Raw genomic sequence first — 239,765 nt, 5'->3', positions numbered from 1 at the left:
GTGGCTGTTGTTTAATAGTTGGTGTACACACAGGCGAACCACTATAATTTCTTGTGTCTTGTGGTTTGAATGTTCGTTTAAATTTTCTTGTCTTTTATCATTCAGAATTATGGAATGTTTGTGTGGATGTGAATGTTGTAATATTTACATTTCAAGTACAGTGGGGAATGTTGTAATAATTTAGATTTAAATTCTTGTAATTTATTTCAATTCATTGCTATTTATTCATTCCTTTTCTGTTTGAGTTCTTGATACAAAGAACGTTCTAGAAATAAGGTTGTCCTGCCATAAACCCTTAGTTTTTATGATGTAAGGTTGTCCTTAGAACACCATTTGTATCAACCTCTCAATTCTTGATTATTGAGGTTGTTTTTCATTTTCAACATTGTGAATTGATTTATTTTAATTGGCTATCATATTCTTTTATTTTGCTGTTAAAGCTTAAATTTGACATAGTCCTATTCACCCCCCCTTCCTCTAGGACATATAGCTTGGCCTTTTCACTACTCTTGGCCTAGTATGAGTACAGGAGCTCATCCACAGTCAGCTCATCGTGACCGAGCTAGTGCCATAAAATATAACACCCAGAGTCAGCTCGCGCACATGTTAGGGTTAAGCTATCCTAGGGCAAGCCTTAAGCAGTGCACTACCTCCCTCATGATTGGGTGGAATGCAGTCGTAAGCTGCATGAAAAGAAATTAAGGTAAAGGGTTAGGATGGCCCAAAAGTTCCCCGACCTCAGGCAGCCGTAGCTCCGTTGAATCAGGGATATGGAACTCTAACTGAAGGGCGAACAAATCCTCCGGCTGGAGCTTCGAACTAAAGAGACCTGATGATGAAGCTGGTCCCTGAGAAGATGAAGAAGTCGCCTTCGTCCGGGGCGACAAAACTTCCTCATCCTGAGCTGCTATCGTTGAAGATGATTCGCTCGATGATGCGTTTAATCGGGAATCCACGCTATCATGAATGAACTCCCCATTGAAGGCCCCTTACACAAAAATTCCCCTAGAATCCTCTAAAGACATTACAATAAATGATAAGAAGAAAGAAAACGAATGAGGGAATGAAGGAAGCACGACAGGAAACATACCGGGAAAAACTAAGTGACCGGATGACTCACTCAACAAATGGAGAAGAAGAAAAAGAGAAAAGATGTTGGCATAACTCGGATTCCGCAGAGCTAGTGAGTGACAGAATGATGTGAAACCCTTATTTATGAGAATCTCGGAAGAAAGAAATTTAATGTCTGCATTAATTGCTAAGACATGAAAAGACACATTGTAACGTCTTGGAAAAATCCGTACAAAGACCCGAGTACCACCTCAGGCAGAAATCACCCAGGACCAAATCCTTTAGAAATTTGGTTAATATTAGCAAGTGCTAAACTAAAGTGCTTATGATATTAGCACTAATTACTTTAAATATAATATGCAAGACCCAAATCGTGCAGTATTATTGACGCTACATTATCCTGAAATCTAAAATCCATCCCTAAACCCAGTCGCTCTCGGGAGTACACCGAAACTCCGTATCGGACCTAGACCGCACGTCGAAAGTCCAATGATCGCGAAACTATACAGTTATGACCGCAATACTGGACTTGACAACCCCTTCGAAAATCAAGTCTTAATTGTATCTAAAAATGCACAACTTGAGCCTGGAGTAAAGTGTGTGAGAAACGTGAAATATTTAGAAATAAAATCTGAATTTAAGTAATCTGAGTCATGACGCTTGAAAGCCAAATATAAGGATTCAGACTGTCAGAATCTGACCCAAATACACCCGCGGATCAGGAGAAATGTCCCACACATGTCGGTGTACTTATGACCCTGATTGAGTGACCGTGACCGTTGAACTAAAACTAGTCCGCCACGGCTGATCTACAAACCCGACCGGAACGAAAACTCAGCCTGACCTAGATCCATGGTCAGGGAGCTTAAGTCCGACCTCACGTAGAAAAGGGACCACCAGAAGTACTCCGTTGGACCGGAACAGTCCGTATTTGGATATAACCTAAGTATACCTTGGCCCTAAGGCCATTTCCATCGGTATTGTACCTATATAACGACCTTAAACTCTCTCTCTTACCCCATACGAATTTGAGAAACCCTAGGAGAGAGAGAAGAGAAAAGAGAGAAAGTGAGAGTAAGAGTTGGAGATTCTTCCTGGGATTCGATCCCGCTACTCCACGCACTCAACCGCCGTTCCTGTATCGCTATACAAGCGATTCCGACTCCATACTTAGGTAAGAAAACCTAACCCTAACTTGTCTTAGGGTTTTCAATTATTGTAATAGATGAAATAGCTGACCTATTCCCTAGTATAGGTTATTGTGGTTCTGTAGACAAGACTTAGCTTTTAAAACTGAGTTCGCTACGAGTCTATCGGCGAAAGGTGCGGACTATAAATGTTTAGGTTATAGTTTTCAAGGCTTTCAATGTCAGTTAATGATTTATGACTGGCTTAAATTGTCATCACATGCTTAGGCACGTTGTTCCCGCACTTTACACATATATATGAACTATGTTGAATAATGTGTATTCTTGTGTTTGTTGAAATGTTTGTATGTGTATGGATTCTGGATATGGATTTGCCATGATTAACTGTAGTAGACATATGGTTGAAGTATATGTGACAATTCCTTAGTGAAAGGATTTGCCCTAATACGTGCTATCACCAACATACGTCATGTATGTCGGAATATGCAGTCTAAGTGTTTATAGAAATGTCTGAATGAACAAGTGTGTAATAAATCGTACTTTATATGGGCATTGAGAAGAGATTCTCAACTACCTTAACGATGTGTATGATTTCCTCCATGTAACTTACTTTCTTTGTCTGTTTTACTTAGGGATTGTATATGTGTGAATTCATGTTTAAGTTGAAATCCATCAAATGCTCACATGCTTGTATGATTGGAATTGTTGATCCATTACTGTTCTGATTAGCTTGTATGATTATCTGTTATAATTGAATGTGTTTGGAACTACAGAATAATCCAGGCAATCGGTAACAGGCATTGAATAGGTGGCTGAGGTTGATTTCGCCACATAGGACGTGATCGATAAATCTGAGCCATACTTGGGATGTTGGCAGTGGTTAGGCCATATGGAGTGCTCACATACTTCATGTTGATTAACTCAATGTGCACTCGTACTAGTTGAGCTCGTCAAGTAACCCGATTGACCCGATGTATGTTCACCATGTATGGACGCTACTGCTTGAATCTAAGGTACCAAACTCACCAGTGAAAACCCCTTTAACCTTGGTACCTCGACCCGCTAAGACTCATGAGCCGGGCATGGTGGTATGGGACACCGTGGTCGAGCTGTCGGCCTATGCTGGGGTGACGAGTCTCCCCGTAGTGACCAGTGAGCAACCCAGACTCGTGAGCCGAATACGGTGATATGGGACACTGTATTTAAGCTGTCGACCTAAACTGATAAGGTGACGAGCCCTTTGTAGTGACCTCGAGCGTACGCTAAGACTGCGTAGAGGCGACGAGCCTTTACATAGCAACAGAATTACACTAGGCCTGCACTGATAAGGTGACGAGCCATCTGCAGCAATCTAGGACCGTAACATAGTATGAGATTTACTAGGATTGACGACCCTAGATTGGATCATTATTTGAGAATTGATATAAGGAAGGTACCTTAGCTTCCCAATCCTGCTGTATGAAAAGGACTAATAAAAACTTGGTAATCACGTTCATGCACCGCACTGCATGTGCCGTTTGGCGTTGGGCAGAGCACTGAGGAAGTGACTGACATGGGCGACCGTTAGATGAAGATCGCAGAGGGAGTGCAGGCGAGGGCATGCATCATTTATTCATACAATTCCTGCATTAATCAGAGTACTTAGGGATGCTCGACTGTATTGCTTTATCATTACTGCTTGACTAAATTGATAACATGTTAACCTTTGCTTTATTGTCCCACTGAGTTGATCACTCACTCCTACATTACGGGACTGTGTCTTGAACACCAACCAGACCCTGTTGTAGGTTTAGATGATGGCGTAGCTTGCGAGGCGGAGTCGGACTTTGAGGATGATGAGGAGGCATTCTCATACATGCAGTATTCAGGCGGGTTCTCGTAGACCGTTCTGAATCGTCGGGGCTTCAGGGTTATATTTGCAGTGGACTATTACACTTTTGACATTTTGTATTTTAAAACAATACATGTAATTATTGACCTGGTAGAGCACACATACTTTGGGGACATATACTGATTGTAAAATTATACATATTTGTTTCAGTCTTCCGCTTGTGCCTTACAACTGTCCCTGGATTATGTTCTACTGATCTGGCTTAATCTTATTCATATTTTTTGCACTAACATAGACACCATTTAATCATCATAAAATATATTGCATAAGTGATGCGTTGGAATTTGGGAGTTGGACTTTTACTCGACTCCCGATTTTCAGGGTGTTACAAGTTAGTATCAGAGCTTGATTTGGATTAAACCGGACCTGCGTTATGGTCACACAACGTATGCTGATACATTTAGACCTAGGTGGGTGCGAGAAAAATGTAGAGACAAGCTTAGGATTTCCAGTTTCGTCGATTGGTGAAAGTTACCGAAAACGATCGCCGAGATCAGGTTCGTACACATCCGTGATCTCTTGAGACGACTCCGTATCATTTCTAGATCGTCAATCAATGGGTTTAGACCATTATTTACCCAATCTCAGCCTTCAACAATCGAGAAAATACGTAGTTACATCAGAAATTTCTCGAAATAACCCGAAACGACTCAAAACGGAGTCGAGGGTCAAACGAAACAATTCCAAGGGGACCCAGGGTAGGCCCCACATATTTTTAAAGTCCAGGGGCCAAGAGGACCTCGCCCCATTGGCGACCCATCCCCGGACAGTCCGGAGGTCGGCGAGGGCCTCGCCGGCTAGCGGGCCTGGCCAGGGGGGCCGGTTCGGGCCGACGCCCCTAGGGTGCTGTGTGGCCCACTGATGCATGTTGGGTTGATTTTAAACCCTTCTAACACACCTTCCCTTCATAATTTACCCCTCCAAGCTTTTCTTTTTCTTTAAAAACTTTTGTATCTCTCTCAAATCTCTCCTCCATTCACCCATTTCATCATTCTCCTTTAACACATACACCCTCCTATCGTTTCCCATCAAAACCCTCTCCTATCTCTCTCTTTTCCTTTGATTTGAGAGCATAAATCCCTCATTTGTGTCCCACATACCTTCAAGTTCAACAATCCCTCCTTTTTCCACCTATCTTCCCTTTTCCATGGCCTTATTCGAGCTTGTTACGGCCATCTTCTCGATTTTCACGCTTATTTCTCTCATGGGAAAGAAGAGGACTCCTACGGATGAGGCCGGGCCTAGTCGCCCTACTCGTTTAAGGAGGTGTAGAGTTACCACTACTAGTGCTAATGTCGATCGGGAGATACAGACCAAGCGGGAGCTTGATCCCCAGGCTCCCCTCGAAAGGATCCTCCTTATGGATATGTCTCATAGGAGATTTCAGGGTCGCAGGGTCCTCTTTGAAGCTTATGTGGATGAGAGGCTCTTTGGACAGTACCTGGTGATGGATCGCCTGGTTGAGGCCGGGTGGGGTCCTGTGTTCGAGGGTGAGTACAGCGCAAATGTGGGCATAGTCCGAGCCTTCTACGCCCACATTTAAGAGCCTACGTTGGAGCCCTTGCACTTTAAGATCCCTATTGGTAGAGATCGGGAGGCCACAATTGATGCTAGGTTGTTAGCTCGGCTTATGAAGATGACGCTTGGCAAAGTGCATGCAAGTGAGAATAATTTGAAGAGTGTACGTGAAAAGGATCGCCGCACGCGATTCCTTTGTGGACAACTGGCTCGCTGGAATCCGAACAACAGTCTCTTAGCAACTAATATGACGGACGACTTTCGCCTGCTCCACCACATCTTCACGTACAACGTATACCCTAGGTGGAGCAACCGCAGCGAGCGCACCCGTCTGATTGTAAATTTCCTGTATCAAGTAAGGCAGGGTGAGAAGTTGTATGTGCCTATACACGTTTTGCGGCAGATAGTTCTTACCGCGTGCTCCACTAGAGCGTCTGATTCGCTCCCGTTCAGCTAACTCATATGCAAGATTGTATGTGAGTTTGGCTATAGACTTGGGGCGGAAGTGCCGGTGCCGACCCATTACATCAACGAGACTACTCTCAATCAGATGAAAATTGGGCCACGACAGCGGCAAGCCTGACTCGATGAGAGTGAGGACGTGACGGCTAGTGAAGAGTATGAAAGTGATGAGGAAAGCAAAGAAGAGATAGAAGAAGAACATAAAGAAGAAGTGGAGGCTCAGGACACAGATGAGAGCTCTCCTCCTATAGCAACGGAGCATGACCCTGATCGGGCTGCTAGGGAAGCCCGCTTAGCTCGACTTGAGGAGGGCCAGCCTGCATTACAACAGAAGATTATTGATGTCCGGGCCCTCTTGAAGCACAAATTTAAGAAGGTGACTCGCACCTTGAAAGCTATCATGTGTTGCCTGTAGGATAAGGGCGCCCCTCCTCCGTCGCCAGACTCGGATGTCTAGTCATCCATGCCGTTGTCCTGTAGTTTTGTTTTGTTGCTGTCTTAGAATGTCCGTGTTTCAATGTTTAAGAGCTTAGTAGTTTCATAGGTAGATAGTGTGTTTGTGTTTGGCAGTTGCTCTACGTTTGTAGTCTTGCTTTGTGATAGTTTATATGCATTTCCTGTCATGATTCATATAGTATGTATTTCATGCATTGTGACAATTTTGGTAAAGGAAATGCATGAAGTTTCTTTAAACTGTGTATAAATGCTGTGTGGTTAACGCTGTGGGCATGCTGAATTTGACCTGGGTTGCACCCTATGTTGTATATAGGGAATGCCACCTAAGGTCACACAGAGTACGGCACATATTTAAGGTACTCTAGTCTTTTTATTAGTGGACACCGAGTCCACTGTCTCTATCATATCGTGCGCAGCAGTCAAGCGGCTAGGGTTGGAAACTAGTCCTATGGTTGGGGTGAGAATCCTTACCGCCACAGGGACTTTCTCGGATGCTACCAAGATCTGTAAGGGATGTTCGATAGATGTAGGGAGCGAGACAGCGCTCCTCGACTTGATTGTCACCCCATTACATCATTACGATGTCATTCTTGGTATGGATCGGCTCACAGAGATGAAGGCAGAGATCGAGTGCGATTGTAGAGTGGTGACAGTTTATGGACCAGAGGGCACGACCTTTACTTTCCCGGTGCAGGTCAGTTAGCCCTATCGCATTGATTGTTATGCTTTCATGCTGGTGGACACTCATGGTCTAGCGCTTAAGGGCACTCCTGTGGTCCAAGAGTTCCCAGACGTGTTCAGGAAGATACCTGGATTACCCCCTCAGCTCGAAATCGATTTTACGATCGATCTAGTGCCTGGTACGATACCTGTATCTCTTCCGACCTATCGCATGGCTCCGTGTGAGATGGAGGAGCTGAGGAAATAGATCGATAATCCATTGGATGCGGGCTTTATACGACCTAAAGTGTCTCTATGGGGAGCGCCCGTGTTGTTTGTAAAGAAGAAGGATGGATCTCTGCGATTATGTATTGATTATCGCAAATTGAACCAAGTGACGGTAAAGAACAAGTATCCTTTGCCCAGGATAGATGATCTGTTCGATCGGTTGAAGAGGGCAAGGTATTTCTTAAAGATTGACTTGCAGTCGGGGTATCACCAGTTGCACGTCAGGGATGAGGACGTGTAGAAGACGGCCTTCAGGACCAATTTTAGACATTATGAGTTTTTAATAATGTAATTTGGCCTTACGAACGCACCAGCCATGTTCATGGACCTGATAAACAGGGTATTTTGGCCATTTCTATTCCGATTCGTCATCGTGTTTATTGATGATATCCTAATATACTCTAAGAGTCGGGAAGAGCACGAGGAACACCTGCGAGCAGTCTTGGATACTCTGAGGAGGAACCAGTTGTTCGCCCAGTACAAGAAGTGTGACTTCTGGAAAGAAGAAGTCAAGTTCCTGGGACATGTGGTGTCCAAGGATGGGATAGCTGTGGACCTTGCTAAGGTAGCCGCAGTACAGGACTGAAAGCGGCCCGGTTCGGTTACCAAGGTGAGGAGTTTCCTTGGTCTGGCAGGTTACTATCGACAATTCATTCGGGATTTCTCGAAGATAGCTAGACATTTGTCTCAGTTGACACGGAAGGATTTGAAGTTCGCCTGGAATGAAAGGGCAGAAGCAGCCTTTCAGGAGTTAAAAGACAAGTTGATGTCCTCCCCTGTGCTAGTATTGCCAGAATAAGGGTTCAAGTATACAATATACACGGACGTGTCTCACGTCGGATTGGGTTGTGTTTTGATGCAGAAGGACAGGGTTATTGCTTACCTGTCGCGAAAGCTGAGGAAACAAGAGAAAAACTACCCTACTCACGACCTGGAGTTAGCTGTTGTCATCTTTGCCTTGAAGATATGGAGGCATTACCTCTATGGTGAGGAGTTCGAGCTCTTTTGCGACCACAAGAGCCTCAGATACATATTCATTCAGCGGGATCTGAATATGAGGCAGCGGCGATGGATGGAAACCTTGAAGGACTTCAAATTCGAGGTCTCTTACCATCCCGGTAAGGCCAACCTTATGGCAGACGCACTGAGCCGCAAGAAGGCATTGGCGTTTGCGGCTCCGTTGATGATAGCAGAGTGGGACATGGTAGAGTTTGTGCGAGACTTTGAGCAGAAACTCATGATGGAGGAGCTGTATGAGGGCATCGCATATATTCGAGTACAACCCCTCATTGATGACAAGATTATCGCAACTCAGGCAGACGATGAGCTGTTGGCGAAGGTGAGAGGGCAGGTTAGTGCAAATGAGGACTCCAAGTGGAGAGTTCGTACGGATGGGGGCTTACGTTACCGTCGCCCCCTATGCGTCCCAAACCTCCCTGACTTGAGGAAAGTTCTTGAGGCCGCTCACGATTCTAGGATGGCTATGCATCCAGGTAGTACAAAGATGTATCGTGACATGAAGAGGTCGTACTGGTGGGACAATATGAAGACTAGCAGATTACGTGTCCCGTTGTATCACGTGCCAGCAGGTCAAGGCAGAGCATCGCCGGCCTCCTTGACTACTTCAGCCCATGCCCATAACAAAATGGAAGTGGGATTTCATCTCTATGGACTTTATCTCTAGATTATCGAAGACAAGGAAGGGTTATGATTCCATATGGGTGATCGTGGACCGGTTGACGAAATCGGCTCATTTGCTCCCTATCAGAGTTTCGAACTCTGCAGATGAGTTGGCCAGGTTTTCAGGCGAGTATTGGCATGGCTCCCTATGAGGCACTGTATGGGTGCCCGTGTAGAGCACCGCATTGCTGGGCATATGTTGGCGAGAAGAGCTTAATTGATCCGGAGTTAGTTCAGGCGACTTTAGAGAAAGTCGACATCATCAGACGCCGACTTCTGACAGCGCAGAGCAGATAGAAGAGCTATGCCGATACAAGGTGACGACCACTAGAATTCAAGGTCGGAGACCATATATTCCTCAGAGTTTTTCCTATGAAGGGAGTCCTTCGGTTTGGCAAGAAGGGGAAGCTCACGCCTCGATTCATTAGCCCATTCCAGATACTTGATTGAGTGGGTGCGGTAGCGTACCGCCTTGCTTTGCCCACTCCACTTGTGGGTGTGCATAACGTGTTTCATGTTTCTATGCTGAAGAAATATGTTCCCGATCCTTCCCACATTATCAAATGGGAGCAGGTCCAGTTGAGCAAGGACACTACTTATGTACTGCGACCGATGCGTATCCTAGACAGGAAGGAGTAGGTGTTGCGCAGCAAAGTTATTCCACTTGTGAAAGTGTTGTGGATGCATCACACGGAAGAAGAGGCTACTTGGGAAACAGAAGCCGAGGTTCGAAAGAACTACCCTTAGATTCTTGAGGAGTACGAAAAGGTACTAATTTCGAGGACAAAATTTTTCTTTAAGGAGGGTAGATTGTAATGTCTCAGAAAAATCCGTACAAAGACCCGAGTACCACCTCAAGCAGAAATCACCCAGGACCAAATCCTTTAGAAATTAGGTTAATATTAGCAAATGCTAAACTAGAGTGCTTATAAAATTAGCACTAATCACTTTAAATATGATCTGCAAGACCCAAATTGTGTAGTATCATTGACGCTGCATTACCCTGAAATCTAGAATCCATCCTTAAACCCAGTTGCTCTCGGGAGCACACCGAAACTTCATATCGGACCTAAACCGCACGTTGAAAGTCGGATGACCTCGAAACTATACAGTTATGACCGCATTACTGGACTTGACAACTCCTTCAGAAATCAAGTCTTAATTGTGTCTAAAAATGCACAACTTGAGCCTGGAGCAAAGTGTGTGAGAAACGTGAAATATTTAGAAATAAAATCTGAATTTAAGTAATCTAAGTTATGTCACTTGTGGGCCAAATATAAGGATTCTGACCGTCAGAATCTGACCCAAATACACCCTCGGATCAGGAGAAATTCCCACACATGTCGGTGTACTCATGACCCTGATCGAGTGACCGTGACCGTTGAACTAAAACTAGTCCGCCACGGCTGATCTACAAACCCGATCGGAACGAAAAATCAGCCTGACCTAGATCCATGGTCAGGGAGCTTAAGTCCGATCGCACGTAGAAAAGGGACCACCAGAAGTACTCCGTTGGACCGGAACAGTCCGTATTTGGATATAACCTAAGTATACCTTGGCCCTAAGGCCATTTCCATCAGTCTTGTACCTATATAACGACCTTAAACCCTCTCTCTCTCACCCCATACGAATTTGAGAAACCCTAAGAGAGAGAAGAGAAAAGAGAAAGGAAAAGAGAGAAAGTGAGAGTGAGAGTTGGAGATTCTTCCTGGGATTCGATCCCGCTACTCCACGCACTCAACCGCCGTTCCTAAATCTCTATACAAGCGATTCTGACTCCATACTTAGGTAAGAAAACCTAACCCTAACTTGTCTTAGGGTTTCCAATTATTGTAATAGATGAAATAGCTGACCTATTCCCTGGTATAGGTTATTGTGGTTCTGTAGACAAGACTTAGCTTTTAAAACTGAGTTCGCTACGAGTCTACCGGCAAAAGGTGCAGACTATAAATGTTTAGGTTATAGTTTTCAAGGCTTTCAATGTCAGTTAATGATTTATGACTGGCTTAAATTGCCATCACATGCTTAGGCACGTTGTTCCCGCACTTTACACATATATATGAACTATGTTGAATAATGTGTATTCTTGTGTTTGTTGAAATGTTTGTATGTGTATGGATTCTGGATATGGATTTGCCATGATTAACTGTAGTAGACATATGGTTGAAGTATATGTGACAATTCCTTAGTGAAAGGATTTGCCCTAATACGTGCTATCACCAACATACGTCATGTATGTCGGAATATGCAGTCTAAGTGTTTGTAGAAATGTCTGAATGAACAAGTGTGTAATAAATCGTACTTTATATGGGCATTGAGAAGAGATTCTCAACTACCTTAACGATGTGTATGATTTCTGTTGGGGACAAAAGATACGGAGTTCAGAGACTCGGACTTTATGCCTCGGGTTGCCAAAGGATGTGTCAGATCCGAGGCATGGTTTACTGAACCGAGACAGAAGTTGAGTCGGCTCGGACTACACATCAGCAATCCGGGCATGCATCGGGCCGATCTTCTTATCGGATCGGCCAGCGCAAGATAAAGCCTCATCCCGAATATCTTGGGACAAGATCCCCGACCCCGAAGCTCACGGGATCGGACGAAGACTGGAGATAGGCACGATCCTTTCTCCGTGATACCAGGAGAGGATCCCGCACACGATATCAGGAGAAAGATCCTCGTACAATTAAATGCTCCAGCAGCTATAAAAGAAGGACCTCCTTCGTCTTGTAGGAAAAAGGCAAAAAATTCTATCTCAAAACCCCTCAATACGCTTAGACCCAGAATCCAGGCCTGACTTTGGCATCGGAGGGTCCCCTGCTTAAGCCAGGGTCTCCTTTGTCCTCTTTTTGTGCAGGTACACGAAGGTCTAAGAGGGCGAACCAGATATTCGCATCAACAGTTTGGCGCCGTCTATGGGAACCGTACAAAAAAGTCATCTCATACTTCTATATTGAGTTCCATGGTGATGACTAGAAGGACGGTCCCAGAAGAAGATTTGAATGAGATTGCGATTACAGGGCCAGCGGGTCCAGTCGCGGTCCCCGCAGCCCAGAACCCACCTAACAACCGCCAACGAGGAGCGACCAGAACAAGCAACAATCAGCGGGGTCGCGACGATGGGCGGTTGGACAAGGAGGTTCAAGAAATCCTGTCTGACATGAATATGATGAAGCAGATGCTGGAACGAATGTATCAGCAGCAAATGCAGCCACTCCCGCATCCTCAAGGGGAGACAGCGCACGTACCGACTGTGGCGGTTGATCCTCAACCTTCCGCGCCGTAATCTTTCCGGCCGAGCCAACCCCAAGGCGAATCAGAACCATCTCCAGCGCAGTCGGCCAACGCTTCCCTGCCCTTGACCGATCTTCGACACGAGATAGAGCGAAGAAGGCGCAACCGCCCTTCCATGGAAGGCACAGCAGAGAGCAGTGAACCTTGGAAGGCCGATATTCAAAATTTTAAAAGAGAAGTGCGGGAAGAAATGACGAAAGAGATGGCAGACATAAAGCATGGCCGGAATATGTACTCGGCCAGATCCGAAGCAAAGACGTCCCCCTTTGTGGACTCGGTAATGAAGGTTCGGTTGCCCGAGAGGTTTCGCTTACCTCAAATCACTCCTTTCACCGGCAAGACCGACTCGACGGAGCACATCGAATGCTTCATAACCTATATGGAGCTCCACGATGCCTCGGATGCAGTGATGTGTCGAGCCTTTTCTCTTATATTGACCGATGTAGCTCGACTGTGGTTCAAACAGTTGAAACCAAAGTCCATCAGCTCATTCGTTGAGCTGAGCGACGCCTTCCTCACAAACTTCATCGGCGGAAAAAAGAAATTGAAGCCCCCTGCACATCTGAACAATATAGTTCAAAAGCAGGGAGAGCTATTGAAAGATTATATCAAGCGTTTCAATTTCGAATCCCTTCAGGTTCGAAAACATTCAGAAGAAACGGCTCTCAATGCGCTCATGCAAGGAGTTAGAGATAAGCCATTCCTGGCATCTCTAGACAAAACTCCGCCTGATACTCTGGCAGACACGGTCAGATAAGTATGCAAACGCCGAAGAAACGCGAATTCTGCGTGAAACCAAAACTTTGGTCAAAGAGTCGGCCAAAAAGGAAGCCGACTCGGCCGGAGGAAGGAAACGCAAGGATGATCAAGCGCATGATGAGCGAAGGTCAGGCAAACGGCCAGATCGAAGATTTTCCATATATACCCCCCTGAACAAGACTCAGGAACAGGTATTGATGGAAATCAAAAGCGAAGGCTTTGTCAACTGGCCCAGTATGCTCAGGAGTAATCCTAATCGGCGGGACAAGGATAAATACTGCCATTATCACCGTGATCACGGGCATAACACAAGTGATTGCCGACACCTAAAGGAAGAGATCGAACGACTCATAAGGGACGGCCTACTCAAAGAGCATGTGGTTAAAGCTGGGGTAGCTGAGGGACGTCCGACCGAGAGTCAGCCTATGGAAGAAATCCTGACAATTATCGGCGGCCCGCGAGGTTGAGGCGACTCAAACAATGCTCGAAGGAATCACGCGAGGAAACTCAGTCAGCCTAAGTCTGAGCTTATGATTATAGATCGGCCACCAAAGGAGAAGAAAAGGGAAAGATATTGCATCTCGTTTACAGAGGAAGATGCTCGAGGTATCTATCACCCCCACGATGACGCATTGATTGTCACCCTGACTATCGCTAACCGAAAAGTGTTCCGGATACTCGTCGATACGGGGTCATCTGCAGACGTGTTATTTACACAGGCGTTCGACAAAATGGGGATCGAACGATCCATGTTACGCCCAGTTCGGACCCCGTTGATCGGTTTTTTCGGAGGACAGGTACTGCCCGAAGGGATTGTCTCGTTACCACTCACTGCTGGTAGTGCCCCACATCAGACGACGATGATGGTTGAATTCTTGGTCGTCGATCAACCCTCAGTATACAACGCAATACTCGGCCGACCTTCCTTGAGTCTCCTCCAGGCCGTGTTATCCACATACCATCTCTCACTAAAATTTCCGACTGAGTCGGGAGTAGGAATTGTCAAAGGAGACCAGCAAGATGCGAGGCGTTGTTACATGATAGCCGTAAAGGGAACCGCCGACAAAAGTCTGATCAACATATCAACGATCGAATCATTGGACCCCGGGGGCGAGAATCATGAACGAGGGCAACCGGCCGAAGATCTTATCTCAGTCCCCTTGGTCGAAACAGATGGATCTAAGACGGTACGAATTGACTCGTCCTTACAGTCACTCTTGAAAGAAAAGCTGATAGCCCTGCTCCGTAGATACCCCGACGTATTTGCCTGGTGTCATGAAGATATGCCCGGGATCGACCCCTCTGTGATGACTCACCGACTCAACATCGATCCGTCGTATCGACCGATCCGACAGAAGCGACGACCGCTCGGCCCTGAACAATACGCCATCATTGAAGAAGAAGTCAATAAACTCCTCCAGGCTAATTTCATAGAAGAAATACATTATCCAGAATGGGTCGCGAATGTCGTGCTTGTAAAGAAATCCAACGGGAAGTGGCGAGTCTGTATTGACTATATTGACTTAAATAAAGCCTGCCCGAAGGATAGCTTTCCGCTTCCGAGGATAGACCAGCTGGTAGATAGTACCGCCGGACATGAGCTCCTTAGCTTCATGGATGCTTATTCAGGGTATAATCAAATTGCAATGCATAAAACAGATAAATCAAAAACTACCTTTGTCACCGACAAAGGCCTTTATTGTTACCGAGTGATGCCTTTGGTCTGAAGAATGCCGACGCAACTTATCAAAGATTAGTTAACAAAATCTTTGCTCGGCTTATTGGCCGAACCATGGAAGTATACATTGACGACATGCTCGTCAAAAGTATACACGCGGCAGATCATGTGAATGATTTGGAAGAAATGTTTCTCATCCTACGAAAGTTTCGGATGAAGCTGAATCCGAGTAAATGTGCTTTTGGGGTGGGCTCTGGAAAGTTCCTCGGTTTCTTGGTCAGTCAGCGAGGAATAGAGGCAAACCCTGAGAAGATAAAGGCTTTGATTGATATGGAATCCCCTAAAACCATTAAGGACATCCAAAGGTTGACTGGACGAGTCACAACACTTAATCGGTTCCTTTCCAGAGCCACGGACAAATGTCTCCCTTTCTTCAAACAGTTGAAAGGAAGACAAACAATGGGTTGGACGGAAGAATGTGAAGCGGCATTCCAACAATTAAAATCATGTCTCGGTTCTCCACCTCTCTTATCAAAACCCGAATCAGGGGAGTCCCTGCTCCTTTACCTAGCAGTATCCGAGGCAGCGGTTAGTTCGACTTTGATAAGAGAATCCGAAGGAAAGCAACTGCCAGTCTATTACGTCAGCAAAGCGTTATTGCCAGCAGAAACGAGATACCCAAGCTTGGAAAAAGTGGCCTTGGCTTTAATAACTTCCTCTCGCCGACTCAGGCCGTATTTCCATGCCCATACCATCATCGTAATGACCGATCTTCCGCTTCGCCAGGTATTGCAAAAACCAGAAGCTTCCGGCCGACTCACGAAGTGGGCTATCGAACTGAGTGAGTTTGACATTCAATACAGACCGAAGGTAGCAGTCAAAGGGCAAGCCGTAGCTGATTTCATTGCCGAAGGAACACCACCAACCGAACTCCCGGTCGACGATATGCCAAAGGATGTTGCAGTTCCAATAGCTACCGCTCCCCCGACCCTTACCTGCCCTATTCCCTGGAAACTGTTTGTCGACGGTTCTTCCAACTCGAAGGCAAGTGGGGCCGGGGTTGTGCTGGAGACCCCCGATCATACCTATATACAGTATGCCTTACGACTTGGATTCCAAGCGTCGAACAATACAGCAGAATATGAAGCATTGTTACTCGGCCTCCGACTCGCCGCTAGCATGGAAGTCACGCACCTAAGTGTTTTCAGCGATTCTCAGTTGGTTGTTAATCAAGTTACCGGTGTATACCAGACACGGAAAGAACAGTTAAGAGCATACATGAAGAAAGCGAAAGAACTTATCAATGGATTTCAACTCTGTCGTGTCACTCGGATCCCTCGAACAGAAAACGGCAAAGCCGATTTATTAGCAAAGCTCGCCTCCGCCGATGAAGATGATATACCCAGGTCCGTCCCTGTCGAATACGTCGATAAGCCGAGTATAAATGAACCAATTAGCGAGGCCATCAATACAATCGACTCGGAACCATCCTGGACCGATCCAATCCGCCAATACCTTGACAAGGGAAGAAACTGAAGATCGTGCCGAGGCTCGACGAGTTAAGATCCGGGCCTCCTGCTACACCATACTCAACGGAACCCTTTATAAGAAAGGGTACTACGCCCCGTTGCTGCGGGCCTCAAACCCCGTGAGGCGAACTATGTATTACGTGAAATCCATGAAGGAATCTGGGGAAAACTCCGGAGGGCGATCTCTCGCCCACAAGGTCCTACGACAGGGATATTACTGGCCCACTATCCAACACGACGCTCGCAAGCTCGTCCAAAAATGCGACAAATGTCAACGGTTCGTGGCAATTCCGAGGCAAGCCCCCGAGGCACTGACGCCGATAACTGGTCCCTGACCCTTCGCACAGTGGGGTGTCGACATCATAGGTCCACTCCCTATGGGAAAAGGTCAGACCAAGTTTGCTGTGGTAGCAGTGGATTATTTTACGAAATGGGCCGAGGAGGAGCCATTAGCTAAAATAACCGAGCAGAAGATCACCGAGTTTGTGTGAAAAAGCATTATCTGCCGATTCGGAGTACCCCGTACTATTATTACAGACAATGGAAGGCAATTTGATAATAGAAGCTTTCGCGAGATGTGCGACAACCTCGGAATCAGAAACGTCTATTATTCACCTCATCATCCTCAAACTAACGGACAAGTTGAGGCGGTTAACAAGATTATCAAGCAACATCTTCGGACCAAGCTTGACCGGGCCAAAGGAGCATGGGCCGAAGAGCTCCCGAAAATTCTTTGGGCTTACCGAACTACAGCTCGAACCGCCACAGGAGAAACTCCCTTTTCACTCTCGTATGGTTCGGAAGCCGTCGCTCCCGTTGAAATCGGATTACCTTCGGCTCGAATCACTTCGTTCAATGCGGAAGAAAATGAAGAACTCCTTACACTCGGGCTCGACCTTCTGGACGAACAAAGGGAAGTGGCGCGGCTGCGCACGGAGGCACGGCAACGACAAGTGGCTCGGTTCTACAATACCCGAGTTAAGATCAGGAGGTTTCGAATGGGAGATATGGTTCTCCGAAAAGTATTTTCCAATACCAAGGAATTTGGATCGGGCACGTTGGGACCCAATTGGGAGGGGCCCTATATCGTCTCGGGCACCATCCGACCAGGAACGTATCGGCTAGAAGATCTAAACGGACAATCGTTGCCTCATCCTTGGAACGCTGAGCACCTCAAGATTTATTATCCCTAGCTCGGTACTCAATGTTTAAAGACTCTGAACTAAAAAAGATTAAAGCCGAGTCAAATGAATAAACATTTTCTTTCATTCATCAACCACATGCGAGTACAACATGTGAATACATCAAAAAAAAAAACAACACAAGGGGCCCTGGCTACTGTCCTCCGGTAGGAAAGGTACCTGAAGCATTCTCGCATGTACCGGCCTCATCCCCAGCAGTGACTTCAGCGGCGGCGTCCGGATTCTCGGATTCTGAGGCTCCTCCTCCCTCGATTTCTGAGAGATCAAGGTCAGGAAAAGATTTCTTTATGTCTTTGACACATTCCAGATATCCGCTCTGGAACAAGCGATCCCTCTCATCCTCGAACTCCGCTGACTCAAGGAAAGCTTGGACGGCTTGGTCCCTAGCCTTCTCAGCCTCCCGAGTCTTCTCGTTGGCCTGCTGAATATGCTCCGCCGCCTCAAGCTTAGCCCGAGCCAAGTCATCTGCACAAGAAGCATGGGCTGCGAAAACTCGTCGGTTCTCTTCTTCAGCTCTGGAAAGGAGAGCCGACACCTGAGCGACCTCGGCCTGCGCTTCATCGAGGGCTCTCCTGGAGGAAGCCGCCTCTGCCTTTGCGTCTTCGGCAGCTTTCCGGGCAAGGGCCGCCTCTCCTGTCAGAATGCCGACCCGAGTTTCGGCATCCTCGCGTCGCCCTTCGGCTTCCGACAGAAGAGTCTGCAGCCGATGAGTCGAAGATAACTCTTTGCTGGCCTTAATCAAGCAGGGAGCGAGTTCAAAAAGCACCCTTGCTGCATGGCCGACGGTTTGCGATGAAGGAGCGTTGTAGAGGCTGATAAACTCTTTTTCGCCCCCATGGGCTAAGGCCCAGGGAACCATCCCCGACACTACCTTCTGCAGGACGGACGGCCCTTCTTGGTTCGTTTCCTCCCCTCTGGAGGATGCAGTCCTCGTCTCTTCTTCCCCTCTGGAGGACGCAGCCCTAGCCTCTTCCTCCTGTCTCGGAACATCCGTCGCAACGTGTCCCGAGTCGGGTGCCGCCTGAGGTTCCGAGGCTGCGGCCACCGCCGCTTCCACCCTTTCTTCCGGGTCAGAAATTACGACGATAGAAGGGGCGGAAGAACTCGCAGGCTCCTTCTCCTTCCGCCCCACTCTTTGCCTCTTCGGCGGCCAAGGCTCCGACAGAAGAAGTGATCGCGGAGGAGCCTTTAACTTCGTAACCGCCCTAAGAGGAGGACGAGCTCCAGTCATTTCCGAGGGAGCCGGTTCGGGAGCAATCCTGAGATTGGGTCGAGCTTCGGGCAAATCTAAAAATAAAATTAAAAAAAAAAAAACGAAGTAAGTCAGGGAAAATTCAGAAGATGCATCAAGATACATTTTCAATTACCTGTGACGGCCGAGTCTAGACCTGCGAGATGAAGACGCTCCGGCTGTAAAAGCACCTTCCAGGACCTATCTACTGGATCCAACGCCCTCAACTCTTTGATCCGAGCTGAAGCACTGGAGCCGAGCTTTGGCCGCTTCTTCGGAATATCTGCCAGACACAAGCCCGTCAGACTCAGAATATTACAAAAATAAAGAAGGGCAAGGGAGAAGACCCAAGTCACCTGCTCTCTGGAACGCCCGAGGAACACGAGCCTCGAAGGACCCGGACTCAGCCGTCTCCCAGCGACCACAGGCCCAAAACCAACGTTCTCTCCAATGTTTGTTGGAAGTGGGAGGGTCAGTTATTAGGAAGCCGCCTCCGCCCCGCCAAGCAGCGAAGACATAAAAGCCGGGGTAGTTCGGGTTCAAGCGCACTTGGTACAAGTGGAAAAACTTGTCGACTGTTAGCAGTGGCTATTCCATCTCAGCCCACAACACCGCACACCCGAATAAGTTCCTCCACCCATTCGGAACTATTTGCCCCGGGGCAATCTGAATACGAGATAAAACTCCCCGGACAATGGCCTGAAGGGGCAGGCGTAATCCGCATTGCATTGAGACTTGGTAGATCGCGACCGCCCCAGCAGGAGGATGATCCGGCAAGTCATTCGGACGGGGGAGATAAGTGATAACCGATTCGGGGATGTGATACCCGATTCGAATTCTGTCTAAATCCGCCTCAGTCAAAACTGAAGGAACCGGGCCGCATAGATCATCCCCCGATCCTTCTCCTTCAAACTCGGCGTGTGCCGACTCATCAACAGGAACTGACCCAGAGGTTCCCTCGGCAATCAACATTTCCTCTTCTTCCTCCTCTTCTTCCTCTATGCCTCTTGGAAAGTTAGGCCTTCCCGGGCGGGTTAATAAAGACGACCCACCACGAGAAGGATCAACGGAAGCAGGGCGCTCCGCCGGAGCTTCAGTAACCCTCTCAGAAAGAAAAGCAGCGTTCGCATCAACTGCTATCTCTGTCAGTAAGGAAGGCGATTCCGCAACATTCCAAAAACGTTGCGCTTCGCCTTCATCTCCGGAAGCTCCCTCCTGGGGACTTCGAGGACCTCTAGCCGCCATTATCACTAAATAAAGAGGAAGGAGAGACTCACCGGAGGAAGAAAGGAAAACGGAAATGGCGAAAGGAGGCGCTGGCAGTTAAGAGAGGAAATGAAGAAGACACAAGACCGAAAAGGCTCCAAAGGAAATGCAAAGCGGGAATGGCAATAGAAGTTCGAAATGCGGGACCCCCACCATTTTATAAAACTGCCATATGGCGGAAGCAATTAATGGGAAAATGATTCGACGCCTGCATCGACTCCCCCACTTGACACGTGGCGCACGTCTACTGATGACAATAACGCCCTTGCTACGTGTCCAACCTTCATTGGCGGGGTGAGCGATTTGACGGCTGACGGCACATGCGATGTCAGAAACTGAACCGTTTCCCGTCAAAGGCGACACAGAATGCATTAAATGACTACTTATTGGTCCTTGACCTTGACCTCGCATTCCAAACCTTTCTTAAGTTGTTTAATCTCATTTTGAATTTCACTTGTTGGGGACAAAAGATACGGAGTTCGGAGACTCGGACTTTATGCCTCGGGTTGCCAAAGGATGTGTCAGATCCGAGGCATGGTTTACTGAACCGAGACAGAAGTTGAGTCGGCTCGGACTACACATCAGCAATCCAGGCATGCATCGGGCCGATCTTCTTATCGGATCGGCCAGCGCAAGATAAAGCCTCATCCCGAATATCTTGGGACAAGATCCCCGACCCCGAAACTCACGGGATCGGACGAAGACTGGAGATAGGCACGATCCTTTTTTCGTGATACCAGGAGAGGATCCCGCATATGATATCAGGAGAAGAATCCTCGTACAATTAAATGCTCCAGCAGCTATAAAAGAAGGACCTCCTTCGTCTTGTAGGGTAAGGCAAAAAATTCTATCTAAAAATCCCTCAATACGCTTAGACCCAGAATCCAGGCCTGACTTTGGCATCGGAGGGTCCCCTGCTTAAGCCAGGGTCTCCTTTGTCCTCTTTTTGTGCAGGTACACGAAAGTCTAAGAGGGCGAACCAGATATTCGCATCAACAATTTCCTCCATGTAACTTACTTTCTTTGTCTGTTTTACTTAGGGATTGCATATGTGTGAATTCATGTTTAAGTTGAAATCCATCAAATGCTCACATGCTTGTATGATTGGAATTGTTGATCCATTACTGTTCTGATTAGCTTGTATGATTATCTGTTATAATTGAATGTGTTTAAGACTATAGAATAGTCCAGGCAATCGGTAACAGGCATTGAATAGGTGGCTGAGGTTGATTTCGCCACATAGGACGTGATCGATGAATCGGAGCCGTACTTGGGATGTTGGCAGTGGTTAGGCCACACGGAGTGCTTACGTACTTCATGTTGATTAACTCAACATGCGCTTGTACTAGTTGAGCTCGTCAAGTAACCCGATCGACCCAATGTATGTTCACCATGTATGGATGTTACTGCTTGAATCTAAGGTACCAAACTCACCAGTGAAAATCCCTTTAACCTTGGTACCTCGATCCGCTAAGACTCATGAGCCGGGCATGGTGGTATGGGACACCGTGGTCGAGCTGTCGGCCTACGCTGGGGTGACGAGCCTCCACGTAGTGACCAGTGAGCAACCCAGACTCGTGAGCCGAATACGGTGGTATGGGACACTGTATTCGAGCTGTCGGCCTAAACTGATAAGGTGACGAGCCCTTTGTAGTGACCTCGAGCGTACGCTAAGACTGCATAGAGGCGACGAGCCTTTACGTAGCAACAGAATTACACTAGGCCTGCACTGATAAGGTGACGAGCCCTCTGCAACGATCTAGAACTGTAACATAGTATGAGATTTACTAGGATTGATGACCCTAGATTGGATCATTGTTTGAGAATTGATATAAGGAAGGTACCTTAGCTTCCCAATCCTGCTGTATGAAAAGGACTAATAAGAACTTAGTAATCACGTTCATGCACCGCACTGCATGTGCCGTTTGGCATTGGGCAGAGCACTGAGGAAGTGACTGACATGCACGACCATTAGATGAAGATCGCAGAGGGAGTGCAGGTGAGGGCATGCATCATTTATTCATACAATTCCTGCATTAATCAGAGTACTTAGGGATGTTCGACTGTATTGCTTTATCATTACTGCTTAATTGAATTGATAACATGTTAACCTTTGCTTTATTGTTCCACTGAGTTGATCACTCACTCCCACGTTACGGGACGGTGTCTTGAACACCAACCAGACCCTGTTGTAGGTTTAGATGATGGCGTAGCCTGCGAGGCGGAGCCGGACTTTGAGGATAATGAGGAGGCATTCTCATACATGCAGTATTCAGGCGGGTTCTCGTAGACCGTTCTGAATCGTTGGGGCTTCAGGGTTATATTTGTAGTGGACTATTACACTTTTGACATTTTGTATTTTGAAACAATACATGTAATTATTGACCTGGTAGAGCACACATACTTTGGGGACATATACTGATTGTAAAATTATACATATTTGTTTCAGTCTTCCGCTTGCACACTACAACTGTTCCTGGATTATGTTCTACTGATTTGGCTTAATCTTATTCATGTTTTATGCACTAACACGGACAACATTTAATCATCGTAAAATATGTTGTATAAGTGATGCGTTGGAACTCGGGAGTTGGACTTTTACTCGACTCCCAATTTTCAGGGTGTTACACACATCGAACCACGATCTCCTCTACGTGGCAGCACGGGGTTTGCTCTCAGCTCGCATTAATGAGGTAGAGACAAGTCTCCGCCTATAAGTTTTCCAGAGGGGAAGCGACGCTCGCCACTCTGTGCGTGTCTTCTCACATGGAACTACTGTCATAATATCCTCCATAATGATAGCAGCATGCACCGTCTCTTTTCAATTTTCACATTAACTATCAGGCGACAAAATTGAGGAATACTCATGTAACAAGTTGACCTCCTCGAGTTATAAGACCAAAACTTCCCGCTCATACATTAGTTCAAATTTTGCTTACTTTCCGAGCTCATGAACATGAAATTCGAAAGTAGGGGAAAATGTTAAGGGTAACATTGAGCTGACCTAATATATGAGACATGTGGCAACAAGACCATCAGAACGGACTCTCTGAACTACCAAAAGGCTATAGAAGATGAGCTGAGGAAAAAGACTCAGTGACTAAGATGAAACAATTAAACTAGTTTGGAAACAAGACTCATTAACAGACCTACAAACTGCGACTACGAGTATCGACCTTAACCTTGATTTCGGACGTCGACCTCGACCTTGAATGCCAACCTCAATGTCGGATGCTGACCTTGACCTCGGATATCGACCTCAAGCTCGGAACTAGATAAAATCCCACACCATATATGGGCGGGACTGCCCAACGAGATCTTAGCCAAAGATCACACCAATCACGGCATAATCAAATAAATATTTGAGAACATATTCATATTCTGATTCTAATACGAGCCCCCCCTAGCGTATCTTATAGATATTCTCAGATACGGGAATTGCCTAAGAACACCTATAAATATATCGTCCTCTTTAAGGATAAGGTACATACAATTATCCTGATTCTACTATGCCTATGGTGAGTCTATACACCTTACTTAGGCATTGGAGGGTCCTCGGCCACAACCAGCACCCCAGTGCCTCCTTGTTCTCTATTAAAATTGCAAGTACTTGACGGCTCGTAGGAGGTTGAGCAGGATCGACCAGATTTTAGCAATAACAATTTGGGCAAGATCAACCATATTTGAGCAGCAATAATTACTTTCGTGGATTACACTAAGGAATGTAAATAATATGTAAAGTATTACACCAGGGAATGTAAATGACTAACGAGGTTAAAAGGATTATACTGAGGATTATAAATGATTGATAACTAATAACTGAAAAGATATATTTGGTTGGTTTGAGACGATTTCTTCTATTGACTTCCTTTGATATTTATAGCCTTAATCCAACTACCTGTATGCTTCTTACATTCTGACAGTTGTTATAACCATTTCGGCACAACTTATTTTCATTGTTTCTAATCCCGTCATTTGTTCCAATTTTGCTTCGGCATGACCGCTTTCGACTCAACCACTATTTCTTAATGGATGACCCAACACTGCGCCATAAACATCAGTTGTATTGCCATAAAATCCTATTTGCATACCTTTAAAGATCTTTAAATACACAACTTAACTCCCTGATAGCTGCACACAGCCTTCCTTGACTGGATCTTGTATGAACCGTCAGGTTTGTAAGACGTGTCCAGAGATATATGAAGTTAAAACTTGATAATCTATGTATCCGACAACCGGGTCATAGATATTTAATCTACTCCCAAGTGCATATTGCAATGATGACAATATGAAACCAAGTTAAGACCAACAATAACTCTAAAGTTTGTCGTAGCATGGTTGGATAGGAATGGAGTGAACTAAGCGAAGAAACTAGAACTAATAAACGTTCATGTATGATAGAAGAGATAAGCATTGTAAAGCTAGAAAGTATTGACTGAAATATGTTGGCGATGACCTAGAGCTATTATTTGACTTGCTCGTGAATCTTTGAATTATGTAACATATGTATCATACCGGGATTTAGAATAATTGTTGTGCTATGCTCTTGTATTTGATTTATTTCAATTTTATAAATGACTTTCTATTGTTCACTCCCAATTTCTCATGGCATCTGGTAAAATCTTATACTTCCCCTAGGAAGTTTTCTTTTGAGTTGATTCAGAATGGCCATGCCATGCAACATGGGTTACAAAGATTATGACAACTACAAGTCTTTTTTAAAACCTTTTTTTATGAGCTAAGGGTCCCGTGCATTACATCGGTGGGATCACATGGGATCTGAGAGATGATTGCCTTTCTCGGTCATTGCTGTGTGTACAGTTCCAGTGTTACGATTCCTTTGGCAAGCCCCATGTCCTTGATAGACAAATGCTACTGGTCTCTTTTAAAGCAAGTACATTTCTCTCCTGTTATTTGTAAAAGTTAGCCGCGATGGCTTCCTGTTAGCTGATGTGGACTGTGTCATGCTAGATGTAAGCGTAGCCATTAAATGATAACAAAAAATTAAGCCCGTCGCTCAACCAAGAGAAATTATTTGAAGAGTGATCTTTGATATATACACTTATTCCAGTCATGTTGTGCACCTAAACCACAATGGAGCTGAGTTTTGAGCCTAAGCCTAACGCGAGGTGACTCACCCCAATGGTCAAGGTGGATCTCACACAACCATCATGATGGGTTAACATAAGCCGCCACCCCTTTTCTCGCACGGGCTGACCCAGGCCATTGTTAAGAACTGTTCCGATGATAATTACATTAAACAAGATAGTTTATTGAAAATCATTTTTCAAAAGGTGGCAACCGAATGTAAATTCCCGATTGCGGTTGGTATTGTGTTAAATTCACTACAGTATTTCATCTCTTCGGCCTTCTCACCTACTTCTATGAAGCCCACTTTGTTGTGCGCGTCACATCTACTCGGTTTACCGTACATCCTAACAACTGGTCCCACGCAAACTCATAGTAGCTGCACCATGTGGAATAATGCAAAATCATGCCGTAGCGTGGCCCACATGAATTAAAGATCACATGGTTAAGAACATTTGATCAACAGTTACCTTAGCGGGACCCACCAAGAGAGAGCCCAAAAATGACGAACGGTTTAGATTGAACCCCATTAGTACGGCGAACGTTCATTTATCATGAAATAAAAAAACTGAAAGGTGAAAAACAAAAACTTTCGTCTGGTGGGCGCAAGAATGCGTGAACACGAAAAAAAACCGTTCATCTACAGGACCCAGCTATTCTGTCAATTCATTTCCTAGGCTTATATCCACACCGTCCATCCATATTGAGAGATCATTTTAAGCATGAATCAAAAAAATGAGGCAGATCCAAACCTCAAGTGGGCCACACCGTAGAAAGACATCCACCGTTGAAACCTTCCTAGGGCCCACCATGATGTTTATTTGCCACCGGACCTGTTCATAAGGTCACACAGACCTTGTTGATGGTAAAACACAAATATCAGTTCCATCTAAAACTCCGGTGCCCCCAATATGTTTTAATAGGTAGGCGTTCAATCCCCATTGCTTTTAGTAGTGTGGTCCACTTGAGATCTGGATCTATCTCTTTTTTAGGTTCGTTTCCTAAACTGATCTTGTAAAATAAATGTGCGGTGTAGATATAACACGTACACCATGGTGAGGCCACCTAACTTGGTTACGTCAACTCACCACCGCGGCACACCGCGCAATCCGTTTCCAAAAACGATAGATAAAAGCCCGGTTGAGAGGGCGGATTGGCAACTGACAAGTTGAATAACGAGTGCGCTACTGAAGTGACGTCACCAAGTTCCGTGGGCTCTACCATGATATACGTATGTTTTGTATCCACGCCGTTCATTCATTTGAGAGACCATTTTAGGATAAGATCGAAAGGACAAGTCACATCCAAACCTCCCATGGATCCTACCAGAGAAAACAGTGGGGAGAGTAACACCACCTTAAAAACTTCTAAAGTCCACTAAAGCTTTAGATCAAGTTGATATTTGTGTTTTACTTTATTTAATGTCTTTGTTAACTTTTGAACATGCTGGATTTCAAAAAAACACCATGGCGGCCTTTGGGAAGGTTTCAACTGTAGGCATCAATCTTTCTACTGTTTTCTTCGATGGAGTCTACTAAAGCTTTGATCTTGCTCTTTCTCTCTCTCGGTCATGCCTAAAAATAATATATCCAAGTGAATTGACATCGTGGATACAACACATGCATCATAGTGGTCCACATAACCTTGTGACGTCGCTTCAGTAGCGAGTCTCGCTACTGAACCTGTAAGTATCTAATCCGCGTCCCACAGTTGAAGCCTTCTGGTTAAACGTGACGTTTATACTCCATCTAAACCGTTTATATGATCCTTCCGACCAGGTCGAAGAGAAAACGCAAATAACACCGAATCCAAAACTTCCCTGGACCCAGTAACTTTTAAATGTTTGGCGTTTAGTCCCCATTGTTTCACGTGGTGTGGCCTACTCAGAGCTTGTATCTGTTTATTATTATTTATTATTATTTTTTTTTAAATAATAATAATTATTTTAAAATAATCTGAAAACTGATGAACGGAGTGGATTCAACACGTACATCTATGCGGGCCCCACGGGGATATGCGTTGTACGAAACCTGCAACAACCCGCGTACGTATCTGCAATGCAATTTCGCCGGCCGAATCGATCCTAAATTCAGAAACTGTTCGAGTCGAGTTAGCTAGTATTCAAAAGCGTCTCCCTCTCAACCCCTCATTTCTTTCTCCCGTCTGTCTTGCAGAGAGAGAGAGAGAGAGAGAGAGAGGCGAGGATGAGTGGCGCCAGGCTCTGCAGCCTTCTTGGGGAATTAGGCTACGAAGGCCACGAGGCATTGGATCCGGACAGCTTCGAATGGCCATTTCAGTACGAAGAGGCTCGCCCTCTGCTCGATTGGATCTGCTCCAGCCTCCGCCCCGCCAATGTCCTGTCCCCAACCGAGCTCTTGCGGTCAGTACTATCTATCCATCCGTCATTGTCGTGTCTTGGAAATGATAAGCATTTTCTTTTTCGTTGAATTTGAATTCATCATTGAAGTTAACAGTCCAGAAAGAGTGATTGATTAGGTTAAGGGATTGTTTGGTTGCATCGAATTAGACTTATTAATCCTGAAATATCATGATATTTGGTACAACCAAACGCGCTTGTGTATGTAGAAATTCTGTTGTTTTTCTCGCTTGAAATGTCAGTGGTTTGCTTTTCTTACACAAGGCAAATGTGTATGAGATCCGAGTCAACCATCAAGTAGGCCTTCCCTAGCATTAATCGATCATGTCCAAAATATAACCATAAAGAAAGAATGGACGGTCGAAGTAACTTTGGTTGGTTTCTTTGAGAAGTATTGATTTACTTCTCCAAAAGACCTTTCAATGGAATGGTTAGGACTGCTCTATCAGTGTGATTTTGGGGCATGGCCCATCTAATTTTGACCCTACTTGATGAGTAGCTTGGAGCTTTTTACACATTTGCCACGTGTACACGTGTACAAGAAATGGGTAACTGGTAAGTTAAAGCGAAAAAAGAAGTGAAACATGCTTTAGTTCAACCCTTGCTGCAATTACTTGTTTTCGATAAGGTAATCTAATCACACTTAGCCAATTTTGACATAATCGTGTTATCGTATAACAAATTGTATCGGGCTCGAAACTAACTCTTCATTCAACTTGATGTTGCTAATCCCCGGCGTGGCCTCCCGTGATGAGTAATTTGAATTTGGCGAGTGTCTTTAGCACGGGCAGTTGGAATCCTCCAAGATCGGGCATCCACGAGCATCTTGAGAATTTATTGAACCCCATCTCAACAAGAGCAAGATGAGGGAAATCTCATTCCTCCTCTTTGTTCTCTCTCTCTCTCTACTTAGAAGAGAGAACAAAATTTTCATTTCAAAACCCCCAAAGCTGATTATGATCTCTCAAACATAGTATCCATAGAACAATCCTAACCTATAACCAGTGTTTTAAATAGCGTGTAGCGTGGTGTTTGGCCGTCTATAGCGTGTAGTGTAAGCTACACAACCCTTCATATTTTTATTTAAAATAATAGAACATATGATAAAATTTACAAAATGCATAATTTCTATGAGTTCTTGACTACGAATCTAGATCATCAACCACTTATTTCCATGCAAAATCATTCTCTCTAGACATATCTAAGTATGACTTCTTTTTTATTTATTGAAACATCACAAATTCATGATATAGACCTTTATAACGTCTTAAGTAAAAACTAACAATGAAAAGGAAAACCAGATTCTCCTTGTTGAAGAGAATTCGCCTTCGAGTTGCTTCATTGTTTGTAGTGTATGGGATAAGACGTTTGATGTTAAATGCATTTGTAGGGTGGATGTGAATTGAGAAGTATCGGCGTTAGTCATATATTTGAGGTCTTCTATGTGTTCGGTTGTTTAGAAAGATTCCCTATGGCTCAGTTGAAGGGTCTCCCTCGGCCAGTTTTGGATCACTGCCCTATCGTGTTAGAGATTGCTTTGGAGAGTAGCAATCCAAAGCCATTTAATGCAGGACAATTAACCACTTGCTCTAAAAGCTCGAACTGTTAGAGTATGATGAATTAATTCCTTTATCCCATAGCCTAGGCCCCACATTGCATGGGTTAGGACCTCGGCTGAACCCCCCTTGTGGGCCTCAGATCACATGGGTACTGCCTCACACGAGCCGCCCATCTCGAGTGTGTCCTTGCATCGCATAGGCTACCCCATTCGAGCCCTGTGTGAAATGCGCATTAATCACCCCCGGTGAGGAGTTTCAAACACGATACCTCCCCCGTGAGCCTCAAATCACATGGGTCACCCACCCCGAGTGTGTCCCCGCATCCCACGGGCTACCCCACTTGAGCCCGGTGTGAAAATGCCCCTGCATTACCATTCCGTTTCTAGTGTTCGCAGTTGGAGTTGGAGGGCTTCGTGAGGTTAGTGACAGATTGGTGGCTATCGATTCAAGTAAGGGCTCGACTGGCTTTCATCTGCATCCTGAATTGAAGTTATTAAAAGAAAAGGTGAAATCTTGGAAGAAGGTCTATGGGGCTAGAGGGGAAGAGGTGTCTTTGATTCTCGACAAAATTCATGGCTTAAATATTAAAGAGGGGAATGCATTGTCTGAGGAAGAAAAAGGAAGGCGCACAAAGCTTTCATTGCTTTATTCACAATGGCTCAAGGAGGAGGAAATTAAGTGGAGGCAATGGTCGAGGGTGACTTGGTTAAAAGAAGGAAATAAGAACACACGGTTCTTTCACACCATAGCCTTGTTAGAGCCATATACAACAAAATCAGCTCCCTGGTAGTGGATGGTTCAAGACTAGAGGATAAATCATGAGTTTGTGAGGCGTAGTGCTCGTTTATAAAAAATTCTTGCCAAGGAGGAATGGAAGTGTCCTCGGCTAGATAATCTTCATTTTGATCGGTTATTGGCTGAAAATTCAAGCTTATTGGAAAGCCTGTTTCAAAAAATGAAATTAAAGAGGTGGTAGACAGTTTGGGAAGAAATATATGGCCCAGGAGCCTAATGGCTATCCTTTGCCTTTTTTTATTTTTTCTTCTTTTTCTTTTCTTTTCAAGTGTTTTGGAGTGTGAAAAAGTTTGACGTTATAGACTTTGTTGACTAATTCTTCAAAAAAGGCAATTTATCCCTTGCATTAGGGGCGTCCTTCATAGACATTATTCTTAAAGGTGAAGGGGTAGAATGCTTAATGAATTTTAGACCCATAAGTCTTATTGGAAGCCTGTATAAGATCTTAGCCAAGATTCTTGCTTCAAGATTTTGATCAGTGATAGAAAGCTTTATATCTAAAAACCCAATGTCCTTCATGGCAGGAAGATAGATTTTGGATAGCGTTCTCATTGCTCACTAGTGTATCGACTCCAGATTCATGAAAGGGAAGGCATGGATTGTTGCTAGACATCGAAAAAGCCCATGGCTATGTTGATTGGGACTTCGTTGATTATTTATTGGATATGATGGGTTGCGGGATCAAATGGAGGAAATGGATTCAAGTGTGAATTGGTTTGTCAGCTTTTTCTGTCCTTGTGAATGGTCCTCTTAAAGGCTATTTCAACTTTCAAGGCAACAAGGGGTCGTAAGGTAGGGGGATCCACTTTCCCCTTATCTCTTTCTGATCATTACATAAGCTTTCGGCTGTTTAGTAGCCAAGTGCCAAGAGACTAATCTTATAAGTGAGTTCTAGGTGGCAAAACGGCTGATCGACTATCTCACCTTCAGTTTGTAGATGACCGTAAAGGTGGACAATTTATAGAAAATTGTTGTGTTTTGAGGTGGTTTCAGGCTTGAAGGTTAATGTAAGAAAAAGCGAGATGTTGGGCATCCATCTTGAAAAAGAGGAAACTTTTGGCCGTGGTGTTCGGTTTCAAGGTTGGGTCTTTCTCTGCCACTTATTTAGGTGGACCATTGTGCATTGGGAAGCCAATTATACACTTGTGGGACAAAGTGATTGAAAGAATCAAGAGGAAGCTATCCAAGTGGAAAAACACTATCTTTTCTTGGGTGGGCGTCTAACTCTAATCAAAGCTGCTTTCTCCAACATGCTGATTTACTTCATGTCATTTTTCAAGTGCCCACAATTAGTTGGGAAGACTAGAAAAGCTTCGAAGGGACTTCTTTTGGGGAGGGTTAGCTGAAACTCACAAGTTTCGCCTCATGAAATGGGAGGAAGTGTGTAAACCATTTCATGAGGGTGGGACATGTTCATGGGACGTGAGGAGCATGAATCTTGCCCTTTCAGGTAAAAGGCTAATGTGTTTTGGTATTGAAGAAGGAAGTTGTTGGTGAGAGATCATAACAAGTATGCTCTTGAGGAAGGGGGTTGAGAAGTTAAAGACTCCTCGATCTATAGGGCCTCTATTACTTGGAAGTCAATAGCCTCACTAAAGCAAAAGTTTAGAGAAGGCATCTCCTTTTTGATAAGAGATGGGTCAAGAGTTAGATTTTGGGAGGACATGTGGTACGGTGATAAATCATTGCAAAAAGAGTTCCCATGTTTGGCTCATTTGGCCCCAGGAAGAAACATTAAAGTGGCTGAATGCTATTCTATGTGCAGTGCAATAGTGATTTGGTTACCTCCTTGTAGGAGGGATCTCTTGGATAGGGAGCTAGTCAACTTTATTAGCTTACTGAGGCATTTGTAAGTCATTCAAATCCCAGCTGGAGGCAAAGATACAAAGGTTTGGTGAGCTCATAGTTCGAGGTGGTTCTCGGTACAATCCTTTCATAAGTTGATTTGAGTGAAAGGGTTGGTAGTGTCCCGGGTTCATGCCTTCCATTTTTCTATGATGCTCTTCCCAAGGTCATCGCGTTCACTTGGCTTGTGGGTAGGAAAAAGTCTTGATGATGGATAATCTAGAAGAGGGCTATGGTTGTTCTCAATATTTGTTCTTTGATCATCCGAACGACGGAATCTATTGATCACCTGGTCATCCATTGTCTCTTTACCTATAAGGTTTGGGTGTACGTTCTAGCTTTATTTGATATGTGTAGGACAATGCCGCGATCGGTGGGGGAGCTTTTATGGGCATGTCATGGACGTAAGTTGGGTACGATAGGTAGGAAAATTAGGCGTATCATACTTCCGACAATATAGTGGGTCATTTGGGGAGAAAGAAACAACCGACACTTTCAGAATAGAGTAGGCTTGGAGGAGTTGATTGTGGGGAAGATCATTGTGGATGTGATAAATTGGGGCTCCGTTTTGGAAGATCTGTCTGATTGTGATTTTCCCGCCCCTTCTGGGTTGTAATCTTTGAGGGTTTTTTTTTTTTTTTTTTCTTTTCTTGTTAGCTTTTATTAGCAACTCCTCAATAAAATTATCTTTACCACTAAAAGGAAAAAAGAAAAAAAATGAAGTGTTCCGAGTGGTGAAGTTCTTATATGGATTAAAGTGTGAACATGAACCTGTTCGTGCATAGATTTTTGGTGGCAAAGACGTGTCATCTTTAAACGAGGTGTATGCACGCTTGCAATGTTTATCTTTGGGATCTATAATTCGATTCAATGAGAGTCGGGCTCTAGCATCGTTATTTGGATGGGGTCGCGGTGGTGGCAATAGTGGAAGAGGTGGTCTTGGTGACATGGGAGGTGGTTGTGGCAAAGGTCGTGAACATAGGAAGTGCATGCATTATGGGCTTTCCAATCATTCTGTTGAAAATGTTGGGGCCTCCATGAGAAGTCTGCAATGGGCTAATGAAGCTTCTCACACTAGAGGGAGCAGTGGGCTTCCTTTGCCTAATTTTACATGTACTGCTCCATAGATACGTACGATCGGTGAAATGGTTTCTTTGGCTCGAGAAGAATATTCTAAGTTGTTGAACAATCTATAAAATTGGTATGTTCCCAATACTTCTATAGCTACTTCCACCCCTATGGCTATATTCATGACTTAAGGTATGGTTTATTTAGGATCCAAGTCTCATATTCCATGAGTAATCGACTCTGGAGTGTTTGACCGTATGCAAGGTCAGTCTCTAGTGTGTTCTTGTCTATTGATGGCTCATGAACAAGCTCTTCTGTCACTTTGGCAGATGGTACCTGATCCAAAATATCTGGAATGTGTACCATTCATACAAGTCCCTTTCCTCCATTATCCTCTATTTTATTTGTTCCAAAATTTCCTTTAAGCCTTCTGCCTGTTAGGGAATTTACCAAATCCCTTAGTTGTTGTGTTACTTTTCTATCATTGGCTAATGAAGCTTCCCACACTAGAGGGAGCAATGGGCCTCCTTTGCCTAATTTTACATCTACTGCTCCACAGATACGTATGATCGGTGAAATGGTTTCTTTGGCTTGAGAAGAATATTCTAAGTTGTTGAACAATTTATATAATCGGTATGTTCCCAATACTTCTATAGCTACTTCCACCCCTACGGCTAGATTCATGACTTTAGGTATGGCTTATTTAGGATCTAAGTCTCATACTCCACGAGTATTTGACTTTGGAGCATTTGACTGTATGACAGGTCAGTCTAGTGTGTTTTCGTCTATTGATGGCTTGTGAACATGTTCTTCTATCACTTTGACAGATGGTACCCAATCCAAAGTATATGGAATGTGTACCATTCATACTAGTCCCTCTCTTTCATTATCCTTTATTTTATTTGTTTCAAAATTTCCTTTAAGCCTTCTGTTTGTTAGCGAACTTATCAAATCCCTTAACTGTTGTGTTACTTTTCTATAATTTATAGTGTTTTCCAAGACATAAAAACAAAGAGGAAGATTGGTGGAGGATGTGAGCATGATGGACTATACTATCTTGCTTGTGATGTTATGGGCGCGCAATACAAAAAAGACACCTTAGCTTATCAGTGGCACTACTGTCTTGATCATCTATCATTGAAGATTCTTACGAGTGTTATTCCTTGTCATTGATGTCATATCTAGAGAGTGATGTGTGAGTTGGGTAAGCATTATCATGCTACTTTTTCACCACGTGTTGAGAAGCATCATTTAATTCTTATCTTTAGTTCATTCAAATGTTTAGGGTTCGGTTAAAATATCTAGTAGGTCTGGGTTTAAATATTTTTATTGTATTTGTTAATGATTGTTCGAGAATGACATGGCTTTATTTAATTAAAGATAGATCTGGATTATTTTCTATTTAAAAAACCTTTCACATGTAAGTGTAAAATCAATTTAATTCGAAAGTGTTCGTGTTTTGGTTTAATAATGCCAATGAGTACATGTTCCATGCTTTTATTCATTTTTTTTTTCTTGAAATAGGAATCTACATTAGACATTATACGCCAGCCCAAGGTATTCCGTATCGGTATCGGTTGGCGTAACGGTGACCACCGATACCGATATGGATACGGGGGTGTAACGGTGATACGGGGGCGTAACGGTGCCCTTTGATACGGATATGGATACGGGGGTGTAACGGCGATACAGGGGTATTTATTTATAAATTGGAACATGTTTATGGTGGTGTAACGGTCCACTCTTTGGTGAGAAGTTGTATCGGATTGTCTGATGAATTTATGAACCAAACACCTTGGACTTGACTGCAAAACTCATATATTTAATTTTCTAACTATCTACTATCAATGATAGATATATTAGAATGAATGTAATATGAAAATATCTTACATGTGTAGGTGTTTGCAATTATTTTTCATAATTTATTCTATATTAAGTTATTAACAATTTAACATACCTGTGGCTGTGACTGTGATTCCTGTCCTGTGACTTGTCATCCTCAAGTCAAGAATATTATGTAATTCATATACCTAATAATTTGATATCATTTTCCCCCATAAATCTTTAAAAAAATTAAAATTAAATTGAGGTAAATTGTGTTGTCAATTCGGGGTTGGTTTGGGGACCATTTGATGCCCCAAACTAGCCTCAAATTAATGTAATCTATTGGCACTTATTCCACTAATGGATTGGTGGACATTTATTGGACAGTGAAAAATGAAAAATATCAAATGGTCCTATTTCAAAAAACAAGTGTATGCAAACTAATGGTAAAATTGTAGGAGTTATTTAATTTTGGGATTGTGACTTAGCAACAATGGTCCCAAAATTTAATTGGTTAATTTTGAGTTGATATATACGTCATGTATAAATTTTTAAGGCCATGTACTGGGGTCCACTCGATTATGTATTATATATCCATGTCATCCATCCGTTTTGTCAACTCATTTAAGGGCATTGGAAAAAAAAAGGTAAATCCAGATCTTAGGTGGACCACTAGTGGGCCAGGCTATGTGACCTTATGAACAGGTTTAATGGAAAATAAACATTATAGTGGACCGCATGGATATTCTACATAGAAATCAAGGTGGGGCCACTTAACAAAACAATGGCAAGTGCGGAGGCGGATTGCGTACTGAGTAACTCAGTACGCTAAGCGTAATGAGTAAACTCTGTGGGGTCCACTATAATTTATGTATTTTATCCGATCCGTCCATACATTTTACTAGATGATTTTAGGGCCCTATCTCAAAAACAAATCGTATAAAAAGCTAAAATGTACCACACCACAGGAAACAGTGTGAATTGAATGTCTACCGTTGAAAATTTCTTGAGGGCCATAAAAGTTTTGGTTCAAGCTTATATTTGTATTTTCCATTCATCCATGTTTGTATGATCTTATGAGAAGGTTGGATGACAAATAAACATCATTGTGGGGCCTAGCAAGGTTTCAATGATGGAAATCATTATTTCCACTGTTTCATGTGGTATGGTCCACTTGAGCTTTGGATAAGCTTCAATTTTGGGCTCAATCCCTAAAATGAGCTGAAAAAGTCGATGGACGGTGTGGATAAACTACATACATTCACCTTGGGCGCAATCCGATTTCTGCAAGTGCATTATGTAGCGTGCACCACAGGTTCGCCGAACATTTTAAAAAGAAATTTGAAGTGCGTGGCTGTGAGCAGTGTTCGAAATATCGATACTATCGGCCGATATTATCGTTATCGGCCCCCAGTGAGACGAAACTTGTCCGATAATGCTAGGAAGATACAAAAAATCTCAAAATCCAGATATCGCACGATATATCGTCGATATCGCCGATACATCGTGCGATATCGCACGATTCCTCCTCTATTATTGTCGAAAATTGACAAACAGACTCATTATTCGAAAAAAAAAAACCTTTCAACAAGTAGATTTTGGTACCTGTAGAGGAGATCGCCCTAATCGGAAGTTGTATTGAAAGGGCCATTCGAATCGTAGCAACAAAATCTCTGATTTGGGCGAGATTTGGGCGAAATTCGTCAAAATCCAGAGAAATCGCAAAATCCAGAGAAATTCTCGGCGAAATCCAGAGATATTCTCGGCGAAATGATGGATTTGGTAGAGATTTTAGGGTTCCGGAACGCTGAAACCCTCTCTCCTTTGAAAAAAAAGGGCTTCGAGCCCTTTTTACGGGATGCGGATGGGCTGGCGTACCGCACACCACCGACGTGGATGATGTGTTGGCGTCTTCAAGTTCTGTGGGTCCCATCATGACGTATATGTTATATCCAAACTGTTTGTTCATTTGGCGAGCTCGTCGTAAGGGTTGAGCCAAAAAATAAGACAGATCCAAAGATCAAGTGGACCACACTGGAAAAAGTAGCGGGATATTGAACGTCTACCATTGAAACCCTTTTGGGGGTCACAAAAGTTTTGGATCGTATGATATTTGTTTTTCCTCTTCATCAAGGTCTTTGTGACCTCATGAACAGATTGGATGGGAAAAAACGTTATGGTGGACCGTACGAATGTTATAACGGTGAGACTCATTGTCCTCACTGCAATTTGTGGTGTAATCCAATTGAGGTTTGGATGTGACTCATTTTGGGGCTCATGATCTAAAATGATCTCTCCAAATGGATGAACGGTGTGGATATAATAAATACATTATTGTGGGGCCCATGTAACTCTGATCTCCCTTGAACTATTTGTACAACTGGAGGTGGATGATCGTCTGCGCTACTTGGCATGAAGTTCATGCATTGGAAACTTATGTGGGGTCCACCACGATGTTTGTGAGAAATCCACTCTGTCCATTTGTTTTTTGAGCACATTTTAAGACATAGGGCCGAAAAATGAGCCAGATCCAAGACTCAAGTGGGCCGAAAACGTGAGGACTGAAGGTCCACAGTTGAAATATTCGTGGGGCCACAAGTTTTGAATCAGTCTAATATTTGGGTTTTCAATTCATCCCAGTAGTAATGACGTTATGAACGGTATGGATGGAATGTAAACATCACTGTCGAATCAGGAAGGTTTCAACCGTAGGAGTTTACCTGCCCACTTTTTTCTTTAGTGCGGCCCACTTGAGTCTTGGATCCTGCTCAATTTTTGCCTCAAGTCTTAAAATAAGCTCACAAAACTGATGGATGGAGTAGATTTCTCACAAACATCACGGTGCGCCCCACTCCTGTGAAAGGATTTAGTAGGAAATCCGCGTCCCGTCTTCACACGACACATACCCATACCTCGCTAATGTGTGGTACACCAGCCAATCCACACCCTCCATCCATTTTCATAAGTAATTTTAAGGTATGAGCCCAAAAGGAGACAGATGTAAGATCAAGTGTACCACACCACAAGAAAATGTGGTGGCAATGATGTCCACCATTGAAGCTTTTTAGTGCCCACCGTAATGTTTATTTGTTATCCAATCTATTCATGAGGTTTGACAAACCTAGATGGGAAAACATAAATATTAGCTTTATCCAAAAAATTTATAGCCCCAAAAAAGTTTAATGGTGATCATTCAATGACCACTATTTTGTGTGGTGTGGTCCACCTCAAATTTGGATCTGCCTTATTTTTCAAGCCATGCCCTAAAATGATATGTTAAAGTGAATTTCAATTAAGGTTTGGATATGACTCATTTTCATACATATCTTTATACATTTATAAATGGTATGCATCATATTTAAATATATTTACCTTAACTTAAACAGATAACGCATAACTTAGTACCTTATACAAAGGAAATTTATTATGTGCACTTCTTTTTCAATATTTTATGATTTAAAAGTGTGTATTAAGGTCTTTTTAAATAATCTCTGAAGTTTCATAAACAAATTCAACCATTTTGCTAATGTTTCCCCATGTTTCCCAAAAACTGCGATAAATTATGCGATACAAATGATATATCCCGTGCAATAACCGATAGGTATCTGTATCCCAAGGTTGCGATACATTGCGCGATACCGATATTTCGAACACTGGTTGTGAGTCCATTCGTTTTTCAAGAACGAAATGAAAAGAAGAGACAGAGAGGGAAATTGAAAAGAAAAGAGGGAAAGGGGAGAGAGAGAGAGAGAGAGGAAGAAGAAGAAGAAGAAGAGGAAGGCCCGCAGGCCCGCGGCAATTGCTGCTGCCGCAGTAGGGCCGCAGCCGTAGTAGCCCGAGAAGAAGAAGAAGGAGAAGGAGAAGGAGAAGAAGGAGAAGAAGAAAAGAAAGAAAGAAAAAGGTAAGTTTTTTGGTACTATAACGGCCGTTATGGATTGTAACGGCCGTTACGGGCACAAAAAAGGGGGGTGGCTGTTACAACCCCGTAACCCGTAACGGTCACGGCCGTTACTGTTACGTATCGGCCGTTACGGCCGAAACGTAACCGTTTTGGAATACCGTGTTATACGCACACACCCCACATGAAAACAAGGTTGCAGAATGGAAAAATCTTCACCTCTTTGAGATAATTCATGCTCACTTAATTCACATGAATGTTTTTAAGAGGTTTTGGAGTGATGCAATACTCACAACTTGTTTTCTGATAAATCGGATGCTATCATTTGTTTTAAATGGTTAATCACCTTATTAAGTTTTGTTCACAAATATTCCGTTGTTTCATCTACCTCCTAAAGTTTTTGAATGTGTTTGTTTTATCCATCAGTTGGAGTCTAACCATGACAAGTTTGATCTTCGAGCAGTTAGGTGTATTTTTCTTGGATATCTCGCACATAGAGGGGTTATCAATTTTATAGTCCATCAATTCGAATGCAATATGCATGTGCAGAAGTTATCTTTTTTGGGTCTACTCCATTCTTTTCAAAAGATAGCAAATATCTTAATTTGGAACCTGTTCCCATATCTATTGCGGTTGATGAAGACATCCAACCTCCATCTGCTGCCTCTTCTATTGCTACTGTGCCTTAACTAAAGGTCTACTCATGACGAAAATGGACAATGGCACAACTGATCATGACGTGTTGTCCAACATATCTTCTTTAGGGGGTGTTTGGCGCATGGGATTGGGAAGGATTAGGTGGGATGGGATTAAAAAAACATAATTATTACATATGGCAGGGATTGTCCCCTGTTACCATGGGATAAGCTTAATTCCATGCTATGTTTGTAATACGGTGGTACATTGAATGGATATACCCACCATCATTTGAAACTATTGAGAATAACACGTATGTGTTATATCCAAACCGTTCATCTGTTTTGTAACCTCATTTTATGGCATGGGCCTAAAAATGAGGCAAACCCAAAACTTATGTGGCCCTAAAGAAGTTTTCAACGGTAGGTATTCAATCCCCACTGCTTTCTATGGTGGGGTCCACTTGAGCTTTAGATCTACTTGATTTTTTGGCCCATGCTCTAAAATGATCTCAAAAAATGGGTGGACGGTGTGGATATAGCCCACACATCATGGCGGGACCTACACAACTTGCTAACATTGAGTGGAATGGCACGGGATCCAATGCAATTCCATCTAATCTAATTCCAAGCTTTTCCATTCTTCCCAAACATTGAGTGGAATTAGCACGGGACGAAATGCAATTCCATCCCACATAATCCCATCTAATACCATGCGCCAAACGCCCCCTTAGAGACTTGTGGTTCAATGAGTTTTCCAGATTGATTTGATATTCTTATTGCCTTGAGAAAAGGTAAGTGTATGTGTACCGATTGTCTTATCTCTAAATATGTTTTCTTTTGTTGCTTGTCTCCAAAGTTTCGGAACTTTGCCTTGTTTTCTGACTCTATTCCCAAGTCATACGAGGAAGCCCTGTTGCATAAGGGGTTGAAGTAGGCTGTGGGAGGAAGAGATGGATGCACTTCATCGAAATGACACTTGGGAGTTTACCACTCTTTTGACTGGTAAACATGTTGTACGTTTTTTTGAAGAATGAAATATGTTGTACGGTTGAACAATTGAATGCTCGCTTAATTGCTAAGGGGTATACTTAAACACTTGGTGTTGATTACTGTGAAATCGTCTGTCCTTTAGCCAAGTTGAATTCCATCCGAATTACACTATTTGTTATTGTTAATGATGGTTGGCCCTCCTTTCAACTTCATGTAAAAAATGCCTTCCTTCATGGTGATCTTGTAGAGAAAGTTTATATGTAGCAACCTCTCAAATTTGTTGCATAGGGGGAGTTTGACAAAGTGTTTAAACCGTGAAAGGCAATTTATGGGTAAAGCAATCTTCACGTGCATGGTTTGACAAGTTCAACAAGTTTGTATTAAACTATAGCTTTGTTCAAAGTCCTGTTGATCAGTCTGTTTTTGTATGGAAAGGTATCTTAGGTCTCATTGTGCTTGTAGTCATTGTTTGGAGTATTCTGGGCGTATCGATAATATCGCTTATATTGTTTGTATCTCTAGCTCGGTGATACTAATAACACTAGTAGCGATACTAATAACACTAGTAGTATAAAAAATTCCAGGTATCGACGATATATCGCTAAGAATTGTCAATATTTTTTATTGTGTAAATTCTAGGTGTCGCTTGTATCACCAATATTTTCGATTGTGTAAATTTCAGGTGTTGCTTGTATCCCTAGTTTATCAGAGATATTTCGATAAATATCACCAATATATCGATATCACCAAAAATCTGTTTACTAAAAAAAATTCCATTTCAAAATTTTTTATGGGCTCTTGCTTGTATAATGAAATGCATAGTTGTATGTGTGTGTATGCATGCATGCATGCATGGATGGATGTATAGATCATGGATGGATGGTACTTGCATTTGTGTTATATCGATCATGGACGGATGCATGTTTGGTTCATTTACTTTTACATGTTTTAGTTATTGTATGGTACCTACATTGTATTATATAAACTCATTTTGGTTACTATTTGATTGATTTCTTATGATAGTACATGCTTTTAGTCCCCATTAAATGGAAACTTGTTATGCATGCATTCGTTTTACAATCTTTTGATTCCTAAATATACAAATATATGCATTCTAGCATCTCTTGAAGTTTCACTGAAAAATTCCATCGTTTTCCCCATGTTTCCCTGAATTTTCGGTTATTAGTGATAATAATATTGTTTCTATATCCCTGATCAGCGAAACTTGCAGTGATACCAATAACTTGAACACTGCTTGTAGTATATGTAGATTATATTGTTGTTACTGAAAACAATAAGAAGGGGATTTAAGAACTAAAGAAATATTTTTAATATCATTTTCGCACAAAAGATCTAGGTCATCTTCAATATTTCCTTGGCATAGAAGTAGCCAGATCCAAAGGAGTTAATCTATGTTATTGGAAATATGTTTTGGATTTACTCATGGAGATGGGTCTTCTTGGGACTAAGGTGCCATTTGATAAACTGGAAAATAAGCTTTGAAAGCTTAGAGTGTTAAATTGTAAATTTGAAATAATTTTAGGGATATTTTTGTCGAAAGTGAAAAGAAATTTTCGTGCACCACCACTTTCAGCGTTTAGTCTTCAACATTAAGTGGAGGGAGGGGAGCTGAAAAAGGACCCATATTTTCAGTGAAAATTAATTTAAGCACTTAATAATTTGGGTTATTCAAATGATATGAATTGCATTAGTGCTGAAAACAAGTGATAAGTGTTGAAAATATGTTTTATCAAATGAGACCTAAACCAGTCAACACTACAATGGATCCTAATCACAAGCTTGTAAGTGATCAAGACATATCCTATGCAGTGAGCATGGTAAGCCAATTCATAAGATTTCTAAGAGTACCTCATATTTTGAATACCTCAAAGAAGTATCTTCAACAATATTTTCTTGCAAAATATTTGGGTTATCTTTGATACTTGGTATTGAAGTAGTCAGATCCAATGGAGTTAATCTATCTCAATGAAAATATGTTCTAGATATACTCGCGGAGATGGGTCTTTTTGGGATTAAGCCAGTTGACAGTACAATAGATCCTAATCACAAGCTTGTAAATGACCAAGGCATATCTAATGTAGTAAGCGTGGTAAGCCGGTTCATGATTTTTCCAAGAGTACCTCACATGGAAGCAGTTATTCGGATTTTGCATTACCTAAAAGAGCACCAAGTCAAGAAATTTTGTATAAATGGATTGGTCATCTTCGGGTCATAGGATATTTAAATGCTGACCGGGTAGGTTCCTTAGAATAGAGACAATCCACTATTGAATATTGTACATTTGTGGGACGAAATCTAGTCACATGGAAGGTCAAGAAACGGAGTTTGGTGGCCCGATTGAGTGCTGAAGTAGAGTATAGGGCAGTGGCTCATACCTCTTGTGAGTTGATGTGGATCAAGAAATTGTTGAAGAAATGGGGTTTACAGTGTAACTACCTATGTAGTTATCCTTTGACAATAAGGTTGCTTCACACATAGCAAATAATCTAGTCTATCACGAAAGAACTAAATCCATTGAAGTCGATTAAAGTTTTCAGTAGCAGAATCTCCACTCCATATGTTTGATCTAAGGACCAACTTGCTGATGTGTTTACCAAGGCCCTTTGTTCCACCTAGGCTACACATATATATTCCAAGTTCCAACCTTAGCATAGATAATATCTATTCTATGCTCTAGCTCCAGAAGGAGTGTTAATGGATGTGATTTGGCCTATATAGGCCTACTTAGATTGATTATTTTGGCCTAGGACGTAGTGGTTTTTTCTTTTTTTTGTTAATGGCATTTCTATAATTATGAAAATTTCATAGCATAAAAGAAGAGGGGGTTGGTGGGAGTGAAACTTTAGCCCATTCTCTCTCTTTCTTCTTCTCTATTCCATCTATCTTTCCACCATTTTACAGGTTTAATGTTTTGAACTTTATTACCACATAAATACATGATTGTACTTTCAAATGTACTGTGTACAGTTTCTCAATTGATAATATTGTCAAACAACCATTCACTCCAAAAGCTTAAGCTGTTAGAGTGTGGTGTATCAATGTATATCAAGGGACTTTATTACTTCAACACCCCCTAGCACGTGTGGGGTGGGAACTCCGCACGGGAACATATTAACAAGGGTGGAGGGACACTCAGGCATATTTGCTGCTCTCGAGATTCGAACATAGGACCTTCCTCTCTGATACCAAGTAGAGAATGATTTGATGATAATAATGTGGAGAAGAGAGGAGAAGATTAAGAGAGAAGAAGAAGAAGAAGAAGGAGAGTTTGAGAAAGATGTTGTGTTAGGCTTGCTTGCCCTAACACACAATATTTTATTATAATAGAGCATATAGTACACTGCAGGAGAAGAGGGACGTGTGCACATGCACTTATACTAAAAGGACCACTAACCACATATAGGGGCCACTAACCACATACACATTCTCTATACTCCCCCTCAAGTTGGAGCATAGATGTTGATCATGCCCAACTTGTCACGAACACGATGAAGAGCATTTCGATTCAAGGACTTTGTAAGAACATCAGTAAGTTGATTCCCAGATAGAACAAAAGGAGTGACGATTTCCTTAGAAGCTACTTTCTCTTGAATAAAGTGACAGTCGACCTCAATATGCTTGGTTCGCTCGTGGAAAACCGGGTTACGAGCAATATGGGTGGCCGCTCGGTTGTCACAATGAAGAGGAACAGGATCCGAAGGAGGATAGCCAAGTTCTTCAAGAAGGTTGCGAAGCCACACGAGTTCACTCGTCGCATGAGCCATAGCACGATATTCTGCTTCAGACGAGGACCGGGTAACATCTGGTTGCTTTTTGCTCTTTCATGTTATAAGATTGCTACCTAGGAAGGTATAAAAGCCGGATTTAGAGTGGCGGTCAAAAGCACCACCTACACAATCAACATCGGAATAGCCAGAAAGATGAAGATGACCATGCAATTGAAAGCGGAGGCCAAGACCTGGGGCTGATTTTAGATACTGAAGTATGAGGTAGATAGCCGTGAGATGGGAAGTACGGGGAGCTTGCATGAATTGGCTAACAACATCCCTCGCAAATGAGAGATCTGTGCGAGTAATAGTCAAGTAAATAAGCCGGCCTATAAGTTGTCGATACATCCCGGGATCAGTAAGGAGAGCACCATTATCTGGTCAAAGCTTCTGTGAAGTATCCATGAGAGTAGTAGCAGGCTTGCTCCCTAACATTCCGGTCTCTATGAGAAGATCGAGCGTATATTTTCGTTGTGACAAGACCAATCTGGATGATGAACGATCAACTTCAATTCCGAGGAAGTAGCGAAGATGACCAAGATCCTTGATCTCAAACTTGGTCTTCAAAAATTCTTTGACCTCCCTCATTCCAGCAGAATCACTACCGGACAGAACAATATCATCATCCACATAGACAATGAGAAACATGATGCCTGTCAATCGACGACATATAAAGAGAGAATAATCGGCATGACTATGAATAAAGCCGAACTCCAAGAGAGCCTGACTAAATTTTTTGAACTATGCACTTGGGGATTGTTCGAGTCCATAAAGAGGCTTCTTCAACCGATATACAAGTGCAGGGTTGTGAGAAGCAACAAAGCCAGGAGGTTGATGCATGTAAACTTCCTTTGCAAGGTCCCCATGGAGAAATGCATTCTTAACATCAAGTTAAAATAAAGGCCACGATAAATTAACGGCCAAGGAGATCACAACGCGAATCGAATTAAGCTTAGCTACCGGAGAGAATGTCTCGAAGTAATCCACATCATGAGTCTGTGTGTGACCCTTAGCAACAAGACGAGCTTTATAGCGATCAATGGAGCCGTTTGAAAGAAACGTGATCGTATAAACCCATTGACATCCAACAGGTTTATGGCCTAAAAGAAGTGTTACAAGGTCCCAAGTATGATTCTTCTCAAGGGCAAACATTTCTTCTATCATCGGCTTTGTCCAGCTAGGACTTTGAAGAGTATGTGAGAGAGATCGAGGAATAGTCTGTGATAAAAGGGAAGCTGCAAACGACTGAAAGGATAGTGAAAGATATCATATGAAACGAAATTACTGATGGGGTGTTGAGTACAAGATCGTGACCCTTCGCGCAAGGCAATGGGAAGATCTAAACTCGAGGTAGGAGAGTCACCTGAGCCAACATCCAAAGCGGAAGGGTGGATGGTTGAGCGTGTGAAGATTTATCTCGACGATGATACACTCGTAGAGGCTTTGGCTCACCAAAATCACCAACAAAATGCTAAATGGAGGGGAGAAGAGTTTCCCGATGATCACTAGTGGAAAGATGAAGAGGATAAGAGTCATACTCCCCCCGACTTGCAAGAGGATCACAGAGGGATTGGCCTGGAGTTGAGAAAAAAGAAATATCCTCAAAGAAGGTTACATCGGCAGAGACATATTTCTTGCGAGTCAATGGGTGAAAACATTTATACCCTTTCGGACTCTGAGTATACCCTAGAAAGACACATTTAATTGCCTAGGGGCTAAGTTTATCTTTACTTCCATCCAAAATTTGAACAAAGCATGTGCAACAAAAAACTTTAGGTGGTAGAGGAAATAGATTATTATGAGGATACAATATAGGAAATGAAGATTTGTAAGACAGGATACATGAGGGTATACGATTAATAAGAAAAATAGTAGTTAGAAGAGGATCACCCCAAAAATGTTTAGGTAGATGCATACCAAGCAGAAGGGTGCGAGCAACTTTAAGAAGATGACGATTCTTTTGTTTCACAATACCGTTTTGTTGAGGCGTGCGATCCTAGACAAAATACCATGTTCCTGTAAGAAGGATAGAAAGGTAGTAGGCATGTATTCCCCCTCATTATCAAAATGGAGGGTTTTGATGGAACATTGAAATTGAGTGCACGTTTCATGATAAAACACTTTAAACGCATCAAACACTTCACTTTTAGATTTCAAAAGATAAATCAGTCATGCGTAAATAATCATCAATAAAGGTAACAAAATATCTAAATCCAAAAGTGGAGGTAATCGGAGCTGGTCCCTAGACATCCGAGTGAACCAGAAGAAAAGGTTGAGATTTCCTTCCAGAAGAGCTAGGAGGAAACGTAGCATGATGATGTTTAGACAATTCACAAATATCACAGCATAACGGTTTAGTGACAGATAAGGAGGGAAATAAAATTCTCATCTAGCTATTGATGGGTGGCCTAAGCGGTAGTGCTACCGAGTCATGGACTCTTGATCTAGAGAAATGGTACTAGAAGCGGCAACAGGTGTATCATCGAGAAGATAAACTCCTCCTCGCTCATGCCCCCCATCAATCACTCTCTTCGTCTGTAGGTCCTGAAACAAAAAATAAGAAGGGAAGAAGGTAATGGAACAATTTAATGATTTAGTAAGAGAGCTAACAGACAATAAGTTTAATGGAAAATGAGGCACACGCAAGACTGGGGACAGAGATAAGGAAGAAGAAAGAGGGATGGAACTAATCTCAGAGATGGGAGTTCGGGTTCCATATGCGACTGCGACATACTAAGTGTGAGGAGAAGGAGAATAAGAAGAAAAGAATCGAGACTTACCAGTGATTTGGGAGGAAGCTCCAGAGTCTATGATCTAGGAGGTAGGAGAGGATGATGCAAGAAGAGCAGTACTTGACTGGGCCGAAGCTGCGTGAGATGGCTTAGGAATATTACGAATGTGAAGCCGCATAAGGGCATCATATACAGCCCGAGAAATGATAAGAGACACCCCTGAAGTAGATTGCTCAGCTATTGGGGTGGAAGACTATCTCAGGAGCAACTGTGGATGCAACAGAAGCAGTGACATGTGTAGGACAACCATGTATCTGCCAACAATAATCAACGGTGTGATTAGTTCCACCGCAATGTGAATAAATGCAGGAACTATCACTTCCTTGTCCACGTCTACCACGACCACGAAGACTATGGCTGCCACAATTGCGATCTCCCTCGCGGCCTCTATTATGACCACCAAAACCAGAAATGCGCCCTGAACTCAAGGATGGTACCCGAAGGCCAAGAGAGGACTGATTGCCAGTAAGATGTACCGAACGCTCGGGTGGCACAAATGAATAAGAAGGAAGAGTAAAGACAGTAGCATGCTGACACATGGCATAGATTGTTGTCAATGGGGGAAGAGGATCCTGCATAACAACCTAATCTTGAACATGAAGATAATCGGAATTCAACCCAGCTAGGAACTGCATGATACGAGTATCATCCCGCTGCTTATGGGCATGTTCATGATCCTCATTACATTTGGAAGGAAGAGGCTCATATATATCCAACTCATCCCACATACCCCGAAGCGTCGAATAGTAATCTTTTAATGATCTGGAGTTTTATTGGAACCGACCAATTTCTTGAATAAGCTGGATACCTGTGAAAAATTTTAAGATTTTGAGAACATATCATGAAGCGTATCCCAAATGCCTTTAGCCGAGGATAAAAACATTATTGAGTGGCTAATCGAGGAATCCATACTATTCAACAACCATGCAATAACTGGATAATTCTCCTTTGTTCAAGACTTGTAGGTAACTTTTGTAGAGCTTGGGGGATCATCCAAAATATACAACTTCTCACGGGCTCCTAAGAATACTTTAACAGATTGTGCCCATTGAAGATAGTTGTCACCATTCAACTTAGTGGAGGTAATTTGCAAGGGGTTGGATTCAAGAGACCCTATGCCAAGAGATGAAGGCCCTTTGTCAGCCATAGGAGAGTCCAAGAGAGATAAACCTATGCCAAGAGAGGCCCTACGCCAAGAAGGATTGATTCAAACAACTTTATCTCACTCAATCCTTCAAGATAATAAGAGATAAACCTCAAACAAATAGCAACCATCCAAAATACCATGAAACTCAGCGAAAAAAGGCCCAACCGAGTGAAAAATGGCCCAGTCGCACGTCCGTTTGAGGTTAAAAACCTCTCAAACATTGATCTTAAGTAAAAAAATCCTCCATGGGTAGCTTGAGAGGAAGATTTCGGTCTATCTTGAGCAAAGAAACCAGAGAAAAGTTAACCGATTTGAGGTAGATCGAAGTAAAATGGAAGATGGGCCCGATTTTCGAATTTCTCTATTTCGCCCAACATACCATGAAAGGAGGTCCAAAAAATTCTAAAAAAATATGACAAATCTTCTAAAATCAAGATCTATCAAACCCCTAAACTTTTAGTTCAAACGGATTCCATGTGTCCTTATAACGATGACGTCAGCAAGGTGACGTGTCACTTCTCAATCTGTTGAATGTGGAATGCCTGGGTCTATGCTCTGATACCAAGTCAAACAACCATTCACTCCGAAAACTTAAGCTGTCAGGGTGTGGTGTATCAATGTATATCAAGGGACTTTATCACATCAACAAATATCATGATATGTATTGCTTTTCTCGGTGCATATTGATGACAAAGGAATAATGCGTCATCATCATCTAAGCCTTATTTCCCAACTAATTGAGGTCAGTTACATGAATCGTGTAATGCTGATGTTCGATGTTTTTTTTTCTTATGATTTATTTATATTTTTTCCAATTTTTTGAGTAAATCAGAGAATGTTATGATTTATGATATAATTTGTGTTTCGATAAAATTTGACCAATGGCATTCAAAAAATGATCATCAGCAGTACACGATACTGGGGCGAATCAGCCCATTATGAAACGTAAGAGGCCATATTTTCCAGTAGGGTGCAACTGTTACAGGTTGATATAACTACAAAGGGCCCATTTTGAATTTTTTTAATGTTGATTTATTTTTTGTATTTTCCAACTTCTTTCTTCATTTCAACCATGAAGGAAGCTTAGAAACTATTTTAAAACTACATCTAGGCCCATTTTGAGGTTTGAAACACAATATTCGAGTCAGACTCGTTTGAATTGAAGCAGAGTGGACCATTTTGGGAAATTGGAAGGGTAAATATTGCTTTTCTTTTCAATTTTGAATCTTTTTGTTATGTTGATATGTAAGGGGGCTTAATCCACTAAATCATGCTTGATTTGTGTCTGATTAGGGCTTCTTTGGTCGACTTTCAGTAGGTCAAGCTGACACTGCCCAATAGACATCATTATTACCAAAGAATGGCTGGTTACACGATCAAATACATGCCAAAACTGAAAAAAGAATACATATTTGGGATCCTCACTTTTTTTCTCTGTAATTTTATCAATAATTTTTGAGATCCCATCCCCCATAAGAGTACGCTTTAACGTTTCCACTTCCCCATCAAACGTGAGATCCTCAGGAGGTCACTTCAGCTCTTTCCACGGATACGCAAAAATTGCGTCGGAGTGCCTTTTCTTCACCGCTTTCGTTTCAACACCCCCACAAAAAAAAAAGAAAAAGAAAAAAGAAAAAAGAAAAAAGGAAAAAAAAGAGAAGGATTATTTATTATCTGTATTGACCTGTTTGGTCTGCATCATATTCATCTCGGCTACCTATGTGTAATACCTTGAATTCGATACAGTAATGATAACAATTATGACAATATTGTTTTGAGAGGCGTATGTATCCCTATCGGTCAATTTCTGCCATAGGAATGAATTAGTTAAACTATATAATTCATCTTTTATAGACGTTTTCAGTTAATGTTTGCTTCCTTATCTTGTACAAGTAATCTGTGGTTCATGTTTTTATCGAATTTTGAATCAATACTTTCTTCAGTTGCTTATAGTTAATTGTAAAATTTACTTGTCAGGTATGAGCAGTTTCTACAGGAGGGGAAGCTATTGGAGGTATTGTTAGTTTATGCCGTGAGAGTTTTAGCGGCCCTCATGATTCTAGCCTAACATGGAAGAGCAGAAAACAATTATCCTAAAATGTATTTAGTTTTATCATTCTTGAAAATAGGATTCTTAAAAATGTAGTTCTAACTACCTTGGCTGGAGCAGCATGTAACACAACCTAAAAATAATTCACAGAAGCAAATTTAGACACATCTCAATAATTGTTACTTTGACAGTCCAAAACAAATTCAGCTGGGCATGAAGAGAAGAAAAGGGCAATTACTATTTTCAATTGTTCTTGTTGATCATTTGCTCATCCTTCCCATGATAGGAAACGCAGTTATTTGGTGCAGCATCAAGTGAGAGTAAGACAAGTTTGGTTGATGATTGCATTTTCTGCATAAGCAGAAGTGTTACATTTCAGCTCCAAATAAGTTGAGGGCTAGATCATGAAGAATATTGTTAATCTATTTTATCCCATTGCTTCGCATGGGAGCTTCTGTCCCATAAAGCCTAATTTTTACTAATTTTAACTGGGAGTTAATGTAATATCAGTTTTTGCTGCATCATTCTGAACCATTTCACATGGAAATGATATGATATGATTATATGAATTAAATTGGTAGGGGGAGGACTTGGACTTTGCTTATGATAGCATTTCAGCCTTTTCAAGTAGGAGAGATAATCAGGAGTCCGGTTTTGGAGCCGAAGAAGGACTAAATGATATCTGGTACAATATTACTAATCCTTTTTTTAATATTTGTATCTCAACTCGTAACTTTCCCATTGGTTAAAAAAAAAAAAACAAAAATTTCTGGAGGTGTGCTAGGCTGTAACTTCTTTTCCCTTATATCATAGAGAAGTGAAGGTCATGGGGGAAGACACTCAGTCCTCTATCCTTATCAGGTGTAGTTTTTATATGGTGAACATGTTAAATAACATGATAGTTAGAATAGATAATTTCACCAGAAATACCATTTTATGTAGAACAAGATTGACAATGCAATTGTATGTACATGTCATCTTCTAAGGTGATTATGTAATTGAAATGTATTTTATATAGGGAAAATCTTCTTATTGGGTTGTCCCTACCACAGCTTAGGATTGGGTTGAGTTTCATGCGGCTTAGCATTATGTTCTTGTGGAATTCACCACGTCCATCAGATGCATCCTCCCATGTTGGGCCATGAGCCCAAAAATCAGCCAACCATGACTTCGGTGGGCCAGACAAGAGGAAACAGTGAGAGTGGATGCCCACCATTGATTGCGTGTAGGACCCACCATGATGTAGTTCAAACATCTGACCCATCCAATGTATGTGTGTCCTACATGGATAACGGGTGCCACCAAATTCAGGCCATTGCAAAACTCAGGTGGTTCTTACCAAGCGATTTTAGAAGTTTTAGGCTTGTCCAGATGGTGTGGTCCACTTGAGTTCCGGATATGGCTGGTATTTGGGGACCCCAAAGTTCTAGAGGGGGTTCACCAGATGCATGGTTCATGCCATTTAAACATTTCAGTGGGGCCCACCTTGCTCAACCTTACCACAAGTTGTGGCAGGTTCAAACCTATATATCTAGACTAATTAAGTTTTACCATAAGTATGTCTTTCCTAAGGCAATTATATAATTAAAGGGTCTTTATTACAGATGTATCATCATGTTGTATGCAGAAATTTATTTATTATTATTATTTTGAAATATGCAGGAATTTATTGTAAACATTTTAGCACAAAATGATTACATTGCTTAGCACTCTAGCAGTTAGAGATTTAGCTTTTTAGACTGCTTGTTACTAAATACATTTCTTTTAACTGTGTTGACGGACCATGATGGACGGCGATGATCTTACTTGTGGGCCACTTGATGTGGAGATTATGGTTTCTATTGTTTCATGTTATTATTTTCCTCTTTAGTCCTTATAGGTGATGTGTTAGAATACATTTTTAAGTTAATGGGCATTGGTTTCTGTATTAACTTAAGCATGGGGTATTTTGATACTTTCACATATATTATGAAAGCCCTAATGATAAGTATGGGAGAGGCTTGGGGTGTCACCACCTCTTTGAGCCTTCTCTCCCTTTTCTTGCTTCTTCTCATTTTCATTCTCTCTTTCTCATTCAGAATCTCATTCTTAAGTCAAACCTAGACATACGAGAAAAAAGAAAAGAAAGAACTAAGTGGGAGACCTAACTATGTCTAGATTAAGTTTGAGTGATAGCTTAGGTATAAAAGGCATCTTATTGAAACCTTAGTTGCAGGATTCTTCCATTAAAATCAGATTGCATACTGAGTAACTTAGTATGCTTTTATCGTACTGAGTAAACTCTGTTGGGCCCACCGTGAATGTATGTGGTTTATCCACGCTGTCCATCCATTTTTCCAGCTCATTTTAGGGGTTGAGCCCAAAATTGAAGCATATCAAAAGCTCGAGTGGACCATACCACAGGAAACAGTGGGAGTAATGATTTCCACTGTTGAAACCTTTCTAGGGCCAACAGTGATATTTATTTGTCATCCAACCTATTCATAAGATTACACAAACATGGATAAGGGAAAACACAAATGTCAGCCTGATAAAAAACTTCTGTGGCCCCCAAGAAATTTTCAACAATAGACCTTCAATTCACACAGTGTCTTGTGGTGTGGTCCACTTGAGCTTTGGATATGCTTCATTTTTTGTCTCAAGCCATAAAATTATCTTTTAAAATGGATGGACTGAGTGGATAAAATAAATAAATCATGGTGGGCTCCACAGAGTTTACTCAGTACGCAATCTGCTTCCTCTTCCATTTACCTAATTCTCCTTCTTGAAAATTGCGGATTTGCACCTTCAATTCAGTTTCTTGTAGGAACTACGATTCTCCCTTTTAAGATTCGTGCTTCCTACTCTTTAAATCTTAGGAACTGCATTGCCTTTTTTAGTTTTTCATTTTTTTAATGCTTTCCTGAATGGCATATATTAATTGTCTCCTATATGCATGTGGGGGTCATCATTTTGTCACCAAAAAAGGTAATCATTCGCGTAACTTTTATTTCAATAACTTACGGTTAGTTGTTTATAATTTTTTTAAGGAAAATCTAACTTTTTATAGAAGTGTATCTTTTGGTAAGTAGAGATTAGTGTTTTAAATAGCGCGTAGTATATAGCATAGCGCTTGGCCCTTTATAGTGTGTAGCGCAAGCTACATAGTGTATGGTGTAAGCTACTGATACTTAATATTTTTTAATTAAAATAAATACAAAATATGATAAAACGTACAAAATACATAATTCTTATGAGTTTTTTTACTGCAATTCTGGATCGTCAACCACATATTTCCATGCAAAATCTCTCTGTCTCTTTGCCTTTAGACATCTCTGTGTGACCTTTTATATATATATATATATATATTGAAACATCGCAAATTCACAATATGGACCACAATTCAGATGGTCCGGATTGATCTAAGTGCTCTGATATGGACCACAATTTAGATGGTCCAGACTGATCCAATGTAGTGCCATGTGTGATGGGGATGAGTCACCACCATTTTAAAATAGGTGTTGAACTAGCATAAAAGAAAAACAAAAAAAAAAGGAGATTTCAGGTAGCATACGCTACCTGCACTACACTACATGTAGCGTATGCTACATGCTCCGTAGCTTACGCTACATGCCCTGTGGCTTACACTACCAGGGAGCTACGCTACCTGCTTGCGCTATGTAGCGTATGCTATGCGCTACGCTATGAGCGCTACCTAAAACACTGGTAGAGATACAATGTATTCAGTTTACAATATGTGTTTTATTATATCCTTGCACAAACATGTGTATGTAGTAAAATGAGCGTGCATGCGTATGTACATAAAGCAGGTGATTCCCTGCTCCTGCTGCTGCTTCATGGAACTAAACATCTATTATTGAAACATAATCAACTTCAAAATTTCCTAATGTCTTCCAATATATTGCATTCTCATTATGTATGAGAGATTTAACAAATGTTAAAAAAGCTCGTATTTGCTCATCTCTTGAAACTTGAGTAAATTTCCACAAAGAGGAAACTCTCTTCAGTCATCCTATTGTATTGATGATAATCATCATCAAGCTGATTTTCCTGACTCTTCTGCCAAGGTGCCGCTCACACTAGCCCTTAGTTTTCGTAGACGTCACTTGAGGAAGATCCAATAGGTGTTCTTTTTCATGCTGCAACAATGGAGCTTTGGGTTGGTCTCATACTCTCATTCTCCCTCAGTCTAGCATATTCAAGCATCACCTCCTGTTATCACTTAAAATAAACAATGTATCTAGCTCAAATTTTCATGCCACTATTTCTAACTCTCTCTTTGATATTTTTCTTTGATCAATTACTATGTCTTTACTATTGTAGTGAAACTAAGGTTATCCATCCACTTTGTTGCGGGGCTTGCTTTACGATATACTTTGCGGTGAATATTTTCATAAACAAATCCTATTGTGACTCATGAGCCCTATGCCCCACAAGATTCAACTCTAGCATTCCTGAAAATTGTGTGGAAGCAGATCTCATATTGCATGAATCGATGCTCCATTGAAGTTGACTACAATTTTTTGGACTTTTACCATTTTCTGAAGGAGAATGGTTTTTCTTTCAGAACTTATGATTGTCATAAGAATGTTATGAAGTTCCATTGATCTAGAAGCTCCCGTACTCTCGTTTCCCCAACATGGATAATAGAACAAGGAAACAACTTAGGTTGTGTCTGTGACCCTCTAGCTCATAATTAGAGAGTTATGTTCCAACAATCCTCTCCAATTAACTCAGGGAAGTTTTCTCTCCTTGCGTTTCCTTCTTTATGAGAAAACCACTCTTAGTTAAATATCTTAGTAACAAGAAGTTCTCACTTAATTAATTCCATTATGCAACTATTTAGGGGGCAATTGTACTTCTCATCTCAAAGGAAATTGCCATATTCTATTCTATCTTCTTGTCCATTTTCAGTCCCAAAAACTGTTCGAATCCATTATAGTATGTAAAGAAAATAAATTAGTTTTATGATCCTTAAATACATTATTTTCCCAATAAATGTTTGATAAATTATAAAATTTCTAATGTCTTGTTTTCTCGTGGGTGAAGGCTTAGGAGGCCTTATCCCAGATTGGGGGCTGTATTGCCTAGTTGGTTGAATTTTTGTAATAGTGTTCTAGTGATGTAATTGGCCTTTGGGCTTTTCTGTACCGATTAAAAAATATAACAAATATTGCATAAGATACCTATTACAGATTGTGCCAAGTTTTCACGTTAAAGCCAAATTAATGAATTACAAACCAATTCAAATTTTCTTTTCTTTTTTGGAAGGTAAGAGTATTATTACTAAGGCGTAGAAGGCCGAAAATTAAACAAGCTACAGAAAGGAACAAAACAAAATCCGCAAAACCAGAGGTGAGTTGCTTCTAACCTCTGGTTACAGGAATCCACTGTAAGCTTGACATAGCCCAATGAAAAAAGCACCATGTTTGTGTGTTAGAGGTGTGGTCCGCAATGAAAAGCAAAGATTCCTCTGGGTGAAGTGATGTTTTTGTCATTTTCACTGCGGGCCCCACCTCTGACTTGTGCACATGGTGCATTTTTATTGGGCCATGTCAGGGGTTACACGATCTGTAACCTGGTTACAGCTTACAGGCAATTCGCATCCCCCACAACTTGGGCTAGGGAGCCTAAACTTAACATGTTAATCGAAGAGATGCAATTGATTATTGTCAAGATTAAATGGAAGAAGAATCACATCAGAAGTTACAAGACTTTGCTTGGTGGACTTTGATACTCTATAAATTGGTGCATATGTGGAGACAATACTAGGCAAGCAAATGGTTCCTCCAAGAAGCTTTGCAAGGATTGATAACAACATCTATGGTAGATTATGAGTTTGTAAAATGAAAATGGGGAGCTGGACAACCACCTCATTTGCTACAAAAACTGCTAGAGCATGCCCCCACAAAATTGGGTCCAAATGAGGGATGTTTCAACCTGAGCAACTTCTCCCAGAATCATTCTACTGCTTCGGTGCTGCCATTCCAGAGAAGGATCGAGGCAGTATTACCAGCTGAACCTTGACAAGTGACAACGTGAACCAGCTGGTGGGAGACTCCTTCCCCAGGGTTGATACCGTAAATACAACAAGGTCTGGGTAGTGACAGAGGTCCAGCAACAGCAGTGGAATCTGTTGAGTGAAGAAGGTGGATGAGTCAACCCTGAGGGTTCACTTATGAACTGGAGCCTGCATCTGAACTTAGAATATCATGAGTAATTGCAGCAGTGTTGAGGTTACACTCTATCCATATGTGCCAGATCATGGTTGAGAAGTAGATGGAGGCCATTTCCAGCCACATGGAATACTCGGGCAAAGAATGTATAAGTTAGTCTTCAATGGAGTTCATCCAAGGAGAAGACAACCCAAGCGTATAAGTATATTCATCCTGATTGCATGAGAGAACTTGGAAGTTGCAAATGAGAATCGATGTTGTTTGACAAATTTCTACTTGCAAAATTGCAAAGAAAACACATTGGATCAACATGCATTACCACATGGATGTCTGTCTTTCCACTTAGCCTATCTTTGATTGGCAAGCAAACAAAGCAAAAGCAAACATCTGTGCGATGTGGAATTTACTCCACATGAAGTTATTCCAAATAACAGAAGGCCCATGATAGGGGGGAGAGAGAGCACCATTTCAAGGAGCAAGTATCATTTGGAGTTAAAATTTCAAATCACATCATAGTCAAGAAGGAAGGGATCTGGGTGTGCCTTATTTCCTCTCAAATGGAAATCAGATCAGCTGAAGTAACTGGGGATAGTTGTCATTGGAATTCATCAATGAAGTCTGCCACCTTAATAGTGTAGCCTCTACCATGGTCATATGTAGTTCTTATACCAAATCTTTCGATAATGATACCTCTTGGTAACCATTGATCGAACCAAAATGACACTTCCACCATTGTTGATAACACATTTAATGTAAGGATTTAATTTATCCCTTTGTTTCAATATATTCCTCCAAGAATAAGAGGGCTTAGAAGAAGCCAGGACATACTAGACACACACACACACGTGCGCGCGCGTGCACATGCACCCACACACACGCACACATTTATTTATTGAAAGGTAACAGTACCAGATTCCATAGGAGTGCGTATCATCCCAACAAATGTGTGAATGGATCTCCTCGCCCAATCAGCGCATAGAAAATCCCTGCATAAAATTTCCACTATCAATAACACCTTAGGAAGAAGGAAAGCTGAGGCCCAGAAAACATTGAGTGCTGAATTTTGTCTAAGAGCTCCACACAATTGGATAATCTAAGCATATGAGATGGCAAAGGTAGACAAGGGTACCTAACCAGAAGGTTGCCCTTAGGCATTCTAAAAGAACCCAGGATCCTATACTTCTTGGTCCCAACACCGTTGGAGAAGAAACCTTGATATACAGTGCCCCACCTAGGCGATGTTAGAAAAGAGTGGAGGAATGCGATTTGATATCAATGAGAAAGAAATCGAGGAGATCTTGAGATAGGTCCATAAGCCTGGGAACCATGTTAGATATCGAGAAGTTCCTTGAAGAACGGATAAAATTTCGCTAGCTTTTTGGAGCTAGGGGAAGTCCTCAGAATAGCCACACATGATATGGCCCAGGCTTTGTGTTTGTTAGTATGTAGAATAGGGAGATGCTATCCACTCGATTAATGAATTGCACAACTTTATTTAGTTATTTTTGGGTAGAAAATGAATGTAAATATTGCAAAATATGGTTTGGAATACACCTTGCTGAAAGCATAGGTGTACTTTTGGTGGTAGCACCAGAAATGGCTCGGTTAGTAGGTATAGGGAGGAAATTCCCAAGTTTTGCCCAATGGTGGTGGATGGGACAAGACCGAGGTGGGCCTTCTCCTGCCATCTTGGAATTGCTCTCTTTGTGATGTTGTGGGGGGATCTTGGTAGATATAAAGTGGGTTGCACCATACTCTTAGGTGGATGGGCAGCCATTATCTTCTAAAGTTGTGAGAGTACGTTTATCTGGCGGACATTCAAAGGTTGTGGACCTTGTGTGGTTGATATACAAGTGGTGGAATCTGAAATGAAAGTCCAAGAATGAACTTCTGTTCTTGCTGCTAGGTCTCCATCAAGCAATTAGACTGAAAATGTAGAGTGGGCGAGGCTTCGATGGAGTCTACTTTGGCATGTGTGCAACCATACATTAAGGGAGATAGACTTCTGGAAGGTTAGATCGTGTGCTCAAATGGGTCTTATTTGTTCGATACACCAATAGTCAGAATGCTCTATGTTGGGAGAAGATAATGTGTCTTTGGTTATAGGATATATTGCTGGAAGTGTGGAGAGGTCCTTCGGAGCATGGGTTGTGGTCGTTGTTTTAAATATCGACAATATCAGCCAGTATATCCCATGATATTTCTTGTATCCCACCCGTGTGAAATAAAATGCACAAGTAGTGAGATATATCCCGCATGTTCATTCCGTTGAGCATATTTTTTAAAAAAATAATAAAAAAATTTTGATCCTTTTTTTTTCCCCTGTAAATCATGTTAAATCAGTGAAAATCCATGTTTTTTCATGTTTTGCATTAAAAATCATGGATTGAGAGCTTCGATTTTGAGATTTGGAGGAGAAAGACCAAGTTGCGGAAATTAGAAAAAAATTAAAAATTTCTCAATTTCTCGCAAATCAATTGCAATCTTTGTGTCCAAACATAAAATCAAACATGTTTTTTTAACCTGATTTAGTAATTTTTCTTTTGCTTTTGAATGTATTGCTTGTGTTTCCACACGTCTTCTTACATTTATAAATTATATGAATAAACTTTGAATATACTTGCATAGAGTTGTTCACAAGTCGAGCTTGGCACAACTCGACTCGGCTCGGCTCGGCTCGGTCCTCGAGCTTGACTGGCTGGCTCGGCTTGGTTCGGTAAGCAGCTCGGGCTAGTTTGAGCCGAGTTCGAGCTTGTGCGACATTTTCTCAAACACATGGAGTGCACCTTCAATTTCTCACAGTATGCAAAATAGCAGCATCAGTTTACAGGTATTTCATCATACACTTGGTAGGCAGCACCATACGAGGGTAGTTTTATCATGTGAAGTTTTTTTTTTTTTTTTTCTCGTATTGATTTATTTCATATCCATACCTTCCTCGCTACTAGCCGATCCCGCGGAGAATGTGTGCACCCAAAGCAACACTTCGTTGAGTCATTTCATCAAACACTTGGTGAGCAACATCAATATCAAAATAACCGAGTCACTAAACTGATTTGATCCAAGTTCAATCCGAGTCGATTCGAGCTCGGACAAGCTCAAACTCGGCTTGAAATTTTTTCGAGCTCCAAAAATCAGCTCAACTCGGCTCGAACTCAATTTCGAACCGAGTCGAATCGAGCTTTTTCGAATTGAGTTGAGTGAGTTAACCAAGCTAACTCAGTTTGTGTACAGCTCTATACTTGAATCAATTGTGTTAGACAATGCATAGAATAGGACACCATGCAAAGAAAACCTATTATGTGCACTTGTTTTTTGTAATGTTTTGATTTGTAAGTGTGTATTGATGTCTTTTTTAACAATCACTGAAATTTCATTGAAAAATTTGACCAATTTCCAATGTTTCCCCATGTTTCCAACAACAACGATATATTACGCGATACAACCGATCTATGTTATGCGATAACCGATACATGTTCATATCTCAAGGGTGCGATACGTAACGCTATACCTGTCTTTCGAACACTAGTTGTGGTGTGTTTCGGTGGTAGAAATCAATGAGAAAGCAGAACGAGAAAGTAGCTTAGGTTTGCTCGTATCAAGATTTGTGAAAGGAAGAACATTGAAATTCCAAATTGCATCAATATTCAATTGGCTAACACTGATGTTCGCCCATGATGATGACAAGAACAGACCTAAACAAATCTCCCACTATCAACACTGTGAATGAAGATGGAGTACCATCGTCCGCTGCCATTCTCTTTCAGAACATGCTCTAGTATAAGCCTAGAAAGACACGTCTCACAAGACCATGCTAGTTGCTGCTTTTGTTCCATCAAGCCATGCGTGGCATGTGGTTGTATTTCAAATTAATGAAAGGGGGGACACTTTTTTCGTCTTGGATAAAAGATAGGTGTAGCCACAATTAGTTGGGATAAGGCTTAGATAATGACGTTGGTGACACAAGACAAGTGTAATGATCTAATGAGATACTTGGCTATCGAAGATGACCAATTGGGCTCTAGTGGACTTTCAAACACACTGGGTCTCTTTTAAGCACAGTGCACCTACCTAATCTTGACCTCATCTCTAGCGCTCATGCATTCCAGCACTGCGCATGCTTATAACTCTGAGGTTAAGCCCACTTTCGACTTATCCAAATACACTGCAAGCCTGCTCTAACTCTTTCACCAGTCAGACCCCTCTGGTCTCCCAATAGTGCAAGTATCAGTCATCCAGATTGTCTGGGCCATCTCGTCCTTGTTCGATGCTTGACCTCGATCTGATCTAATATATGATGCATGACCAGAGGATTCTTATGTCAAAAAAGCGTTGCAATTCCTTCATCCAAGTGCCAAGTTTTCAACAACATTTGATTGGTGAGTGGTTCATTTGTAATCGTAATTTCTCTTTGTTGCTTGTTAGAGCCAAGAACAGATTGTCATTCAATTGGGGATGATGGTTAAGTACTACAGAGAGTCAATGGGCTTGCTGATTGCATTTCCCTGTCAAATGATCAGCCATTGGTGGACAACCAGACCTCCGACCTGTCTATGTGTCCCCTTGTTATTACCCCACGGTGGACCATGAGAGCACTAATCACAGGGAGGTAGAGGCAGAACAATGAACCAATTTGCAGAGCGACTACAATAAAATTGGAAGGCCCTCAAAGAATTGATCAAAGTGGGAAAAAGGATAGGGTGTCATTCAGAATGGATGTGGAGGACTACCTTGCGATCTGCAAATTCTTGGAACACAGATGCCCAGAAGCAACCTAATGAGGTCCTCAAAAGTATATAACATAAAAGGCAAAGGCATGCGCTAGGGCTTGAACCCTTACTCTTCTATTAATTACAAAAAGAAAAAAGAAAAAAAAGAGAGTGTCAGCCTCGTGGTTGGGGGGAAGACAAGAAAGGCTTGTGGTGCTGTTCGGAATGGATGTAGAAGATTGCCATACAACCCACAAATTCGTGGAAGGAAAGATTCCCAGAAGCGAGCTAACTAGGGCCTCAAAATATTATTTGGGATCCCCCCCTGAAAAAAAAACCCGGCCATTACAGGATCATATCATATGGCTGCCGATGCTGATACATAATACCTTGGTCATGACTCAATCCAATTTACCTGTTAAAGAGCCTTTACTAGATACAGTGATTAAATTCCTGCATGACATGGATATTAGGGGACGCCCCACCATATCTTTTTGAGAAAAATCTTATGCTGTTGAAGTACGCCATCACAAGCCATGGACCATTTGATTGCCTTGCTATGGAGGAGATATCCCTCAAAAAATATCTGCTACGCAACATACAATTCGCTGCATATATATTGGAGAGATTGAAAGCAAAATCAGAATTTTCATCATCACCGAAAATGGTGAACATAGTGGTAAGAATTGGAGCAAATGTGCACATTTATAGAATTGCTCCAAAGGAGCCATATCCTGGCACAGGGAGCACAATTAGCATTTGACGGATTAATCCAATGGGAACCAAATTTTTTACAACAAATTCATTTTGTTACTTTTCTTGTTTGTCCTATACATGTTTTCTCCTTTATGATCATCTATTATGATATGAGATTTAGTGCCTTGTCCAGTTTCAAATACTTTCTAGAAGAGTTGAAAGAAAATCATCATCATCATCTTATCATCATCCATGCGTTATCCCAACTAATTGGGGTCTGCTACACGAATCTTGTTATGTCATTCCACTCTATCAAGGGCAAATTCAATTAGACAATAGGTTAACAAGTCTTTTGCCATAACTTCAATTAGACCATAGGTCATCAAGTCTTTTCTTACTACCTCCATCCATGTCCTTTAGGGCCTTTCCCTTGCCCTTTCAGAACTTTCAACATGCACCAACTCACTCCTACCCAGTGCAATTCTTGGTCCCTGTTGCACATCACTAAGTCATCTCTGTCTACAATGTGCTAGTCCCAAGTTCCTTTGAATACATTCATTTCTAATTCTATCATTCCTTGTCTTGCCACTCATCCATCTCGACATCCTCAATCCAGCTATATTCATCCTATGAACATGTTGTTCCTTAACTGGCCAACATTTTGTCCAATAAAGCATGGCTGGTATTATAGCTATCCTATAAAGTTTTCCCTTAGGTTGGATTGGTACATGACGATTACAAAAAACTCCCGAAGCACATCTCCATTTCTTCTGCCCATCTTGAATTCTATGTGAAGCATCTTTCTCAATCTCTCAACTTCATGAATTGTCATCACAAAATATAAAAAGTGGTCATTTTGGGATACTTATTGGTCATCCATCTTAACTAATTCCTCATTTCCACTCTGATTATTAGTAAAAGTACTCTCCACATACTCTGTTTTAGTCCGACTAGTTTTAAATCCTTCAGTTTCTAAAGCATCCCTCCATAAATCTAGTTTTGTGTTTTCGCCCTCCCTCGTCTTACCAATCACAACTATTTCATATGCAAACAACATACATGATACATCATGGGTTTCTCTTCCTGCAAATGCCTTGTTAACTCGTTCGTTAACAATGCAAAAAGGTGCGGGCTCAACGTTGACCTCTGGTGCAAGCTTACAGTAATTGAGAACCTGCTCGTGTGTCAGCTAGTTCTCCTCACCTTTATTACCATCCCCTCATACATATCCTTAATCATGTCAATGTATCCTCTTAACTCCTTTCTTACCCAAGACCCTATTGTATGCTTCCTCTAAGTCAATAAATGCCATGTGGAGATCCTCCTTTCTGTATATTTCTCAATCAATTGTCCAAGTAGGAAAAATAGCTACAGCCATAGATCCCCTTGGCATGAAACCAAACCGGTTTTCTGATACATTTGTCTGATGCTTCCTTAGACTTTGCTCAGTCACTATCTCCCAAAACTTCATATTATGGCTCATCAGTTTAATCCCATGTAGTTAGTGCAACTCTGTTTGTCTCTTTATTCTTATAAAGAAAATACCAAATCTTTAAAAGATTTATGGTCTTTGAACTTTTTTTGTTTTAGTTTTTTGAAATGAATATTATGCTTGGGGTTTCTTCTAATATCCACCATGTGGGTGATCCATGTTAACTTGATTACCAATTTATCTGTCCAGACTGTCCAAAATATTGTCTCTTGAAAGAGACATTCCAAAAGCAAAACTGACTAGATGACTCCAAATGTTCGGTAAATGAAGTTATCGTCTTAACACGTTGAATGTTGAAAATTTTGGCAGTTGATCTAACAGTTATGATAATCCAACCGGTTTGACTATTGGGTATGATTAATTCAAGCAGTGTCCGAGCAATTGGACATTTTAGAAATGAATCAGATGGGAAACTCGGACTAAATGAAGCTTTGCTTTTATCTAAAAAATTATCATAATATTATATCTTATAATTATAAAATAATGTTAATAATTTAGTATAAAACATATTAAATAAATTTCATGTTGTGCTTTTAACCTACAACACACTGTTACATGACTTGGCCAAGTGAACAAGTCACAAAAGCTTGCTATGTGCTGAGTCAACACTGTTCTTAAACTAAAAAATAAAAATAAAAATGAAAATCAAGAAAAGAAATATGGTCAACTCGGCTTAGTGAGTCATCTCACCATCTAGGTCGACCTCGAATTATAGTAGACTGTTATAACAACTAAATAGTAAGCAATTGATTGGGTTGTTGACATAATCTGAATGGCAAGATCTTGGCTATAGCCAATTCAAGTGGCATCTCATCCACTCAATGGTATGGGCAAGAACATGCAGCATTTGTGTTTGTGAATCTTAGCATAATTCACACACATGGTGGACGCTAGAAAATTCTATAACCTATATTCAAACAATTTGAAGACTACAAATCTATTCATTTATCGAAAAGCTAGTTGGGCAGATCTGGGTGATTGGGTTCAGATTGCAATTATTGTCTGTCCTTTGGTAAGTGTTGGTGCTCCAACCCATTATCCTTTCTTTTGGATAGGGATTTTATCCACCATGTGTCTTGTAACGTGCTTGTTAACTTAGCCTGGATATGGATTTTACTCTTGCACTTTTTGACCACTAAACTAGTTGTCATTGACGCATGTATTCTCATCTTTAGGAAGGCAACTGCAGTATACAAAAAGGAAGCTTCAGAATTGCAAAAACAGCTTAGGCGCCTACAGTCGCAGTTTGATTTGCTTACAGGCCAAGCTTCAACTTTGATCCAAGGAAGAAAAGCACGGGCTGCAGCAACATCTACGATCAATGATCAGCTCTGTTCGGTAGAGGAGAAGCTTTCTGAAAGAAACATGGAGGTAAACTGATAGATTGTCCTTAGCAATCAAAGAATTAATTAATTTGATAACTACCAAAGTGATATTGTTGTGATTAAATTTGATTAAAATTAGGGATGGAATGGGTCTATATGGTCTGCTTAGTGGTTGGAAATGTGAGAAGCAACAAAATGAGATATTCAAATAATCAAGCCAGTCCCCAACTCACTCTAATTCTGTTGTTTTTTGTCTTTCCAGTCATGTGATGTAGTTTTTGTTTTGTTTGCTGCCGGCGTGTGCTGGTAGATAAAGCCATTCATAGTCCACTTCAAGCTACAATATGTTGAAGGTCATCTTCAATCATGCAAGTTCTTACTTCATATAATTGGCCTCCGTGTTTCATTTCATTTCTTTTTCTGTTCTTTTTTTTTAGAGGTAACGTAAAATATTATTAAGAGAAGCCAAAATACAGAGAAAAGTAGCAGGGAAGGGAGCAGCTCAAAAACAAAAATTACCAAAAAACAACCTGAGCATACAAAAGCTCATCTTTATTTTATTATTTTTATTATTTTTTTTAAATTTATAAATTTAAATTCCCTTAAAACTGAGGAGTGCGCAACATGCAATAAAGAATTTTGCCCGGGATCTTCTTAAAATCTCTAGTGTGGAGGACAAATTCTTTAAGGTCCTTTTGTTCCTTTCTTCCTATATGGACCATAAGACCACGATCAAGTATAGGATCCAAATCACTCTCCCTTTCATTCCAAGACCTGCCCCAACGAAGCTTTCATGGACTAAGTGATAGAAGCTAGCATGGCTTGATGATCCCGAACACATAGAGCACCCATTAGGTATCACCATCTCCCTGTTTCTGAGGTGGTTAGTGTGAGCAGTGTTGAGACTAGCAGTATCACTACCTGTATCGATGACCCCGGATATGGAAATATGTATAGATACCATTGATAATATCGCAAATATCATCATATCCATGTATTTTTGTCTGTGAGAAACATTTGGAAGGTGGAATTTCAATGAAACTTCAGGGAGATGTTAAAAGACACATTTTATACACTAAGGACTCAAAATATTACGAAAAAATAACCACGACTACCACAAAAATCTGTGCTGTGACCACTGACCACCCCATGTATTGCTGCCTCCAAAATGACCTCCCCCAGAATCTCTACCATCAAACCATCTGCCACGACCACGACCACCATGACTTCCCTCATCTCCAAGTAATGTTCCCCCAGAGACAAATGCATACTGATCGGATGAGGATGAACTTTGTGCATTTATACTAGCTGCACACTGAACTTGTGCAAATGCCTTTGTGGTGTTACTCCAAGGATCTAAGCTCTCATAGGCTCAAACTTAGGATGAAAGAGCAACTTAGCAATACAGATTTCTTCTCTATGCTGTTGCATGGTCTTATAATCTGTTGATAATGTTGGTACATATTTGGTTCTTCCCACATGCTTCTAAGGTCCGAGTAATATTTTCCCACACTCTTATCTCCCTGTTGGAGAGCAAAAATATTCTCAAGTAACTCATAGATATGGGTCAATTTATTCTCACCTGAATACATTTCCCTCAAGTTCTCCCACACTTTGGCTGTCTTGAAGAAGATGACATTGGTTTGAGGTTCCATACTAATCCCAAATCCCATAACAACGCTCTAACCTGGGCATTTTCTACACCCAATTTTCACATTCTGTCGAGTCTTCTGTAGGCTTGGGAAAGTCAAAAATTTTAACTTTTTTGTATCCGTAAGAAAAACTTCTAGAGATGTGGCTCACTGTAGGTAATTTGTTCTGTTTAGTCGATGTGAGTGCATATTCATTGACTTGGATGGAGATAAGATTACTTCTGGTTTCATTCTCAACTTCCATTTTCAGAGAAATAAAGAAATTGAACACACAAGGGAAGAACTTTTCAACTTAATCTTACCAAGCACACACTTCAAGATGACATATATCCACGAACACAATCAATCGGGAACATAACTTGCTTCATGTCTTTCACTTCTACACTTGATCTCTATTGTTGGCCATACAACTTCCACACACAACTACTGTCTTCAAATCTGATCCTTTGCTTCAAATGATGCATGATGGACCACTTTGACCCATCATTGTGGTAGAATATGAAAGTGGGCCTCAGACACCTTCACGGAACGTGATTACACCACTCACCAAGTGGTGATACAACGATTGAATGGATTTAGGTTAGATCAGCCACAAACATGTTAGGGTTCCACCACAAGAAGAAAAAAGAAGAAACGGGAGAGAAAGGGAGATGAGACAAGGTATTGGATTAGTGGGGCTCTAATACCATTTTCTTAAACATGCAATAGAGAGAGGAAGAGAGAGGAGAAATGAGAGAAGAAAAGAAGAAAGGGAGGGGACTGCAATAGCCTCTACATACCCCCACCTCTATTCTTTATTAGATTAGATCTTCACTAATTATTGTAAAATTACAAGTATGCTCTTCACCCATTTAATTCATTGTAGTACATCAGCACATGGGCCTAAGACTTAATCCAACAAATGTGTAGGCTCAAAAACCAAACCAAATCACATAAGAACCGAAGTTGGAAACCTAGGCCACATGTGTGACACCTGTGACCACACGGGTGATCAATATTGGCCATGAACAGTTTGCAGTAATAGATTTTATGTCAGTGAAGAATGTATGTTCCCCTGCGTAGTTGTTCATGTCTCTGCAGGGAGTTGATGCATATACTGCTTCCAAGTTTTCCTTTGTACAATACCTTTCTTTTCTCTGGGGAAGATAAAAGTAAAACTATTTGTTACTTTCTTCAGCTGAGGTCTATGCTCATCTTTGCATGTAGACAGCAGTAGCTGTTTGTCTGACCCTAGAAGATTTTTGACAATTGTTAACTTTGCTTCATTGCTTTTCAGATGAATGCATTTCTTGGAAAAATCGCTTCTACCTCACAGGAGTTGGCTCACTATCATTCTGGGGATGGTACATTTTTTCCATTATATGTTTCTTGAAACCTGGATGCATGATACAACTTCTATTCTTATAATGCTTGACGGTTTTTGCCATGAAAAGTTACATAGCTTGTATTGAATGACCAATTTTCAAATGTCAAAGACCATTTGTTTGCTACCAGTGAACTATTCCTCATATATTTTACAACATTTTAATGATTCTTTTATGAGTTAGTCTTTATTCACCTGTGTAACAATTTTAAGTCTAACCTGGCTTTTCAGAGGAAGGCATCTACTTAGCTTACTCCGATTTTCATTCATACTTGCTTGGAGATTCAGCTTGCACCAAGGAGATTAACCAGTGGTTTGTGAAGCAGTTTGACACGGTACTTAAGTAATGAAATGCATCTATGTGCTACTTTCTTTAAAAGTAATTTCATATTGCTACTAAAATTGTGCCAGTCATCCATGAGAGAGTGGGGCCCTATGGTATGACTTATGCTATGAGATTGTAATGTTTACACTGAATGGTGACATTTTTCTCAGTTCTCATTGCTAATACTGAAATGACTTGGGTTACCTGATTAACTTTTTCTTTTTTAAAAGTCTTTTGATAATTAGTAAAAGTACTAAACAGAAGAAACTGAATATGTGGGGATGAATTCCCAATATGAAGGGGTTATCGTCATCAAGGTTCTAGATATCAAGTTTAACTGCCCATATCAGCCAGTCCAGAAACTGACAAAAATCTGGGTGTATCAACTGTCATGGCACATGCATTAGCCATGACAGTGATTTTTTCTATGTAAATAAAAAACCATATAAATAACGTAAAAAACTGAAGATTTATATTTTTACATTATTGAGTTTTAAGTACACTTGTATGCACTTGTAAGTCCACATGGCAGTGTGGCCGCTGTTATTTGTCTTTCCAATGTTGGATTCTGAGTTTTAACTTTTTCAATGCTGGAGTTTAAGATTTCTCATCACTGGTAAGCTAAAAAGCATTGCGTATTTTTGTATGAAGTGAAACTCGTGTAATATATAATATACTACAAGTTTACATTTCTACAAGAGAATAAACATCCCCTTTTACCCATCTGACTAAGAGAAAAAAAAAAGTAAAACGAAAACAGAAAGAAATAGTCTGATAAGATATTGACCATTGCATCTCTACCCATCTTGGTCTGCATTGGGCATTGGCTGATTCGATGTGAATTTTGGGTTTGTTGAATCAAAATATTGTATCTGTTGATGCATTATGACCACACTTGTGGGCCACTCTGGCCACATGTGTGGTCCACCAGTCACTCATGTGGTCCACATGTAGGTTTGGGTTTATGTTGGACTTTGGTCACATGTTTGGATTAGAGTCTTTAGGCCCATATTTCATTGTTTTATGTCATTTCTAAGGGGCCGTTTGGATGGGAGTAAGTGGGAGAGTTGGGAGGAATTGGGAGTAAATGGGGTAAGAAGTGCGTTTGGATGGGAGTACATGGGAGTGTTGGGATGAATTGAGGTAAGAGGTGCGTTTGGATGGGAGTAAATGGAGGTAAATGGAATTGGGAGTAAATGGGGCTGATTTGAAATCCTGTTGAAGAGGAGAGATTTTGGAGTAAATGGGGTGAAATGCCTTTTTGGGCTCCCTTGGAGAGTCGCATGAGTAAACAAAGGAGTTGCTACGCATGTGTTCGCCACATGTTCTCTGTACATGTGACACATTGATGATACTCGGCTACATCACTAAAATCACACTAATAAAACAATCCAAACCATCCAAACGTTGGCCATCTAAATGGACAGTTAAAAAATGTTGGCAGGTTGCTTGTTTGTGATCCTTATGTTTGTGGCCCACTCGTGGCTCAAATTTTCCTCATTTTTGGCTAAAGTATATATTTCAATGGGCTTATTACAATCATTCTATCAAATATCACATATGTATACTAATTTGGGACATTAAATCTGATTTTGGATTTACATATGTTCATGTGAATATATTGAAAATTTCCAATGCATCCCAATTCCTCCCATTTACTCCCATCCAAACAGAATATTTGGATTTCATTGCATTTCATTTACTTTGATCCAAACACAACTGACTAAGTCATTTACACCTGAAACTTGGAGTAAATGTGAAATGAATTCCATTTACCTCCATTTACAAGCTCCCGAATGACTTTTAAGCAAGGGGGTTATAATTTTAATTTTTATATGATTAGTGATTTCCCTATTAATAAAAGAGAGAGCTGGGGGCATGTGAAGGGTTGAAGCTAATGCAGGGGCATTTTCACAATGGGCTCGAGTGGGGTCGCCTGTTAGATGCAAGGGCACACTCAGGGTGGGTGACCCATGCGATTTGGGGCCCACAGGGGAGGTCTTGTGTTCGAGACTCCTTACCAGGGGTGATTAATGCGCATTTCACACCGGACTCGAGTGGGGTAGCCCGTGAGATGAGGGGACAAACTCGAGGTGGGTGGTCATGTGATTTGGGGCCCACGAAGGGGTTCAATCAAGGTCCTAACCCATGAGATGTTGGGCCTGGGCTATGAGATAAAAGGATTAATTCGCCATACTCTAACAGTTCGAGCTTTTAGAGCAAGTGGTTAATTGTCTTGCATCAAATTGGTATCATAACGGGAGGTCTCGTGTTCGAGACTCCTCACCGGGGGTGATTAATGCAGGGGCATTTTCACACTAGGCTTGAGTGAGGTCGCCTGTTGGATGCAGGAGCACACTCGGGGTGGGTGACCCATGCGATTTGGGGCCCACGGGGGAGGTCTCGTGTTCGAGACTCCTTACCAGGGGTGATTAATGTGCATTTCACACCGGGCTCGAGTGGGGTAGCCCGTGGGATGCGGGGACACTCAGGGTGGGCGGCCCATGTGATTTGGGGCCCACGAAGGGGGTTTGACCGATGTCCTAACCCATGAGATGTGGGGCATGGGCTATGAGACAAAGGGGTTAATTCGCCATACTCTAATAGTTCAAGCTTTTAGAGCAAGTGGTTGATTGTCCTGCATCAGAAGCCCTCTCTCATTCTTTTCTTCTTCTTCTTTTTTTTTTCCTCATCGTTCTTCTTCTCTTTACTTCATGTTAACTACATGGTATTAGAGTGTAATTGATCCAATATCATGTCCTTCTCCCTCCATCGTTTTCTCTTCCTTCCTTTTGTTTTTCTTTCTTCATTTTGGATAAACCCTAATGTGCTTGGGGCGGACCTAACTTAATCCGTTTCCCTCATTGTACCACCACTTGGTAGGTGGTGTAATCATGTTCAAGAAAGGCATGTAAGGTCCACTTTTATGCTCTACCCATGTGCTACGTCAAACTGGGTCATTTCATCTATAGTTGAATCTACGGTCATATATGAAGGCTATGGTCAGATTTGAAGACAAGAGTTATGTGTGCGGATTGTTGATGGTATAGATCAAAGTAAAAATGTACGGATGGAAGCCAAAAAGTAGGTAATAATATAGTTGATTGTATATACATCCTACTACTTGTGTGTCGTCCAATTTAGTCGAAAATTTCCCTTATTGTGCATTCGAAGTTCTTCTTTTTGTCAAGATGGATACCAAGAACGAATCAAAGAATAATATTATGCCTTCATTTGAATCAATGTCTCTGCAAATCACATCGACTAAACTGAATGGAACAAACTATCTACAATAGGCTACATTTTTGGAGGTTTTTCTAACAAGGAAGAGAAAGGTGAAATAATCTAGCTTCCCCCAAAACTAATGAAACCGTGGCAGACTATGATGATTGGGTGGCAGATGTCTAAATTAGGGCATTATTATGGAATATTACGGAGCCACATACTAGTGCGAATGTCATCTTCTTTAAGATTGCTAAAGAAGTCTAGGATAACTTGAAGGAGATGCATGTCTCAACATAAAGACACTTAATAAATTAAAAGTTGTTCTTGACTCCCTATTCTCAACACAGATATAAGGTATACTAAAAATAATGACGCATGTAAATAATCTAAACAACTAAATTATTTCGTGGCCCATGGGGGTCCACAATCAAGATGTTCGATGATGATGAACCAACGGTCCGATCATTGTGTCCACCCAATCCAACGGTCCGATGTATCCATCAAGCTCCTATATGCATCCCACGTGCATCTTCCCAGTGTGGGGTCTTTAAAGATGCACGAACATACACGTGGGATCTTCAACATGTCTAGGAATGTGAATTGGGCCAAGTGGGGCCCATGTAATGGTCTTCTAGCAATAAGGAGATTGGGTTAGCCCTCCTCTGGTATGGTGCTTGGATGTCCTCATCAGTAAGCCTGCTTTCATGCTATGGATACTACTCACAAAATTAATCCTGATGATGGTGGGTGAGCTCCTCTCTTATTCTAGGATGTATCAACGGTTAGGTGGTTATCTTATCTCTCTAACTATTACTTGGCCGAATCTTTCGTATGTTATGGGGGTTGTGAGTCAATTCATCCATGATCCTCGTGATGCACATTTGACAGCAGTGTATCATGTCATTCGGTATCTCAAATCTTCTCTAAGCAAAGGTTTACTTTTTCGACAGCATGGCCACATTCATCTGTCTACTTCGATGTTGATTGTGCGGGAAGTTCACATGATTGATGGTGTACAGCTAGGTACTGTACATTTGTAGGTGGCAACCTTGTCACCTCGAAGAGTAAGAAACAGTCCATCGTGGCATGATCTTCTACTGAAGTTGCATATCGGGCGATGACTCATGCGACATGTGACCTTATTTGTCTCCGCACCCTTTTACAGGAACTCCGTTATAATCTTTTGAGTCCCATTCCGTTGCATTGCGATAATCAGCCTGCCATTCACATCGCAAGCAATCTGATGTTCCATGAGTGCACGAAGTACATTGAAGTTGATTGTCATTTCATTTGGGAAAAAGTGGCTAACAAGGAAATTACTCCTTTTGTTCGCTCTGGGGAATAGTTGACCAATATTTTTACCAAGTTTCTCAGTCGAGATGCTCTTCTTCGTATCACTAGCAAGTTGGGCATGATCAATATTTATGCTCCAACTTGAGGGGAAGTATAGAGAGTGCAAGTGATGTATTTGTAGTGGTATGTTTTTAGTGATTTTGGGTGTGTGCATGTATATGGTGTTGTGTATTCCTGTGGAGTGTTTTTATATTTCTAGCATTATAATAAAAGGTGTGTGAGGGATTGTTGCCCTAAGCCCCTAAGCACCTAGCACAAAATTATTTTTCTTCAAAACACACACACTCTCTCTCTCTCTCTCTCTCTCTCTCTCTCTCTCTCTCTCTCTTCCTCTTCTTTTCTCTTCTCCTCTCCTTTGTTGTTCACTCCTAAGATAATCCAAACTCAACTATTTCTACCTAAGGAAAAGTCAGTCATTTGGTGCCTGGGTATTGTTGGCAGTTTTGTGGAATATATGGGGGGAACATAATAGCCGTTGCTTCCTTAAGAAACAAAGAACGTAGGAGGAATCAATATGGGAATCCGAGAGAGATGTGTTAGAATGGGTATTTGGGGTTAAGAATGAAAATGGGTGTGAAGTTTTGTCCATGCTTGGTCTGTAATTTTGGGTTGTATTCTCTTGTTGCTTCGATTTTTTTCTTTGCTGATTTTCAATAAAAACAGATCCATTATCCTTCAAAAAATAAAAATAAATTGTTTCTCCTTTGTTCAGTGATATGGAAGACTGAATCTCTTAGGGAGTTTATCATTTGCCTCATAAGCTGTAGAAAACCAATGTCATTATGTCTTTTATCTTTTAATTTATAAAAAAAAGACCTATCTTTTTTGGGGTCACATCACTAAAAACGCAAATGAATGAAACACGGCAGAGAAACACTCCTGTTTGCAGATGTTGATAATTTCAAACAATAAGCCATTGGGTGCATGATATCCTAGCTCAATAATATATTCTTCAAGGATAAGCACATGAACTGATGCGAACTTCTTGTGGACATTGCCTTGGCTTCATTACAAAGGTTCATTTATTGCATGATTTATCATTGCATACCTCCTTCGTGCACACCTTTTGCCATTGGCCGTAAGCCCTATACATTTAGTTATTATCTTGGCTAATCACATTGCATATTATTCTTAACACTGGTTCACTGTGCATTTAGAAGGCCTATAATGAGATAAAGAGTTGTGGTTGTGAATGTTTAAATTACTGGGATACTTTCAATTTGTCTTCATACCGTGGATTTCGTTATATTAGTGTGTTTTGATGATGTCATTTTTTATTTGAAATTAGGGTCCATTTCGGCTAGTTGCTGAGGAGGGTAAATCTAAATGTTCGTGGGTCAGTCTCGATGACATCACGAATTGTTTCATACGAGGTATTCTTTGGCATTTGTTTTACTATTTTTCATTATGCTTCCAGTGCTTGGGTTTTTTGGGGTTATATTGGAAGGCTGTCCGCACAATCCAATTTTTTGTTGTTTAAGATCCATTGTACACATATTATATTACCTTGATGTCTTTTCTTTACTAGATTTTGTTTGCTTACTGCGAAAGAAGTGATGTCACATAGAGGGTAGGTCATGAAGAATAGTGTTTGATGATATTGGGGTCTTAATATCCTATCTGAGCCAAAGTTTTCTTGTTTGTTTGTTGGAGGCATGCATATATTCTATCTGTGTGTAGAAGTTTGGATTGTCTATCCCAAAGTGATAACGGGATTGAATGCAAGTTTACCATACCTAGTTGATCTCTTGCCTAGTAATGAGTGATATCAATGCTACTATGTAAATACCAATAGACAGTTCATTTCTGTCAAGTGAGTGGCATGAGTCAGCATGTTCTGTATTTTAGGTTCACATAGTCATCTATCTTATTTGATTGGTGCTTTCAGACATGCTTAGTCATCTATCTTACCTGATTGGTGCTTTGAGACATGCTGGTTTTGCTCACTACTAGTAGTCTCAGAGTCTTGGTATTGTCTTTTGATGATGAATCCTTTTTTTTTATTTTTTATTTTTTATTTTTAAAAGCAAATATAATGTTAGGGATTGGGGCAGAGAAGCTGAGGTTGATTTTTGGGAATTTTTCTACTAATTAAGGTGCCTTCATACTCTGGAACTGGAAGCTAAACTATCCAAGGGGCCTTGGGCCTAAGCTCAAAGGGCTATTCAATCTAAGATGAAAATTGGGTGGGTTCTAGGTCATTGTGATCTAAAAAAGATAAGATTGGGCAGGACCAAATGGAGAAAAGCCTGACAAGGAATGAGAATGGAGTCTCTACTCTTGGGCTTTCTATTGAACCATTGGGAGCACCACCTCAAGGATTCCAAGAATGCGTGTTACTATGGTTACTATGATATATGGTATGAGATTGGGTATGTCATGTACTACTTCCTCTGGTGTGTGGTACAGTTCGATTTTGTCCCTTTGGCACAAACACTAGTATATGAAAAATAGTTACAAAAACTTGTCATTTATGTGCGGAAATGATGAATTGATTATCAAGCATGACATTCTATGGGCCTTTAATAGTTTGTAAATTTCCTTAGCAGATAACACAAAGCAATTATATTAAAGCAGTGTTGGGCATGATCATGTTTTTTTTTTTTTTTTTGGAGAGGTAACGATTACTTTATATATAAAAGAGAAAACAACATAGAAGAAGCACTACCTGCTGGGATTGCCGAGCGATTACCCTCCCATACATAATAGATTACAACCCTGAAGGTTAACAAAAATAGAAGCCCACTCTACAATATATTGATGTGCTCTAAAGATGACAGACTCCACCGAATTGGAGACATCGTTGAAACACCTTCCATTCCTCTCTTCCCATATAGACAACTAAACAGCCAGGAGTGCCATTCTCCAAACAATATTCTTTTCTTTGCCTAGACTAGAACCATGCCATGCTTTGAGCAACCTATCCGTCGAATTGGGAAAAGACCATGAAATATCAAATGACTTTAAGATTGCTGTCCAAAATCGGTAACTGAAGGGACAGTGTATGAAAAGGTGATCTACCGATTATTCATTTGCCATGCAACAAAGACAAACATTTGTGACTATCATTCCCCTTTTCCTCAAATTATCTATTGCCAGAACCTTCTTCTTACCCACCAACCATCCAAGGGCCGCTATCTTTGGGGAACTTTGTAGTTCCACACCTGATCTGTCATTATATCTGTTGAGGAAGTGAGATTGGAACCAAGGGAACTATATAATAACCTGATCGAGAATTTCCCCAATCTATCGAATCTCCATACTAGCCTGTCTACACCCATATGATTTGGCTTACAACTGTTGATGCACCTAAGAAGAGCCATGTATTCTTCCATCTCCCAATCTTGCAGATTTCTTCGACAGAGAGGGTTCCATATAATTTCATCCCTACAAATGGAATAGCTTTCAGCAACCAAAATGTGCCGATCTGGGGCAAGCCGAAATATACTAGGGAAACCCTCTTTTAGGGTCACTTCTCCGACCCAAATGTCTTCCCAAAACCGAATGTTATCTCCTTTTCCTATGGCACATCCTATTCCTTTAAGAACCTCTTTTTTGACAGATAAGATGTCTTTCCAAAGAGTAGAGGCTCTATAAATTGGGAGTCCTTGGTCCACCATCCTCCCACTGAATGTCCATATTTACATTTTATTAACGTGTTCCAAAGAGTCCCATTTTTTGTTCCTACTCCATATCCATTTACCTAAGAGAGCCCGGTTCATGTGTTTAAGATCTCTAACCCCTTCACCACCTTTTTTAACATGCTTACACACCCCCTTCTATTCTACTAGATGAAATTTCTTCTTCTCCTAATTTCCATGCCGCAAAATCTTGCCTTTAATCTTTCAAGAGTTGCCAGGATCGAAGCCGGACATTTGAATAGGGACATGAAATACAAGGGCAAATTCGATAGCGCCGATTTAATCAACGTGAGGCGGCCACCCAGCGACCAATATCTGCATTTCCATCTAGCTAGGTATCTTCCAAATCTGTCTATAACTTTGTCCCATAAGAACTTAGGGGGCTTGCCAATATAGAGTGGAAGACCAACAAAGGTGGTCGGAGGATTCCCTGTCGAGCATTCAAAGAAATCAACAAAGTGTCGAAGCTCTTCTTCCTTCACATTTACACCAAACATCTTAGATTTTTCCAGATTGACTTTGAGACCCGATGTTGCCTCGAAGCACCGAATTATAGTACGCATGTTGCTGATTTTTTTATTTTTTTTTTTGGAATCTGCTTCGCAAAATAGAAGCGTATCGTTTGCAAACTGTATGTGAGTTATCTGATTGATCATACCTAGTGTTTTAAATAGCGGTGGCATGATGCATAGCGCTCAACCCTTTATAGCGTGTAGCATAAGCTACATGATACTTATATTTTTTAATTTAAAAATAGGACAAATATAATAGATAGTGAAAAAAAAGAGAAAAAAAAATATAAAAATGCCTAAAAGATGATTCATTTAATCAATTATAAGCATGTTCAAAAAAGTTATTAGTTATCATTTATCAAAAGTCAATCCACATATATAAGCCAAATCAAATAATTATCACATCAACAACTTTCTAAGCAAACCACTTTAATTAATAATGTCTAATTGAAACCACAAGTCACAATTATGAAAGAAATAAAAATCCCATAGGTTAAAAGTATCAAGTAAAATACAAATGTCACATTCCTCAACATTAGAAACAAAGAAAACGTGAAAAAAAGTAAAAAATAAAATAAAATAGTAAAAAAATACATTGTAGCTTACGCTACGTGCTATGTAGCTGTAGCGTCCGCTATGACCCCTGTAGCGTTACGCTATTTGGGACACTACGTAGCGCTACGGCCACACTACGCTACCGGCGCTATTTGAAACACTGATCATACCTTTAATCCTGAAGCTGCTAATGATACCTTCTTGTTGGTCCTTTCTCAACATTCTAGATAGGGCCTTCCCAACAATGAGAAAGAGAAATGGGGACAACGGATCCCCTCGTCAAAGACCCCTCGAACTGTTGAAAAAACCTTTCGGAGATCCGTTGATCAAGATTGAGAAGAAAGCGGACCTTAAACATTCCCCCATCCAGCTGTTCCATTTTACCTCGAAGCCCATCCGATGCATAGTATATTGGAGGAAGTTCCAATCTACATGATCATACGCTTTCTCTATATCAAGCTTGCAAAGAAGACCCTTGGAACCAGATTTAGGGCTCGAATCCAGACATTCATTAGCGATAAGGGCGCTGTCGATGATTTGCCTTCCTGGAATGAAAGCACTTTGTTTATCTGATATTATATTGCTGAGGACTCCTCTTAGCCTTGACGCCAACACTTTTGCCAAAATCTTGTACGGCCCCCCTAGGAGACTAATTGGTTTGAAGTCCTTCACGAAGTCAGCTCCTGGAATCTTTGGAATAAGAGCTATGAAGGATGCCCCTAGATCTTTGGATAGACGACCTCTCTCATGGAATTCTGTAAAAAACACCATAACATCTCCCTTTAACACTTCCCAAAATGTTTGGAAGAAGATTATCGGGTAACCGTGTGGGCCGGGGGCCTTATCTCCACCCAGAGCATCTACTGCCCCTTTAACTTCTTCAGGCAAGAACTGAGCTTCCATGCCCCTAGCTTCATCCTCAGAAATACGATCGAAGTGCAGGTGATCCAGCTTAGGCCTTTGCCAACCTTCATTGTGAAACAATTTGGTAAAGAAACGAACTACCTCTTCTAAAATACAATGCTTTTCCCCTGTTCGAACCCCATCCACCATTAGACTGCTGATCCTATTGTTTCTAGCACGAGCGCTTGCGATATCCAGCTTAGGCCTTTGCCAACCTTCATTGTGAAACAATTTGGTAAAGAAACGAACTACCTCTTCTGAAATACAATGCTTTTCCTCTGTTCGAACCCCATCCACCATTAGACTGCTGATCCTATTGTTTCTAGCATGAGCGCTTGCGATATTGTGGAAATATTTTGTATTTTTGTCTCCTTTGATCCATTTACTCCGGGATTTTTGTCTCCAAGAGACTTCATCTTCTAACACCCTGATCGTGTAGCTTTGAATAAGCGGAGTTCTTCTGCACCAAGTTTCTGCTGTCATCTGAATTTCTTCAGCTTTACAATCAATTGACTGCAATTCTACAAGAATTTCGGTCGTTTCCTGCTCCTTTTTTCTAAGATCAGTCTTTTCCACTCCTTGATCTTATCTTTAAGGAGTCTCAACTTTCTGCATAACTTGAACCCTGCATAACCTTCTACTTTGAACCCTGTCTACCATTCTGTGATCAGTTGTAGAAAACCCTCTATCTTCAACCAAGAGGTCTCATATCTGAACGGCTTTGGCCCCCAATTTCGGTACTCAGCATCCAGCAGCAGCCTACTGTGGTCTGAAGTAGCTCTTGGCAGGAGTGATTGAGAAACCAAGGGGAAAGCTTCGACCCAATCTACCGAAACAAGGAAGCGGTCCAGCCTTGTGTGAATCGGAATAGCCCTACCATCTGACCAAGTGAATCTGGACCCTATCAGCGGGAGGTCCACCAATTCCTGATCATTGATCTATTGCAAGAAAGTGCGCATGGTGCTTGTAACTTTGCCCCCGTTTGATTTGTCTTCTGCGAAACGAGTCATGTTGAAATCTCCCCCTATACACCAAGGCCCACTGAACTAGTATGATATGCAAGATTGCAGGCTTAGATCACACCAATTCAGAAACAATCACACAAATTCCACGTCCCACATGAAAATCCAAACATTCAATTAAAAAGGAGAATCTATGCAGGTCCAAGCCGACACAGGCTAGGACTGGACCAATAAAAATTATAAACCAAACGATGTTAAAGGGAAATAAAATCAACTACTCATGCATAAAAATCAGTCCCTAATCCAAGGGATTCCCTAATTTCAATTCAAGGAACCCTAAGGTGATAAAAATGGACAAATCAATTAGGGATCATGTAATATAGGGTTAGGATTCATGAAAAACGGCTATGAGAGGATAAAAGAGGATAAAAACTTGAGCCAAAAGATAATTCCGCGTGTGGACAGTAACAATGGTCCAGACGGACGTGCGCGTGATCCCGGCCGCACGTGTGTGAGACCCACTATTCAGAAAAGGCCACCTTGGCCCTGGTCGGCCAGGGATGGACTCCAAAACTCCTAAATCTCAGCTTGATCCGATGTGCGATTTGTGCGTAGTGCTCCGCCGAAGTTTCAGCTCGCCTGCAGGCCAAAAATTGAGCTTGTACCTTTTCGCACTGGTCTGATGCACTGAAAAAAAAGATGATGGAAGATGGGGGTGAATTGGGATTGATGTGGCTTCGCGCCACCGTAGTTAGCCCTTCGAAAAGGAGGGCTTCGCACCCACTTTTGAATTCTTCCACAACTCACGAAGAGAGCAGAAAAATAAAGCAGGATTTTTTTATTAACTTTAATGAATGAAAAGAACTACAAGGGGTGCCTATTTATAGGGAGAACCCTATACCCAAAAACTCGCACCATGTGCGACACCTATTACTTGGCGATGAAGTAAACTAAAATAAAAACCAAACAAGGAAATCTAAAGCGTTCACGATGTTCTAAATAATAACAATAAACAAAACTTAAAATATAAAACCAATCCGACAGTGGGCCACGATCATGATATCCCATGGTGGGCTTTTCTTGACTATCGGGCCACTTTTCTGAACCAAAATTGTCTTCTAGCTAGAGGCCCTCCCTGGACGTCATCGAGGCCGATCGATGGTGGGGTCCTCCTTCCACGTATCGTGCGTAGGGATGGTGGTGTGCGTGCGTGCGTGTGCACGATGTCCTCATCAACTCTCCCTGGCTGAGATTTCGCCATTGGCGAAATAACTCCTGAACCGCTCCAAGATGTCCGGATCAAGTCTCAAGCTCCTCCTGAGCCACGTGTCAGTCCGTTGGGGACTTCCATTTAACTAGGTATTTCTGAAACCCGCCATCCGACGTGGAAATTATCTCATGGTCCAGGATATCCTCTATTTCCTCTCTGGGTGTGTGAAGGCTAGGTATGGGAGGCAGAGGCTGGGATGAAAGGTCGGGAAGAGGCCATGGATCAAAGGGTAAGGTTGGGACATCAGGATGGGTGGGCGAAGGGCCGGACAAAGTATCAGTGGGTCCCTGAAAAGCAACTAGATCCTCCACATTGAATGTGGAACTAATTCCCATGGAAGGTGGAAGATCTACCTCATACGCATTGAGACCGTTTCGCTTTATAATTTTGAAGGGCCCAGCACTACGCGCGTGTAACTTACGAACGGCCCCTGGAGGGTACCGCTCGGGCCTGATACGGACCATCACAGAGTCCCCAATATTGAACTCTTTGAAACGTCTATGTAGGTCTGCAGAAAATTTGTAATGCTCATTACTAGTAGTGATCTTTCGCCTGATTTCTTGATGCAATGAATGTATGTGATGCGCAAAAGACTCTGCCGACTATGATGGCCTATGAGACAATGACATGGGGATAAGATCAATAGGTTTCCTAGACTTATAACCAGTAACAACTTCAAAAGGACTTAGACCTGTGGACTTATTGATAGAACTATTGTATACAAACTCGGCTATGGGTAGTATGGCGTCCCATGTCCTGGTATGCTCCCCTACTAAACATAAACTTCCTAGGCTCCTATTAACCACCTCAATCTAGCCATCGGTCTGAGGGTGGTAGGCAGAAGAAAATTAGAACCTAGTATTCATCATTTGTCATAGTATCTTCCAAAAGTAACTCATGAATCTCGTGTCATGGTCAGACACTATGGTTTTTGGTAACCCATGTAGTTTGACGACCTTATTAAAGAACAGCTTGGCAATATGAGAGGCGTCGGCGGTCTTAGAACAAGGAATGAAGTGGGTCATTTTAGAGAAATGGTCCACAACAACAAATATGGAGTCATGCTTTCGAATAGTCTTGGAAAGTCCAAGCACGAAGTCCATACTAATGTCCTGCCAAGGGATGAATGGGACTGGCAAATGTGTATATAATTCTGTATTCTGTTTCCTCTGCTTTGCCAGTTGACAAGTACAACATTGCCCTATAATTTTGGCCACGTCCCGCTTGAGGCTTGGCCAATGAAATCTATCCTCCATTAGGGCAATGGTCTTGTCACAACCGAAATGACCTACAACCCCCCCTGAATGTAACTCCCAAACAAGAAAATCGTGAAGGGAGGTGCGTGTTATGCACAAGTGGTCACTTCTAAACAAATATCCGTCCAAAATCAAATACTCACTGTTAGCTCCTGATGGACTCTCTAATAAAGACGTATACACAACTCCAAAATCTGGACACTTAGAATACTCTTCTTTGATGCGCTCAAGGCCCGTAACTTCAACGTTCATGGAGTTGAGTAATGCGACTGACGACTCAATGCGTCGACAGGTTTATTCTCTACACCGGCCTTGTGCTTAAGCACAAAAGTGTACTCTTGAAGGAATTGAACCCACTTAGCGTGCCTGGGGCTTAATTTCTTTTGAGAGTTTAAGTATTTTAAGGCCTCGTGATCTGAGAACAAGACGAATTCTTGCGGTAATAGATAATGCTGCCAATGGCGTAGTGATTGCACTACCGCGTAGAATTCCTTGTCATCGGTGGAATATCTTTGCTTCACCTCATTCAGTTTCTCACTAAAAAAGGCGACAGGGTGCCCTTCCTGGCTAAGTACTCTCCCTATGCCGACTCCTGACGCGTCACATGCGACTTCAAAAGCTTTTAAAAAATCTGGAAGTCACGTAACTGGAGCTTCGGTCATCTCCGAAGGCCTTCGAGGCAGCCTTTGTCCATTGAAACTCTCTCTTTTTTATGCAGTCCGTGATGGGAGCCACAATGGAACTGAAGCCTCGAATGAACCACCTATAAAAAGTGGCTAAGCCATGAAAGGTGCGCACCTCATGAATATTGCTGAGTTTAGGCCAATTAACGATGGCTTTGACCTTCTCGGGATCCGCCGATACGCCCTCAGCTGACACAATAAAACCTAAGAAGATCACACTACTAGACAAGAACGCGCACTTCTTTAGGTTGGCGTACAACTTCTCAGCCCTAAGGATCCCACAAACCGGCCTCAAATGGTTGAGGTGTTACTCCTTAGTCATGTTATAAATCAAGATATGATCAAAGTATACGAACAGGAACTTCCCCATGAAGGGTCTGAACACTTGGGTCATCACACGCATGAAAGTGCTTGGGGCATTAGTTAACCCAAAAGGCATAACTAGCCACTAATATAGCCCATCATTTGTCTTGAAGGCCGTCTTTCACTCATCACCAGGGTGTATACGGATTTGGTGATACCCACTTTTGATGTCGATTTTTGAGAAGCTAGTAGCATTAATCATCATATCTAGCATGTCATCAAGACGCGGTATGGGAAATCGATACTTGATTGTGATTTTGTTGATGGCCCTACTATCAACACACATCCTCCATGTGCTATCCTTGAATAAGCTGAGTTCTTCTGCACCAAGTTTCTGCTGTCATCTGAATTTCTTCAGCTTTACAGTCGATTGACTGCAATTCTGCAAGAATTTCAGTCGTTTCCTGCTCCCTTTTTCTAAGATCAGTCTTTTCCACTCCTTGATCTTATCTTTAAGGAGTCTCAACTTTCTGCATAACCTGAACCCCGCGTACCCTTCTACTTTGAACCTTGTCCACCATTCTGTGATCAGTTGTAGAAAACCCTATATCTTCAACCAAGAGATCTCATTTCTGAACAGCTTTGGCCCCCAATTTCGGTACTCAGCATCCAGCAGCAGCGGACTGTGGTTTGAAGTAGCTCTTGGCAGGAGTGATTGAGAAACCAAGGGGAAAGCTTCGACCCAATCTACCGAAACAAGGAAGCGGTCCAGCCTTGCGTGAATCGGAATAGCCCTGCCATCTGACCAAGTGAATCTGGACCCTATCAGCGGGAGGTCCACCAATTCCTGATCATTGATCCATTGTGAGAAAGAGCGCATGGTGCTTGTAACTTTGCCCCCGTTTGATTTGTATTCTGCGAAACGAGTCATGTTGAAATCTCCCCCTATACACCAAGGCCCACTGAACTAGTGTCTAGCTATATTCAATTCCTCCCAAAACACTTTTCTTCTGTCTTCTTGGTTAGGCCCATAGACTGAAGTAATAAGACAGCTAAAATTGGAACATGCCTCTTTGAGGATAATCAAGACAAAAATGTTCGACTCCAGGAATGTTGAAGGGCCCAGGATGACGATTTCCATGCCACCAAAATACCCCCTGCACTTCATATGCCATCTAAGGCAACCCAATTTGCATGTTTTTCCTTCCAATGCGTGCCCAAAAGTTTATCATTAAAATTCTGAATCTTTGTTTCCTGAAAACAGATGACATCCGGCTTAATTCTCCCACAAATGTCTTTGATAATCTTTGTCTTCTGTCTAGATCCCACCACTCTAATGTTCCAAGACCTAGTCTTCATTTAGGAAACCGATCTACCCCTTGCTCCTCCTCTGGCGTATCCCAGATATGCCCCATTATATGAATTAGTATTCGATTGAAGATTGTGTAGCTCCCTATTGCTTGTTGGTTTCGAGGGTGATCTTTTTGGAGCTCTGGATGTTATCAAGGGTCGCCTGCGAGCTTCAATGCAAAGGAATAGGGCTACAAAATCTTTTGGATAATCTCTAAACGATAATCCTATGGCCCTACCAATGTGGCCCATAGCATCTCTTACCCACTTCTTCTTTTGTATATTGTTTACCAGCTTTGCCCTTTGATCTTGGAGGTCTATCCTACCCAGATGAATTGCCTCTATTATCTTCTGAGGATCTTCCCACTTTGATCTATGAAGGTTCTGCTTCTGTAATTCCTACACCATTATCTTCCTTGAAGACGGTTAGGAGGCCTTTGTCTGATTACTCCTCTGTACGTGGTATGGACTGTGGCGATAAACATTTAGGGGAGATGGCGCATTCTGAAGACCATGAGTGGAAGTCTCTGTTGCACGCTAGTAGATCGTCACCTTCCATGGGATATGTAGTGGAAAAAGCTTCACTCGGGTGGATGGAGCGAATCGGTTTTGTAGGAACACTTGTCTGAGAGAAAAGAAGGGGCGAAGAGGAAAAGCGTTTTTTTTTTTGCTTTGATAAATCCGAAAAGAGGAATCATTGACACGTGGCTCCATCTCCCAGCATTGGAGATCGGAACCATCAACTCTATGGTTATCGGAAAACGGGTATGCTTCCGAAGCACCCATATGATGGCGAAGCAAGAATTGGGGCGCCTTTTCGCCTCCCAAGTTGTCACTGGGGTAACGAGCCGACTTTTCGACTTCCAATCCTTTCGAGGCTCTTGACTCTTCAGCTCCCGATCCTCCCACGTCTCTAGTCTATTCGAATCCCGCACCTACCGATCCTCCCGATTGTTGACATGTGTCCCTGCAAGACTGCTACGTGCGGCGTTTAGCCCTGTGTTCTAACGTAAATCGCTTTCCCCCAGGATGGCGAGTGTACGTGGCAACATCTCCTCCGTCCGTGAGCGTAAAGCGAGGGTAGATCGGCTCTCCTGCTCCTGACACGCGTAGTCCGCTGAGGACGATCTGATATGTGTCAGCCTGATCTTTTCTGCACAACGCTCGAAGACCTTTCTTCCATCAGGTTTGTGACACATGGCTGTCGAAAGGTATGATGCTCCCGAAGTGCACGAACTCTTTGATACGCGCAGGGAAGGTGCTCCTCCTGAGCATGGGAGTGGAACACCTTCATCTGCAACACTGTCTTCCCCTACAGCCACCCACAAAATCTCTGTTCTTCTGGACCTCCAAATGGACAAATCATGCACCTAGTCATCCCGAATATGTGTGGGTTGTGTTGCTGCGACGTCGAGTCCATCGGTCATCTCTTCATCATTTGCTCCTTCACAAGCAATGTTTGGGATCATGTTCTCTCTTCTTAGACGTGCAGTGGGTCATGCCATCTTCTGTTAGGGAGCTTCTATGGGCATGGCATGGAGGCTATAGCGAGAAGCTTGGGAGGAAAGGATGGCTCATGATGCTGCCAGCAGTGTGGTGGATCTTGTGGGGCAAAAGGAACCGGGATTCTTCCAGGATACCTCTAAGTCTCTTGAGACGATTGTGGATTCCATTTTGTTGTCTGTTTAAGAATGGGCCGTCTTTTGTGCTAAGTGCTAGGTCGGGTGTCTTTTGGTGAATTCTTTTGGGCGTCCCTTGTATTTTTTCCTGCTTTGCTTCAGCTGCAGGCCTTTAATAATATTCTCCGTTAACCTTAAAAAAAAGGATCGAACTATCTCTATACAAAAGAACACAAAACATGATGGAAGCATGTATTTTATTCTTTGAGAACTCCACTTGGCCATTCTTAGCAATGGTGGCAAGTCTTTCCTCTTATGCATTGGCCTATGAATAGCATTTATCTAAGTTGCCAAAGTTCCTGATTATTCTGTACTCAAGATGAACAGATGCCCCTCCTATAGTTGACATCACCTATGCCATTTCTAACAACTGCCTTTTGGATTGAGGGAAACAAAGAACACCTGATTTCTTCTTAAACTTTAAAACCCACATCTTGGTGTGTGGAAAGGGACAAAGGAACAAAGAAAAGATCCATCAAGGCAATGGATACAAGACCCTTAACATAGATAAATCTTATGGACCCTGTGGCAAGGAATTGGCAATATCATTTTATTCCTGATTAATATGACAAGTGAAGCAACCTAAAGCAACAAAGTAATTAATCTCGTGGAGAATAAAAGCAACCTTCCATGCGATTAATTACTGATTTGCAATTTTAGTGATGATTATAATAGCCTTATGCATTCATTTCAATGACAGAAATTTCATACAAAAAAAGAATACTTGACCCTTGTAATACATCATCACCTAAGCCTTATCCCAACTAATTGGGGGTTGGCTACACGAATCCTACTATGCCATTCAATTCTATCAAGTGTTAACTTGTAATATGTAGTTGGACAACTGTATCCTAATTGTAATTAGCAGAATAATTAGAGTATGCCACTAGCTACTAGCAGATGCATTTGCTTCCATTTCTTTTCTTTCAATAGAGGGTTCTGAAAGTTAAAACTGGTAAAGCATTGTTTGAGCACAGGGTGCGGTGGGAGTCTGCCAGACATATCTCCCGCCATCCAATAATAGTGTGTGGGATTCTTAACTTGCATCTCAAAAGAGGGAGTTTGCTAGCTTCCTTTGGAACTGTTTCTTAATGTTTGGAGATTATGCGTGCCCCAGCTCTCAGTGAGCACTACGTGCACTGTTGCTGTGCCTGTTAAAGTAAATAATCAGACGTTACATTTTAGATATTTACAAAAAATTCTATTGACCTTTTTTTTTTTTTTTTTTTTCCTCTTTTAATTTATAATTTATAAATACAGGGGATTCAGAAAAGTCTCACCATCACCGTGTAGCTGAGCTGCAGCGTCTTCGCTCAATGTAGATATTTCACTCACGTTTCTTTAACTTAAATCTGCTGCTTTTATTGGCTTCATTATTCATAGGTTCTGTATGATTTTCTGTCACTGAAGATTTTCTTGATGTGTTTCCTTAGTTTTGTAGGAAATTAAACTGCCAATTAGTTGCAGAAAATGTAACGTGAGATATTATTCTTTTCTCAAATAAAAGAAAAGGAAAAAGGAAACAAAAGAAAGAAAAGAAAGCGTGAAAAATAATTGTTACTGTGATTTACTTACTATAGGAAGAATTCAAGAAAAATATAAGATAGAGTTTACATGTGACTGTTTACCCTCGGCTATTTCTGGTCAGATTTACTGCAGAAAGAAAAATAACTTTTTTAAGACTACTGCGAATAATATGCAGGTTTTCATCCCTGAATTGAGATAAGTCGCATTGCTGTTTGTAGAACTACTCTTTCTGATATGATATCTATGCATGAGTTTCATGCATCAACATGGATTTCAAGCAAAGGAATTTCGATTTTTAAGGTTGAAAATGGAAGAAATATGCAAACTGAATTTCTTTACTTTTCACCCTTCAAAATTGTAATTTCAATGTGAAAAAAAATATGTTGATGATTGTAGGCTGACCTGTAGATTATCCAATCTTTTTATGGAAAAATTACTTTTTGGTTTCAGATCCACATGCAAGGGATCACCATTGCATAACTCTGAATAATGTATTTCTCTAAAAAAATGTCTTTTTGTTTAAATTTTTTTTTTCTTCTAAATAGTGAAAGATTCTGGTAAATCTGTAGATCAGCCTATGCTCATCAAGATATACTCTCCCTAATTCCGGAGACATCAGAAATAGGACCCTTATCCTTAAGGACAACCCCATCCACAAGCAGGGTATCCATCATGATCAGAGTGTGGGTGTCCTAATGTAGTTTGTAGATTTGGTGGCCCTTTTGTACAGTTTTTTTTTTTTTTTTTTTGGGTCCTGGCTCAGTGTATTCTTTTCCCACTGTTTTTGCCTAATAAAATTTTCATCTTTCAGGAAAAAAAAAATGGTTAAAATAAGCAAGACTACATTTTTATAAAGCCTAAGAAGAACATAAAATGTACCTTGGTTTTAGATCCACATACAAGTAATCACCATTGCATAGCTCTGTAATAATGTATTTCTCTAAAAAAAATGTCTTTTTATTTAATTTTTTAAAAAAATATATATTTTTTTCCAGAGTGAGATTCTGGCAAATCTGTAGATCAGCCTATGCTCATCAAGATATACTCTCCCTAATTCCCCTCTCAGATCGCGATTTCTCGATGAAAATCATGTTTTCATGCGAAGCAGCTCGAGGTGTATTTTATTTTGTGATTGTCACTATTATTGTACATACTGAGCATATCCTCTGTCATGTGGAGTGTTGATATTGTGTCATGACATAGAGGAGAAATTTAGGTATAGAGCACTTTTCTATTGACTTTGGGTTCACATGACACGTGCACTATTTACTTTATCATCATCTTGTCCTAGCTATTTGAAGCCATATAAACAATTTACTTCTTATGAGGAACGTATGAGAATTCCCCAACTCAAGCTACATGACTTCATCATCTTCATCATCATCTAAGCCTTATCTCAACTAATTGGGTTTGGGTACACAAATCCTGCTCACCATTCCGCTTTATGATGTATTCAAAGAATGTCTAAAACACCCATGTACAATGAATGATAGAATAGTAAATAAACATTTGATTGTCAAATGATATTGTTTCTGTTTAAGCATGATATCATTGTGTTTTGCCACCTTTCCTTTTGATTTCTTTCTAAGGTAATTATACATTTTCACATAGTTTCATTATATAATATCTGACTCTAAATTTTTGTCTATCCACTGTTTAATACTGCACAGATTTGGGACAAGTGAGAGACAGTGGGTTGAAGCCCAAGTTGAAAATGCTAAGCAGCAGGCTATTCTTGCGGCACTTAAATCTCAAGTATCATCTGATGAAGCTCACATTCATCATGATCTTCATTCTCTTCGGTAACTTTCTTCCTTTTGCTAGTTGTTCTATTCGACCATCCACCTTGGTACTGAATTCTTTTAGCTATAGTACTGCCATTTTTTATTTTTTATTTTTTATTTTTTTGGTTTTAGGTGCTTCTTTTCACTAGATGATATTCTTGGCAAGCACTCTGTGGACATAATATGTCCGAGTATTCTAGCTGATGATCATCACAGATTTATCATTCTCCAAATACCTGTACAAACCAGTGTTTTAAATAGCGTGCCCATAGTGTATACATAGTATACTGTAGCTATACCGCTATTTTGGCATGCCAAAATAGCATAACTATGTTGTAGCGTATGCCATCTGTGTATGCGCACTATACTCCATGTATGGTATGGTTTAGGTAGTGTATACAGTGGATCAAGGTGTTCCGTATCTGTTATGATACGCCTATAAAGGCCGATACATATAGGTAATGGCTATGACCGTTACGCGATACGGAAGTGAAATGGGGTAGTTGGTTTTTTGGGATCGTATCAGTTGTTACGGTTGTCGTAAAGGCCGTTACGGGGTGTAACGACCGTTACCCTTGTAACGGTTGAAAAACGGCCACTTTTTTTCCAATTTAAACACATTCCCCCCCCCTTTTCTTTTACTTTTCTCATTACAAAAACTCTCCTGGATCATTTTACAATAGATTTCGACTACTCTTTCTATAGTTTTTAATATTTAAATCTTAGATTGAAGTGATTTGAGCAAATAGAAGCTCCGATGGCCTCTTTTCTTTTCTTTTTTTTCAAAAAATTGAAAAGGTAGTATTTATGCCTTCTTCTTCTTTTTTTTTTTTTTTTTTATTATTTCTAGTTTTAACGCTTGATTGTGATGTGTAAATATTAGATACATATAATCATATTCACAAATTCACTAGACAGCCTGATACAACACTCTCACTAAAGAGTGGACCGTTATACTACCATAAACATATTCAAAACAAAAAATAAATACATATTTGGAATATTTACTTTATTCTTGATTTTCTAAATATTTTTTCAAAATTTTCGGGGAAAAGAAAATTTAAAACCGTTACAGTGGTCGTAACAATCGTTACGCCCCCGTTACAGCCGATACCCATATCGGTAACGGTGGTGACCGTTATAGCCATCGCTGCCAATACGGAATACCTTGCAGTGGATTTGCATTTGAAAACTTAGAAACTTTTAAGTTTTGTGTTCCAAGGATTTTTTGTTAGTTAATCACCAATTGGAAAATGGTGGTGACTCATCCTCTTGACATCTGGCACTGATGCATAGCTATCCATCATCCAAAGTGTTGGTCCTATTGTGGATGGAGCATATCTCTAGAACCACACCTATTAAGAAATCCTAACCACCAGTACAGTGTACAACCATGCCAAATGTATGGTTGAAGAGCTACAACCATTATTAAATGGTGCGAAACTAACATAGAAGTCTAGCCTTTATTAAAACAAAAAGGCTTTCGAAAGAGGGCTTTCAAAAGCCCTAACACTTAATCTGCGGATACTGCCAACCCAAAAATTTGGCCGTATGATTCTCTGAATTCATGCAATTGTTTGAGACAAAAATCTAGGGTATCAGTTGGTGGCCCAAGGAGAAGAACATTTGGCTAAATTTTCATCAACATTGGAGCCAGGACAAATGAGAAACTTTCCCACTTTTCATGTTAGTAAGGTTGAACTTGAAAATTTGGTTTTTTGTTCGATTGAATCTCTTGTAGAGGTCAAGAGATGAAGATTTCGGTTTTTTATGGATTTTTTTTTTATTTTTTTTAAAGAAACTTTTCTTAGGCCATTCCCTATGCAATGTTGTAGAATAAGCTTGTTCACACCACTTATTTGTGTGTGGGGCCTGATATGGTGTGCGTATGTCTTGTGTGATGTAAGTGTAACGGATGTTACGTAATGGTAATGGTGCCAACTGTGACACGTTATGGGGTCACAACAGCTGCAATGGCCGTTACAGAAAAAATGACCTGTATCAGCCCCCATAACAGCCGTAATGGTCTGTTACAGGGCTGAATCGGTTGATACATTTTATTTTTTTTTATTTTCATTTTTCAGAGAGCGTCCTGTCCAATAGGGTTGATCCAACCATCATGTTGGCCACCTTGCTACAGTGGAGTTCTTTTTGTGACTGTCATTATTTTTCATGGTGTACCCCACTTGATGATTGGACAGTCCTGATTTCTGGGGCATCCTCTTGTCATGGTTGGGCTTACTTGATACAATGGTGGATGGCACACAAAACGTTGGGCTCCAAATAAGCAATAGTATACTCGTTGATGTGATTGTTTTTTTGGCTTGAATAAAGTGGGTTAGCTTTTTATAACTTGTTTTTGAACGTGCTTTTACCTAAAAAATCAATAATATTTTTTCTAGATCTTTTTTAAAAAATAAATATTTCTTTTCCTATTTTTGTCTTTATTTTTCTTAATTACCTTAAATTTACCATTATCTTAATAAAAAACATAGAAGTAGCTTATGTTGCAAGCTACATGCTTTAGGTAGGTGAACACTATGCTACAAACTATTCGCTATTCAAAACTCTGTTCAAAAGTGTGCTTGATTGGCTGTCGGGTGCAAGAACATTCCGTTGAAAATGATGTTTGAGGATTTGCAGAGGGCTGTGGTCTCATGATTGTCCATCGTTTACTTTAGTTCCTTGGGAACAAACAAACTCAGTGGCTGATATGTTGGCCAAAGTAGGTGGCGAAGGGCTATAGTTGTATGTTGGTGAGACTTTCTTTTTCTTTTTCATTTTTCCTTTGTTTCTGTTTCTTTAAGGGTTTTTCTGTTTTTTTTTTTTTTGGAATGGATATTGCAAAAAAAAAGAGAAGCAGAGAAAAGAAAGACGACGAGTAACCATCCTTTGGACCTCCGCAAAAATACAATCATTGGCCCTATTTTAGCCCAGGACTAGAAAGATAAAGAGAATGACTAGGAATCATCCTTCAAAAGGGATTCCCGAGCAGAAGTGGATTCAGGAATGGAGTTGTGTCAACAAATAATTATCCTGTGGGAAGAGAAAGTATCATCCACCCAACTCGCAAGCAGATCATGGATGGATTGATTAAAGGACCAAGAAACTCTGAAGCAGTGTTCAAAGTATAGGTATCGCTACAAGTTTTGTTGGATGGGGATATGGAAACAATATCGATATTGCTGATAATATCGCTAATAACCAGAAATGCGAGAAAACATGGGAAAAATGGTAGAATTTTCAGTGAAACTTCAGGAGATGCTAAAATAAACATATTTGCATATTTAGGAATAAAAATTTGCAAAAAGAATGTATACACAATAAGTTTCCATTTAATGGAGGCTTAAAAGCATATGTTGTTGTAAGAAACATTCTAACCATCCCATCCATCCCATCTAACCATCCAATCATCCATCGGTATTGTAGAATATCGATAACTCATGATATTTTGCCAAGAAATCATCAACAACTAAAAAGGAAACGAAAGATTGTGGTCTTGATATTGCGCATGTTGTGGTAATGATAATATTGAAATATTATTAATATTAGCAACGACAAATTGAAGACTGCATGCAACAATGTGCTCATGAAATAATTGAAATAGATTTTTTTTTTTTTTTTAATAAACAAACTTTTCGTGATATCTCTACGTTGACGATATTATTGAAATATCTCCGATACACTTGTGATACAAGCGTCACGGCGTCACCTTGAATTTACATAGTCGAAAATATTGGTGATACATTGGCGATCGATACATTAGCAACATAAGCGATGCCTGGAATTTTCACAATTGAAAATATTGGCGATATCGATACGTTGGTGTTACTTAGTACATTGCTTATGCCTGGAATTTCTAATACTACCGGTGTTATCAGTATCGTTACCAGTGTCATCGGTATTGCCAAGCTAGGGATAACGATAATATTAGAAATATTTCGACAATATCGGAGATAATTTAAACAATGGTCTCAATATCGCGCATGTTGCGATATCAATAATATCGAGATATTATCAATGACAAATTGAACACTACATACAACCATGTGCCCATGAAAAAAAAATTGATTTTTTTTTTCTAATAAACAAAATTTTGATGATATCAGTACATTGGCAATATTATTGAAATATCGTCGATACACTTATGATACAAGCATTACCAAGAATTTACATAGTCGAAAATATCGGCAATACATTGGCGATATTGATGCATTGGTAATACAAGCGACACCTAGAATTTACATAGTTGAAAAATATTGGCGATTACATTAGTGATATTGATACGTTGGCGATATTTAGCGATACATTACTAATACCTTGAATTTCTGATACTACCGACGTTATTAGTATCGCTACCGGTGTTATCGGTATCGCTGAGCTGAAGATAAAGATAATATCGGAGATATTTCGATAATATCGGAGATAATTCGAACACTGCTCTGAAGTGTCTAAAGAAGAAAATCCAAATAGCGCTTGCAACTCTGCATGTGATTTACTGATTCTTCTACCTCCCTGCACATGAGTCACATGTTCAAATTGCAAATTTTTGTTTCTTAATATTGTTGACACCCATGCAAATTTTTGTTTCTTAATGTTGCTGACACCCATCCATTACCTTAATGGATGTCAGTCCGTGTTTTCTCTTTTAATAAAGTATGAGGAATTTCTATTTTTCCGTTGCACATTCAAACATCTCTATCTTCAAACTAAAATCATAAAATGTCTATTTTGAGGCATTAAAAAACCGAACCATCTTTTGGGTGGATCTAAATGGTACGTTGGTGTTATGCCACTACTCTATAGAATTATATATTAAACTCTTCTATCTCATTCCTTTGTTCCATTTAAAGTGTATGTTTGTCTCACCTTTTGCAATCACGTTCCATACTTTGAATGGTTCACATTGTGATGCCTTAGTTATCACCAAGCAGGAGAAAACACTCAGAATTGGCTGTGGAGCTTTCAAATCTAAACAGAAAAGAGCAGAAGTTGTTATCTGAGGTTTGCATTTACCTTATAAATAATACTTTATATAATTGCCTGTGAATCTTGCTTTTCCTACAATAATTGTTTGGCATAATTCAGCTGCAATTTTGGATGGGCATTTTGTGCCTCAACCTGGAATTTGCATGTTCTTACCAAAGAAAAGAAATTGTCGACCTGCAAATGATCTTGCTTTCTCTTGGACAGGATCTAGTGTGTCAAGTCTATTATCTATCAATTAGTGATAATTTGGGTTAGTATTTACTGTGGCTGCAATGTTATCATTGTAAAGTTTTAGCGCCTGGCCCTTTTCTGTTTAGAATGTTTGTAACATGGGCATTAATTAAAGTCTTGTATCCATTTCCATATATTTTCTTTAAGCTTACTATACATTTCATGGTAGATTTTATTTAGCCATTGCAGCCTGTCCTTCAATCATGTACAAATTGAACTACCAATGCCACTCCCATTAGTGCCATAGCTTTTAGTTCATTGCCCTGTGATCCTTAGGAAACTTTATTAACATGTTTAACCTATAGCTGCATGAAGCGTGAAAGTGAAGCAGCAACAGATTTGGGTGCAGAATTGGGTAAGCATCTATCTCAAAATTTTAGCAAGGAATAAACTGCTAGGAAGTCAGCGAGTGAGGGTGAGTCCAAAGCTAGAGAAATGAGGGGAAGAGACATGGGCCCCACTTGAGTTTCTGCGTCAACACACTAAAATGTCTACACAGTCCCACAAATACTACCCTAGCCAAACTATTACATGCAATCCCTAAGAAAAACCAAGGAAAGTTGCATGGAGGGACAGTGTCCATGTATTATCTCTGAGCATGAGTCACAAACACATTTCTGAGTACATGCTTTGGTGGTTGGCTTCATAGAGTTCGAAGGATCCCACCAATCCAAGTTACAAAACACCACTTCATGCCAACATGGTCATGCCCCATGCTGCATGTCATTCGAACTATTAAGCCCCTTCAAAAGGGGAAATTTGCAGTCATTGGGATGTAGGACATGTAGTGTCACATGCCTGATGAGTGCCTTGTTCTGCAACTGATTACTCTTTCCAAATGAACATGGAACTAAAGGTGAAATGGATATCATTTTGTATGTCAGAACAATAAAGTTTCACCAGAAGCTCCGTATCTTTCCTTATGTCATTCGTACATTCATTTGCAAGGAAACAAGTTTTACAACATATGGGAGACAGGATCTCCCACCTTTGACCCTTCATTGGTGGAAGACAGGATCTCCCACCTTACAACATATGGAAGACATGGAGAGGAAGCAAAGAGAGGAGGATAATATTTTCTTCATCTCTCCCTCTACTATCTCTAATTATAGACCACTTGTTACAAAAGATAAGCTGAAAATAATTGCAAATGAAATCTAAAAGATACAGCATTATCTCCAAAGATATGGTGCACCACATGACAACTAAATGTGTACTCTCACACTCAAATACACTGCACATATGTCCAAAAACTATGTACTCTAACAAGATCCAAACTTAACCCACTTATATATGGATCAGTTTTAAGTTTGATTGGTGCAGTTTTCTAATTCCTTGTTTACTATATGACTTCTGGTTAAGCAGCCTCTAACAAGTTTTAGTATAGTTTTGCAGTCTGTGGGAAACTTTGAGGAAACCTTAGGAAAATGTTGAAATTTTTCATTGAAACTTCAGGAGATGTTAAAAGACACATGATTACATGCTTAGAACTCAACTTTTAAAAATAAAAAATTATGCATAAGGAGTTTCATGTCATTCAAATGCCGTACACTACAACCAATAAGGCGTGTACACACAAAAAAGAAAGACAGTTAAAAAGAACCAATAACGTACATTGGTCTCAGATCCACATTGTGTTACCCAATCATGGAGATTGTTTCTAATGTTTGACAAAATGCAGGATTTAGCTCAAGGACAACCATTTTGTTGCCCATGTCACGAGGAGGGTTAATATAATTGCCAACACCCTTGTTAAAGAGGGGATTTGAAGATCGCCTTTTTATATTTGGAACTCTTTCCCTCTAGTTTGATGTAGCTCTTTTGATTTTGTCATGCACCTCAGGATCTCTCTATATTTCTTTTTACTTTTATGGGGAAAAATACACTGCCTCTTATAAGATAGCGGAGTTGTATATCAATGCTCATAGCCTTATACATGCGAAGAGAATGCTGTGTTGAAAGGAAATATCAAAGTCACATGTTTCTCTTTTCGCTATCAAAATTCTGAAGAAGTTATATGATGACTGCTTAACTCACAACTGTTTTTCTTAATCAACTGCATTGCAGTCCAATAATGTTCCACAGAATTATTTCCAGCAATCTTCTAATTTATTCAACTAGAAACAAAATGAGGAATGCACTCCCCATAGAATGGAGGAGTGTACTATGGGTCCTAGGTGGCATGATCATGGGAAATACCATGGATATCACCAGAAATATTGGGAATATCGTGGATACCATGATGCATTGGCTCATATCAATGAAATTATTGTCAATATCTTGTAAAAAGTGTATTCCAAGAAGGTATTCTATTACACGTGGGAAAACTGAGATGTTGTCTAGACAAAATCAATGATATTTTGAACACTGATGTCAACCATATAAAAATAGCTTACAAGAAATGTATTAGCAGTTTTTATTTCTGACGGAATTTTGTTCTCCACTTACCAGCAATCTGGTTAAGTTGATGACATCTAAATGTTTTGCAGCTCCATGTTTATATTGCTAACAGAATTTCTCCTTTACCTTCACTATGATTTTATTCAGGATGATGGTTTTCATATCTTTTCTTTTCTTTTCTTTTTCAGACTATTCCACGTCTTTGTTCGGAGCTTGCTCAGCTCCAAGATACATACATATTGCAAGGTACCATATGGTAAACATTCCTTTTTGTTGCGTTGGAGAAACGAAAAGTTAATCTTGGAATTGTTCTAAAATACTTGCCATCTTTTGATGTCATAGGTGATTATGATTTGAAGGTTATGCGTCAGGAATATTATATTGGTCAACAGAAAACGGTATGTTTGGCTTAATTGAGGTGTTCTACAGGATAGAAAAATTCTAAATAACTCAGGAAGCAGCGACTTTTAGTTATTGAAGACATAATAACCCCTTGTCCAACATTAGCAACCTTTATTTCTGGTATTTTTATAGAATTTATTTGTGGGATTAAATACAGCTAGTTGCATTGTAGGCTTAAAACGCAACCAGTCACTTTGCACACGTGGGACAGTCCAATCATCAATCTAGACTGTCCATTCGTACCACGGACTTTTGTTAAGCAACATTGCATGAATCCCCATCTATCAGATGGTCAAGACCATCTGATAGATAACATGCAAAAATGGATGGTCAGGATCAATCAGAGAAACATATGTCAAATCATTAACTTGAAACATCTAGATGGACCCCGGTTTGGATTACTTTTGATTCTAAAGAAACGCTTCTGTCAATTGATGCTAACCATCTGATCTTTGATTTGTAAAGTGAAGAGTTATAACAAAAACGACCAACATTTAAAGGTTAGGAGTGACTGATCAGTGCAATTTTCACATGGTGGCCTGCCAATAGTGGCGTGGAATGAAATTTGAACTGTCCCATAAAACATCTAATCGTAAGAGGAATGTTGGCTAACTGTGCTGACTATCCTCAATGTGAATCAGTATTTAATTTTGGCTATTGTGATGACTATGCTCAAGAATTAATTAATATATTATTGTTTCCGTATCTTAAGTGCTTATTGTTTTCCAAAAATTAAAATGTGAGATTTTGGTCTTCCTCTTGGACTTCTGCATCTGTAATCAATGTTATCAAAATCGTAGGATTCATGATATGAATTGTATGATTCATACCGTATCGTATAGGTGTACGATTTGAATTGTACACCCAAATAGCAAATCCTAAATAATTGTACGATAATCGTATCAAATCGTAAGATAATTGTAGAGTGCATAAATGGGCCCAAAAAATACTTAAAAAATCAAATTATTATTATTTTTATTCAATTTCTCCTTTTCTTTGTACCCTTTTGCTCATAAAATATGAAAAAGGCTCTCTCCTATTAAAAATGTCTTATTTTTTCTTTTGGGGATTTTGATATTCAAAAACCTAAAAATAAAAAATAAAAAAAATAAAGATATCTTTTGATTCACAATGGAATCAAATGTCATTTTTTCTAACTTGATTCTACACTAAAAAAAGGTACAAAACAAAATTTTAAGGACTCTTATATGTTTTTTAAGATAAATTTTTTGAAAGACAACAAAAGAAAACATAGGAAAAAGACAAGAATCCTTTACTATCATGATATGTATACCATATACATTTTCTCAATTGATAATATCATGATATGTATTACTTTTTTGGTACGTGTTGATGATAAATGGATAATTGATGAGTTTTTATTCTTTTATGATATATATATATATATATGGAAAAGGTACTATGCGCTTGAGCTAACAAGACCGTCCCATGAGGTCGAGCGGTGTGGGCCCCACCGTGATGTGTTTTGAACATCTACCCCATCAGTCCGATGCACCATTCCATTGTGGGCCTAGGTCTCAAAAATCAAGTCAATCCGTGACTTGTGTGGGCCACACCACATACGGAAGTGGGGCACACCACATACAGAAGTGGAGAGGGGCCGTGCACCATTAAAACATTCATAATCAATATTTGGGCCCACCGAGATGTGGTTTGCAAATCCAGCCCATCCATTATGTGTGTCCCACTTGGATGAGGGTTCAGACCAAGTTTCAGATGCATGCATATTTCAGGTGGGCCCCACCAAGTGCTTTTATATGTTTTAACGGTGTCTTCACATGATTTTAGATGGTATGACCCACTTGAGTTACGTATACGGCTTATTTATATTCCATAATTTAGAGGGGACCCATCAAATGCACAGTGTTGATGGTCGACATGCATCACGGTGGGCCCCACACAGCTCGACCTCACGGGAGCTTATCGTGAGGTCGAGCGCATGGTACCTTTTCCCATATATATACATATATATCTCAAATTCCAGAAAAAATCTTACGATTTGCAATTCGATACAATTAACCCCTATTACAATTTGCGATACGATAACGATTTCGACAATATTCTGTAATTATTTAGGAGATAATCAGCGACGCTCAAAAGAAAAAAGTGTGGGGAATATATATATATATATATATATATATATATATATATATATATATATATATATATATATATATATATATGGAAATGCTCACCTGCGCACCAGTTCGCACGGAACTGATGCAAACTTTTTTGAGAACCCATCATACGTGATGTGGATCCAAAATCTGAACCGTCCATATGAAGCAGCACCTCATGAAATCTCCTGGGCCCAAGTTTCACTTTGATCCAAAACTTTGGTGGGCCATGAAAAATGAAAACAGTTTCCTCCCTTGATTTGCATTTCTCTTTGCTATGGCCCACCAGAATTTTAGATCAGGGTGAAAATTTGTCCCTTGGGGTTTCATGGGATTCCGCATCACATGGACCGTTCAGATTAGACACCCATGACATGTGTGCAAAGGTGCGCACGTGCGCAGGTGAGCATGACTACACACACACACACACACACATATACATATACATATATATACCTAGTTATTCATCTTGCATGGTATCAGCCCTGCTATTTATTTTCTATATTATCTATAAAAGATGAAATTAGAAGAGGAATTGACTCAATTGAGTACAAAACTTGAGGCTAGAAAAGTAATCGCCTATTATAGGACAATGATTTGGTCCCTCTTATTGTTAGCGACTTGCTATGTGCTTGATGGTTGTAACTTGTAAGAAGTAAATGTTAGAAAGATTTTCCAGTCTAAACTTAGTAGTTTCTGCATAAACTGAAAGGAAACAGTGCCCTAGTCCTCTTCAAACTCCCTTCCAGCAGTGTGCACCACCATCAAGTTGACTAATACGTTATAATATGAAATGGTTGTGACCTTGGTAACAAATCATCTGATTGTGGTTCAAAGGAAAGGATACAGGTAGTGAGGAGATATGTATTTAAACTATTTCAGCACATTTTATCATGTGTCTTATTAACTAAAAGAAGATGAGCATAATAAAATAATTGAATGTAAAACAAGTTAAACAACTTAAAACTTGACATCTAGCTTCTCAATATCATTATTTGATTACTTCAAGAGATAGTTTGGCGCAAAATGTGTGAAACAAACCATGAATGTCACTTCAATAAATAATTATTCTTAATTCATAATTAACGAGAGTGAGAAATGTAATTCATTGAGGGTTGTTTAGACAAGGTCTGAATTATTACTTTTTCAGATATTTTATATTCAAATGGATTTGAATCTTTTTCCTCGAGTTAGATTGACAAGGTGAAAGAGAGAGAATATGAGAAGCAAGAGAAGAGAGAGAGCTTAGAGGGTAGTGACTAGTGATGCCTCTGGCCTCTCCTCTTACTGTCATGAGGGCTTTCATAATATATATGAAAGTACAAAAATACCGCCACTCGTAAATTAGTCCATAACCAAAGCTCATATGCTAAGACCTCACCTTAAGGACTAAAAAAATGAATAATGAAATGAAATAGTAGAAATCACAATCGCCATGTGAAGAGGGCCACAAGTGCGATCATCGCCATTCATTACGGTCCTTCAACACTCCCCCTCAAGCTAGAGCATTTATATCATGACTACCCAGCTTGAGGAAGAGACAATCCAAATGGGTACAAACAAGAGTCTCAATAAACACATCTTCCAATTGATCCTGAGACTTAACGAATTGTATGCAAATTTCCTAACTTGCATCTTTTTTTTTTTCTTTTTTTTTTTTTCCGAAATAAACAACAAAGGAAATAAAGTGAAAAATAGTATGTTGAATGCAAGAGTGATGAGTAAGTCGTCTTCATTAGATGTTAAAGAAAGAGATTAGGGAGAACAACGATCTTCAGATGGAATCGAAGGATTGGTAAAATCCACAATTGGAAGAACTTATTACTACTCTTGGGACATCTGGAATAGACTTGCAATGACATAACTAAACGTTGTACAAACATTTCTTCCAATGTAAGTTATGTGTTAGGCCTAAAGGAAAGAGTAGCAAACATTTATCCAAAATGCAACGACATACCATCTTTAAGAAAAAAAAGGTGGTATTTTTAAAGAATGTGACATGAGCTAAGACATAGCATTTATGAGAGACAAGTTTGTAGCATTTATATCCTCGTTAAGTACTTGAGTATTAGAGCTGGGCAGAATCCGACCCGATCCGAACCAAACCGAATCGAAGGCATGGATCGGTGCGGTTCGAGTAGGACCACTCAGATCCGATCGTACATCGGATCAAGTTCGGATCGTGGTCAATCCGGACCGATCCGATCCGATCTGATTCGATCGGGTATGATATAGGTAATACTTTTTATTTTCATTTTTTTACTCCCCACCTCACCCGAACGAAGCCCTAATCCCTTCCTTCTCTTTCTCTACCCGAACGACGCCGCACCCACCCATCTCTCCTCCTTTCTCTCCCATCCTACTTTCTCTCCTTCTCTCTCCTTTTTTCCCACCTCTCCTTCTTTCTCTCTTCCTTTCTCTCCCTCTCTCTCGATCTTGATTCAGCCCAGTCCAAATCGATTGGATAGACTCAACCTGATCCGACTCAGTTCGGTTTCCCTGACCGAATCGGACTCGGTTCAGGTCAGGCCAGCAAGGATTCCGATCAAATCAAGTCAGCCCTGCTGGACTCGGTCCCGGATCGAATCGAGTTCGGGTCAGGTTCTTGGAAAAATTGGCTCGAGTCGAGTTGGACCCAATCCGGTCCGACTCAACTCGATGCCCACCTCTAGTGAGTATCAAAGAAAGATACACTCGATAACCTTGGGGTCAAAGTTGTCAAGAACATGATTTAACTGATGTATGAAACACACATCCAAACACCTTATAAGGAACAAAACATAGGAATATCAGGACACTAAACAGAAAAGGTGTACATACTAATTTCAAGGCCCAATTTAGTAAATAGCATGTAGTCAAAACTATATCACTCCAAATCATATTCGAGACCTTCATGTGAGCCCGAATAACCTCACTTAAGTGTTGATTCTAATGTTCAACGACACCATTTTTTTTTTTTTTTTTTAATTTTTTATTTTTTGTGGTGAGTGTTCACATGAGGTTTGATGAATAATGCCATGGATAAGAGATGTGAATTAAATTCATGAAATACATGTTCTCTAGCATTATCTTAACATAGAATACACACCATAGAATTGAATAAGGTTTGTACTTCCATATAAAATTCCTTAAAGCAGGAAAATGCTTTAGAGGGATCTTTTTTTAATTATAACAAGGTCATGCAAGAATAATCATCCACAAAGTAATAAAGTAGAGTTAAATAAACTAGCAGTACAAACTGGACCTTACACATCAAAATGTACTTAAGAGGTTGTCCCTCCTTTTGTTCACATGATGTGGAAACAAGACTTTATGATGCTTGTTTAACCTGCAAGCTTTGCATTTTAAGACTCTTTAAACTATTCAATGAAGGGTGACCAAGCCTGCAATGCCATTGATGAGGTGATACATTTTTCCTAGTATAGCTTCGATTATTCCATTGTCAAGATGATAAAGACCATTCGCTTCACGTCCTCCACCAATCATCTTTCCTGCCTTTAAATCATGAAATTCACAATAGGAGGTATGGAATGTAAAAGAACAATTTAAGGATCTAGTTAGCTTACTTATTGACAATAGACTTGGAGGAAATTTAGGAATGCATAAAATTGATGTAATGCAGGGGCATTTTCACACCGGGCTTGAGTGGGGTGGCTTATGGGATGCAGGGGCACACTCGGGGTGGGCGGCCTGTGTGAGGGGGGGCCCACCCGTGTGATGTGGGTGGCTCGTGTGAAGCGGAACCCATGTGAAGTGGGGCCCACCCGTGTGATGTGGGTGGCTCGTGTGAAGCGGAACCCATGTGAAGTGGGGCCCATGAGGGGGGTTCAGCCGCGGTCCTAACCCATGGGATGTGGTGCCTGGGTTATGAGATAAAGGGATTGATTCGCCACGCTCTATCAGTTCGACCTTTTAGAGCAAGTGGTTAATTGTCTTGCATCATGATGTCAATGGAAGAGATGTTGTAGGATGAGCAATACCCAACTCAGATATATGAGTTGAGATACCATATCTAAATGAGATAAGACACTATGCTTGTTGCATATGGTTTGAAGCTCAAGAATTAATAACACAAGGAACATTTTCAGAGGATACAAGACATCATACCTGATTGACCAAGAGTAGCAATGGAAGAGGATACATGTTTGGAACGAGCTTTTAGCAATTTGTATACTCATTCTTGGACAATGTAACTATATCACTTGCTACACTTGATTAAGAATGAGTTGAGATCAAGGTATTCCAAAACAATTATATAACAATTACATCATGGCCGTAATGGTTGTTATGTATAACGGTAGTAATCATTGCGCATTATGGAGTAATAATAGCCGTAATGCCCGTTACAGAAAAATTGACATGTAATAGCCATAATGGCCTCGTAATAGTCTTTTTTTGGGTCGAGATAGTTTTTTTTTTTTTCAAAAACTCATAAAGGCTGTTACAACCCATATTGTAAAGGTAATGATAGTGGCTGTTACGGCCACCATTATTGTTGTTGAATACCTTGGTTGAGATGGGCTTGACTACATAGCCTTCAGAATTATCATCAGAAAATCGAACTTGGTTTGCCGAAATTAGCTTTCCAATGAGGTCCCAACACATATCAATTGTGTGGTTAGAAAGCCCATAACAAGAGTACTATCGATTTCCACAACCACGACTACAACTACCACCAAACTTTGCACCACGACCTTCCCAAGTATTTCTATCTCCAAAGTGACATCCTCCTAAATCTCTACCTCCAAATCATTCACCACGACTATCGCCACCACAACTTCCTCCCTCTATCCTACCAGAGAAAGAAATAAATGCCGATCAAAGGTTTAATTCAGAGTGTTTACACTAATTGCATGTTACAAGTCAATTTTTCCATAACGGCCATTAACAAATGCGTAACGGTCTAATAACGGCCGTAATGGCCCCATAACAGTCCATTATGGGGCTAAGATAGGTTTTTTCACACGGTGGCAATTATGACCACCATTATCTTTATGGAATATCTTGATTGAGATGGGTTTGACTATATAGTCTTCAAAACTGTCATAGAAAAATCGAACTTGATTCAACCAAATTAGTTTTCTAGTGAGGTCCCAATGCATGAACTTTGTAGTTAGAAAGCTCATAATAAGAATACATCTCTCTCTGTCTCTTTTAACAATGCTAAGTTGGGTTCTTCTCCTACCAGTATCGAATAGAACATGCTGAACTGACTATGGCTGCCACCAAACTTTGCAGTACGATCTTCCTAAGTATTTCTACCACCAAAGTGACCTCTCCCTAATCTCTACCCCCAAATAGTTTACCATGACTACGACCACCGCAACTTCCTCCATCTCCCCTACCAGAGGAAGAAATAAATGCCCATTGAAGATGAATTCGGAGTGTTTACACTAATTGCATGCTCAAAATGGGCAAATGCATCTATAGTAGATTAAACATTACTACCACCAACAATAAGTGCTCTCACAGGTTCAAACTCAAGATGAAACTGGTGACACAAAATTCCTTTCATTACCATCTCATTGTCTTATAATCAGTCAACAGGGGTTGGTATACGTTCAGTTCTTCCCTCATACCCTACAACGTCGAATAATGCTCGCTTACCCTCTTATCCCCTTATTTTTTTAAGCAACTGGTATATACCAGTCAAATTCTTCTCACTTGAGCAGCGCATGCCAAAAAAGAAGAAGAATAAGAAGAAGAAAAAGAAAATAAATCTCACCCGAATACATCTCTTTCAAAATTTTCCAAAATTCTTTTGCTGTTTAAAAAAAAAGATTACATTTACAATAATATGCAATTCTATGTTATTCCATGGAAGAGCTCTAATTTGAGCATCTTCTATCACCCAATCTTCATAATCTTTTGAGCTTTCATAATCCTTTAAGTTCTTTTTTCTTGTAAGAAATACTTCTACGGGTGTGGTCCATTGTAAATAATTCGCACCATTAAGTTTGGTCTTTGTAATTTGAAGATTTATAGACTAGTATGAAAGCAGAAAACTACCCTTAGCATCATTTTTGACGTTCATATTTAAGGGAAAGAAGAGATCAAACATGCTTTGGAGAACTTGAACTCACCAAAAAATCATAGATTAATTATCACCCTCACTCATGTATGGACCGATTGCTAACAAATACAAGAAGCCATTCCCTTTCTGATGCAGGACAATTAACCACTTGCTCTAAAAGCTCGAACTGATAGAGCATGGCAAATCAATCCCTTTATCTCATAGCCCAGGCCCCACATGCCATGGGTTAGGACCTCAATTGAGCCCCCCCCTCTTTGGCCCACTTCACATGGGTTCCACTTCACACAAGCCACCCGCCTCACATGGATGGGGCCTGCCTCACATGAGCCACCCGCCTCATACGGGCTGCCCACCCTGAGTGTGCCCCTGCATCCCACAGGCCACCCCACTTGAGCCCGATGTGAAAATGCCCCTCCATTACTTTCATTCACAATCTCTACACCTGCACTTGATCTTGATATCTGACCATAGGTGCACAAAAACACCCCTATGCTTAAGTTAGTCCATAACCTAGCCCATATGCTTAAACTCTATGCTAACAAATCACTTTAAGTACTAAACAAAAGGAATAATGAGACAATAGAAACCATAATCTCCATTTGAAGTGGGCCACACTTGTGATCATTACCATCTATCATGGTCCGTCAACAAATCTAAACAAAGTCCAATGTTGGTAGATTCAAGACATTTCCACCAAAGCAGTAGCATGTCGAAAGTGACTTGTTCTTCAACTTGTTTCATTTTGTCTCCCTCTCGAAAATGAAAGAGTTTTGCTAAGCCTATCTGATTTGATAGGATCCACCTGCCTACAAAAAGGCCCTAAATTTTACCAATGAATTACAAGTAGTCTAGTGGTCTACTGCAGTACCTTAGCGTGCAGCTTGACACAGATGGGAGTGGGCAAGGCCATTTCTCCTTGCAGCTTGAAATGGCATCTCTAGCATGAATGAATGATGAAGGAAAGAATGAAAGCACTAATGTTCTGGGCCATGAAGATTGAGTTTTGCAGGTCCAATCTTTGGAAGAGAACTATCGGGCTTGCAGAGTTTGATCTTCATAGACCAATGATTTGAAGGTCCTACGGTGGGTGGATTCTGCCCCAAAATCAACGCTCCTATGTCCTGTAAACTACGTAACTTGGACATAGGCATGTGTGTTAGCATCTGATATCAGTGTCAGATTTTAGTCTTGGTGGCTTCCAAAGCTTGTATTATGTACACCTGAGGTGTATGTGTACACTAACAAATGTATTTATCCCATGATATTTCCTTTTCTGTCATGTAGACTGATTACTGCAGCTTCCTCTTATTTCATTATCCATGATAAGATAAACTGCTACTTGTCATCTAAATAGAATAAATTTGTAATGGAACTTATTGAAGACTGATGTTTATATTTTGCAGTTCATAAAGCATCTGATCAATCAGCTTTCCAGACACCAGTTTTTGAAAATAGCTTGCCAGCTGGAGAGAAAGACCATGCTTGGAGCATATTCGCTGCTTAAAGTTATTGAATCAGAATTGCAAGGATACTTGTCAGCTACGAGCGGTCGCGTGGTATGCAGCTACCTGGTTGTCATCATCCATAACTTGATGTGTATTTTATTTGGATGGTTGTCCCATATCATTGTGTGATCAGCTGACCTGTCTGATACTTAATGTACTAGGCACAAAGTTCGCAAGTTCCCCCTTGTGGGCACCATGTAATAATTGGGCTAACATTGAGTGTGGGGCATGATCGTGTTAACAAATGGTATTCATAAAAATTGATCAGTGGCTTGTCTTTGTGCCATACAGCCAAAACCTCAAGTATAACCCGCCATATCTTTGTGACTTGTACTCGGAAAAAAGAGGAAGGTTGATGTCTTGTGGGCAACGATTGTAAAATTTTTGCCAACCTCCATTTAAAATATCAATCCGGAATTTCCACGAGAAGGCTAAGATGATGATTATGATGACGATGGTTGTTCTCACATCATTTCAAATATCACTTATATGATGCCGATATATCATTCATCACATATATAATATGCACTGTTTGAATTATCTCCGATATTATCGTTATCTCTAGCTTGGTGATACCAAAAACACTGATAGCGATATCGATAACACCGGCGGTATTAGAAATTCCAGGCATCAACAATGTATTGCTAAGTATCGCCAACGTATCAATATTGCCAAGATTTTCAATTGTGTAAATTCTAGGTGTCGCTTTATTGCCATTGTATCGATATCGCCAATATATTGCCAATATTTTCAACTGTGTAAATTCTAGGTGATTCTTGTATCACAAGTGTATCGGCGATATTTCAATGATATTGCCAACATAGAGATATCACAAAAATTTGATTATTAAAAAAAAAAAATAAAAAAAATTCCATTTAAAATTTTTTATGAGCACATTGTTGTATGCAGTTTTCAATTTATCGTTGCTAATATTGATAATATCTCAATATTATCGCTATCGCAACATGCGCGATATCAACACCACAATCTTTTGTTTCCTTTCTAGTTGTTGATGATTTCTTAGCAAAATATCGTGAGTTGTTGATATTCTGCAATATCAATGGATGTTTGGATGGAAGGTTGGATGGACGATTGGATGGTTAGATGGGATGGTTAGACCGTTTCTTACTGCGACACATGCTTTTAAGCCCCCATTAAATGGAAACTGATTGTGTCTACATTCTTTTTACAATTTTTATTTTATTTTATTTATTTTTTAATTCCTAAATATGCAAATATGTGTATTTTAGCATCTCCTGAAGTTTCACTGAAAATTATATTGTTTTCTCATGTTTTCCCAAATTTCCAATTATCAACGATATTGTTTCTGTATCCCCAGCCAGTGAAACTTGTAGCGATACCGATACTTTGAACACTGATAATATGAAGGAAACCACACTGGTGCATCAAAACTGCCATTTTGCCTTCTCTATGATTATGGTCATTTTCCTGTTGTGAAACCTCCAACTTTTTTAGGTTCTTATTTATGATTTCATAACATGTACAACTTTTTCCCTTTGTGAATAGCTATCATTATCCTAATGGAAAATCCTATCCATGCACTAGCCAAATAATGCCCATTTCTGCAATATGTTTTATTGGTGTTTCCACAAGATGTATTTGACTTTATGTTGAATTTTTATCTTCATAGGGTCGTTGTTTATCACTGATTCAAGCTGCATCAGAAGTACATGAGCAAGGAGCAGTCGATGATAGGGATACTTTTCTGCATGGTGTTAGAGATCTCTTAAGCATTCATTCAAGTAAGCTGCATCATCCTCTTGTTGAATCACAGAAAGATATCCAGCTTCTGTTTGCAGCTTACTAATGTCTGTCTTTATTTTCTAGATGGTCAAGGTGGTGTAGCAACGTATGTCTCAGCACCTGGCATTGTTCAGCAAGTATCTGGCTTGCATTCTGACTTGCTGTCTCTCCAGTCGGACCTGGAAAACTCCCTTCCAGAGGCCAGAAACAGATGCATTAATGAGCTGTGAGTGATCCTTCATTGTATATGGAAAACAAATGCTCAGTTTTAATGTTCACTCTCCGTGTGAATGATTTTTCTTTATGAGTGGATTGACCACAAAATAAACATTTAAAAAATATGCTAGTATTTCAGATTTGTTCTAAACTATTTTATGGGAAGTAGTGAAGTACATGATCCTGCTTTATTGTCCAGCAGCTTGATTTATCAATTTCTCATACTTGTAACATGCATTATCTAATGTGAGCTTTGCTAAGTGCACACGCGTGCTCTATAAAGTGCATGTGCATGCCACACAGGTGCCAACATGGCACCATATGTTCGCAGTCAAATCCATCCATATGAACAACACCACTATATCGATGCCCTTGTCCAAGAATCAGGTTGATCCACTTGGCAGGTGAGCCTCAGTTAGCAAAACAAATGCATGGCTCCTAAACACTTGGCTGAAGTTTTCTAACTGTTTTCTTGAGAGCCACTTTCTGATATCAGGGCCCACATACAGAGTAGGCTAGATTTATTTTTGGAAAATGATGAAGAAGGCCGGACCAACCTAATGGATGGATTGGATCGCACACTTGTGTCACGTTGGCACATGTGTGAACATGAGCTTTATTGCACACTCATGTTGGACCACCAAAGCTTATGTAATATTATATACAAAATAACTGTCACAGGCCAAGAAACCATCATCCTTATTTATATTTTTGTTCTGTCATGTTCTCTTGTTGTTCAGTAAGAGTACTTCTCATCTGACCACTATTTTTGTGGGATCTTATTTCGAGATTTTAGTGTAGAACTGCACTGTCCAATTCTTCTATTCTCTAGATACATATCATGGTTTCCACTGTGTATAGTTTGTTTCCTTCTTCACTTTTATGGTTCTTGGTTATGCATTGTATAATCATGTTCCTTTCTTGGTTTATGTATTCTCTGGAGTATGTTTCTCGTTCAATTATTTCGTATAGATGTGTTTTCATTTTGTGTAGGATTGTATGTCTGATGAAACATGTCGAGAAAAATGCACTGCCTCACCTCATAGTTCAGTAAGAAGGGGGAAACAAAGATTTTCCTAGTGACTACGTGATTGGAAATCCAAGTACATCAAGATCAGATTTCAACAACCACATGAATAAAGCACCAAGACATTAATTGCATGTGATTGGTTTAACTATGTGTGTAATCACTAACCACATTATTATGTGCAATTAGTTGGCTAAGTGATGCCATCATTATTGTTAGGGTCGGTTGCATTGTGAGGAGGGAGATGGGAAGCAATACAAGTGACAATGTGTGCTTCCAGAAAAGCAAAACGACCTTTTCCCCTTGTGAAAATGAAAAACAAAATTCCTTAGGTAAGGGCTGTCAGCTTCTCAAGCTATAACAATGATATCAACCATGACCAACTTGCCAATACACTAATTAAGTTCTTCTTCAGAGCTTAATACAACGTCTTTCAACTGTTCCCATGTTAAATATCATGTATGAGGAATTTATAGGCTACGTGACCCAAGACTTTGCATGTTATACGTCTGTTTTTAATTCTAACAAGTGGGAGCCATGCTTCAGCAATCCAGACCACCCTGGTCTTTTAACGCAGGGGCATTTTCACACCGGGCCCAAGTGGGGTGGGCGGCCCGTGTGAGGCGAGTGGCTCGTGTGAAGCGTAACTCATGCGAAGTGGGGCCTGGGCTATGAGATAAAGGGATTGATTCACCATGCTCTAGCAGTTCGAGCTTTTAGAGCAAGTGATTACTTGTCCTGCATCAAATTGGTATTAGAGTGGGATATCTCGTATTTAAGACTCCTCACCAGGGGTGATTAATGTAGGGGCATTTTTACACCGAGCTCGAGTGAGGTGGCCTGTGGGATGCAGGAGCACTCTCGGGGTGGACGGCTTGTATGAGGCGGGTGGCTCGTGTGAAGCAGCCCCCACCTGTGTGAGGCGAGTGGCTCATGTGAAGTGGGGCCCATGAGAGGGGGTTCGGCCGAGAACCTAACCCATGAGATGTGGGGCCTGGGCTATGAGATAAAGGGATTGATTCACCATGCTCTATCAGTTCGAGCTTTTTGTGCAAGTGGTTAATTGCCCTACATCATCTTTTGCATCCCATCATGGATGAAGCATGCCCAAAAGATCTCCACAATAAGACAAGCATAACTTTATGCTTTTCTAGCCTGCAAATAGATGACTACGAAGAGAAATACATTGCCTGTCCATGCTCAACTAGGAAAAGAGGCATGAGCATTTGGTGACTATTAAGAGTTGACAATAATTGTATATAGACTTTTTCTCATTTGAGAGGACGGAGCAGTCAACATGCAAGGACTGAAAAGTTATACTAAGAGAACCTCTAACAGCAACATAGGATAATGATCTTAAATGTGTTCAATAAGAGCTAGAAGAGAGGAGGCGAGGAGTAAAATTTGTGCAAGAATTCAATTGCGGAACTTAGAAGGGGCAAGGCCATGATTATTTAGAGAGGAAGTGATCGAAGAAGGCAAGAGGAATCTTGAAAAAAAGGCTGGGGATATGTGGTTAGAGATGGCTTCACATATGAAAAGAGTGCAAGAAAGTGCTTGGTAAATCTAAAGGCAGGAAAGGCACACATAAAAAGCAGGTTGGTGGGTGAGGTCCAGTTGTAATAAGTAGCAAGGAAGTACAAACTTGGAAAACATCAAAACATATAAAATCATTACAATGAAGTAAAGAAATCAAAGAGGCTGAATCTTTGAATGAATTATAAGATATGTTAAAGCACTATAGAGGGAGAGAAGATATCTACAAATACAATAACTTGATCTGTCTCTGACCGTGTGGTGTGTTATCCTAGGATTTGGGTAAGGGATGATAAGGTACCCTTAATAAGGTGAGGCTGGGTATTATAGCAGAAGTGTGGAAGAGATTAGTCTTATCGATAAAATTTTGCTAACAAAAAATGCCGGATGAGTGGAGGAAAAGCATTGTGGTACCTTTTACAAGAAGATAGGAAATGCACCATATATCAACTATCATGGGATCAAACTCATTGAGTCCCAAGAAAAACTCTTTTGGGGGGGGGGGGGGGTTGAAGAAAAGACTATTTTAAGAAACAACTTCATATCAGGGAGATCAACAGTCTAAGCTATTTTTTTTTTACTCAAACCATTGATGATGTTTACTGAGTCGAGGAAGAATCTGTACCAAGGTGTCCCGTATCGGTATCGGTTGGCGTAACGGTGTCCTCCAAAACCGATACGGAGACGGGGGCGTAACGGTGATACGGGGGCGTAACGGCCTTTTTACCAAAAAAATATTAAAAAATATGAATTAAATCCAGAATATTCTAAGCATTCCAAATATGCATTCATTTATAAATTGGAACATGTTTATGGTGGTGTAACGGTCCACTCTTTGGTGAGAAGTTGTATTGGACTGTCTGATAAATTTATGAACCAGATAACCTAAATTTGACTACAAAATTCATATATTTAATTTTCTAACTATCCACTATCAATGATAGATATATTAGAATGAATGTAAAATGAAAATATCTTACATTAGGTGTTTGTAATTATTTTTGAGGAATTTCTCGAACATACCTGTGGTCCTGTGCAGTGTGGTGCACGTGACTGTGATAGTGTAATTCCTGTCTATGACCTGTCATCCTCAAGTCAAGAATATTAAAAAAATAATTAGTAGTGTCTGATATACTCCCCTGCAACTTGATTAAGGATTACTTGATTGGTTGTCAGGGGAGCTATTTTAAATACAAGTTCGGCAGTGTCAAGTGTGTGCATGGCTTCTTGCAATAATACTGTTGTGAGCTGTCTGCTGCAAATACTTACCTTAACACAAATATATACTCACAATCACAAGTCACCACCAAAATGAAAATCTGCTTTTTTGTGGTTGCTCGACCTCCACATCATCGTCATCGTCACCATCAGGCTGAGGCTGTCCAATAGGTGTAGGTGCTACATATCCATAATATCCAGTGCCAGAAGGAAATACTAGATCAACGAAACTAGAGGATGACTGATCCTGACTAGGCAACGACTCTGACCTGGAGTAAGGATATCCACCAGTGCCCGTTGAATAGCCATACTGGTGCCCATACTTAGGCTGTTGAGAATCTTGAGATTGAGAGTGCGTCTGCTGTGATGAGTAACTTGGATTTGGATCTGGATATCTATAATCATATGGATATTGATCGGGAGGGCTACTCCAACATGAATGTGATGGAACAGGCTCAGTATAACCATCATAATTCAATTCACCATAAGAATATCCATCATAATAACCAAGACCATGGGCCTGCTGATGTTCCGAACCTCTCGGACCCGGTGCACCACTAGATGTACCCACCTCCTGCTGGCTGTATCGTGACTCGGTACACTCATAAGTCCGACTTCGTGTACCATCTCGTCGATGTTCATCGACATCGTGATCTGTAGACGACTGTATAGGGCGCTGAGCAATACCAGAAGTGCCAGCACCAGGGGCAGGGGGGTCATCGTCTTCATCCGACACAGTCACGCTACCACTGCTCGTACTCTTTTGTTGATCTTAAGCCGTATCCATACGTGGCATAAACGCTGCCCCTCTTACTGGGTCCAACACATCTGCACGATTCTCTTGTTGCGCTCTGCGTATTTCTGGGTCATCAATTTCCAATTCTTCACTATCCTCTTCAATTTGCTTTTCCCTTGTTTCCAACCAAGGTAGAAGTGGGTCATCCTCATCATAAATATTATCCAAGTTTATTGGACAGTAGTCTCCTTCATCAGCAGCTGTAATGCTCCTATGATGTCGTCGCATTCTTAGTTTTATATTGTAGTGCATGAAGACAAGTCTATCTAATATTCTAGTCTGCAATCTATTCCTATTCTTTGAATGAATGAGCGCAAAACAACTCCAATTCCTTTCGCAGCTAGAGGAAGATGTTGTCTGGCTCAAAACTTTTACTGCAATTTTTTGGAGAGCCTTCGTACTCTCTCCGAAATTAATCCACCATTCGGCCGGTTGCAATCTAGATACTGCATGCTGTGCAAGAGCATCTCCAAAGCTACCAAGGCGATTTCCAAATGTATCTAATTCATTTAATGCCTTTATTTGCAGATCTAAGTCAGGCTCTAATCTCTTTATCACATTTTTTAGCCTGACACGAATTTCATCATCCGCAACAAATGATTGGGCATATTTATACCTAGGATTTAGGTAGTAACCTGCTGCATGAAGATCGTGATGTAGTTGTTTTGTCCATTTCTTGTCGATCATCTTTCAATAAGTCTCCCAACTTCTACAATCACGTTGAATTGCAAACTTTGCCTTATCCACGCATCATATAGGAAGCCCATGGTAGGTGCTTCATCGGATTCAACAAGACGGAGTACCCTCATTAGTGGCTCCATCACCTTTAGGATCGCCTTGACCTTCTTCCAATATTTGTTGTCCCGTATGGTGTTCGCAACTTCGACCGGTGTTCCTGATGTCTTCTTCTCATGTTTTGTGTTGAGCTATTCTCGGGAAGCGAACATCTCACTCAACTCTTCCCTATGCTGGAATAAACTCTCTAATGCTATAAAGTTTGTTGCGAATCTAGTCGCCGCAGGCCTCAACAACTCTCGTCCTTTCGTGAACTTTCTCATTATTGCAACTACTTGATTATGGTTGTAAATAAATGTCGTCACTTCCTTTACCCTTTCGACCATTTCCTTAACATTCTTCTTCTTCCCAATATCTTCCAATATAAGATTAATACAATGGGCAGTACATGGTGACCAAAAAAGATGTTTTCTCTTATCCATCAACATATGTCCTGCAAGCTTATATGTTGCTTCATTATCTGTCACAATCTGCACTATATTCTCCTCTCCAATCTCGTCCACAACTTTATCCATTAGTCCATTAATATAAGTAGAATTTTTTGTTGCCTCTGAGGCATCAATTGACTTGTGGTATATAGTTCCTAAGTGGCAGTATACCATGAAGTTGATCATGCTGCGTCTGGTTGGGCCAGTCCAACCATCACACATGATTGTGCATCCTCTGGCTTGCCATACAGGTTTAAAGGTAGCCACGTATACTTTCACATCTGCATACTTTGCATCTGTCCATTTCCCCCTAATCTCCTTAGCTGTGGGAGCTTTTATTCCTTCACCTGCTTCTTACCACCTGCCAATATGGAGAATTGGCTGCGTTAGGAGGTATGTTGGCATGTATAAATAACTTTGCTGCTGCTCTACCTAATTTCTCAACGGAAGTTCTACTCCACATTTGTTTTATCTTCTTTTGTTTAGTTGATTCTTTCCTAAATAGGATTGGATCAATAGAGGGTCTCCTAGGCTCATTTACTTCTTCATCCAAACGTATAGGGGTATCACGTGAAGATGTCTGTCGTCGGCTCCCAAACATACGTCGTAACCCACCAAACCTACCCCCCCCCCCACCTGCAGAAGCAGTTGCACTTCCAGTTGCACTCCCACTCCCACTCCCACTGCCCCTCCTGTATCACGCACTGACCCATGCGTGCCAAACATGCGGCGACGTTCTTCCTCTTCACGAGCCAGACACAAACTCTCTCTCCTAGCTATAGTAAATTCTCGATCTGAATCTTCGTCAGAATCAATAATATCTTCATCACGAATACCCATATATTCAGGACCAAACACTTCCTGTCAAGCTGCATCCAAAATATCATCTTTCTTCTTTTGTACAGCAGCACGTTTACCCTTCGACTCATCCAGACTAGCTTGCATTAAAAGCATTATCTCTTTCGGTACTCTACTACATGGCGCAACTTGACCCTTTCGATGTGCCAAATGTTGTTTGAGACGGGTAATTCCACCAGTCACTAGTCTATCACAATACTTGCACTTCATTTGGTGCTTAGTACCACCAACCCTCTCACAATGTTGCCATCCAATATCATCACTTACTTGTTGTTGGCCAGACCCAGACATTTCTTTAGGTTTAGGTAGACACTAGATAATTAGATATGAGTATGAGTGTATGACCTATGTTAATAAAGATGATTTTATATTCTAACTAAACCCTAAGAAGCTCCAAGGCAAAACCTGTCCAATATAAGCAAATAAAAACATAAAGTCACTAATTCGAAAATAGAAAAAAATTATAAAATGACACCCTAAATCTGTAAAATACACATTAACATGTTCTACTATGATTAACACATCACATGGCATGATTAAAACAGTAAAACAATCATTAAAAAATTATTTTTTAAAATTTAAAAAAAAGGGCCATAATTAATGCGTAAATAGAAAAAAATATTAAAAAATTATAAAATGGCACCCCAAATCTGTAAACTGCACATTAACATATTCTACTATTATTAACACATCATATGGCATGATTAAAACAACAATACAACCATTAAAAATTGATTTTTCGAATTTTAAAGAAAAGGGGCAAAATTCATGCGTAAATAGAAAAAAATATTTAAAAAATATAAAATGGCACCCCAAATCTGTAAAATGCACATTAACATGTTCTACTATGATTAACACATCATATGGAATGATTAAAACAGCAAAACAATCATTAAAAATTGATTTTTTGAATTTTAAAAAAAAGAGGCAAAATTAATGCGTAAATAGAAAAAAATATTTAAAACATATAAAATGGTACCCCAAATCTGTAAAATACACATTAACATGTTCTACTATGATTAACACATCATATGACATGATTAAAACAGCAAAACAATCATTAAAAATTGATTTTTTGAATTTTAAAAAAAAGGGGCAAAATTCATGCGTAAATAGAAAAAAATATTTAAAAAATATAAAATGGCACCCCAAATCTGTAAAATGCACATTAACATGTTCTACTATGATTAACACATCATGTGGCATGGTTAAAACAACAAAACAATCATTAAAAATTGATTTTTTGAATTTAAAAAAAAAGGGGCAAAATTCATGCGTAAATAGAAAAAAATATTTAAAAAATATAAAATGGCACCCCAAATCTGTAAAATGCACATTAACATGTTCTATTATGATTAACACATCATATGACAGGATTAAAACAACAAAACAACCATTAAAAATTGATTTTTCGAATTTAAAAAAAAAAGGGTCAAAATTCATGCGTAAATAGAAAAAAATATTAAATGGCACCCCAAATCTGTAAAATGCATATTAACATGTTCTACTATGATTAACACATCATATGAGATGATTAAAACAGCAAAACATATTAAAAAAAGTATAAATACCTATTTTTGACAAATTTATGAAAAATGGCCCACCAAGCTTTGATTCAACAAAATCCGCAATATAATGTGTTTTTTCCTCAAATATCCAGCCAAGGTTGGTCGAAATTAGTATTAGAAGGAGTGAGAAACAGTTTGGAAGCAAGAAGCTTTAAAAAAAATAAAAAACGAAGCTTAAAATGCAAAAAAAAAAAAAAAAGACCGTTTTTTGACCGTTACGGCTGACCGTTACGGGCCAGTAACGGCCGTTACTCCCGTAACGGGCCTGTATCGGCCGATACGGGTACAAAAAACTGTAACGGTCGATATGGCCCCGAAACGGGTAACGGTTCCCACTGTTACCGTTACGTATTGGCCGATACGGCCGATACGTAACCGATTTGGCATACCTTGATCTGTACATGGTTTTTATAAATCTGGGGAGTACCTAGGGAGGTCAAGTGACAGGTAACGAGCAAAGGGGTCTTGGGAGCATTGTTCAAAGTATCCCTAATATTATCCATATCTCCAGCTCGGCAATACCAATAGCACTAGTAGTATAAAAAGTTCCAGGTGTCAACGAACTATCACCAAGTATTGCCAATGTATTGCTGATATTTTTTACTCTGTAAATTCTAGGTGTCGCTTGTATCGCCAATATATTAGTGATATTTTGATAATATTGCCAATGTGTCGATATTGCCAAAAATTTGTTTATTAAAATAATTTCCATTTCAAAATTTTTTATTGGTGGATGGTTGTAATGATGAAATGCATGTTTGTATGTGTGTATATGTATGCTTGCATGGATGGATGGATGGATGGATGGATGTGTGCATAAATTGAAGAATGGATGGACGGATGTGCACACGCGCGCGAGTGTGTGCATGCATGGATGGATGAATGAATGAATCATGCATGTGCGTTTGTATGTATGTGTGTGCATGCATGGATGGATGAATGAATGAATCATGCATGTGCGTTTGTATGTATGTGTGTGCATGCATGAATGGATGGTTGGATGGATCCACCATTTCCCCTATGTTTCCCCAAGTTTCCCTGAGTCAACAATACATGCTTTTAGGCCTTGTTAAAGGGAAATTATTATTTGATTCCTAAATATGCAAATTTCGCTATTATTGGATTCTTAAATATGCAAATATGTGTATTTTAGCATCTTCTAAATTATTGAGAAATTTCATCATTTTCTCCATGTATCTCTAATGTTTCCCTGAGTTTACATGCTTTTAGACTGTCATTAAAAAGAGCTTATTATGTATGTGTCTTTTTTGCAATTATTTGATTCCTAAATATGCAAATATGTGTATTTTAGCATCTCTTGAAGTTTCATTGAGTAATTCCACCATTTCCTTGTGCCCCCTGATGTTTCCCTCAGTCAACGATATATTTCTGGGTATCAGCGACAATATTGGCAATATTGATATTAGTCTATGATACTATACTATGAACACTGCTTGGGAGTATTTATCAACATCATTAAATACATGTATGAGGGTATTACAAAACTAGGAATGACTTGTGGTGAGACTGATGAGTTCCTAGTAGCAACAGTTCTTGGTCTGTGGTTGACATTGAGCCAACACCTTTTTACACTTGCTATAGATGAATTAACTACTACCATCCAAGATGGGGTCTCTTGGTGTTTCTTGTTTGTGAATGGCATGATGTTGTTCAATGAGAGTAGAGAGAGGACATGCTAAATTGGAGATTTGGCAGAAAGCTCTAGAGACTAGAAATTAGCAAAACCAAGACAAATTAGTTAGAATGCAACTTTAGTATGAATAGAGGTGAGCTAAAATTGATAACCAAGAGATTACTCAAAGCAATTTGTTTCATTAAGTTGGCTCCATTATTTTGGAGAATAGGAGATTGATGTAGATGTTATCAATAGAATTTGAACTGGGTGAATGAAGTAGAGATGTGCCTTTTCACTGTTGTGTGATCACTCCATCCTATGAAACTTGGTGAAATTTATATAAGAAAGCTACTCGACCGGCTGTTGTATATCAGGCTAGTGTCAAACAACCACTTTCTCTAAAAGCTCAATTCGTTAGAAGATGGTGTATCAATGTATATCAACGGACATTAACACTCTCCCACACGTGTGGGGTGGAACTCCGCACGGGAACGTATTGTGCAAGGGTGGAGGGACACTCACAACTCACACCCAGGTGGAGAGACAATCACAAATCACACCATAAACAGCCCCCCGTGGGAGAATATATTAGGGAGCCATATTAGATACTCCTGGGATTCAAACTCATGACCTTCCACTCTGATAACATGTGACAACATGAGGAGAAATTGACTGTTGCAAAGATGAGGATGTTGAGATGGATATGTGGCATGAGGGATAAAATTAAGAATCGGGTCATCCAAAGCAACCTATGGGTAGCCCAAATAAAAAAATAATGCATTGTAGATCGAGATGATTTAATCATGCACAGCAAGGACCAAAGGTGGCTCAAGTAAGGTGGGGAACATTGATTATGGTTAAAGGGCCTGAAAAGAGGATGAGGAGGACTAAGATCAAAGTGGTGAGAAGGGATACAAAAGGCTTGCTCACTTATTGAGGATAGGGTCTTAAATATAAATTATTTGCAAGATAGAGTTAGTAAATATAGCCCCAAATAGCTCAGATTAGGCTACGATGATTATGATCTTCGATCTTTTCGGATTACATAGCCTTTCTATGAAATGGGCCTTTCTACGATGATTTTTTTTTTTTTTTCTCTCTAATTGTGCTTATTCATGTCATAGAAGTGTGCTCCTCTTTATTTGTGTGGCTCTCCTTCCCAAGTTTCTGGGAGGAAATTGGAAATTTGATTTCATGACTTCAAATTCATTGCTCGGTATTTATATGCATAAGATTATGAGCTTTTGTGCTGGTTTCATAATTATTGTTGTTAGTTGATTTATAGCTGCACGAAGCATGAAGCAAGAAGGCAACAGATTCAGGTGCGGGAGCGGGGAAGCGTCTATTTCATAATGTAAACATGTATAAATAGGTAGAAAGTGAGAGTCGAAAGTGCAATTTGAAGAGGGAGTGGCTTAGTTAGAAGGATCCTGCAGCTAACAGTTAATTTCTTTTACTGACAAATTAATTTTTTGAATATTAGGTAGGTTTCCTTTATTCAAACAAGTTAGGGTTGTGCTTCTTATTGGTATGGTTAGGCGTGCAAAGCTCTGTCGCAAATGTATTAAGTTGAACTTGAGCTATCCCATAATTTTCATGCTCTCAACTTGGTGCTGGAGAGCACTTTGGAATTTAGATGGTTGGATAGTGTCTAAGCATGTTGGTCCCGTGACGTTTACAATACCTGCTCTGAAAGACAATCAATTAACTATTAAATGTCACTGAATCCAATCTCGTAACATTACCAGCTTACAAATCTGAAAGGCCTTGTGATTCACAAAATATTTGTTAGTCTTCACAGTCAATATATGGTTCATGCATGATTTTATGAAAATTCCTTTTGTTAAAGCCAAATATTACTATCAAACCATAAATAGGTACAATTATATTCAAACTTATGTTCTGTTTTAATTTGATCTGTATGTTTTACCAACTTAAATTAGGATGATCTACAGAGCCAGTAACCATCTCACAATATAACTTTGTTGTCTGGGCTTCTATAATCTTTTGATTTTGTTGCTAATGGTTATCATCTTGAGATGAAATCCTCAATTCGACACAATGTGTTGGTTTATTTTCCTTAGGTGCACACTCATTCAAAAGTTGCAGCAGCTGCTATTTGCATCATCAACAACTGCACAGCCAATTTTGACTCCTTGGGTACAAACTTTTCCTATACAATCGTACTACTTTGTATTTATGCTTGTGTTGCTTATACTAATTTCTATGTTACTCATATGTCTCATGACATCCTCTGGCTGTTCTGTTTTAAGTTGAGAATGATGAAAATTATCATCGTATTGCTGATTCAATTTATTTAAAATTATACGATGGTACATCGTCGTCATCATCATCTAAACGTTGTCCCAACCAATTGGGGTCAGCAACATGAATCCTTTTGAGCTGCATATTCATATTCATGTTGGATGTTTTGCCATAAGTTTGACTCCAACTGCCAACCTGACACAACCCTCCTTTATCTGGGCTGGGAACTGGCAATGAGAGCATAAAACTCTCACAGGTGCAATGTAATAGACTATTACGTAGGTTGATTACAATCAAGTGCTATTTAAGAGGCTATTACATAGGTTGTTTACAATCAATGAGTTAATTATAGCATGGTATTTCTGAAAAAGAAAATGATTTCGTCATCAGAATCAGCATGCATGTGAAGATGAGGATATAAAAACAGTACTTACAGCAATGGCATTTTATTAGAAACCGGAAGTAACCACTAAACAGAAGAACAAACCTTTGGATATGAAAAATTGCAGAAGGGAACATTCAGGTCGAATCCAAGATATAGATCTGAGAGGACATATTACTAAGCCTGCCAAATCTCTTGAACATGGAAAGAAGTTAATTTAGGTTGTGGTATGACTAGTGTTTTAAATATTGACAATATCAACCGATATATCCCATGATATATCTTGCATCCCACCAATGCGAAACGAAACACATAAGTAGTGCGATATATCCCACATGTTTGATCTGGTGAGCATTTTTGAATTTCGATCCTTTTATTTTCTATAAATCATGTTAAATTAGTGTCGAATTGTTACAAATCCATGACTGTGCTTGTTTTGCATGAAAAATCATGGATTGGGAGCTTCGATTTCAAGATTTGGAGGAGATGGACCAAGTTGCGGAAAATTGAAAAAAAATCAAAATTTCCCAATTTCTCGCAAATCATTTGCAATCTGTATCTAAACATCAAATCAAACATGTAACCTAATCTAGTGATTCTTCTTTTGCTTTTGAATGTATTGCTTGTATTTCCACACGTCTTCTTACATTTATAAATTATATGAATAGACATTAAATATACTTGCATCAATTCAATTAGACAACACATAGATTAGGACCACATACAAAGAAAACCTATTATGTGTACTTGTTTTTTGTAATGTTTTGATTTATAAGTGTGTATTAATGTCTTTTTTAACAATCATCAAAGTTTCTTTGAAAAATTCAACCAATTTCCCAATGTTTCCCCATGTTTCCAACAATAGCGACACATTACACGATACAACCAATATATCCCATGCGATAACCGATACGTATCCATATCCCAAGAATGCGATACGTAACGCAATATCGATATTTCGAATACTGGGTATGACTGGGGATGACATTCACTTCCAACCTCCCTACCTGCTCCCTAGGGTTATGCACTGTCATTCACTTTAATTTCCTTTATCCAAGGTATCCCGTATCGGTATCGGTTGGCGTAACGGTGTCCTCCAAAACCGATACGGATACGAGGGCGTAACGGTGATACGGGGGCGTAACGGCCCGTAACGGCGCAAAATTTTTTTTTTGCCAAAAAAATATGAAAAAATATGGATTAAATCTAAAATATTCTAAGCATTCCAAATATGCATTCATTTATAAATTGGAACATGTTTATGGTGGTGTAACGGTCCACTCTTTGGTGAGAAGTTGTATCGGATTGTCTGATGAATTTATGAACCAGATAACCTGAATTTGACTACAAAATTCATATATTTAATTTTATAACTATCTACTATCAATGATAGATATATTAGAATGAATGTAAAATGAAAATATCTTACATTAGGTGTTTGCAATTATTTTTGAGGAATTTCTCGAACATACTTGTGGTCCTGTGCAGTGTGGTGCACGTGACTGTGATAGTGTAATTCCTGTCTATGACCTGTCATCCTCAAGTCAAGAATATTAAAAAAATAATTAGTAGTGTCTGATATACTCCCCTGCAACTTGATTAAGGATTACTTGATTGGTTGTCAGGGGAGCTATTTTAAATACAAGTTTGGCAGTGTCAAGTGTGTGCATGGCTTCTTGCAATAATACTGTTGTGAGCTGTCTGCTGCAACAAATACTTACCTTAACACACAATCACAAGTCACCACCAAAATGAAAATCTGCTTTTTTGTGGTTGCTCGACCTCCACATCATCGTCATCGTCACCATCAGGCTGAGGCTGTCCAATAGGCGTAGGTGCTACATATTCATAATATCCAATGCCAGAAGGAAATACTAGATCAACGAAACTAGAGGATGACTGATCCTGACTAGGCAACGACTCTGACCCGGAATAAGGATATCCACCAGTGACCTGCTGATGGGTTGAGAATCTTGAGATTGAGAGTGCGTCTGTTGATGAGTAACTTGGATTTGGATCTGGATATCTATAATCATATGGATATTGATCGGAGGGCTACTCCAACATGAATGTGATGGAACAAGCTTAGTATAACCATCATAATTCAATTCACCATAAGAATATCCATCATAATAACCAAGACCATGAGCTTGTTGATGTTCTGAACCTCTCGGACCCGGTGCACCACTGGATGTACCCACCTCCTGCTGGCTGTATCGTGACTCGGTACACTCATAAGTCCGAACTCGTGTACCACCTCGTCGCTGTTCATCGACATCGTGATCTGTAGACGGCTGTGAGCAACACCAAAAGTGCCAGCACCAGGGGCAGGGGGTCATCGTCTTCATTCTACACGGTCACGCTACCACCGCTCGTACTCTTTTGTTGATCTTGAGCCGTATTCGTACGTGGCATAAACGCTGTTACTGGGTCCAACACATCCGCACGACTCTCTTGTTGCGCTCTGCGTATTTCCTCCCAATTCTTTACTATCCTCTTCAATTTGCTTTTCCCTTGTTTCCAACCAAGGTAGAAGTGGGTCATCCTCATCATAAATATTATTCAAGTTTATTGGACAGTAGTCTCCGTCATCAGCAGCTGTAATGCTCCTATGATGTCGTCGCATTCTTAGTTTTATATTGTAGTGCATGAAGACAAGTCTATCTAATGTTCTAGTCTGCAATCTATTCCTATTCTTTGAATGAATGAGCGCAAAACAACTCCAATTCCTTTTGCAGCTAAAAGAAGATGTTGTCTCAAAACTTTTACTGTAATTTTTTGGAGAGCCTTCGTACTCTCTCCGAAATTAATCCACCATTCGGCCGGTTGCAATCTAGATACTGCATGCTGTGCAAGAGCATCTCCAAAGCTACCAAGGCGATTTCCAAATGTATCTAATTCATTTAATGCCTTTATTTGCAGATCTAAGTCAGGCTCTAATCTCTTTATCACATTTTTTAGCCCGACACGAACTTCATCATCCGCAACAAATGATTGGGCATATCTATACCTAGGATTTAGGTAGTAACCTGCTGCATGAAGATCGTGATGGAGTTGTTTTGTCCATCTCTTGTCGATCATCTTCCAATAAGTCTGCCAACTTCTACAATCACGTTGAATTGCAAATTTTCCCTTATCCATGACATCATATAGGAAGCCCATGGTAGGTGCTTCATCGGATTCAACAAGACGGAGTACCCTCATTAGTGGCTCCATCACCTTTAGGATCGCCTTGACCTTCTTCCAATATTTGTTGTCCTGTATGGTGTTCGCAACTTCGACCAGTATTCCCGATGTCTTCTTCCCATGTTTTGTGTTGAGCCATTCTCGGGAAGCGAACATCTCACTCAACTCTTCCCTATGCTGGAATAAACTCTCTAATGTTATAAAGGTTGTTGCGAATCTAGTCGCCGCAGGCCTCAACAACTCTCGTCCTTTCATTAACTTTCTCATTATTGCAACTACTTGATTATGGTTGTAAATAAACGTTGTCACTTCCCTTGCCCTTTCGACCATTTCCTTAACATTCTTCTTCTTCCCAATATCTTCCAATATAAGATCAATACAATGGGCAGCACATGGTGACCAAAAAAGATGTTTTCTCTTATCCATCAACATATGTCCTGCAAGCTTATATGTTGCTTCATTATCTGTCACAATCTGCACTATATTCTCCTCTCTAATCTCGTCCACAACTTTATCCATTAGTCCATTAATATAAGTAGCATTTTTTGTTGCCTCTGAGGCATCAATTGACTTGTGGTATATAGTTCCTAAGTGGCAGTATACCATGAAGTTGATCATGCTGCGTCTGGTTGGGCCAGTCCAACCATCACACATGATTGTGCATCCTCTGGCTTGCCATACAGGTTTAAAGGTAGCCACGTATGCTTTCACATCCGCATACTCGCATCTGTCCATTTCCCCTAATCTCCTTAGCCGTGGAGCTTTTATTCCTTCACCTGCGTCTGCTGCTGCATCAATTACCACCCGCCAATATGGAGAATTGGCCCGTTAGGAGGTATGTTGGCATGTATAAATAACTTTGTCCGCTCTACCTAATTTCTCAACGGAAGTTTTACTCCACATTTGTTTTATCTTCTTTTGTTTAGTTGATTCTTTCCTAAATAGGATTGGATCAATAGAGGGTCTCCTAGACTCATTTACTTCTTCATCCAAACGTATAGGGGCATCACGTGAAGATGTCTGTCGTCGGCTCCCAAACATACGTCGTAACCCCCCACACCGACCCCCGCACCCCCACTCCAGCTGCACTCCCACTCCCACTGCCCCCCCTGTATCACGCACTGACCCATGCGTGCCAAACATGCGGCGACGTTCTTCCTCTTCACGAGCTAGACGCAAACTCTCTCTCCTAGCTATAGTAAATTCTCGATCTGAATCTTCGTCAGAATCAATAATATCTTCATCACGAATGCCCATATATTCAGGACCAAACACTTCCTGTCGAGCTGCATCCAAAATATCATCTTTCTTCTTTTGTACAGCAGCACGTTTACCCTTCGCTCATCCAGACTAGCTTGCATTAAAAGCATTATCTCTTTCGGTACTCTACTACATGGCGCAACTTGACCCTTTCGATGTGCCAAATGTTGTTTGAGACGGTTAATTCCACCAGTCACTAGTCTATCACAATACTTGCACTTCATTTGGTGCCTAGTACCACCAACCCTCTCACAATGTTGCCATCCAATATCATCACTTACTTGTTGGCCAGACCCAGACATTTCTTTAGGTTTAGGTAGACACTAGATAATTAGATATGAGTATGAGTGTATGACCTATGTTAATAAAGATGATTTTATATTCTAACTAAACCCTAAGAAGCTCCAAGGCAAAACCTGTCCAATATAAGCAAATAAAAACATAAAGTCACTAATTCGAAAATAGAAAAAAATTATAAAATGACACCCCAAATCTATAAAATACATATTAACATGTTCTACTATGATTAACACATCACATGACATGATTAAAACAGTAAAACAATCATTAAAAAATTATTTTTTAAAATTTAAAAAAAAGGGCCATAATTAATGCGTAAATAGAAAAAAATATTAAAAAATAATAAAATGGCACCCCAAATCTGTAAAATGCACATTAACATATTCTACTATGATTAACACATCATATGGCATGATTAAAACAGCAATACAACCATTAAAAATTGATTTTTCGAATTTAAAAAAAAAGGGGCAAAATTCATGCGTAAATAGAAAAAAATATTTAAAAAATATAAAATGGCACCCCAAATATGTAAAATGCACATTAACATGTTCTACTATGATTAACACATCATATGGAATGATTAAAACAGCAAAACAATCATTAAAAATTGATTTTTTGAATTTTTAAAAAAAAGGGGCAAAATTCATGCGTAAATAGAAAAAAATATTAGAAAAATATAAAATGGTGCCCCAAATCTGTAAAATACACATTAACATGTTCTACTATGATTAACACATCATATGATATGTTTAAAACAACAAAACAATCATTAAAAATTGATTTTTTGAATTTAAAAAAAAAGGGGCAAAATTCATGCGTAAATAGAAAAAAATATTTAAAAAATATAAAATGGCCCCCCAAATCTGTAAAATGCACATTAACATGTTCTACTATGATTAACACATCATATGGCATGATTAAAACAGCAAAACAATCATTAAACATTGATTTTTTGAATTTTAAAAAAAAGGGGCAAAATTCATGCGTAAATAGAAAAAAATATTTTAAAAATATAAAATGGCACCCCAAATCTGTAAAATGCACATTAACATGTTCTAATATGATTAACACATCATATGGCATGATTAAAACAACAAAACAACCATTAAAAATTGATTTTCCGAATTAAAAAAAAAAAGGGTCAAAATTCATGCGTAAATACAAAAAATATTAAAAACATATTAAATGGCTCCCCAAATCTGTAAAATGCATATTAACATGTTCTACCATGATTAACACATCATATGAGATGATTAAAACAGCAAAACATATTAAAAAAAGTATAAATATCTATTTTTGACAAATTTATAAAAAATGGCCCACCAAGCTTTGATTCAACAAAATCCGCAATATAATATGTTTTTTCCTCAAATATCCAGCCAAGGTTGGTCGAAATTAGTAGTAGAAGGAGTGAGAAACAGTTTAGAAGCAAGAAGTTTCAAAAAAACATCAAAAACGGAGCTTAAAATGCCAAAAAAATGGCCGTTTTATGACCGTTACGGCTGATCGTTACGGGCAGTAACGGCCGTTACGCCCGTATCGGGCCCTTATCGGCCGATACGGGTACAAAAAATCGTATCGGCCGATATAGCCCCGAAACGGGTAACGGTTCGCACTGTTACCGTTACGTATCGGCCGATACGGCCGATACGTAACCGATTTGGCATACCATGCCTTTATCCCAAAAATATCATCATACCTAGCAAAATGTACTGGTAAAGAAGCAAATTTTAACATGTAAACCATAATATGGCATCTGTTTTCTAGGTATGTGCCCAGTGAATATACGTTTGGGAGGTTACAATCTATATTGAGAAGAACACCACAATCTTCACTCTATGGATTTGAGTTGAAGTAGAATGAAACTTCAAATAAAACACAAGGCACGCATATCATTTGAGCAACTCATTAATTGAGCCAGCAAGGGTCAAAACTGTTTCTACATTTCTGGCTGTGAATCCAAACACTCCCTTCAAGTGCCTGTTTGGTGCATGGTATTAGGTGGAATTAGGCGGTATGGAATTGCATTTGGTCCTGTGCAAATTCCATATGGCATTTGAAAATCACAGGAAGGATTGGATTAATTGTATGATCCAGAGCCAATAGTAGATGATACATGGCTTTTGGTGGATTTTGAAATCCACTCCGTATGTGGGCCCCACATTGATGCATGTGTTTTATCCGCGCCGTCCATCTATATGTGCCCTTTACAAGTGACATTCAAGTCACATATGAGTACAGGTGACTGACATCAATTATGAAATGTGGTCCGTTGATTACAATTCCATGGTCTACCAAATGCACGCTTCACTTAATACAGTGTATTTCCCAAGGAAGAATTTGGTCCCAAATGTGGGATTGGACGGTGAAAATACCATGATATTTCTAGACATGTAATCACTAATCATTGTGCAATAACGGTGTTAATTCCACCAAATGCAATCCCATACCATTTAATCCTGCGGTCCAACAGTGCTTTTCTATTCATATAATATTTCAGTAAATTAATTTATTTTTTTTCAAAAACTTCTTGTTGCTAGATCTCCACAGTTCCTTATGAGATTTGTTAAGACAGTAGTATACATATGTAGGTAGGAATTGTACATAGAGGTAAGATAGGCAGTAGTAGATTTTTCTTTACATGATATGCTCAATATGGATGCCCGACTCATAGTCTTCTTATAGATTTTCAGGTTTTTCTAATTGGAATAATCAAGCTTTCCACTATGTAACCCCTATTTTCACATGGTATCAAAGTGACTTTGGCTATTGATATTGTCTCCACTCTTCTCAGCATTATGTTCATCATCTTTGACATTTTTCTGATAATATATCTGTCAACACCATCGAATCTGCAAGTGTTATTAGCAATCTCTGAATCCTTTTAAGAACAGTACTGATACACAGACATATCATCCGCTGGCATTAATCTTATTTGGTTCATTGACGCATCCTTACCAGCATTGATCTTGTCATTGCTATTACACAATCTCAAAGCCCCGATCTGTTCTGGCTGATTGTAAGAATTGGATTTGTTATGTTCGTCCCAGTTGCAACCTGACATGACTGTCCCAAATCCACCATATGCAGAATCTGAACCTGTCATCTACATCAAAACTCATCTATTAGCAAGTACATCTCATAACTTATTCATACTCCATCACCAACACCATTTCCATCAGCTGGACAATGTTTGCCATCATCTCCGAGGATCCTGCAAACCCACCTTAACCCCAAATTCCATCTCTGCTTCTTTTGGAACCAATCCTAACCGTCTTCTTCAACATCTAATGCCCCAAAGCTGCATCTCCAACCAGCAAACCCATTATTCTCCAGAGAAATCTCCATGCATGTGTGGATCTCCTACTGCTAGTGACTGTGTCCCATCTTCAATAATAGTAGAACTGGATCACAAGTGACTGATTCTGTAAATTTGCCGGGCAGCCCTAAATTTTTGTCAGCCCCTTTTCCTTTGATCTTCGCCCTTTCATCCTAGGAAATTACATCTCAGACAACCTGACAATATCTATCTGATTCTGGTGAACTTATTCAGCTCTTACATCAACCAGATTCTGGGCAACATCTCCTTCGATAAGCTCTTGCATTGGCTATATAGATCATATGTTATGCTATTCAGGCATCATCTTTGATGGTGACCAAATTTATGTTGGCTGTTATTCTAGGCATCATCTGTGTAGATTGCTTAATATCGTCAGATTTGCACAGTGAGAAAACCGGCTTCCAATGTGTTAACCCACAATTTGAAAAGCATCTCTCTATGTCCAGCAGAGGAAGCCTGCAGAGAAAGGCTTATGCCAAAAGCTCTAAAACCAAGAAACTGAAGATGGAATAGGTCTTATGGTCGAGATCGATGCTGATAGTAATTCTCTCAAGACTCCCCAGGGTCTGTTAGCTAAGGCTCCTGTCACAGACATAGACAGCAAAGAAGAGGATGATAGTGATCACCAGGTGATTGGTTACACCCCCTTGTTGAGGGCTTTAGCTGATAGCAGTTGGGCTATTAGTAGTGATGAGGAAGGCTCATTGTCCAAATAGCCAGCATCTCTACAGAATTTTATTTTATTTTATTTTATTTTTTTCTTTTGGGAAAGCAAGTGAGCAATACTCTCTTATTACTTACATAGGGCAAAGCCTGAAAGGATACAAGAAGTAGAGCGAACCCCAAAAGGAGAAAAAGAAACAGAAGCAACCCACACCCCCAGGCGCAAGGGACAAGAGACAAACTAGAATGAAAAAGAGAGAAAAGAAGGGGGGAAGAGGGGGAAAGAGAGGGGAAGAGATGAAGAAAATCACAAGGGGAAGGCGACGGCCCACAGCCTGGGCCTGGCATCAAATCGGGTCAGCTAGCTCAGTCTCACTGATGAATCTGATGGGGGAATGCATATGAATGACAGTCAATATAGAAAGAGTTGTCCGCGAGCGATCAGAAATAACCCCGACGTGGCTTATGTAAGAAGTGGCGAAGTAGTGCAGTCTCCTAGCAAACATGTGCATCTCCCCCAAGAAGAGGATGTCGGGTCTTTAATGGCATGGAGGCCTTGTTGATTGTCCACCAAGATGCTACTCTGTGCAGATTGATCAGTGCAAAAGATAGGTAAGGCAGAGGATAAGGCTTGCAGGCACTTCTCAACCGTCCCTTGAATGCCATATTTGGAGATAATTCCCCAAAAAGGAGTAGCATTGGGAGTACAACAGAGAAGCCCAACCCTAGAAGCTGAAATCTCCGCACAAGCTAGGATCCAACTAGGAGAAGGTCTAGGGCACCTAGTAGGTTGGCGGATGGGAGGCCGCACAATAGAAAAGGCAGTAGGAAAGTCCTAGGCAACAGAAATAGTGCTCGAGGCCTTAGCTGCAATGGAGGGCCCAAAAAGAAGAGAGCCCTAGCCCTCAACTTGCAGATGATACTCCTAAAAATGATTTCTTTTGGGGAATATTTGTTATTAAATAAGTGGTTGTTCCTTTCTCTCCAAATATGCTACAAGGGTAGGGAAAGAGGACTTGCAAAGAGAAGAAGAAATAGGATCAATTGCATTTTCCACAAGATAGGCAACAAATGGATGGATAGTGGGATGATGGATAAAGGAGATAAAGAGTTTAGAGTGCAAATTCCTCCAAATCTAGTCAGTGTACCTACAAGAGAAAAATAATTCAGTAATGGATTCAACACTATGCCGACAAAAAGCACAAGCAATATCATCGATAATACTAAGACAATAAAGTAGGTCCTTCATTTTAAGCTTCGTAAGAAAAGCCATCCAAGCTGCAATGTAGCCATAGAAGATCACTCCAAGGCGGAGTTGGGTTAATACGTCTACGGGCTTTTAAAGTTGAAGTAAAGCCAAGGGCACCATTTAGGGAAAGGGTCTAAACAATTTCATCTTGCATTGGGACAATTTTTGGTGCAATTTTGGTGCAATTTCATATTGTCCTCTTTACAAATGATTTTCCAGAGTTGCTTAATAAGGCATGCTTTGGCAGAAACTTCCGAAGAAGTTATGTGATGTGGACACCAGACTATTCAAATTATATCAATGCAGGAGGCGTGTGTTACCCGTGTCAATATGGTTAGATGACGGATATGGGTCGGATCTCTAGAGGTTGAAGACCTTACACGTGTTCATGACATGTGTGAGTTGCTTAGGGGAGGCATTTGGACCATTGGATCGCGAGGATGGTGTGATCGGACCGTTGGATTGTCACGGCTCACCTTCATTACACCACCTTCGCGGCACTATCATCGGGGCCCATCGGGCATCTTAAATTTACATTTAGTTTATGAACATTTGAATTAATTAAGTTTTAAGACAATTTATGCACAAATTTTGTGCGAGTTTCTTTTTTTTCTTTTAACTTTTTTTAGTAGAGGTATTTTGGTAATTTTATGTAATTACGAATTTATAAGGGTTGCCCTAAATCCATTGCATGTGATGTTATGTTTATGAAAAAAAGAGTTTTTTTGCTTCTGACGATCTCGTCTTTGACTTCCAGTGATTGGAAGAGGGCGTGAGGCCCAAGTAAACAATTTCTCATTCCCTATTTCTTTCTCCTTCTCTCTTTTCTCAAGGTACTCTTTTCTTTAACCCTAGGCTCTTCCTTTTCTCCTAAAATCTTTAGATATAGAAGCCAAATCTTGTTTCTTTTTATCTAGATCATTAGATCTCAAAAGATTTTCATCCTCCCATAAAACCCATCACCCAAATCTAAATATGACGAAGTACCATTTTTTTTCCTGAATTTTCCAGATTTCCCAATCCAGGAAATTCCTATTTTTCTGGATTAGAAAATCCACTTGGATCGTTAGACAGACCTATTGCAAGACGAAAGTTCTATCTTTCGCCGGATCCAACTAAATTCAGATTTTAAGATTCAATACTTCGTGTTTGTGATGGATGGCCCTAATCAATGCTATATTAACCTTATTTCTTTCTTGTGTTTATGATGTATAAAGCAGGCTGATATTTATTTGTTTTTTTTAAGATTGCATGAATCTGCCCCTTTCAAATACCATGCTCATTTAAGGTTGGATTAGGCCGTCCTACATCATTATGCCAAGACCTCCCTCATTTTTAGGCTTGCAGATCTAATCCCAGCTGATAGTATGAAAAGACGAAAAACCCCATAAAAAAATCCTTGATATGTTTAAAGATAATATTATAACATGTTTTTTGGAGCAAAAACGCATAGGACCAAAAGATATGGAGGCTAGAAAGAGTGGAGTTGATTAGCTATAGTGTACCCGCGAAAGAGAGGAGGGATGTCGTCCATCCACCAAGCTTTCTATTAAGGCTATCAAGTAGCGGTTGACAATCCGAAATATGGAGTATGGTGGAGAACAAGGGATCTCCTAAATATCTGATAGGGAGTTTGCCTTCATCCATACCAAGAATACTTTTAACTTCATCCTTTCAGGTACAGGAGCCAGAGATAATAAGCACAATCTTCTGAATGTTGACTTGAACTCCCGAATTTTGAAAGAAGTTTTGCAAATTATAACATTTTCAACAAATCTAAGAATATCCCCATGATAATCGTAAAGAGGAAAGGAGAAAGCAGGTCTCATTGCCTAATACTTCTATTGCTCTTGAAAAAACCGCAAGCCTCCCTGTTGATGATAATCAAGAAAGAGGGGGTGGATATAGCGGCTTGGATCCAGTTAATCCAAATGTCAAGAAAATTGAGGATATGGAGGGCTTCTATGATAAAGTCTCATCCAATAGAGTCAAAAGCCTTCTTAAGATCAATCTTAGCACACATTCTAGGCGGACCTCCATTATGGTGGATACCTCGAATAAGGTCATGACTAAGCAGTATGTCATTAGAAATATTACGACCTGGAATGAAGGCAGATTGGTTTTGGCTAATAATGGAAGGCATAATAGATTTCATTCTGTTGACCATGATGCGGGATATGTTTTTATAGATCTCATTGGTCAAAGAAATAGGCATGAAATCATTAGGAGTTTCAGTATTTTCAAATTTAGGAATCAGGGTCACAAGGATGTTGTTGAACTGCTTTAGCATTTTTCCAAAGTTAGAGAAGCTAGTGATTGCGGTATGGACATCTTTCCCAATAATAGGCCAACAGATCTTATAAAAGTGGGCTTTGAAACTATAAGGACCTGGGGCTTTATTGGGATTAGCAACTTTGATAGCTGCTTCAATTTCGTGGATGGTGACAGGCCTGACTAGCTGGTCACCATCGTCATCAGAGAGCTTAGGGATATTGTCCAAGAGGTGTAAGTCAATGGGGGGGCAATCCCTTTGGGTGGAGATAAGGATATTCTTAAAATGATCAATAATTATTTCCTTAATCTCATCCTTATTTTCCATGATGGTGCCATCTCTACCTTTGATTTTCCAAATCTTAGTAGAAGTTTGTTTGGATTTAATAGAGGCATAGAAAAATTTAGAATTGAAGTCATTGAGATTGAGCTTAATTTTTCCAGCCTTTTACCTTGGCATAGAGAATTCAAATGATTGAAGCCGGCCGAGGTTTTCTTTGGTAGCACTCTCAATTTCAACATTGGTGGAAGAAGGATCAATCTAAATGAGAGTTTGAATGGCAAGAAGGTCCTCCTTAGCTTTGGCAAGTTGGTTATTTAATTTTGGCTTATTAGCTATCTAGCTTTTTAGGGCAAGCTTAAGATTTTTGAGCTTAATGGCAATAACAAACATGGGGGAACCCACAACTTGTTGTTCCCAAGCTTTAACCACAACAATGAAGAACCCCTCCATCTTGCACCAATGGTTGAAAAAGTAGAAAGGCGATTTGTAGTCAATGGAAGGAGAGTCAAAGTCAAGCAGCATGAAAGCATGATCAGAAAGGCCCAGGGCCAAGTAAGAGGCTTTATAAGAGCTAAAGGATGTAATGAAGGTCAAGATGGCAAGATGGCACTACTGTTAGACTTGGGGGTGTACATCGAGTCGAGTTGGCCAGCTCGACTCAGCTCAGCCACTAGCTGACCTCAGCTCGAACTTGGTTCGGCTCAGTCCTCAAGCCTGACTGGCCAGCTCGGCTCGGTTTGGTCAGCAACTCGGACCAATTCAAGCCAAGATCGAGCCGAGTTCGCCTGTGCAGTATTTTCACAAACACCTGGACTGCACCTTCAAACTCTCACTGTATTTAAGACAGCAGCAATGGTTTTACAGGTATTTTATTAAACACCTTCTAAGCAACATCAAAATCAAGAAAAAAAGGGTATTAGTTTCATGTACATACCCTCCTTGCCACTAGCCACACTTCGTTGAGTCATTTCATCAAACACTTGGTGAGCAACATCAATATCAAAGTAACCGAGTCACTGAACTGGTTCGATCAGAGTTCGATTCAAGATGGGTTCGATTCGAGTCGAGTCGAGCTAGGGCCAGCTCGAACTCATTTTCGAGCTCAAAACATCAGCTCAACTCGGCTTGAACTCAGTTTCAAACCGAGTCGGATCAAGCTTTTTCGAGTCGAGTCGAGCGAGCTAACCGAGTTAGCTCGGTTCGTTTACACCTCTAGTTAGACCAAGAAAAGATATTACCTGAAAGCGCGAGGTCATCAAGACTAGCAGTTGCATTGCAACTGTTGAAGTCTTCAATGTGTCTTAGGTTGGGGTCACCGCCTTCCCTCTTTTCATGCTAGAATCTAATGCAGTTAAAGTCTCCTTGCAATGATCCAAGGATTGTTCAGGTTTATGGCAAGGCGGGAGATCTCATTCCATAACAGCTCTCTATTGGTTGGCAAGTTTGCAGCACAGATACCTGTAAAAAAATAGAGGGTTAGATACTTCTGAAGAGGTTAGCTGGCAATGAATAAGTTGGTCTATTTTCTAGATGACAAACAATTGGATTGAGTTTTTCTAGGCAATTAGAATTCTACAATTGGAGCATAACTCGGTATTCGTATCATAGACCCAATAATAGGACAAGAAAGAATTGCATGCAACATAAATGTTAGAATTCCTGATGCGAGTCTCTACTATGAAAATCATAGACAAATTAAGATTGTGAATCATATCTCCAATTTCCTTCTGCATCGAGGCCCTATTAAGGCCTCTAACATTCTAGATGAGGATATTCATTCAGGACCATTTACGGGAGGAGAAGAGGGATTGAGGTTTCCCTTAGCAGCCAAGGTCACTTGTTGTGTGAGGTTCGTAACTTGATTAGCATCAAGTTCCACATTTCCATCCAAATCAAATGAGATAGAGAAATTATTGGATTGGGATGTGGGATTAAATGATCACGACCTAGCACAAGCATAGGGAGAACTAGGAACTCTCCTTCTACCGCTAGCAGTAGGCGGGGAGGGCCCTTCACCTGGATTATTGTGAACTTCAACATTTTCTACATTCTGGTTATTCGCAATAGAAGATCTATCTATGGTTCGCTTTTGCACCCGTTTCTGCGTGGGTGCCCCAAGAGAGGTTGAGACTCCTAAGGATATGGAGTTCCCCTGGAAGTTTACATTCCCTGAAGATGAGGAAGGCCCCAAATTTGTAGTAGGAGAGGCGCCCTTTGTGGGGGGAACCACCTTGGCTATAGAATGGTTTGTTGGCATCTTTTTTTCCGAATGATTAAACGTTTCGCATTCTTTGCACGTTGTTGGTTTCCACACATACTCAACAAGTTGTTCAATAATTTTTCCTTTGCATTTGATTTTTACAGAATTTAGGAGGATTGAGTGGGCCCCAATTTTCAGGCAAACACAAGCAAAGGAGCACGTGCCCATAGTTGTGGCTTTATCCATAAAGAGAGGATTGCCAATGGTGCTAGTAATCTTACTTAGAATGCAAGGCGTTTGTTAAATAAAATTAAGATTGGGAAGTTTAATCCACAAAGGGATGGTATCCAAATCTACCTTTTGGAGAGATATAGTGGCAAACCACCTCCGCAACATCAATGGGTGTCCACTAACGAACCATGGGCCCCTTTCTAAAATGCATTGGCTTTCATCAAAGTCTTAAAATTTGTACATGTAAAATCCATTCTCAAGGGTTGAAATCTCGAGCCCATTCTTTACTTTCCATGCACACTCCAGGGCCGATTTCACTATCGGGAAAAAGGGCCTCTTGCTAATGAAATATCCAAACAAGGTGTTGTTTCAAGATTTTTTCCCCATCTTGGACCCAGTGTTCGAAATATTGGTATCACACCATGTATCGCACCCTTGGGATACAGATACGTATCAGTTATCACACGGGATATATCGTTTGTATTGCGTAATTTATAGCACTTTTTGGGAAACATTGGGAAATTTGTTGAATTTTGCAATGAAACTTAAGGGACTATTAAAAAAGACCTTAATACATACTTTTAAATCATAAAATCTAAAAAAAGAAGTGTATGTAATAGACATCCTTTGTAAAGGGTCCTAAGCTATGCGCTGGCTGACTGAACTAATACAACTATATTCAAATTGAATGCATAACATTAATAAATGTATTAAAACATGTGTGAAAACACAATTAATTCATTCAAAAGTTTTTTTTTTTTTTTTTTGTTTTTTATAAAGTAGAAATTGTAAACATACCTGTCAATGATGTGACTAGCTGATTTTTGGGGCATGATGGATGTTTAATCCTCAATGTTTCATGTCGTGCGGCCCACTTGATCTTAGGATCTGCCTGATTTTTGGTCTCATGCCCTAATATGCTCTGGAAAAATTTATGGATAGAGTGGATATCTCACAAACATCATTGTGGGCCCCACCATGAGCCCCATAGGACCATCCATCTCTAACTAGGTCCTGGTGGGATGCGGATTGCCTACTGACGCTGTCAATAGGCAGTAGCCACTAGATCCAAATCTGAGGGGCCCACCATAATATATACATTTTATCCAATTTGTCCATCTATTTTTCCAAATAGTTTTAGACCATAATCCAAAATATGAGGTAGATTCAAATCTCATGTGGACCACACCTTTGGAAAATGGGCCATATGAAGATTTTAATGATGCGTCAGTGGGATTTGGATCTGCTTAATTTTTACGATTTTTTATAGTGAGGCACTCAATCACCAATGTCTTGGGGGCCACATAATTTTTGGATCAATCTAATATTTATGTTTTCTCTTCATCCAGGTCTATCAAACCTCATGAACATATTGGATGGCAAATAAACATCACGGTTGGCCCTAGGAAAGTTTCAATGGTGGGCATCATTGTCACCATGGCTTCCTGTGGCGTGGTCCATTTGAACCTTAGATCTGCCTCCTTTTTGGGCTCATGCCCTAGAATAACCTATCAAAATGGATGGACAGTGTGGATAAAACACATACACCATGGTGGGCCCTACAGAGCCCCCGACAAGACCGTCTATATCTGGCTACCCAATTTGCCTGCACCCATAAAAAGGACGCGACAGCGAGACTCGCTACCGAAGTGACGTCACCAAGTTTTGTGGGCCCCACCATGATGTATGTGTCGTATCCACACCGTCCATCCATTTGGAGAGATCATTTTAGGGCACGAGACAGAGAATGAGGTAGATCCAGAGCAGTATTGGACCCCACCACATAAAACAATGGGAGAGTGACGCCCATCGTTGAAACCTTCCTAAGGTCCACCATAATGTTTATTTGAGATCCAACCTTTTCATAAGTTAACACAGACATGAAATAAGGGAAAAAAAAAACAAATATCAGCTTGATCGAAAACTTTTGTAGCCCTTAGAAGTCTTTAATGGTGGGCATCACTCTCCCCACTGTTTTCTGTGGTGGGGTCCACTGGAGCTTTGGATTTGAATCATTCTTTGTATCATGCCTTAAAATGATCTCTCCAACTGTATGGACAGTGTGGATATAACACATACATCATGGCGGGGCCCACATAACTTGGTGACGTCACTTCAGTAGCGAGTCTTGTTACTCAAACTTGTCAGTTGCTAATCCGCGTCCATAAAAAAAGCATCCAAAGCCTTCTTCTTCTTTTTTTCCCGAAACCAGAGACGGTTCCGGGCAGGACCAGAACCCCAAAACCCGAAAATCTCTCTTCTTCTCTAAAATACACTCTCAGCGATCATTTTCGGTAAATTTCGCCAATTGGCGAAACTGGGAAACCTAAGCTCGTCTCTACATTTTTTTTTCTCGCACCTACCTAGGTCTAAATGCGTTAGCGCACGTCGTGTGACCATAACCCAGGTCCGGTTTAATCCAAATCATGCTCTGATACCAACTTGTAACGCCCTGAAAATCGGGGGTCGAGCATCAACCCAACTCCCGAGTTCCAACGCATCACTTATGCAACATGGATAATGATGATTAAATGTTGTCCGAATTAGTGCATTTAACATGAATGGGATTATACCAAAACAGCATATCATACTCCGGAGACAGTTACATTATCTGTCTCCCTCAGCGACTTCATCTCACGATCACGGCATGCAACCCTTCCTTAGTGCTTGACCTGCTATGCCAAATGCACACGTAATGTGGTGCATGAACGTGATTACTGAGCTCTTATTAGACCTTCTTCATACAGCAAGATTGGGAAGCTAAGGTACCTCCCTTATATCAATTCCCAACGATGATCCATTCTAGGGTCGTTAGTCCTAGTAAATCTCATACGATGTTACGGTTTTAGGTCACTGCAAAGGGCTCGTCACCTGATCAGTGCAGGCCTAGTATGTACTCTTGTTGTTATGTAAAGGCTCGTCGCCTCTACGCTGTCTTAGAGTATGCTCAAGGTCACTAAAAAGGGCTCGTCACCTTATTAGTGTAGGTCGACAGCCCGAATACAGTGTCCCATACCACCGTATTCGTCTCACGAGGCTGTGTTGCTCACTGGACAGTACGGGGAGGCTCGTCACCCCAGCGTAAGCTGACAGCTCGACCACGGTGTCCCATACCACCATGTCCGGCTCATGAGACTTAGCGGATCGAGGTACCAAGGTTAACGGGATTTCCAGTGGTAAGTTGGTACCTTATGTTTAAGAAGTAGCGTCCATACATGGTGAACATACATCGGGTCAATCGGGTTACTTGACGAGCTCGACTAGTACGAGCGCACATCGAATTGATCGACATGAAGTGCACGAGCACTCCGTGTGGCCTAACCACTATCGACAACCGAAGTACGGCTCGGACTCATTGAACACGTCCTGTGGGGCGAAAACAACCTCAGCTACCAAATCAGAGCCTGTTACCGATTGCCTGGACTATATCATAGTCCCAAGCGCATTCAACTTCAGCAGATAATCATATGAGAAAATCAAGGCAGCAATGAATCAATAATTCAATTCATACAATCATTTGAACATATTAGGAAATACAACTTAAACATGAATTCACACATATACATTCTATACCTAAATAGACACTATAGCATAAATACATGGAGGAAATCATACACATAATTAAGGTAGTTGATAATCATATCTCAACAATCATATAAAGTACAATTTACTAACTACTAGTTCATTCGGACATTTTTACAAACACTTAGACCACACTTTTTAACATACACGACGTATGTTGGCCATAACATGTATTGGGGCAAATCCTTTCACCAAGGAGTTGTTACACATACAACTAGTATAAACATACAACAATTAATCATGACAAACACATTTTCAAATTCCATACGTATACGACCTTTTCTACAAATACATAGAATACACTAAACTCAATATAGTTCATATATATCTGAAATGCGAAACAAACATCGTATTTGGCATGTGAAATAGCACCCACGTCAGTAATAAATCATTAACCAACATTGAAAGCCTTGAAAACTATAACCTATACGTTTATAGTCCACACCTTACGCCGGTAAACACGTAATGGATTCATTTTAGACACTTAATCTTTGTCAATGACGGATTGGTAACCTATAGCAAGAATTAGGTTAGCTATTTTATAACTTACACTATCTGAAACCCTAAAACAGATTAGAGTTAGGTTTTCTTACCCAAGTACGTTGTCGGAAACGCTAGATTTGTGATATAGATAGGGTGGCTAAGTGCGTAGAGCAACGGGATCAAATCCCAAGATGAATCTCAAACTCTCTCTCTCTCTCTCTTTCTTAGGGTTTAAAATTCGTATGGAATATAAGAGAGAAGGTTTAAGGCCCTTATATAGGCCCAAAACTGATGGGAATGGCCCCAGGGCCATGGTATACTTAGGTTATAGCCAAATAATGGTTGTTTCAGTCCAACGGAGCACTTCTGCAGGCCCCTTTTCTGCGTGCGGTCGGACTTAAGCTCCCTGACATTGGATCTAGGTCGAGTTAAGTTTTCAGTCCGATCGGATTTACAGATCAGCCGTGGCGGACCAGTTTTAGTTCAACGGTGACCGGCGCTCGATCAGGGCCACAAGTGTACTGACATGTGTTGGAAATTTTCCCTGATCCGAGGGTGTAATTGGGTCAGATTCCGATGGTCTGAATCCTTAAATTTGGCCTACAAGTGAAACGACTCAATTCACTTAAGTCCCAGTTCATTTCTTAAAGATATTCGCGTTTCTCACACACTTCGCTCTGGGCTCAAGTTTTGCGTTTCTGGATACAATTAGGACTTGATTTCCGAGGTGGTTGTCAAGTCCAGCAAGGCGGTCATAAGCGTATAATTTCGCAGTAATCGGACTTTCGACATGCGGTCCAGGTCCGATACGGAGTTTCAAAGTGCTCCCAAGAGCAACTGGGTTTTGAGATGCATCTTAAGTTTTAAGGTAATGTAGCATTAACGATTCTACACGTTTTGGGTCTTGCAGATCATATTTAAAGTGATTAGTGCTAATTTCATAGGTAATCTAGTTTAACACCTGGTTAACTCTCGTTTAATTTCTAAAGGATTTGGTCCTGTGTGATTTCTGCCTGAGGTGATACTCGGGTCTTTGTATGGATTTTTCCGAGACGTTACAATCTACCCCCCTTAAAGAAAAATTCCGTCCTCAAAATTAGTACATTTTCGTACTCCTCGAGAATCTGAGGGTTGTTCTTACGGACCTCAGCTTCAGTTTCCCAAGTAGCCTCTTCCTCCGTGTGATGCGTCCACAGTACCTTCACAAGTGGGATAACCTGGCTATGCAATACCCGCTCCTTCCTGTCTAGGATATGCATCGGTCGCAGTATATATGTAGCGTCCTCGCTTAACTGTACCTACTCCCATATGATAATGTGGGAAGGATCGGGAACGTATTTCTTCAGCATAGATACATGAAATACGTTGTGCACGCCTACGAGTGGTGTGGGCAAAGCAAGGCGGTATGCTACCGCCCCCACTCGATCAAGTATCTGGAATGGGCCAATGAATCTAGGCATGAGCTTCTCATTCTTCCCAAACTGGAGGACTCCCTTCATTGGGGAAACCTTCAAAAATACATGGTCTCCAACCTCGAACTCTAACGGTCGCCGTCTCGTATCAGCGTAGCTCTTCTGTTTGCTCTGTGCTGCCAAAAGTCGGCGCCTGATAATGTCGACTTTCTCTAAAGTCGCCTGAACTAACTCTGGGCCAATCAGGCTCTTCTCGCCAACCTCTGCCCAGCAATGCAGTGCCCTACACGGACGCCCATACAGTACCTCGTAAGGAGTCATGCTAATACTCGCCTGGAAGCTGTTGTTATAGGCAAACTCTGCATAAGGAAGACAGTTATCCCAACTGTCCTTGAAATCCAACACACAGGCTTGCAGCATATCCTCCAACACTTGGTTTACCCGTTCCGTCTGCCCGTTAGTCTGTGGGTGGAACGCGGTACTGAACTTCAACTTCACTCCCATTGCTTCCTGGATACGAGTCCAGAAGATAGATGTGAATCGCTTGTCTCGGTCCGACACGATCTCCAATGGAACTCTATGCAGACGCACAATCTCCTTGATTTACAATCTAGCCAACTCGTCTGCAGAGCTTGAAACTCTGATAGGGAGGAAATGAGCCGATTTCGTCAACCGGTCCACGATCACCCATATGAAGTCATACCCCTTCCTCGTCTTCGGTAGCCCTGAGATGAAATCCATAGAGATGAAGTCCCACTTCCATTCAGCAATGGGCATGGGCTGAAGCAGTCTAGGAGGTCGGCGATGTTCGGCCTTGACCTGCTGGCACGTGAGACAACGTGATACATATTCTGCTATGTGGGCCTTCATGTTGTCTTACCAGTACGACCTTTTCACGTCGCGATACATCTTCGTACTGCCAGGATGCATTACCATCCTTAAATTGTGAGCAGCCTCGAGAACTTCCTTCTTCAAGTCAGGAAGGTTCGGGACGCATAGGCGACCCTGGTAACGTAAGCCCCCATCCGTACCAACTATCCATTTGGCGTCCTCATCGCTGCTAGCCTGTTCTCTCATCTTCGCCAATAGCTCATCGTCTTTCTGAGCCGCGATGATCTTATCATTAATAAGGGGCCATACCCGAATATGCGCGATACCCTCATACGGCTCCTCTATCGTGAGTTTCTGCTCAAAGTCTCGCACAAACTCTACCATGTCCCACTCTGCTATCATCAGCGGAGCCGCAAATGTCAATGCCTTCTTGCTACTCAATGCGTCTGCCACAAGGTTGGCCTTGCCAGGATGGTAAGAGACTTCAAACTTGAAGTCTTTCAGGGTCTCCATCCATTGTCCTTGCCTCATATTCAAATCCCTCTGCGTGAATATATACCTAAGGCTCTTGTGGTCGTAAAAGAGCTCGAACTCTTCTCCGTAGAGGTAATGTCTCCAGAGCTTCAGTGCAAAGATGACAGCTGCCAACTCTAGGTCGTGTGTAGGGTAGTTCTCCTCGTGTTTCCTCAACTGTCTCGAGGCGTAAGCAATCACCCTGTCCTTCTGCATAAGGACACAACCAAGACCAACGCGAGACGCGTCGGTGTATATAGTATACTTAACCCCTTGCTCTGGCAATACTAGCACAGGGGCGAACGTTAGCTTGTCCTTCAGCTCCTGAAAAGCTGTTTCCGCCTTCTCATTCCAGGCGAATTTCAGATCCTTTCGTGTCAACTGAGATAACGTCTGGCAATCTTGGAGAAGTCGCTAATAAATCGACGGTAGTACCCTGCCAGACCAAGAAAGCTCCTCACCTCAGTAACCGAACCAGGCTGTTCCCAGTCTTGAATCGTGGCTACCTTAGCGAGGTCAACTGCTATCCCTTCCTTAGACACCATATGTCCCAGGAACTTGACTTCTTCATTCCAGAAGTCGCACTTCTTGTACTGTGCAAACAACTGGTTTTTCCTGAGCGTATCGAAGACTGCTCGCAGGTGCTCCTCGTGATCTTCCTGACTCTTGGAGTATATCAGAATGTCATCTATAAACAGGATGACGAATCAGAACAAAAATGGCCGAAACACCCTGTTCATCAGGTCCATGAACACGGCCGGTGCGTTCGTAAGACTAAACGACATGACAAGAAACTCATAGTGCCCAAAACTGGTCCTGAAGGCCGTCTTCTGCACGTCTTCATTCCTGACGCGCAACTGGTGATACCCTGACTGTAAATCGATCTTCATGAAGTAATGCGCCCCCTTCAACTGATCAAACAGGTCGTCTATCCTGGGCAAAGGATACTTGTTCTTCACCATCACCGAGTTCAACCTGCGATAATCAATGCACAATCGCAGCGACTCATCCTTCTTCTTCACAAACAACACGGGTGCTCCCCAAGGAGACACACTCGGCCGTATGAAGCCAGCATCTAACAGATCGTCGATCTGTTTCCTCTGTTCCTCCATCTCACATGGAGGCATGCGATACGTCGGCAATGAAATAGGTGTCGCACCAGGCACAAGGTCGATAGTGAAGTCGATCTCGCGCCGAGGAGGTAGTCCAGGTATCTTACTGAACACGTCCTCAAACTCTCGAACCACTAGTGTGTTTTCAAGTACCGGGCCGTCAACATTCTTCAGTAAGGAAGCATAACAAAGAACTCGAAAATGGCAATTGACCTGCACGGGAAACATAAAGGGCGTGCCCTCAGGCCAGCGAGCTGTCACTAGCCTGGTCTCGCAGTCAATCTCAGCCCTCACTTCAGTTAGCCAATCCATACCAAGGATGACGCCGAAATGGTATATCGTGGTGACAATTAGGTCAATGCATATCGTCCTGCTCCCTAGATCTATCAAGCAACCCTCGCACATTTTGGTGGCATCTGTAAAAGTCCCTGGTGCTACGATAACTCGTACCCCAACCATCGGGGTTGTATTCAACCCTAAGCGCTGGATTGTAGAACATGATATCACGGATATAGTGGATCCCGTATCCACCAATAGAAATATAGGGGTACCTTCAATGTGGGCGGTGAGCTCGAAGGCCAAAGGTACGGTAATTGTAGAATCAGGCGCTTCCGCTATGAGTGCATGGACGTGCGCCTGCTGAAATCGGTTGGGCTGAGGAGCCATAGGTCGCTGAAGCGGCCTAGATCAAGGTGTGGGTGGCCGGAATGATGGATGAGCTAGTACCGACCGTAGAGGTGGTGCTGATATAACCTGGGGATGCTGGCAGTTGATCCTCTGGGGTGGTGAGAAGCCGCTCTCTCATCCTGGTGAAGCAGCTCACCTCTGTGTGGCCAGGCCTCTTGCAGTAGACACACCACACATCAGGTTGCCTCACTGGGGCAGGTGGGGCCATTAGCCTTGGCGGTGAGTCTGCGCGCGGCCTCTTACTGAGTAACGGTCTACTCGGAAGATCAGGTCACGGCCTGGGAGCCATAGGTGCTCAAATACGGGACTGCCTGTCCCCGTCCTGCTCAGCTTGCATAGACATGCTCACTAGCTCAGCATAGCTGGGTACACTAGCGCAGCACATCTTCGAGCGAATCTCGGGTCGCAGGGCAGCTTGGCCCTCCTCAAGTCGAGCTAAGCGGACTTCCCTAGAAGCCCGATCAGTGTCATGCTCCGTTGCCGTAGGAGGGAAGCTCTCATCCGTGTCCTAAGCCTCCACTTCTTCTCTCTGTTCTTCCTCTATCTCTTCTTTGCTTTCCTCCTCGCTTCCATACTCCACACTAGCTGTCTCGTCCTCACTCTCATCGAGTCGGGCTTGTCGCTGCCGTGGCCCAATTTCCGTCTGATTGAGAGTAGTTTCGTTGATGTAATGGGTCGGCACCGGCATTTCCGCCCCGAGTCTATAACCAAACTCACGTGCAATCTTGCATATGAGTCGGCCGAATGGGAGCAAATCAGACGATCTAGTGGAGCGTGCGGTAACAACTATTTGTCGCAAAACATGCGTAGGCACGCACAACTTCTCTCCTTGCCCCACTTGGTACAGGAAATCTACCATCGGATGGGTGCACTCGCTGCGGTTGCTCCACCTGGGGTACACGTTGTACGTGAAGATGTGGTGGAGCAGGCGGAAGTCGTTAGTCATATTGGTTGCCTGGAGGCTGTTGTTTGGATTCCAGTTGGCCAGTTGTCCACAAAGGAATCGCGTACGGCTATCCCTTTCACGTGCACTCCTCAAATTCTTCTCGCTTGCATGGGTCTCGCCAAGCGGCATTCTCATGAGTCGGGTATCAAGCCAGCATCAATTGTGGCCTGCCGATCTCTACCCACTGGGATCTTGAACTGCAAGGGCTCCAGCGTAGGCTCTCGAATGTGGGCGTAGAAGGCTCGGATTGTGCCCACATTTGTGCGGTACTCACCCTCGAATACGGGCCCCACCCAGCCTCGACCAGGTGGTCCATCACCAGATATTGCTCAAAGAGCCTCTCATCCACATGAGCTTCAAAAAGGACCCTGCGACCATGAAATCTCCCATGAGACATCCGTTAGAAGGATCCTTTCGAGGAGAGCCTTGGGTTCAAGCTCCCGCTTGGTCCTTATCTCTCGATCGACGCTTGCACTTGCGGTGGCGCTTCTCGACCTCCTTGAACGAGTAGGGTGATTAGGCCCGGCTTCATCCACAGGAGCCCTTTTCTTTCCCATGATAAAGAGAATGGTGGAAATCGAGAAAAAGGTCGTCACAAGCTCGAATAGAGCCATTGGAGTGGAATGATATGTGGGGAATAGGATGGGTTATTGGATTTGGAGGTATATAAGACACAAATGAGAGATTTGTGCACTCAAATCGAAGGAAAAGAGAGAGATATGAGAGGGTTTTGATGGAAAACGATGGAGGGGTGTGTGTATTGAAGGAAAATGAGGAAATGGGTGAATGGAGGGGAGACTTGAGAAAGAAACATGGGTTTTTGAAGAAAAAGGAAAGCTTGGAGGGGTGGGAAATGAAGGAGGTGAGTAAATGGGGTGTTTAAAAACACCCCCACGTAATTCGGTGGGCCACACAGCACCACATCAGCGCCGGCCCGCATCGGCCCGCATCGGCCAGACAGGCCCGACCGTCCAATCGGCGAGGCCTCGTCGAACCTGCGAGGCCCTCGCCAGTCTCTGGACATTCCGGCAATGGCTCACCAGTGGAGCAAGGTCCTCCTTCCCCCTGGACCCTAAAAATGTGTGGGTCCCATCCTGGTCCCCTTAGAGGTGTCTCATTTGGCCCCCGACTCCCTCTTGAGTCGTTTTGGGTCATTTCGAGTACTTTCTAATGTACATTCGCATTTATCGATTGTTGATGGCTGGGATAGGGTAAATCGTGGTCTAAACCCGTCGATTGACGGTCTAAGGGTGATCTGGGGTCGTCTCAAGCGATCACGGATGTGTACAGACCCGATCTCAGCAATCGTTTTCGGTAAATTTCGCCAATTGGCGAAACTGGGAAACCTAAGCTTGTCTCTACATTTTTTTTCTCGCACCCACCTAGGTCTAAATGCGTTAGCGCACGTCATGTGACCATATCCCAGGTCCGGTTTAATCCAAATCATGCTCTGATACCAACTTGTAATGCCCTGAAAATCGGGGGTCGAGCATCGGCCCAACTCCCGAGTTCCAACGCATCACTTATGCAACATGGATAATGATGATTAAATGTTGTTCGAATTAGTGCATTTAACATGAATGGGATTATACCAAAACATCAAATCATACTCCGGAGACAGTTACATTACGCAAGCGTAAGACTGTGATAAGTATATAAAGTATGTAAGTGATTGTGAGTCTCCCAAGTATGGTCATGTTACCAGGTCGAATAGTTACAAGTATTATTTCAAAATACAAAATGTCAAAATGTGGTCCACTACAAAGTATCAGCCCTGAAGCCCCGTCGATTCAGAACGGTCTACGTAAACCCGCCTGAATACTGCATGAATGAGAATGCCTCCTCATCATCCTCAAAGTCTAGCTCCGCCTCGCAGGCTGCGCCATCACTTGAAACTACAACAGGGTCTGGTTGGTGTTCAAAACACCGTCCCATAACGTGGGAGTGAGTGATCAACTCAGTGGAACTATAAAGCAAAGGTTAACATGTTATCAATTCAGTCAAGCAGCAATGATAAAGCAACACAATCAAACATCCCTAAATACTCTGGTTAATGCAAGAATGATATGAAATAATGATGCATGCCCTCGTCTACTCTCCCTCAATGACTTCATCTCACGATCGCGGCATGCAACCTTTCCTCAGTGCTTGACCTGCTACGCCAAACGCACACGTAATGCGGTGCATGAACGTGATTACCGAGTTCTTATACCTTCTTCATACAGCAAGATTGGGAAGCTAAGGTACCTCCCTTATATCAATTCCCAACGATGATCCATTCTAGGGTCGTCAATCCTAGTAAATTTCATACGATGTTACGGTTCTAGGTCACTGCAAAGGGCTCGTCACCTGATCAGTGTAGGCCTAGTATGTACTCTTGTTGTTACATAAAGGCTCGTCCCCTCTACGCGGTCTTAGAGTATACTCAAGGTCACTACAAAGGGCTCGTCACCTTATCAGTGTAAGCCGACAGCTCGAATACAGTGTCTCATACCACTGTATTTGGCTCACGAGGCTGTGTTGCTCACTGGATAGTACGAGGAGGCTCGTCACCCCAGCGTAGGCCGACAGCTCGACCACGGTGTCCCATACCACCATGTCCGGCTCATGAGACTTAGCGGATCAAGGTACCAAGGTTAACGGGATTTCCAGTGGTAAGTTGGTTCCTTAGGTTCAAGCAGTAGCGTCCATACATGGTGAACATACATCGGGTCAATCGGGTTACTTGACGAGCTCGACTGCTACGAGCGCACATCGAATTGATCGACATGAAGTGCACGAGCACTCCGTGTGGCCTAACCACTGTCGACAACCGAGGTACGGCTCGAACTCATCGAACACGTCCTGTGGGGCGAAAACAACCTCAGCCACCAAATCAGAGCCTGTTACTGATTGCCTAGACTATATCATAGTCCCAAGCGTAACGCATTCAACTTCAGCAAATAATCATATAAGAAAATCAAGGCAACAATGAATCAATAATTCAATTCATACAATCATTTGAACATATTAGGAAATGCAACTTAAACATGAATTCACACATATACATTCCATACCTAAACAGACACTATAGCATAAATACATGGAGGAAATCATACACATAATTAAGGTAGTTAAGAATCATATCTCAACAATCATATAAAGTACAATTTACTAACTACTAGTTCATTCGAACATTTTTACAAACACTTAGACTACACTTTTTAACATACACGACGTATGTTGGCCATAACATGTATTGGGGCAAATCCTTTCGTCAAGGAGTTGTTACACATACAACTAGTATAAACACACAGCAATTAATCATGGCAAACACATTTTCAAATTCCATACGTATACGACCATTTCTACAAATACATGGAATACACTAAACTCAATATAGTTCATATATATTTGAAACGCGAAACAAACATCGTATTTTGCATGTGAAATAGCACCCAGGTCAATAATAAATCATTAACCGACATTGAAAGCCTTGAAAACCATAATCTATACGTTTATAGTCTGCACCTTATGCTGGTAAACACGTAACGGATTCATTTTAGACACTTAGTCTTTGTCAACAACAAATTGGCAACCTATAGCATGAATTAGGTTAGCTATTTCATAACTTACATTATCTGAAACCCTAAAACAGATTAGAGTTAGGTTTTCTTACCTAAGTACGTTGTTGGAAACGCCGGATTTGTGATACAGATAGGGTGGCTAAGTGCGTGGAGCAACGGGATCAAATCCCAGGATGAATCTCCTACTCTCTCTCTCTCTTTCTTAGGGTTTAAAATTCTTATGGAATATAAGAGAGAGGGTTTAAGGCCCTTATATAGGCCCAGAACTGATGGGAATGGCTCCAGGGTCATGGTATACTTAGGTTATAGCCAAATAATGACTGTTTCAGTCCAACGGAGCACTTCTGGAGGCCCCTTTTCTGCGTGCGGTCGGACTTAAGCTCCCTGACATTGGATCTAGGTCAAGTTAAGTTTTCAGTCCGATCGGATTTACAAATCAACCGTGGCAGACCAGTTTTAGTTCAACGGTGACCGGTGCTCGATCAGGGCCACAAGTGTACTAACATGTGTTGGAAATTTTTCCTGATCCGAGGGTGTAATTGGGTCAGATTCCGACGGTCTGAATCCCTAGATTTGGCCTGCAAGTGAAACAACTCAATTCACTTAAGTCCCAGTTCATTTCCTAAAGATATTCGCGTTTCTCACACACTTCGCTCCGGGCTCAAGTTGTGCGTTTCTGGATACAATTAGGACTTGATTTCCAAGGTGGTTGTCAAGTCCAGCAAGGCGGTCATAAGCGTATAGTTTCGCGGTAATCGGACTTTCGGCGTGCGGTCCAGGTCCGATACGGAGTTTCAAAGTGCTCCCAAAACCAACTGGGTTTTGAGATGCATCTTAAGTTTTAAGGTAATGTAGCATTAACGATTCTACACGTTTTGGGTCTTGCAGATCATATTTAAAGTGATTAGTGCTAATTTCACAGGTAATCTAGTTTAGCACTTGGTTAACTCTCGTTTAATTTCTAAAAGATTTGGTCCTATGTGATTTCTGCCTGAGGTGATACTCGGGTCTTTATACGAATTTTTTCGAGACGTTACATGGGGCTTGGGCTATGAGATAAAGGGATTAATTCGCCATACTCTAACAGTTCGAGCTTTTAGAGCAAGTGGTTAATTGTCCTGCATCAAATTGGTATCAGAGCGGGAGGTCTCGTGTTCGAGACTCCTCACCGAGGGTGATTAATGCATGGGCATTATCACACTAGGCTCGAGTGAGATCGCCTGTTGGATGCAGGGGTACACTCGGGGTAGGTAACCCATGCGATTTGGGGCCCACGGGGGAGGTCTCGTGTTCGTGACTCCTTACCAGGGGTGATTAATGCACATTTCACATCGGGCTCAAGTGGGGTAGCCCGTGGGATGCGGGGACACACTCGGGGTGGGCAGCCCATGTGATTTGGAGCCCACAAAGGGGGGTTCGGCCGAGGTCCTAACCCATGCGATGTGGGGCCTGGGCTATGAGATAAAGGGATTAATTCGCCATACTCTAATAGTTCGAGCTTTTAGAGCTAGTGGTTAATTGTCCTGCATCACTAACGGTGTCCAAGAAGCCCCTCGGATGCCTTGTGTTCTCTCCAATGGACTCATCTTATGTGTAATCTGTGACATCCACAACCTTTGGGCAGCATTATGCTCTAGCAATGTGCCTTCACCCTCAGGCCTAACCCCAAGCCATATGCTGTTACACGAGGCACCCCTCTTGAAGCATCATCATGTTCTTGTTCGGGTCATACACTTTGTAGGTACTGCCAAGTGTTAACCTAGACAATTCACCACCTTAACATCTTGCTATAATCCCATCGGACCATCTACTATGTCACACCTGTGGTGCAGACCCTCAAATAGAACACCCTTGTGTTCTTTTTTGATCCCTACTTGTTTCGTGGGCACTTAGGGCCTGTTTGTTTTTTAAAAGCAATGGGAAATACACAGTAAATGGTAATTATTACGATTTCACCGTGTTTGAAAATTCACAGGAATTTGCGCCTTTGAAATTGGTTCAAAAGAGATGATTTTAATTTTTGAACTGCAAGGTAATGCATATGATATATCCATTCTATCCATCTGTTTTATTACAATATTTTGGAGCATGAGACAAAAAATGAAGTAGATCCAACACTCAAGTGGCCCACGCCAAAAGAAATAGTGGCCCCACAAAGTTTTTAACGGTAAGTATTTGATTCCCTTTTTTGTATGACGTGGTCCACTTGAGTATTGGATATGCCTCAATTTTTTACTCATGCTATGAATTCAACTGGAATAATGGATGAACGGTGTGGATAAGCAAAATGCATCACAGTGGGACCCATAGATATTTTGTAATATTCTTGGTTTTCGTTTCAAAAAGTAAGCTGTCAAATCAAGCATGTTGTAAATGTAAGGGGAAATAATTATTACTTTTTTACACGGTATTTACCAGTTCACCGGAAAATCAAACACGCCCTAATTTCCGAGACACTCTTGTCAAGTAGCATTCCCTGCTCAAAGTTCCACTGGACTACAGATAACCCTGGACAGTTCATACCGTCCTATGAATATCCAAATTGGTTTGCAAACCCTTTTTAGAACCACTGTGTTATTTTTCGGGTCCTACATGCTTTGTACTCACTGAACAGAGTCTGAGTGAATACTCCCGTGACCAGTTCCCTTTTTCTCCAATTCTCAACAGACTAAATATACGCAATCAACGGTGCCCAATAACCTGTGACCCTCTGGGAGTAAGCCCTTTTCTAGAAGTTAGTTGATTTCACAGCATTGCATCAACATGTGCACATCTCACGAGGGGCCCATTGATACAACAAATCATCTTTATGCTCTACAGACTTGACGATATCCAATCATAGTCCATGATCACTCAATCACACATGATCAGCAACATCAGTATTCACATTGTACACCTTCACACAGGATATGCTTGGGTTCTCCATTTTAGTCAGGGATTTCTCCATGAGATGGAACTTAATGGCTTGTGTTATGTCATGGCCAAGAATGCTCATCCCGGTAAATCAAGAAAACATCTAAGGGGGAAACTTGTGCAATTCCATGGCTGATTACATAAAATCAAACACGTGAAAAATCCCAAGTAAATCAATGCATGAAATTTTGTTATGGATGTGATCATACCTTTTTCATCGAATGGAAGTCGAATTTAAATAGTATTCTATTTCCCATCATATATGGCCTTTCAATTGAATCACCATGTTTGATCCTATACATATGGTTGTGGTCATGGGTAGAACATCACACCATACACTGCTATGGTGCTCTTACCAATAGAATAACCAACAACACATTGCTATAAATAAATAAATAATGAGCTTGTATGCTTTAGGATGTCTTTCACACTTCAGTTGTAGTTCGTTGACCATCTATTCAGAAACGACATTCCCGCTGCTGTCAGTATCGGTGAACTTCTTGCGACCTTTACCTGTTATGAGTACACCTCCCCCAATCTTCATCATCTTTCTCCATTTGGGGATGCAAGGTAGGGTTTATGTGCTTTTGCATATCAGGGGTAGTTAGCAGTCATATTTATTGAGAATGGGCATTTCTTTTAAGGATTTCTTTGCTTATCATGATTTTTCAGAAGAACTTATTGATTATTTGTTTTCAAAGTATCGTGTGTAGGAGCATTTGCATTTGAATTTCATTACATTCCTCTGTTAAGCCTTGAGACCTATCCATGCTAATTTCCCATCAGATAGTTGAGATTATCGCATGGCTTCTCACGGAGGTTGTCTTTGTGCCAACGATAACAGACTACCTACGTTTTTTCTTATCTTCGACTATCTACAACTCCCAACCAATTGCGATTGTAATTCGATGCCATATTTCATTTTATTGAGATTTCTTCTGCCCTTTCGTTCTTGAGCTCTTCCCTGTTACTTGCATGCTGCATTTATGGATTTTGTTCATTCAAAATCCAATGTTTTTGACCGTCCGATTTTTGAAAATACCAGCCGCTGATGAAGGAGCTCGCAGAAATGGAAAGGGTTAATGCACAACTCTCTGCTGCAGTTGAAGAAGTGACACGAGAGCATCGAGAAAAGGCTGAGGTAAGCTTTCTCGGTTTCATTTCTTGTACTTAAATGGCAAATTCCTTTTCACATCACGAAAACATCTGCTGTGCTGTCAGTTTCCTGAGCAACTTCCACAACCAGATGTGCATACCTGACAGCCCAGTTACTGCAGAGGGATTATCGGGCCCTAAGCCTCTGTATGTATGGTTTGCTGAGAGAAGGGGTTATGGACATAGACACAAGGTTCAGTTATCTGAACCTTTGATATGATAGGCCCACCGTGGCTGGGAGATGCTCTAAAGATCTGCCAGATTGGAATATGATAACCTCAAATCTTTGAGCTATATTCCTTGAATATAGGCTGCTGCTAACAACTATTTGTGGGCCACTAGTTGAAGGTTTAGCATCTTCCAATCTGAATGTAGTTCCAGCATCCTCAGTTGACAGATCAGTAGCCTGGATCACCATACAACTTGTACAAAATCCTACTGTTCATCCTTACAAATGCTAAGGCTCACATCCTGTTAAGTCTTAATTACTAGCTGTTTTTATTGACAATATTCTCTAAATGAGCACAATAAAAATAATAATGCCAACCACAAAAGGACTTTCCTTTTATGCTCTGTCTCCTTCCAAGTAAATCATGTTTATGATATCTGGTAACATGACCTCTTGGGTCGTGCAATAAATCCACTGCAGATTGTCAAACACCATCCACACGAGGTAGGGCGAGAGCGGCAGGTCTTTGTTGATTTCTTCTGCAATCCTGATCGTCTGAGGAATCAAGTTAAAGAACTTACTGCCCGAGTGAATGCTCTGCAAGTTTAGTGATGTCTATTGTTTCCAACACATGCATATGCTTCTCAGGGCTACTTGCAGTAAGAATGCCAAAGTTTCTGTAATTGATTGTAGGATGGTGATTGTTGCATTGTAATTTAAGTCACATTATTGTCTGTGGCTGGATTCAACTGGACAAAGTCTAGTCAATATATTGTATTGAGAGTCATCATTCGATCCAGCTTTCTGTTTGTATTGCTGACTTCAGGAGAACTCCCTGATTGGAAGTTTGAGAAAGGTAGAGTAGCGATTCCACAGAACTCTTGTTGGGTGCAGGTTCCCAAACTGTCTATACGTGATTGGATTTGATATCAGTTGTGAGAGAATTTTTCATATAGCACCCTTCCGTCTCAAACACAACTTCCTCCCTTGTGCATTTTCCCAAATAACACCCTGTTTTTCATATTCGGTAAAATAAAAAAATTAAAAAAAATAAATCACCCTTTTGTTAACATCCATCAGCAGAACTGGATGAAACCATGCCGGAGCATTACAGTGACCATTCACCATGGAAAGACCTTTATACCCCTGGTTTGTGAGAGGGTTAGGTTGGGGTTGGGGTTATGGGAATTTGGGAGAGGCGTAACATTGTCATTTTTTTAAAAAGATTTTACTAACCTAACCATGGTTGTTTTTCTCTCTAAAAAGTTAATGGCAGGGTGGTTTTTTAACACATTTGGAAAACAAGAGGTTTTATTTGGGAACATACATAAGGGAGGGTCTGTATGTCAAAACCTCTTTTGCTAACTAATGATATTTATAGAGAACATCCAAGAATCTGTAAATGGAAAAGACATCCATGTCCCTGTGATCTCCCATCTGCATGGGAATGGGATGAATTGTTGGAGGAGGAATTTTGCGCCTGCAGCTGCTTTTCTATCTTCTATTGTAACTCATTTGTAGCATCTAACACTAGTAGATTTTCGATTTTGTAGAGGTCACCTGTGGCATATGTGCATACCCTTGGACCGATAAGCACCCTTTTACGCCTGAGCTAATTCATCGTCTAAGGCGCTGTTTGTAACAATTGGGGGAATGCAAACATTGACAGTCTGTGGAACAACACTTCGGATGTCAGCATGTATCTCATTACAGTGGCCCACACATACACATGCACATCTGTGCTGCCATTTGAGGTACTTTGGGATTTTTGGAAAACTTGGGCTCAAGTTTCAAAGTGCAGCCATTAAAGAAAACTTAAGGCAAGCTAAATATGTGCAAGGAAAGTCTGCGTAGGATTTGGCTTCTATGCTAGGATAGGGGTTTCAAGTCTATAAATCAGAGAGACATTTGGCCCTCCCCATCCAAGCTCAAAACATGTGCAACTACCCAACTTGAGGGAGAATTGGGGAGGTGAGTCAAGAGCACCTGAATGTGCAGGGACATGAGAGAAATAATCAAAGCCATTCATCATCAAGTTTGACTGCCTAGAGTGCCGTGCATCATTGATCGGCATTGGCTCAAGGTATGTGGCTCATTCCACTTTTAGTTCGTGATTTTCTAGTTGATGACATTGCATATGTACATGTTTCACGATCCTAGTAATGGAATCTCCACTGTCGATTAGTTTCCATGAAAGTTAAACATGTGATTTCAGGGCCTACTTCTAGTTTATTTGATGTCATGAAAATTTAACATAGTTTCAGGGCCTACTTCTAGTTCATGATTTTCTAGTTGATGACATTGCTTATATATGTGTTTCATGATGCTAATTATGGAATCTCAATTATCGATTTGGTTCCATGAAAAGTGAAGATGCATTATTTTATCAGTCATAGGTCTGAAACCATCCATATGCATATTTGTGATCAATTGTGAAGAAAACCACGAGATTATCTCTCATCTGTTCAATGATATTGGGATCATGTAATTCAAACACCTATCCATGTATTTGGTCTCGAATAATGGATCTAGTGTCTTTATCTATATTGAATTTCCATTGTTGTTGTTTACACCCATTTTTAGCACACCGACGTGGACGAAGAAGAGGTCAACACCACGGGTTGGATAGTAGCAGAATCATATTGCATCCGAAGATATGTTTCACCGTCTTTTCTTTAGCGTATGTCTTCTGTTATTAATGCGATGGCACAAAACCATACACTTGTCTTTAAGAGTCCTTACTCTTACCCCGGTGGTAGACTTACAAGAGTTTCAACGTCAGATCAAGGTTTCAAGTACCCATAGGTGGTGAAACCCCACTACACCGTGAGTGTCTCGGGTGTGTATGTGTGGGAAAAAATGCTTTCGGGGATCAAAATGTCAAATGACGAGTGGTTGTGGTTTGTGTGACATTTGAACGAGCTAGTGTACCCATCACATCTATAATAGTCCTACATAGGCAAGGATCCCATCACGGATCTGGATATGATATGCTCGACAAGGCCGTCTTTCACAATCCTTTCAAAATAGGAGATCTTCTAGGAGACGTTCAGAGCTCTCGCAGAGATTATGAAGATTCTAAATATCTGGAGATCAAACTAATATCTGAGCAGATTGGCACCAATAGAACGGACTAATATCGAAGCAGAGCGGAATCAACAGAATAGAAGATCACGATTTGGTGGATCCGGTCCCACCAGCTCTTCAAATATTCAAGGGCATGTCAGGAGAAGGGTGAAGATGGTTCTAATCGAGCTAGACCTCAATGTAACAGTGTCCTCAAGATCTCTTTAATAGGGGAGCATTTACATAAAAGGGAGATTTGAAAACAGTTTCAGATTTACAAAAACTCCATATGGAAAGACTACAAGCCATAGATACAAAGGATTGTGGACCATCACAGAAACCTAGCGAGAGTTTTGCCACCTCAACAACTTATAAAAGGAGAATGCGATGACGAGCTCGAGGCTCATGCGAAACACAATCTATCTTTCTTTACATTTATCTTAACATAACCTAGTTTAGCCTTAGGCTTAGCATAGATCGCTACTGTGTAGCGACGCTACAGTACAAAGTGAACTAACTATCCACAACCTTACATTGTTGGATCCTAATCAACTGAGTTCTTAATCGAGCGATCATCATTCTAGTCACATCCTCTTGACCATCTTGCTTGGATCATTTGTTCAAACGAATGGATTAGGTATTTATCTCTTTGTTTTCTCTAACTACTTTTACTCTGTTGATTATAATGAGCTTTATTGATAAATTAATAAAAACGGCATTGTTTTAACCTTTTTAGATTATTTGTTTATCTTAATTCTTTTGAGAAATACATTGCTTGCAATTATTGGTGAAAGAAAAGTTCTTAATTGTTTGGCAAAATTAATCCATCAAGAAGGACCAAGCCCTACTCTATCACAACTCGTCTGGTTACTGTTACAACCAGTAGTTGAGAGAGCGGCTGGATCCTGAATCCAATCTTAATTGGTCCATCTCGGTGCAGGGGCACCAATGCTCAATCAAACATTAAATCGAGTACAATTCTGACATGCCTGGAATTCCTAATCACACACTTTAATCGAATACATGCTCTTGTTCACACGGTGGCCTCGTGTTTGATTGAATTGCACGAACAGTTGTCATCTATCCCCAATGGCCCTACCACCCATGATCATGATGGGACAAAACACGAGGGATAGAGATCCATCCAAACGTTTCTGTACTTCGTGCGTAGCTTTGAGTGTCGGTACACTTGGGAGATTATGCTCATGTTTCCATTCTTGTGTAGCATGGAAGTCGTATATAGCACGTTAACCGATGATATGAGGTACGTGCCGTTAACCTCGTGATGCCGGAGAAATATAGGCGTCTTGGACTCCTGCCCTACTATGATTCTATTAAGCAGACGGGGATACGGTTGATTCGTGGTACATGTTCAAATCTCTACCATCTATTAGGATCTTTTGATGGTCAGATTTTGATCTGTAGGTTTCTGCATGATTGACAATGCCAAACAATCCAATCTTTGCTGCTTTGGATGGTATGTGTCTGACCTGTATCATACAAAATATTAAAACTTGGACCGTCCAACTGGATGCATGAATTGTTGGATCTAGCACGTCCAGTGAAACGGATTTTTTATTTTTATTTTTTTTTGTGTGTTTTCCCAGACACATTCAGATAGTTCCATATGCTGGACTTTTACTGTCAGATCTGGACCGTTTGGTCAGTGCTGGAGGTCAGATCTGGATCATCCATTTCTGGGCCTGGTAGGTCAGATCTAGACTGTTTATTTATGGGCCATATTTGTCAGATCTAGCCCAGCTGTTTGGTCACCATGAAATTTAGATCTGGACTGTCCATTTACCAATGTAGTTCCTCTGAATGGGACTATAGTTTGGAAACCACCGATCACTAGATCTTGTGGAATTTTGTGGGTCGGTACGCATCAAATTTCAACCATGCTTGATACAGAGGTTGCGCGCTACGCCTATGAACTTGATCAGTGAATCTTGACCACCCATGGTTTCTGTGATCATTCCAGCAGATCATGTTCAAATCAATGCATGTATGTGCAATGTCAGTTAATGAGAAACCCAAGGATGGTAGATCTGAATCGCTGTAATCCACTTACCTGATAATCTCCTGGCTATAGAATTGCCTTAAGGTGATAAAAACCTTGTATTAAAGTTGATTGGATTGGATGAATGTGGACGGTAGTGAGAGTTCCAAGTATACATGCTCGTAAACTCTTTATAACTGGTTCTGATCATGCCAATGATGATCAAGATCTGAGGTTTGAGCATTGGTGTGACAATAACAAAGTGGCTCCATCAATATGAAATCAAGGGCTTCATGGACCACATTAAAGTGTTTCTAGTGCAGGACTGATAATGATAGAATACTTCCACCCACCTCTCATGAAAAGATAGAATCGACTCAAAGGTGCGATTGTTTTGTTTCAAATAAAGCGACTAGTATAGGGCATTTTATTATTCACCTCAATCTAGGTGAGCTTGTTGGCGTAAAGGTCCGCAATCTATTAATTCCAAGGTGTACTATATAGATAATCTTATGAGGCAATACAGGGCTCACCATTGAGTGGACCAGCGTGTCATAATTTTGATTTAAAGGAGTTGTGATTAGAGTTGTACACAAGTTGAACCGAGTCGAGCTTGGCACTACTCGGATCGGTCCTCGAGCCTGACTGGCCAGCTCGGCTCAGGCTAGTTCAAGCCGAGTTTGAGCCTGTGCAGTATTTTCTCAAACATATGGAATGCACCTTCAGTTTCTCGCGGTATGTAAAATAGTGGTAGCAATTTATAGGCATTTCATCAAACACTCAGTAGGCAGCATCAAAATCAAGATGTAAGGGTATTTGTTTCATATCCATACCTTCCTCGCCACCGGCCGATACTTCATTGACTCATTTCATCAAACACTCGGTGAACAATGTCAATATCAAAATAACCGAGTCACCAAACTGTTTGATCTAAGTTCGATTTGAGTTGAGGTTCGATTCAAGTCAATTCGAGCTCTGACAAGCTTGAACTCGGCTTGAAATTTTTTCGAGCTCCAAAAATCAGCTCAACTCAGGTCGAACTCAGTTTCAAACCGAGTTGAATCGATCTTTTTCGAGTCGATTCGAGCAAGTTAACCGAGCTAACTCGGTTCATGTACAACTCTAGTTGTGATGATACACAGCGTTCTCTTTAAGGGTATTAATGAGAATACTCTAGTTTACTGCTTTAAATCTCAAAGCTTAAATCATATGAGTTTCTCTTCTTTCTTTTCTTCTTTTTTTTTTTGTTTTTTTTGTCTTTTTTGTTCTGGACATCTTGCTATAGCTGGAAAATTGGTAATAAAACCTTCAATATTTATAGTGGGTCCTATTTTCAAAAATGTGTAACCTATTTCTAGAAAAAAAAAATGCACACCATAATCTAACCTAGAAATGGTTAACACACTGTATTAAATTAAAGACACATCTAGATGCGGCCATAGCGTAAACAGATTCTAGTAACAAATCAATGTCTTTAATTTCTATGCAAAAGATAAAAGTTTTTGTAAGAAACCTATCCTATAAAGATAAAGGAAAAATAATAATAATAAGTGTACAGAACACAAATCGTCTTTAGCTAACCTACCCACAAACTAACAGATACGTTTTTTTTTTTTTCTCATTCTTCATGTAATGATATCAAATATTCAACATTTAACTCTTAATTAAAATATCAGATGAATAAGTGCATCAATTTGTTAATATGGACGGACGAACATCCTTGTATTTTTTATTTTTTTTCATTTTTCTTTATTGTTATTACTAAAATAAGGCATAAATATTCGCCTTACTCCCTTCCCTTTCATATGTGTATTAACATCCATCCCATCCTCATCACTTCCCTTTCCAAGGCCCTCTCCAATCACCCATCCACCTAATTTTTGCACCGATATCCTAACATGAGCCAAAATAATAAATGTATGGAGTGGTCCACATAGCCTGTCTCACGTAATTGAACACATCATGGGTCTAATTAAAGAAGAGAAGAAGTTGATGGTGACTACATTAAAAGAAATAAGGAAGGGAGTATATTTTTATTATTTTTTGTATCCAATATTGAAATCTTAATCTTCCTTGCCAAGCAACTCTATTTTTGTGATGTAAATGCTGGTTATGATGGAAAAGAAGTGCTAAAATGCACTTAGACTAAAACTTGGGCCACTTAGTCGATCTAGAAGGTTCATTAGGTTCACTGTGCATTTTATTGGCTATCATGCAAACATCATACTTTGACAAATATTAACCATTTGATTAATGGATTTTAATATGGATGGCTAAGATCATTTCCTTTCTTTTTTTCTTTTTTTTTGAAGGATACCAAGATCATTTCCATAAAAATATGGTCGAATCAATCATCTGATCCATTAATTTGTTAGTACTCATCGTGGATTGTTTATGATTATAAAGAATCACTTTTGTCGGGCAATTACGGATTGGAAAAGGATTGATATAGATTTTTTTATTATTTTTTATTTTTTAAAAAAAAGGCTAAACAAAGCATAGGTTGTGCTAGTTTTGCATCACTCCATGAAATGTGTTATGGACTTAATAGACAATTCAAATCCTTCGATTGGATTGTCAGATTGAACTAATGAAACAAGGAGCACCGTAGCTATAGCTTACTAAAAGCAATCGAACACTTATCATATCTGGTAAGGATAACTTGTTAAAGGTGAGCGGATTCGGCAACCTAGCGGGAGAGCCATGTTAGGGGTTCTGTGGGGCCCATCGTGATGTATATGTTTTATCTATGCCATCCATCCATTTTAACAAATCATTTAAGGGAATGATCAATAAAAGGAGGCAGATTGAAGGCTCAAGTGGACCACACCATAGGAAGCAGAGGGTATTGAATTCCTGCCGTTGAAAACTTTCTAGGGCCCACTGTGGTGTTTATCTTACATCCAACCTGTTCATAAGGTCACATAAACCTGTACGAAGGGAAAACATAAATATAAGCTTGATCCAAAACTTCCTTACCACCCATTGTAATTTATCCCAAGTCTATTTTTACTTTTATCTTAGCATAATCGTTATTGTCCAGTGCCAACCGCTATAGTACCATAAAATTAATGTCCATAACCTTGAGTTGTTGGATTCCGATCAATTGAGTTCTTACTTAGGCAATCACACCTATCTGATCACATCCTGCTGACCATTCACCACAATCATCTATTCTTATGGGCAAATCAGGTATTTATCTCTCATTTGTTTATTTCTCTAAATTATTTTCGATATTTTGTTAATTGTAATGGGTTATGTATTCAATTAATGAAATTCACATTGTTCAGCCGTTCTTTTATTTATTTGTTCGTTTTAATTCTTTTGGAGAATTTATTATTTTTACTAGTGAAAGAACAAGTCCTTAGATGCAAGGCAAAAAGAATCCACTAGGAAGGACGAACCCCTATCCTTTCACAAATCGCTTGATCGTTGATCACAACCAATGGTTGAGAGGATAGTTGGATCCTATGTGCGATCTTTAACGAATCTAACTCAAGGACACCAACGTTAAATCAAACATTGAGATGAATACGACTCTGGCATGCCCATACTTTTTAACAGCACACAAAATCTAAATACGTACCATCGATTACACGCGTGGCCTCGTGTTTGATTGAATTGACCAACATACACAACACCTTGGCCTTACATAAGCAATAGTGAATACATAGGTGAAAAGGTCAGTGAATAACTTTATCATGCTAGTGAGTAAGTTGGTTCAGATGCTCACAAAGTTGTGTACCAAGGCAGACAGTTTGTAAGTAGTTTGACAAACTCTCTTCTGAATATAAACTAAGAAATGAGTCATGTGTACTTGAAAATACAATTGTTGGATACTATTTTTGGTAAAAGGAAGCCTATCTTACTAAAAGGGTTGGAAATTTTATCTCTAATACAGTGCAAGCAAGAATATCATGCCCTGTGCACATGCATCACATCTATGACTATCCACATTCAGGCATGCACATGTGCTACCATCAATCTTCATGTGCCTTTATAAACACCCCACCCATAGAAGGAGACTTGATCACAACAAGTTTCAGATAAATGGTTTCTGAATTCCCAAAACCATACCCCAAAACCTACCCAAAATCTAACACAAAACTAGGCCCAAATCCAAGTCCAATTTTTAGCCTGAAGCCATACCCGAACCCTATAAGAAACCAATTATGCCTAACCCTGAGGGACCCAAATCCCAATTAGAGCCGATGCTAGGTGGGTTGTGCCATGCAGTAGACACCACTCTGAGCTCTGCCCTGACCCAAGGAAAGTTTTTCCCTCAAAGCGAGAGCCGGGCTCCCAATCTCCCCAAAATCCCCTCAATTTTTCTCTTATTACCTTCTCCACCATCCCATTAGCCAATATGAGAGTGCCATGTGGCACCTAAACTCCCTCATCCAATCACAAGCACCTACTTAGTATGTTTGCCCCTCATTTCAACCCAAATCACTCTTTTGTCACCACCTCATCTATCAAAGGTGATTTCCCCCTCTCATTTCCACGAGTCAAAAGCACAATATTCCTAAGCCAACATCACAACCCACCTATAAACCACAAGCACGAGAGCCCGAAGTTGGCCGTGGGTGTGAACCCAGCATTCACAGCCTCGCATGTGCCATGTGTCAGTGTGCATACATGCAACGAAACACCTCGCATGCTACCATCCATCTTACGCTCCCCACAAGTTCCACCACTCTCTATTCTATGAGTTCTATAAACATGGTACAATATAGCTAGTTCAAGACAGCATGCCCTATATAAGTTTTTCAAGATGACTTGTGCAGTACACAACTTTTGTGAGCATCCAAACAACCCCCAAGTTCATTCCAAGGACTCACAGAGGAAGCGACCTCTTGGAATTAAGAGCTGAAAGCCATTTGTAATGAATTCACATTTTACAAGATGTTCACTGTAAAAATGATTGTTAAGAAGGTAAAGGATGTTCGGCACCCCTTAATGGATGTAGAAGCAACCTTAGAATGAATCAAACAAACAATAGAGAAAGTAAAAGAACAAGCAAACATAAAGATTTTAACAATGAGGTCTTGGTATCGATTCCCAAGTGGGTGGCTAATAGTGAAGTGTGAACTGACAGTGGGTGTACTATAACACCTCGAACTTTTCAATACCCTAGTATTGAAAGTTCTCGAGCGACCATGAAGTGTAACTTGATATGTACATATATACGATACCAATCCAACTATCCTAACCTTACATCTAATCTCCAACGCAAATCTGGAAACAATTTTCGTCCACGGATCAAGCCATCCGACCATTGATTTTAAAACAAAACCATCCATCATGTGATTTGACTAAGTATCTTCCCTTAAATGAATTGGGGGAATAACTCCTCCATAATGATCTAGATATGAATCCATTTGTCAAAATTGTTTAGAAAGGCACATATAACTAGGTAGAACCGTTAGGCTTCACAAAACTCTTATATCAGGGTAAAAGTGACCCAATTCGTCAAATCCACACCATCCAATATAATGAGTTACCACCTGATTTAAACATTTAGGCCATCAGCCCACTAATTCAACCCATGGATTTGATCTAAAACAGACCCTAGGGCCTTTGCCACCGTTCATGTTCAGATTCAGAATGATCTGACCATTAGATCAATGGAAAAAACCACAATTAACAATCAAAATTCAAAATGTGGCCCACCCGAACTTTGGATCTGCCTGACCTTTGGCCAGGGGTTCCATTTGGACCCGAAGAATCAGAGGAACGAGGCGGATCCATCGATATCATCACCGTGGACCGCAATCCAAGCAGTGTGTGTGCACACACACGCGCCGCACCGAACCGGGGACCCAGTCAAACCGAGCTTGACCCGCAAACCCGCGAGAAAACAGAGACTTTCTCACCGAACGCGGACCGAACGAATGGCATTTTGTTGGGAGTATTGTGGGCCACAAATCACGACCGTCATGGATGATCTGAACCGTCCATTCTACTCGTGGGAGAATTCAACCAGACCCATGCCGTCCATGTGCATCCACTCACACACACGAGTTCACAGCGACATGTGAATGTGACACTACATCGACTGACAGTGTGGCCCACCAAAAACTCGGATCCACTTCATATCTCGATTCATGGCCTAAATCGGCCCTACGAAACAAATTAACGATCCAGATTTCTATAAAAATTATCATAAGTGGGCCCCACTTACTACAGCAAGGAGCTGAAATCGCTCCTTCCGCAAACGGCGAAGAAAACGGACGCAGTCTGACTTCCACTCGGAGCCTGACTTTGATCCGAGCCGTCCAAGATTCAGCGAGAGGTTTTTCGATCCCCTCCACGACACCCAAAAGGAAGGAAGGTCGGCACTCCCGACCTCTAGCGCGAAAGAACCGCACTGCACCGCAAGTGAAGCAGCTGACGGTTAATCCAAGTGGGCCACCAATCCAACCAATCTGGAGAATCCAAACCGCCCAAACCCCTCCAAGAGACACTCCGAACTTTCCCACGAAAATAAATTAGAAAAATGTAACATGAAGACGCTCCCACATCTTTCATACGCAATCCGTTTTTCTCTACTGCGAAAACAAGTTGTGTAAAGACTCACCGTTTTTCTTGTTGCGTAACAAAGCTACGCAGGAGAGTCTTGGGTTGGGGCTACCTATAAGGAGGGTCTGCAGCGTTGAACCAAGAAAAGAAGAAAACGTGAGAGAGAAAGAGGGCTGGAAAAATGAGAAGAAAGAAAGGAAAGGAAAAGGAGAGAGAGAGAGAGAGAGAGAGAGAAGAAAGAGAGAGAAAAGAAAAGGGGAAGAAGGAAAGAAATGAGAAAACGAGAGGAAGAGAGAAAGATCTAACCCGCTGAATCGAGTCAACTCGGTTGGGTCTAACCAGGCAGGGATTTTGTTTTCCCAATCCCTCGTATGGCTCTCCAAAGAAAGTGGAAAGAAGGAAGGAATAAAGGAATAAACAAGAAGAAGAAGAAGAAGAAGAGAGAGAGAGAGAGAGAGAGAGAGAGAGAGAGAGAGAGATCGGCCTCCCACGCTAAACAACCCACTGACGGTGAATTGAAGCACGGGTAGGCCACGACCAAGCTCTTCCTCTTAAACTTCCCTGCTCTCCAAAGAAAGTGGAGAGAAGGAAGGAATAAAGGGATAAAGAAGAAGAAGAAGAGAGAGAGAGAGAGAGAGAGAGAGAGAGAGAGAGAGAGAGACCGGCCGCCCACGCTAAACAACCCACCGACGGTGAATTGAAGTACAGGTAGGCCACAACCAAGCTCTTCCTCTTAAACTTCCCTTCTCCTTTCCCTTCCAATGCCTTGGCCTAAAACCGATCTAAGAAAGTAGTTCAAATTAAACCTAACTGTTCAATTTCTTAATGACATATTCAAAGTTTAATCCTTCAACACAACCAAGTTCAAGGAAGAGACAAAACACTTAAGGTGAGGGTTTTATCCTTTAAGCTTACATTAATTTAAATTATTATATTTATCTTGCCTTTTACATGCCTTTATGTTACTATGAATTCTCCCTGCAACTATATGGTTACCTTAAATTATTTGCCCTTTTAAGTTACAGTATAAAATTGATTACAACTAATCTTTATGAATTTATGTGGGGCAACGAATACAAATCTTGTCTTTGCCTATACCAATTTTGTTGAGTTAGCCCTTGCTACTCTTTTCTTTATTGAATTGGTCATTACCACTCTTCGTCTTTATTGAGTTGGTCATTGTCACTCTCCTTTTATTGAGTTAGCCATTGCTACTCTCCTTATTATTGAGTTGGCCATTGCCACTCTCCTCCTTGTTAAGCTAGATATTGCTATTCTCCTCTATATTTTATTACCCTTGTGTTATTTATCTTAAAGGCATAGCCATGTGTCTTGATATTCCAAAGCTCCCACGATTCAATGGATTTTCCCTTTTAGTGCAATTACTATGTTAAGTATCCCACCTCTAGCGGTCGAATAAACATCGTAGACATAATGCGTTTTCGGTAGCAGCGCCTGAGGTGACACGTAATTTCATATTTCATGGGTAATGGTGTACAAATCAACGTAAGTAATTCGCAATGCGTGTTACATCACTTCCGAGATTGGATGTCGTAAATAGTTGCTCCATGAACAAATCGTGTCACGTAATTTATCCCGTCATGTGTTGTGTTCGTCTTGGGATAACCTCATAAAACTATGTTAAACATGGGACACGCTGACGAATCTCCGTAGTATAAGATGCGGGGTGAGTCAGATAACTCTAATTATATTCCACATTGTAGCGATCGCTAAGTGTGATGAACCGCATATACTTTGCTAGGCATGCATCTATGTAGATTGCTTGTACATATTGATACCTCTTGTAGTTGTGGAGTACGAGACGTATCAGAACATTTACATTGCTTTTATGAAATTCTTAAATCACTGCTAATCTTAAATGATGACCATTACTATGAGTAGAACGTTAACTGTAATGACCCGAAAAATTTTGTGCCAAGACCCGAGTACTACCTCTATTTTTCTTAGAAGCTTTTTGGGGTAATTAGTGTTAAACTCGATTGCTTGTGAAATTTGCATCAATCACTTTAAAATTGATCTGCATGACTCAAAACCTGTAGAATAATTGGCGCTAAGTTACTCTGAAATCTGGGATTCATCGCTAAATCCAGTTGCTCTTGAGAATTTTTGGAAGTTCTGGATCGGACCTGGACCGCGCGTCGAAAGTCCGATAGCGATGATCTTAGGCTGTTGCGGTCACCATGTTGGGCTTGACCATCACCTCAAAAATCAAGTCCAGATGATGTTCTGGGTCAATTTGATTGAGTCTGGAGTGAAGAATGTGAGAACGGTTGGAAATTTAATAAGATTTTATGAAATCTGAGTCGTGTCGCTTGCGCGAAGATTTTAAGCAATCTGACCATTGGATTCTGACTCAATTTCACCCTCTGATCAGGGAGGGTGGCCCAGGCATGTTCTTGTGCTTGTGGACCTGATCGAGATTCGGTGACCGTTGAATTGAGTGTGGTCCGCCACGGCTGATCTGAAGATCCGATCGGTACGAAAACTCAGCTTGACCTAGATCCATGGTCAGTGAGCTTAAGTCCGACCTTTCGTGGTAATAGGCCCACCGGAAGTGCTTCGTTGGATCAAGAGAGGCTTGTTTTGGTTATACCCTAAGTATACCTTGGCCCTAGGTTATTTTCATTAATGTTAAGCCTATTTATAGACCTTAAAATCCTAGCTCTCTTTTCCATACGAATTTTCTAACCCTAGCTAAGAAAGAGAGAGGAAAAGAGAGAAAAAGTGAGAGAGAAGTTGGTGAATCATCCTTAAACCTTCACTTTGGAATCGTTATTCCGACGATTCTAAGGTCATCTTTGGATAAGTTAACCTAACCTTAATCTATGTTAGAGCTTAGAATAGTCTTTGTGATGTTGTATCTCATTTCTATTCTTACCTTAGATTGTCTTGTCGCCGTTGACGAAGACTTATCGTCTGAATCAGTTCGGTGTTCCATTTCTGGTTAATGTGTGGACTTTAATCGTATAGGTTATGGTTTTCAAGGCTTTCAATGCCAGTGAATGGTTTATTCTTGTTATGAATGAGATTTCACATGCCAAATATTATGTTTATTTTGTGTTCCTAATATGCATGTGTTATATTGAGATTTGTGTATTCTAGGTGTATGTTTAAAGTACCGTATACGTATAAAATATGAACATGTGTTTGCCATGATTATTTGTCATGTACTTATGCTAATTGTATGTGCGACAACTCCTTGGCAAAAGGAATTGTCCAAATGTGTGTATTTCAACATACGTCATGTATGTTGTATTATGTATTCTAAGTGTTTGTAGAAATGTCTGAATGATTTAAAGTGTGATATATCAACCTAGTATGGGCGTTGAGAAGCGATTCTCAACTCTCCCACTAGTGTGTATGATTTCCTTCATGCAAGTCATATTCCTTGTTGTTTAATTTCAAGTCTTGCTTATGCTTAAATCCATGTTAGGTTGATATTCTTCAAATGCTTGCGTACTACATGATTCGAGTTGTCGTTCCATTACTATTCTAAATTGTAGATATGAATATTTGTTGTAGTGGAATGTGTGTGGGACTATGCATTAGTCTAGGAAATCGGTAATCGGCCTTAAGTTCGTGGCTGAGGTTGCTTTCGCCACGTAGGACGTGATTAGACGAACTCGAGTCGTATTAGAGTTGTCGGCAGTAGTTTGGCCACGCGGAGTGTTTGCGCACTCTATGTTGTTCAACCAACGTGCGCTCGTGCTAGTCGAGTTCGTCAAGTAACCCGATTGTCCGATGTATGTTCACCATGTATGGACGCTACTGTTTGAATCTAGGGTACCCAACTTACCGATGAAATCTTATTAACCATTGTACCTTGATCCGCTAAGACTCATGAGCCGGACATGGTGGTTTGGGATACCGTAGTCGAACTATCGGCCTACGCTGGGGTGACGAGCCTCCCCGTAGTGACCAGTGAGCAACCAAACTCGTGAGCCGATTATGGTGGTATGGGATACTATATTCGTGCTGTCGGCCTACATTGATTGGTGACGAGCCCTCTGTAGTGACCTCGAGCATACCTGGATACCGCATTAAGGTGACGAGCCTTATTGTGGTGACGAAGGTATGATAGGCGTGCATTGATTGGTGACGAGCCCTTTGCAACGACCTAAAACCATATGATCGTATGAGATGTCTAGGATTGATGACCCTAGAATGGATCACTGTTTGGATGGTGATATGAGGAAGGTACCTTAGCTTCCCAATTCTGCTGTATGGAAAGGACTAATAACAACTTGGTAATCATGTTCATGCACCGCATTTGCATGTGCTTTGTAGACGTGGCGCACTTTGAGGCGATGTCATGCGTAACGTAGGATGAAGACGTTGAGGGTGTACGCGTGAGGGTACGCATCATTCTTCATACATTCTTGCATTAACAAGAGTACTTGGGACATGTTTAATTGTTTCGCTTTATCATTACTACTTGATTGAACTGATAATATGTTAACATTTGCTTTATTGTTCAACTGAGTTGATCACTCACTCCCACATTCTGGGGCGGTGTTAAACACCCACCAGACTCTGTCTTAGTTGCTGATGTTGCAAATGTTGATGCAACCTTTGAGGCAGAGCCGGAGATCGAGGATGATGAGGCTGCTTTCTCTTTCATGCAGTTTTCAGACGGGTTCTAGTGAGCCTTGTTCTGATGCGAGGGATGCTGGGATTTCTTTTGGGAATTAAATGATGTAATTTGATACTTGTAATTTTGATAGCAACACTTGTAATACGACCTGGTATGTATATGTACTTCAGAGATTTGCACATGTACACATATATTTCTTTAAGTCTTCCGCTTGCTTTCTTCACTTATCCCTGAATTATATCTGCGATTTGGCTTAATCCATTCCATGTTTTATGCACTAATACAGACAACATACATCCATCATTAAATATGTTGCATAAGTGATGTTTTGGAACTCGGGAGCTGAGTTATGCTTGACTCCCAAATGTCAAGGCGTTACATTAACCCTCTCCAACTATACAGATGATGCGGGTGATATACAAATTGAAGACCTAAAGGACAATCTCTCTATGAAAGATTATGCTGAAAGAATAAGAAAATAGTTTTATAATTTAGTTTTATACTTCCGCTGTGAACTTAATAAATGTAATAAGCTCCCATTGAGAGGGCATTTGATTATTCTTTTACTTTGATAAAATGATCAATACAATTGATTTTATTCTTGTGAATCTTACCTTCAGAAATGTATCTGGATGTGATCTAAATGAAAAGATCAAAAAAAAAAATTTAAAAATAAATATGATGCAAGTTTCAAAACATTCAGTTTATATATTATTAATACTTGATTTTCTCGGGCACGAGTATGAACTCTGGCCGTGCAAATTTCGGAATGTTACATGTACTAACAATCTAACAAAAAAAAAAAAAAACATAGAGATTTTACATGAAAAACCCTCGTAGTAAAAAACGATAGCACAAAGCGACGATCAATCCATCATAATCAGAAGAATACAAGATATGGAATGATTTATGGTAAAAACCCTAGATTTCCCCTTCAAACCCTAGAAAATTTGTGCTAGCCTCTATAAAGTCTCCAGCGTTACCCTAATTGCATCTATGGACGCACTTATATACTACCATACAGAATTAAGAAACAAGGCCCGCACTTATGCAAAAAACTTACGCGCCTGTTTGGTCTACCTAACTAGACCTTCGGTTGACTAAAAACTTCAGAATGTGCTTCGGTCGACCTGACTGGACCTTCGGTTGACCGAACACATCACAGCGTGCAACGGTCAATCGAAACATACCTCAATTAAACGGAGAAAGAAAGTTGCATCAGATTAAAGACACTCGATCAACAATCTCCACATGGCTTTAATCCTCCAGTTCCACTGTTCTAAGTTACTATCATCATCTATAATAATCTTTAATAGTAACACCATCATCACCGTTTCTTGTGCACACTCCATCTTCATTTCATTTTTACCAAGCCTAGATAGGTCGAGCAAAACTTAAACTTTTCTGCGGTACAACTTTCGCAAGTATGTCTGTTGAATTCTCACTAGTGTGAATCTTCTCAAGAATGACACCGCCTTCCTCTAACATTTGTCAGATAAAATAATGACGTACATCAATGTGTTTAGTCCAAGAGTAATACACCAATTTCTTTGCTAAATTGATAGTGCTCTCGTTATCACAATGCACAGGCACGACTTCCTATTGAAGCCCCAACTCATTCATCATCCATTTTAATCAAAATAGTTTCCTTGAATGCTTTCGTCATTGCCATATATTCGGCTTCGGTTGCGAAAAGTACAGCCACAGACTGAAGCTTCAACATCCAACTGATAACTCCACTCACTAACACAAACAAATAACCGAATGTCAACCTTATATTATCCACATTTCTTGCATAATCCACATCTATATAGCCGAAAAAATTTTCATCGAAATTTTCAAATGTCAAAAGATAATCCGTTCGTACCTCATATGTACCAAAGTAATCATTTCACTGCCTCTCAATTCTGTTTGCCAGGGTTTGACATGTATCTGCTCACAACACCAACCGCATGTAAAATATATGATCTAGTACAGACCATGGCATATATAAGATTGTCAACTACGCTTGTATAGGACACACGAGACATGTACCCTTTTTCTTCATCTGATAGAGGACATTATTTTGAAGAAAACTGAAAGTGAGCATCGTAGGGTGTGCTAACCGATCTAGCCATTTCCAGTCCAAACTTGATATATTAAAAAATCTTCTCAAGTACTCTTCCTAAGACAACCATAATATGTTCATTTCCCTGTCTCTATGTATTTTAATGTCGAGAATCTTCTTTGCAACCCCTAGATCTTTCATCTCAAATGTTCTGGATAACTGAGCCTTCAATATATTGATTTCAAATATGTTATGGCTGATAATAAACATATTATCAACATAGAACACCAAAATAATGAATTCACTGTCACTTAGTGATATAAAATAGACACATTTCCTATACCACTACCTAAACGAATGTTTCAGACTGTACAATGACATCTTTAACATATAAACCATATTCTCATTTCCCTGCACCTCGAACCCTTCAGGTTGCTATATATAAATATACCCTTCTAGTTCCCCATGTAGAAGCGCAATCTTCACATCTAACTGTTTCAATTTCAAATTGTATTGGGCAAACAAAGCAATACAAATCTGATAGATATTTACTTTTTCACTTGCACGAATATTTCATTGAAGTCAACAATATCCTTTTGAGCATAACCATTTGCTATCAAGGTATGTTTCAACCAACCATTGCACGCCGTGATGTGTTTGGTCAATCGAAGGTCCGATTAGGTCAACTGAAGCATGCTATGATGTTTTCAATCAACCAAAGGTTCAATGGGTCGATCAAATAGGCGCATATGTGTAGGTCTTATTTCCTAATTCTATGCAGTAGTATATAAGAATGTTTGTAGATGTGATTAGGGTAATACTAGAGATGCTCTAAAGGCTAGCACAAATTTTATAAGGTTTGAAGGGAAAAGCTAAGGTTTCGATTAAATTGAGAAAAAAACTGCACCAGATTAAAGACACTCAATTACAATGATTTCTTAATGACACAACCTTCTCAACCAGTAAACCAGTAGACGTAGATGAGCCATAGCCAAAGAATAACCAGTAGACGTAGATGAGCCATAGCCAAAGAATCACATCAATTGGACAATACAATTGAACATCAGAGGATTTGTCGGTCACGATCATCCAATTGGTTCATCTTTCGACTACAAGGCACCAATTGTATAATACGAGATGCTCTCCCAAATCGAAATCGGCAAACAGTATCATATTTCTCCATAAAGAGGAATGGTTATGAATAAAAGACTTGACGACTCTCACATAGACTCATTTAGCCTGAGTCAAACCGGAGTTGAATAGGCCTAGCTCGCCCGAGTTGGAGTTGACTCATGGCATTGAACCAGATCGGATACAACTAAATCCAAGTCAACGTGAACGAGTTGCTTGGGACTCGTCCAAGTCTTAAAACCATGGGAATGATCATGCCATGTCTAAGAACAGTGCATGTTTACTTCATATCACTTGAGAGGGATGACGAGAGATGCAAATCCCATGAGCATATGTGTTTATCAAAACCATAGCTCAAAAACTCAAACTTCATCCTCGAGTCCTACTGAATTTAAGATCTATACAATGAAAGACAAATTTTCGAGTTTCTCCGAGTTCTTTTAAGGTTTCTTTTTATTTTATTTTCCCAAGTTTTTTCAAGTCTCCATAATCTTTCAGGTTTATTATTACACATTACTACATTTCTCTATTTATAATATATTTTCATGTTTTTCAAATATTAAGTCTCCACTTTCAAGACTTTAGGTTCCAATCGAGTGGAGTCAAAGACTCAGATCATGAGTAAAAAACCAATCTATTAAAATATAATTTTCAATGCCCAAATTGAGTTCCAGGTATATTTGCTGTTTGATTTTAGAGACCTTTTGAGTGGGTGTTTTCCTCTCTTTTTTTTCTTTTTTTATTAAGGTAACACTACCAGGGATTGAATCCTGGATCACTCACACACACTACAGTGTCTCCACGGCTCAACTGCTCATCTAACGAGCAGGAGACACCTTTGAGTGGGTGTTACCAACCAATTTTTCCCAGGGTTCAGGTATGCAAAAATTCAGATTCTTTCTGACGTCTTTTCATTAGTTTTTTCCAGTTAAACTAGAGAAAAATAGATTGTTTAAAACATTTAAACATATCTATTTACAACAAAGAATCGATTGGAAACCATAAAGTGGAACTATTGAATAAATTCGATTTCAAATAGACTTTGATGAGATGATTCATTGAATTCTTTTGAATCTAATCGACCTGAGATATGGGCCCAATCAAACCTAGTGGAGTTTCTCTGTATGCTTTCTATTTACTTCTCATTTTTTAATTTATGCATTTATTTTTTTCTTCTACATTTTAAATTATTACTAACTTTTTTAGTTTGGTGTTGAGTTTTTGGCCCAGTGTTCGAGTGAACCTGACCTGATGGACTCTCGAGTGGAGACTTTGGTTTGCTTTTTTTATGTTCGGAAATAAAATTATTCCCAGCAAATAATATATGAAATGAGAAACAAACTCATCACTAGTTGTAAAAAATTAAAAATTAAAAATTACAAAAAAAAAAAAAAAACTACAAGACCCTGTTTGGCAGACGCCTGAAGATGAGTTCAACTCATTATAGTTAACAGTGATTATGCATTCAAGATCAAGATCTCTAATATATAATCACTTCAGCTAGAATGAGTGTCTAATACAATAATCACTGTTAACTAGAATGAGTTGAAACTCATTTTCAGGCATCTACCAGACGGGGACTTTCCATTTATATCAAATCCATCTTGAAGATTACAACAACAGTGCCTAGTGTTGCCCCAAGAACCAGTGCATGCATATCCCATGCCATCCAAAGATTGATGGGTGGGAGTTCAAAATGCTTTTCATAATGGGATTTTATAACTCCCATTTTTATATACATGTTTGGATTCCTGTCTGTTAAATTTGGAATTAGATTTTTTAAATTCCAGTTTTGAATTACATGTTTGGATTCCCGCCCATCATATTTGCATGGTGTGAGATGTGTGTACATTATACACAAATGTTTGCCCTTTTCTGAAACAAGCTAAAAAAAACCATGTTGGGAACACATTTTTATGACCCTTTTCCAGTATACTGCTTACATATGCTCACACGACAAGGTAAAGGAAAGGATTCATAAGGAAAATGAAGAACAATTACTAAGGGAACAAATGATTTTTTTTTTAACGAATTGATATAATACATAGCGAAAACCGGAACTAACAAAAACAAGAGAAATTAGCTCTCCACCTGATCAATGCCTAAATGCTACCCACAATTTTCTGAGCTGAACAGTTAGCTCAGCTCTCTTCCCATGACAAGAAATTCAAACTCAAAATTCAAACTCATATGATGAAATACCTGTACGAGTAAAAACTCCCATCTCCATTAAGCAGCTCTTGCAACCATTAGCATTATTCATAACAGATTTAGATGCGGATGATCGATGCATTTGTTCTGTCTGGATCTCCATGGTAGTTAAGCTCTACAAAGGTACCTCCACCAATGCCCTTAGCAAGTCTCCCAGGATTCAAGCAAATGCATCTCGCATTCTCAGCAGCATCACTTGTTTCTCCAAGGGACAATACCTGCCATGACATTCGAACTTCTATCGTTTATCTGAATAAGAAGGCCCCTCCTAGAGAGATCAAGGCCGACATGATTTTGGGCCCAAAAAGACTAATGGTTATTTACCTTGACGAAAGGACCAAGATCTGAAGGGAGGATGAGAATATTAGGAATAGAAGTGATCCGGAGAGCTTCAGGAGCAAGTGAAAGATCCAAAGGAATGCCTGGTGCGGGTGGATATAGAGGATAAAAGCTGTTGAAACAAAAATAGTATTTTTTTTGGATTTAGTTGCAACTAATTATCACATTATATTATATTAGTTCCTCCCTGATAGTGATGAAGATATACCTGCGCTGGCTCAATACATGAGTTGCAAGTCGCCCCATGCGATCACGATCACTGGATGATCCATCAGCCGATATTCGGGAAATCTCCTCGCTGCTAAGCTGTTTCAGAATATCCACAGTGCAACAACCTACCATGACCTGGAACTAGATACTGTTAGATGGGTGTCAAAGAAAGTAAACATGAAATACTTGCAATGGGTGGCAATGGGCCAGGTTTGGACCGAGCCAGGCTATGCCCCTGCCCAGCCGTTGAGCTCCAAGACCCAAGCCCCCGCATGGGCCTAGAAGCAAGCCCAAGAACCAGCCCAAAAAATTTTAGCTGGGCCCTGGCCGGACCCAACTCAGCCCAAAAATTAGTAAAATCCTAATTTTCGACTTGAATGTTCCTGATCTGTGCATTGATAAAGTGGGCCACATGTGCACAAAGAAATAGACCCCTAGAGAAAAGAAATCAACGGTCTATGTTGAAGATACATGGGTTGCCTAATCAACGATGAAAATTGCACATTTATAGGACATAAGAAATGTACATACAAAGTCGGGCTGGGACGAGCCAGGAGAAGCTAAAATGACTTAAGACTAAGCCCGGCCCCAAAATTGATCAAGCCATGCATGCTAATTGCTAGGATGTTAGAGTTTTCAAAACACAACAGACAATGAAAGAAAATTTCAAAGGTCCAGATTTGATATATTAGCCCTAGGGATCACCACCTAGACATTATCATGTTTCTACAAAAAAACAAAAACAAAAGTCAGAGAATTCTGAGTTTAGAATTCCAACTTTATTCTAATTTGAATATGGGAGGAAAAGGAGTGGGTAGGTGACTTCCATTTTATTTTATTTTTGAAGATTGTTACTTCCACTTTATTGAATTGAATTATTACAAATTCGATTCGATCAAGCATCCAAACACAGTTCTACCCAAGATCAAACCCACATAACTAACTCATCACAATGAATTCCACCAAACAAATTGATTTGACATAGTTACACTAAGCCTGACTACTGTAAGAATGGTGGTGACAACAAGGGATTCAGTAGCGATAATAGCGGTGGTAACAGCCACTGCTGTTACCATTACAATGCAGGACGTAACGGCATTATAGTCTTTTTCTTTTTTCTTTTCTTTTTTTTGAAAAAAACAAAAACAGCCTATAACGGCTATTATGGCCCCTTACAAGATGGTACAAGGCCATAACAGGCAGTTACAGGACATTTTTCGGTAATGGCCGTTACAGCCTCCTAACACTGACCACCATTACAGTTATGTAATGGCCATTGCCATCACATAACCATTTTTGCACTCTGTAGGTTACAGTAATGACAGGCATGCTATGTATACTTGAGATAGATATACAGTCACCCACAGGATTTCTCTCCTGCATAAGCGACCATGCAAATGACATGTAGAAGGCACTTAATAGAAAAACATTCCTTCGATGTTGCATTTAAAAGCATGTGCGAGAGCAAGAATATAGACTGTATAAAATCCATTTTGATTATACGAATATCATAAAGGCCTCTAATACATACCTCGTTTCCATTGAAAAGTCCTGGATTTGCAAGACAAGTTATCTAGAAAACAAAAGGCAAAATCGAGCTTTATTAAGCCAATCAATGTTTGAGGGAAAATAAAAAATAAAACTAGTAGGTTCTCAATGGTACAAATTCAATTTTTGAATCCAACAGAAAGCATAGTTACTTGATGTCGAAGATCTTCGGGTATATGGAGATCAAATGCAGGCTGCAAAACCAAACATCTCAATTTGAATACTGATATTTCATGATGAAGATATTATTTGCAAAGCAACTTCAACGTTGAAAATGTATAGAAAACATATATGACGAGTCCAGCAAGAATAGCACCTGAGGGAAAACAAAGTCATGGTTAGCATCACGTGTCGATGGCATGAGAATCACACGGGCAGCATTGCCCATATACTCAGCATAATCTTGCAACTGCACGATAAGATCTAAAAGGGTAAGAACCAAATGTTTGCCTGAAAAAAGAACTAAAACAGTAGGTAAAGGATTTGTGCACACAGTATGCACTGAGAGTTGGTGCACACTGCACCCCACTTGCACTATTCAAAAGTGGTGAGCAGGAATCCAACACATTTCAAACTGAAACTTGAAATTGCAAGCATATTGAAATGAGTTGGGTTCCCACCAACTCCAACTGAGGGTGCACCGCTACTAAAGTCAGGCCAAAAACAGTACAATTCATGTAACAGGGACAACAAACCCTAGTGAGTATTTCCACACGAAAAATTTCATCAAAGCTTTGGTTGACAGTTCCTCTCTTTATATCTGGATGTTCTGAATCAAGAAATGGACCCAGCTGCCAAAAGTTTCAAAGCAGTTAAACAAATGGAACTTCTATAGTCCATGGACAGAGACATCATATAAAACATGAAGCAGTGAACTATTTCACGTTCTTACCAGCACAAGTAGTTGCGGCTGCTTTCTTCTTGCACGTGCAAGAAGTTCTTCTAAAGGCTCAAATAGCAGGTTATCAGTTGTAGTGAAAGGACCAGCTGCAATAACCTGCATGAAGTTCCTGAAGCTTGTTCAAATACAAGAGAACAGCAAGGAACAGTAAGAAAATTGCGGACCTAGCAGATTGCTCTCTAAAGTACAAGGGAGTCATTCAAGTAACCATCATAGAGCAACCATCATGCCTTAAACTGATGAAGAAAAAGATGCTGCAGTGAAAGGGTACCAGTTAAATACACCAGATATGGATGTCCTCATGGATAGGGATTGGTTGTGCATTTTCAGAGGAACCAATCCAGTAAGCATTTTGGGTGGTTTAGGAAGCGACAACCACATTAGGCCTTTTTCCCCACTTTTCCACCCCAAACCACAGGTGGGATACGAAGCATGCACTACCATTCTTATCTCACTTGCAATTCGGGATGAGGGCATCTAATTCCAATCTGCCACCATAAAGACAAGACTGAAAACATAAAACATCCAAATGTTAGTCATACACACCAACGATATATCCCCAGACATGGAAGGAGAAGTTGGTTGAAATTCCTTGTCCAGTGCTTGCTTCTTAGCAGGCGGCAAATCCGTGTTAGGAGTAACCAACAAAGGAAGAGAATCCACCACTTTTGCAGCAATGAAACAGTGTCCACTAGGATTGTGTCCCTCAATGCCAATCACCTACAAAGGTCTTTATTGTAAGAATATACCAATAACCAGACTGCAATGAATTTAAGGGTGCATTTAGATGCTCAGTTGCAGCTATTTAATTAAATAAAGAGGAAATCAACAAAATTGATGTGGGACCATTTTAATTCATAAAGACAACTGCAATGTGCTTCAAGTGGGACTTGAAACAATCTGAATTGCTATCTGGGGACAGTCCCTTAAAGAAAACAAAGTGGACAGGTCCTACTTAGGTTATTCCACCTTTGTTAAATTGGATATAACAAATCAATTCAAATGAGCATCCAAACAAAGCCTAACATGTACATCATAAGCCATACAATATCCAGAATTACCTGACCCGGAAACAAGGAAAAGCGGTTTAACTTCTGGAGGTCAAGACGCACGCGTTGCCCTCCAGAATGCTCAACACTGTCATAAGATGAAATTACAATTAACAGCATAACTGAAAAATCCCATCACCAAGTGACTGTGGCAATTCAATACTTAAAATGGATTGCCATTACAAAGGCATGTAAATTGACCCATGAGTAAATGACAGTAGTCTGTACCTGCCTTGTAACAAGATGGACTTTTCATTCAGATGACCTTCTCCATCGCAACAAACCATGCCGACCACAAACACACTTTTCTGAAATGTATGATCCATCAGAGGATTAGAATATAGAAGTGTAGAAAATCAGATTGATCATCATTGCAGCTGAACTTTAATAAATACAGGAAAAAATAAAAAAACAGAAACTGCTAACTGCCATTGTCTAAACAGAATTATAGCAATAAACGAACTTTTTAGCATCCTTAGCATGGTTTGCAAGCACTCTGAATCAAAACCAGGTAGAAGCCATTCCATTGGATCAGGCAATTCCAAGTTCATTTTGAATTGACATAAATTGTATACTCTAAATATTAAAATTTCCAAAAATAAGAAAAAATAGAAAACAGGAAAATATCGAAAACAGCCAGTAACCATGAAGGATGGGTCCATTTTATGGTGATCTAAGCCAGACATGTGTCTCTTCATGGTCCAAAATATACCCCATACAATGATCCCAATCATCTGACTAGTAGATTTCTTCATTAAATGTGGATTTTTGTACCCCTTTTATCCACCCACTTATAAAACACTAATCAGATGGTTAGGATTGTCTATTGGAAGAGATTTTACGACTGGACTAGACCCACAATGAGGTTCACTAGATGAACAGTCCAAATCACCCAAAGATCAACTTACTCAAAGGTTGCTAAGGTTACAGATAGGGCTAGACATTTTTTTGCTTCTTCTAAAAGTTAGCAAAATCAACCCATCCATTGACTCAGCTCTACCAATTCAATGATTCAGCATGGGCCACAATTCCTACCAGTTCTTGGGGAGTCAGGCCAACTTAAAGGGTAATGTCCCATCGTCAATGTAGAAAGTCGATTTTGTAAACTATTTTACTTGGCTTTCAATGACATTAAACAGTTGCATGTCATTATTCGGCAAAGATAAAATACCAGCGATAGAAACTGGAATCACCTGTGAAGCCAATGTAGCATCAGTTGGTTCCCCATACAGTCCTGATGCAACAAGCGCCATCGTATGCCTTTGAATGCGAGCTTCGAGGGAATTAAACTAACCAAGAAACCCACTCATTCAGACAAAGTAAGCTATTCAGCAACAAAATTTAAAACAATAATAATAATAATAATGCTACTGCAGTTGTGGTCAATTACCCTATCTTCAATCCTGTCATGCATGAAACGGCAGCCTGGTTCGGGCAGTGATTGGTGAAATTGCAAGGAACATCTTTTGCTTGGCCGAACCCTTCTAATAACATCATCTTCCATGCTTTCAACATCTTGCTCTCTTGCTTCATCGTCTGTGGCTGGATTATTGAATGAGAACTGTAACACAAACTTATTTGTCCGTTGTCCAAAAGGGGTCAGATGATTATTCATGTGTCTTGATGATGATGAAGGCCTCCCATTTGTTCCCTGTGTTGAGTTCAATTGTTCTGAATCTGGTCGTTCGTATTCTTTCATTGGGGTGTCGAAAGAACCCACTTGGGAATCTTCATGATTGTCATTTAGAATCCTACATGACCAAATACATTCACGAACTATGACCAATTAACTGCTACAAAAAAGGTCTTGCATATAAGCATTGAAGAAGCAAGATCTTACGGATGATTTCACGCATCAAATCCCAAATTATCCATGAAAATTTAGAAAAACGAAATACAAAGAAGTTGAATCAGATGCTCACATGTCGACATCATTACTAGAGTAAATGTGTAAATTGGTTTCTTCTTTGATAATGCTGTCCTTCTGTTCATTTTGTAGGTGCGATAGGAAACCGTCCATGTCATCATTTTGTACCATGGATCCATTTAGTTGCCTGAAAGCACATCGTAAGTCATCAAATAGAATCCGCAAAACCCAACAACAATTCCAAATTATTGTATAAAAAAATAAAAATAAATAAGTTTGTTCAAGTCATCAACCAATAAAATAAGAAGGATTACAATGCTCAACCTGGATTACTAAAATTTTCATTTGGACCAGATCTGTACATGAGGGATCCTCCTTTCAATGATCTAGATCGTTCATCTTGCGGGTTTCAGTGGATGGAGCAGTGGACCCAACAAATGCTCCAAACAATCCAAGCCATCCAATTGGTAAATTTTACGGTAGTTCGTGAGACCCACAATCCAGAGACTATTAGCAATACCTATCCTTAACCATCAATTTTGAGGTCAATGATCAGATGGCAACAATTCTCCAATAGGCCTTATTTTTCATAGCAACAGCCATCCATGGTGGGGCCCACCCAGTGAGAAGTTTCAATCGCTGAATGTTGGTGCCATGAAATGGCTAGTTATCTGTGAGGAAATATCTAGCCAGTGACAATTGACCATATGCGTCCTTAGCCATCAATTTGCAGGTCAATCAGATGGCAACAACTGTCCAGTGACCTCTAGTGATATCTATCCTTAAACCATACATTTGCAAGAGCAGCAAGACAGAGATTAGATGGTAACAATCTATGCAGTGACCATTTACCATGAGCATCCTTAACCATCCATTTGCAGGAGAGCAGGACAACAATTAGATGGTAACAATCTTCCCAGTGACCATTCACCATATCTATCCTTACCCATTGATTTACAGGCCAAAGGTCAGACAGCAATAATTGTCCAATGGGCAATTTTTTTCTTAGACACACCCATCCATGGTCGGGCCCAACAGGAGCAGTTTTCATCACTGAAAGGTGGGCACCATGAAGAGGCCAGTTATCCATGATGACAATATCTACCCAGCAGCAATTGGCGATATCCATAACCATTGATTTGCAGACCAACGATCAGATGGAAACAATCCATTCCATGGCCGTTAGCCATGTCTGTCCTTGACCAATGATTTGCAGACCAATGATCAAAAGATGGCAACCATCTGTCCAATAACTGTTAGCCACATGTGTGACTTGGTTGGGACCCCAAAACCAACAATGTGGGTGGTGTTAGTGCACTAATTTGTGCACCTTATTTGTCAATCATGTGAGTCCATGTATCATGTAGTCGGTTGATCCCGTGGAACCTGAAGAACGAAGAAACAAAAGGACGTGAAGGATCAAGGAACAAAAAACAAGTATATGAGGTGCCTTGGTGACCCTAACCCTTGACCCATAACAACCTAAATATTTAGATGATCCTAACGCTAATAGGAAAACCTTGTGTGATCATCACTTAGCCTTAGGAGCCTTAGGGCCTGTTTGGCCAGGCGGATTAAGAGGGATTAGGAGGGATGGGATGGTAAAATCCCGGGATATGCCAAACGAGCCAAACAGACCTGATGAACTTGTCCCGGGATATAGCAAACCCATGGATCTTAAACCAATCCACTAACATCACCATCATTACCTTAAAATTGATCCCATCCCTCCTAATCGCGTTCAAACGTGCCTGAGGCATGTTTGGTTGGACGGATTGGAAGGGATTGGAAGGTAAAATCCCGACAAATGCCGGGCGTGCCAAACAGACTCAGTGAACTTGTCCTGGGATATAGTAATCCCATGGATCTTAAACCAATCCGCTAACACCACCGTCATTACCTTAAAATCCATCCCATCCCTCCTAATCCCATGGGACCGTCCAGCCAAACAGGCCCTTATTGAAACATTATAAGATAGGCTATAAGATGTCTCAAGTTGCTGAAAATCTAAATTGCCTGAACCAACAATCTTGGTGGTGTGCTCGAGCAAAGCTCAATCGATCGAGTTGATTGACCAAACATGGCCGAAAACATCCAGCAAGCAACTAGCCTGATTGACCAAACATGGCCGAAAACATCCAGCAAGCAACTAGCCTAGATATGAATTAGTTCGAGCGCTCGAGACACAAGCTCGATTGATTGAGGAATTTTCAATTACTCTTGAGCGATTGAGCTCGATCAATCGAACATGGCAAAAAGAGTCCAACGAGTTCACTGGACCATTTTCAGCCAAGCTTGATCAATCGAAGGCCAAGCTCGATTGATCGACTGAATCTAGCCGTTGGAGATCCATTAGAGCATTTCGTTATAAATATTGCTTCGAATCTTTGGGCAAATTGAGGGATTTTGGTGCAAATAGAGACTAGGTGTTTTCCCACTCATACCACACATCCTAAACCACTATCCAAAGAGTTTCATGCCAATCTTATTATGATCCTTCACTCGAATGAGCATTCCATACTCTTATTCTAAGATGTGGATGAACTCTCACCTTTCTAAGAATTAGACACTATTGCTTATAGTTAAATCCTTATTTAAACTCTCTAGAAGACCCTTCTAGGTGAATCCCCTAGGCATTACAACTTTCCATTAGTTGTAGGAGATTCTACCCATCCTCTCATCACCTTGGTCACCTCAAAGGAACACTACATGCAAGGTATCTGATCTTAGAGCTAAACCCTTAGCAAAGCATCGGCATCATGATTGGGGGAGCAAAGGGGAGTTGATTGAAGCATGGAGAGCATCGATCAAGCAACCCAAAACGGTGCATCAACGGGGCTCAATTCAACAAGTGTCATTGACTGAGTCCATGTACACTCCTTCCTTCTGTAGGATTGAGTATAAGGGCCTGTTTGGGAGTGTGGATTTGGAACCCCCTGGATTCGGAACCCCCTGGATTTGAAATCATCCTATTGTGTTTGGCACCCTAGATTGGGAATCAACTTTAATCCAAAAGTAGTTATGCATGATATTTTTACAGGGGCTTGAATTTAATTACTAAATCAACTTTAATATCTCTAATTGGTGAACGTATGTAATGTTTAACACAATGGTTGCAATAAGACCCTTGAAATATATGCTTTGCCTGAAAATGATGAAATTCCAAGTCTTGGATGGGCCACAAGCACCAAATCATGTCCGAGTGACTAACCAACGATTTTTAACCGTTGATTTACATGGAAAATGTTTGGACGATGTTGATCATCATATTAAAATAATTATAGTGATGCAATTGATAATCTAATTGTTTTGGGACATCATTAGTGGGCCATGTGCCCAATAGAATAATAATCCGGTGACATACATGTTACACATGCAACTCTTGAAAGGATTTTAGTTGTAATCCAAGCTCTCAACGTGGATTTCAAACCCCCTCTTTGAGGGGATTTGAAACCCCCAGTTACTTTATGGTGCCAAACAACCAGGGGATTTGAAATCCCCTCAAATCCCCTTAAAGCCACAATGCCTGCCAAACGACCCCTAAGAGTTTGAATGCCAAATTCGAATAGGTTCTTGTATAAGACCTTAGTTTTTGTGTAAGACCTAAATCAAGTCCTTGTGTAGGCCACTAGACAAGGGCGTGTACGTGTTAGTCTCCTGCAGGAGCCTCCGGCGGGAGTAAACGTAAGTCTTTGGATTATTACCGAGGTTCGTGGCAAGCCTATAGAAAACCATCTAAGTCGCCGAAGGAGCCAGTCCTTGTGTAGGATTGTAAAGGTTAGAGGTGAACCTGATTTAAAACCTCCTATAGTAAAATCCGGTACTCGTGGGTTGAATGCGTCCACTGGGAGTGGCGTAAGGAAACCGAACCATTATATATGTCTGTGTTTGGGATTGTCTTTGAGCACTTGTTTAATTATGCTTATGTGATTGTTCAGATGAATTATATGCATGCACGATTAGATGAATGCTACGTGTTGATAGTTAGCACATACCACATACACATGTACACTATCTTATATAGACTAGTTGCTTCATAGGTATATGATTAGTAGTCTATGTGATTGAACCCACTGATGGCTTGAAAGCCTTAGCATTAAATTGTTTTACTTATCTTTAATTGAAAATTAATTTAAGTAGGCAATTAGATTTAATTGGCTTAAATTTTATTTGGTCCTAATCACCCGCCCCCCAGGACGTAGCCTTCATTCTATAGCTCTGTCAAACTTCCACATGCCGTGGTAGACTATTCTACACAATTTCAAGTGGTACCCTGACCGTGGGGCATACCTCTATGTTTGCAGTTATATCTACGACATCCATCCATTTAACCAACTCATTTTATGGCATGAGCCCAAAAATGAAGCATATACAAATCTCAGGTGGACCATACTGCAGGAAACAATGGTGAATGACTATTTGAAAACTTTTTATAAGCCACAAAAGTTTTGGATCAAGCTGATATTTGTGTTTTCCCTCCATCCAGGTTGATGTGACCTTTTCAACAGGTTCGATGGCAAATCAACATTACAGTGGGCCCTATGAATTTTTTAACAGCTGGTGTTCAATAACCACCATTTCCTGTGGTGTGGTCCACCTGAGAATTGTATCTCCTTCATTTTTGGCCTCATACCATAAAATGAGTTGGCAAAATGGAGGGACAGCATAGATATACAACGCATACATTGAGGCCGGCCCCACAGTCAGGGTACCACCCAAATCACTGATTCCGGGGTCCCAACCAAATCACACCCGTTAGCCACATCCATCCTTAACCATTGATTTGCAGGCCAAAGTTCAGATGGCAACAATTGTCCGATGGGCAATGTTTTCCCTCACAGCAACGCCCATCCATGGTAGTGCCCATCAGATGAGCGGTTCCAATCACTGGAAAGGCAGGCCCCATGAAAATAAAGCAATCAAATTTTCGAATCGTAAGATTCAAACAAAAGATTTTAAAATGAGTATATCTTTTTTTCTTGATGATGATCCAAAAAAGGGGGAAAACCCCATTATTCGGGTGAAATCGAAGGAGAAGGCAAGAAGCGAGATACCTGTTGAGATAGTAAATCTCCCAGCTAGAGACGATATCGGAAGGGCTGAGTTTGTAATTTATGCAGAAAGAGAGGCCTGAAATTAAACGAGAGAGAAAAACAATGGGGATTATTCAGTCAAAGTGAAAACGCAGAAAGGGAAGGAGAATGAGACTGACATTTTTGGAGGATCTGTTCTTCTTCTTCCAGAGAGAAGCCGCTTTTCTCGAACTCCGCCTTTATCTCTTCTTCCATCTCGAGTTAGGGTTTGATTTGACTCAGTGAGTCGGAGAGAGCGCGGGAGCGAGGGTGGATGTGTGGGAGAAGAAAGAAAGAATGGGCGGGAGAGGTGTTTTCCCGCCAATATATGTAGAGATTAGGAGCGGATTAGGTGCAGCCCAGGCCCCACACAACACGGTGCGGCCCTGACTGTGGGGCCCACCTTGATAATATATTGTATATCCATTCCGTCCATCCGTGTTAAAATATAATTTAAGTGCATGATAATAAAAATAAATCAGATCCAAGTATCAGGTGGGCCATACAACAGGAAACTGTTATGGTTGAGTGTTAAAAACTTCTCGTAGGCCACAGAACTTTTGGTTCAAGCTGATTTTTTTTTCACCCTTCGTCCAGGTATGTTTGATATTATCAACATGTTGGATGGCAAATAAATATTATATTATCCATTAAGATGGGCCCTAGGAAGATTTTAATGGTGGACGTTCAATTACCACTATTTCCATTGTTATGGACCACCTGAAATTTTTACTTATTATTTTCCAGTATCATGCAATAAAAGAGGCTGAAAAAACGGATGGACGGCATGGATATATAATACATACATTAATGCCAGCCCCATGGTCAGGGTCTCATCGTGTTGGCTGAGGTCCGGCCGCAACTAATCCTTCTCCCGTAGGTAGAGCTGTGTGGGGTCCACAGAGAAATCCGTGACAAATCCACTCCATCCATATGTTTTTAAAGCCACAATGGGACATTATTATAAAATAAGTCAGATCTAAGACTCATGTGGACCCCACAAACTAATCAATGAGAATAACAACGTCCACCGTTGAAACCTTCCTAGAGCTTACCATAACGTTTACATGACATCCAAACAGTTCATAAAATCATTACCACACAGATAAACTGTAGGAACAAATATCATCCTGACACAAAACTTCTGTCATCACCCAGCATTCAATCCCCACTGTTTCATGTGGTATAGACCACATGGGCTTTGCATCTGTCTAATTTTTAACATACTGTTCTATCGTAGTCTTTCAAGACAGATGGACGGAGTGGATTTTCCACGGACATCTCTATGGACCCCACACAGCCCTGGGCACAAAATAGCTCCGTGTCCGGGGTCACAGGGCGTTGTCTGATAAGGTGTGCGTTTATCATAAATTGGCAAGTGTGTCAGCAATACATAGACGACGGATTAGGGAGCCCGGGGTAACAACCCAGTGGGTGAGTCCTTGACCGTGGGGTCCACCTCATTGTATCTGTTGTATATCCACACTGTCCATTCGTTTTTCCAAATCATTTTAGGGAATAGACCTAAACCTTAAGCAGGTCTAAACCTCAGATGGACCACACTATAGGAAACAGTGGTAATTGACCATTAAAAACCTTTTATGGACCACATAAGTTGTGGATGACGATGATACTTGTGTTTTTATTTCATCAAGGTCTGTGTAACCTTATCAATAGGTTGGATGGAAAATAAACATTAAGGTGGGCCCTAGGACGTTTTTAATGGTAGGCCTTCAATGACTACTGTGTTCCTATGACGCAGTCCACCTGAGATTTGTATCTGCTTGTTTTTTTGGACCACACGGTAAAATGATCTGGAAAAACCGATGGAGGGGGTGGATATACAATACATACATCGAGGTGGGCCCCACAGTCAGGGACTCGCCCAATCCGCGCCAAGGGTACATGGTCAACGTTGGAATTCTGTGTGAGAATGGAGGCCGTCCAAACGTGGATCTCTTTACGGACGGAGGATGGAGTATGTCGTGGTAATTTAAATGGATGGATGAGTCTAGCAATCTATCCCATTTCTTCCTGTTGGATTTGAACGGCTGACGATTTTCCTTTCCATCTCCACTTTGCAGGACAATTGAATGGCTAGGATTATCCGGTGCGCCATTTGCGATATTATCAACATAAAAATTGGATCTCTGGTTTAGATAATCTCGGTTGGGATGCATGTGTGCCACGTGTAAGATGGAAAATATTGGGCCATTAAGTTGGGAGTGGTAATGGGCTGGGTTAACGTTCCATCAAGCCCAGTTTTTGTTAAACGAGCTAAAAAGTCTAACCTGAGCTTGGAGAGAGAGAGAGAGAGAGAGACAGAGATATATATATATATATATATATATATATAGAAGTGCTCTCTTGAGAACAAGTTTTCATGGGAACTTTATGAGAATTTTTAACACGTGATGTAGGCATAAAATTTGGATGATCCATTAAATGGGTCACTTCATGAAACCCCTTAGACTAACTTTTTGGCCTGATTCAAAACTCCTGTGGACCATAGCAAGGTGAGAGCAAATCAAGGATAAGGATTTTCACTTTGTTATGGCCCACCAAATTTTTAGATCAAGCAAAAAAGTTAGCCTTACTGGTTCTATAAAATAATTCATTTAGTGGACCATTCAAATTTTGTGCCAACATTACTTATTAAAAGTTTAGGCGGAGTTCCCATGAGAACAAGTTCACAAGAGAGAATTTTTATATATTAATACAGACACACATATTTACACACACACACACACACACACACACACACGTATACATATACACATATGTACAGAAACATATTTATGCATGTATATATGTATATGTGTGTGTATACATACACGTGTGTGTGGAAGCAAGTTTTTTATGATTTGCCTTATTTTGATCGGTTTTTCAATTGATGCCCTAATTGAAATCTAGTTTTTCCAACAAGTCACAACTTCTTTTTATATGTATGTGTATGTGTATTATAATGCATTATATATGTGTGTGTGTGTATTTTACACATGCGCACACACACATAAATAATACATGCGTGCACGCACACAAACATATATAAATAAAAAATGACACTCATAACAATCAGTTGTCAAAGTCAATAAGTGTTCAAGTTATTTATTTGAATAAATTGAAATTTTTCTTATTAAATGATAATGATATTTTTCAAATATTGAAATTCTTGATCAATGGATAAATAATATTATGATTTTTGTTAAATAAGATATTAAAGTGAATAATTGACTTATTCCATATAAGAAATCATCATAGAAATTCATTTAGTAACACTGATTCCGTTTTTTCAATTATATCTCACGAATGAGACAATTAGTTGCATGTAGTAAAATTAGTTCATATAAATTTATTAATATTTTCTTTTGATAAAATAACTTAACTTTTAACTTTTGAACAATCTACATCACTTTTTATTCAATTATAACAAAATATTTCCTTTTATGTAGAAAAGACCCAAATTAATAATTATTATTTTACATACGAACAATTCCTCGATATCTTGTTTGTTCATAACATGCATACATATCACAATTACTAATTCCAATTTGGAAGTATCACTTACTAAAAATTAAAAATATTTATTTATCAATGGGATTAGTGGACATTTATTGTATAGTTGAAAATGAAAAACATCAAATCGTCAAATAAACAGGTGCTCATGAATAGATTCTCAATATGGCTAAACCATTATGGTTTTGGGACTGTGATTTAAAGATAATGGTTCAATATTATTTAAATTCATTACCCACATATCAAGTACTGTATGGTATCTTAGTATCGAATAACTCCTCAATAAAAGAGGTTGAAGTTGGCCGTAACAAGTCAAGCACTATAGCTAAGATACATATATATGAACTAAACATTGGATCCTAGTTATGTTTTAGTGCTCCAAACCAGTTATCTGATGTGCCATATTATATTTGGTAATACCTAAAAATGACTTTCATATCATGGTATTTTACTCATTTGATCAATGACCTTTATTTTCATTTGTCTTCCTAATTATTGCTTTGATGTCCATTGAACATATATTTATATTATTTTACTCTTAAATATTTTTAAGTCATCCACCATTAATGATTTAAATCACCAAACATGACCCTAAATACAACAGATATAGTGGCCATATATTTACCTCAATACTTGTAAACCTCAGCGTCTTTATCTTCCCTTAAAGGGCTTAGACCTTCACGATCACCTAATACATAGATACACAATAGTGACTTACAATGATACACATCCCAATATTACACTCACATGACACATGTTTCAAGATCCAGGCATTCCATCTGGTGGGCCCTAACATGAATGTGCCCTGATAAAAAAAAATCAGCGGGTTTGACCATCATGCCCCCACATGAAATAATGGTCAGCCAAAGCAAGACTCCTAGCATACTACATAGCTATTCATGTTCAAAATACACATGTATCCCACCTGACAAACTTGACCGTCTTACTTTCTAGCAGTGATATATGAGACATGTGTTTCACTTGACAAACCATTTAGATCACACACGCAAATACAACATGCGAGAGATTGGGTTCAATCGTTTGGATGGTAGTAAATGGAGGTAAATTGGGGCAATTGGGAATAAATGGAAAGTAAATGGCATTTGAGGTGTGTTTTGATGGGAGTAAATGCATGAAATAAAATGAAATAGGGGTAAATGGGCTTGCAAAGGAAAGTAAATGGGGGTGAAAGAAAAATAAATGGGGTGAAATGCCTTTTTGAGCTCCCTTGGAAAGTCGTGCAAGTACACAAAAGGTGTCTCTACACATATGTCCGTCATACATGTGACACACTAATGATACTCCAAAAAAAAAAATCAATTATTGGCTACATTATTAAAATCACACCAATAGATAGAATGATACAATCAGTCCAAATGTTGACAATCTAAATAGACGGTTAAAAATGTTGGCTAGTTATTTGTTTGTGGTCCTTATATTTGTGGCTCACCCAAGGCTTAAAATTTCCACATTTTTTGCTAAAGTATATATTTCAATGGACTTATTACAATCATTTAATATCACATGTGTACACTATTTTAGGATATCACATATGCTCCTATGAATATACTAAAAAAATTTCACTCCATCCAATTCCCCTCATTCAAACAGAATATTTGAATTTCAAATGTGTTTCACTTACTTCCATCTAAATACAACTAAGAAAGCCATTTACTCCCAATTCATTTATTTCCAATTCCATTCTCCATTTACTTCTAGGTAAAAGCTCCCAACTGAGCCTTAACGTGAGTAAGCCAATCAACACCCCTGGCAGACATCAACAACGGTCTATACAATTACAACATGGAGTTATTTGACACTCCAATAGGATGTGATGATCCTATTGGACCTCACATGTGGCACAACAATAACCTTAAAGTAAATAGTCCACATTGTTGGACCTACTAGATATGAATCAGAATCATCCTAAACTATGATTAATGGAAATTCATTAGCTAGACTTGGACCTTGAATACTTGATATTAGCCATTAATTACCTAATCTGTCAGTCTACGAGATATACAAAATTATTTAGTGAAGTTATTGTTTTTATCCCATCTAAAACATAGTCTACCATTTTGATTCTCTCAAAATAAATGTAGTGCATAAATTGTTGAATGCATGTGTATAAAAAAATCAAACTCTATAGATTATGAAATACTTTCCCCTACCATTACCTATATATAGTTGTTATGTGTAATGCCCTGTGCGTTTTCATACTCGGATGTTACCATTAAAATCTAAATTAGCATATGGTATGAATATACACACCTAAGCTATGTTATTTACTATTGTTGGATAAGTGACAATCCGCCCATTTCAACTGTTTGAGAGACCTTTACATCATCAGGTAAATTTATTTTTAGGATTTTAATCATTTTAATAGACAAATCAAATTGCTCATTGGATTTTCAATTTCCCATAGGACAACACATAACTAAATTTCAATAATCAAAACATCGAATTTTCAAACCCAATTGTTAATTCGAAATAAATCAATCACCGTACATTAAGATCCACAGAAATAGTTTAAGGAAGAATAAAAATAAATAATGTATATGGAAAAGAAAATAAAAATCTTCCAAAGGAAGAACAACCAAACATAAACATTTAGTGATTAAAAATATAAAACTAGTAAACTTAATAATAATAATAATGTTATTAAAAATAGTATGATAATATTCAATATCATAAATGCATATTAGTTTATCTGATCGCTAATCAAACCATTGACTTCCATCTAAGTGGGCCCTAGAACCTTTTTACCATTGACGTTCAAATTCAGAATGATCTAATTATCAAATCGATGTGATCGACACCTCAAGACCATAAGTTTCAATTGATATGGCCCACCCAAACTTTGGATCTACCTGATCTTGAGTCAGAGGTCCCTATGGGACATGTAACATCGAATGGTCGAAGTGGATTGGAGTATACATCAATGTGGGCCCTACCGTAACCGTGTGTGTACGAGATGTGCATACACTCACTGTGCACCAGATCTGTCAACACAGTTTGACTGACTCAACAAAACAAAGAAAAAGAGATATTTTCCTCTTTTCCCGTCGGAGCGAAGTTTGAACGGAAGCCATCTATTTGTGTCAACGATGGCCCACCATCCATGACCCACTTCCATCATCTAAGCCATCCATCGTGTTACACTGGTGGATTTGACTAAAACCCCATTAGAAGTTCAGGTTATAGCTCACGTAAGAACACACAGATTCAAGCGCAAGAAACCAAGATTTGAACGAAGGACGTCCGTTGCCGTGATCGGTAAGCCACCTTCATCAACCACATGATTGATCCGAATTATCCATCTTCTTACCCTAGTAAATCCAACTGAAACCCAGGTGGTTCCATGCAGATGCAGACGAGTGGTTGCACGAAATCCAACACAGATAGGGACGGTGTGCAACATTTTTTCAAAAACGGAAAGACTTCTGTTTCTCTCTCTTCTTAGCTAGCATCACTTGCATCCTCCCCTTGCATCCTAGCCCTCCACATAAGCAGATCTCAGCCATGCAGCCCAAGCCAACTTTAGGGCTTCCATCGCAACGAAAAAGCCGCTACATGTTGAAACCAAAACGCGCTAAGTGAGAACACTAATGACAGCACATCTAGTGGGTCCCACGGTGTTTTAAGATCAAATCCACATCATCTATACATACCAGATCAATAGATTAACCGACTGTAGAGAATCCACCATTATAGAGGAGGTCATCTTCTCCGTTCAATCGTAGATACCCATCACTAGTGATGGGGCCCATTCTCTGATCAGGGTCATCCATATGGAGGACCATGATGCTAGAAGATCATCCATCACCTCCAGTTGCAGCCATGCAAGCCGAATTCAGTAATATTGTCATTAAGACTTAACAAATTACACCATTAAGATCATAATTAATCCGACGATTAGTTGGGTTCGAATCATCTAGAAAGGTTTTAATAAAGCCTATAAAAGGTTGCCTTTTAGGGCAACCCTTTTCAAAAAAAGAAAGCCAGAAAGAGAGGTCAGGTGCGCCGTTTCTTCCCTCCGCATTTGTCGACTCAGACTGAGTCATGAGTCTTTCCGAGTCTAAGCCGAGTCCCATGCATCGGGTCCTCCTAGCAGAAAGAAAGGAAGAAGAGAAGAAGCAGGAGAAGAAGAAAAGAAGGAGAGAGAGGATGAGAAGATAGAGAAGAGAGGAGGAATGACGCTGGTCCATTCCTTGGATTGCTGCCGAGTCAAGTCAACTCGACTAGCTGAGTTGAATCGGGTCGGGTTGAAGCCAGTCTCCCAGCGCTGCTAATGGAACTTCAGTAGATGGAAGAAAGAGAGAGAGAGAGAGAGAGAGAGAGAGAGAGAGAGAGAATTTGACAGAAAGAGAGAGGGGACGTGCACCATTTTCCACAGCTGCATCGAGCCGATTTGTGACTCTATTGAGTCATGTGTGGGCCGACTCTAGATCCCCTCTGGTCGAGCAGTGAGTGAGATGGGAAGAAGCAGAAGGAATACAAAGGAAAAGAAAAGAAGAGGATCAGAGAGAGTGAGAGAAGAAATGGTGGTCAAGTCAGTGACTCGTTGACTTGAGTCGATCAGATCCGAATCGTGATTTGGGTCTGGTCATGCCAAATCAAGCTTAACTAGTCTAGGGCTAGCAGGACTCTAACAGAGAAGGAGAGGTATCATTTTATTATTTTATTTAGAATAATATTTATCATTATTATTATTATTATCATTAAAAAAATTAGTATGGCTAGAATCACTATTATTAGCTATTAAAATTATTTATCATTATTAGATAATATTTTCATTTCCATTTTGAGTTAGTATAATTATTAATATTAGTTTTTATTAAAATTTTATTTTATCATTATTAATTTTATTATTATTTATAGCATTTATTAGACTTTTATTTTTATTAGATATTGTTGGAAAATTAATACTGATTCGCAAATTATCATTAGTAATATTATTTTATTCTTTACGCAAAAGTTAGAGTTCAAATTCTAAAACCTACACTTAGATCTAAATTGCTAGATAAAGCCCTAAAATCTACATAATCTAAACCTTAAGCTTTGATCTTAACCATATAAATTTTATTATGTTGTAATCTAATCACTCAAAGTATTCTAATTTTATTAGATTTTGATCCTAGGGCACGTACAACTATCTCTTGCATTACCAAGAGACGGACCGACTCTTGAAAGGTGATGATCACCCTTCGAGCTTTTCTACATCTTGATAATTAGCTTACTCATTCATCTTTGTTCATTTACTTTATTGATTGCTCAATGTGGTTCATTGTTCTTGTTGATTTTGATTCCTTATGATGATTGATAAATTGGATTTAAATCAAATATTTGAATATACAATAAGATCTAAATACCTCTATTTTTATTTGAAATGTTTTAGGTATGCATATGCTATATCGATATTATACATGATTTAATTTGTCATTTATGATCACTTGATGGAATGATTGGGGGTCCTAGAACTAGTAGTCATTTTGTCTAATAAATTAAAAGAAACATTTGACATGGACTTATTATCTTATAAATCATTTGTTGCTTAAGTGACTTTTGGGATAATCCTTTTTTTTTATCACATCCTTAGGATGGATTGTTTGCCCTATATGGCCTGATATAATATTTGTCCTATGTGGCTTTAATGAACCATCTTCATATAACCTTACGATGGTAAGTTCCACTTGTAGAACTATAATTGACCATTAGTTGAGTAAGTTACTTTTAAACATCATATTTGTTAGTCTCATGAGCCAGAGATAATGGAATAAGACACTATGCCTGAGGTGTCGGCCTATGCTAGGTGACAAACCCCCCATAGTGACCTTTAAACTTTCTTAAAATGATTGTTTGAAATTGGAATAATAATAATGGTTGGGATAATCGTGCATATTCATGGCAAATGGACTTTACTAGGTGGTCGATACAAGACGCGGAGTTTTCTTGGATCACTACGGGTTGTACCGTAGAATATTTTACCTGGTGGTCCTAAGTTTTCATTGCGTGCATTCGACTTTCATGGACTGTCCTTTTCGCATGGACTTTTCCAGGTGTCTAGTTCCTTGAATGTACATAGAATACTCTTCCAAGAAGCTAGGCCACCTCGGGTGTTCTCTTTACATGGTCTTTTTTGGATGGCTAGTCCTCCTTAAGGCGTACTTTCGAGTACTTTTCTGGGTGGCTAGTTCTCCTTGGGTGACTTTTTACTAGTTGGATGTGCATCTCCATGTCTGTGAGCATGTACATGCATCCATGCATTTAAATAAGAATATCTTGGTGGAATTTATTCAATATATGCGTATTTGATGAACTTTGTCTTATGATGATCATTGTGATATGTACATTGTAGATTGTTCCTGATAATTATGTTTAACTATTTAGATGATACAATAAATCTTGGGGGTTATACCTCACTGGAATAGCCATTGACGCTATCAAACCGTAAACAGTGTGCAGGATACGCAGAGGGTACAAATGTTGGTGTTCGGGTGGAATAGGAGAAGCCAGACAATCTTGTAACTCCCTATTATTGATTTCATTTACATTTAAGTTGTACTGTCATGTATTATTAAAACTTAAGACATTAGTTTGTATAAGTTTTCGAGTAGCCATTTGAATATTTAGTTATATATATTTGGACTCCCTCTTATACATGATTTGTTTTTATTCCGCTAAAACTGTTAACTCTAATAAAGAAAAAAATGTACGTGAAATTTGAGCTACTGTTAAAGGTTGACACTCAGGTTTTTGGAAAACAAGTAGTAAACTCGGGTTTCGGAAACCGAGGTGTTACATTATGCATGTGTCCTTCTTTGTTTAAAAATAAAACAAATTTCAAAGTTCGCAATGTTTTAGAGCAATGTACTGTACTACCCTTTCTCTCATGCAATAATGCAAGAATCTCACATAAATATAACACTAAAAATATCACTTTTTTTCATCCATTATCATTTCTTTCTTTAGATCCTGATGCTTGTTGATTTTATTTACAATGTCAATTTTGTTTTTGTCTCTCTGTTTCCTTCTCCTCTTTGGAAATCTTTTGATTTTTTTTCATTGAAGAATCACCTTGTAGATTTTGTGTGCATGTCAGTTTCTATTTATTTCATTCATCTACATGCTTTTGTATAAGATAGTTATTAAGAACTCAATCTTTATGCCTCACTTGCATGAGATATGAATTGTTCATCTTTTGAACCATAGCGTTGATGGTATGCATGCTGAAAACCAATAGGGATGGTTGATTATTGCCACTTATCGAGTAGGTTTTGAATGATGAACAAATCAATAATGGTTGTCGATATGTAACAACTTTTGAATTAAAACAGTGGTCATTTGACCATTATTTTTCTTTTTTGGCATGTGGCATATCCATGATAGGACCTATAGATGATTGCTTGTAATCCAGTAGTAGGATTAAGTGCTTGATGGTGCAAAGTATACTTTGATTTTCATTTTGTACACCTAAGGTACATTTTTTAGTGATCCAAACGTTGGTCTATTGGAATCACATGTAGATAGGCTATGCCCTAAAATTCTCTTTGAAGGGAAGATCCAGTGCTTTTGATTTGTGACCGAAAAATATATAACCATTCATTTTTAACTAAATAAGTCCTTAAGACTAGTAGCTACAGTCTTTCAATCTAAAGATTCTTGGGCATGGTCTACCCACAATGGAGCCAATAGTCTGAAATATTAAACAGTGGTTCCCACTTAAAAAAACAAAAAACTGAAAGTCTAAAGTGGACTTTACATATCTTTGGGTGAAGGATCATGTATATTTTCTTTTGCTTATTTACACCTACAAACACATCTTTATGTATATGTGCATGTGCATGCTCCGATACATACGTATGCATGCTTAATATGAGAAATACTTTAAGGCACAGAGTAAGCACCGAGTGTCAATGCACACATTTATCTTCCGCCATTAAGTATGTTGGGTAAGAAGTTTGCACGCATTTCAAAGTACACGTTTTCAGGTGCCTATTTGAAATAAATGGTAAGATTTCCTCCCATCATCATTGGATGACGAGAGATGTATGTAGACATTCAATGCATAGTTTGTGCATGCTACTTTTTCCCTAGGTGTATGTATGTATCTTAACCTTTGGGATAATAGCGAATGAGCTCCCTTCCTTTATTTTTTTGGCATCTTAACTTCCTCTCCCCAAAGTAATATAAAAATATTATTAATGTCCAATCATCATTATTTGCCAATATTAACATTTCCATGCTAGAAACAATCATCATTATACTTATATCAATATCATTTGTTGATCTTTATCGATCACTGCTGGTATAATCCTAGATAAAAGCCATTACTATTGTCCTATATAAAAAAATATTAACTAAATCCATGATCAAAAGACATTGTTGGGATCATCGATCCCTTTTCCAAAATTAATAAGTTGTTAGAGTTAGATATTTGTTAGGAAGAGAAGAGGATTGCAAGTGGATGAAAGTTTTCATTGAATTTGATATTTAAAAGTGGTTGCTTTAGTATAAATAGGAAACTCACATTACTTAGAGTTATATTTGAGTTAATTTGATTTGTTATGTAGTTAAGTGTGCATTTGGTTGCACCAAATAATATGAAATTTCATTATATAAATTTAATGTCACCAAATGCACCCTAAGATGGTCAGTATGCAAGTTAAATTGCTTTAGGTTTGTAAGGTTTTTATAGGAATATGTTATTTAGTTAGTATTACTTTTATATACATGAATAAATGTGTTGTAACGAGAATTGTTTGGGTTGAATAAAAAAATATTTTAACTTCTTCTACCTTTGTGAGAGTGACTTAATATGATCTTCTCTCTCTCACATAACTTTGTTTTTGGTGTTCCTTGTAGAAAGTTGTCCAAGATTATTTGAGGTAATGATTAAGATACATCTTTTTTATAGTCTTCCATTCCTCTTGTTAGAAATCAAACTTTAAAATAACAATTTCATACCAACATACATTGAACAAAAAGCTAGCAAAGGGGTATGACTCTAGGCCCAAGTTATCTCTAGTAATTTGCAATTATATACTTTGGAACCTAATTACATGAGCCTTCTACCTAACATGTTATTTTTGTTTTTGTGTTGGAAGCTCCTTACACCTTCCTAGGCATTCACACTTCATTATGTATTGCGAATAAGGGTGCAACTTGACACAACCTCAAGAGGACCCAACCTATAACCAATCGAACCTAATTCCAACATGAAGTGCTCAACCAAAATTCCTCTATACTCAACCTAGACCTACCAAAATGCATGTGATTATTCACAGTCTGACCCGCATATGCTTAAATCAGTTTGGCATTTTCCAACTCAAACTTGACCCACCCATATATATATGCTTAAATCATGTTGGCATTTTCCAACTCGAACTTAATCCACTCGCATATGCTCAAATTAGGTTGGCATTTTCCAACTCAAACCTTACCCAAGGACCTTGACAACTTGACATAAACTTGGGTTAGGTTAATCGGATTATGTTTGACTTGAACCCAAGTTGCAACCCAAATTAGGAATACTCACTTTCTTGCTCTTCCGCAAATCCGCTCATTTACTAGATCACACTTTGCACATATTAAGGTTTAAAGTATTTAAGTTAGTGTTGAAGTATGATTTAGGTTTTAGTTGAGCAATATTGGGTAAGTTAGTAGTTACTTGAAGAATGTATGTTTACAGGATAAAAATGTATGAGAAATATACACGCGGGGAGTATAAAAAATGAGGACCTAGTACTTAATCTAGTACATTATAATCAAGTCTAAAAATATGATGAAAGTTTAAAATACATATAATTCATTAGAATGCACACTAATGTGTTGCGATTCACTTAATATAGTAATTCAGGAAAACTAAATGTTTATTCACCTTATCATGGGTTCTAATGATATGTTTCACACCAGATGGTGTAGTCGAAGATAGTCCATACTTTGTTGTACCTTTGTACCAATGACATTGTTGAGATATATAAGTTCTAAAAGATCCCAACATTGATACGAACTTTGGGATTGGCAAATTTGAACCCAAATATATCTACATCTTTTAGTTGAGCTGCTCAAAGGTGAAATCATGTATACCTTGTAGCTTGTCCACCAAAGTAACTAGGTGTGATTTTGGCTCTTAGACATCAATTGTATTTTACTATGAGATTAGCTTTGTATTAGATGTTTTGTTGGGTATAATTCTTAACTCGTAGACATCAAAAGCTTTAAAACGAATACCAATCACCTAAGATCAATCTCATAAAAGATTGAAAAAATTTAGGGAAGGAAGTTGTAAATTTTTTTATTTCTTATCTGATTTCCTTAATCCTTATTTATATATAGGAGCTCTATCTTTAAACCAATGAAATTACCTTATTTGTAAAAAAAAAAAAAATGTGAATTGGTCATATGGACTAATGCGACGATTCCTTATCATACTTTTATAGCATTTGATAATAAAATAATGAGCACTGGTAACAACTGTTGATTAATGAAGTGTGAGGTCTGAAAATGCTTCAATCTCAATTCATCTTTTATTTTATTGAATTGACATTTTTCTTGGTGCTGAGTTTTAGATACGATATAACAGCTAAGGATAATAAATAAATGAATCATCATCATAATTGTAACGACCTTGGAATTTTTGTGCTAATCTTTCCTTAAGTAGTTGTTTTGGGGTAATTAGCGCTTTACTCGATTGCTTGTGAAATTCGCATCAATCACTTTAAATTGTATCTGCATGGCTCTAAACGTGTAGATTAGTGAGCGCTACGTTACTCTGAAATCTGGGATCCATCGCTAAATCCAGTTGTTCTGAGGAATTTTTGGAAGATCTGGATCGGACCTAGACCGCGCGTCGAAAGTCCGATAGCGATGATCTTAGGCTGTTGCGGTCACTGAGTTGGGCTTGGTCTTCACCTCAAAAATCAAGTCGATCTGATGTTCTGGGTCGATTTGGTTGAGTTCGGAGTGAAGAGTGTGAGAACGGTTGGAATTTATTAAGCTTTTTATGAAATCGAGTCGTGTCGCTTGGCGACGATTTTAAGCATCTATCCGTTGGATTTCGACCCAATTTCACCCTCGAATCAGGAGGTTGGCCCGGGCATATCCTAGTGCTTGTGGACTGATCGAGTTTCCGTGACCGTTGAATTGAGTGTGGTCCGCCACGGTTGATACGAAGAGCCGGTCGGTACGAAAACTCGGCTGACCTAGATCCATGGTCGGTGAGCTTAAGTCCGACCTTTCGTGGTTATAGGCCCACCGAAGTGCTTCGTTGGATCGAGAAAGGCGTGCTTTGGTTATAACCTAAGTATACCTTGACCGGGTTATTTCCATCATTTTAAGGCCTATATATAGTCCTTAAACCCTAGCTCTCATTTCCATACGAATTTTCTCTAACCCTAGCTTGGAGAGAGTGGAAAAGAGAGAGTTAGTGAGAGAGATTGGTTGGTGAATCATCTTGATTCTTCCTTGTTCTTCTTCACCTTTGAACCTTCACTTTGAATCGTTCCTTTGGCGATTTTGAGTTCTTTTGGGGTAAGTTAACCTAACCCTAACCTGTGTTAGAGCTTAGATTAGACTTGGTGTTGTTGTATCTCATTTCTATCATTATTTTAGGGTATTCTTGCGCCGTTGACGAAGACAACTCGTCTAAATCAGTTCGGCGGTTCTTTCTTTGCTTAAGGTGCGGACTTTAAGTGTATAGGTTATGGTTTTCAAGGCTTTCAATCCCAGTTAGTGATTTATTCTTGTTATGGATGAGATTTCACATGTCAAATGTTATGTTTACATTGCTTTCCTGATATGCATGCGCTATATTGAGATTTGTGTATTTTAAGTGTATTTATAAAGTACCGTATACGTATAAAATACGCACTTGTGTTTGCCATGATTTTTGGTCATGTATGTATGCTAGATGCATGTATGACAACTCCTTGGGAAAAGGAATTGTCTAAGTGCACGTATTTCAACATGCGTCATGTGTGTTGTTCCATGTATGCTAAGTGTTTGTAGAAATGCATGAATGATCTAAGTGTAACTGATTACACTAATTGTGGGCGTTGAGAAGTGATTCTCAATACTCCTATCGATGCGCATGATTTCCTTTATGCAAGTTACATTTAAAGTTATTTAAATTCAAGCATTCCTATGCTTACATTTATATTAAGTTGATTATTCTTCAGATGTGTATGTAACATGATTTGAGTTGTTGATCCATTACTGTTTTACATTCCATATGAATATCTGTCGTAGTGTAGGATGTTTGGGACTATGCCTTAGTCCAGGAAATCGGTAATTGACCCTATGGTCATGGTTGAGACTGCTTTCGCCACGTGAGACGCATTAGACGAACCCGAGTCGTATTAGAGTTGTCGGCAGTGGTTCGACCACGCGGAGTGTTTGCGCACTCCATGTCGTTCAATTCAACGTGCGCTCGTGCTAGTCGAGTTCGTCAAATAACCCGATTGTCCGTGTAATGTTAACCATGTATGGCACCAACTTGCCTAATCTAGTACGAACTTACAGTGAAATCCTAATAACCATGGTAACCGATCCGCTAAGACTCATGAGCGGACATGGTGGTATGGGACACCGTGGTCGAGCCTTGGATGACGAGGTGACGAGCCTCCCCGTAGTGACCAGTGAGCAACTTAATCTCGTGAGCCGATTATGGTGGTATGTGACACTATATTCGTGCTGTCGGCCTACATTGATTGGTGACGAGCCCTTTGTAGTGACCTCGAGCATACCTGGATACCGCAAGGAGGTGACGAGCCGATCTGTGGTAGTAAAGGCATGAAAGGCGTGCATTGATTGGTGATGAGCCCTTTGCTACGACCTCAACTATATGATCGTATGCAATGTCTAGGATTGACGACCCTAGTATGGATCACTGTTTGGATGGTGATATGAGGAAGGTATCTTAGCTTCCCAATCCTGTTGTGTGAAATGGACTAATAACAACTTGGTAATCATAACCATGCACCGCATTTGCATGTGCTTTGTAGATGTGGCGCACTTTGAGGCGATGTCATGCGTAACGTAAGATGAAGACGCTGAGGGTGTACGCGTGAGGGCACGCATCATATTGCATTCATACCTGCATTAACAAGAGTACTTAGGACATGTTTAATTATTCTGTTTTATCATTACTGCTTGATTGAATTGATAACATGTTAACCAGTGCCTTATTGTTCTACTGAGTTGATCACTCACTCCCACATTTCTAGGGCGGTGTTAAACACCCACCAGACTCTGTCTTAGGCCCTGAAGTTGCAGATGTGGATGCGACGTCTGAGGCAGAGCGGGAGCTGGATGACGACGAGGCTGCCTTCTCCTATATGCAGTTTTCAGACGGGTTCTAGCGAGCCTTGGTCTGATGCGCGGGATTCCTGAGATATTTTGGGGATTGAAATGATGTAATTTGATACTTATAACTTTGTTAAATAACACTTTTACACGATCTGGTTGTATATGTAATTCAGGGATTTACACTTATACACATTTTTACTATAAGTCTTCCGCTTGCTTTATTCACTTATCCCTGAATCATATCTGCGTTTTGGCTTAATCCATCCCATGTTTATGTGCTAATACAGTCAACATACATCATTCATTAATTATGTTGCATAAGTGATGTTTTGGAACTCGGGAGCTGAGTTATGCTCGACCCCCGAATTTCAGGGCGTTACAATAATGTTCGTATATGTTACAAGATAATAACAAATATTCAGATCTTAGTAAATGCTCCAAAGAAAAATTTTAATATTTTTTCATTCTCTTGTTTTTATAGATCCATAATATAATTGTTAAGAAGTCTATTTAATGGGTGATTTGGTTCAATCTATAGTTTGCCTATTATATTTAAAATATAAGCATTTTTTATAAATAAAACATTTATTTTCGTGGATTAATTCTCTCCCCCTCGTACAAAAGCAATGTGCAAGCGTGATAATTATCACCGCTATTAATTTGTGAGATTTGAAGCACTGATGGTTAATTTTCACCAATTTTCTTTAAAAATAATTTATTTTCTATTTGATCTTCATATTTCCATTCTTATAACAATGCTCTTAGCAATACTCTTAACATCACGCTTTTTTTTTTCCCTGTGTCTCAAGTAAAGTTAGATCTCGTATTCCAACTGATAGCTTTTGTACCGCTATAGGTGAGGTTTTTATTAACACCAATGATTTTAGTGAAAAATGTAGAAGAAGTCTTCATAATTTCCATCATGATATTCTAACTAAAATAGTTCTAAGACTCTCTTAAGTCTATTTTAAGATGTGAATGTCTATGTAAATATGTATACAGTCTAATTAGTTCTTTATCTTTTATAAGCTTGTATATAAATCAATTGAAAAATAACCTTGTATTTATTGTCCAAACTAATTCACGTGGATGCAAATGTTCATTGGAATTAGTTTTCATAGACACTAATGGGCTAGAAAAGGATGTGAAAATAAGAAAGATGATAGAGGTTTATCTTTGTGGTGACCGTCTTCATATGATGGCTCCATGTAATAGGTGGCCTATTTTTAACTCAAGACCTTACAACCCTTCCACACCCTATTCCATCTTATATGAAATCTGATTATTGTTTTAGATTCATACATAATATTCTTCGAGTCTTTATAACCCTTTTGGCATCCTATATACATTCAAATAATCTTAATTTTTAGTAAGTAATATATTTAAATAGGAACCATAAATTAGACAGTCTATTTGGAATTGTTGTTTGCTAAATATGCAATTTTTGAGTAATTTCTAAGAGCTTGAGTATCATCCATCACACTTGACCAGAGTATCAAGGATTTCCTCCTTTATCTTCTCTTACCATTGCGGTTGTTGTACAAACTCACATGACAAATTTCATTTTCCACAAATATTTCTCCATAAATTTTTAATATTTAAGATTTTACTTTATATATCATTAAAAAATCTAGCAAAAAATTTAAAAAATATTTATTTTAAAATAATAAACACACGCACATATACACATGTAATAAAAATGTACTATGAAGTCAACCTCATGGGACAATTCCCATGAGGTCGAGTTGTGGGCCCCACCATGATCTGTGTTAGACATCCACCCCATCAATCAGATGCCCCCTTCCATGGTGGGCCACATGCCTAAAAACAAGCCAATCAATGACTTAGGTGGGCCACACCACAAACAACAGTTGAGAATATCCACCTATTGAAACCTTCATGGTTGTTTGTAGGGTTCATTAAGAAGCGATTTAGACATCCAGCTCATCTATTATGTGTGTTCCACTTTGATGAGGGGTCACACCAAATTTCAGTCATTTTTAAGACTTAGGTGGGGCCCATCAAGTGCTTTTAGATGTTTTAGGTATGTATTCACACGATTTCAAATGGTATGACCCACTTAAGCTTCAAATGCACCTGATTTTTAGGATATCCGCAACTTATAGGGTACCCATCAAATGCACGGTGTGGATGGTAAACCCCCACACACACACACACGTGCGCGCGCGCGCATGTGCATGCATATATGAATGCGCGTGTACACACACATGCATACATACATACCTACTTACTGTAAACACACCACCCCTAGGCAAACAAGCTGGTGAAGTTGGACTAAGTCGACTCTACCTAACCCTCAACTAAGCCAAACCCAATCCAAAACCCTAACCCAAACTCGTCAACTTAACTTGGTTGATGCCCCTAATCAAACCTAATCCTAAACCTATCCTAAGAACTCTAAACCCTAAAAACCAAAAAACCCGAGTCAACTCGCCAAGTTAACCCACTGAGTCAACCCATCGAATCAACTAACCCAATTAGCTTACCCAGTAAACTTAGCTAGTTAAATCAAGTTCTAAACCAACCCTCATTCAAGCCCATTTAAAATCTAGAATCCCATCAATGCAACACCAACAAGAACAAAGCCTCCACACATACATGGGAGCCCCCCTGCCAAAATAGGAGATTTCGTGTGGCTCTGGCGACACCCTAGGTGTTTCCAACCATGTGGCAGGTCTCATATCTTGACAGGGGCCTAGTACGTGTAATTTCTTTCATTTTTGCAAGCCCTAAACATGTTGTAATGTAAATTGACTTCAATACCCCTCCATAACATCTATAATTACCATTTATGCTATTCAATTAACTATCGAGATCATGCCATGCGGCAATCTCAAATTCAGACCCTCCAAGCCATTTTCAACCCTACACTTGCCCTTAATTACCAGAAAATCGGGCTGAAGGGCTTTAAATAGCCCCTTTCCGTTCCCTTTTCAATACACATCTTCACTCACTAAAACCCATAAGCTTCTCATACCCCTTAGCTATCTTAGCCATTTAATCCCTCTACCAAGGAGAGGGAAAGAGCTATAGGAGAGAGAGTCTACCCAGGTTAGTCCAGTCTAGCCCAAAACCCTAGTTACCAGATAAACCGGTCTCAATATAAGCCACTCAATCTAATCCTTACGACACTACCATCCATCTTATTGGTCAACTTTCAATCAACTTCATCCATTTTTATATAAGTATTATGCAACATCTATTCCCTTCTCCACTCCCCTGCTTATCCAACCCATAGTATTACATTACATAGCATTGTGCACTTAATCAATTACGAGCGTATGCTCTATAGCTTACCAATAATCAGATCTTACCCATCAGAAACTCTGGTTGATCAGTTTTCTCTTTGGTAAATGAAAAAGTCAAGGCGAATTTATCTAGCTAGAACTACAGCTTGTCATAGGCGTTGCATTCACACTACATTCCACACGCATCCTTACATACATAACTATATTACATACATAACGCTCAACACCCCATCAGCTCCAACGTATGCTCCACGACTCACCAAATCAATTGGATCTTACCCATAAAAAAACTTGGGCTGGTTAGTTTATGCTTTTGACAAGTGGAAAAGTCAATGTAAATTTATCCAGCCTAAGCTATAGCTTGTCATAGGCGTTACATCTAACATAGCATTACAAACACCTTGTATCATTGGTGTGCAAGAACTAATCCAAATCCTCAATGGTTCATGAGATCTTGTGAAGTAGAGACCATATGTTTGTACAGGCAAAGTAGGTGCCTAATATCTTCCCTCTCTGTAACCGTGATTCCTTACTTAGAATATTCAATTATAGATCAGGGAGTCATTTTAGGATATGAAGTCTTCGAATTCCCTATCCTAACATTTCTATAGGGTCTAGCCAACTATGGAATTGGATTAATTGGCTAGTGGTGACTCCAGTCAAATATAACCATTTTAAACCTCTCTTAAACTCTAGTTTAAGCCCCGCATAAGCATGATTGCCTCCACGCAAATCCTAACATCCACACTTATATACATACACACACACACGTGTGTATGCTCATTCATCTTCGATGGATCTAAGATTCAATGGTCGTCAGGAGCCAAATTAATTATTATCTCCTTAAGTGAGAAAAGGGAAGACTACACTTTTTAGCTCGAGTTAGAATGCACGAACAATCAAGAAAAATACGAAGCCCTGATCATTGGACTTAAAACTTTGATGGAATTTGGAGCCAGGAATTTATAAGTCATTGGAGACTCATAGTTGGTAATTAACCAATTGGTTATTAAGTGTTAAATTGTGCATATTTATCCCCAATTCCACACTACTTTTCTATAAATTTCATTGTTAAATTAATCTAATTAAGTTTGTTTTTCTTGTTATGGATGATTAAAGGAAGTTCACAATAATTTAATTTAATTATGATGATTTAAAGCTTCAAGAAAACTAAGTCCCAAGAGTTAGGATTACGAAAGAACAAAGTTTTGAAACAAGAAAACTCTGAAAATCAAAACAACAAATTACACTCATTGTTGATCCATCGATAAAGTCATTAATCGATCGACAGACAAGATGGATTAATCAAATAAATTCATAATTTATGCTAAAACGCATTGGACATTTTTTTGACCTATCCATCATTCGACAGCCAGGGATCGATTGATCGAGAATTCCTTAAATTTCATAAAATTCTTACTAGAAGTTTTTTGACAGCTTCGATCGATCAATGGACAAGGTTCAATTGATTGACAGATTTTCAAATTTTGAAAATCAGTTAGTAGACCTTTTTAGCAAACATCGATCAATCAATCAACAAAGGCGATTTTTACAAATTCCCAAGTTGGTGCGGGATTTCTCCATAAAAAAGGCTTTCTAGACATTACAGAGCATCTAAAGATGAACGAGAGAGGAGCTCGAGGGTATAGCAAACTTACCAAATTTTTTTCTTTCTTAGTTATAGATTTCTATTTTTCAATTTTTGAGATGGCTTTGATTAGCTAATCTCTTGGCTAAGGCTAAGGGGTGAAGCTTTTGATTAGTTCTAGATGTTCTAGTTTATGAATTCAAGTACAATGTTTTGCATAACAAATTTTGATTGATTAGGTTTGAACAAAGCTTATTATTTTAGTTAATTCGATGATCCATTGTCGACTCGGGGCACATTGGATGCTTAGAATTCTCTAAGATTGATTAGCATGGTTTTTTGGGAAAGTGTTGATCCATAAAATCCCTTGATCTATTGTAGACTAAAGGCATGGTAGGTGTTCTGGATTCCATGCAATCAATTACTTTGTCCTTCATGAGGTAACTGATTATTTGATATTTATATATCTTATATTGGTGAATTAATGATGCTTTAACTTTTTTTTATCTTCCAAGTGGAGAGAATCTTCATTCAACTCCAATTGTGTTATAAAATTGAATCAATGAACTAGACAATGTGAATTAATTAGAAGTGGAACCCTGGATCCTTAGTTGTTCTTATTATTATTTTTACCCAATTCTCTTTTGCTGGATTAATTATGTAAGTTCTAGTTATGCTTAAGAACCGTTGTTCATATAGTCCCTGTGGATTTACCTTGGTCTTACCGAGATTATTACTACATCGTAGTCCTACACTTGGGGTTGGCGAACAAGTTTTTGTCACCGTTTTCAAGGAATGTTATGGATTTGAACACTTAGGTTTGGGGTTTTTTATTTGCTAGGATAAGTTTTCATTGCGTTTTTAGGTTAGGATTTTTCTGCATTTCTAGAATGCTAACATTGGTTTTATATTTTCTATTTTATATGAATTTCTAACCTAGCTCGACATTTCAGGTACTATCCTTCCAACTTTCTCTCTTTACATTGCTGTACAATTTTTGTTTCTAATTTTTTTTTCTTTCTATAAGTAGAAGTATTATTAGGGTTTGTCATGTTCATGAACGATTGGATATGCGATAATTTGAATGGACTTCTAAGAGATGGGATATTGGTTGAGGGACTTACTTACCAATCACCGAGTTAGAAAATAACGAGAAATTTCTGAATTACCTAGAACTATGGCTGAGAACGAGTCACAACAAGATGAGAATGAGGTAAACAATGTTCTATAGGTTAGGACATTTCATGACTACTTGCAACCTACAAGGGCTAGCATGCTCTCTTGCATAGTTTTTTTGCTAAATACTGGAAACATAGATTTCAAATTGGGCATAATTCAATTACTTCCCAAGTTCCATGGGCTAGACTCTGAGAGCCCATACTTGTACCATAAAGAATTGGATGAGATTATGGCTGCTTTGCACTACGTCTCTAAATACATGATTAGACTGAAGTTGTTCCCATTCTCTTTAAAGGAGAGGGCTAAGTCATGGCTTCACTCATTGAGACCAGGATCCACTGGGACATGGGTTGAGATGACCTGTGAGTTCATTAAAAAGTTCCTCTTAATTCATAAAGCTAACACCATGAGAACAAATATCATGAACATTTCATAAAAAGATGGTGAAACGTTCTTCCAATGTTGGGAGTAGTTCAAAGAGTTACTACTTGCGTGCCTACACCATGGCTCTAAAATATGGTGAGTCATTAGCTTTTTCTACGATGGCTTGAGCTCAAACTTGTGCCAATTCGTAGAGATGATGTGCAATGACGAGTTTATGAGCAAGGGTCGTGATGAGGCATAGGATTATTTCAAAATGTTGTATGTGAATGCCCAATATGAGATACCTCGAACAAATTAAATAAAACCAAGCTACCTTAGGCTAAAGAGAAAGAAGGAATTTACGTTCTAAAAGAGGAATATATAAACATGAATATAGTCAGTTTCACACGTAAGGTCGATGCTATGAAACTTACAAAAGTGGAATCGGTTAAAGGTAGCGAAACTGCTGAAAATGTATGTGGTATTTGTTCAAGCAATGTGCACTCAACATATGATTATCTAATAATTCCTGCATATTAGAAAGTATTGCATGAGTAAGCTAATGCCATGAACGCTTCTTAGTGACCTTTCAGTGCTCCCATGTTAACATATATACTCCTGACTGATGGAATCATCCTAACTTCAGTTGGAGGAATGGACCAACTACAAATATTAAAAACAATCCCCGAGGGCCTCGCACTAGTAACCACAAGTGCCCCTACAAAAAAGGACCATTGAGAATATGTTGAATGCATTCATGCAAAGCTAATGCAATTCAATCATACCACCATGCAGGCTATCAATGAGCTAAAAATGTTGGTTGCTAGAATTGAAACATAGCTAAACGTTAGGGAGCAATGGACCTTTTCAACCCACCCTCAGCGTAATCTGGAAAGACAATTTGAACTGAGTGACTCCAATTCTTTCGACCAATATGTTGAATATGTTACGTCCATCACCACTCTTCGAAACGAAAAAGTGATTTAAAAGGACATTTCAACAAAGGTTGAAAAACCCAAGGACTCAAAAAAACCTAAGGGTGATGATGAACCTAGCGTTGTTCCACATAATAGAGTTGAAGCATGAGTACAAGCCCATGGCCCCATTCTCCCAAAGGCTAATCTCACCATAACCTCTAGGAAACACTTAAGATATATTTAGGGTTTTAAGCAAGCTAAGATTAGCATTTCCCTATTAGATGTGATTAAATAAGTTCGTTCATACACCATATTTCTAAATGATTTATGTATGGTTAAGCACAACAAAAAATATATAAGAAAGTCTTCTTAATCGAGTAGGTAAGTGTCATATTAAGTCATAAAACTCACCCGAAATATAAAAATCCAGATAGCCCTACCATCTTGTGTGTTTGGGGGAACATAGAAGCACACAGAGGTGAATATAGGATAGCAATCAAATAGTACCAAGCAAACACAAAGAGAACACATGGATTTTAATGTGGAAAAACCCTTGCGAGAAAAAACCATGGCACAAAGCGACAGATGATCACTATGAAAGCAGAAATTATAAAGAGAAGATCTTACCTGATTCGAATAACCTCGAATCTCACCCTTACTACACCCTTTTGAAACCCTAGGACGATTTAGAAACCCTTAGAATTCCTTAGAATACCTCCCAATCTCGTTTACACCCATATATATGGCCTATGGGAGAATCCCAAACAAAATCAGAAACAAATCTCCCAGATTCGGCGCATCCGCAAAATATGCACAAAATAGTTTGATGTCATCGAACACCCTTCGATGTCATCGACACTTATACCTTCGATGACATCGAACACCCTTCGATGACATTGAACAACTACCAAAATTGTCTAGCATCAAAACATGGATTTTTGAAAATCTTCGTGTCACGCCCCAAACTTGTAAACCGGACTCACAAAATTCTCGATCGACGAATCTGACTCTGACAGCCTCCGTAGTACCCCATTCTCGACTCCCAGTGCCCATATGCTAGATTTCGATCCTGGGATCTTACAAGGATGATTTTCCAACATACATTTATCTCGTAAGAAGCATAACCACAAGTGTACCCAAATCATAAGAGCAACATCATCATCACATATCCACTAATATAAGCAGCTTGAGTACAATACATGAAAGCAAAATATAAGATAAATGCCAAAAGCTCTAGAAGCTCTGTCGCACGCTCCTGCCTCAGCTCGACTACGTCTTATCGTCACCTACACGCATCTATCATGCATAAGCTTATAGAAAGCTTAGAGAGTGGTGTATGTGTATGCGCAAGATAAGTGTCAAGCACACAAATATCAGCATAAGCAGAATACTGGCAAGGATATAAGTCATTCAATATCAGAGTATGCAATGCAAAACGGCTATGCAATACGGAGTCATAATGAACCAAATATCAGATACTGAGGATGTAATGCAATATGCAGATCCTAGCGAGTCCATAATACCATCAACCTCATTCAGGCTATGCAATACAAAAGCATAGTAAACCAAATGCTATGTGCTGAGGATGCAATGCAATATGTGGTGCGAAAGAAATGACCAAACTGGAGTATGAAGTCGGGATGATAGTACGTAATATCGCAAGCTGTGGGGTCCATCATAAGGGACTTCTATCTAAACCAGTCCCATACCTAAATTTAGATAGTTAGACTTAATGTGGGAAACTCCAAATCTCAGGTTTGTCGCGCGCCCCAACCAAAATCCTAGCCATTGTGAAGGTACACATAATGAATTAGTTGTGCACCACCAGCCCGAGTATATAGTGAATGAATGAACCAATCAATCAAATACTGAGTACGCAACTCTTGCTCAGTAAGCCCACATATCAGTACCGTACATCTCTGGGATCATCACCGGGGTCTAGTACACTCTACGCCAGCTTGCTGCCCCTATCCGAGCATGCAACTGGGTAAGTGTAAGAGACCTCGATATCTGACTACCAACATCGGGCCCAGCTCGTCGATAGTAGATCTATTCCTCAAGCTGGTCAAACTCAACTTAGACATTGTCTCCTCACTCAGGCGGGTAAGGTCACACCCCCTTTCAACCGACCATGACACAGTGGGAGACACGGCTTAACGGTATACGGCCCTCGTGCCCTCATGTATCCACTCCGTCTAGACGTTGGAGCATCCCCTGGCCTCGAGGATTTATGAATTTTCACCTAGGGACATCTATCGTGCCCGTATGCTAGAACCAAACCTTTTAAGTGTTCCATCTGGCTATCCACAACATCCCTGTGAAGGCCACGACCCTGATGTCATTAGGGCGTACGATGGTCATATCACAAAATGCGATATGCATGAGTCATACCATCCAGTCATGCATCAAACCTGTGCGTACCACATGCTCATATGGAGCAACTCCGTCTCTCAAGGAGTCCCATAATAATCCGCCCAATGGTATGTGCTATGATCAATCACTCCTCATATCAAGCATACATATGATGTACATGGGTATGGATCATGGAGCTATACTAAGCATGTTATATGATGATGATGTACTCTCCTCATATTAAGAATGGGCCTAAACGGCCTACTCATATCAAGAATGGGCCTAACGAGGCCTAAGGGAAGGTCACAATGTGGACATTTAACCATCATTGCCCATCAATGTGGACATTCAACCAACATTGCTCCCAAGGAGTGGCCCTCATAGGGCCAAACATATAGTGGGGCCCATGCCTCACATGAGGGCTTCACATGGGCCTCATATACATCAAGTGGGCCGCATCTCATGGGCCACACATATGGTGTGTACATAAGACATACATCATGGTGGGCCATACAATGCAATGGGGCCCACGACCCTGGAAAAATAGTTAAATAGTGTGGGTATAATACACATATCATGGTGGGGCCTGAGACTTAAAATCAAGTCAATCTGTGGCTTGTGTGGGCCACACCAGGCACACAGTTGAGAGGTTTAGCCTCCATTAAAACATTCACAATCATTAGTTGGGCCCACCAAGCCATGGTTCACAAATCCAGATTTCAGGTGGGCACCAGCAAGTGCTTTTATGTATCTTAGCATGTCTTCACATGATTTTAGATGGTGTGGGCCATCTGAGTTCTATATACGGCAGATTTTTGGGTATCCCAATTGTTAAAGGGAACCCATCAAATGCACGGTGTAGATGTTTGACATACATCATGGTGAGGCCTACTGCTCGGTCCCACGGACCCAACCATTCCAAGCAGCTGGACACTGGTAGCAGCAGCGTCTGGCATAGATATATATATATATATATATATATATATATATATATATATATATATATATATATATATATATATATATATATTGTTTTTCCATGGTTTTTCATAGGTGGGGCCCACATGAGGACGATCCAGTCCGTTCGTTGCATTCTTTGGTTTGTGACAGATCCAACGGACCCAATATTCAATATTTTTGGGTGTACAGAATTGTCACAGCGGTCCCTACAGTTTGGATAGAAAATTTCACTATTAAAACAATATTTTCGATGGAGTGGCCTACCAGAGATTTGGATTGGCTTCATTTTTCGGCCCAAGGCCTAAAATGAGCTAGAAAATTGAATGGACGGTACGGGTTTAATACATACATCAAGGTGGGGTCCCACCATCCAGCAACTGGACGGTGAGGATGAAACCCATACATTACAGTAAGGCCCACCGTCCAGGGTCTAGACGGTGTGGCAAAAACACATACATCAGGGTGGTGCCATGTGGTGGCCCACCCGATCAAGCTGATATTTGTTTTCCTTCATCCAGGCCCGTCCAGGAGGGACGATTAGGATATACAACACATACATGATGGTGGGTCCCACGTAGTTGGCCCACTCAGCTTGGGATCTAGTTGATCTTTGTGTTTTCCTTGCGCCTGTATGACTGGCCGGTCATGTAGGCCCATTGGACAACATGGGTGGTCCCACTGGTGGACAACAAGGTGGGTCCAATCGGTGGACAACGTAGAAAAAATTCATACATTCTTGGTGGGTCACAAGATGGGAAAGAGAGAGATAGAGAGAAAGAGAGAAACGACGATGGAGGGGAGGGGCTCCGCCACTATGAGTCCTCCCTAGGTGGGCCATGTAAATACAATACATACATCAAAATGGGTCCCAAATCATGTGGGCCCTAAATCATAAAAATCAACTGTGGAGATCCCTTTTCCCCCAAAAGATGCAAGGTCTAGATGACCTTTCCATAAATGGGAAGAATAAACATCATGATGGGGTCCATGGAGAATGGCACCATCAGGGGATCATTGATGAGGGTCGAATATTGCATATCAGACCCCAACTATTGCCTGATTTTACGTATATTATAATGCTTAACAGAGTATTTTAATTATATTTTTGTTGCAGGATGAAATCAGGAGCGTTGATGGAAAAAGAGTACTACAAGCGTGGATTTGATGCTCCGAAGTCACCAGAGCAAGGGACACTCCAGAGGACCAATATTGAATAATTTACATGCCAGGAATCTAAGGAAATCAAGCCATTCACATTAAAATGACCTAAAATTAGTCCAAAATGCAAGATCACAGGGGTTCTGCCATCCGATTAACACGAAACTCCATACATGGGATGGGGATCATAAATTAACTGTACAAATTAAATTTCAGCCATTGAATCACTGAGGAAGTGGCCCAACGGCCAGTTCAGCCCCTTAATTCCTTAAGTGGGGCCCACCTGATAATAGGATATGCTTCAAATTTGGTCTCAACTCTCTAATCGGGGAGACAAAATAGATGGACAGTGAAGATTTCTCATAAGCATCACAGAGGGCCCTGTATGTGCAGCATGTGCGTACACCATGTACACATGCCCACCTAGCATGGAACCAGCTAAGGCGGGTCAGCAGGCGTTGACCCATGTCTCCTTTCCAAAATGGTAGTTGCCGTTTTCATTAAGCGTAACGGACGGAAAGTCCATTTTTACGGACCTCTGTGGGGCCCACCCATGGCATGTACATCTGATCCAAGCTATTCATTGTGTAGAAGGATTCGAGCACTGAAAAACCATATTTATATTTTGTACCCATACGTGCACACATGTACGATATAAAGGCCACAAACGGACTGCCCTGCAGCGTTCAATAGTGATTTTATTGTGATTTCTTCTCTGGGCCACGTCAATAGACATTCAAAACCATCCATTCTTGACTAAACTTTCGTCCTGAATCTAATGGATGGGGTGGATTTCCTTGAAAATACTTCTGTGGGGCCCACCGATCACAACAGTGAAAGAGTGCGAAAGCTTTCGCACATCCGCAAAATCTAATTTTCCAGGCGGTTGTGAGCCACCATCTTCGATCATATGGCAGATCTGAACCGTCCATCGTATAGATCACCCAAACAAGTCCTAAGAGACGTTGATTTTACGGACAAAGTCCAAGAAAGAAGGGAATTTGAAGGCACCGAACTTTGCTGCGAAAAGGGTTTAATTAGCACCGACCGACTTCAGCACTCCACCGCCCATCCTTGCTGTATAAAAGGAGGCTGGGACGTCTAAGGGGAGGGAGGAGATCCAGGGAGAGCTCGGTTTGGAGAGAAGAAAGAGAAGAGAAGAAAGAAAAGGAAGAAAGAGAGTAAAGGAGCTTGACGTGAAGCAATCAAAGGGATGTGTTTGTTTTCTATTATATTTTTCTTTCCAGATTCTTTGTTCCATCCCATGAGTTGTTAATTTCTTAGCTAGGGCTGAGATGAAGCCCCTAATTTGAATGACTTTTGTATGTGTTGATTTTATCTGAATTTGATTGGTTTGTTTCTTTCTCTAGTGTGCTTAACTGAAATCTCCGTACTTCTCCATTCTACGAGCTTAACCAAAGTCTAGTTATGGATATTGTTTGGAATATTATTCTAGGTACTTGTGTCTGACCATGAACAAGTTTTCTATAGAGGAATAAACAAGAATCTACATCTCTTCATGCCTGACAATGGATGAAAAGATGTGATCTATATGCTTTAAGGGATTATACAAACTATGTCCTTGGTTGGGCCCATAACTCCTGGCTTGGGTATGACATCAGTACACGAGACACAGCATTGAAACCGCGGCGACGATGCGGTTGCAAGGGTACAAGTCTCGGGTCAAGATGACTCAGATCTACAGGATGCAACTTAGGGTCGTGCACAAATGCTAATTATAGGTCACGGGTTACTGGAATTTGATGGGAAGGATCGCAGAAGTCTAAGGAACTGTACGGACTATGATACGGGCCTTACACTTCGCTTGCTCAATGCAGCTTCGATTGCATCAAACACATCTTCGATGTCATCGAACACTTCTCGATGTCATAAAAAAATGACACTAATATGTCCAGCAACCAGCAGAAGAGATTTGAAAAATACTCGATGGCATTGAAGCCTACTCGATGACATCGAACCTGTCATCGACAGAGTGTCAATATTATAGATTTAAGACATCTATCAACAACATTATGCATCATTATAAATTTTTGGATTGAACAAGCATTGTTAGACTTAGGGGTGAGTATGAACCTTATACCCTACTTGGTATATGAGCAACTAGGGCTTAGTGAATTATAACCCACCAAGATAGTATTACAATTTGCTAATAATGCAGGGACATTTTCACACTAGGCTTGGGTGGGGTAGCCCGTGAGATGCGGGAACACATTCGGGGTAGGCAGCCCATGTGATTTGGGGCCCACGAGGGGGTTCAGTAGAGGTCCTAACCCATGAGATGTGGGACCTGGGCTATAAGATAAAGGGATTAATTCGCCATACTCTAATAGTTTGAACTTTTAGAGTGAGTGGTTAATTGTCTTGCATTAAATTGGTATCAGAGCGGGAGGTCTCGTGTTCGAGACTCCTCACCAGGGGTGATTAATGCAGGGGCATTTTCACACAGGGCTCAGGTGGGGTAGCCCGTGGGATGCGGGAACACACTCGGGGTGGTGTGACCCATGTGATTTAGGGCCCACAAGGGAGGTCTCGTGCTCGAGACTCCTCACTGGGGGTGATTAATGCACATTTCACACCAGGCTCGAGTGGGGTAGCCCATGTGATTTGGGGCCCACAAGGGGGGTCCAGCCGAGGTCCTAACCCATGAGATGTGGGGCTTGGGTTATGAGATAAAGAGATTAATTCGCTATACTCCAATAGTTTGAGCTTTTAGAGCAAGTAGTTAATTGTCCTGCATCAGCTGATCACTCTGTTCGAATACCGAGAGGGGTGGTGGAGGACGTGTTAGTCGAAGTCGACAAATTCTACTATCTAGTAGATTTTATCATATTGGATATTACCAGAGTGGGCTGATGAAATTATCCTTTGAAAATATGATGCTTGAGCTAAATGTGTTTAACATGTGCAAGCAACCAAGGAATGATTTTGATGACATCTACGAAGTTAACGTTGTTGACACTATCATGGAAGAAGAGTTTCTAAAAACCAATTGTCCTAAATCCTTAAAAGTGTGCTTGGCTCACTTTGTTGATTATGATGATCCTATGATTATGGACATAATGAATGCCTTGCATGATTCTCCCCCTGTGCCCTCTACCAATTCTAAACTTCTATCATCCATTGTCTGGCCGCAACAGCCTCCGTAGTACCCCATTCTCGGCTCCTGAAGCATGTTCCGATCCTGGGATCCTACAAGGAGGATTTCCATAACAATATAACCATTTCCAATACGAGCATACCCAAGATCATAACAAGTAAATCTGAGAATAAAAAAGGCACATATCACAAAATCCACTAAGAATTTGAACTTTTACAAGTTTACATGAGGTCTAAAAGGACATACATAAGATAATAAAAGAAAGGAAGGAAGGATGCAATACTGGGTCCTCAAGCTCAGCTCTAACTCCACGCTCTGCTACTTTGGCGCCTACCTAGAGTCTCCCGCACGCATCAATCGTGCATAAGCTTATAGAAGCTTAGAGGGTGGTGTAAGTGTGTGATAATAGTGCACGGAAGAATAATAGGAGATACAGGAAGGAGACATGCTCAATGAGAATATCACTAGCCTTACCAAGGCTTATCATGAATATGATGCAATGAGTAATCTGGACGCCATACCAAGGCAATGCATGAAGGGGCTTACATAACCAATACTAATGCGATGCAAGTAATGCCGTGCTCATAACCAAACCATATGTCGTATATTTCCAATCATAAGGAAATCACCGGTGTCCATTACACTGCTGAATGCCGCTCTCAGCCCCGCATACCAAACGAGCGTAAAAGACCTCACTACCCGCTGTAGACAACCAATCACCAGCAAGGCCGACGGTAGCGGACCCATTCACGAGCGGTCAATCAACTTAGCAATGCCCTCTTACATCAGGCGAGTAAGGCCACACCCCTATCCAACCGACTACACGACAGTGGGAGTCGCGGCCTAATGGTATAAGGCCCTCGTGCGGTCATATATTCCACTCGGTCACGGCGTTGGAGCAGATCCTTGGTACCATGGAAGTTTTGGGAATTTCACCCATGGGCATCCTATGCACCCAGTATGCTCAAGTAACATTTCCGGTGTCCAAAATGGCCATCCACGATGTATCTGTGGAGGCTACAACCCTGATGAAGCAAGGGTGATAATGCTCATATATTATGCAATGCCAGATGCATGAATCACACAATCAACTATGCATCAATTCCAAGCATCCAACATGCTCAAGAGGGAATATTACGTCCCTCGGGAAGACAGCATACAATGATGCACATGGGTCATGAAGATGGGTCTAGGCGCATCATGCGGTGATATACAAAGTAAATTACATTCCTCCTATCCAAGAAGGAATCAAGACTAGGTACATAGACAATATCCATAAGGAATCCCACCTCTAGTGGGGGCCTATTTACCTGGGGTAGCCCACGAGACTAAGCATACAACTACGGGTCTAAGTAATATAGAAAATGAGCCTAGCAACTGTCTAAGATAAGTATCCAATCACTTTTAAATACAATCAGACCTAGAGGGGTCCATAATGGGGACATTTAACCACCATTCTCCAAAAAGGCATATCTACCATGAACTATATAGATAAAAGGCCCAAGGCCTACATTTAAGATAAAAATAAAAGTAACCACATACATATATTCCTCATAATAGGCCATAAAAAGATATAATACCACTTTTAACAACATGGCTCTAAGAGGAGAATTAAGGCTCAAGGCCCAATTCCCAATGGCCATAGAATCCATGCATTAAGTTGGACTTGGTGGGCAGCCCGCGTACACAATATACGGCCCAAAAAATAGGGTTAAGTTTGGATGAAATGGGCCCACTACATCAGCCCAATAACTAGCAATTTAAGTGGGCAACCAAGGGCCCAATACTATCCTTACCTCAGCCCACAAGTCCATCAAAATGGTGGAAGTCGGCCCAATGTATGGTTGGGCCAAGCTGGGATGTCCCTGCCCAATCTGGGCTCACTGGATGTCCCAAAATTTTGATCTTAAGATGGGGTCCTCATAAGATCACTAAAAGTGACCCAAAGAATGCACTGATTAAGCCCAAGGATTATAAGAAAGCATAAGCATGTAACACGTGCACAAGTTCTCAATATGGTGAGCCCCACAACCAAATAAAGTTGTAACCATAAAATTGTACATTGAAGGCCCTTTGATAAACTTTTGGCCCGTTTGACTTCCTGGGCCTACTAAGGTCCAGAAATTAGTTGAGTATGTGGAAATAATCTCATGAAGGCCAACTATACTCACTGGGGGACCACACCAGATGGAGAGTGTGTATATATCATGAAAAGATCAAGTAGGCCTACTACTGGATTGTGAGTCCAGCAGCAACCCAAGGCAGAAGAGTGCTTCCACAATCGAGCGATCCAAGGCTTGGACGGCTGGACCAAACATGCATTAAGGTAGGTTCCACATACATGCATATTGAGCCTTAAATAAATAGCCTAAGGTCTATGGTGGGCCTTTAACCACCCATAGAGAAACCTATGAGCTTACCTTAGGATCACCCAGGAGGACATCCAACCTCAACTGGTTTCCAAGAGGTAGCTCACCACTACCCATATAATGAAAGATCTAAGGCCTAAGCAATGCGTGGACTAGTAGGCCATACACCAAGCCCAACTCATAAGCCATATAGTGGGCCCTCAAGTAAGGTTTGGGCCCAACCACAAAGGTCATAATTCCACATATTGTGGTGGGCTTCATGGGCAGCCCAGTAATTCATTTACATGGGCAAGTTTCACATTTAACACAAGTGAGTTGGGCCTCACTTTTGGCCTAAGTACAGGGTCAGTTTAATGGGCAGCCAAGGGCCCGACTTCTTGTGTATCATTGCCCCTAAGCCCATCACAATAGATAGGAGAGTATAGGCTCAAGATCAATGGGCCTATCCAAAAGAACTGAGTCCACAAGGCCTACTTGCTAACACAAACATGCATATACTATATCACATAATGGGCCCTAAAGAAATAGCCCAAAACAAAAGTCATCCAATTCATACATTATGGTGGGCTTGAGGGCAGCCCATAAACCCAAGAATATATATAGGCAAGGCCTATACTGATAGTGTGGGCCTTGCCACATCAGCCCAAAGACTTAACAAGGCCCTCCACACTATACATTTATGTGGGCCCCGCAAGTCAGCCCATAATTAAGCATTTCATGAGGGCATCACGGCTAATAAATACACACGGTCAGCCTATAGACGGCCCGTTAGGCCCGTGAAATAATAAGGTCTGGCCCTGCACGATCTTGGGCTCAAGAAATAGGTTTCCAGCCCATTGGGCCTATAAACTACCAAAAATCTGGTTAAGGCTAACCCCCAACATCACCACAAGGGTAGGCCTTAAGAGGAACTAATTATGCCCAAAAATGTCTAAGGAAATAAGGCAAGGAGTGTGTGCAATACTCCCTTAAATCTGGTGGGCCACAACAGCTCCAAAATAATCCACTATAGAGCAAATTTGGGCCCCTTGTTGGAATTCCAGCCCACCCACTTCCTGGGCCTGCTGGAATCCAGAAATTTATTTAATTCAGATGGGTTACTAGCCCATGGTGACCCACACATATCATAGTGGGTCCCACCGGATGAGAGGGGAATGCACAACACATATTAAAAGTGGGCCATGCCACTGGAATACAGGCCCAGCAACAGCCCAAGGTAGGGGCGTCCCGTGGTGGGTAGTCCTACGGGCCTGAGTATCTGGCCCAAAACTGACCCAAGTTTGCAGCCACACCACGATCAGTACAGGGGCCCGATGGCCATGAAAATTTACAAGATGGTCCTCCCATAGGTGGACCACGAATCCTCAAAATTTTGTGATTTTTGGACGATCAGAAGTATTTTAATTAATTTAAATAAATCAGACCATTAAGAAAATCTGGTGAATCGGGACACCTGGACGTGGTGAGCCATTCCAGCACTTTCCACGGTGTACATAGGGCTCCATTGGCCCCAAAAATTTGTAGGTGAGTCCCACCATGGGTGGACCACCTCTATGTAAATTTTCATGATTTTAGGATACTCAGAAGTATTTAAATTAATTTAAAGAATACAATCTATCCAGGGTGAAATATTGCTGGAATATAACTGTCCTGAATTTGGGCCATCAAATGGATGGGTTCTGGGCCTCCAAAATTCCTGAAATTTGGACCCAAGGTCCCTCATCAAGTCTAAAACAAGTTGGCATCCAGAAATATAGCCCACCTTCTTAGAAATTATTTTTTTAATATTATTTTTATGGGACTATGCTGCTGGACTGCACAGCAGAAATTTCTGGCAGTCCAGTATGTTGGCCCACCCTTTTGGATGCCCAAATAGGATTCCTTGGCCCTGAAATTTTGTGGATAGGTCCTACCATGGGTGGGACACCTCCCTACAAAAATTTAAGATTTTTGGGATAGTAAAAATATTTTATTTAACTCATGCAATTTATGGACAGCAAGGTCCAGATTTTTATTTTCCTGCTGCAGCAATGCTGCTGTCCCTGACTTTAGCACCCCATTTGAGTGGGCCCAGGTCTATGTAAATTTGGAAAAATACAAGGCCAACCTTCCTATACAAGTATACAGTAAGGTGAGGTCCACAAAGGTGGCCAGCATTTCAAAATCAGGCTGATATTTATGAGTTTCCAGCAAACAGTGTAGCTGGACAGTCCAGAAAAATCTGGACCGTCCACCCTCCTTGGCCCACCCTTTTGGGTGATCAAATAGGGACATTTGAAGCTGAGGTTTAGCATACTTTTAGGTGGGGTCCATACCTCAAAGAGAAGTCTAAGAAATCAGGAAAAATGAGACCACAAACAAGGCCTACAACACATACATTACAGCATAAAAATTCCAGCAATCTGGACAGCAACATGTTGCTGTCTAGATCAGCCCAAAAATTTAATAAATGGGAAATAAATCATAGATTCCATAAGGTGGGGTCCACCCTGATGTGTCACACAACTCCCAAGCCCAGCACCTCCCCAAGAAAATCCATAAAATCAGGCCCAAAGGCTTTCCAAATCAAGCAGCAAAACTAGGCAGCACAGTGCCCAACAACTTGGGCCTAGGTGTCCAACAACTTGGGCCTGGATGTCCCAAAATTTAAAAATTCTGGTTGTATGGCACATCAGGTGGGCCACATAATCATTACATCCAAACCATAGAAAGTGGAGAAGAGAGGAATAAAGGAAATCTCATCAAGATGGGGTCCATGGAGAATGGCCCCATCAAGATCACATGCATGCAAGTGATGGCTAAAAAGACCTTATCCAAGGAGTGGTGGACCTTCACCATTGATGTGGTGAGTCCTACACTCTCCATATGAAGCAACAAAAGATCTATGACAATAAGAATTATGCAATCTATCCTACATGCTCACCCACTTGTTGGATCTTCAAGATTCTTCATGGGCCATCGGCCACACCTAAGTTCCGAAGTGAGATCCATACCATCAATCGATAGGCCCCACTTGGCCCATCATCAAAATACAATCTAATCCTACAAAAACACCCATCGATTGCTAATCTTCTTGGTTATATGGTTTCCTTAGCTCATTGGCTCTCTCTTTGATAGAAGATGATGATGATTGAAGGGCTAGGATGAGAGATTTGGGGTAGGAAGTGGGCCACACATAAAGCTCTTTCTCTCATTGGAAAGCTTGGACGTCCACCCTCTTTGGTTGCTTGGAAAAATAGGTAGAGAAAGAGAGAGAGGGGGGATGTTGTAAGAGGAGGTGACATGGAGGGTATGGGCTCTCTTGACTTGTTGGTAAGAAAGGAATGGCTAGGTATGGGTTCATTTGACTTGGTGAAGAGAGAGGTATGGGTGAGTGATGGGTTTTAATGGGATGTACATGACTTGTGATTGATTGATTGATGCGATGGATGGTAGAGATTCTCTTGGGAGTTGCAATGCGTTGCATTTTCTTCGAAATAAACGCGGGCCCACAACTCCTAGCCTGGGTATTGCATCGGCGCATGAGACACAGCGTTGAAACCGCGGCGACGATGAGGTCGCAAGGATACAAGTCTTGGGTCAAGATGACTCAGATCTATAGGATACAACTTAGGGTCGTGCACAAACGCCAATTACAGGTCACGGGTTACTGGAATTCGATGGAGAGGATCGCAGAAGTCTAAGGAACGGTACGAATTAGGATACGGGCCTTACACTTTGATTGCTCAACGCAGCTTCGATTGCATCAAACACATCTTCGATGTCATCTAACACTTCTCGATGTCATAGATGTCATCTAACACTTCTCGATGTCATAAAAAAATGACACTAATATGTCCAGCAACCAGCAGAGGAGATTTGAAAAATACTCAATGACATTGAAGCCTACCCAATGACATCGAACCTGTCATCGACAGAGTGTTAATATTATAGATTTAAGACATCTATCAACAACATTGTGCATCATTGTAAATTTTTGGATTGAACAAGCATTGCTAGACTTAGGGGTGAGTATGAACCTTATACCCTACTTAGTATATGAGCAACTGGGGCTTAGTGAATTATAACCCACTAAGACAGTATTACAATTTGCTGATAATGCAGGGACATTTTCACACTGGGCTTAGGTGGGGTAGCCCGTGAGATGCGGGGACACACTTGGGGTGGGCAGCCCATGTGATTTGGGGCCCACGAGGGGGTTAAGTAAAGGTCCTAACCCATGAGATGTGGGACCTGGGCTATAAGATAAAGAGATTAATTCGCCATACTCTAAAAGTTTAAACTTTTAGAGCGAGTGGTTAATTGTCTTGCATCAAATTGGTATCAGAGCGGGAGGTCTCATGTTCGAGACTCCTCACCAGGGGTGATTAATGTAGGGGCATTTTCACACAGGGCTCGGGTGGGGTAGCCCGTGGGATGCGGGAACACACTCGGGGTGGGGTGACCGATGTGATTTAGGGCTCACAAGGGAGGTCTCATGCTCGAGACTCCTCCCTGGGGGTGATTAATGCACATTTCACACCAGGCTCGAGTGGAGCAACCCATGTGATTTGGGGCCCACAAGGGGGGTTCAGCCGAGGTCCTAACCAATGAGATGTGGGGCTTGGGTTATGAGATAAAGAGATTAATTCGCTATACTCTAATAGTTTGAACTTTTAGAGCAAGTAGTTAATTGTCCTGCATCAGCTGATCACTCTGTTCGAATACCGAGAGGGGTGGTGGAGGATGTGTTAGTCGAAGTCGACAAATTCTACTATCTAGTAGATTTTATCATATTGGATATTACCAGAGTGGGGTGATGAAATTATCCTTTGAAAATATGATGCTTGAGCTAAATGTGTTTAACATGTGCAAGCAACCAAGGAATGATTTTGATGACATCTACGAAGTTAACGTGGTTGGCACTATCATGGAAGAAGAGTTTCTAAAAACCAATTGTCCTAAATCCTTAAAAGTGTGCTTGGCTCACTTTGTTGATTATGATGATCCTATGATTATGAACATGATGAATGCCTTGCATGATTCTCCCCCTGTGCCCTCTACCAATTCTAAACTTCTATCATCCATTGTGGAAGCATTAGAAATTTTAGAATCTATGGAGAGGACACAAGTCTCTAAAAATTTGTTTGAAGTCTCTCCATCTCTTTGGCTTTTTTAGACCGAAGTACACAATCACTGGGAAGATCCGATTTGATTAACCATTGCCCATATCAAAATATAAGGAGGTGTGTTACGGAACATGAACAAACCAATGTCATCTCTTTATGTCCTTTTAATACATGTGGCGGCTACTTTCCGACTGAAAAAAATCCACTATAGAATTCTACAATATGGTTTTCATTGGCTTTTAAAGTTAATAGACACCCATGTATATTGCAAAGCATGATTATGGATGATAATGATGCGAGATTTGTTGAGGAATTTGTTAATCTTGCTTATTGCCATCCCTCTAGAAGACCATATATTTCAGGATTGATCTCCTAGTTTGACTGAGGTTTTGTTAAAAGTAGAGTATATTAGGTTTGCTTGTTTTTGCCATTGTTTTCAGTTCGGCAATGTGAATAATTCTCTTAGTCGGATGGAGAAGTCATTTATGCTTCCTTAATAGTTTTTCTCTCTCAAGTACCTTCTCACCCATTCTTCTTTATTTTTGTTCAACGCTCATGTTCATTATTCATTATAATCTTCTTCAACATTGAGGACAATGTGGAATTTAGGTTGGGGGTGGGATCCTTGTGGAATTCATGAGCTTTTTGTTGTCTTGAACCTTGTTGGGCAAATTTTCAAAATTTTTGAAAAACTGATTTTCTATGTAAAAGCATGAATTTGAAAAAGACCGAATTTTAGAATGATAAGGCACATAGTGATTTTAATTTTGAAGCATAGAAACTAGTTAATTGTGGATTTCAAAACAGGTCCCTTTCATAAATTTTATAGTATAAAATGTTAAACATTAATTGACTCCAAATTTCACAATTCACATCTAACTTACGTTGTTAAGGCTAAGCTGGATATTGTATTGTTATCATGATGATTGATTTGAAAGTACTAGGAACCAAGCCTGATTAACCTTGTGAAAAAAATGTGGAAAAAAATGAAATTGACAAGTACGTAAAAAAAAGGACTACATATGAATGAAAAAGAAGGAATATAAAAAGAAAAAAGTATTGGGAAAAAAATTAAAAAATGAAGAGTATAAAAAGAAAAGAAGAAGAAGAAGACAACGTGAAAGCCAACAGTTGTACACAAAGAAAAAGAATATTGAAAATATTGAAAGGAATCAATGTCTTTGGTTGATCTGACCACCTCTAGTGATTATCAGTATTAACTTAACAATGGAGAACTAAATCCTTACTATAAGGCTCGTATCCTAGTCTGTACCATTCCATAGACTCCCGTGATCCTCCCCGTCGAATTCCGGCAACCTACAACCTATAATCGTCGTTTGCGCGTGACCCTAAGTCCAACCTGTAAATCTAAGTCGGCTCGACCTGAGACTTATACTCTATCAACCGTGCCGTCGCCGTGGTTCCAACGCTGCGTCTTGCGCACCAATGCAATACCCAGGCCAGGAGTTGTGGGCCCGCATTTATTTTAAGAAAACGCCGTGCATTGCAATCTTGAGAAGAGAATCTCTACAATATACCAAATCAATTCCATTAATCAATCAAGTACACATCCTATCACAAGTCAAGTACACAACCCATCCCTCTCTTACACAAGCCTTATCCAAAGTCAACTCTCCCTCTCTCATCCAAAAGTTAACACAACCCATGCCTATCATGTCACTCTCTTACACAACCTCACCACCCATCACCCATCACTCCATCCATCACCCATCCTTCTCTCCTTACATCTCCTCTCTCTCTCATTCTCTCCACCATTCTTTCCAAGCAACAAGGGTGGACGTCTAAGCTTTCCAAGAGGAGAAGCTAGGTGTGGCCCACTTCCTACCCCAAAACTCTCATCTCCACCCTCCATACTTCATCAACCTCCATCAAAGTTGAAGCTTAGGACCTTAGTATTCCAAGGAGCCAAGAAGGAGCGAAATCAGTGGGTGCTTTATAGGCTTAGATTTATGTTTTAATATGGTATGGATTTTGCTTTAGACCCTAGGTGTGGCTAATGGCCTACCATGATTCATATGATCATCCCATGATGGGGCCATTCTCCATGGACCCCATCAATCATCATGATGTTTATTTTCCATTGAGAATGGTCATCTAGACCTTACATTTTATGGTGGAAAGGGATCTCCACCGTTGATTTTGATTATTGGGCCCACATGTACCAAGACCCACTTGATGTATATTTTGTAATGCATGGAAGGGAGGGCCCATAGTGCCGGGGTCCCTCTATCGCACTCCGTCTCTCTCTCTCTCTCTCTCACTCTCTCTCCCCTTTGTGGCCCACCTTGATGAATGGATTAGATCCACACCATCCATCAGTGGGCCACGTGTATGTGGGGCCACCTCGATGTATGTGGCTGGTGAGCCACGTGTACGTGGACCCCACCTTGATGAATGTATTACATCCATACCGTCCCGCCATGGGACATCCAGCAGCCTTTGCTACTAGACTGTATAATGGGAAAACACAGCAATTAGCTTTTAAAAAATAAAAAATAAAATATAATAATATAATATTATGTATTGATATGTGGTGGGCCTTACGTGGGACCCACCTACCTGGAAGCGGATTGGCTAGTCTATCGCACCCAGTTACAGAGCTGAGGTATTGACGTCAGCAAGTGGGGTTTGATCATCTAGACTGTCCATCTATGTGGACACCACCTCCTATCAACTGATGTATTGACATCAGCAAGTGAGGTCTGATCATCTAGACCATTCATCTATGTGAACCCCACCTCCTGTCAACTGTTGATGATGTCAGCAATTCTGTGGGTTCGCATGATGTATGTGATATATCGAAACCGTCCAGCCATTTGCAGAGGTTATATGTGATATATCCAACCATCTAACCATTGTAGAGATTGTTTCATGGCATTAAGAATGAGATAGATCTAAGTTTTAAGTGGGACCCACCACGTGTATGTGGGGCCTACCTTGATGTGTTTTTATTCATCGTCCATTGACGGTGGACCCACTTAATGTACCCAACATCCACATCGTCCAAGACTGGAACGGTGGGTGGGGCCAACTGTGACGTGTGTATTGTATACACACCGTCCATATGTGGGGCCCGCATGTGATGTATCTATTTTGTCCACGCTAGCTGTCCAGCAGGGACGTGGGTCCCACATGATATATGTGTTTTACCTATCCCGTCCGTCCACGAGACATGGACCCCGCCTGATGCATGTGTTATATCCACTGTCCAGATCCTTGGATGGTGGGGCCTGCTGTGATATATGTATGGCACCCACCTGCCATGTGTGTGGGGCCAGCCATGATATATGTGCTTTATATCCACACCGTCCAGTGGTTAAGATGGTGGGGACCACCATGATGTATGAGACCCTTGTGTAAAGCCCACCATGGTGTACGTTATTTCCACACCGTTTAGTGGACAGACCCACCTGCTATATGCAGGGCCCACCTAATGTATGTAAGGCCCATGAGCGAGGCTCGATGTGTTATATTTGAGGCCCATGTGATCGGCCCACTGTGATGTGTATTGGGCCCATGTGATGCAGCCCACTTGATGTATATGGGGTCTAAGTGATGCGACCCATTTTGATGTTTATGAGGCCCATTGTTGCAGCCCATAATGATGGACATAAAGCCCATGGATGTGGCCCATTGTGATGTATTTAAGGCCCGTAGACGTGGCCCATTGTGATGTATGTGAGGCCCGTGGATGCGGCCCATTGTGAATTATTTAAGGCCCGTAGATGTAGCCCAATGTGATGTATTTATGGCCCATTAATGAGGCCTAAAGCGATATATTTATGGCCCATTTGATGAGGCCCAATGTGATGTATACGAGGCCCATATAATGAGGTCCGATGTGATATATATTTGGCCCATGAGTGAGGCCCGATATGATATATATGTGGCCCTTGAGTGAGGCCCATTGTGATATATATTGGGCTCTTGTGTGAGGCCCATTATGTTTTATGTGAGACCCTTATGAGGCCATGGGCCCCATTATATGTTTGGTCCTATGAGGGCCACTCCTTGGGAGCAATGTTGGTTGAATGTCCACATTAATGGGCAATGATGGTTAAATGTCCACATTGTGACCTTCCCTTAGGCCTCGTTAGGCCCATTCTTGATATGAGTAGGCCGTCTAGGCCCATCCTTGATATGAGGAGAGTACATCATCATCATATAACATGCTTAGTATAACTCCATGATCCATGCCCATGCGCATCATATGTATGCTTGATATGAGGAGTGATTGATCATAGCACATGCCATTGGGCGGATTATTATGGGACTCCCTAAGAGACGGAGTTACCCCACATGAGCGCGCGGTACACGCAAGTTTGATGTATGACTGGATGGTATGACTCATGCATCTCGCATTGTGGGATATGACTACTGTACGCCCTAGCGATATCAGGGTCGTAGCCTCCATAGGCATATCATAGATGGCTAGATGGGACACCGAAAATCTTTTTCTACATGAGGTGTTATAGATGTCCTTGGGTGAAAGTCCATAAACTTCCGTGGCCAGGAGATGCTCTAATGTCTAGACCGAGTGGAGACATGAGCGCCCGAGTGCCGAATACCAATAGGCTGCGTCTCCCACTGTGTCATGGTCTGTTGGAAGGGGGTGTGGCCTTATCCACCTGAGTGGAGGAGCTATAAGGTAGGCTGAGTTTGACCAGCTCACAAATGGGTCCGCTATTGATGAGCCGGGTAAGCATTGGTATACTACTGGCAGGCGGGTAGTGGAGTCTTTTTCACTTGCATGGCTGTGTGGCTAAGGAGGCGGCAGCCAGTGTGGAGTGTATTAAACCCCAGTTATATCCTAGAGATGTACAGTACTGATATGTGGACTTATTGAGCAGGAGTTGTATAGTCAGCATTTTACTTATTCATTCATTCATTTATTCATTCACTATCCACTCGGGTTAGTAGTGTGCAACTAATTGCTGTGTACCTTCGCAATGGCCAAGATTTTAGTTGGGGTGCACAACTAATCTGAGGTCAGGAGTTTACCATATTGAGTCTGGCAATCCAAATTTTGGTATGAGACTAGTTTGGATAAAAGTCCCTTATGATAGATCCCACAGCCTGTGATACTATGTACTATCATCCAGACTGCACACTCCAGCTTGGTTATTTCATTCGTACCACATATTGCATTGCATCTTCAGCACATAGCATTTGGTCTACTATGCTTCTATATTGCATAGCCTAAATAAGGTTAATGGTATTATGGATTTGCTAGGATCTGCATATTGCATTACATCCGCGGCATATGACATTTTGGGTTGCTATGTTTCTGCATTTTATGGCCTAAATACGGCTAGCGGTATCCGTGGACTCGTCAGGATTTACATATTGTATTGCATCCTCAGTGTATGATATTTGGCTTAATATGTCTCTGCATTGTATAGCTGATCTACATTGCTTCCTCAATATATGATAATGACCTATTATGTTTTTGCATCGCATAGCCTGGATAAGGCTGATGGTATTTACGGACTTACCAACATGTTTTTGCATTGCTCTGATATTGCATACTTGGCACTTACCATGCGCACACACTTACACCACCCTCTAAGCTTTCTATGAGCTTATGCTTGATAGATGCGTGTAGGTGGCGTTAGGTCACAACAGCGTTGAGCTTAGAGCGTGCAGCGGTCTTCTGGAGCTTTGATTTTTGATATATGTATATTTCCCTTTCAGCACTGTATTCAACTATTTATATTAGTGGATATGTGATGATGATGTTGCCTTTGTGATTTGGGTAAACTTGTGATTATACTTCTTACGAGATAAATGCATGTTGAAAAATCCTCTTTGTAGGATCTTAAGATCAGAAATGGCGTATGGGCGTTGGAAGCGAAGAATGGGGTACTAGGAGGTTGTCAGCACCGGATTCAGCAATCGAGAATTTTGTAAGCCCGGTTTCTGAGTTTGGGGCGTGACACTTGCTGGTGACAAGTTAGAATTCATTGAGTAGTCTGGGAACTCATTATTTGGAATTTGTTTCTGTTAGTTGATTGATGCCCTAGAACTTAAGTTAATTGTTTAACTAATTACATTATAATCTATATGGACTTTATTTTGAGAACACTATGCCTTTGAATTATATAATTTGAAAAACTTGGAATACACAAGGACCATTCTTTTGAAAGGATTTGGCTTTGGATCTTAATTTTATTTTCACATTTTTTACTCGAGGACTATCAAAATGTTGGTTAGGGTGTGTGTTGATTGCTAAATTATGCATATTTATCCCAAATTCAATAATACTTTTCTATGGATTTCATTGCTAAATCAATCTAATTGTGTTTTTCTTGTTATAGATGATTCAAGGAAGTCCAAAAGAATTCAAGTCAATTGCAATGATTTAGAGATTCAAGGAAACCAAGTCCCAATAATTAGGATTGTAAAGGAACAAAGTTTTGAAATCAAGAAACTCTAAAGATCAAAACATCAAATTACAACCATTGTCGATCGATCAATAGACGGGACAGATCAATCGAAGGAATTCATAATTTATCATAAAACTCGTTGGGCATTTTTAGACCTATCGATCAATCGATTGAGAATCCCCTAAAATTTTCACAAAATGCTTGCTAGAAGTTTTTTTAACACCATCAATCAATCGATGGCCAAGGTTCGATCTATCGATAGAGTTTCGAAATTTGAAAATCAATTGTTGGACGTTTTTGGCAATCATCGATCGATCGACATGTCGATCAACAGAGGTTGTTTTTGCAATTTTTTGTGAATTTCCAAGTCAGTGCAGGATTTCTTTATAAAAGGAGACTTTTAAGACGTTCCATAGCATCTGGAGATGAAGGAGAGAGCTCAAGGGCAGAGCAGATCTACGCTGAATTTTTCACTTTCTTAGTTTTAGATTTATGTTTTTGTGTTTTTGAGATGGCTTTGGTTAACTAATTTCTTAGCTAAGGCTAAGGGGTGAAGCTTTTGATTAATTATAGATGTTCTAGTTTATGAATTCGAGTACAATGTTTTGAATAATGATTTTTGATTGATTATGTTTGAATAAAGCTTCTTATTTTAGTTAATCCCTTGATTCATTGTCAACTACAAGCACAATGGATGCTTAGAAATCTTTAAGATTGATTATCTTAATTTTTTGAGAAAGTGTTGATTTGTAAAATCTCATGATCTATCGTAGACTACGAGCATATTAGATGATTTGGATTCCCAATGATCAATTACGTAGTTCTTCATGAGAGAACCAGTCAATTGATGTTCATATATCTTATATTTGTGAATTAATTAGGGTTTAGGTTTTAGGATAACTATTTTTATCTTTCGATATGAGAGAATCTTCATTTGACTCTAATTGCATTATAGAATTGAATCGATGAACTAGATGTTGTCAATTAATTATAAGTGGAACCCTTAATCCTTAGTTGTTCATAATTATTATTTTTCTAATTTTATTTTGTTGGATTAATTACTTAAGTTATAGTTTAGTTATACTTGTGTTTGAGAACCATTGTTCATATAGTCCCTGTAGATCGACCTCAATCTCACCGAGATTATTACTGCTTCGCAACCCTACACTTGGAATTGGTGAACACTGGTCGGCCTATACAAGTGCTCAAGTTAGGCGATGATGCCCTATTACAGGATGGATGTGCAGTTGGCGATCGATTTTGATGATGTTGTCTTGAAATACATACACTGGGAGCAAAACACCAATACAAATGAAATGACACACATCGCGGTAGGGCTAAGGTTACCAGATGGTTTAACCAAGAGGCTCCTGACCCTCCAAAAATGATTACTCCTAATAGCGCAACAAAAAGTAATGATAGTCAAGATTATTTCTTTAGAGACTTCAGAAGATGAGAGGACACCAATAATTCGTTACTTGATAAGTCCAAGTAACATGACTAATTGAACCATTAAGAGAATCACACCTCATTATTTGCTTTTAAATGAAAATTACCATCAGAAAGTGGTTGATGGACTGCTATTAAAGTGTTTGGGAACAGATGAAGACATGATCGTTGTGAGCAAAGTGCATGAAGGTATATGTGGAGCCCATCAAGCACGATAAAAGATAAGATGGCTCATCTGGTGAAATGACTATTATTGGCTAGCTATATTGAAAGGTTGTATGAAATATATGAAAGGATGTTAGGACTGTTAGAAATATGGTCTGTTACAGCACGTGACAACATCTGAGTTTCATCCGATCGTCAGGCCATGGTTGTTTCATGGATGGGTTACAGATCTTATAAGAAAATTTTATCTGACATCATTAGAGCAACACAATTTCACTATCGTCGCAATTGATTACTTTGCTAAATGCGTTGAAGCACGGCTGATGAGAGGAACTGGTCTGACAAAGATCATTGATTTTATTAAAGAGCATATTCTTCATTAATTTAGTGTTCCCAACACTATCATAGTCAATAGAGGAGCTGCATTCATGGGTGCCTAAATATATGCTCTTGTTAATGCTTATAAGTTTAAGCTAGTCTATTTTATGGCATATTATGCTTAGGCCAATTGGCAGGCCAAGTCGACCAATAAGATTTAAAAAAATATGATCAAGCGAATGGCAGAAGATCACACACAGACGTGGCATATGACATTGCCCGAAGTACTTTGGGCATACCAAATGTCCTAGAAAATGATCATAGGGATCACGTCGTTCACCTTGACACATGTATATGACCTTGTATAACCCATAAGGGTCAACATTGCTTCACTTATGGTAGCATTTCAAAATCAGTTATGTCACGCCCTAAACTCAGAAACCGGGCTCACAAAATTCCCGATCGCCGAATCCGGCGTTGACAACTTCCGTAGTACCCCATTCTCGGCTCCTGGCACTCATATACCAGGTTCCGATCCTGGGATCCTATAAGGAGGATTTTCAGCATGAATTTCTTTCATAACAAGCATAACCATAAGCATAACCCACGAACAATAACCAGAACTCCATCATAAAATCCACTATGATAAAAAACTTTAGGGTACAATGCGCATAAAGGGAAATATAATGATAATAATAACGGAAACTCCTGAAGCTCGACTACACGCTCCTGCTCCTGCTCCTGCTAAGCTACTGCTGCGTCCTGGCATCACCTGCACGCGTTAATCGTGCATAAGCTTATAGAAAGCTTAGAGGGTGGTGAGAGTGTGTACACAATATAAGCGTGCTCAGAATGTAATATCAGAGTAATGCGGAATATACTTGTAAGTTCAGGAATGCTATCAGCCGTACTAAGGCTATGCGATGCAAAGCATGAATTCTATCGGCCACATCAAGGCCATGTGATTCAAGGCATGAATGCTATCGGCCGCACCAAGGCCATACAATGTAAGGCCTACATAGCCAATATCATATGCAAGATGCAGCTCAAGCATACCAATGCACATATCAATCCAGCTCATCTCTGGAGCAATATATATTAGTACAGTTCTCTCTGGATAATCATCGGGGTCTAATACATTATACACCACATTACCACCCTATACTGGACGCACAACCATGCAAGCGGAAGAGACCTCACTATCCGCCCGGCTAATAGTCAGCCAATATCTATCCAGCACGTCAATAGCGGACCCATTTACGAGCTGGTCATACTCAGCCTAGCAATTGCCCCCTCCCCTCAGGCGAGTAAGGCCACACCCCCTTCCAACCGACCACGACATAGTGAGAGATGCGGCCTCCTAGTATTCGGCCCTTGTGTGCTTATGCATCCACTCGGTCTAGGCATTAGAGCATTTTTCGGTACCATCAGGTTTAGGGACTTTCACCCAGGGATATCCTTCACGCCCCATGTAAAGAGAAGATTTTCGATGTCCAAACTTATCATCCATGATATGCCTGTGGAGGCTATGGCCCTGATGTCGCTAGGGCGTACAACAATCACAACACACAATGCAAGATGCATGAGTCACACAGTCCAATCATGCATCAATCCTGTGCATACCGTGCGCTCATGTGGGATGACTCCGCCTATCAGGGAGTCCCATAAACAACCTGCCCTATGGCATATGCAATGGTCAACCACATCTCATAACAAACATGCAGATGATGCGTATGAGCATGTATCATAATACTATGTTGTCACATACTCATAATCAGTATCGATAACCGGCCTATATACAAGGCGGGGTCCATAGATGACAGCCGATCTAAACCATAACATAAAGATCGGTCCTCAACCAAAGATATACTAAATCTGATAGCATAGATCCCTCCATTTACGGCAATGATGAACTCTCCTCATATCAAGGTTGGGCTTAGATGGCCTACCTATAAACCTAAGGATCCGGAGAGGGTTCCTTCCCCATACTATTATAGAGCCCACTAGATGCCCTAGGGGACCCAAATGAGTCCTAGACGGACTCCAAGATTAAAAATAAATAGTCCTACAAGCAACCAATTGGGGCCAACATCTTGGGTTAACCTAATACAAATAGATGGACTATGCAAACATCAATGGGGCCCAATGATTTGGGTTAACCCACATAGATAATGATGAGAATGGGCCTAATAAGGCCTAAGAGAAGGTCACAATGTGGACATTTAACCATCATTTCCCATCAACGTGGAAATTTAACCAACATTGCTCTCAAGGGGTAGCCCACATAGAGCCTAACATATAGTGGGCCTGTGGCCTCACTCAAGGGCCTCATACACAACATAAAGGGGCTAATGTACACCACGATGGGCCTTACTCATGGGCCACATATACATCACATTAGGCCTCACATATGGGCCTCATACACAACATAAAGCGGCTAATGTACACCACGATGGGCCTTACTCATGGGCCACTTATACATCACATTGGGCCTCACATATGGGCCTCATATACATCAGATTGGGCCTCACATATGGGCCTCATACACATCAGATTGGGCCTAACATATGGACCATAATTACATCACATTGGGCCTCATATACATCAATGTGGGGTTCACGGACTGGATGGCGCTAATGAAACACGCACATCACACATGGGCCACGTGGAAGGACGGTGTGAATATACAACACATCATAAGGCGGGCCCCACCCATCTAGCCTATGGACGGTGCAGATAATGCACATACATCATGGTGCGTCCCACTCAGCTGGCAAATGGACGGTGTGGAGAAAAACATACATCATGGTGCGTCCCACTCAGCACACCATCCAGATGGACGGTGTGGATACAAAATACATAAATCAAGGTGGGTCCCACCTGCCCACACGTGTCACACGTGTGGGGTGGGCCACACCTCAAAACAGATGGACGGTGTGTATAAAACACATACATCATGGTGGTGTGGTCCATGTCCCCAAACGGACGGACTGTTTGGATATAACACAACCTCATGATCAGTCCCACCGTCCCAGCCCAATGGACAGTGAGGATATAGGACATATACATCAAGGTGGGTCCCATCCCACACGTGCAACACGTGTGGGGTGGGCCGCACACGTGCCAAATGGATGGACGGTATAACACATACTACTAACATCAGTAGTAGTGGGACCCACCGTCCCTGCTGGACGGATGGTGTGGGTCCAACACATGCATCACACGTGGGTCCCATGTGCACGTGGCCCACCTGGCTATAGATAAAGCTGATATTTGTGGTTTCCTTCATCTAGACCTGTCCAGCAGTGGACAATAAGGTGGGCTCCACCAACTGGATGCTAAAAAAATCTGGACAGCCTGGATTTTTGCTGAACAGAATAGGTGGGCCACACACCTCATCATCACCATAAAATGAAAGAGAGAGAGAGAGAGAGAGGGAGAGGGAGAGGGAGAAACGGGTGATGGAAGGACCCCGCCACTATGGGTCCCTCATTACATGCATCATACACCATACATCAACATAGAAAAGAAATCTAGACAGCAAGATAACATAAAAATCTGAGGTGGGGACACCATCCCTACCATGCAAATCAAGGGTCTAAATGACCCTTAAAGGCATGGATTAAAGAAAAACTAATCATGGTGGGGTCCATGGAGAATGGACCCTCCACGGCTCATGCATGCAAGAAGATGGGCCAAAGGCCACATCAAGGGGATCATGGAGGATCTCTACCATGGATTGGTGGGTCCTTCAAATCCCCAAGCAAATGAAAGAAAGAAATCTAAAGGAGGGGATGAAATCTATCTCTAAAGTGCACCCACCTTCAAATCTAGGGCTTCTTATTCCACCAATGGCTTCCAATGCTCCAAGGGGACAACATTCAATGGTTGAGATGGTCTGTTAATGGTTGGATTGGGAAGATTAGGGAGAGGAAGTGGCTGAAATTTTTTTGGTAGTCCATGGCTTCTCTCTTGCTAGCAATGGAGGAAATGAGAAATGAATGAGAGAGGGAGAGAGATAAGAGAGAGGGAGAGTGGTTTGGGGAAGAGGTGTAGCTAGGGTCATTATGACTTGTGTAAGAGGCATACTCTCATGGGGAAGAGAAAGGGATCATGGGCTAGGTTGGCTAGGGTATGGTAGGTAGGTAGGTTAGGGTGATGATTGCTTGCTAGGGAATAATCATATCTGGGATAGGAAGGTCCCACAATCACGCGATCAATGGCCGGAATCATGCGCAGCCCACATCTTATGATCTAGACATCAGATTGGCGCACGAGATGCGGCGTTGGAACCTCGGCGAAGGCGGGGTCACGACGGCGCAGGTCTCAGGCTGGGTCGACTCGAGTTTATAGGATATGACTTAGGGTTGCGTGCAAATGAAATCTATAGGTCGAGGGTCGCCGAAATTCAACCGAGAGGATTGTGGGATCCTACGGAACAGAATGAACACTAGGACATGGGCCTGACAAGTTGACTCCTTAAGAATTCACTAAAGCAATGTTAATGGACTTAGAAGAGTTCTAAAATACTAAATTGCAGGCCCTTGAATCGTTAGAAGTACACAAGTAAATGTTGTCAAGGCCTATAGTATGAAAGTGAAAGGGAAATCTTTCACTGAAGGAGAGTTGGTTTGGAATGAAATTGTAGTTTTACAGCTATAAGTAAAGCTTGGTTATATGACTAATGCCCTAGAGGGGGTGAATAAGATTTTTTTAGATTTTAAATGAGTAAACAACAATCACTCACTTCTAATTACTCATACAAACCAATAAAAACAAGGAGTGAATATATCAAATCTTCAATAGTGAAACATCATGTAGGCATTCTGTCAAACATGTTTGATGCAGTGAAGATAGTTATTCATATCATTCAACAAAATGGAACAGTTATAAATATAAATCATTCAGCCCATTGCGCATGATGTATAGTGGTTCGACTATGTGCCTACTACACTCTTGGCTATCTTACTCTCTACTAGAGTGTACCAGATTTCACTATCAAATGGTTTTAAATCAGTTTTACCATAAATATTTACAACCTACACAAGGTATACATGTTTTACATCCATCAATGGCTTACATAAGGTCATTGTAAGTTCGGATTTCAAACTCAATCAAGACACCTTACACAAGGATGACAAAGATGTATCTCCCGGCAGAGGCCTACATAAGGACTTAGCGGGTTTAGCTGGAAAAACTTTGAAACCGAATCCTACACAAGGATCGGTTTTTTGAAACATAGACTAAAAATAACTTTCTTACCTAAAGTAGATAAGCCTCCTTGAAGTGCTTTTGTTGAAGATCTTCCTTACTCACAAAAGCATCTTCAGCTCCCTTGAACCACAACCTTGATATAGATGTGCCTTTGCTAATGCTGAGGTATGAGTAAAGGGTAGGTGAATCCTAACTCAAGATGATGGGTCTTTCAAGTATAGGGTTAGGATTTCTAAGGAAAAGCATTCAATACCTTTTAGCACAACAGATTTACCATTAAAGATGAGTGTTAGCGCATTAATGAATGTTAGAGTTCATATTTCAATCTGAGCTTTGAATGCTCATTAAATATGCTTTTATCATAAGGATTGAATGATGAACTCCATAAAGAAAAGAGCTTGGGAGAAGGGTTTTTAACTATGGAATCACACACTTACAAGGCTCTCTCTATTTCTCACCGATTTGCAAGGAAACCCAAGAATCAATTTCATAGAATGATTGCAACGGGTGAAAACGGCAAAAAATGGCTAGTTGTCGATGGCACTGAAATAAATTTGAAATCGACTCTTGCTGCTGAATAGTTTTTTTAACCTTCGGTGGCACTGAATATACCTTTTAGTTGAATTGAATTAGAGTTTGGTTGCAGCTGAATTTGGGGTTCTGCACACTATCCTAATTTTGCAAAGTTCAATGTCACCAAGTGTCACCTTCAGTGGCACCGAATGTAGCATCTAGTTACAGTCGAATTAGGCATTTTTTGTTGTCTCTTTGAGGCTTAGTTTGGTGCACTGAGTGTTGCCTTCTGTGGCACCGAAGGTGCACTCAGTGGGATCAAATTTCCCATTCGATTGCAGTCGAATTTCGCGCTTTGCTTACTGTCTAGTTTAAGCATTATTCGGTGGCACCAAAGGTGTATTCGATGCATCTGAATAACCTTGAAATGTATTCTTTTCATTCATTTCTTCCTTAGTCTTTGGGAGATAGTTTTCGAAGGTTTTCCTATAAGGTTTTGGGGATTTTTGAGTTTTTGAGGGTTAGCACCACGACACGCCTATCTTTACCTTTCTTTGGCCTTTTGCACTTTGGTTCTCTTCAAGTCTTCAAGTCTTTGTTCTTCAAGACATATGTAATTTACAAACTTATACATTTACATG

The 239,765-nt window shown here is 40.4% G+C and overlaps 2 protein-coding genes across 2 annotated transcripts; one reads left to right on the top strand and one right to left on the bottom strand.

The window, feature by feature from the left end:
• Positions 1-27,341: 27,341 nt before the first annotated feature.
• Positions 27,342-154,154, top strand: LOC131221142 (AUGMIN subunit 3). The gene is made up of 18 exons (XM_058216292.1): positions 27,342-27,601; positions 49,920-49,956; positions 50,574-50,677; positions 64,241-64,436; positions 67,319-67,385; positions 67,637-67,740; positions 73,597-73,681; positions 86,683-86,740; positions 88,620-88,751; positions 93,668-93,737; positions 96,542-96,599; positions 96,696-96,751; positions 106,331-106,483; positions 108,084-108,195; positions 108,281-108,422; positions 120,359-120,434; positions 152,998-153,093; positions 153,757-154,154. Exons 1-18 carry the CDS (start codon positions 27,426-27,428, stop codon positions 153,883-153,885), a joined length of 1,851 nt encoding a protein of 616 aa, XP_058072275.1. The 5' UTR covers positions 27,342-27,425; the 3' UTR covers positions 153,886-154,154.
• Positions 154,155-174,657: 20,503 nt separating this feature from the next.
• Positions 174,658-186,139, bottom strand: LOC131221141 (uncharacterized). The gene is made up of 16 exons (XM_058216291.1): positions 185,994-186,139; positions 185,836-185,911; positions 180,837-180,968; positions 180,305-180,665; positions 180,108-180,203; positions 179,143-179,222; positions 178,927-179,002; positions 178,412-178,585; positions 177,857-177,961; positions 177,660-177,755; positions 177,281-177,373; positions 177,117-177,158; positions 176,948-176,989; positions 175,415-175,551; positions 175,192-175,318; positions 174,658-175,085 (listed from the first exon to the last, which is right to left on the bottom strand). Exons 1-16 carry the CDS (start codon positions 186,067-186,069, stop codon positions 174,927-174,929), a joined length of 1,872 nt encoding a protein of 623 aa, XP_058072274.1. The 5' UTR covers positions 186,070-186,139; the 3' UTR covers positions 174,658-174,926.
• Between the last annotated feature and the right edge of the window lie 53,626 nt (positions 186,140-239,765).

This window comes from Magnolia sinica, chromosome 12 (assembly GCF_029962835.1).
Source record: "Magnolia sinica isolate HGM2019 chromosome 12, MsV1, whole genome shotgun sequence".
Lineage (NCBI taxonomy): Eukaryota > Viridiplantae > Streptophyta > Magnoliopsida > Magnoliales > Magnoliaceae > Magnolia > Magnolia sinica.
The sequence above is the reverse complement of the archived record's forward strand: the minus strand, read 5'-3'. Positions and strand labels throughout refer to the sequence as shown.

What these genes read in the sequence shown, in the direction of transcription:
- LOC131221141 (XM_058216291.1), bottom strand. Translation starts at nt 186,069, where the DNA reads ATGGAAGAAGAGATAAAGGCGGAGTTCGAGAAAAGCGGCTTCTCTCTG. An exon ending in CATGTATTGAGCCAGCGCAG is followed by an intron (nt 175,319 to 175,414) that starts GTATATCTTCAT and finishes TTGTTTCAACAG; the next exon opens with CTTTTATCCTCTATATCCAC. An exon ending in ATCTTGGTCCTTTCGTCAAG is followed by an intron (nt 175,086 to 175,191) that starts GTAAATAACCAT and finishes ATGTCATGGCAG; the next exon opens with GTATTGTCCCTTGGAGAAAC.
- LOC131221142 (XM_058216292.1), top strand. Translation starts at nt 27,426, where the DNA reads ATGAGTGGCGCCAGGCTCTGCAGCCTTCTTGGGGAATTAGGCTACGAA. An exon ending in GAAGGACTAAATGATATCTG is followed by an intron (nt 50,678 to 64,240) that starts GTACAATATTAC and finishes TCTCATCTTTAG; the next exon opens with GAAGGCAACTGCAGTATACA. An exon ending in CATGATCTTCATTCTCTTCG is followed by an intron (nt 88,752 to 93,667) that starts GTAACTTTCTTC and finishes ATCACCAAGCAG; the next exon opens with GAGAAAACACTCAGAATTGG.